Raw genomic sequence first — 281,982 nt, 5'->3', positions numbered from 1 at the left:
AACCCCTCATCCTCAGCCCCAACCCTCATCCCTCTGCACCCTGATCCTCTGCCCCAGCCCTGAATCCCCTGCAGCATGAACCCCTCATCCTCAGCCCCAACCCTCATCCCTCCACACCCTGATCCTCTGCCCCAGCCCTGAGCGCCCCCTCCACAGCATGAACCCCTCATCCTCAGCCCCAACCCTCATTCCTCCACACCCTGATCCTCTGCCCCAACCCTGAACCCCCTGCAGCATGAACCCCTCATCCTCAGCCCCAACCCTCATTCCTCCACACCCTGATCCTCTGCCCCAGCCCTGAACCCCTCTGTGGCATGAACCCCTCATCCTCAGCCCCAGTCCTCATCCCTCCACACCCTAATCCTCTGCCCCAGCCCTGAGCCCCCTATGGAGAATGAACCCCTCATCCTCAGCCCCAACCCTCCTCCCCCGGCACCCTGATCCTCTGCCCCAGCCCTGACCCCCCTGCAGCATGAACCCCTCATCCTCAGCACCAACCCTCATCCCTCCGCACCCTGATCCTCTGCCCCAGCCCTGAGCGCCCCCCCCACAGCATGAACCCCTCATACTCAGCCCCAACCCTCATCCCTCCGCACCCTGATCCTCTGCCCCAGCCCTGAGCGCCCCCCCCACAGCATGAACCCCTCATCCTCAGCCCCAACCCTCATCCCTCCGCACCCTGATCCTCTGCCCCAACCCTGAACCCCCTGCAGCATGAACCCCTCATCCTCAGCCCCAACCCTCATTCCTCCACACCCTGATCCTCTGCCCCAGCCCTGAGCGCCCCCCCCCACAGCATGAACCCCTCATCCTCAGCCCCAACCCTCAGCCCTCCGCACCCTGATCCTCTGCCCCAGCCCTGAACCCCCCTGAAGCATGAACCCCTCATCCTCAGCCCCAACCCTCATCTCTCTGCACCCTGATCCTCTGCCCCAGCCCTGAGCCCCCCCGCAGCATGAACCCCTCATCCTCAGCCTCAACCCTCATCCCTCCGCACCCTGATCCTCTGCTCCAACCCTGAACCCCCTGCAGCATGAACCCCTCATCCTCAGCCCCACAGCCCTCACCCAACAGACCAAACCTCTTCCCTAGCCCTGAGCCCCCCCCATCATGAAACCTTCATCCTCAGCCCCACAACCTTCACCCCTGCACTCCTTCCTATCTCCAAACTCCCTCCTAGAGCATGCAGCCCCTCCCCCTTCCTACATCCCCACCCCCATCCCAGAGCCTGCAGCCAAACTCCGTCCCAAAGCCTGCACCCCTCCCCCCCTCCTGCACACCCACTCCCTGCCCCTGCCCGGAGCCTGCACCCAGCACCCAAACTCCGTCCCAAAGCCTGCACCCCTTACCCCTTCCTACACCCCCACCCCTAGCCCAAAGCCTGCACCCCAATCCCCAACCCAGGGCCTGCACCCCAGACCTCCCCCCCGAAACCCCGCCCAGAGTCTTAGGCAAGTGGGGGTGGAGTTGGGGGGCGGGTTCTGGGCACCACCAAAATTTCTACAAACTTGTCACCCATGGCAGCACCTGGTGTTTGAGGAGAGTGTCCCCTGGTAGGCACAGCTAGGGCTCTCTTCCACTGGGAGCAGGTGGTAGTGCTGCAGCCCAGACACCACTCTAACCCCAAGGCAATAGCAGAGGGAGCTGGCAGGGCACTTGGCCCCCTGTGCAGTGCTGTCGGCTCCTCCCAGCGGCACAGCGGGTTACTGACATTCCCATAGGGCTGTAGCTTTGCAAAGAAATGTCCAAAGGTGTCAGAGCGTCGCCAGGGCTGTAGTTATTGTGGGTTTGTTCCTGGTAGTGCAGGGGGCTCTTTTAACTCCTCCCCCCTTCCTGTTTCCTGTCCTTTCAGACTCCCAACAGCCAGTGCTCCCAGTTCTAATCACAAGCCGCATTTAAACACTACATTCCCTCCTCTCTTAAGAAATTCTCCCAATTAAAATAAACATTGTTGTTCTAACCACAGAAACAAATAGGAAAAAAGACACCATACCGTTGGCAGAAATATTATCACATACAGTCCCCAGCTAAAACCCCTCCAACGCATCATCAGGCATCTACAACCTATCCTGGACAATGATCCCACACTTTCACAGGCCTTGCGTGGCAGGCCAGTCCTCGCCCACAGGCAACCTGCCAACCTGAAACATATTCTCACCAGTAACTGCACACCACACCATAATAACTCTAGCTCAGGAACCAACCCATGCAACAAACCTCGATGCCAACTCTGCCCACATATCTACACCAGCGACACCATCACAGGACCTAACCAGATCAGCCACACCATCACCGGTTCATTCACCTGCACATCCACCAATGTAATATACGCCATCATATGCCAGCAATGCCCCTCTGCTATGTACATCGGCCAAGCTGGACAGTTGCTACGGAAAAGGATAAACGGATACAAATCAGATATTAGGAATGGCAATATACAAAAACCTGTAGGAGAACACTTAGACTCATAGACTCATAGGTCAGAAGGGACCAATCTGATCATCTAGTCTGACCTCCTGCACAAGGCAGGCCACAGAACCCCACCCATCCAATTTTATAACAACCCCTATCCCAGGACCGAGTTATTGAAATCCTCAAAAATGGTTTGAAGACCTCACTTCAACCTTCCTGGCCACACTATAGCAGACCTTAAGGTGGCCATCCTGCGGCAAAAAAACTTCAGGACCAGACTTCAAAGAGAAACTGCTGAGCTTCAGTTCATCTGCAAATTTGACACCATCAGCTCAGGATTAAACAAAGACTGTGAATGGCTTGCCAACTACAAAACCAGTTTCTTCTCCCTTGGTTTTCACACCTCAACTTCTAGAACAGGGCCTCATCCTCCCTGATTGAACTAATCTCATTATCTTTAGCTTACTTGCATATATATACACCTGCCCCTGGAAATTTTCACTACATGCATCTGACGAAGTGGGTATTCACCCACGAAAGCTCATGCTCCAAAACGTCTGTTAGTCTATAAGGTGCCACAGGATTCTTTGCTGCTATTACCCTGAAAACACTGTAGATACTACATAACATAGTCTCTAGTCCAGGCAGGTGGTCATCTGGGTCTGACAGGCCGTCTCTCAAGTCCTGGTTCCAGTGCAGTGTCGTCTTGTGTTGGTTCTACAGTGAAGTCATCCAATGCAGGCTGGGTGTTGGCATAATCTCCTCTTGGTGTACAGGCAGGTGCAAGATAAGAAGCATTCCAGACCTGCCCATCAGAAAGTCGATAGGTGTAAGGTCCCTTCTTCTCTATGATTTTAAGAGGAGCTGTGAATTTATGGTTCCCTTTGCATAAGATTCCAGGTTTTCGTATTCTAACGAAGGAACCACACTCAAACTTTGGTTCCTTAGCACCCTGTCATTTGTCTGTGAAAGCCTTATACAGGCAATTAAACAGTGACAAATTTTTAAAGTGCTTGTACACAAATGCTAGAAGTCTAAATAATAAGATGGGTGAACTAGAGTGTCTTGTGATAAAGGAGGATATTGATATAATAGGCATCACAGAAACCTGGTGGACTGAGGACAATCAATGGGATACTATCATTCTGGGGTACAAAATATATCGGAAGGACAGAACAGGTTGTGCAGGGGGAGGAGTGGCACTATATGTGAAAGAAAATGTGGATTCAAATGAAGTAAAAATCTTAAGCGAATCTACATGTTCCATAGAAGCTCTATGGATAGAAATGTCATGCTCTAATAAGAATATAACATTAGGGATCTATTATCGACCACCTGACCAGGACAGTAATAGTGATGATGAAATGCTGAGGGAAATTAGAGAGGCTATCAAAATTAAGAACTCAATAATAGTGGGGGATTTCAATTATCCCCATATTGACTTGGAACATTTCACTTCAGGACGAAATGCAGAGACAAAATTTCTGGATACTTTAAATAACTGCTTCTTGGAGCAGCTGGTACCGGAACCCACAAGGGGAGAGGCAACTCTAGATTTAGTCCTGACTGGAGAGCAGGAGCTGGTCCAAGAAGTAATAACAGGACCGCTTGGAAAGACCATAATATAATAACATTTAACATCCCTGTGGGGGAAGAACACCTCAACAGCCCAACACGCTGGCATTTAATTGCAAAAGGGGGAACTATACAAAAATGAGGGGTTAGTTAAACAGAAATTAAAAGGTACAGTGACTAAAGTGAAATCCCTGCAAGCTGCATGGGCCCTTTTTAAAGACACCAAAAAAGAGGCCCAACTTCAATGTATACCCCAAATCAAGAAACACAGTAAAAGAACTAAAAAAGTGCCACTGTGGCTTAACAACCATGTAAAAGAAGCAGCAAGAGATAAAAAGACTTCCTTTAAAAAGTGGAAGTCAAATCCTAGTAAGGCAAATAGAAAGGAGCACAAACACTGCCAGCTTAAGTGCAAGAGTGTAATAAGAAAAGCCAAAGAGGAGTTTGAAGAACGGCTAGCCCAAAACTCCAAAGGTAATAACAAAATGTTTTTTAAATACATCAGAAGCAGGAAGCCTGCTAAACAATCAGTGGGGCCCCTCGATGATAGAGATACAAAAAGAGCGCTTAAAGACGATGAAGTCTTTGTGGAGAAACTAAATGAATTCTTTGCTTCAGTCTTCACGGGTGAGGATGCTAGGGAGATTCCCAAACCTGAGCAGGTTTTTGTGGGTGACAAATCTGAGGAACTGTCACAGATTGAAGTGTCACTAGAGGAGGTTTTGGAATTAATTGATAAACTCAACATTAACAAGTCACAGGGACCAGATGGCATTCACCCAAGAGTTCTGAAAGAACTCAAATGTGAAGTTATGGAACTATTAACTAAGGTTTGTAACCTGTCCTTTAAATCGGCTTCGGTACCCAATGACTGGAAGTTAGCTAATGTAACGCCAATATTTAAAAAGGGCTCTAGAGGTGATCCCGGCAATTACAGACCTGTAAGTCTAATGTTGGTACCGGGCAAATTAGTCGAAACAATAGTAAAGAATAAAATTGTCAGACACATAGAAAAACATAAACTGTTGGGCAAAAGTCAACATAGTTTCTCTAAAGGAAAATCGTGTCTTACTAATCTATTAGAGTTCTTTGAAGGAGTCAACAAACACGTGGACAAGGGGGATCCAGTGGACATAGTGTACTTAGATTTCCAGAAAGCCTTTGACAAGGTCCCTAACCAAAGGCTCTTACGTAAATTAAGCTGTCATGGGATAAAAGGGAAGGTCCTTTCATGGATTGAGAACTGGTTAAAAGACAGGGAACAAAGAGTAGGAATTAATGGTAAATTCTCAGAATGGAGAGGGGTAACTAGTGGTGTTCCCCAAGGGTCAGTCCTCGGACCAATCCTATTCAACTTATTCATAAGTGATCTAGAGAAAGGGGTAAGCAGTGAGGTGACAAAGTTTGCAGATGATACTAAACTGCTCAAGATAGTTAAGACCAAAGCAGACTGTGAAGAAATTCAAAAAGATTTCACAAAACTAAGTGATTGGGCAACAAAATGGCAAATGAAATTTAATGTAGATAAATGTAAAGTAATGCACATTGGAAAAAATACCCCCAACTATACATACAATATGATGGGGGCTAATTTAGCTACAACAAATCAGGAAAAAGATCTTGGAGTAATTGTGGATAGTTCTCTGAAGATGTCCACGCAGTGTGCAGAGGCGGTCAAAAAAGCAAACAGGATGTTAGGAATCATTAAAAGGGATAGAGAATAAGATGGGGAATATATTATTGCCCTTATATAAATCAATGGAACACCCATATCTTGACTACTGCGTACAGATGTGGTCGACTCATCTCAAAAAAGATATACTGGCACCAGAGAAGGGCAACTAAAATGATTAGGGGTTTGGAGACGGTCCCATATGAGGAGAGATTAAAGAGGCTAGGCCTCTTCAGCTTGGAAAAGAGGAGACTAAGAGGGGATATGATAGAGGTATATAAAATCATGAGTGATGTGGAGAAAGTAGATAAGGAAAAGTTATTTACTTATTCCCATAATACAAGAACTAGGGATCACCATATGAAATTAATGGGCAGCAGGTTTAAAACAAATAAAAGGTAGTTCTTCTTCACACAGCGCACAGTCAACTTGTGGAACTCCTTACCTGAGGAGATTGTGAAGGTTAGGACTATAACAGTGTTTAAAAGAGAACTGGACAAATTCATGGAGATTAAGTCTATTAATGGCTATTAGCCACGATGGGTAAGGAATGGTGTCCCTAGACTCTGTTTGTCAGAGGGTGGAGCTGGATGGCAGGAGAGAGATCACTTGATCATTACTTGTTAGGTTCACTCCCTCTGGGGAACCTGGCATTGGCCACTGTCGGTAGACAGATACTGGGCTAGATGGACCTTTGGTATGACCCGGTACGGCCGTTCTTATGTTCTTTGCTTGGTTCTGTTCAACTGTTTTTCTCAGATCATCCTTGTTCTGGGCATCAGGTCGTGCCTTTAACAATCCAGCAATCTTCAGTTCACTTCTCGCCCTAATGGCTAGAGGGTTGAAAACATGATCTAAGTTCATCTGTTTCCCATGCAGTAACTCTGTGGGTGATTTTTGCATTGTGGCATGTCATGTAGCCCAGTATGCTTGCAAAAGAGCAGTAGTGAAGGGTATCCACAATTGCCCTTCCAGTTTAGCTGTTTGCAAACTCTCTTTCAAACTTCTGTTAAACCATTCCATTTCCCCTTGGCTTGAGGGTAATATAGGGATGACCTTCTGTGTAAAATGTTCCTCTCTGCTAGAAAAGTTTCAAATGCCAGGGAAGTAAATTGACTACCATTATTGGAAATCAGTTCTTTGGGGTTACCTTCCCTGCTAAAAATTGAAGAGAGGAACTTAATTACTGTAGCAGAAGAAATTTGTGATGTAAACGCTATCTCAGACCATTTACTGAAATAGTCTATTAAAGTGATGGCATAATGACAGTCAATTGGAGCAGTATCAAAGGGTCCTACAATGTCAATTGCCACTTTTTCCCATGCAGATTCAGGAAGAGGAACAGGCTGTAACAGAGGGGTACATATCACTGCTGTCTTATCATGCTTTTGGCAAGTGACACAGGAGTGCTTCAGTTTGAGAGTCCATCCCTGGCCGTAATTTCTGTCGTACAGGCATCACATTATTCCGCATTTTAACTTTATACAGAAACCCATAAGCACAGCCAAGTTTCTCCTCAACCTGGTGTTTGGTCCCAGCTGAAACTGGTGTGTACCGCAAGAGTGCTTTGCTGAGGAAGATCAATTCATCCATTAACTACCCTGAGATTTAAAGCAGCCAATAAATCTTTGCCAAGGATAGGAGTGCCTTTGTGGACAATGTAGAACTCTGCAGTTACACAGCAATCACCAAAAGTAACTATTGCTGTCACGCAGCCATGTACTGGAATAGGGTTTTTCAAATAGTACAGTAACTGACGTTTGGGTTCAGTAAGAGGCATCTCTTTAAAGTAATGCAAATAGATGGAATCAGGTAGCATAGATACTGCTGAGTCAGTGTCCAACATTAACTGAATAGAGTGGGATTTGCCTGAGGGTATGGCGGAAACATTTACAGCGCACTTTATCTGTTCTGGAATAAGTGCAGTAGTGGTTTGATCTACAGTCGGCACAGGAACGTCTGGTATTGTAACTGCGTGCACCTGTTGATTGAGCTGGTTACTGTGACATACTTTAGCAAAATGCCCAATCTTTCTGCAATGATTGCACTGAGCTACTTTTGCTGGACATCCTGTGTAGCTTGCAAGGTGTTGTGGGGATCCACAGAGAAAACATGCTTTTACTGTATTTTGCATTTGCTGATTCAGTGGCTTTTTATTAGTTTTCCTCTTGCAATTGTTTGTCTGCAGCGATAGTGAACTTTTCTGCAAAGGAGTCACAGCCTTGACTAAAGGAACAGGAGCTTGTGGCACCTTAGAGACTAACAAATTTATTTGAACATAAGCTGTCATGGGCTACAGCCCACTTCATCGGATGCATGTAGCGGAAAATCCAGTAGGAAGATGTATATATACACAGAGAACATGAAACAATGGGTGTTACCATACACACTATAAGGAGAGTGATCAGTTAAGGTGAGCTGTTGTCAGCAGGACAGAAAAATAACTGTTTGTAGTGGTAATGAAAATGGCCCATTTCCAGCCTTGACAGTGCTTTTTGCATCTCTGCTCATTATTTTGGCTTCAGCTGTACCTGACTCAATCTGAGTAGCAATGGTTATGGCATTTTCTAGTGTAAGTTGTGGTTCTAGAAGTAAGAGTTCTCTCACACGAAGCATGGTTGTTTTCTCAATGAGCTGGTCTCTAATCATCTCATTAGCCATATTCCCAAAGTCACAAGTTACAATCAGACTCCGCAGGGAAGCAATATACTGCATTATAGTCTCCCCTGGTTTCTGCTCACGCTGGCGAAATCTGTAGCAATTAGCTGCTATGTTCACTTTTGGCACAAAAACGTTCTTTAATGAAGTGAGTGCAGTCTCATATTTATCATCTGCAAGGGGAAAAGTGCAAAATATACGCTGCCTTTCTGCTCCAAGGCAGTGGATTAGCAGAGCACGCTTTCTTACTTCAGAAATCTCTGTAGCACTGATTGCAAGTAGATGAGTCTCAGACATATGGATCCAGACAGTAAAAGCAACTGGAGGCTCACCTGGGCTTTGCCGAAAGGGAGCAGGTGGGTTCAGAGGCAGAAGATCCGTTCTCATCGCCAAAATGTTGTATCAAGCAGGCAAGGTGCTAACAATCTTCAACAGGACTTTAATTTTACAATGGAAACCTCTTTACCAAGCTGCTGCTGCACCCTCTGTAACTCTCACTCTGCCTCCTCAACTCCTTCCCTCTCCCTCCTGTTTCCTGTCCTTTCAGACTCCCAACAGCCAGTGCTCCCAGTTCTAATAACCACAAGCATCATCTAAACACCACAACTTTCCCAGTAGATGAGAGGCCCGAGGCCTGCCCTGACGAGCTGAAGACAGACAGAGAGCTGGACTGTGGGCAGGAGGGAGGAGCAAACCAGTGAAGGGGAGGGAGATGATCGCACTGTCACATTCCAGGGTACAACCCAGACTGGTGAAGGACTGTGTCACCACCTGCCCCGTAACCCTGGGGGCCTCCCAAGGCTTTGCTATTGTAGCTCCCAGCCTGGGCAGCTCTCAGCCAGCCAGTCACACCCTGAGTGTATGTGTGTAGCCACAGCCCTAGGCCAGCAGCTCTGACCCTGCAGTTCCTTGGGAAGCACCAGCCATGCTCTGGCTCCCGCCAGCCTGGGTTATTGCCTACAGGGTGACCCCAGCACACTCCCCATCCCGGCTTTCCCCAAAAACATGTGCTCTTCCCTGGCCAGCCTCTCCTGGCCAGCCCAAATATTAAAGGTCCATTGCCCTGTAAGGGGACAATATGCAGCAGTTTGCTCCTTTGATTGCAGCTTCCAAACAGCTCAGTATAAACCCAACTCTGCATTGGTTCAGATTAAAAAATAAAACCAGTTTCTTAACAGAAGAAGATAATAACAGACTTGAAGTATCTGGTACTAAAGTCAGAAATGGTTACATGGGCAATGAAGAGAAAGTGCTTTCTAGGGGCTAAAACAGGGGTCTCAAACATGAGCCTGAAGTTATTTCCTTCGGCCCGCCATAGGAGCTGACTCTGTGGGTGCTCCAGCCCAAGGAGTGGGTGCTCTGCAGCCACTGGCAGCCAAGCTCCCCTCACTCCCCACCCCACCTCATCCTCCCCCGGCCCCCAGCGCGCTGTGTCCCCGCTCCTCTGCCTACTTCCCAGCACAAAGAGCTGTTTGGCGGCGCTTGGCGCTTTCCAGGAGGAAGGGGAAGGAGCAGGGATGCGAAGTGCTCAGGGGAGGAGGCGGAGACAAGGTGGGGTGGGGACGGGGATTTGGGGAAGGGGTTGAAATAGGTATAGGGAGGGGGTGGAGTTGAGGTGGGGGCTTTGGGGAAGGGATTGGAAAGGGGGCGGGGAAGGGGAAGAGAGGTAAAATATAAATTAATGGATTCTTGCAGCACAGCTACATTTAGAGTTTCTTCAGCAATAATTTAGTGGAGGCCATAAAGAATATAATTTGCACTGATGTCTTTGAGCTACTCATTGGGGGAGGAGATTCTTGGGGCAGCGGTATGAAGGAGGTAAATGGACTCTTTCTGTGAATGATGGTAGTTACTTTAAATCCGTCTGTTCTGTGGAACAGGACAGGAGCTTTCTTCTTTATGTATGGCTCAATTCTTTTCTTCCCCCATGTTAGTGAGTTTCCCTCATTCTGTCTCTTCCCATTCTCCCAGTCACTTTCATTCTGCTTTTTGGTTACTCTTCCAGTTACTTACTTTCAAATCCTGTGGTCTGATTCTAAGGGTCATATCCAGCAAGGCCTCAAGTGAGCGAGAGAGGCAATTTTAGACCTTAGGGCTAAACATGAACACTGCATACAGCTGGGCACATCATCGGCTGGTTTAAATTGTCAGAGTTCAGTGGAAGTCAGTGGAGCTATGGCAATTTACACCAGCTGAGGATCTGCCCCAGCATTTCTATTCTGTGGGGCTATTATAACATATCTAAGGTGTCAGGCCAATGTACTAGTCCTAGTGTGGCCCTCGTAGTGATTTGAGTTTGAGATCCCTGAGCTAAAACTTAACCAGCCAGATGTGGGTCAGGGTAAAGTGGCACAGGTTCCCAGCGACAAGGCTGACTAAATTCTCAGGTCAGGCTCTGCCTCCAAAGTCAAAGGCCTGGTTCCTTTGTCGTCTTAGGTGAGAGAGCGAGCTGGGGTTTCCTATCCCTTTCTTTTATAGTCCGGTGAAGCTCTGAGATGGATTCATCCCCTCAAAGCAAAGTTTACTTCAGCGCTAACGAAGGTGACCTGGAGGCTGCTGGTAAAGGACGCTCCGTGGTCTCTCTTCTCACCTGCAGTTGCTGAAATGCAAATTTGCTTTGTCTTCTGCCATCTCCTCCCCTGCTGCCCCACGGACCCTGCTTACTACGCATATGTAAACGGAAATAAGCCCCCATTTCTCGGTTTCGGCTCCATGTGCCAGGGCAGGGCTGTCTGGGTTCGAACATTACAAAGGGCCGGGGGATTTCACCACTATGGCTAGTGCGGCTGCCCACTTTCTGCCGTGTTAGTACTGACCAGCGAGTTCTTAGTTTCAAATGATGCCTCACAAGGCGTATTTTGTACAAGGATCATTGCAGTAGTGTGTAGGGTGTGAATGTGGGGAGCTCTCGGTAACACGCACACAAACGAGGGGCGTTCCGGCAAAGGCCCCGTGGCCAGGGGTGTGATGCAGTCACCCTGCATATTCTGTAGCATCGAGGGACTTTTGTACCTGGCTCTTGATTGTTGAGTGTTTGGAGCTGGCTGATGGGAAGTGGGGCCTGGCACACACAGTCCGCTGGGCTGCATTGTCGCCGGGTGTGTGACAGGGGCATGTGAGATGGTGGTGCTGCGAGGCACTGAAGTCTCGCAGAGGAGATGTGAGTCTGTCCTATCACAGACAAGGGGCCTGTTCCCAGCTCTGCCACAGACTTCGCCTGAGGCCTTGGGGAAGTCCCTTATCATCACTGCATGTGTTGGGAGCGCACCGGGGGCCTGCTCAGTGACCCAGACAGGCCCTACCCAGAGAGCCGCACGCTGGAGTTCCAATGGAGGAAAGTGTCAAATCAGCTTCAGAGCGGAACGTGCAGGAACCGTGGCTTGTGCCCACCTAGCAAACGCACACCAGTATCTGAAACCTGCAGGCCTAGCGTTCACCGCCACATAGCCAGAGGGGGCCTGTCATAAACAGATGTTTAAGGGTTAATGTCTCTTTTACCTGTAAAGGGTTAAGAAGCTCAGTAAACCTGGCAGACACCTGACCAGAGGACAAATGGGGGGACAAGATACTTTCAAATCTTGGTGGAGGGAAGTCTTTTGTTTGTGCTCTTTGTTTTGGGGGTTGTTCACTCTTGGGACTAAGAGGGACCAGGCATCAATCCAGGCTCTCCAAATCTTTCTGAATTAGTCTCTCATGTTTCAAACTTGTAAGTAACAGCCAAGCAAGGCGTGTTAGTCTTATTTTTGTTTTCTCAACTTGTAAATATTCCTTTTTTGCTGAGAGGATTTTGCCTCTGTTTGCCGTAACTTTGAGCCTAAGGCTAGAGGGGGTTCCTCTGGGCTATATGAATCAGATTACCCTGTAAAGTATTTTCCATCCTGATTTTACAGAGATGATTTTTACTTTTCTTCCTTTAATTAAAAGCTTTCTTTTTAAGAACCTGATTGATTTTTCTTGTTTTAAGAGCCAAAGGGATTGGATCTGGACTCACCAGGGATTGGTGGGGGGGAAAGGAGTGGGGGATGATTAATTTCTCCTTGTTTTATGATCCAAGGGATTTGGATCTGTGTTCACCAGGGAATTGGTGAAGTCCCTCAAGGCAACCCAGGGAGGGAAAAGTTTTGGGGGGACAGAGAATGCTCCAGACACTGGAATTCTGGATGGTGGCAGTGTACCAGATCTAAGCTAGTAATTAAGCTTAGAAAGTGTCCATGCAGGTCCCCACATCTGTACCCTAAAGTTCAGAGTGGGGAAGGAACCTTGACATGGGCACTGAGAGAGGAGTCGTCTGTGTTTTCTAGGGGCTGAGAGCTCTGTTTCCATTGCATGCAGTTGGAGCTGCAGGGCCTCAGCGCCTCTGAGAGTCAGGCCAGATTTATGGAGGAGCCTAACCACAACTCCTGCTCCTCCAGACCTGCCACCTCCTCCCCAGCTCCCTCCCCAGCCCATCTCTGCAACCTGCTCCTAATTCCTCCTCCAGCCCTGCCCCCTCCTCTCCAGCTCCCCCTCCGCCCCCATCTCTGCAACCTGCTCCCTAATTCCTCCTCCAGCCCTGCCCCCTCCTCCCCAGCTCCCTCCCCAGCCCCCATTCCTGCAACCTGCTCCCTAATTCCTCCTCCAGCCCTGCCCCCTCCTCCCCAGCTCCCTCCTCAGCCCCCATCCCTGCAACCTGCTCCCTAAATCCTCCTCCAGCCCTGCCCCCTCCTCTCCAGCTCCCTCCCCAGCCCCCATCCCTGCAACCTGCTCCTAATTCCTCCTCCAGCCCTGCCCCCTCCTCCCCAGCTCCCTCCCCAGCCCCCATTCCTGCAACTTGCTCCCTAATTCCTCCTCCCTCCCGCCCCAATCTCTGCAACCTGCTCCCTAATTCCTCCTCCAGCCCTGCCCCCTCCTTTCCAGCTCCCCCCCGCCCCCATCTCTGCAACCTGCTCCCTAATTCCTCCTCCAGCCCTGCCCCCTCCTCCCCAGCTCCCTCCCCGCCCCCATATCTGCAACCTGCTCCCTAATTCCTCCTCCAGCCCTGCCCCCTCCTCCCCAGCTCCCTCCCCGCCCCCATCTCTGCAACCTGCTCCCTAATTCCTCCTCCAGCCCTGCCCCCTCCTTCCCAGCTCCCTCCCTGCCCCCATCCCTGCAACCTGCTCCCTAATTCCTCCTCCAGCCCTGCCCCCTCCTCTCCAGCTCCCTCCCCGCCCCCATCTCTGCAACCTGCTCCCTAATTCCTCCTCCAGCCCTTCCCCTTCCTCCCCAGCTCCCTCCCCGCCCCCATCTCTGCAACCTGCTCCCTAATTCCTCCTCCAGCCCTGCCCCCTCCTCTCCAGCTCCCTCCCCCCCATCTCTGCAACCTGCTCCCTAATTCCTCCTCCAGCCCTGCCCCCTCCTCTCCAGCTCCCTCCCCAGCCCCCATCCCTGCATCTTGTTCCCTAATTCCTCCTCCAGCCCTGCCCCCTCCTCTCCAGCTCCCTCCCCGCCCCCATCTCTGCAACCTGCTCCCTAATTCCTCCTCCAGCCCTGCCCCCTCCTCTCCAGCTCCCCCCCGCCCCCATCTCTGCAACCTGCTCCCTAATTCCTCCTCCCTCCCGCCCCCATCTCTGCAACCTGCTCCCTAATTCCTCCTCCAGCCCTGCCTCCTCCTCTCCAGCTCCCCCCCTGCCTCCATCTCTGCAACCTGCTCCTAATTCCTCCTCCAGCCCTGCCCCCTCCTCCCCAGCTCCCTCCCCAGCCCCCATCCCTGCAACCTGCTCCCTAATTCCTCCTCCAGCCCTGCCCCCTCCTCCCCAGCTCCTTTCCTGCCCCAGTCTCTGCAACCTGCTCCTAATTCCTCCTCCAGCCCTGCCCCCTCCTCCCCAGCTCCCTCCCCAGCCCCCATCCCTGCAACCTGCTCCCTAATTCCTCCTCCAGCCCTGCCCCCTCCTCCCCAGCTCCCTCCCCGCCCCCATCTCTGCAACCTGCTCCCTAATTCCTCCTCCAGCCCTGCCCCCTCCTCCCCAGCTCCCTCCCCAGCCCCCATCCCTGCAACCTGCTCCCTAATTCCTCCTCCAGCCCTGCCCCCTCCTCTCCAGCTCCCTCCCCACCCCCATCTCTGCAACCTGCTCCTAATTCCTCCTCCAGCCCTGCCCCCTCCTCCCCAGCTCCCTCCCCGCCCCCATCTCTGCAACCTGCTCCCTAATTCCTCCTCCAGCCCTGCCCCCTCCTCCCCAGCTCCCTCCTCAGCCCCCATCCCTGCAACCTGCTCCCTAATTCCTCCTCCAGCCCTGCCCCCTCCTCCCCAGCTCCCTCCCCAGCCCCCATTCCTGCAACCTGCTCCCTAATTCCTCCTCCAGCCCTGCCCCCTCCTCCCCAGCTCCTTTCCTGCCCCAGTCTCTGCAACCTGCTCCCCATCACTGCAGCATTCTCTCCTTTCACTTCCATCAGCCCATCACTACAGGCTCTCTTCCTTTCACCTCAGCATTTGACTAGTGAGTGTATCTGGTCCTGCCCAAAGCACTGATGGGAGAGTTCTCAGAACCTCCATCCACAGGATCAACTAGAAAAAGAACTGGTGAGACTAGCTTGGCTCCACCCACTCCCAGCTCAATGAGGAGCTGACGGTCCCAGGCGATTGTGCCGATCGTCACAGTATGACCCTCCCTTTTGTTTGGAAATTGTTATGTGGCCATTTAATTTGTCCCCATTAGGAGTCAGAGCTAACGTCCCACAGAAATGTTCTCCCTGAGCTGTTTCAGGCTCCCTACAGACTCAGGTAGACACCAGACACCATGACATCGGTTACACTTGGGGTGAATAGTCTGAAGGTTTCTTCACTTCCATAAGTATCAGAGATGTAACTTTTTAATGAAAGCTGAGATTCCAGAGCACATGATAGCATCTCCCGAGGAAACGTACCATCTCATGAAGCAGACCACCCCATCCCTGCCCTGGGGGATGTGTATGTGAGACCCCCATGGCACAAGGGGAAATGGCAGAAGCTCTGTTCTCCCAATCCTCTTGGCCTTGTCAGTCTTCTCCCTCCCACTGCAAGGTTTAGGGGAAGAGGCAGCAGGGTGAGGTCAAGGCCTGCTTCTTCACCTGCCCCCATAGCTCCCCACATACCCTGCACCAGCCCCTTGTGCCCCCACTCCTACCTGCCAGTGCGCAGAGATGCTCTTGGTCCTGCTGCTGCTGCGGCTCTGCCAGGCTGAGCCACTGGGACAGAGCCTAATTTAAACCCATCCCGTCCCCACCCCGGGGATGACACATCAGCCCAGCCCGAGCCCTGCACACAATTCTAAATCCAGATGACCTGACGAGCTGCGCTGCTGGGCTAACGAGTGGGGCTGTGCCAGCAGCCAGTGTGTGCTGGGCTCTTTGCAAAGCAAACAGCCCGATCCGGCTGTGCCCAGGGAGCTCCCAGCTGGTCCGCTGGGAGGGGTCAGGCTATGTGGAGGATTGGGCTGGCAGGATGAGGGTGCTAAGCCCATAAAGGATGGGGGTCAGGTGAGTCCTGTGCAAAGTCTGGCGGCTCTTGGGCTAATGAAGACGTGGGTTCTCCCCCATGGGCAGGGTGGCGGCAGAGAACCGTGAGGGGGTTTCCAGAAACCCCGCAGGAGGGTACTCAATGTCTCTTACCTGGCCGATGCCTGATGTTGCTGTCACTGATGCTGGTGTCCTGCCTGTGGCCCCCTCCCTGGTCCTCTCTCTGACTCTCGTCCTTCCCTCTGGCTCCTGCCTCTCAGTGCAAGCCAGCCTGGGTCTCTGTGAGACCTCACCCACGCCTCCAACCTCACGGCACAAGGCCTCTCCAAGCACTGCCTCCCGTGCCGGATCCCTGCTCTCTGCCCACGCTCCAGTGGCACTGCTCTCACTAAAGTCTGCGCTGGCCTCCTCCCGGCCAGTCTCAGGGCCTTTCCTCCAGCCTCACCCCCCAGGACCGGACATTTCCTTCCCTCGTGTGGGGTGAGCAGCCTCCACCTGACGCTTGTCCCCCCCACGTGTCAGGCACAGCTCAGCCTGGTTCTGGATTTGTGGCTCCCACTTCCCACATGGGATCTGTGCCTGAGGCAGCCGCAGCTGTGCAAATGTCACTGGTGACAGCTCTGCCTGTGTGCTGGTTCTGGGTGGGTAGCTGGAGCCAGCCAGCTTATTGTCTTTGATTGGCCTGTCCCCGTGACTGGTGGGTTGACACTGTAGGTGTTGTTCTCCCGTCTGGCTTGGAGTGGGATGATTCACCCTCCCGCTCAGGAGGCTGGAGGAGTCATTGCGACCAAAGAGGGATGCTGCACAGGAGTGAACTGGGCTTTCATTTAGCTGCTATAGACTCTCAGACTTTAAGGTCAGAAGGGACCATTATGATCATCTAGTCTGACATCCTGCACAATGTAGGCCACAGAATCTCACCCATCCACTTCTATAACAACCCCCTAACCTATGTCTGACCTACTGAAGTCCTCAAATCATGGTTTGAAGACATTAAGGTGCAGAGAATCCTCCAGCAAGTGACCCGTGCCCCACGCTGCAGAGGAAGGCGAAAAACCTCCAGGACCTCTGCCAATCTGGCCTGGAGGACAATTCCTTCCCAACCCGAAATATGGTGATCAGTTAAACCCTGAGCATGTGGGCAAGTCTCACCAGCCAGCACCCAGGAAAGAATTCTCTGTAGTAACTCAGATCCCACCCCATCTAACATCCCATCACAGGCCATTGGGCATATTTACCACTAATAGTCAAAGATCACTTCATTGCCAAAATTAAGCTTTCCTATCATACCATCCCCTCCATAAATTTATCAAGCTTAGTATTGAAACCAGATACGTCTTTTGCCCCCACTACTTCCCTTGGGAGGCTGTTCCAGAACTTCACTCCTCTAATGGTTAAAAACCTTCGTCTAATTTCAAGTCTAAACTTCCTGGTGTCCAGTTTATATCTATTTGTTCTTGTGTCTATATTGGTACTAAGCTTAAATAACTCCTCTCCCTCCCTGATATTTATCCCTCTGATATATTTATAAAGAGCAATCATATCTCCCCTCAGCCTTCTTTTGATTAGGCTAAACAAGCCAAGCTCTTTGAGTCTCCTTTCATAAGACAGGTTTTCCATTCCTCGGATCATCCTAGTAGCCCGTCTCTGTACCTGTTCCAGTTTGAATTCATCCTTCTTAAACATGGGAGACCAGAACTGCACACAGTATTCCAGATGAGGTCTCACCAGTGCCTTGTATAACGGTACTAACACCTCCTCATCTTTGCTGGAAATACCTGGCCTGATGCATCCTAAAACCGCATTAGCTTTTTTCACAGCCATATCACATTAGTGGCTCATAGTCATCCTGTGATCAACCAAAACTCAGAGGTCCTTCTCCTCCTCTGTTACTTTCAACTAATGTATCCCCAACTTATAACTAAAATTCTTGTTATTGATCCCTAAATGTATGACCTTGCACTTTTCACTATTAAATTTCATCCTATTACTATTACTCCAGTTTACAAGGTCATCCAGATCTTCCTGTATGATATCCTGGTCCTTTTCTGTCTTGGCAACCAATCCCAGCTTTGTGTCATCCACAAACTTCATTAGCACATTCCCACTTTTTGTGCCAAGGTCAGTAATAAAAAAATTAAATAAGATTGGTCCCAAAACTGATACCTGAGGAACTCCACTAGTAACCTCCCTCCAGCCTGACAGTTCACCTTTCAGTACAACGTGTTGTAGTCTCCCCTTTAACCAGTTCCTTATCCACCTTTCAATTTTCATACTGATCCCCATCTTTTCCAATTTAATTAATAATTCCCCATGTGGGACCGTATCAAATGCCTTACTGAAATCGAGGTAAATTAGATCCACTGCGTTTCCTTTGTCTAAAAAATCTGTTACTTTCTCAAAGAAGGAGATCAGGTTGATTTGGGATGATCTACCTGTTGTATTTTATCCCAATGACAATTGACCTCAATGTTCTTAACTACTTTCTCCTTCAAAATTTTTTTTCCAAGACCTTGCATACTACAGATGTCAAACTAACAGGCCTATAGTTACTCGGATCACTTATTTTCCCCTTTCTTAAAAATAGGAACTATGTTAGAAATTCTCCAGTCATACAGTACAATGCCTGAGTTTACAGATTCATTAAAAATTCTTGCTAATGGGCTTGCAATTTCATGTGCCAGTTCCTTTAATATTCTTGGATGAAGATGATCTGGGCCCTCCTATTTTGTCCCATTAAGCTGTTCGAGTTTGGCTTCTGCCTCGGATGTGGTAATATCTACCTCCATATCCTCATTCCTATCGGTCATCCTACCATTATCTCTAAGCTCCTCATTAGCCTCATTAAAGACTGACGCAAAATATTTGTTTAGCTATTGGGCCATGCCTAGATTATCCTTAACCTCCATTCCATCCTCAGTATTTAGTGATCCCACTTCTTCTTTCTTTGTTTTCTTCTTATTTATCTGGCTATAGAACCTTTTACTATTGATTTTAATTCCCTTTGCAAGGTCCAACTCTACATGGCTTTTGGCCTTTCTCACTTTATCCCTACATGTTCTGACCTCAATAAGGTAGCTTTCCTTGCTGATAGCTCCCATCTTCCACTCCTTGTTGGCTTTCTGCTTTTTCTTAATCACCTCTCTGAGATGCTTGCTCATCCAGCTTGGTCTACAACTCCTGCCTATGATTTTTTTCCCCTTTCTTGGGATGCAGGCTTCTGATAGTTTCTGCAGCTTTGACTTGAAGTAATTCCAGGCCTCCTCCACCTTTAGATCCCCAAGTTCTTTAGTCCAATCCATTTCCCTAACTAATTTCCTTAATTCTTTAAAGTTAGCCCTTTTGAAGGTGGTCCAACAAAAGCTGTTACCTCCCGCACCTTGTGTCTCCTGATGTTTGTCTTTTCCCAGGTGACTTATAGGACCCACCCTGCAGGAGCTTTTCTAGCAGGTGAACCCTCCACCCTGCGAGGGCAACCGCGTGACCAGATTCCGGCACATGGCAGGCATGTCGTCGGATTGGTTAGCAATTGGGACTGCAGGGCTGGAAGGTCACTGATGTTTCTGGTGCAGAAGGTCACGCTGATGCTTATCACAACGGCCACTCTGGGGCAGACCCATGGTCTAGCCCGGTGTCCTGACAGTCGCCAGCACCAGACGCTCCAAAGGGAATGAACAGAAGAGGGTGATTTCAAGTGATCCATCCCTGAAACTTCTCTTTGCCTGCAGTTTATTTATATTCTGCAATTGATGGGTTGGGGCAGGGGGTTTAATGGCCTCATATGTTGTTCTACTAAGTGCACTTTATTGCAATTTAAGGTTCAGTCCCAGATTCCAACTGAGTCAAAAGCTGTCCGAGGGCCAGACCCTGAGGCCTGGAGACAGAAGCTTCATGCAGGACTTGCTGGGCGAGGTCCTCTGTCTTGTGCCACGTGGGAAGCCAGACTAGTTGGTCGTGATGATCCTGTCTATTACTATGACATTTATTACGCTGCATTCTGATCCCTATGCAGGCCAGGCCTTCGTGGCTCATAGGAACACAGAAAGAGCCAGGCCGGATCAGAGCAGCTCAGCCTCCTCTTTCTGATGCAGTCCAGTGCCAGGTGCTTCAGAACAAGGTGTGAAGAACCCTGCAGTAACAGTGGTGCCATGATCTGTATCCCATGCCCTATTGCTTTTCGTATAGACAGGCTGGCAGCCTAGCGCTGGGAAGCAGGAGGTTGAATATCCCTTCCAAAATCTGGGTCAGCACCGTTTTAATTCATGCTGTGCACAAAGATGTCCAATCCCTTGCTAAAATCTTGGCCTCACTGACTCTGTGTGACAGCGAGTTTCATAGGCCAGTCACGCACTATGTGAAGTAATTCCTGGCATTGGTTTTGAATTTCCCACCTTTAATGTGATAGACTGTGCCTTGTTCTTTTGTTATGAGACAAAGAGAACAGATGTTCTTCAGCCAGACCATTCGTCCTTCTCTAGGCCAGTCATCACTTTGTAGACTTTTATCATGTCTCCTCGTATCGGTCTCTCTCTGTAAGGGAACAATCCCAGGCTTTACAGCCTCTTCAAATGGGAGCTTTTCCAGCAACGGATCTTCCTGGTTGTCCTATGCTGACCCCCTCTAGTTAAGTGATGGCCGTTCTGGGTGACCAGTACTGCCTAGAGTCCTGATGGGGCTGCACCAGGCATTTCACTGTGCTCTGTAGCATCTCTGTCCCATTCCTTACGCCTGCTCACATCTCGTTACCTTTCTGACCCTGGCTGCACATTGAGCCGAGGTCTCCATTCAGCTTCCATAGTGTTGCCCACATCCCTTCTTGAGCTGATGCAGTTAATTGAGAACCTTAAGGGGCTGAAAGAACAGGAGTCCTTGTGGCACCTTTGCGACTAACACATTTATTTTAGCATAAGCTTTCGTGGGCTAGAACCACTTCGTTGGATGCATGTGTGACGAACTGGGAAAGTTCTTAATGTTTTCTCTGAATACTGTGTTGGTGCCTCAGTGTCCCCATGGCAGTTCTTAAGTATCTGGCAGAGCAAAGGGCCAGTGCACCTAAATACCTGACACTCTGTCTCCTAGCAACTGATGGCCTGGGCCCCTCCTCTGCAAAGGTGCCAGCTGAAGGTGTTGGAGACAAAGGGATCAGGTGACCTCCTGGCCCGGGAAAGGGGCTGAGGAGAGAGGAGGGGCTGGGAGGGGTTGTTAGTCTGGAGCTGGCTGGGGTCAAGGGTGGAGGGCAGACCTGGGGGTCTGGCTCACTGCCCCCCAGAATGGACCCAGCCGAGGGGTCCGGTTCGCTGTATCTACAAGCTCTGTTTTAGACCCTGTTCCTGTCATCGAATAAACCTCTGTTTTACTGGCTGGCTGAGTCACGCCTGACTGCAAAGTGGGGGTGCAGGACCCGGTGGCTTCCCCAGGACCCCGCTGGGGTGGACTCGCTGTGGGAAGCACACGGAGGGGCAGAGGATGCTGAATGCTCCAAGGAGAGACCCAGGAGGTGAAGCTGTGTGAGCTTCTTGCCCTGAACAAGTCTGCTCCAAGGGAGAGGAGGCTCCCCAAAGTCCTGCCTGGCTTGGTGGGGAGCAGTTCCAGAGCATTGCCCAGGGACTCCGTGACAGCATGCGGTGGAATTCATGAGTAATTCATCTGTCCCCCACCATGGGCATGACTTTGAATGTATCAGCCCTCTCTGCTCCTGTCTACACCAGGCACAGCTATGTCTCTCTGGTGTGAAAAACCTGAGTTGTAGCTACCAATCTAGCCCCTGGTGTAGACAGAGCTAGATCGACAGAAGAATTCTTGCATCCAGCTGGGGTGGTGGCACATCTGTGCTGAGAGGAGAATTCCTCCATTGGCACAGGCAGTGTCTGCACTGAAGCACTGCAGCGATGCATCTGCATTGACATACCCTAACTTACACAGCTGTGTGCCAGCTGCGGAGTTTTACTAACTCAGTGCACCTCCTGTTCCCAGCTCCTTCATACATCGAGATCTAGGAGGGAATCCTATGGCTCCACTGTTAGCATCTGGCCAGGAGAAAAGTGCCCCATTTATCCCAACTCTGTGTTTTCTGTCTCCTTGCCAGATACTTCGCCTCTCACCCCATGACAACGTAGCTTTTCTAGTAGCCTCTTGTGCAGGACCCTGGCAGAGACCTTTAGAAAGGCTGAATAACATGTATGATTTGCAGTGTTGTTGTAGCGGTGTTGGTGCCAGGATTATAGAACGACAGGGCGGGGGCAGTAATATCTTTTACTGACCCAGCATCTGTTGGTGAGAGACAGGACCTTTCGAGCTACAGAGAGCTCTTCTTCAGGCTGGGGAAGGTACTCGGAGTGTCCCAGCTCAATACACGGTGGAATAGATTGTTTGCATATGTAATTAATATACATTGTAAGAGACAATTGAAGGTGAAGAGTATCAGGTGGTAGCCGTGTTAGTCTGTATCCACAAAAACAACAAGGAGTCCTTGTGGCACCTTAGACACTAACAAATTTATCTGGGCATAAGCTTTCATGGGTAAAAAACCTCACTTCTTCAGACGCATGGAGTGAAAGTTACAGATGCAGGCATTAGATACTGACACAGGAAGAGAAGGGAGTTACCTTACAAGTGGAGAACCAGTGTTTACAAGGCCAATTCGATCAGGATGGATGTGGTCCACTCCCAATAATTGATGAGGAGGTGTCAATTCCAGGAGAGGCAAAGCTGCTTTTGTAATGAGCCAGCCACTCCCACTTCCTATTCAAGCCCAAATTTCAAGCTTTGTGACTTTGTCCTCACCCACAACCATTTCAGATTTGAGGACAACTTATACCTTCAAGTCAGTGGCACTGCAATGGGCACCCGCCTGGCCCCACAGTATGCCAACATTTTTATGGCTGATTTACAACAATGCTTCCTCAGCTCTTGTCCCCTAGCATCCCTCCTCTATTTGCGCTACATTGATGACATCTTCATCATATGGACCCACGGGAAGAAGGCCCTTGAGGAATTCCACCTGGATTTCAACAATTTCCACCACACCATGAACCTCAGGCTGGACCAGTCCTCACAAGAGATCCACTTCCCGGACACTACAGTGCAAATAAGTGATGGCCACATAAACACCACTCTATACCAGAAACCTACTGACCGCTATACTTACTAACACACCTCCAGCTTCCATCCAGGACACATCACACGATCCATTGTTTACAGCCAAGCCCTAAGATACAACCAAATTTGCTCCAATCCCTCAGACAGAGACAAAAACCTACAAGATCTTTATCAAGCATTCTTAAAACTACAGTACCCACCTGGGGAAGTGAGGAAACAGACTGACAGAGTGAAACTGTTACCCAGAGGTCACCTACTACAGGACAGGCCCAACAAGGAAAATAACACCACTGGCCATCACATACAGCCCTCAGCTAAAACCTCTCCAGCGCATTATCAATGATCTACAACCTATCCTGCAAAACAACCCCTCACTCTCACAGACCTTGGGAGACGGGTCAGTCCTCGCTTACAGACAGCCCTCCAACCTGAACCAAATACTCACCAGCAACTGCACACCACACCACAGAACACTAAACCAGGACCCAATCCCTGTAACAAACCCCGTTGCCTACTCTGCCCCCATATCTAGTCTAGCGACACCATCAAAGGACCCAATCACATCAGCCAATCATCAAGGGTTCATTCACCTGCACTTCTATTAATGTGATTTATGCTATCACATGCTAGCAATGCCTCACTGCCATGTACATTGGCCAAACCGGACAGTCCCTATGTAAAAGAATAAATGGACACAAATTGGACACCAGGAATGGTAACACACAAAAGCCAGTAGGTGAACACTTCAATCTCCCTGGACATTCTATAACAGATTAAAAGTAACTATTCTTGAACAAAAAAACTTCAGAAACAGACATCAAAGAGAAACAGCAGAACTAAAATTCATTTGCAAATTAAATACCATTAATTTGGGCTTGAACAGGGACTAGGAGTGGCTGGCTCATTACAAACGCAGCTTTGCCTCTCCTGGAATTGACACCTCCTCACCTATTACTGGGAGTCGACCACATCCACCCAGATCAAATTGGCCCTGTCAACACTGGTTCTCCACTTGTTAGGTAACTCCCTTCTCTTCATGTGTCAGTATATAATGCCTGCATCTGTCATTTTCACTCCATGCATCTGAAGAAGTGGGTTTTTTACCCACGAAAGCTTATGCCCAAATAAATCTGTTCATCTTTAAGGTGCCACCGGACTCCTTGTTGTAACTGAAGGTGAAGTGGCCCATTAACACCCTTGGAGTCAGATGGCAAAAAAGGGGGGTTAATGGGTTAGTGGATTATTGTAATGAGACATTAAGCCAGTGTCTTTATTAAGCCCATGATTTTTGGTGCTTAGCAAAGTCTGAATTTAAGTTCCCTGGCTCGTATTTGGAAGGTGCTCAGGTTCCCTTTGAGGTTAAGGATGGAAAGGTCAGACTGGAGCGATCACTTTGTGAAGTGTGTTCACCCCCCGGTGACAGGGTGTTTTTGTCTTTTATCATTTTTCTGTATAGGTTCATTCAAGAGCATCGTGATTGTCTGGTTTCAATTGCATGGTTGTTGCTGGGGTATTGAGGGCACTGGATGAGGTACACTACATGTGAGAGGTATGTGTAGGATCCATGGATCTTGAAAGCATGTTGCATGTGAAGGGGTTGATCATTAATGATCTGGAGGACAGCGTGGACTGCACTCTCAGCAAGTTTGCAGATGACACTAAACTGGGAGGAGTGGTAGATACGTTGGAGGGTAGGGATAGGACACAGAGGGACCCAGACAAATTAGAGGACTGGGCCAAAAGAAACCTGATGAGGTTCAATCAGGACAAGTGCAGAGTCCTGCACTTATGACGGAAGAATCCCATGCACTGAATGGCTAGGCAGCAGTTCTGCAGAAAAGGACCTAGGGGGTACAGTGGATGAGAAGCTGGATATGAGTCAACAGAATGCCCTTGTTGCCAAGAAGGCTATCGGCATTTTAGGCTGTATAAGTAGGGACGTGATCTTTCCCCTCTATTCGACATTGGTGAGGCCTCATCTGGAGTACTGTGTCCAGTTTTGGGCCCTGCACTACAAGAAGGATGTGGAAAAATTGGAAAGAGTGCAGTGGAGGGCAACAAAAATGATTAGGGGGCTGGAGCACATAATTTATGAGGAGAGGCTGAGGGAACTAGGATTGTTTAGTCTGCAGAAGAGAAGAGTGAGGGGGGATTTGACAGCTGCTTTCAGCTACCCGAAAGGGGGCTCCAAAGAAGATGGATCTAAACTGTTCTCAGTGGTGGCAGATGACAGAACAAGGAGTAATGGTCTCACAAATTGCAGTGGGGGAGGTTTAGGTTGGATATTAGGAAAAACTTTTTCACTAGGAGGGTGGTGAAGCACTGGAATGGGTTCCCTAGGGAGGTGGTGGAATCTCCTTCCTTAGATGTTTTTAAAGTCAGGCTTGACAAAGCCCTGGCTGGGATGATTTAGATGGGAATTGATCCTTCTTTGAGCAGGGGTTTGGACTAGATACCTCCTGAGGTCCCTTCCAACCCTGATATTCTATGATTGTATCAATGGAGATATGTCTGCAGGGTTTTTGCATCTGTTGTTCCTTCAGGATCTGGGGGCACTGAGTTTGTCTGTGGGTCTGTAAGGAGCTTGCTTCTGATGATGAGCTAGATGAGGTTGGGGCATTGTGTGAAGGCCAGAAGAGTGGGTTGGGAAAGATTTCTTTCAGGCTGTGGTCTCCTTCAAGTATGGGTTGCAATTCTTTGATGATTCCCTGTATGGTTCCAGTGTGGGGTGGTGGGTAACTATTGGGGTGTGCGGTCGGAGACTTTTTGTTTGTTTTCTTGTAGATCACATCATGGAGAAGGTCCTTGTTTGGTGAAGGCCGTTTTAAGTGTTTTTAAACAGTATATCCTGGACTTTCTCCTCAGGGCATATTCTGTGGTGTCTGAGAGCCTGGAGGCAGATGACAGACTTTTTTTGGTGTGGTTACTGGATCTGTGCAGGTAAGTGTGGTGTTCCGCAGGTTCTGGTATATGGTTTTGTGTAGAGTTCCACTGTTGTAGCTGATCATGGTGCCAGGGAAGTCGATGCTGGTGTGGGATGGTTCTAGAGAGACTTTGGTGGACGGGTGGTGCTTGCTGAAGTTGTGGTGGAAATCGGTGAGGGAGTTTAGGTCATCTGTCAAGAGAATGAAAATATCATCAATGTTTCATCATTTCTGTGCTGCATTTGTCCAGAAATTCATCTTCTAGGTGGCCTATTAAGAGGCTGGCATATCGGGGAGCCGTCCTAGCATCCAGGGCTGTTCCCGTGGTTTGGGGAAGGTGTTTGTTGAATGTAAAATTGTTATAGGTGAGTTTGGCGACGTGTTTGGAGTGGATACCGAGGTGTTGTCCATTGTCCTGTAGATGTTTCAGGCAGGCAGAAGTGCTGCCATTGTGAGGGATGTGGGTGTAACGGGCGGTGATCCATGGTGGCAAGGCCGGCGTTCCAAGGGAGGTGGATAATGTTGCGGTGTTTGTGGAGGAAGCTGGTTGTGATCTGGAGGAAGCAGCCTTTTGTGGGGTGAGTGGTGTGAGGATGGTTTCCATGCATTCTGATGTTCCTTCAGTAACAATGCCACGGCCAGATATGATGCGTCTGCCTGGGTTCCCTTGTTTGTGTATTTTGGGAAGTGGGTAGAAGTTCCCTGGGGTGGTTTATGGGGGACGAGGTCACAGAGTTTCTCTTGGAGTTCTTTGGGGAAGACTTTGATGATACCCTAAAATTCCTGGGTGAGGTGTGGTGTGGGGGTCTTTATCGTCAGCAGTGTTAGGAAGTTGTCGGTGGGCCTTGCTGACATAGTCATCACAGTTGAGAACAACAAGGGCTGGCTGGATTTCAGGGACTTGACTTTCACCAGCAGAGCTGGTCCAATAGATGATATTACCTTGCCCGTCCTGGCTGAATACAATGATGTCAGCCATACTCTGCTTTAGCCACTGCTGATGCCGTGGGCTCCAGAGGCCCTGTGTGGATGGGGCAGTCAGGCAGATGTGTCTCTGTGACTCCTGATTCATCTGTCTCCTCTGGCAGGAGCTGCAGCAGCTGCGCTAGCCTCCCGCCTTTGGGCATGCTCCCCCAGGGGGCCAGCCATGACCACCGTGGGCCAGGGCCAGGCAGGTGCGTGCAGGACCTTCGGAAGCAGCACCTTCACCTGTCTCGCTGTCCAGCCCCACGACGGGCCCAGGGCTACCGGGACAAGACTCCAGACTCAAGCTTGTGCCTGCCATGACAACATCTGTCCCTCCCTACCAGCTACTCTCCTTGTGAGCTGTTCAGTAGGTCACAAAAGCCCCTCGTCCAAATGCACGTCCCACCCCCTCTGCCTGCCTTCCAGGGCTCTGGGCTCTGCCACCGATAACTGACTGCATCACCACTCTCCACAGGCGGGCTGGCCCTGTAGCAGCACTGGGGCCCAGTGGTACCCTGGGCCAGGCTCAACCCACCTTCCCAGGGGAAGGGGCAAGGCCCGAGGTCAAATGGTAGAAGGCTGTGACTCGGAACCAGACCGGGGGATGTAAAGGGCAGGGCAGAGGAGGGAGCAGAGAGATCTCTCACAGATGGTGGGTAGGACAGGCTGCAGGGAGTCAGTCTGCAGAGAGACTCTCAGGGGGAGGGACAGCTCAGTGGTTTAGTATTAGCCTACTAAACCCAGGATTGTGAGCTCAGCCCTTGAAGGGGCTGTGGCGAAGTGGGAATGTTCTGGCTGTGTTCTGTGAATCCCGCATGGGGAGTATTGACCTGGGAAGGTTGCAGGGGAGTTTTGCTGGGACTGGCTGCAGTGGGGAAGGGAGCATATCTGAGAACCCAGGAGGGGGGTTGGAGGCCAGGTAACACCTCTGCCCAGGACACTGGACAAAGGACATAAAGCCTGGAGGAGGAGCCGGGGGGAGGTTGAATGAGAAGCTGGAGAGAGTTTCAGTTTGAAGCTGGCTGGGAAATGGAGAGGGGCCCCGACGGGGCTTGGGCTTCCCAACAGGCCTATGGACTCCCTGGGGGCCCCAGATGGACCTAACTGGGGGGTCCTGCTGTCTGTACCGACAAGACCTGTCCTGTCATCTAATAAACCTTCTGTGTTACTGGCTGGCTGAGAGTCACGGTGAATCGCAGGAAGTGGGGGTGCAGGGCCTTGTCTCCCTTACGCTCCATGACAGAGGCCATTTAGGGATCTGGGACAAAAATCTATTTGGGGATTGGTTCTGCTTTGAGCAGGGGGTTGGACTAGATGATCTCCTGAGGTCCCTTCCAACCCTGAGATTCTACGATTCTATGAATGCCTCGGGGCGCCATTGGGGTGGGGAGACTTTAACCATCATTCCAGTGGCTACTGGGGCACCTGAAAACTCTTCTTTTAATTATTATTTTTATTTTGAAGATAATAATTTAGCAATTAGCTGGCAGGAGCACTGCATCTAATTCCTCTAGAAAGAAAATTAAATAAATATTAAACCCACTCAGCTCCAATACTAACTTGTTCTGACATCTTCTGTCAAGTCACGTAAGGGATACTGTTTAGGTTTAAAATTTTAATGGATATTCTTACTTTGTTACTAACTCTTGAATACAACAATTAAAACAATTGTAGAAAAATCTTGATTACTTCCCATCACTTTTTTGCACTTCGCCAAGCTTGGAATAGATCATTTAACTTTAGGAAACATTCTACTAGGGCAAGGACCTGTGAGGTTATACTGCACCTGCCTGGGGACTCTAGGGGTGTTACCCCACTACAAATAATACAGCAGAAATTGACTTTAAACACAAGTGAAACTGGCACTTTCAAGTCACTTTCGTAGTATTGACAACCCCAAATGTTCAAAAATGATGAGTCACCAAAAATCATGAGACTTGCTTTAAAATCATGAGATTATTTATTGTGATGGGTTCGGTCACAGAGACCCCCTTGGGACTTTCACCTGATGTGCTGAGAATACCTTTGAGCCCTTTTTCTCTTCCAATTTGGGCCTCCAGAACCCTGCCTTTTTGAGCAGACATGCTAGCCTGCTGCAACACAGACCCAGGTCTGAACCACATGCCAGCTGCAGAGTAAACTGCAAACAGCTCAGAAAGTGCTCCTGTCTTCAGCACCCAGACACTCAGCTCCCAATGGGATCCAAACCCCAAATAAATCCGTTTTCCCCTGTATACAGCTTATACAGGGTAAACTCATAAATTGTCCACCCTCTATAACACTGATAGAGAGATACGCACAACTGTTTGCTCCTCCAGGTATTAATCACTTACTCTGGGTTAGTTAATAAACAAAAGTGATTTTATTAAGTATAAAAAGTAGGATTTAAGTGGTTTCAAGTAATAACAGACAGAACAAAGTAAGTTACCAAACAAAATAAAACAAAACATGCGAGTCTAGTCTAATACATTATGAAACTAAATGCAGGTAAATCTCACCCTCAGAGATGTTCCAATAAGCTTCTTTCACAGACTAAACTCCTTCCTAGTCTGGGCCCATCCTTTCCCCTGGTACAGACCTTGTTAGTTCCAGCAGGCATCTTAGGTGAAAAGCAGGGGATTCCACGTGACTGGGACCATCCAGCTTTGGCACAAAGTGGGAATCTTTTGTTTCTCTCTGGGTTACCACCCCTTCTTTTAAACGGAAAAGCACCAGGTTAAAGATGGATTCCAGTTCAGGTGACATGATCACATTTCCTGTAAGACTTCATTCCTCACTGGCTGGCACAAGTATACAGGAAGTCTTACAAGTAAACAGAGCCATTTATAATCAATTGTCCTGGATAATGGGAGCCATCAAGACTCCAAACCACCATTAATGGCCCACACTTTACATAATTACAATAGGACCTCAGAGTTATATTTCATATTCCTAGTTTCAGATACAAGAATGATGCAGTCATACAATTAGGATGACCACACTCAGTAGATTATAAGCTTTGTAATGATACCTTACAAGAGACCTTTTGCAAAAAGCATATTCCAGTTACATCATATTCACTTATAAACATATTTTTATAAAAATATAGAGTGCAACATCACAATATAAAAATAACAGATTTGGGGTTCTTTTTATTTGCCTTCTGCTTTTTGAGCCTTTCAGGTGCACTGGAGTTCCATTTTGAAGCTTTCTCCACAACCACAAGGGCTAGAAACTGACTTTTTCTTTAAGAACGGAGGCTGAAATCATCACTTGCCTCCAGGAGTTGGGGCTTTAAGCAAAACAATAGTTACCATGAGACTCATGACAAAATCATGAGTTGGCAACACTGCTTTCACTTCTGTTTAAAGGCTAGTTACTTCCCAGAAGGCTCTTAAAGACAACACTACAATAACTGAGTTGCAGTTCTCACAGGAGAATATTTAAAACCAAACACCAAGAAACTTCCACATTTTAAAGCTGAGAAAAAAATTGAGACTTATGAGGTTTATTAGGGTCACTGCAGGCAGGAAAGGAAATAAACAGGCACGGAAGCTCGGGGCAGCCTTTCCTCTTGAAAGAAAGTTGGAGAGTCAAATCTTCTAGCCCTTAATCCAGTAAACTTCCATTGCCATCAGCGCCTCCACTCACAGATATTAACATGTGCTCCATAAATATACACCCCACAGAGGATTCCTGTTTTACAGGCTCATCTAAGGACTTCAAGATCCTTAATTTAATTAGAAGCCCTTTCTTATCTTAATCACTCTGCCTCTATTTGTAAACAAAACACTGACTCCCTGCCCAGGAGCACAAGCTGGGAGCAGGACCTCTCCTCTACAGACCTCACATTCCACTTGGGAGCACACCTCCTGTATGAAACTCCAGGGGGAGAAGGCAGAGTCCTCCCTTCTCCCCCAGAAATGGCGCCCCGGTAATGCCTAGGCAGAGGGCTAGGGGAGCCAGATGCACAGAAAGTCACTAGGTTCCTGCAGTAGACCCCAGGGCAGGGGAGAGGCCCTGGTTAAGGGCCTGGCTACAGTTGATGTGTCCACATTTTAAAAGGCTGTTTGAAAATTGGAGAGGGGCAGAGGAGAGCCACAGAAATGACTGGAGGGCTGGAGAAAATGGCTGACAGTGAGCAGCGTAAGGAGCTCAAGCTGTTAGCTTGTCAGAACGCAGACTGAGGAGAGCCGTCACTGCAGTGTCTAGGTCCCATCCAAGGGAGCACACCCCGCTTACCAAACAGCTCTGTGATCTAGTCAAGCCAAGCAGAACAAGCTCCAGTGGCTGGAAGCTGAAGCCAGACCCATTAAAATCAGAAGTAAATTTCCAGCAGGGAGGGTGATTAACCAGTGGCGCAAATGCCCAAGGTGGGGTGAGGGTGGCGCTGTCTCTGGCTGTTTTCTGCCTGGCTGGAAAACGCTCTGGCCAAGCAGAAGTGACTGGGCTCGGTTCAGTGTCGGGGGTGAGTCTCTGGTGTGTGCCATACAGGAGATCTGACCAGGTGATCTAACAGTCACCTTGGGCCTGTGACACCCTGGTTCACACATGGAAACAGTTGAGCTGTTTTATTCTGGAGGATGAAAGGGGCTGTAGACAAGGGGCTGAAAGCGGCTGTTCCGGGTGTGGGTTTTATACACAGGTTGGTACATTGGCCCACTCACTGTGTGTCCCTGTGGTGACCCACCCACCTCCCCTTTACTTCAGAGTTCGAATAGTTGACTCTGCAGTAGGGAAGGAACTGAGGCGGGATTGCCTGTGCTTGCTGGTTAGCCTGTGGTAGGTGAGGAGCAGCGCATGCGTGGGTGGGACAGTTGGCTACCCAAGTTTCCCAATCAGCAGCGCCGGGCCAGAGACACACCTACAAGGGAGCACCCATAGGGACACACATCTCAAAAAACCATTGTTACTATACAAGGTGAATAACTTCTTCATTTGGCTACACAATATTTTAAGATACCTTTGAGTGTCAAGTGAAGCATTTCTTATGAAGGGGCATCACTCAAATGGAGATACAGCACATGATTTCTGTTGCATAAGAGCTGGCATGGAGAGGTACAATATTGATTTTGGAGCATTAATTTCCCTTGTCTTGCTAAATTAAACATCTGTTTACTTATTGATTTGATTTTTTTAACATGTAAAAGTGGGTATCTTAGACACCCCTGCTGTAAATCAAAAAATAAAGTCGAGGGGTGAGTAGAGAACTTGCACATTTTTGGAATAACAGTTCTTCCCTTTTGTAACAATGCAGTTCCGGCAGGACTCAACTGAGAGAATCAATTCAGGACAAATTGCTCAGAGCAGGTCAGTTACAGCCCCAGGCTGGGGTTTCTCTGCACACCAAGGCAAACCAAACCACCCAGACAAAGAGGACTTCGGTCTCACCCCACTGACTAACCACAAGTCACACAAGCAATTCCCTTAGATACTCCAGTTTCCTAGTATCACTGCCAGTGAAACTTGTTACAGGGATGAATGGTTATGAAAACCAACACCCCAGTAAAGGAAAAAAAGGTTCTCTCATAAAGGACCAAGCCCCAGACCCAGGTCAATATACAAATCAGATCTTACCCACAAATCATGCTGTTGCCAGTCCTTTAGAATCTAAAATCTAAAAGTTTATTCATAAAAGGAAAAAGATATAGCTGAGAGCTAGAATTGGTTTAATGGAATCAATTACATCCAGTAATGGCAAAGTTCTTAGTTCAGGCTTGTAGCAGTGATGGAATAAACTGCAGGTTAAAATCAAGTCTCTGGAACATCCCCCACTGGGATGGGTTAGTCCTTTGTGTAGAGCTTCTGTTTGTAGCCAAGTCCCTCCAGAGGTAGGAAGCAGGATTGAAGACAAGTTGGATATTAGGCATCAGCCCTTTATAGTCTTTTCAAGGTGTAAGAATCTTTGTTCTTACTGTGGAAAATTACAGCAAAATGGAGTCTGGAGTCACATGGGCAAGTCTCTGCATATTTTGCTGAGTTACAAAGTGTATCTGCCTTCTCTGTGCAGTTGGTAGTACATCAGTCTTATAATGTGAAGGTCCTGAGTTCAAGCCTCACAGAAGGCAATGGCTTTTGCTCCCTGCTTCAGATTTTCTAAAGGAAACCAGAGAAAAGAAACTATAGGACAGTGGTTTCTAGACATCCTCCCACCCATCTATCATAACCTTAGTCCCAGATTTGGACCTTAGCGTCCAAAATATGGGGGTTAGCATGAAAACCTCCAAGCTTAGTTACCAGCTTGGACCTGGTACCTGCTGCCACCACCCAAAAAATTAGAGTGTTTTGGGGCACTCTGGTCCCTCTGAAAAACCTTCCCTGGGGACCCCAAGACCCAAATCCCTTGAGTCTCACAACAAAGGGAAATAATCCTTTTTCCCTTCCCCCCTCCAGGTGCTCCTGAAGAGATACACAGACACAAGCTCTGTGAAACTACACAGAGAGACTCCCCCTCTCTGTTTCCAGTCCTGGAAACAAAAAGTACTTTCCTATTCCCCCAGAGGGAATGCAAAATCAGGCTAGCAATCCAACACACAGATCTCCCCTTGATTTCTTCCTCCCACCAATTCCCTGGTGAGTACAGACTCAATTTCCCTGAAGTAAAGAAAAACTCCAACAGGTCTTAAAAGAAAGCTTTATATAAAAAGAAAGAAAAATACATACAAATGAGCTCTCTGTATTAAGATGATACAACACAGGGTCAATTGCTTAAAAGAATATTGAATAAACAGCCTTATTCAAAAAGAATACAAATCAAAGCACTCCAGCACTTATATTCATGCAAATACCAAAGAAAAGAAACCATAGAACTTACTATCTGATCTCTTTGTCCTTACACTTAGGAACAGAAGACTAGAAAGTAGAAACTACTTCTCCAAAGCTCAGAGAAAGCAGGCAAACAGACAAAAGACTCAGACACACAATTCCCTCCACCCAAAGTTGAAAAAATCCGGTTTCCTGATTGGTCCTCTGGTCAGGTGCTTCAGGTGCAAGAGACATTAACCCTTAGCTATCTGTTTATGACACCATCTAACACACAAACCCTCAATGGGTCAGTTGTGTAGCTGATGGTCCTTAATGGGCCATCAAGCAGGCTAGGCAGTGCCAGCACCCACTTGTCTGAGATCTTTCCCAGAAGCACAGCATAAGTTTGAAACACACACAGTACAGAGCCAATACTCATAACTTCAACTACAAAATGATACAGACAGCATAATCATAACCAGCAACCCATAACCTGGTCTTAGACACATTATTTGACCCCCTTTACACAAGATTTGGTGCCACGACAGGACCTTGGTTGCAACCATGTTCTATATGGTCCTGGTTCAAGTCAAGAATGTGACAGGGGTTCAAGAAGCATGTGGACAAGGGGATCCAGTGGATGGAGTGTTCTTAGATTTCCAGAAAGCCTTGACAAGGTCCCTCACCAGAGGCTCTTACACACAGTAAGCTGCCACAGGATAAGAGGGAAGGTTCTCTCATGGACCGGTAACAGGTTAAAAGACAGAAAACAAAGGGTAGGAATAAATGGTCAGTTTTCAGAATGAAGAGAGGTAAATAGTGGTGCCTCTCCAAAGGTCTGTTCTGGGCCCAATCCTATTTAACATATTCATAAATGATCTGGAAAAAATTTGCAGATGATACAAAATTACTAAAGATAGCTAAGTCCCATGCAGACTGTGAAGAGTTACAAAAGGATCTCTCAAAACTGGGTGACTGGGCAACAAAATGGCAGATGAAATTCAATGCTGATAAATGCAAAGTAATGCATATTGGAAAACATAATCCCAACTCTACATATAAAATGATGGGGTCTAAATTAGCTGTTACCACTCAAGAAAGATCTTGGAGTCATTGTGGAGAGTTCTCTGAAAACATCCACTCAATGTGCAGCGGCAGCCAAAAAACTAACAGAATGCTGGGAATAATTAGAAAAGGGATAGATAACGGACAGAAAATATCATGTTGCCTCTATATAAAGCTATGGTATGCCCACATCTTGAATACTGTGTGCAGATGTGGTCGCCCCATCTCAAAAAAGATATACTGGAATTGGAAAAGGTTCCAAAAAGGGCAACAAAAATGATTAGGGGTATGGAAGAGGTTCCATATGAGGAGACATTAATAAGACTGGGACTTTTCACCTTGGAAAAGAGACAACTAAGGGGGATATGATCGAGGGCTATAAAATCATGACTGGTGTAGAGAAAGCGTTGTTTACTCCTTCTCATAACACAAGAACTAGGGGTCACCAAATTAAACTAATAGGCAGCAAGTTTAAAACAAATAAAAGGAAGTATTTCTTTGCACAATCAACCTGTGGAACTCTTTGCCAGAGGATGTTGTGAAGGCCAAGATTGTAACAGGGTTAAAAAAAGAACTAGATAAGTTCATGGCTGATAGGTCCATTAATGTTGAGTAGCCAGGATGAGCAGGAATGGTGATGATTCCCTGTTCTGTTCATTCCCTCTGGAGCACCTGGCATTGGCCACTGTTGGAAGACAGGATACTGGGCTAGATGGACCTTTGATCTCACCCAGTCTGGCCGCTCTTATCTTCTCATGTTCTTATGACGTGATCCCAGGTATCCAGCCCAGTTCTTCTCCTGCAGTTGAGGTCTTGCTGTAGCCCTTGAGGACTTGATTCAGAGTGTGTGCGTGCGTGTGTGCATATGTGTATGTGAAGCACACACACCCCAGACTTAGAGGGGCAGGAGATAGCAGCAGTGCCACCAAGGGAAGGCAGTTTATAATCTGACCAGGGCTCCACAGCAGCTGCTCAGAAGAGGCAATGAATTGCCACATCCTCTGCTAGTCTGGCTCTGCCCCCTCCTGAGCCAGCCCCATCCACTCTGTGGTTTGCACCAGGCAGATCAAGCCACACCCCCGGTTCTTCTGGGGGCTGCTGGTGATTTACAAGGCTCACCTCTCCCCAGGTGAACTCTTGCTGCTCGAAGCCCAGAGGGTGGATTGCACCCAGGGCCGGCTTTAGGGAGTGTGGGGCCTGATTCGACGGGGCCCCAGCAGGGATGACTCACCCGGTGGCGCTCCGGGTCTTCCGTGGCACTGAAGGACCCGCCGCCGAAGACCCGGTAGGGAACCGCCTGGTGAGTACATCCCCCTGCCCCATCCGACCCCCACCCATGTCCTGCACCTGACTACCCCCCTCAGAAACCGCAACCCATCAACCCCCCTACTCCTTGTCCCCTGACCACCCCCTCCTGAGACTTCCCCACCCCCTACTCAACTAGCCCTGCTCCCTGTCCCCTGACTGCCCCGACCCCATCCGCCACCACCCTTACAGACCCCCAGAACTCAGCTGGAGCCGGAGGGAGCCGCTCAGCCGGAGCCAGGCCAGAGCCGCACTGGGCTGTGCCGCGCCTCCCTGGAGCCCTCCTCGCGCACCCCCGCCCCAGCTTATCTGCCGCTGCTTGTTTCCAGGCTTCCCGTGCAAACATCTAATTCGCGGGAAGCAGGGGAGGGGGAGGAGAAGTGGGTGGAGCATTCAGGGGAGGAGGGGGAGGTGAGCTGGGGCAGGGGGACAGCTGCTGGAGCTTGGGAACTGGCTCCAGCTCACCACTGGGTGCGGGGTCCACTTAGGCGCGGGGCCCAATTCAGGGTAATCGGCCTAAAGCTGGCCTTGATTGCACCAGCTTATGCACCGGACCTTTGCACAGATCCAGCAACTGCCATTGCTGTGTTGGTTATTGCAGTGAGCTGGGCTATCTCCAAACATCCACCGCCCTGGTGCATGTCCCCTGGGAAGGGCATGGGGCTCGGCCCAGGTCAGTCTCTGCTGCCATGATTAGATGTGTGGGACTGTTCTCAGCCAGGGGGCACAGCCAGCATCTGCAGCAGCGGCATGTTCTGTACTAGGGCTGCTGTCAGAGCGTGCAGGCCAGGGATCACTAGACAAATTTACTCCCAGGACGAGTGTGGCTCTGTGTCACGGAGATGCTGTGTTCTGCTTGGGGTTTATTTGTCCATGGACTAGGATTTCTCTGTAGCCAGTGTTGGGGACAGGGGGAGTTGTGCTTTGTGTAGTAGGATTGGGCTGCAGACTGAAATGTCCTTCATGAAGGCTGCAACTTGTAATCTATCCTCCATGAACTTATCTAGTTCTTCTCTGAACCCTGTTATAGTCTTGGCCTTCACAACATCCTCTGGCAAAGAGTTCCACAGGTTGACTGTGCATTGTGTGAAGAAATACTCAGTTTTGTTTGCTTTAAACCTGCTGCCTATTCATTTAATTTGGTGACCCCTAATTCTTGTGTTACGAGGCGGAGTAAATAACATTTATAGACTCATAGACTCTAGGACTGGAAGGGACCTCGAGAGGTCATCGAGTCCAGTCCCCTGCCCTCATGGCAGGACCAAATACTGTCTAGACCATCCCTAATAGATATTTATCTAACCTACTCTTAAATATCTCCAGAGATGGAGATTCCACAACTTCCCTAGGCAATCTATTCCAGTGTTTAACTACCCTGACAGTTAGGAACTTTTTCCTAATGTCCAACCTAAATCTCCCTTGCTGCAGTTTAAGCCCATTGCTTCTTGTTCTATCATTGGAGGCTAAGGTGAACAAGTTTTCTCCCTCCTCCTGATGACACCCTTTTAGATACCTGAAAACTGCTATCATGTCCCCTCTCAGTCTTCTCTTTTCCAAACTAAACAAACCCAATTCCTTCAGCCTTCCTTCATAGGTCATGTTCTCAAGACCTTTAATCATTCTTGTTGCTCTTCTCTGGACCCTCTCCAATTTCTCCACATCTTTCTTGAAATGCGGTGCCCAGAACTGGACACAATACTCCAGTTGAGGTCTAACCAGCGCAGAGTAAAGCGCAAGAATGACTTCTCGTGTCTTGTTTACAACACACCTGTTAATGCATCCCAGAATCACGTTTGCTTTTTTTGCAACAGTATCACACTGTTGACTCATATTAAGCTTGTGGTCCACTATGACTCCTAGATCTCTTTCTGCCATACTCCTTCCTAGACAGTCTCTTCCCATTCTGTATGTATGAAACTGATTGTTCCTTCCTAAGTGGAGCACTTTGCATTTGTCTTTATTGAACTTCATCCTGTTTACCTCAGACCATTTCTCCAATTTGTCCAGATCATTTTGAATTTTGACCCTGTCCTCCAAAGCAGTTGCAATCCCTCCCAGTTTGGTATCGTCTGCAAACTTAATAAGCGTACTTTCTATGCCAACATCTAAATCGTTGATGAAGATATTGAACAGAGCCGGTCCCAAAACAGACCCCTGCGGAACCCCACTTGTTATACCTTTCCAGCAGGATTGGGAGGCATTAATAACTACTCTCTGAGTACAGTTATCCAGCCAGTTATGCACCCACCTTATAGTAGCCCCATCTAAATTGTACTTTCCTAGTTTATCTATAAGAATTTCCTTATTTACTTTCTCTACACCAGTCATGATTTTATAGACCTCTATCATATCCCCCCTTAATCGTCTCTTTTCCAAGCTGAAAAGTCCCAGTCTTACTAATCTCTCCTCACATGGCAGCCGTTCCACATCCCTAATCATTTTTGTTGCCCTTTTCTGTACCTTTTCCAATTCCAGTATATCTTTTTTGAGATGAGGCGACCACATCTGCACACGGTATTCAAGTTGTGGTCGTACCATGGATTTATATAGAGACAATATGATCTTTTCTCACTTATTATCTATCCCTTTCTTAATGATTCCCAACATTCTGTTCACTTATTTTGGCTGCTGCTGCACATTGAATGGATGTTTTCAGAGATTTATCCACAATGACTCCAAAATCTTTCTTGAGTGGTAACAGCTAATTCAGACCTCATCATTTTATATATATAGTTGGGATTATGTTTTCCCATGTGCATTACTTTGCATTTATCAACACTGAATTTCATCTGCCATTTTGTTACCAGTTTTGTGAGATCCCTTTGTAGCTCTTTGCAGTCAGCTTTGGACTTAACTATTCTGAGTAATTTTGTATCGTCTGCAAGTTTTGCCACCTCACTGTTTACCCCTTTTCCCAGATCATTTATGAATATGTTGAATAGGACTGGGCCCAGTACAGATCCCTGGGGGACACCACTATTTACCTCGCTCCAGTCTGAAAACTGCTCATTTATTCCTACTCTTTGTTCTCTATCTTTTAACTAGTTACCAATCCATGGAAGCACCTTCTCTCTTACCCCGTGGCAGATTACTATGCTTAAGAGCTTCTGGTGAGGGACCTTGTCAAAGGCTCTTTGGAAATCTAAGTACACTGTATCCACTGGATCCCCCTGTCCACTTGCTTGTTGACTCCCTCCATCACTGAAGCTCAGTGCTTGATGGGGATCTCAGTCTAGAACCACATCCCTGATCAACCTCCGGGTTGTTGTTTGCATTGTTGTAGCCTTATTGGTCCCAGGATATTAGAGAGACCAGGTGGGTGAGGGAATATCATTTATTAGACCCATTTCTGTTGGTGAGAGAGACAAGCTTTCAAGCTACACATAGCTCTTCTCCAGGCCTAGGAAAGGAACCCAGTGTCTCACCAGTAAATTCAAGGGGCGACAGATTGCTTAGCATAAACTGGTAGAGCCTGTGTTAACTACCTATGCTAAACAATACGTCCCCTTGTATTTAGTGCTGATGGCCCTGAAGGAGAACTCTGTGTTGTGTAGCTCAAAAGCTTGAATACTTGTAACTGACCCTGGCTTCTCCAGGGCAGTGGTTGGCACTTGGATGCTGTGCAGACACTGCCCTGTAACATCAACCACAGAGTGACGAGACAGAGTGAAAGACGTGAGCACGTGGCAGTTCTCTGCAGAGGCTTGTTGTATGGGAGCAACTAGTCCAGTGTGTTAGCTGGGCTAGTGCTTTGGCTCTGCTGTGTGGTTGCGGGACTGTGGAGTCCTGTGCTCTGCACTCAGCAGTTCTGGAGGCAAGTTTGCTCTCAGAGGTCACGTTCAAGTAGAGAAAGTTAAAGGGGGTCAAAGCTGAAGGATGCAGGAGGTTTAACATGGCAACGAAAGGTGGATGCAAGGAGGCAGGGGAGTGCTGCGGCTGGTGCCCGGCTGCTCCGGGAGCATGGCTGAGGTGCACTTTACATCTCAATTTGGTGTAGCCAGACCCTGCTTTGTGGGCACATTAATCCAGACCAGGGCCTCTTCACAGTGCTTGGTAAATCTCTAGTGTCAGTTGCTGGCTCCCTTTTGAGGCTTCAGCAAGCAGGACAGGGGAGGCCCTGTTTGCAGCATGTATGCAGTGGGATGGGTGAGTCACGCGGGACGGAGGTGCTGCTGAGAATGCCCCAGGCTGCAGGAGCCTGGAACAACATGAGAGAGAACTGTGCAGAGACTGTGGTTTCTCAAGCTCTCTGTGGCATGGGGCTGTCTTGGGTGTGTCCTTCTTGGGTACCTGAGCTGGGAAACCTCCTTCCCTACAGCTAAGGTGGTGACATACGTCCCTTATCTCTGTGCCTCTCTGGGCGCCTGGTGCAGCTTCATTGCCAGGTGGCAAAGCCCTGCGCATGTCCGCTGATTGTGAAAGCTTTGATAACTATCCGTCTCACTGCAAGGGTGCTGAGAATCCGCCTGTGTGCCAGAGCTGGCAGGAAGCCCCCAAGGCAGACACAAAGCAGGGCTGTGAGGCTGAGGAGAGCAATGGAAAGCCTGCCTGCTGAGCAGAGACTGGGCGAGTGTGGCTTGTGTCATGGACTCACAGGACTCGTGCTCTCTCTCGGCTCTGTATGGTCTCTGGGAGGAACCCCCTTCAGTGCGACAGCCCTGCTCAGGGGTCCACTCTCTCTCAGGGTCAAGCTTCTGCCTCCTGGAACCACATTGCTCTGAGCCGTCGGCCCCCCAGTCTCTGCCGTGGGCCCCTTCGTAGGGGAAAAACTTTGGTGCTTAACATCATAGGTGCGCCATCTTGGAATGCCCAAACAACAACTGGGAATCCATCTTGGCTGCCCTTCTTCCCCCTCCTCAGGTGCAGTTTCCTGCCCTGTCTACCAAAAGGCGGGAACCAAGCAACCATGTGACCTGTGATCTGCCAGTAACCGCAGGGCCTGTCAGGGCCAGCACAGCCGGGGAAGACTCTGCCCTTCGGAGGGGCAGAGTCTGGAGATGCTGCTGCAATCGTTGGAGAGCAGAGCAGACATCTCAGCTCTCTCAGTTGCCGCGGAGGAGTACGCTGAGCACCGCGTGGGGTCGTCTGGCTGCGGGAGGGTGATTCTCACTTGCACGCAGAGTGTCACCAGCTGCCACTCGTTCACTGAGGACAAACACCCCCCACGACGCTGCATGGGGCGCACAAGCAGAGTCAGTGCTGGGGCCGGGCGGGCATCACCCGACCCAGAGGTTCCGCCAGCCCTGTCGGTTCCACCCGCCTGGCTGAGTCCGGTGCTGTCCTGGCGTCACGAGGAGCCTCAGAGCTTCAGACAGAGTCGTGATCCTCCAGCCTCTTACCTGGGCTCGTCCTAGGGGAGGGAGCTTGCCCCCAGTCACACTCAGCACATGGCTGGGCCTTTACTTACCTTATAGCTCCTGTTGTGGGGGGCCGTGCTGTACCTGTGTTCCGTGTCATTTGGGTCACCTCTGGGTCACCTTGTTTAGAACTGTTGATGGTTTAATAAATACCTTGGTTGCTGACACCCACATATCCCAGTTGGTTTACTTGTTTTCTTAGGGGCTGACAGCAAACCCCGATGACAGATGCGGGTAGGAGGATGTTCCTTTACAGTGATTCTCTGTCAGCCTCACTAACCAGTCAACACCCTCAGGGAGTCCATCACTCTAGGTCCCTGGGGCCTCCACCCCCGAAGAGAACAATGCAACCCGATCTCTAGACCGGAGCGACTCTCAGCCTGCATAAAACAGGAGGGTTTATTGAGCATCTGAACCCACCATAGGAGGTTATCAGGACCCTTGGGCCTGGTATCCCTCATCACAGGACATCTCGTTCTCTCCTGCATCCAGGTGGGCTTCAGCTGCTATCTCTCCCCATTCCAACAGCCTCCTCCTTCCAGCCAATCACCCTATATCACCTTCCCCCGAGCTCCTGCTCTGTTCTTTGTCTTCTGTCCCAGGTAAACAGGCTTCTGGGGCTCTCTCTCTTTTGTCCTTTATTCCCCCGCTGGCTGGAACCGGCTGACTTCCAAGCTCGGCTGGGCCTCTCGGTCACCCGTCACTAGGGTCCCCCATCTCCTGGCTGTTGTCTGGGGTCCCAACTGCTAGGCGAGGTCACTGCTGCTCTTCTGCAACAACAAATGCCCTCTCACACCACCTCTTTAAACAAGTAACACCCAGGGAGACTGAATCCCACACTCTCTGCTTGCAAAGCACTGAAAAAACAAGAATCTCCCCCCAACTTAGTCACAGCCTGTTTAGCCTAAACTGCAGGGGCCTGGGGATTGTATTGCTCCTTAAAACTACATTGGGGGCGGGGGTTAACAGCAGGGAGGGGGAGGAGCCACTGAAGTTAAAGGATGAGGCTGGCACAAGAACAAATGGGCCAGGAGCAGGCTGGAAAATAGTATTTCTAACCATTGGAGGAGTGAGGTGCTGGAGCAGCCTCCCCTTCGGAGCCGCAGCAAACAACCCAACTGGCTTCGAACTGGAGCCTGATGAGTTTACAAAGGGGATGATCTGATGGGGCTGCCTGGGATGGCTGAGACTGGCCTCTGCTCCAGGAGGTCCCTGCCAGCTCTACATTCTTCTGACTCAGAAACTGGAAGACCCCCCCATTTATTAATATTTAAAACCTCATCATTTTAAAGCCAATTTAATGAATTTTGGGGCTGGACTCGGGGTCCTTGAATGCTTGGGGCGACACTCAATGCATTTTCATTATGTGGTGTTTAAAAACCTGCTCCCTCCTGGACCTAGATTTGCCAGGGTGCTCAGAGCCAGATGGACAGGTGGATGTTTATGGACAGACATTCAGCACCCCCTTCCCCATGTTGGGATGTGTCTGGTAGGATGTTCAGCAACCCCCTGCCCCCTGCCATTAGGACATGTCTGTAAGCAGAGTCAGGCTGAGCTCTACCCTGACATCTGGTGGTGAATTGTGGTGAGTTTGGAAAAGAACTTCAGGGGCTGATCTTGTTTGCATAGGCACAACCACCCCACCTAGCATGAACCCACAGCAGCCCAAATGGCTGTTGTGGGATCCCCAGTTTCTCTGTTACTGGGGCAGGAAGAATAAAGGGTTGTTACACTGATTATGTGAATCAAGGGCAATGAAACTGTTTTATGACAGAGGGACTTGCCATCAACTAAATAGCACTCGCTAGATAAGGGACATGGGTTCCAAAACCTAGTGAATTGAGAGAGGCAGGTAGGGTGTACACAAACCCAAATGTAGAATTTAAGAGCTAATTTTACTTCCATTAGGAGTCTAGTTACAGGCTGCTGAGCTGACTTGGGCCAATGGCGTACCAGTACTGATGCTCCCCTACTACAAGCTGAAATCACTGAGTGCTCTTGGGGGACCTGAAGCTATGTTGCTGAGCTGCTGGCAGAGTAGAGTAGGTTGTGGGACAGCTGGAGAGGCTCACGGGACAGCTGGAGGAGCAGAGCAGTTTGTGAAATGGCTGGAGCGGCTCACGGGACGGCTGGTGGAGCGGCTGTGAAGTGGAGCAGCTTGTGGTGAAGGCTACAGCACAGTCCCATGGAGAGGCAGGGCGGTTGGCCTTGGACCACGTAAGGTGCCCCTTAACACCACTGCGCCCCCCTCCCCCACCCCTCAGGCTGGGAAGTAAAGCTCTGCAGATAAACTTTTGAACTCTAGGGCTGCACTGACCAGGGACAGAGACTTTTGGGTTGTTGGACTTTTGGGTGGTTTTTGGGTTGCTGGACTCAAGAGACTAATGGTCGTTGGACTTTTAGGACTTTGGGTGATCTTTTGGGTTGCTGGGTGTGAGGGGAAAAGGATAATACTAAGCTTACTTGGGGGTGGGTCTTTTGCTCATGGTTTGTGTTATGAATCCTGTTTGTGGTGTTTTCCCAATGTAATGCTGCATTGTTTCCCTCCTTTATTAAAAGGATTTTGCTACACTCAGACTCCGTGCTTGCGAGAGGTGAAGTATTGCCTCTTAGAGGCGCCCGGGGAGGTGGTATGTAATTGCCCCAGGTCACTGGGTGGGGGCTCGAGCTGGTTTTGCATTGCGTTATTGAAACAGAACCCCTGGATACTGAACCCGGCCCTTGTTGCTGCCAACTCAGATGGGCAGAAGGGTTACATGTCTCTCCAGACGTTCAGCAGCCCCCTGCTGGTCCATGCCTGGCCGGACGCTCGCTGGCCCCCCACCCCCGCTGGGCCATGCCTGGCCGGACGCTCGGCAGCCCCCCACCCCCGCTGGGCCGTGCCTGGCCGGACGCTCGGCAGCCCCCCACCCCCGCTGAGCCGTGCCTGGCCGGACGCTCGGCAGCCCCCCACCCCCGCTGGGCCATGCCTGGCCGGACGCTCGGCAGCCCCCCACCCCCGCTGGGCCGTGCCTGGCCGGACGCTCGGCAGCCCCCCACCCCCGCTGGGCCGTGCCTGGCCGGACGCTCAGCAGCCCCCCACCCCCGCTGGGCCGTGCCTGGCCGGACGCTCAGGAGAGCTCAGTGCTGCATGTGCTGACGTTTTGAGAAGTCGGGTCTCTCGTGCAGCATGGGTTTAACACTGTTAGGCTTTGTCTAGACCTCGCAGCTTTTAGTGACATGGTTGTGCCGCTAAAAGACGCAATGTAGCCCCCATTTGTCGGCAGCAGAACGCTCTTCTGCTGACAAAAAACTTCCACCCCCACAAGCAGTAGCAGCTTTGTCGGCAGGAGCGAGAAAGTGCTATTCACAGCGCTGATGTCGTGTGTGTGTGTGTGTGCGTGTGTGTGTGTGTGTGTGTGTGTGTGTTTAACACCCCTGAACGACAGACGTTTTGCTGCCGAAGTTCCAGTGTAGACAAAGCCTTGGAAAGGGGGGCTGGCATCAGGCAGCTAAAGCTGTTAAAGTCTGTGTGTGTGCACTTGCTGCTTTCCAGTTTCAACCCCACTTAATTAAGTGCAATCACATGCTTTTTTACACCCCCCCAAAAGAAACCCAACCCCCTTTTTCCTCCTCCAGCAGGGTCTAGGGCTCAGTTGAGGGGCTCGGGAGAGGCGTGGGCAGACAGAGAGCAAACTCCTGTCACTCCCTGGCTCCAGGAAAAAGATTTCACAACTCTGAACTCTAAGGGAAACAGAACACCCCACCCTCTGCATGGGATTCCTGAGAACTGGGGCCTGGCTGCCTCTCTCACCTGGGAGGGGAGGGACCCAACCGACTTGTCGCTATTCTGTTCTGCAGGGTCTTCAGCACTCTGCCCAGCAGTAGCAGCTCCATTTCACCCTTTCCATGCTGTTCGGAAAATGCTCTAAATTTGCTTTCCCAGGTTCCCGGCAGAAGAGAATGTTCCTCTTTGCAGCCCCCTAGACCCGAGGCAGCAGCAGCAGCAGTGGCCATGGAGCTGCGCAGACAAAGCCACTAGGTATTGATAAAATAGCCACTGTCTCTCATACAGGTGGGTGGGCTCCCAGCACAGCAGGGCCTGTCCTGACTAGCTACTCACAGGGACTGCAGACTAAGAAATCATAGTAACACCCCCCCCCCCGTCCTTTCTGTGCCCCTGTCATAGACTCATAGACTTTAAGGTCAGAAGGGACCATTATGATCCTCTAGTCTGACCTCCTGCACAATGCAGGCCACACAATCTCACCCACCCACTTCTATAACAAACCCCTAACCTATGTCTGAGTTACTGAAATCCTCAAATTGTAGTTTGAAGACCTCAAGGTGCAGAGAATCCTCCAGCAAGTGACCCGTGACCCATGCTGCAGAGGAAGGCGAAAAACCTCCAAGGCCTTTGCCAATTTGCCCTGGAGGAAAATTCCTTCCCGACCCCAAATATGGTGATCAGCTAAACCCTGAGCATGTGGGCAAGACTCACCAGCCAGCACCCAGGAAAGAATTCTCAGTAGTAACTCAGATCCCATCCCATCACAGACCACTAGGCATACTTACCTGCTGATAATCAAAGATCAATTGCTAAATTAATTGCCAAAATTAGGCTATCCCATCATACCATTCCCTCCATAAACTTATCAAGCTTAGTCTTAAAGCCAGATACGTCTTTTGCCCCCACTGCTCCCCTTGGAAGGCTGTTCCAGAACTTCACTCCTCTAACGGTTAGAAACCTTTGTTTAATTTCAAGTCTAAACTTCCAAGTGTCCAGTTCATATCCATTTGTTCTTGTGTCCACATTGGTACTAAGCTTAAATAATTCCTCTCCCTCCCTGATATTAATCCCTCTGATATATTTATATGTAACCCTTCTGCCCCTCTGAGTTGGCAGCAACAAGGGCCGGGTTCAGTATCCAGGGGTTCCGTTTCAGTAACACAATGCAAAACCGGCTCGAGCCCCCACCCAGTGACCTGGGACACTCACATACCACACCCCCCTGGGCGCCTCTAGGAGGCAATACTTCCCCTCTCGCAAGCACGGAGTCTGAGTGTAGCAAAATCTTTTTAATAAAGGAAGGAATCAATGCGGCATCCCATTGGAGAAACACCATAAACAGGGTTATAACACAAGCCATAAACAAAAACCCACCTCCAAGTATGTTTGGCACTGTCCTTTTTCCCCTTAGGGTTTTAAGTCCAATCACCCCAAAGTCCAACAACCCAAAAGTCTCTGGTCAATGCCACCCCAGAGTTCGACAGTTTATCTGTAGAGGTCCCTCCCCCAGCCTGGGTAGAAAGGGGCACCTTACGTGGTCCGGGGCCAACTGCCCTGCCTCTCCGTGGGTTCTGCTTCTGCCTTCTCCACGAACTGCTCCGCTTTACCAGCCGCTCCACTCTGCTCCTCCAGCCGTCCTCAGAAACTGCTCCGCTCCACCAGCTGCTCTGCTCCATGAGCTGCTCCAGTTCTCCCTGCAAACTGCTCGGCTCCGCTCGCTCTGTGGGCCGCTCCAGCCGTCCCACAGCTACTCAGCTCTGCCAGACGCTCCGCTGCCACCAGCTGTCCCGTGATCCGCTCCAGCCGTCCCCACAACTGCTCCACTCTGCCAGCTGCTCTGTTCCACAGTATAGCTTCAGGCTCCCCCACTAGTTAGCACAGTACTCAGTGCTCTCAGCTCAGTAATTTCAGCTCTCTAGTGATTTCAACTCTTAGTGATCTCAGCTCTTAGTAGGGGAGCCCCAGTGCTAGTGCACCATTAGCCCAAAGTGAGTTCAGCTCAGTAATCTGTATTTAGATTCTTGAGGGAATAAAAAAATCAACTCTGACATTACACAGTGGAGAGAGGAGGGGGTGGAACTGGTGCTTCTGGCTCCACTAGGCGACTGCCCCGCCAGGCACAGATACCTGTCCCCAGCCTCTCTCAAATCACTGGGTTTTGGAACCCATGTCCCTTGTCTAGCAAGTACCACTCAACTGAGGTTGAGTCATATCTGTCACAAAGCAGTCCCACAGCTCGGCAGTCTGGGATAGGGTAGGCGTGCCTATGCAAATACACTCTCTGAAATTCTTTCCACCAGATGTCAGGGTAGAGCTCATCCTGACTCTGCTTACATCCTCCCCCCAGCCGAGAATTTGTCGTCCCGACAAATCACATTCCCTACTATACCAACTCATTGGTCCCCTCCAAAGGGCCTCAGATAACCCACTTTAGCTTCCACAAACCTGTGTGCTAAATGTATAGGCTCCTCACTAATCACCCCAGGTGCATCGTACGTTAACTGTTTCACTGGCTTTATTATCCTGTCTCGCCTATTGAGAATCTCTGTTGCTGTGGTGGGGGGGACATCCTCTTGAGTGACGGATAGGGAGGTTTCCTGTGAGTTCCCCTCGGATACTGGCATAGGCCCCTGCATTTCTAGGTCAAAGGTGCTCAGGTCATCTTCCATCTGTGTGTCACCACTGTCCAAGAACCTGTGTATGTCATCACACGGGGGTTCCACCAGTGGTTCAGGAGTGTCAGGAATGGGCCTAAATACTTCTGCCAAAGGGTTTAGGGCAGAAGGGGAGGTGCTCTCTTTTGATTCAGCTGATTGAGACTGGAATCTTGTCTTCATCCCAGGATACACCCTGGTTGTGTCTTCCTCCTCAGACTCACTGTCAGATGTGCTGAGTAGGGGTAGGTTAGCTGCAGGAGGCCGTCTGTCCACATTGGAAGGTGGCTTTGGTACAGCACCTTCGTTCTGCCCAGTTGCCCTGTTGTGGCCCATCTCATAAGGGCTGCCTACCAATTCTCCCACAGGGAACAAAAGGTTTCTATGCACGGTTTTGGTCTGCCCTGGACCCTCTTCAGGTTTGATCTTGTAGATCGGCAGGTCTCCTAGCTTTTCCATCACTAAGTAAGGTATTGCCTTCCATCTGTCAGCTATCTTGTATTTGCCAGCAATACCCAAATTTCGCAGCAGGACTCTGTCCCCTGGCTGGAGCTCTTGCAGACGCACCCTAGCATCATATCGCTGTTTGTTGCGGTCTGCGTTCTTCCGAGCTGCAGACGTAGCTAAGTGATAAGCATCCCGTAGCTTTTCTCGTAGTCGGGATACATATTGCTGATGGGTTTCATAGCTATCGCCATCCTCTGATACACCAAAGCACAGATCTATGGGTAGTCTTGGTTCTCGCCCAAACATCAAGAGATATGGGGTGACCCCCGTAGCATCGTTCTTTGTGGCGTTGTAGGCGTGCACCAGAAATGCAACATGTTGGCTCCAGGTTGCCTTCTGCTCTGGCCGCAAAGTCCCTAACATATCCAATAGGGTTTGGTTGAACCTCTCTGGCTGAGGGTTACCTTGCGGGTGGTAAGGCGTTGTCCTCGACTTTTTAATACCTGCTATCCTCAGCACCTCCTTCAGAAGGTGACTCTCAAAATCTCATCCCTGATCCGAGTGTATCCGGGCTGGAAATCCATAAACTGAGAAATATTTTTCCCACAGTACTCGAGCGACAGTGGTGGCCCTCTGATCACGTGTGGGATATGCCTGCGCATATCACGTGTAATGGTTGGTCACTACTAGGATGTTCCCAATATTCCTCTTGTCCACTTCTAAAGACAAGAAATCAATGCAGACCAGCTCCAGAGGTTTGTTGCTGGAGATGTTCTTCAGATATGCAGCCCTCGTGGGCAGAGTTTTCCTTTGAACACATCGCGTGCAGTCTCACATTTCCTGCGAACATCTTCAGCCATCCGTGGCCAATAGAATCTACTGCGGATAAGTTCCAGGGTCCTCTCCATCCCTAAATGTCCAAAGTCATCATGCAGGGCCCTCATGGCCAGGGCTCTGTAATCTTTTGGCAGCACTAGTTGATTCCGTTGCTTTTGTAGAGGATCTGTGGTCGTCCGAGGCAGCACTCCCTGAATCAGTTTTAGTTTGGTCCATTCTCTCAATAGTAGTTTGCCCTCTGGGGTAGGTGGGACAACCTCAGCTGGGCCTCGCCCCTCTCTTTTGGCAAGTAGTGTATCACGAATGTCAATATCTTGCAGCTGGGCTTCCTGCCAGGCAGCCGCATTGAGCATGGGCAATGGAGATTGGTCCAAAGCAATATAGTTTACTGAAGCAGAAGGCACGCATTCAGGGGGTAGGCCCAAAGTTTTAACAACACATCCATGAAGGCTCTCATGGGCCTCCGGCTCTCGGCGACTCACACTGCAAATAGCTCTCACTCCATCCGTGGGTATCATAGCAACTTCTGGTGCCTGTGGACGCCTGGACAATACATCTGCATCTACATTGCTTCTCCCTGATCAGTATTGAATGCTAAAGTCATAGCTAGCCAAAGCGGCCACCCATCTTTGCCCTGTAGCATCCAGTTTAGCACTTGTTAACACATAAGGCAGTGGGTTGTTGTCTGTCCACACCTGGAACTGAGCCCCATACAAGTAGTCTCGAAATTTCTCAGTGATGGCCCATTTCAAGGCCAAGAACTCCAGCTTGTGGGTGGGATAGCGGGTTTCACTATCAGACAGTCCTTGGCTGGCAAAGGCTACAGGTTTACGCTTACCTTCCACCTCCTGGTACAGTACAGCCCCCAGACCCTCCAAACTGGCATCAGTATGCAGGATAAATGGCTTGCTTGGGTCAGCAAATACTAGAACTGGGGCATGAGTTAGGCAAGTAATGATTTCTTGAAAAGCCCTTTCACATCTCTCATCCCACCGTGGCCCAAAGGGTTCGAAGGGGCCATAGTGTCTCTGCACAGAAGGCCCTTTATTCTTGGTCTTAGATTTGTCCTTGCTGGACTGATATCCCCTGGTAAGATCATTGAGGGGTTTTACATTTGTAGCATAGTTTTTCACAAATCTGCGGTAATAACCACTAAACCCAAGGAAGGTCTTGAGTTCTCTGTAGTTGCTGGGACGTGGCCACGTAGTGAGTGCTTCTATTTTATCAGGATCAGTACTCACACCCTCTTGGGACACGATGTGCCCCACATACTTCACCGAGGTCCTGCAGAACTGGCATTTGTCAATTGAAAGCTTCAAACCATAATCCTCCAGCTTATCAAGCACTTTAAGAAGTCTTTCTTCATGCTCCTCCAAAGTTCTTCCAAACACAATCAGGTCATCCAAATAAACTAACACTTGCAGTAAATTCATGTCTCCCACAACTTTCTCCATAAGACGTTGAAATGTGGCAGGTGCTCCAGAAATCCCTTGGGGCATGCGATCGAACTGATAAAACCCTAATGGGCAGATGAAGGCTGTCTTCTCCTTATCTTCTTCACCCAGAGGGATCTGGTAGTATCCACTCTGAAGATCCAACACAGAGAACCCCTGGCTTCCCAGCAAACAGTCTAAGGCATCTTGAACTCGAGGCATTGTGTACTGGTCAACCACAGTACGGTGGTTTAGGGTGCGGTAGTCAATACACATCTGGATTTTCCCATTCTTTTTACGGACCACCACAATGGGTGAGGTGTATGAGCTGCGGGATTCTGTAATGATGCCATTTGCAGCCAGCTCTTGAAGATGTTGTTGCACATCTTCCATCTCGGAGAGAGCAAGCCTCCTAGATCTCTCTCTGAAAGGTCGAGAGTCATGTAGTGTGATGTTGTGCTCTACTCCTTTTGCACATCCCACATCCCACTCATGCAATGAGAACACCTTGGATCTTTCACAAAGTTTCCTTCTTAGGCGATCTTTCCACTCCTCGGACAATGGTGAATCTCCAAAGTCAAACTTTGCTGGGTCTATTGTTGGCACTTGAGTCTCACACTGGGGTTTTACAATTGATTCAGGCTCAAAGAGGTCTGCTATCTTTTGTCCTTGCCTCACAACAACATCTCTACTTGTTTCATTAGCAATCAGTATAGTCACCTTTTCCTGGGCTTCAGCAGGTAGGGTTATGACTCCACTGGGGACCAGCACTCCTTCCGGGAGCTCGCCTTCAGCCGGCTGCTCTATCATTGCTAATGCCCCTTTACTGCCTTTCAGCCTGGTACTCATTTATAGACTCATAGACTCATAGACTCTAGGACTGGAAGGGACCTCGAGAGGTCATCGAGTCCAGTCCCCTGCCATCATGGCAGGACCAAATACTGTCTAGACCATCCCTGATAGACATTTATCTAACCTACTCTTAAATATCTCCAGAGATGGAGATTCCACAACTTCCCTAGGCAATCTATTCCAGTGTTTAACTACCCTGACAGTTAGGAACTTTTTCCTAATGTCCAACCTAAATCTCCCTTGCTGCAGTTTAAGCCCATTGCTTCTTGTTCTATCATTGGAGGCTAAGGTGAACAAGTTTTCTCCCTCCTCCTGATGACACCCTTTTAGATACCTGAAAACTGCTATCATGTCCCCTCTCAGTCTTCTCTTTTCCAAACTAAACAAACCCAATTCCTTCAGCCTTCCTTCATAGGTCATGTTCTCAAGACCTTTAATCATTCTTGTTGCTCTTCTCTGGACCCTCTCCAATTTCTCCACATCTTTCTTGAAATGCGGTGCCCACAACTGGACACAATACTCCAGTTGGGGCCTAACCAGCGCAGAGTAAAGCGGAAGAATGACTTCTCGTGTCTTGTTTACAACACACCTGTTAATGCATCCCAGAATCACGTTTGCTTTTTTTGCAACAGTATCACACTGTTGACTCATATTAAGCTTGTGGTCCACTATGACCCCTAGATCTCTTTCTGCCATACTCCTTCCTAGACAGTCTCCTCCCATTCTGTATGTGTGAAACTGATTGTTCCTTCCTAAGTGGAGCACTTTGCATTTATCTTTATTGAACTTCATCCTGTTTACCTCAGACCATTTCTCCAACTTGTCCAGATCATTTTGAATTTTGATCCTGTCCTCCAAAGCAGTTGCAATCCCTCCCAGTTTGGTATCATCTGCAAACTTAATAAGCGTACTTTCTATGCCAACATCTAAATCGTTGATGAAGATATTGAACAGAACCGGTCCCAAAACAGAACCCTGTGGAACCCCACTTGTTATACCTTTCCAGCAGGATTGGGAGCCATTAACAACTACTCTCTGAGTACGGTTATCCAGCCAGTTATGCACCCACCTTATAGTAGCCCCATCTAAATTGTACTTTCCTAGCTTATCTATAAGAATATCATGCGAGACTGTATCAAATGCCTTACTGAAGTCTAGATATATCACATCCACCGCTTCTCCCTTATCCACAAGGCTCGTTATCCTATCAAAGAATGTTATCAGATTAGTTTGACATGATTTGTTCTTTACAAATCCATGCTGGCTATTCCCTATCACCTTACCACCTTCCAAGTGTTTGCAGATGATTTCTTTGATTACCTGCTCCATTATCTTCCCTGGCACAGAAGTTAAACTAACTGGTCTGTAGTTTCCTGGGTTGTTTTTATTTCCCTTTTTATAGATGGGCACTATATTTGCCCCCTTCCAGTCTTCTGGAATCTCCCCCGTCTCCCATGATTTCCCAAAGATAATAGCTAGAGGCTCAGATACCTCTTCTATTAACTCCTTCAGTATTCTAGGATGCATTTCATCAGGCCCTGGTGACTTGCAGGCATCTAACTTTTCTAAGTGATTTTTTACTTGCTCTTTGCTTATTTTCTCTTCTAAATCTACCCTCTTCCCGTAAGCATTCACTATACTAGACATTCCTTCAGACTTCTCAGTGAAGACCGAAACAAAGAAGTCATTAAGCATCTCTGCCATTTCCAAGTCTCCCGTTACTGTTACCCCCTCCTCATTGAGCAGTGGGCCTACCCTGTCCTTAGTCTTCCTCTTGCTTCGAATGTATTGATAAAAAGTCTTCTTGTTTCCCTTTATTCCCATAGCTAGTTTGAGTTCATTTTGTGCCTTTGCTTTTCTAATCTTGCCTCTGCATTCCTGTGTTATTTGCCTATATTCATCCTTTGTGATCTGCCCTAGTTTCCATTTTTTATATGACGCCTTTTTATTTTGTAGGTCACGCAAGATCTCAAGGGTAAGCCAAGGTGGTCTTTTGCCACATTTTCTATCTTTCCTAACCATTGGAATAACTTGCTTTTGGGCCCTTAATAGCGTCCCTTTGAAAAACTGCCAACTTTCCTCAGTTGTTTTTCCCCTCAGTCTTAATTCCCATGGGACCTTGCCTATCAGCTCTCTGAGCTTACCAAAATCCGCCTTCCTGAAATCCATTGTCTCTATTCTGCTGTACTCCCTTCTACCCTTACTTAGAATTGCAAATTCTATGATTTCATGATCACTTTCACCCAAGCTTCCTTCTACTTTCAAATTCTCAACAAGTTCCTCCCTATTTGTTAAAATCAAGTCTAGAACAGCTTCCCCCCTAGTAGCTTTTTCAACTTTCTGAAATAAAAAGTTGTCTGCAATGCAGTCCAGGAACTTATTGGATAGTCTGTGCCCCGCGGTGTTATTGTCCCAACATATATCTGGATAGTTGAAGTCCCCCATCACCACCAAATCTTGGGCTTTGGATGATTTTGTTAGTTGTTTGAAAAAAGCCTCATCCACCTCTTCCGCCTGATTAGGTGGCCTGTAGTAGACTCCCAGCATGACATCACCTGTGTTTTTTACCCCTTTTAGCCTAACCCAGAGACTCTCCACCCTTCCGTCTCCTATGTCCATCTCCACCTCAGTCCAAGTGTGTACATTTTTAATATATAAGGCAACACCTCCTCCCTTTTTCCCCTGTCTATCCTTCCTGAGCAAACTATACCCATCCACACCAACATTCCAGTCGTGTGTATTATCCCACCAAGTTTCAGTAATGCCAATAATGTCATAGTTGTATTTGTTTATTAGCACTTCCAGTTCTTCCTGCTTATTACCCATACTTCTTGCATTTGTATAAAGGCATCTAAGATACTGGTTTGATTTTGCCTCCCAGCTTTGCCCTGACCCTCCTTCCTCTCTGCCATTATAGCCCGTGCTCCCTCCTGCTTCCAACCCATCTCCCAGGTCTTGTTCCCCACTTTCCTGTGGGCTTTGCTCACCTGTCCCCGTCGAACCTAGTTTAAAGCCCTCCTTACCAGGTTAGCCAGTCTGTGCGCGAATAAGGCCTTTCCTCTCTTCGAAAGGTGAACGCCATCTGTTCCATGAGTCCTTCCTCATGACAAGTACTTCTTGCTCCATCCTTGCAGGCACTACTAAGGGGGTTGTACCCATGTACTTCAGTGCCACAATCGGTAGCTCAGATGTCTCCTTTTTAGCGCTCTCAATTTTCCTATAGGCTTCAGCACAAAGCGTATGGATCATCAGGGTACTCAGGTACTGGTTCCCAGCCCGTTGTCTGCAGTAATCCGCGAGCACCCTGAAGAGGCTGGAGTTGGTCCCTATCAGCACAGACACATCAGAGATCCCTTTCGGGTCAGGGCATATTAAGGCAGCGGTGTCTACCTCTTGCTTTACCCCAGCAACCTCCTCTGGGAATTCCAGGTGCACGATGACATACCCTTGATAGGGGTATTCATCCATGCTGAGGCCACACAGACCAATGCCAGTCAGTGGCTGTATGGGCAGGTGCCTAAGCATCTGTTGGTAGAATGACTGAAATATAATAGTCACTTGAGATCCAGTGTCAAGCACAGTTTTACACTCCGCCCCTTCAATCCTCACCATGACCTCTGCTCGAGGCCCTATCAGTCCTGCAGGGATCCCTACTGGATGGTCTCTTCTGGAGGAATCTTCAAATCCTCTAGGCCTAGGTGGTCTCCGTCCCCGGACCTTCTGGCAGCTACTGGATCTCTTCCAACTAATCCTCAGCTTTTCATACACTAAGGAGGGGTTCTCTTCCTTATGGCAGTTAGCAGCACTGTGCCCATCCTGACCACACCGGTAGCAAAAGAATTGTCCTTTCCCCATTCGGCGAGGTGGGACGGTGACTCTAGATACTGACTTCTCTATCGTCACAATCTGAGGCTCCTTATTCCTGGAAATCTTAGCTCGGTCAATGGTGCTTTGCAGCTCAGCTATCCGTTCTGTCAGGACCTGCATTTGTTGGGCAAGTTCCTCTGTGGTGCTCACCATCAGTACACTGGCCATTGGCGGTGGCGTCGTGCTGGCTGGTTGCAATGTTTGGGCTTCCCAACACTCGCTGGCTGCCTGCCTTTCTTCCTCTTCCCTGACCTCCTTTATCAGCTGGGAGTAACTTGGGGGATGTTCCTGCCGTTCTCTTAGTCGGAGATGAAGTAGGATCGGGTTCTGATACTGAGTCCCTCTTACAACTTGAGCCAGTCTGGTCTGATCCATCTGCTCAGCAGTCACTGCTCCTCTCATAACAGCTCTCTGAAGTAGTCTCTCCAGCCTCTGTATATAGGCTGAAATTTTCTCACCCCTTTGCTGTCAGGAATCAGTGAATTTACAATAACTGTCCTCAGGGCCCTCTACGCTCCCAAAGGTATTATCAAGGGCCTCTAGGCAGTCCTTCACACTGACCTCAGGGTCAGTGAGCTTCAGGGTGCGAATTACATCTAATGCTGGGCCACTAAGGCTCTCTATTAGACATCGTTGCTTTTCTACATCGGGTACGGCCCACTCCCGCAGCATTTCAGTAGTATGCTCCGACCAGAGTTCAAACTCCTCTTCCCCATCAAATAACCTTAACTTACGACAAGAGTTCGACGTAGCATAGGCCAACACAATCTTTTCCAATATATGCCCCAGTGCTTTTGCCCAATCATAGGCTGAGTCTGCCACCCCTGAGCTAGAGGCTGCAGGACTGGGGCCCAAAAACCCGACATATTAGCCATTATACAAACAGTAGTTTCCTCAAAATATAAACACAATTATTTCCCAATACAGTAGAACACTCAATAGGTGCTTGCGAGGGGTACTGACCCAGGGATCCCAGACGAGCCCCCAAAAATGTAAACCTTCTGCCCCTCTGAGTTGGCAGCAACAAGGGCCGGGTTCAGTATCCAGGGGTTCCGTTTCAGTAACACAATGCATAACCGGCTCGAGCCTCCACCCAGTGACCTGGGACACTCACATACCACAACCCCTGGGCGCCTCTAGGAGGCAATACTTCCCCTCTCGCAAGCACGGAGTCTGAGTGTAGCAAAATCCTTTTAATAAAGGAAGGAATCAATGCGGCATCCCATTGGAGAAACACCACAAACAGGGTTATAACACAAACCATAAACAAAAACCCACCTCCAAGTATGTTTGGCACTGTCCTTTTTCCCCTTAGGGTTTTAAGTCCAATCACCCCAAAGTCCAACAACCCAAAAGTCTCTGGTCAATGCCACCCCAGAGTTCGACAGTTTATCTGTAGAGGTCCCTCCCCCCAGCCTGGGTAGAAAGGGGCACCTTACGTGGTCCGGGGCCAACTGCCCTGCCTCTCCGTGGGTTCTGCTTCTGCCTTCTCCACGAACTGCTCCGCTTTACCAGCCGCTCCACTCTGCTCCTCCAGCCGTCCTCAGAAACTGCTCCGCTCCACCAGCTGCTCTGCTCCATGAGCTGCTCCAGTTCTCCCTGCAAACTGCTCGGCTCCGCTCGCTCTGTGGGCCGCTCCAGCCGTCCCACAGCTACTCAGCTCTGCCAGACGCTCCGCTGCCACCAGCTGTCCCGTGATCCGCTCCAGCCGTCCCCACAACTGCTCCACTCTGCCAGCTGCTCTGTTCCACAGTATAGCTTCAGGCTCCCCCACTAGTTAGCACAGTACTCAGTGCTCTCAGCTCAGTAATTTCAGCTCTTTAGTGATTTCAACTCTTAGTGATCTCAGCTCTTAGTAGGGGAGCCCCAGTGCTAGTGCACCATTAGCCCAAAGTGAGTTCAGCTCAGTAACCTGTATTTAGATTCTTGAGGGAATAAAAAAATCATCTCTGACATTACACAGTGGAGAGAGGAGGGGGTGGAACTGATGCTTCTGGCTCCACTAGGAGACTGCCCCACCAGGCACAGATACCTGTCCCCAGCCTCTCTCAATTCACTGGGTTTTGGAACCCATGTCCCTTGTCTAGCAAGTACCACTCAACTGAGGTTGAGTCATATCTGTCACAAAGCAGTCCCACAGCTCGGCAGCATGGGATGGGGTAGGCGTGCCTATGCAAATACACTCTCTGAAATTCTTTCCACCAGATGTCAGGGTAGAGCTCATCCTGACTCTGCTTACATATATATTTACTGAAGGGTGAACTGTCAGGCTGGAAGGAGGTTACTAGTGGAGTTCCTCAAGTATCAGTTTTGGGACCAATCTTATTTAACCTTTTTATTACTGACCTTGGCACAAAAAGCGGGAATGTGCTAATAAAGTTTGCGGATGACACAAAGCTGGGAGGTGTTGCTAACACAGAGAAGGACCGGGATATCATACAGGAAGATCTGGATGACCTTGTAAACTAGAGTAATAGTAATAGGATGAAATTTAATAGTGAAAAGTGCAAGGTCATGCACTTAGGGATTAATAATAAGAATTTTAGATATACATTTGGGACACATCAGTTGGAAGCAACAGAGGAGGAGAAGGACCTTGGAGTATTGGTTGATCACAGGATGACTATGAGCCGCCAATGTGATATGGCCGTTAAAAAAGCTAATGCAGTTTTAGGATGCATCAGGCGAGGTATTTCCAGCAAAGATGAGGAGGTGTTAGTACCATTATATAAGGCACTGGTGAGACCTCATCTGGAATACTGTGTGCAGTTCTGGTCTCCCATGTTTAAGAAGGATGAATTCAAACTGGAACGGGTTCAGAGACGGGCTACTAGGATGATCCAAGGAATGGAAAACCTGCCTTATAAAAGGAGACTCAAAGAGCTTGGCTTGTTTAGCCTAGCCAAAAGATGGCTGAGGGGGGATATGCTTGCTCTTTATAAATATATCAGAGGGATTAATATTAGGGAGGGAGAGGAATTATTTAAGCTTAGTACCAATGTAGATACAAGAACAAATGGGTATAAACTGGACACTAGGAAGTTTAGACTTGAAATTAGACGAAGGTTTCTAACCATTAGAGGAGTGAAGTTCTGGAACAGCCTTCCAAGGGGAGTAGTGGGGACAAAAGACATATCTGGCTTTAAGACTAAGCCTTATAAGTTTATGGAAGGGATGGTATGATGGGATAGCTTAATTTTGTCAATTGATCTTTGATTATCAGCAGATAAGTATGCTCAGTGGTCTGTGATGGGATGTTGGATGGGATGGGATCTGAGTTACTGCAGAGAATTCTTTCCTGAGTGCTGGCTGGTGAGTCTTGCCCACATGCTCAGGGTTTAGCTGATCGCCATATTTGGGGTCGAGAAGGAATTTTCCTCTGGGGCAGATTGGCAGAAGCCCTGGAGGTTTTTCGCCTTCCTCTGCAGCGTGGGGTATGGGACACTTGCTGGTGGATTCTCTGCAGCTTGAGGTCTTCAAACCACAATTTGAAGACTTCAATAACTCAGACATAGGTTAGGGGTTTGTTATAGAAGTGGATGGGTAGGGTTCTGTGGTCTGCTTTGTGCAGGAGGTCAGACTAGATGATCATAATGATCCCTTCTGACCCTAAAGTCTATGAGTCAAGAGCAATCATATCGCTCCTCAACCTTCTTTTGGTTAGGCTAAACAAGCCAAGCTCTTTGAGTCTCCTTTCATAAGGCAGGTTTTCCATTCCTTGGATCATCCTAGTAGCCCGTTTCTGAACCTGTTCCAGTTTGAATTCATCCTTCTTAAACATTGGAGACCAGAACTGCACACAGTATTCCAGATGAGGTCTCACCAGTGCCTTGTACAGTGGTACAAACACCTCCTTATCTTTGCTGGAAATACCTAGTCTGATGCATCCTAAAACTGCATTAGCTTTTTTAATGGCCATATCACATTGGCGGCTCATAGTCATCCTGTGATCAACCAAAAAGCCGAGGTCCTTCTCCTCCTCTGTTACTTCCAACTGATGTATCCCCAATTTATACCTAAATTCTTGTTATTAATCCGTAAATGCATGACCTTGCACTTTTCACTATTAAATTTCATCCTATTACTATTACTCCAGTTTACAAGGTCATCCAGATCTTCCTGTATGATATCCCGGTCCTTCTCTGTGTTAGCAATCACTCCCACCAGGCCTGCTTCTCACAGCTAGTTACAGAGTCCAGCTGCCCCTGTCTGAAATTCAGATGCAAATGTGTCCCTGCATTTTCAGGCAGTGGGGCCTGGGCCTCGTGCAGCTAATCGTGGGCAAAAGGCTCATGAGTGACCACGACAAACTCCAGCTCCAAGGGCAATTTCTGCAGCTGAAGAGCTGGCACACACGGCCCACGGGCATGGCGGGCCTTTCTGTCCCAAGGCTCAGACACCAGCTATCAGAGGTAAGAGCACACCTTTCAGGGGAACGATATGCAGATCATCACAGTGGGTATCCAGCATGTGATAACCCCAATCCCCAGCATTCCCTGTGCCAGGCCCCGCCCTGTGCACCAATCCCAGCATTCTCTGTGCCAGGCCATGTCACCACACCGCAATCCCAGCATTCCCTGTGCCAGGCCCTGCCCTGTGCACCAATCCCAGCATTCCCTGCACCATGCCCCGCCCTGTGCACCAAACCCAGCATTCCCTGTGCCGGGCCCCGCCCTGTGCACCAATCCCAGCATTCCCTGTGCCGGGCCATGTCACCAGACCCCAATCCCAGCATTCCCTGTGCCAGACCCCTCCCTGTGCACCAATCTCAGCATTCCTTGCACCAGGCCATGTCACCAGACCCCAATCCCAGCATTCCCTGTGCCAGGCCCCGCCCTGTGCACCAATCCCAGCATTCCTTGCACCAGGCCACATCACCAGACCCCAATCCCAGCATTCCCTGTGCCAGGCCCCGCCCTGTGCACCAATCCCAGCATTCCTTGCACCAGGCCACATCACCACACCCCAATCCCAGCATTCCCTGTGCCAGGCCCTGCCCTGTGCACCAATCCCAGCATTCCTTGCACCAGGCCACATCACCACACCCCAATCCCAGCATTCCCTGTGCCAGTCCCCGCCCTGTGCACCAATCCCAGCATTCCTTGCACCAGGCCACATCACCACACCCCCAATCCCCAGCATTCCCTGTGCCAGGCCCCGCCCTGTGCACCAATCCCAGCATTCTCTGTGTCAGGCCATGTCACCACACCCCAATCCCAGCATTCCCTGTGCCAGGCCCTGCCCTGTGCACCAATCCCAGCATTCCCTGTGCCAGGCCCCGCCCTGTGTAATCCCAGCATTTCCTGCGCCAGGCCCCGCCCTGTGCACCAATCCCAACATTCCCTGCGCCAGGCCCCGCCCTGTGTAATCCCAGCATTTCCTGCGCCAGGCCGCGCCCTGTGCACCAATCCCAGCATTCTCTGTGCCAGGCCATGTCACCACACCCCAATCCCAGCATTCCCTGCACCAGGCCCCGCCCTGTGCACCAATCCCAGCATTCCCTGTGCCGGGCCAGGTCACCGTTGTGACATGTGGCCTATGTAAATGAGATGAGAGATTTGGTAGAAAAGTGGGTGAGGAGCAAAGGCATTACAAGCTTTCAACAAACGTGTGATTTGGTTAGCCAGGAACAGTTCCTGAATATGTGCAGTGACGATGTAAACAGGACTTGGGGGACAAAACGGTGGGTGCAGTGGGTAAATTAGCTGGGCTTGCAGACTCTTTCAAGCAAGCACAACCTGCAATTAAACAGAAACTACTGGCAGAGGGGTACAGGGTTGGGGGAAAGCAGAATCACCATTTTACCCCTGGGAAAAAGGAGGCTGGACATTCACTTCCCCCTTCCCCGTCACTCATCCCAAGTCTCCTGTACAAATTGGAGCCCAAAATGCTGTTGTAAGTCCACTGAGCACCCAAGGAATAAATGTTCTTGGCCGAGTGGAAACAGGCACCAGGCAACACACGAAGCTGCTGTTTCTCAGAGCGCAAGGGTATCCCAGGCTATTGCCTCTTTCCGTGCAGGATTTGTACAGGTTGCTTCTACACAGCCAAGCAGTGAGCATGTGCATGCTGTTAAGCTTAATGGCAAAGTGCTCCAAGGTTTAAGAGACACTGGTGCAGAGGAGAGACCTGATCCAGGAGAAGGCTCTGTTACCAGGAAAAATGGCAGAATTAGAAGTGGTGGGAGGTTACAAAGTCCTTGCACCTTTAGCTAAGGTACACATGGACACTGGTGATCAGCAGGCTGAACTGACTGTTGCAGTGGTGGCACATAATTTTGCACCGTTTCTACTGGGGAATGATTTCTTTAATGTGGCAGAATCTGTCCCAGGGTTTGTTAGCACCAAGAAGGAATCTTGTGCTGAAAGCTCCAGAGGGAGGGTAAAATCACAAGTGCTGCTGGGGAAATAGAAGAGTGTCTTTTTAATTCCTCCGTAGCAGAAGGGATGGTCGGAACTAGTTCTTGTAGCCCCGGGGCTTAAGGCAAGTCCCTACGGGAGGGGCTGGATAAAGCCAGCTCCTGTCCTGTGATCATCTCCCTGGGGGAGGGGGATGTTCCACCTCATAACAGGGAGGTCTTCCCAGCTGCTGACTGCCAGAAAGTTGCAGGCCAGCCAGGGAAAGGTCCTGCCCTGGGGTGCACAGAAACATGTATCCAAGAGATGGAAGTTGGGATCCTGGTGACCGCTGCGGTGGGAACAGACCCCGAGAGCTCTGTAGCTGGGTGCCAGCCCAACCTGAGTTAAAGCAGGGGATTTTGCTGGCCAGTGAAGGATCTGTCATGGCTGGTAGCTGTGAGCCCACAGCTGGATCAGGGTCACCTTCCCTTTTGGAGGACACTGGAGTGTCTACTCCAGAGGGGAGCCCGGAGAGGGAAGTCCAGACGGAAGGGGAGGGGGGACAGAAGAGCCTGCCCACCTTTTGTAGGAAGGCTTTTCCCCAGGAGGTGGGTGAAGGATCTGCATCTGAAATGCCAGGCCCCTCACCTGTGGATCAAGTTTTAAAGAAAGACTGGGGGTCAGATCTCTTGGAAGGGAGAGTCCTCCCAGCTGACCTTTTGGGAACAGAGAATGGGGTGACCGAGGGGACCTTACCAATCCAAAGCACTCTATTAAAAGATGTTGTTCCTGCTACGCTTGTAAGAGATTAAACTTCAAGGCAGGAGGAGAAGGAAAGCTTTGCATTTGGGAAACTTTGCATGTGTTGCAGCAGGCTTGCGTGCCTGGCTCAACAAGGCAGGGTTCTGGAGTCCCAAGCTGGCAGGGAAAATGGGCTCAGAAGTAATTCCTGGACATCAGGTAACGGTCCCAAGGTGGTCTCTGAGACCGAACCCATCACACTGCCTGAGGCTGCTTCCTCCACTTGGCCTGGAACAGAGCTGCCTCCTCATCTTCAACCTTTCCTTAAAACCCTGCTCTCGTTCCTGGCTTGGCCTGGCAGGGCAGAGCTCTTTGGGGTGCACCCAGCAAGAACCAGACAACAAAGGGCAATGGGCATCCCTGGCATGCTCACGCCAGTGGCTGGGCACTCAGAGCTACAGTCTGCAGACAGGCAGGTGCCCAGCAATTCTGGGGGTTGCCCCCACCCCACGCAAGGGGGTGGTGCCCCAAGAGACGCCCCTGGGGGCCCCATGAGAGCCGTTGCCCGGCCAGTGCTGGGGAAGGGGAGGGGTACATGACCCCGCCCCCCACAAGTCTCCCTGGCAATCCTCCCTCAGTCAAGGGGAGGAGAGGAGAGAGCAGTCCCAGCAGCCAGTTAGAAGGCAGGACACAGCAGAAGGTGCTGGGACCATGGGAAAGAGGCTGTGGGCAGCTGTCCCCCTTCCCACCCAGTGCCTGGGGGGCAGGGTTGTAGCCAGCAGCGCAGCATGTCCAGCCCTGCACCAATCCTTCTTCCTTTTGGCTGCACCCGCCCTCCCATCCCAGCTTCTCTTTAACTCCTGCCCCAGGAGGGGGCCGCCCATCCCTCCTGCCCTCGCCCTGCCTGGTCCCTCCCGCTGCTGGCTGCCCGTCTCTCCCACCCCTACCCTGCTGGCACCAGGAGCGGGGGTTGCACATCCCGCCTGCCCCAACCTGTTTGTAACCCCAGCCCATGAGAGGGGATGGCCCATCCCTACCACTCCTGTCTGCTTGTCTCTCCCACCCCAACACACCAACCCACAGGAGGGGATGGCCTGTCCCTACCGCCCTGGCCCACCAGACATGGGCTCTTCCAATGATCCCCACGTAACCAATGTCTCAAAAGGGGTGGAAACCTCATCCTGGGACTTTGAGGGCCCCTGGCCCAGTTAATCCATCTGGCTTATCTCCAGTGGGTGCTGACTTTCCTAATGGTTGTATATAACAGGCCAAACTGGTCTGTTGTTACCTTGGGCAGCTGGGTGCACGGGACCCGGTTCACTAGGGGAGGGCAGAGTTTCGTGCCATACTCCAGAAGCAGAACCTGACCCCTCCAGCACTGTAGCACACCACGCCAGACCTCTTACCCTCCAGCCAGGAGAGAGCAACGCCTGGCACAGCACATTGGTTGTCAGTGGGTTACAGTAGCAGTGTGCAGGCATCGCTCTGTGAGTGCGTCTCGGTTTAACTTTCCCCCATTTTTTCTTTGGAGCCTGGGGAGTGTGTATGAAAACCATCGCCTCCCCTATGACCCACCCCCCGTCCATACTGGCAGATCTGCTGGGCCCATCTGGCCTGAACCCTGACTTGCCTCCCATGTAGATGCAGTGGGACAGTCCAGAGTTGGTCTCCTGCGTGTCTCGACTGCCTCGCAGTTGCTGATGCCTCTTTGAGTCACTCCCCAGGCTCTGCTGCTTGGACATGTTCCTGCCCTGCGGTGTCCCGGTGAGGAGCACGCGCTGCATTAGCCGGTGGCGGCTCGGGCTCGTGGCTCCTCTGTGCAGGCAGTGTCTCCCCTTGTCAAGCCAGGCCCCGCTGTGAGTTAGCACAGCCTCCCCCAGCCAGATGGGGGACCCCCGCTCACTGCTGCTTGCTAGTGAGGTGTGCACAGTGCGCTCTGCCTGTGCAAGGGGAAGCCAGTCTCAAAGTGCAATACATGGGGGTGCTGGGACCCCTCATCCAACTGCCTCCAGCTCCCCGCTCTGCCACAGCCCCCAGGGATGTCCACAATCCCACCCCCAAAGCCTGCCCTGGTGACACATCCCAATGGCCCACAGCAAACCTCCCCCCCTCCGGCCCTTGACACACTCCCCTTCTCACTGCCGTGCAGTCGGCTCCTGCTGGCACGTCCCCTTCTGACCTGAGCCGGGGGACAGATCCGCAGCAGCGTCCACAGGGGGGACTTCACCGCACACATGGCCACTGCTCAGCACAGCCAGCTCTGCCCCATATCCAGCTGCACAGTCTTTGCCCCCTGCGAAGGGACGTCGCCAGCTCCCTGTGGACACCCCACCACATACTCACACCTCTGACCTCACAAGGGGCTGTCAGCTCTGTGGGGCCAGGCCCCTCGGTGTCAGGCTGTGGGGCTGGTGTCTCTGTGGGCTCAGGCACCATGGCTTGGGGTGGGGGGGCGTCAGTCTGGGGGATCAAGCCCGTAGCTTGGGATGGGGGGTTCAGGCTGTGGGGCTATTGGCTTTGTGGGATCATGCCCCATGGCTGGGGGGGGCAGTCTGGGGGATCAGGCCCCATGGCTAGGGGTGGGGGGTTCAGACTGTGGGGTGGGGGCTCTGTAGGATCAGGCCCGTAGCTTGGGATGGGGGTTCATGCTGTGGGGCTGTCGGCTCTGTGGGAATCGGGCCCCATGGCTGGGGGTGGGAGCATCAGGCTGTGGGGTGGGGGCTTTGCGGGTTGATTTTGCTGGAGTTCCCCTAGCTCTCTGCCCTGTGAAAGATCGGTGAAATCGGGAAGTTGGCACCGGACCTAGAGCCCCAGGCCAAGCGGTTTCATGGCATGTTGTGATGGTACCAATTGCTGTGCAGTGCCATGTCCAGCCCTGGCACGCACCCTGGCTGGTGCTCTGGGCACACCATGGTGCGCGGGAGAATTGCACAGGTGTGGCAGTGCCCCAGGAGTCCCAGGGACGGTGCGAGGCCTTGGCACACAGCCTGGTCTATGGGAATAGGACAAAGAGCTGCTCTCCATGGGCTGTGCTTTCGAGGCCCCAGGAGCCAGGTGGGGTGTGCTTCCAGATCACCAGCAAGCCACCCATGTGTCCCCAGCCCGGCCCAGGGGTTTCAGAGAGACAGTGACAATGAACCTGCTCGGCAGGAGCCTGATTCCCATCAGCCCTCTCCCCCGCAGCCCAGGACCTGTCCAGGCGCTTCTGGCCAGGGCACTACGATTCCCAGCAGCCTCCTCCCCAGGGCGCTTTCCATTGCCCTGGTCAGGCAGGAGGAAGGACTTCGAGCCCAGAAGCACCTAGGCCTGTGGGCCACAGCAGCCACACCCTGGCTGGCCAGGAGCTGCAGAGAGGGTCTCCTGGGACGGTGCACAGAGCCATGCCTGGCATGGGTGGGGAGGCCGGCCATTACAGCTGGGGCAGGTCTGCCTGTAGGGCTCCATAATTCAGGTCGGGGGTGGGGGTGCAGTTGGGGGAACTGGTGCGGTACTCGCTGAGACACGAACTGAGCCTGGCCTGGAAACCACCAGCTCCTGCAGGCCTGAATAGACACAGGCCTGGAAAGGGCAGCCCAGACCCTAGACCTGAGAAGCCCTGAGTCTCCGTGGGACCAGCCTCAAACAGCCTCACTACGAACTGTGACTGTCTGTGCTTCTGCAGCCTTTCCCCTGCCTGCCAGCCTAGTACAAACCTTTTCCTCAGCCGTGGCTTTGAGTGGTTATTGGCACCCACCAGGGCTAGGACCTACAAGCCCGAGCTGCTGAAGTGCCTGCGGTGCTGTCTCTGAGTCCGGTTGCACCTGGCATGCTGCTGGCACCTTGGCGTTTGGTGTGCTCCAGCCCTGAGCAGCTGCAATAATTTCACATGTGGGCTCACTCAGGAGGAAAGCCTGGTAACCTCTTGCAGTTTAGGGGTCTCTGCACACAGGCTGTAAGGGTGTCTTCCTTCTGGGTTATCTCCATCCCCAGGGATGGGAGAAGTGCAGAGTTCCCAGCAATCTGGAGGGATGTTTCAAAGCTGTCAGGTTGCACGAGCTCAGGAATTGCGGCTTCCTGCAGATGGCACTGCCCTGCCACAGGCGAGGGCTGCAAAGGCTGGCCGGCCCTAATCCCAGCACAGACAGGTGTGGTTTAGCCTCCTGGGCTCCAGGACCTCCAGGTACCAGTCCTGATTTTTACACTGATGCTATGGGAGAGTCACCTCCGCTCTGTGCCTCGAGTCCTTATCCCTGGGATGGGGATAGGGATGGGGACAGGGAATGACCTGCCTCATGTGGAGGGAGGTAGTTAACCCTTGAAGTGCCTTCCATACTCCTAGTGCTGCACCCTGCTGCTGTCACTGGAACAGGGCAACTCTGGGCCTGTTCCCTGCTCCCCAGATCTCTCTGGGTTCCTCCACAGACAAGGCACAGCATTGGCTTCCGAGGGGCTCAGGGTCTGGAATAGGGAGAGCTGCCTCCCCTTCTGCTAAGATCTCTGCTCTCCCCCTGGCTCTGGGCTTGATCTGGATCTGAGCACTGGAGCTCTGCCCTTTATCCAGAGTCAGCTGTAGAAGTCCTGGGGTTGAATCCATTTTCCATAATACAGCTGCAGAGGCCGCTCTGGATGGGTTAATTAAGACAAAGATCCATTCTACTCTCGTCATCCTCTGCAGGTTTTGAAAGATTCCCTTTATTGAGTCAGGAGAGCTAGTCAGCGCCTGGGCACCCCTGTGACAAACCCCAGTGCAGGAAACATTTCTTCTGGGTGAATGCGGCATGGGCAGCACATGGACCTTGCCCCATGGAGGCCCCAAGCAGGCGTAGAACATTGGCAAAGCAAGCTCAGGAGTTGGAAGGAGCAGAGAAGCTGAGGCTGGGGTCAAGATGTCTGGAAATGCCCTGTCACAGGGGAAAGGCTCCTTTACTTCTGGCTGCTCCACTGAAAAGTGCATGTTGCAAACCCAAGTTTGAATAAACAAACTCTTATAAAAAAATGCCTCGTGATTCCTCAGCTCCTGGCTAGATTCCACAGACCTCAGCTCAAGGGCAGCTGTCAGGCGGGAAGAGGACTTTGAAAACAACATACTACTGTGTTTGTGAGTGAGTCTAGTGCTTGTAACGGGAGGGACACAATATTCTAGCTACAGACTCACATAGGATTGGATTGCTCACGGAGGATTGCACCTGGAGAAACTAAATCTAATCGACTAGACTAGTTCAGGCCAATGCTGTGCACCCCTCTGCCGCTCAACTCTGCCAATGCACCACACTCCCCCAAGTCCCCATGGTCTTCCAGTTCTGGCTTCCACCCAGCTCTGCTGCTACTGCTGAACGCAGATCCACAGTCTCCCCCAGCTACTCCAGTCCAGGGCTAGCCCACCCATGGCTCAGCTCCTACACCTCAACTCTCACCTGCATAAACTTTGGAGTTCCAGTTCTACAACTATCCTGAGCAGAAACTGTAAAGAGAAGACCCAGCCACTTCCTCCCTTACCCTAGCGTACGCTGAGCGCTTTTCCTTCCCACAGCAGTGACAATGCATTGTTTGGTCCAGGAGCATCACAGGGATTGCACGTTATCCTGAGATGCCCTAAAGTTATTCTATACGATTCCCGCATGATCCAGAGCACTGTACAAATCAGGGACCCAATATCCCGGACAACCTGGGAGACAAATAACACGATATTCCACAGCAAGCAGCAAGGGGACAGATCTGGGTAAAACGGGGTGATAATAAAGAGAAGAATCACTAAGACTTTTGCCCTGCAAAGCATACTGGGAACTTCACCACACTATCAGATGGACAGAATTCCAGTGCTCACAGAGAGAGAATGAGAGGAGACAAACGGGTGAAAAGTGCTATTTGCAAAACAAAACGAAACTGGGATCAGAGTGATAAATTGAAATATAATTAGTCCATCGCCACCTTCAGCAAACAGAGCCCTGTACCCGGATCTCGGACACATCTGCTGAGGAGCTGCATGTAGGTGAGGTTCTCGTGTGTGTTGGGGTCGAAGAAGCCCTTGGTGTCGTCGCTGGGGTCAGAGAGGATCCGGTTCATCTCTTCGTCGAAGTAGCCCCGCTTGTAAGCCACCTCCACGGGGAGGCGGTGACTGTGCACGGGGTCGATGATGCCGCCGGTGGCGATCTGGGCCTCCAGCAGGCGGATGCCGTGGTCTTTGACTATCAGGTCTCTCTTCATGGCCTGGAAGAGGGAGATCTTGTTGCCCGTGTAGGGGTCAGTGTATCCGGTCACTGCTCTCTCTGCAGAGAGCAGCTTCTCGTGAATCTCACGGCCCACCAGGCCGGCGGAGACGGCTTCATCGACGGACAGCTTCTCGTTCTTCAGCGGGTCAGTGATAAAGCCGCTGGCAGCCTGCGCCTCCAGCAGCACCAGCGCGGTGCCCGGCCTCAGAATCCCCTTCCCCATGGCCTGGTAGATGCTCATCTTCTCTGTCTTGGACGGGTCCGTCTTGGACGGCACAAGGACTCCGGCGATGCAGCTAGTTCCTTCGAGGTATCTCTTTACGGACTCCATTTCCGTGATCTCCTGCACCGTCTTGGTGCCCTGGGTGAGTTCAGTCAGCGTGTTCTGGTCAATAATGTCAGAGCTGAACAGCTCTGAGGCAGTCACCTGCCTCCTGAGGCCTGAGAACTTCACTTTGCTGCTTCTCTCTTCTGTCTCCTCAGCCATGGTGGTGAGGATTCTGACCAGCTCCTCCAGAGTCACCGTCCCTGCTCGGTACTGCTCCAGGAGCTCCTGCCTTTTCTCTTCCGAGAGGTATTTGGAGAAGAGAAGTTCCCACACGGAGACCTTTCGCCCTTGGAACTCGCCGACCGATACATCGACGGTCGCGAGCCGGAGAGTCTTTTCCGCTTGTTGGTCCTGTGGCGAAGGGGCGCTGGCAGCTCTCCCGGATGGTCTCTCCTCTCGGCAGGAGCCTTCCACGCCTCCGGGCTGTTTGCCGCTCTTTTCCTCTGTCTCGGTGATGATGGTGGTGATGACGGTTATCATTTCTTGAATGCTTAGCGTCCCTGCTTTGTACTTCTTTAGAAGCTCTTGTCTTTTCTCTTCAGGGACGTATTTGGAGAAGAGCAGATCCCACACAGAGACCTTTCGCCCTTCGAACTCGCCCCCCGGGCCGTCGACTGTCGTAGTCTTCAAGGCCTTCTCCCGTTTTTCATCTCTCTGCGCACGGGCAGCCTCGGCGTTCTGTGACGTTGCCCGTTGCGTGCTCGGACTTTTCACGTGCCCGGGCTCTCTGCTGCTCTTTTGCTCGGCCTCGGTGATGAGGGTGGTGATGATGGTTGTCATTTCCTGAATGGTTAGCGTCCCCGCTTTGTACTTCTTCAGAAGCTCCTGCCTTTTTTGGTCAGGGACGTATCTGGAGAAGAGAAGCTCCCACACGGTCACGTTCTGCCCCTGGAAGAGTCCCACGCTGACGGTGGCAGGGGCAGACTGTAAGGAGATTCGTGTTTTTTCATCTAGCTGGAAGAGCACGGAGCCTTTGTGCATCAGCTGAAGCATCAGCAGCCCCGTGTCTGGGTCTGGGACGCATCTGCTGAGGAGCTGCATGTAGGTGAGGTTCTCGTGCGTGTTGGGGTCGAAGAAGCCCTTGGTGTCGTCGCTGGGGTCAGAGAGGATCCGGTTCATCTCTTCGTCGAAGTAGCCCCGCTTGTAAGCCACCTCCACGGGGAGGCGGTGACTGTGCACGGGGTCGATGATGCCGCCGGTGGCGATCTGGGCCTCCAGCAGGCGGATGCCGTGGTCTTTGACTATCAGGTCTCTCTTCATGGCCTGGAAGAGGGAGATCTTGTTGCCCGTGTAGGGGTCAGTGTATCCGGTCACTGCTCTCTCTGCAGAGAGCAGCTTCTCGTGAATCTCACGGCCCACCAGGCCGGCGGAGACGGCTTCATCGACGGACAGCTTCTCGTTCTTCAGCGGGTCAGTGATAAAGCCGCTGGCAGCCTGCGCCTCCAGCAGCACCAGCGCGGTGCCCGGCCTCAGAATCCCCTTCCCCATGGCCTGGTAGATGCTCATCTTCTCTGTCTTGGACGGGTCCGTCTTGGACGGCACAAGGACTCCGGCGATGCAGCTAGTTCCTTCGAGGTATCTCTTTACGGACTCCATTTCCGTGATCTCCTGCACCGTCTTGGTGCCCTGGGTGAGTTCAGTCAGCGTGTTCTGGTCAATAATGTCAGAGCTGAACAGCTCTGAGGCAGTCACCTGCCTCCTGAGGCCTGAGAACTTCACTTTGCTGCTTCTCTCTTCTGTCTCCTCAACCATGGTGGTGAGGATTCTGACCAGCTCCTCCAGAGTCACCGTCCCTGCTCGGTACTGCTCCAGGAGCTCCTGCCTTTTCTCTTCCGAGAGGTATTTGGAGAAGAGAAGTTCCCACACGGAGACCTTTCGCCCTTGGAACTCGCCGACCGATACATCGACGGTCGCTAGCCGGAGAGTCTTTTCCGCTTGTTGGTCCTGTGGCGAAGGGGCGCTGGCAGCTCTCCCGGATGGTCTCTCCTCTCGGCAGGAGCCTTCCACGCCTCCGGGCTGTTTGCCGCTCTTTTCCTCTGTCTCGGTGATGATGGTGGTGATGACGGTTATCATTTCTTGAATGGTTAGCGTCCCTGCTTTGTACTTCTTTAGAAGCTCTTGTCTTTTCTCTTCAGGGACGTATTTGGAGAAGAGCAGATCCCACACAGAGACCTTTCGCCCTTCGAACTCGCCCCCCGGGCCGTCGACTGTCGTAGTCTTCAAGGCCTTCTCCCGTTTTTCATCTCTCTGCGCACGGGCAGCCTCGGCGTTCTGTGACGTTGCCCGTTGCGTGCTCGGACTTTTCACGTGCCCGGGCTCTCTGCTGCTCTTTTGCTCGGCCTCGGTGATGAGGGTGGTGATGATGGTTGTCATTTCCTGAATGGTTAGCGTCCCCGCTTTGTACTTCTTCAGAAGCTCCTGCCTTTTTTGGTCAGGGACGTATCTGGAGAAGAGAAGCTCCCACACGGTCACGTTCTGCCCCTGGAAGAGTCCCACGCTGACGGTGGCAGGGGCAGACTGTAAGGAGATTCGTGTTTTTTCATCTAGCTGGAAGAGCACGGAGCCTTTGTGCATCAGCTGAAGCATCAGCAGCCCCGTGTCTGGGTCTGGGACGCATCTGCTGAGGAGCTGCATGTAGGTGAGGTTCTCGTGCGTGTTGGGGTCGAAGAAGCCCTTGGTGTCGTCGCTGGGGTCAGAGAGGATCCGGTTCATCTCTTCGTCGAAGTAGCCCCGCTTGTAAGCCACCTCCACGGGGAGGCGGTGACTGTGCATGGGGTCGATGATGCCGCCGGTGGCGATCTGGGCCTCCAGCAGGCGGATGCCGTGGTCTTTGACTATCAGGTCTCTCTTCATGGCCTGGAAGAGGGAGATCTTGTTGCCCGTGTAGGGGTCAGTGTATCCGGTCACTGCTCTCTCTGCAGAGAGCAGCTTCTCGTAAATCTCACGGCCCACCAGACCGGCGGAGACGGCTTCATCGACGGACAGCTTCTCGTTCTTCAGCGGGTCAGTGATAAAGCCGCTGGCAGCCTGCGCCTCCAGCAGCACCAGCGCGGTGCCCGGCCTCAGAATCCCCTTCCCCATGGCCTGGTAGATGCTCATCTTCTCTGTCTTGGACGGGTCCGTTTTGGACGGCACAAGGACTCCGGCGATGCAGCTAGTTCCTTCGAGGTATCTCTTTACGGACTCCATTTCCGTGATCTCCTGCACCGTCTTGGTGCCCTGGGTGAGTTCAGTCAGCGTGTTCTGGTCAATAATGTCAGAGCTGAACAGCTCTGAGGCAGTCACCTGCCTCCTGAGGCCTGAGAACTTCACTTTGCTGCTTCTCTCTTCTGTCTCCTCAACCATGGTGGTGAGGATTCTGACCAGCTCCTCCAGAGTCACCGTCCCTGCTCGGTACTGCTCCAGGAGCTCCTGCCTTTTCTCTTCCGAGAGGTATTTGGAGAAGAGAAGTTCCCACACGGAGACCTTTCGCCCTTGGAACTCGCCGACCGATACATCGACGGTCGCGAGCCGGAGAGTCTTTTCCGCTTGTTGGTCCTGTGGCGAACGGGCGCTGGCAGCTCTCCCGGATGGTCTCTCCTCTCGGCAGGAGCCTTCCATGCCTCCGGGCTGTTTGCCGCTCTTTTCCTCTGTCTCGGTGATGATGGTGGTGATGACGGTTATCATTTCTTGAATGGTTAGCGTCCCTGCTTTGTATTTCTTTAGAAGCTCTTGTCTTTTCTCTTCAGGGACGTATTTGGAGAAGAGCAGATCCCACACAGAGACCTTTCGCCCTTCGAACTCGCCCCCCGGGCCGTCGACTGTCGTAGTCTTCAAGGCCTTCTCCCGTTTTTCATCTCTCTGCGCACGGGCAGCCTCGGCGTTCTGTGACGTTGCCCGTTGCGTGCTCGGACTTTTCACGTGCCCGGGCTCTCTGCTGCTCTTTTGCTCGGCCTCGGTGATGAGGGTGGTGATGATGGTTGTCATTTCCTGAATGGTTAGCGTCCCCGCTTTGTACTTCTTCAGAAGCTCCTGCCTTTTTTGGTCAGGGACGTATCTGGAGAAGAGAAGCTCCCACACGGTCACGTTCTGCCCCTGGAAGAGTCCCACGCTGACGGTGGCAGGGGCAGACTGTAAGGAGATTCGTGTTTTTTCATCTAGCTGGAAGAGCACGGAGCCTTTGTGCATCAGCTGAAGCATCAGCAGCCCCGTGTCTGGGTCTGGGACGCATCTGCTGAGGAGCTGCATGTAGGTGAGGTTCTCGTGCGTGTTGGGGTCGAAGAAGCCCTTGGTGTCGTCGCTGGGGTCAGAGAGGATCCGGTTCATCTCTTCGTCGAAGTAGCCCCGCTTGTAAGCCACCTCCACGGGGAGGCGGTGACTGTGCACGGGGTCGATGATGCCGCCGGTGGCGATCTGGGCCTCCAGCAGGCGGATGCCGTGGTCTTTGACTATCAGGTCTCTCTTCATGGCCTGGAAGAGGGAGATCTTGTTGCCCGTGTAGGGGTCAGTGTATCCGGTCACTGCTCTCTCTGCAGAGAGCAGCTTCTCGTGAATCTCACAGCCCACCAGGCCGGCGGAGACGGCTTCATCGACGGACAGCTTCTCGTTCTTCAGCGGGTCAGTGATAAAGCCGCTGGCAGCCTGCGCCTCCAGCAGCACCAGCGCGGTGCCCGGCCTCAGAATCCCCTTCCCCATGGCCTGGTAGATGCTCATCTTCTCTGTCTTGGACGGGTCCGTCTTGGACGGCACAAGGACTCCGGCGATGCAGCTAGTTCCTTCGAGGTATCTCTTTACGGACTCCATTTCCGTGATCTCCTGCACCGTCTTGGTGCCCTGGGTGAGTTCAGTCAGCGTGTTCTGGTCAATAATGTCAGAGCTGAACAGCTCTGAGGCAGTCACCTGCCTCCTGAGGCCTGAGAACTTCACTTTGCTGCTTCTCTCTTCTGTCTCCTCAACCATGGTGGTGAGGATTCTGACCAGCTCCTCCAGAGTCACCGTCCCTGCTCGGTACTGCTCCAGGAGCTCCTGCCTTTTCTCTTCCGAGAGGTATTTGGAGAAGAGAAGTTCCCACACGGAGACCTTTCGCCCTTGGAACTCGCCGACCGATACATCGACGGTCGCGAGCCGGAGAGTCTTTTCCGCTTGTTGGTCCTGTGGCGAACGGGCGCTGGCAGCTCTCCCGGATGGTCTCTCCTCTCGGCAGGAGCCTTCCATGCCTCCGGGCTGTTTGCCGCTCTTTTCCTCTGTCTCGGTGATGATGGTGGTGATGACGGTTATCATTTCTTGAATGGTTAGCGTCCCTGCTTTGTATTTCTTTAGAAGCTCTTGTCTTTTCTCTTCAGGGACGTATTTGGAGAAGAGCAGATCCCACACAGAGACCTTTCGCCCTTCGAACTCGCCCCCCGGGCCGTCGACTGTCGTAGTCTTCAAGGCCTTCTCCCGTTTTTCATCTCTCTGCGCACGGGCAGCCTCGGCGTTCTGTGACGTTGCCCGTTGCGTGCTCGGACTTTTCACGTGCCCGGGCTCTCTGCTGCTCTTTTGCTCGGCCTCGGTGATGAGGGTGGTGATGATGGTTGTCATTTCCTGAATGGTTAGCGTCCCCGCTTTGTACTTCTTCAGAAGCTCCTGCCTTTTTTGGTCAGGGACGTATCTGGAGAAGAGAAGCTCCCACACGGTCACGTTCTGCCCCTGGAAGAGTCCCACGCTGACGGTGGCAGGGGCAGACTGTAAGGAGATTCGTGTTTTTTCATCTAGCTGGAAGAGCACGGAGCCTTTGTGCATCAGCTGAAGCATCAGCAGCCCCGTGTCTGGGTCTGGGACGCATCTGCTGAGGAGCTGCATGTAGGTGAGGTTCTCGTGCGTGTTGGGGTCGAAGAAGCCCTTGGTGTCGTCGCTGGGGTCAGAGAGGATCCGGTTCATCTCTTCGTCGAAGTAGCCCCGCTTGTAAGCCACCTCCACGGGGAGGCGGTGACTGTGCACGGGGTCGATGATGCCGCCGGTGGCGATCTGGGCCTCCAGCAGGCGGATGCCGTGGTCTTTGACTATCAGGTCTCTCTTCATGGCCTGGAAGAGGGAGATCTTGTTGCCCGTGTAGGGGTCAGTGTATCCGGTCACTGCTCTCTCTGCAGAGAGCAGCTTCTCGTGAATCTCACGGCCCACCAGGCCGGCGGAGACGGCTTCATCGACGGACAGCTTCTCGTTCTTCAGCGGGTCAGTGATAAAGCCGCTGGCAGCCTGCGCCTCCAGCAGCACCAGCGCGGTGCCCGGCCTCAGAATCCCCTTCCCCATGGCCTGGTAGATGCTCATCTTCTCTGTCTTGGACGGGTCCGTCTTGGACGGCACAAGGACTCCGGCGATGCAGCTAGTTCCTTCGAGGTATCTCTTTACGGACTCCATTTCCGTGATCTCCTGCACCGTCTTGGTGCCCTGGGTGAGTTCAGTCAGCGTGTTCTGGTCAATAATGTCAGAGCTGAACAGCTCTGAGGCAGTCACCTGCCTCCTGAGGCCTGAGAACTTCACTTTGCTGCTTCTCTCTTCTGTCTCCTCAACCATGGTGGTGAGGATTCTGACCAGCTCCTCCAGAGTCACCGTCCCTGCTCGGTACTGCTCCAGGAGCTCCTGCCTTTTCTCTTCCGAGAGGTATTTGGAGAAGAGAAGTTCCCACACGGAGACCTTTCGCCCTTGGAACTCGCCGACCGATACATCGACGGTCGCGAGCCGGAGAGTCTTTTCCGCTTGTTGGTCCTGTGGCGAAGGGGCGCTGGCAGCTCTCCCGGATGGTCTCTCCTCTCGGCAGGAGCCTTCCACGCCTCCGGGCTGTTTGCCGCTCTTTTCCTCTGTCTCGGTGATGATGGTGGTGATGACGGTTATCATTTCTTGAATGGTTAGCGTCCCTGCTTTGTACTTCTTTAGAAGCTCTTGTCTTTTCTCTTCAGGGACGTATTTGGAGAAGAGCAGATCCCACACAGAGACCTTTCGCCCTTCGAACTCGCCCCCCGGGCCGTCGACTGTCATAGTCTTCAAGGCCTTCTCCCGTTTTTTATCTCTCTGCGCACGGGCAGCCTCGGCGTTCTGTGACGTTGCCCGTTGCGTGCTCGGACTTTTCACGTGCCCGGGCTCTCTGCTGCTCTTTTGCTCGGCCTCGGTGATGAGGGTGGTGATGATGGTTGTCATTTCCTGAATGGTTAGCGTCCCCGCTTTGTACTTCTTCAGAAGCTCCTGCCTTTTTTGGTCAGGGACGTATCTGGAGAAGAGAAGCTCCCACACGGTCACGTTCTGCCCCTGGAAGAGTCCCACGCTGACGGTGGCAGGGGCAGACTGTAAGGAGATTCGTGTTTTTTCATCTAGCTGGAAGAGCACGGAGCCTTTGTGCATGAGCTGAAGCATCAGCAGCCCCGTGTCTGGGTCTGGGACGCATCTGCTGAGGAGCTGCATGTAGGTGAGGTTCTCGTGCGTGTTGGGGTCGAAGAAGACCTTGGTGTCGTCGCTGGGGTCAGAGAGGATCCGGTTCATCTCTTCGTCGAAGTAGCCCCGCTTGTAAGCCACCTCCACGGGGAGGCGGTGACTGTGCACGGGGTCGATGATGCCGCCGGTGGCGATCTGGGCCTCCAGCAGGCGGATGCCGTGGTCTTTGACTATCAGGTCTCTCTTCATGGCCTGGAAGAGGGAGATCTTGTTGCCCGTGTAGGGGTCAGTGTATCCGGTCACTGCTCTCTCTGCAGAGAGCAGCTTCTCGTAAATCTCACGGCCCACCAGGCCGGCGGAGACGGCTTCATCGACGGACAGCTTCTCGTTCTTCAGCGGGTCAGTGATAAAGCCGCTGGCAGCCTGCGCCTCCAGCAGTACCAGCGCGGTGCCCGGCCTCAGAATCCCCTTCCCCATGGCCTGGTAGATGCTCATCTTCTCTGTCTTGGACGGGTCCGTCTTGGACGGCACAAGGACTCCGGCGATGCAGCTAGTTCCTTCGAGGTATCTCTTTACGGACTCCATTTCCGTGATCTCCTGCACCGTCTTGGTGCCCTGGGTGAGTTCAGTCAGCGTGTTCTGGTCAATAATGTCAGAGCTGAACAGCTCTGAGGCAGTCACCTGCCTCCTGAGGCCTGAGAACTTCACTTTGCTGCTTCTCTCTTCTGTCTCCTCAGCCATGGTGGTGAGGATTCTGACCAGCTCCTCCAGAGTCACCGTCCCTGCTCGGTACTGCTCCAGGAGCTCCTGCCTTTTCTCTTCCGAGAGGTATTTGGAGAAGAGAAGTTCCCACACGGAGACCTTTCGTCCTTGGAACTCGCCGACCGATACATCGACGGTCGCGAGCCGGAGAGTCTTTTCCGCTTGTTGGTCCTGTGGCGAAGGGGCGCTGGCAGCTCTCCCGGATGGTCTCTCCTCTCGGCAGGAGCCTTCCACGCCTCCGGGCTGTTTGCCGCTCTTTTCCTCTGTCTCGGTGATGATGGTGGTGATGACGGTTATCATTTCTTGAATGGTTAGCGTCCCTGCTTTGTACTTCTTTAGAAGCTCTTGTCTTTTCTCTTCAGGGACGTATTTGGAGAAGAGCAGATCCCACACAGAGACCTTTCGCCCTTCGAACTCGCCCCCCGGGCCGTCGACTGTCGTAGTCTTCAAGGCCTTCTCCCATTTTTCATCTCTCTGCGCACGGGCAGCCTCGGCGTTCTGTGACGTTGCCCGTTGCGTGCTCGGACTTTTCACGTGCCCGGGCTCTCTGCTGCTCTTTTGCTCGGCCTCGGTGATGAGGGTGGTGATGATGGTTGTCATTTCCTGAATGGTTAGCGTCCCCGCTTTGTACTTCTTCAGAAGCTCCTGCCTTTTTTGGTCAGGGACGTATCTGGAGAAGAGAAGCTCCCACACGGTCACGTTCTGCCCCTGGAAGAGTCCCACGCTGACGGTGGCAGGGGCAGACTGTAAGGAGATTCGTGTTTTTTCATCTAGCTGGAAGAGCACGGAGCCTTTGTGCATCAGCTGAAGCATCAGCAGCCCCGTGTCTGGGTCTGGGACGCATCTGCTGAGGAGCTGCATGTAGGTGAGGTTCTCGTGCGTGTTGGGGTCGAAGAAGCCCTTGGTGTCGTCGCTGGGGTCAGAGAGGATCCGGTTCATCTCTTCGTCGAAGTAGCCCCGCTTGTAAGCCACCTCCACGGGGAGGCGGTGACTGTGCACGGGGTCGATGATGCCGCCGGTGGCGATCTGGGCCTCCAGCAGGCGGATGCCGTGGTCTTTGACTATCAGGTCTCTCTTCATGGCCTGGAAGAGGGAGATCTTGTTGCCCGTGTAGGGGTCAGTGTATCCGGTCACTGCTCTCTCTGCAGAGAGCAGCTTCTCGTGAATCTCACGGCCCACCAGGCCGGCGGAGACGGCTTCATCGACGGACAGCTTCTCGTTCTTCAGCGGGTCAGTGATAAAGCCGCTGGCAGCCTGCGCCTCCAGCAGCACCAGCGCGGTGCCCGGCCTCAGAATCCCCTTCCCCATGGCCTGGTAGATGCTCATCTTCTCTGTCTTGGACGGGTCCGTCTTGGACGGCACAAGGACTCCGGCGATGCAGCTAGTTCCTTCGAGGTATCTCTTTACGGACTCCATTTCCGTGATCTCCTGCACCGTCTTGGTGCCCTGGGTGAGTTCAGTCAGCGTGTTCTGGTCAATAATGTCAGAGCTGAACAGCTCTGAGGCAGTCACCTGCCTCCTGAGGCCTGAGAACTTCACTTTGCTGCTTCTCTCTTCTGTCTCCTCAACCATGGTGGTGAGGATTCTGACCAGCTCCTCCAGAGTCACCGTCCCTGCTCGGTACTGCTCCAGGAGCTCCTGCCTTTTCTCTTCCGAGAGGTATTTGGAGAAGAGAAGTTCCCACACGGAGACCTTTCGCCCTTGGAACTCGCCGACCGATACATCGACGGTCGCGAGCCGGAGAGTCTTTTCCGCTTGTTGGTCCTGTGGCGAAGGGGCGCTGGCAGCTCTCCCGGATGGTCTCTCCTCTCGGCAGGAGCCTTCCACGCCTCCGGGCTGTTTGCCGCTCTTTTCCTCTGTCTCGGTGATGATGGTGGTGATGACGGTTATCATTTCTTGAATGGTTAGCGTCCCTGCTTTGTACTTCTTTAGAAGCTCTTGTCTTTTCTCTTCAGGGACGTATTTGGAGAAGAGCAGATCCCACACAGAGACCTTTCGCCCTTCGAACTCGCCCCCCGGGCCGTCGACTGTCATAGTCTTCAAGGCCTTCTCCCGTTTTTTATCTCTCTGCGCACGGGCAGCCTCGGCGTTCTGTGACGTTGCCCGTTGCGTGCTCGGACTTTTCACGTGCCCGGGCTCTCTGCTGCTCTTTTGCTCGGCCTCGGTGATGAGGGTGGTGATGATGGTTGTCATTTCCTGAATGGTTAGCGTCCCCGCTTTGTACTTCTTCAGAAGCTCCTGCCTTTTTTGGTCAGGGACGTATCTGGAGAAGAGAAGCTCCCACACGGTCACGTTCTGCCCCTGGAAGAGTCCCACGCTGACGGTGGCAGGGGCAGACTGTAAGGAGATTCGTGTTTTTTCATCTAGCTGGAAGAGCACGGAGCCTTTGTGCATGAGCTGAAGCATCAGCAGCCCCGTGTCTGGGTCTGGGACGCATCTGCTGAGGAGCTGCATGTAGGTGAGGTTCTCGTGCGTGTTGGGGTCGAAGAAGACCTTGGTGTCGTCGCTGGGGTCAGAGAGGATCCGGTTCATCTCTTCGTCGAAGTAGCCCCGCTTGTAAGCCACCTCCACGGGGAGGCGGTGACTGTGCACGGGGTCGATGATGCCGCCGGTGGCGATCTGGGCCTCCAGCAGGCGGATGCCGTGGTCTTTGACTATCAGGTCTCTCTTCATGGCCTGGAAGAGGGAGATCTTGTTGCCCGTGTAGGGGTCAGTGTATCCGGTCACTGCTCTCTCTGCAGAGAGCAGCTTCTCGTGAATCTCACAGCCCACCAGGCCGGCGGAGACGGCTTCATCGACGGACAGCTTCTCGTTCTTCAGCGGGTCAGTGATAAAGCCGCTGGCAGCCTGCGCCTCCAGCAGCACCAGCGCGGTGCCCGGCCTCAGAATCCCCTTCCCCATGGCCTGGTAGATGCTCATCTTCTCTGTCTTGGACGGGTCCGTCTTGGACGGCACAAGGACTCCGGCGATGCAGCTAGTTCCTTCGAGGTATCTCTTTACAGAATCCATCTTTGCTATATCTTGTGCAGTCTGTTTTCCTTCCTCTAGCTTCACCATTGTGTCTTTGTTTATTATCTGTGCATTGAATAGTTCTGATGCAGTGATTTGTTGTCTTAATCCGTGGAACCATATATCTTTTCTGCTCTTCTCTTTTTCATATATAATGGTTAAGATTTTATCAGTGATCTTTTGTAGGATAGCTGTGGAGGCTTTTTTGTATTGTTTTACTAATTCGTTCCTTTGTTCCTCACTGATATAGTCAGAGCAGAGGAGTTCCCACAGAGATGGAGCATGTCCTTTGTATTTCCCTACCGGTACTTGAACCATGGTTAATAACATTGTATTTTTTGTTTGCTCATCAATGTAGAAATAGTCTTCCTTCTTTTCTGTTATCTGGAGCAGGCAGAGTCCTGTGTCTGGGTCTTTGCTACATCTCTGCAGGAGCTGGGCATAACTGAGTTTTTCTTGCGTGTTAGGATCCATAAATCTTTTGCTGCCATGTTGTGGATCAGAAAGAAGAAGAAATGTGTCATCGTCCAAATAACCCCGCTTGTAAGCCACCTCCACGGGGAGGCGGTGACTGTGCACGGGGTCGATGATGCCGCCGGTGGCGATCTGGGCCTCCAGCAGGTGGATGCCGTGGTCTTTGACTATCAGGTCTCTCTTCATGGCCTGGAAGAGGGAGATCTTGTTGCCCGTGTAGGGGTCAGTGTATCCGGTCACTGCTCTCTCTGCAGAGAGCAGCTTCTCGTGAATCTCACGGCCCACCAGGCCGGCGGAGACGGCTTCATCGACGGACAGCTTCTCGTTCTTCAGCGGGTCAATGATAAAGCCGCTGGCAGCCTGTGCCTCCAGCAGCACCAGCGCTGATTCTGGTGTTAGGAGACCCCTCTCTAGGGCGTGGTAGATGCTCATCTTCTTTTTCTTGGCTGACAGCAGAACTCCAGCAATGCTGCCAGTTCCTTCCAGATACCTCTTGATAGAGTCCATTTGTGTCAGTTTATGGACTGTGAGAGTTCCTTTCTGCAGATTGTCCAGTGTTGTCTTGTCAATGATCTCAGCGTTGAATAACTCTGACACAGACACATGTCCTCTGAGTCCTTTAACCTTAAGGGCTTGGGTTCTGAGTTCCATTTCCTCAATGATGGTGTTGATAACTGTGATGAGCTGTTCTATTGTCAGGGTTTCACATTTATATTGCTTCACTAGTTCTTTTCTTTTTTGTTCTGAGATGTACTGAGAGCAGAGCAGGTCCCAGAGGGACACAGTTTGGCCTTTGAACTTCCCAACTTGCATTTTAATGGGTTTTGAGCGGAAAAATTGTTTCATTGACTCATCGATATAGAAGTATGTCCCTCCATGCTTTACTATTTGGAGCATGTACAGCCCAGTCTCAGGGTCTTGCACACATCTCTCCAGGAGTTGTATGTAGGTGAGGTTCTCGTGCGTGTTGGGGTCGAAGAAGCCCTTGGTGTCGTCGCTGGGGTCAGAGAGGATCTGGTTCATCTCTTCGTCGAAGTAGCCCCGCTTGTAAGCCACCTCCACAGGGAGGCGGTGACTATGCACGGGGTCGATGATGCCGCCAGTGGCGATTTGGGCCTCCAGCAGGCGGATGCCGTGGCTCTTGAGGATTAGCCCCTGGTTCATGGCTTCGAAGAGGGAGATTTGGCCTTTTGTGCAGGGGTCAGTGTATCCGGTCACTGCTCTCTCTGCTGACAACAGCTTCTCATAGACCTGTTGTCCAATGAGCCCAGCAGCGAGTGCCTCCTCCACTGACAGCCTCTTGTTCTTCACCGGGTCAATAACAAACCCAGTGGCAGCCTGCGCCTCCAGCAACACCAGCGCGGTGCCCGGCCTCAGCATTCCTCTCATCATAGCCTGGTAGATGCTCATCTTCTCATTGGCTGGCTGTACTAGCACTCCAGCTATGAAGTTACCCCCCTCCAGGTATCTCCGGACGGAGTCCATCTCTGTGACTTCTTTGACAGTTTTCTGTCCCTGCTTGAGTTCATCCAGGGTTTTCTTGTCTATCAGCTGAGACTGGAAGAGGTCGCTGGCAGACACCTGCTTCCGCAGGCCCTTGAACGTGAACTTCTTGCCTTGCTTCTCAGTTTCTTCAATGATTGTGGTAACAGTGGTGATGATTTCTTGCAGGGCCACAGCATTCTCCTGTTTGTATAGTTCCACCAGCTCTCTCTGCTTGCAGTCTGTGATGTACTCAGAGTTGAGAAGGTCCCAGACTGAAACTGTCTGCCCTTTGAACCGTCCTACTGCGACACAGACTGTCACAGATTTCAGCACCTCCATGGTTTGTTTGTCCACATAGAATGCTGCAGTTTGAGACAGAGGTAGTAGCCAGAGGCCTGTCCCAGCATCAGGGACACACCTGTCTTTCAGCTGCTGGTAGGTCAAGTTTTCCTTTGTGTTTGGATCAAAGAAGACTTTGGAGTTGGCAGTGGGCTGGGATAGGGCCTGATTCATTTCTTCATCATAAAAGCCATGCATGTAGGCAGCAGGAAGAGGAAGATGATGATGGTGGATGGGATCGATGACCCCTCCTGTAGCCAGTTGGGCCTCTATTAAGCGAACACCATCACTCATGGGAATGAGGCCTTTCCTGATTGCTTGACAGACTGAGATTGAGTTCCCCGTGTATGGGTCTGTGTAACCGGTCACTGCTCTCTCTGCTAGAAGCAGCTTCTCCATGAGTTCCTCACCGACAATGCCTGCTTTGATTGCCTCCTCCACACCAAGTTTCTGGTTTGTTACTGGGTCTATAACAGCTCCTGTAGCTGCTTGAGCCTCTAGCAACAATACCCCTGTCCCTGGCAGGAGGAGATTGTTTTTCATTGCTTGGTAAATGCTCATCCTCTTCTTGGAGGCCTGTATGAAAATCCCAGCAATGCTCCCCGTACCCTGTAAGTATCTCTTCACACTCTCCATCTTGCCTACTTCTCTGGCTGTTCGTGTTCCCTGAGCCAGATCCTCAAACATCTTCTCGGTAATGATGCCAGCATCAAGCAGCCAGACTGCAGGCACACTGCCCCTGAGGCCTTCGAAGGTGATGTGGGTATGGGCTTTCATCTCTATTTCCTCAACAAGCTTCAGGACAAGAGTGACCAGCTGCCAGATAGACACGTCCTCAGACCGGTACTTCTCCACAAAGTCATTTCTCTGCTCCTCAGTGAAGTAGCCAGAGTGGATCAGCTCCCAGAGGGAGACCCCTTTCTCCTTCACCATGGTCTCCTTGAATAGCTGCTGGATCTGCTCATCTGTGCGGACAGGCACCACTGTCTGTGGCAAAGGCAGCAAGTGGAGGCCAGAGTTTTTGTCCTTCTGGCAGCGTGCGATGAGCTGAGCATAGGTCACAGGCTCCTTGGTGTTGGGGACGCAGTAGACCCTGGTATTGTCAGAGGCACTAGAGAGGGTTTTGCTCATGTCCTCATCCAAGAAGCCTCGTTTCTGGGCAAATTCCACAGGGACATAGTGGCCATGGTGGGGGTCAATGATGCCTCCTGTGGCAATTTGGGCTTCCATGAGCTGAATAGCCTGTTTGTCGGTGATGAGGCCCTTCTTCATGGCTTGGAAGAGGGAGATCTTTTCCCCAGTGAAAGGGTCTTTATAGCCCATTACGGCTCCTTCCGCGTGCTGCAGTTTCTCATGGAGTTCTGGCCCGATAACCCCTTCCCTTACAGCTTCATTAACGCACAGCTTCTGGTTGTTCACTGGGTCAATGATGAAACCAGTAGCAGCCTGGGCCTCGAGCAGTGGGAGAGCCACCCCTGGCATCACAATCTTCTGCTTCATGGCTTCATAGATGCTCATTCTCTGGTTTGATGGCTGGAGCACAATCCCCCCGATGCTGCCAGAGCCATAGAGGTATTTACGGACAGAATCCATGCGCAGGACGTCCTCCGGGCTCACGACTCCCTCCAGCACCTTCTCAAACAGGGCCTTGTCTATGATGCCAGTTTCTAGCAGGTGGTAGGCCGTGACACTGCCTCTCATGGCTGGGAATTTGATGGGGGCCCATTTTTTCATCTCTTCCTCCAACATGAGTCTGATCTGCTCCAGAGTGAGCTTCCGCAGCTGGTAGTGATTAAATATCTCCCGCCGCTTTCCCTCACTGAAATACTCAGAGTTCAATAGGTCCCACACAGAGACCCTTTCTCCTCGGAACCTCCCGTACTTCACGAGGAGCCAGGTGCTCCTGAAGGCTTCTTTGGTGGTGTCATCGATGAACTGGCGCTTCTTGCTGTTCAGAGGCAGGAGGCAGAGCCCGGTGGAGGGCTCTGTGATGCACTTCTCCTTCAGCTGCAAGTACGTGAGGTTCTCGTGCGTGTTGGGGTCGAAGAAGCCCTTGGTGTCGTCGCTGGGGTCAGAGAGGATCAGGTTCATCTTCTTGTCGAAGTAGCCCCGCTTGTAAGCCACCTCCACAGGGATTCGGTGGCTGTGAATGGGGTCGATGATGCCGCCGGTGGCGATCTGGGCCTCCAGCAGGCGGATGCCGTGGTCTTTGACTATCAGGTCTCTCTTCATGGCCTGGAAGAGGGAGATCTTGTTGCCAGTGTAGGGGTCTTTGTAGCCAGTGACTGCTTTCTCTGCTGCCAGCAGCTTGTTGTAAATATCTGGGCCGATGATGTTGGCTCGTAGAGCCTCCTCCACAGAATATTTCTTGTTAGCAGCTGGGTCGATGATGAATCCAGTGGCAGCCTGTGCCTCGAGGAGGATGAGGGACGTCCCTGGCATTAGAAGGCCTTTCCTCTTTGCCTGGTAGATGCTGATTTTCTCCTGGGACTCGGGCAACAGCAGCCCACTGATACTGCCTGTCCCTTCCAGGTAATTCCTGACTGTGTCCAGGCCGACAACTTCTCTGGCTGATGTCTCCCCTTGGCTCAGCTTCTCAAACAAATCCCTGTTGATGATTTCAGCACTCAGGAGCTGGCTAGGGGTCACCTTGTGCCTTAGGCCTTCAAAGGTGATATTGGCAGTGGAAGCCATTTGCTGAACAGCAGTGCTGACGGTTTTAGCCAGTTCCTGCATGGAGAGAGTCGCGGTGCGGCACTGCTGGGTAAGTGTGGCCCTTTGCGCACTTGTGAAGTAGTCTGAGAAGAGGAGTTTCCAGAGCGACACCGACTTCCCCTTGAATTTGCCACAGGCCACAGGTACTGTTGTGTTTTCCAAAGCCATTCGGGTCCTGTGGTCAATGAAGGACTGCACACCCCGAGGCCCTTCCCCATCATCTCCGAAGAGTGGCAGCAGGCGGAGACCGGTTTCTGGGTCAGTGACGCACCTCTCCAATAACTCTGCGTACATCAGGGTCTCCTTCGTGTTGGGGTCGAAGAACCCTTTGATGTCATGGGTGGGATGGAAGAGGAGCCGTTTCATGTCTTCATCAAGGTAGCCCCGTTGGCAGGCCATCTCCACTGGGACACGGTGATTGTGGACTGGATCAATGAGGCCACCAGTGGCCAGCTGGGCCTCCAGTAGGTAAGTCCCCTGGTCCCTGGCAACGAGCCCCTTACTCATGGCTTGAAACAGAGAGAGCAGCTCCCCAGTGCAGGGGTCTCGGTACCCAGTGGCGGCTCTCTCAGCGGATGACAGCTTCTCATAGAGCTCCGGCCCAACCACACCAGCCTTGACAGCATCATCAACGGAGAGTCTCTGGGTCTTGGTGGGCTCGGTCAGGCAGGCGGTGGCAGCCTGGGCCTGCAGGAGGGCCAGTGCTGTGCCTGGCATGAGGAGGTGCTCTGTCAGTGCCTGGTACAGACTCTTCCTCTCACCGGTAGGTAGTACAGCAACACCTGCAATGCTTCCTGTGCCCTCCAGGTACTGCTGAACATGGTCCATCTCTGCTACCTCCTGGACGGAGACCTGGCCTTCCTGCAGGGCCCTGAACGTTTCCATGTCGATGATGCTGGAGCTGAGCAGCTCACTGCTGCTTACTCTCCCTCTCAGCCCCGGGAAGGTGATTTTCAGAGGCAAAAGGAGGAGCCCTGTGGTCGGATCGATGATGCACCGTTTCTTAAGCTCCTGATAGGTGACCCTCTCGCTGGTGTTTGGGTCAAGAAACCCTCTGGCAGCAGCAGAGCTGGGGTCAGAGAGGAGCTGGCTCATCTCGTCACCAAAGTGTTCCTGTTCGTAGATAACCTCCATGGGGATGCGGTGGCTGGTGGCTGGATCCACAAGGCCCCCTGTGGCGATCTGGACCTCCAGCAGACGGGCACCCCGCTCCCGTCCGAGCAGCTCTTTTTGGATGGCTTGATAGAGCGAGATCTTCTCATCCGTGTAGGGGTCTGTGAAGCCAGCTGCTGCTCTCTCTGCAGACAGCAGCTTTTCTTTCAGCTCCAGGCCTACCAGCCCGAGTCTCACAGCCTCTGCCACGGAGAGCCGCTTGTTCCCCACTGGGTCAATGAGGAAGCCTGTGGCTGCCTGAGCCTCCAGAAGAGCAAGTGCTGGCTCAGACATCAGGAAGTGCTCTCTGGTGGCATCATAAAAACTCATTGTCTTCTTGGAAGCCTCCACATACACCCCAGCAATGGTCCCAGTCCCTGGCTGGGGCTCTCTGACACTGTGTGGCTCCACATAAGTCTGTCCCTGCTTGCCAGGCTGCATGACCTGATGGAAGTGACTTCCTCCTGGGATGTCTTCTGGGTGAGCTGTGAGGGTGGCATGTCCATTCACTCCCTGCTCGTGCGCCATGCCGGCTGCCCTACTGCGCTCTGCTCTGCTCCGGTGGGGCCTTGCTCACCTCCTGGGGCAGCACCTGCGTCTCTGCGAAGAGAAAAGAGGCTCCATAAGACATGGTACATGAGGACAAGAGAAGCATCTCTGCAGACACAATGCCAGGAACTGGACTAGAGGCAGGGAGCGGAGCCAGTGCAGGCCCCTTGGCTGGGGGCATCCAGGCAACAGTGAGAGTGAGGTGAAAAATGCCAGAGGCAAGACTCCTCCCGTCTCCTCCCGTGGGCTCGATTAGCAGCAGAAGGCCTCTAAACATGGCGGGGCCACCCCTTCCCCCTGAAGCCCTGCCCCTTCCCCTCAAGCCCCGCCCCTTCCCCTGAGGCCACACCCCCTCCCCTGAGGCCCTTCCCTTGTGCCACCCCTTCCCCCTGAGCCCCCACCCTCACATAGCACATGCTGGCCCAGGGCACTGACATGTGCCTGCCGTGCGAGGAACCTGCTGGGAGTGTCCGTGCGACCACAAGGCCATTGTGGAGGCACCCGTTCCCCGCAAGCCCTGCTCCTGTGTAGCCACCAGCATGGCCCAGAGGTGTCAGAGATGAGTGGGAAGGGGCTCACTGACCCCCTTTGCCCTGTACAAGCAGCAGCCTCAGGCTGAGACTCCAACCGTCTCTCCCTGATGGGAGGGTGGGGATGGAGAGTACAGCAGCACCGGGGGAAGCCAGCTGAAAACCCCCTGGAGTGGGGAGTGCTGGAGGCTGCATGATTTGAGGTGGCTGGGGGAGGGTTCTAGGCGAGCGAACGGGCCAGGACGGGTTCCCATGAGTGTGCAGAATCAGGGCAGGGCCGGATGCTGGCGGCTCAGTGACATTCCAGCCTGGGCTGTTGTCACGGAGTGTGGGGAGTCCAGCCCTGCACCCCTCTTCCTGGGACCCACAGTGACTCTGAGCCAGCCAGTAAAACAGAAGGTTTATTGGACAACAGGAACACAGGCTACAGCAGAGCTTGGAGGCACAACCAGGACCCCTCCACCGAGTCCTGCTGGGGGTTCAGGAAGCTTAGTCCCCAGCTTGGGATTCCCTGAATTCCAACCACCCAGCCCCAAACCGAAACTGAACTAACTCCCTCCAGCCGGCCCCTTCCTTTGTCCAGCTTCCTGGGCAAAGGTGCTGACCCTCCTCCCCCTAACCTGGCTCAGGCTGCAGGCTCAGATCCTGTCCCTCACCTAAGGACACCCCCGGCTCTCCCATCCCCCACACAGACAGTCCCTACTCCATCACAGCTGTACCTGCAGGCTCAGGTCGCTGCACTAGGCATTTGCGCTCTCCCCGTTGGCCCTGGGGCAGTGGCTGCCTTGTTTGCAGGAGCCAGTGCCGAGTCTGGGGGATTTGCAGCTGAGCAGCAGCCGGCCCAGGGTTAGTGTGGCGCTGTGTACGGAGCTGAGCTTTGAAAGGGGGCATCCCTGGGAGGCTGGCGTCCTGGCCAGTGTCCTGGGGACAGCGCTGGGGCAGCAGAAGCAGCTTCTCCCAGCAGCAGCCCCTGCTGCCTCTCCTCTGTGCCCAGCAGCACCAGCTCCAGCTGTGCCTCCCGGCAGCTGCTGCTCAGTGGACGAGGGGCAAGCAGCGGGAGCTGGTGCTGCTGGGGGACGGGCAGCCCGCGAGATGGGGGTCCAGTCTGTAAGCTGGGGTTCTGAACGAGCTCTCCTCTGCCATCCAGTGATGACTTGCGGGAGGAAACCTCAGGAACCCCAATATTTGCATGGGTGCCCTACTGTGGTGAGGTGACCAGCAGCCCAAAGTGCCCGGTTTTAGTTTAAGCTTCCCTTTAGCCCAGGAGCAATGCAGTTATTTTCCTGGGTGGCCACTACGGGCAGCAGAACTGCACCGACTGGGCCCCCAAGGCAGGGGCACCCGGGTGAACTGCACGCAGTAAGCGGGAAGTGATGCCAAAGCCGAGGGACAGACAGCGGTTGGGCTGGTTCCTGGCTGGGGCCATGCCCACTGACCAGCACCACCTGAGAATCCTGGGGCTTTCTTGGATGGCCAGAGCTGGACCCACTGCTCAGCTGGCCAAGGCATAGGGCGGAGGGGTGACCCGAGACCTGGGCTGGGGGACAGACAAGGTAGACGAGGCGATGGACAGCCAGCCCATGGCATCGCAGTTAGACGCAGCAGTGACGGCGCAGCAACAGTGCTGTGGGCAGAGCCTGCAGCCACAGTGGAGGCACCACTCAACCACCAGCCCCCTCAGGGGAAAGAGGTGCCCTCCAGGACCGCCCGCCCCCTGGATCCTGGGACTTCAGCCAACCAACGCTGTGTGGCTGCCGCAGTGGGAAAGGGGAGTGGTGTGTTGAAGGGACATTTGGCTGTTGGGCTGTCACCCAGCGGGGTGGGAAACTGAGGCAAAAGACACTGCCTGTGACACCAGGGGGCGGGTGTTTACGGGGTTTCCGGACCCTGGCATTGTTGGTGTTTGCCCAAATGAATGCCAAGTTCCCTCTCCTTTTAGTAACAGTTCCTCTGTTACCCGCAGACCCAGCATTGCCTCTGAGGGATGCACAGGGCTTGGTTGCTAGGTCTCTGGCTCGGGGCTCGAGCCGGTTCTGTTCTGGAATGTTAAGTGGACCCCCAGATATTGAACCCAGCGCACAATACTGCCAACACCACCTGGCAGATGGACTACACATGCGGGCAGAGAAAGGCAGATGCCCTGTGGGGTGGGGGCGGAAGGGGAGGAGGCTCTGAAAGAGCAGGGCAAGGTCAGCGCACACGTTCATGGGGACAGAGTCAGGGCAGCCCCTTGCCAGCCCGGGCAGGGTTTTATCTGGGTATAAGGGGACTGTTGCCCCCTTACTAGCATTCAGTGGGGGTGTTTGGTTGCTAGCTCCCAGCACTAAAAGGGGAGGGATCGATGGCAAATCAGGACCCTGAGACTGACAGTCCCCAGGAACAATGGGGAGAGGCCAATGCTCCAGCTCAGCCTGATTGACAGGATGGGCAGGCTAACAAGGGAGACGGGTGGAGGTCCCATCCTCTGTGTGAGCTGGAATTACCTGGGTCAGACAGGGTGGGGCCGAGCTAAGGAGAGAGCAGGGGCCCAAGCTGAGCTGGGAGCAGAGCCAGGCCAGAGAAACAGGTCAGAGTTGGGAGCAAAGTCACAGAAGCAGCTCAGGGAGAGCAGATCCTGTGCTGGGAACAGAGCTGCAGCCACAGAGCCGGAGACACGACCCAGGGGGAGCAGATCCTGTGCTGGGAGCAGAGCTGCAGCCACAGAGCCGGAGACTCAGCCCAGGGGGAGCAGATCCTGTGCTGGGAGCAGGGCTGGGAGCAGAGCCAGAGAAGCAGCCCAGGGAGCAGGTCAGAGCTGGAAGCAGAGCCAGGGGCAGCCCAGGGAGAGCAGATCCTGTGCTGGGAGCAGAGCTGCAGCCATAGAGCCGCCAGGTGTGGTGAGCAACTGGGGCCAGCCAAGGGGGACCCTGGGCAAAGGGCCCAGTGCAGAAAGACACCCCCAGCCAAGGGTCCTTGCAGGCCAGACTGGGAGGGGGTTCTTAATCTGACGGGGGCTGATGCTGGGAAGAAAGGTCCCACCACCCAAAGCCCTGAGGTGTGTGGCCACCACCATTGCAAGTGTCCAACCTGCAGCGTCCCTGCAGCACAGCCAGGGCCTGAGGAGACCTGGGACCTACGAGGAACGGACTGTGAAGTGCCCTGACGTTCCAGAGTCACTGTTTGTGATGGTCCCTGCCACAGAGCAGGGTGATGTGTTTCATTGAACCTTTCCCATGTTTCTTTATTCCTTTTTAAAGTAATTGTTAATTAAATAAACTGTATTGCATTAAATCGTATGAAATGATCAGTGAGTCAGGGAGGTGCCCCGTGCAGAGATGGTACCCCGGAGTGGGGACACCCTAGCCCCTGTCCTGGGTGACCACAGCAGGGTTGGGGATCGAGCCCCGCAGGAATCCTGGGCCCAGCCTTTTTTGCGGTTACAAGGACTCTGCCAGGCAGGAGAGTGGCAGGGGAGCCCTCGAGCGCATGGAGGCCTCTGGGTGGAGGAAGTGGGAGAGAGGACTCGGATCCTTTCGCTAGCTCACTTCACTGGGGTAGTGCAGGAGCCAGGAAAGTTCCCCACAATAGCAGGATCGTTCCCCCGCTTACATGAGCACTTCCTGGGGTTGGTGTGTCCCAGCTCTCCTTAGAAAGGAGAAAACCTGAAATTCACCCAACTGCAGCCAGGAGTCTCCAGCCGCCCCTGGCCATCCTGCGCCACCTCCAGCCACTTGGCCCGACTCCCAGGCCCCTGCCTCCTTGGGGAATTGTTTCACTCCGGCCCTGACACAGGCCCCCCCCCACACAACCCTGAGAGCTACCCTCCCGGGGGGGGGGACAGGAGCAGGGAGCTGTCTGGGCCCGGTCTCTGGGGGAGCAGTGAGGGCCAAGTGCTGCACTCACAGGTCACGACAGCCCCGGCCCAGAGAGCCGCAGGCTCAGCACAGGCTGAGAGGTGGGTCCAGCTCCCCTCCCCTCTGCTGCTTCCACCCCATTTGTGGGCTGCTGTTTGCCAAACGCTGGCAGGGGTGGGGGGGGTGTGGAATCCCGGTCTCTCCCAGCCCCCCACTGTCTGCGTCACAAGGAGCAAAACTGTGTGCACAGAGGCCTGGAATGAGGAGTGGCGGGGAGAGGCTAAGCCGCCCAGCATGAGGATCCACCCCGCTCCTGGCAGACACGCAGGGAACCCAGCGATTCCCCTCCCCCTATGCAGGGAGTCCGGCAATCCCGCCCCCACCCCCGGCGCAGGGAACCCAGCGATCTCACTCGTGCAAGGAACCCGAAATCTCACCCATGCAGGGAACCTGGTGATCCACCCCCCCACGCAGGGAACCCAATGATCTGCCCCACACAGGGGACCCGGTAACCCACCCTACACAGGGAGCCTGGCAACCCCCCCCACACACATGCAGGGACCCAGCAATTTGCCCCATGCAGGGGACCCGGCAACCCACCCCACACAGGGAGCCTGGCGACCCCCGCCCCGTCCAGGGACCTGGCAATTCCCCCCTCATGCAGGGAATCCAGCGAACCTCCCCACGCAGGGAGATCGGCGATTCGCCCCGTGCAGGCGACCCAGCGATCTCCCCCCACGCAGGGGACCCGGTGATCTGCCCCGCTCAGGCAGTGCCGGTTTTACAATGGCGCCATGGAGCCGGGCCCATGCTCAGAAGGTGCCCCGACCTGCTCCGCTTCCACTGTGCCCCGAGACCCCACAAGCTCTCCCACCCACCCACCCACCCACCACTTGTTGCGCTTAGCCTGCCCGCTGACTGTCCGAGGGCTCCTCTCTGTTCCCGTCCCACCCACTCCCCCCGGCTCCTCTCTGCCTCCTGGCTGAACCCCAATGCACCTCCAGCTCTGGGCAGTCTCTGCTTCCCACCACCTGTGGGTCTCCCTGGAGCTGAGCCGCCTGGGATGGTGCAGAAGCTTGGCCAGTCTCAGGTTTCAGACGGTGAGGGGGGAGGAGGGGGGCCTTGGCTGGGCCTCTCCAGGCAAGTGGGTGCTCAGGGAGCCCTGCTGGGGCAGGCCCTGGCCTGGCTGATCCCACCGCTCCCGAGGGGCTGGAGCGATTCCCCACCCCGGAACCAGCCCTGGTTACGCTGCCGGCTCAGCCCGGCAGACAGTCGCCTCCCAGCTGGGCTGGTGAGTGCGACCGGGAGGCAGGGCTTGGGGGAGTGGGTCTCTGGAGGATCCAGGGGGGTGCTGGGCTGTGAGGGGGCAGGGAAGATCTGTGTGGGGTGCTGGGCAGTTGTGGGGTTGTGGGCAGGGGAGTGCTGGGCAGGAATGGTGTGCAGGGCGCTGTGCACTTCTGTGGAGGGGGCTGGCGGGGCGCTGGGCCTAGGGAGTCAGGGGGTGTTGGGCGGGGGGAGCTGTGTGTTGTGGCATAGACCTGCCCCCGAGGAGAAGGGGCAGGCTGGCAGCATAGGGCCGGGCAGGTCACTATGCGTCTGGCAACTGCCAGTTTGTAACTAGTGCCCTCGCACGGGGTGGGGTGGGGCCGGCCCCACCATGCTCTGCCTCATTGCTTCTGGCTGGCCCCCCTCTCCGGGGACTGACCTCCCGACACCATGCTCCTTTGCACCCATGGGGGCCCACAAATATGTTTGGTGCCAGGCCCAGAAAAGGTTAATCCAGCCCTGCACGAAGGGAACCCAGCGATCCCCCCCAACTCAGAGAGATCGGTGATCTACCCAGCGCAGGGAACCCAGCGATTCCCCCCCCCCAACACAGGGAGATCGGCGATCCCCCTTCCCACTCAGGGAGATCGGTGATATGCCCAGCACAGGGAACCCAGCAACCCCCCCGCGCAGGGAGCCTGGCAATCCCCCTGGCACAGGGGACCTGGCGACCCCACACACATAGGGAGCCCGGCGATCTGCCCCTCGCAGGGAGCCTGGCGATCCCCCTGGCACAGGGGACCTGGCGACCCCACACACATAGGGAGCCCGGCGATCTGCCCCTCGCAGGGAGCCTGGCGATCTGCCCTGGCACAGGGGACCTGGTGACCCCCCCCCCCGCGCAGGGGACCCAGTGACCCCCACCCCCTCCCAGTGCAGGGGACCTGGCGACCCACCCCCACACAGGGAGCCTGGTGACCCCCCCCGCACAGAGAGTGTTGAGGAAGGGGGGAGATGCCCCCAAGCAGTGTCATGTAGCCACCCATGGAACTTGAAAGAGACGCCGGGCACCGCCTTAGGCAGCTGCCGTTAGCCGACCTGCATGTCCCCCGGCAAAGGGACATGGGTCATCACTGTCTGCTGGCTTCCTGCTCTGCAGGGCAGAGCCAGCACAGTTGCCTCACATGCCAACACTCAGGGCTGTCCCCGGCCCCAGGAATTACAGATTCATGTTCGGTAACGACTGTGATTGTGTCGTGGCGCCTGCTGAGAACTGGCACCTCTAGGCCTGCGGGCAGGGCCCAAGCTGGACAAGCTGCAGGGTCTTAGGCGCTACCAGGGCTGGCAACAGGGCACCAGCCAGCTGGGCTCCAGGGCAGGATAGTTCCCGCTGGCCTCTCTGGGGCACCACTGAGTCCCTGCCCCTCCTGCCATGCCCCTTGGGGGGGAGATGTGCCCAGCCGGAGCCATCGCCCTGAAAGCAGCGCATGTTTCTCCAAGCTCATCCCCCCTGCACCAAGCCAAAGGGGTGTTGCTCTCCCGGCTCAGCTCTCGCAGCAGCATGGAGGTCGCTCTGTTCCAAGCCAGTGAGGTTGCACCCAGAGCTGTGCACAGGTCCTCTCCCCCCCTGCATCGAGGCACCCAGAACTGCCGTCACCCCCTCCCAGCTGTGTGCCACCTGCTGGGTCCTGCCTGACCCTAGATCGGGATTCTCTGAGGCGGGGTCTGGCTTTGCTACTTGTCAGAGTTGGGGGGGGGCTGATCTCCCCAGCAGGGACCATACGTTCATCGCAGTAACTGAGCTTAGGATGCCCTGAGTTGTACAGAGAGGCTGGCCCCGCCCTGGTCCAGGTGTAGGGGGCCGGGGGGGGCTCTGTGCGCTGCCTGCAAGCGCTGTCCCTGCAGCTTCCATTGACCCGGCCGTTGACTGTCCGGCTGGCAGTGCCTCTGAGCTGTGCGGCTCCCGGGAAGCAGCTGGCGTATTTCCTCTCCAGCTCCTAGACACAGGGACAGCCAGGGGCCTCTGCATGCTGCCCTGCCCCAAGCACCACCCCCACAGCTCCCATTGGGCAGGAACTGCGGCCAATGGGAGCTGCAGGGGTGGCACCTGCTGATGGGGCAGCGTGCAGAAGCGCCTGGCCATGCCTCCACATAAGAGCCGGAGAAGGGACATGCTGCTGCTTCTGGGAGCTGCTTGACGTAAGTGCCACCCACAGCCTACATCCCTGAGCCCCCCCCCCCCCCGCATCCCAATCCCTTGCCCCAGCCCTGATCCCCCTCTCCCCCTCTGAACCCCTCAATCCCAGCCCAGAGCACTCCCCTGCACCCCAAAACCCTCATCCCCAGCCCCACCCCAGAGTCTGCACCCCCAGCCAGAGCCCTCCTCCGCCCACCCTGCAGCCCAGCCCCCTACACAGCCCAAAGCCCTCTCCTGCACCCTGAACCCCTCATTTCTGGCCCCACCCTGGAACCCTCACCCCCAGCCCAGAGCCTGTACCTCCACCCACACCCCAACCCCCAGCCTCAGCCTGGAGACCCCTCCCATATGCCGAACCCCTAAGCTCCACCCCGCCCCCCAGCCTGGCTCCCCCTCCTGCACCCCTAACCCCTCATCCCTGGCCCTACCCCAGATGCCACACCCGCAGCTGAAGCCCTCACCCCCTCCTGCACCCCAGCCCACTGAGCCAGCCCCCTGAAAATGAGCAAGTGAGTGAGGATGGGGACAGCGAGCAACAGAGGGAGGGGTGGATGGAGTGAGTGGGGGCGGGGGCCTCAGAGGAGGGGCGGGGCAGGGGCGGGGCAAGGGTGTTTAGTTTTGTGCTAGTAGAAAGTTGGCAACCCTCCTCCCGGCCCAGGGGCCCTGTTGTTCTCTCACTCTGACTCTAGCTCCTTTTCCCTGCCCTCCCCGCCAGTAAATGGGGAAGCCCTGGATCTCTCTGGGGAAGCTCCCCGGGGCGGGGGGGGAGCTCTGGCAACCCCCAGCGATATGAGCCCCACAATCCTGTGCATGCCCATTCACGGCAGGAAGTTGCCTGGCCAGAACGTGCTTGGGTTTGCCCTGTGCATATCACAGAGAATATTTACAAGTGTCTCCCTGCATACGCCTGCCCTGGAGACTGCACGAGAGCCTGGCTGACCAGCCTGCAGCCGGCAGGCTCGGTAGGGAGCTGGGAGCCAGGACTCCTGGGTTCTAGCCCGAGCTCTGGGAGGGGAGTGGGGTCTCATAGCTAGAACAGTGGGCAGGGCTGGCCCCAGGCACCAGCAGAGGAAGCACATGCCTGGGGCGGCACATGTTATGGGGTGGCATTCCGGCCATTCTTCGGGCGGCACAGTCCAGGTGGCCTTTTTTGTTTTTTTTTTTGCTTGGGGGGGCTATAATGGTAGAGCCGGCCCTGGCAGCTGGGCACCAGGACTGTTTCCAACTGTGGTGCAGTGTGAGTCCCTGGTCTCTGTGCTGCAGGATCCCCGGGGTGGGAAAGGCCGCTCTTGCACAGGGCTGTGGCCTGGCCCCGTGTCCGATGGGCGGTGCTGTCGGCTGCTGCCAGTCTGATTGAGCCCAGCGTGTGCTGTGTAAACTGCCCTGTGCAGACACGGCTGGCACTGGCACACCCAGCTACATGCACAAGACCATAAGCGAGTCCTGGGAGCACCAGGCCTGGCTGCAGCATTCTGTGTCACCAGCCCAGCGCACCACCATAGTGTGAGTCCGTCTCAGGGAACTCCACTCCCCCCGCCAGCCCGACACCATGCAGGGACGGGACAAACGCTGGGCAGGGAGAGGGCAGACTTGAAATTGGTCAGGGGCCTCCCTCTGTCCCATGGACTGCGGCTTAAAAGATGTGACGCTTCCTCTGCCGGACGCAGGCCAGGCTCAATGCCCAACAGGCCTGCCAGCTTCTGGACTGGGCACGGCCCTGCCTGTGCATGGCGTCCGCCCCAGTTACCAGGGCTGGATGCCACAAGGGCCGTGCTGGGCCAGGGAGGCTTTGCCTGCTGCTGCTCAGGGGGCAGGGCCAGCTATGGGCTCTTCCTGCTGCTGCACTAGGACCGTGGGGACTTCTGTGAGCTAACCCTGCCCCTGTTCCTAGCCACACAGAGAGGTGAGGTCAGGTAGGGGCAATGTGAGACCTCAGAACCCAGCAGGAAGTGCCGTGGGGGTGGGGGCTCCCAGCAGGGGGCGCCATGGGGGGAGGGCAGCAGTTTGGGGGGGGTGGGTTCCAGCAGGGGGCGCCATGGGGGGGCAGGGCAGCAGTATGGGTGGCGGGGGGTCCCAGCAGGGGGCGCTGTGGGGGGCAGGGCAGCAGTATGGGTGGCGGGGGGGTCCCAGCAGGGAGCGCTGTGGGGGGCAGGGCAGCAGTGTGGGGGGGTGGTGGGTTCCAGCAGGGGCGCCATGGGGGGCAGGGCAGCAGTATGGGTGGCGGGGGGTCCCAGAAGGGGGCGCCGTGGGGGGCAGGGCAGCAGTATGGGTGGCGGGGGGTCCCAGAAGGGGGCGCCGTGGGGGGCAGGGCAGCAGTATGGGTGGCGGGGAGTCCCAGCAGGGGGCGCTGTGGGGGGCAGGGCAGCAGTGTGGGGGGTGGGGGGTCCCAGCAGGGGGCGCTGTGGGGGGCAGGGCAGCAGTATGGGTGGCGGGGGTTCCCAGCAGGGGGCGCTGTGGGGGGCAGGGCAGCAGTGTGGGGGGTGGGGGGTCCCAGCAGGGGGCGCTGTGGGGGGCAGGGCAGCAGTATGGGTGGCGGGGGTTCCCAGCAGGGGGCGCTGTGGATAGGAGTGGGGCAGAGGGGCAGCTCCCAGTTACTCCGCCCTGGCCTCTCCCAGCAGAGGGATCTGCCTGCCAGGATTTCCCCCAAGGCCCAGCAGCGAGGGCTGGGGATGGCACATGGGTTCAGGCCTGCTCTCGGTTGCCACACTGCAGAGCAGGCAGCGTGCCAAGTCCCAGGCGATGGGGGTGGGGGCAATAGGGAGGAGCTGGGTGCGGGGCGGATACTTCTCAGCGCTCTCCAAGGGTGTTGGTCCTGTGGAAACTTTTAATAATTGACTTTTCCTAGCAAATGAGGGAATTTCCTGGCTGGGCTTCAAAGGCTGCCAGCACCTGCCACTCCCTCAGGTGCAGGGCTCAGGGCAGACTCACCCCAGCTGCTCCCAGGATGGGGCATGTGGGCCCGGCTTGTTCCCAGGCTCAGGCGAGACAGGCCCATTGGGGGATCTGCTTTGGCAGCCAGCGCAGCACCCACCACAGCCCTGCCCCCGTAACACCTCGTGCACCTGGGGCTTCTGCATGGGCAGCCATAGAGACTCGTGGAACCGTAGGACTGGCAGGGACACGAGGTCTCTAGTCCAGGCCCCTGCACTCAAGGCAGGACTAAGTATTGTCTAGACCAGGGGTCAGCAACCTGCGGCATGTCAGCTGATTTTCAGTGTCATGCTGCCACCAACCACGGTCCCTGCTGCCAGTCCCCCTCAGCCTGTTGCCAGCCAGGATGGACAGAACCCCGGGCAGCAGGCCGAGCGGGGCCGGCAGCTGGGACCCCACCTGGCAGCGGGATGAGTGGCTTAGCCCACTGCCAGTCTGGGGTTCCGTCCGCCGGCCCCTGTAAATGTAAAATGTGTTACTGGCACACGAAACCTTAAATTACAGTAACTAAATGAAGACTCGGCACCGCGCTTCTCAAAGGTTGCCGACCCCGATCTAGCCCATCCCTGACAGGTATTTGTGTAACCTGCTCTTAAGCCTTGGCTACACTGGCACTTTACAGCGCTGCAACTTCCTCGCTCAGGGATGTGAAAAAACCACCCTCGAGAGCTGCAAGATAGAGCGCTGTAAAGCACCAGTGTAAACAGTGCCGCAGCACTGGGAGCTAATCCCCACGGGGAGGTGGAGTACGCGCAGCGCCGGGAGCTAATCCCCGTGGGGAGGTGGAGTACGCGCGGCGCCGGGAGCTAATCCCCACGGGGAGGTGGAGTACGCGCGGCGCCGGGAGCTAATCCCCACGGGGAGGTGGAGTACGCGCGGCGCCGGGAGCTAATCCCCACGGGGAGGTGGAGTACGCGCGGCGCCGGGAGCTAATCCCCGTGGGGAGGTGGAGTACGCGCGTCGCCGGGAGCTAATCCCCGTGGGGAGGTGGAGTACGCGCGGCGCCGGAAGCTAATCCCCACGGGGAGGTGGAGTACGCGCGGCGCCGGGAGCTAATCCCCACGGGGAGGTGGAGTACGCGCAGCGCCGGGAGCTAATCCCCGTGGGGAGGTGGAGTACGCGCGGCGCCGGGAGCTAATCCCCGTGGGGAGGTGGAGTACGCGCAGCGCCGGGAGCTAATCCCCACGGGGAGGTGGAGTACGCGCAGCGCCGGGAGTTATTCCCCACGGGGAGGTGGAGTACGCGCGGCGCCGGGAGCTAATCCCCGTGGGGAGGTGGAGTACGCGCAGCGCTGGGAGCTAATCCCCACGGGGAGGTGGAGTACGCGCGGCGCCGGGAGCTAATCCCCACGGGGAGGTGGAGTACGCGCGGCGCCGGGAGCTAATCCCCACGGGGAGGTGGAGTACGCGCGGCGCCGGGAGCTAATCCCCACGGGGAGGTGGAGTACGCGCGGCGCCGGGAGCTAATCCCCACGGGGAGGTGGAGTACGCGCGGCGCCGGGAGCTAATCCCCACGGGGAGGTGGAGTACGCGCGGCGCCGGGAGCTAATCCCCACGGGGAGGTGGAGTACGCGCGGCGCCGGGAGCTAATCCCCACGGGGAGGTGGAGTACGCGCGGCGCCGGGAGCTAATCCCCACGGGGAGGTGGAGTACGCGCGGCGCTGGGAGCTAATCCCCACGGGGAGGTGGAGTACGCGCGGCGCCGGGAGCTAATCCCCACGGGGAGGTGGAGTACGCGCGGCGCCGGGAGCTAATCCCCACGGGGAGGTGGAGTACGCGCGGCGCTGGGAGCTAATCCCCACGGGGAGGTGGAGTACGCGCGGCGCTGGGAGCTAATCCCCACGGGGAGGTGGAGTACGCGCAGCGCTGGGAGCTAATCTCCGTGGGGAGGTGGAGTACGCGCAGCGCTGGGAGAGCTCTCTCCCAGCCCTGGCGCTGCGAACACACTTTGGAGTTTCGAGTGTAGCCAAGCCCGCAGACATCTCCCGTGATGGAGATTCCACAACCTCCCTGGGCAATTTATTCCAGCGCTTAGCTACCCTGACAGGAAGCTTTTCCTAATGTCCAACCTAACCCGCCCTTGCTGCAATTTAAGCCCATTGATGAGAAAGGGTGGGGGGCAGGGAGCTTAGCAGCAGAGGGCTGATGTTGGATGGGGGAGGGGCAGGGGAGGAGCTGTGATGTGGGGGGAACTCAGAGAAGGGGTGAGGGGCAGAGGAGGGGGGGCTGATGCTGGGTGTGGGAGGGGAGGTGATGCTGTGGGGGGGAGGGGCTGCAGAGGGGGCTGATGATGGATCGAGGAGGGGCAAGGGAGATGGGATATGGGGGTGATGCTGGGTGGAGGAGGGGTGGGGCATGTTTCTAGGGGGCCCTGACCCCCGGCTGGCTGTGCCTATTGATGTGCTAGTCTCAGGCTCATGCACTGACCTGCTGCACCATGGTCTGTGCAGGGGTCACACACGGATGGAGGCGTGGCAGAGTCTGGAGCAGACGGGACACCCCAGTAGGAAACAACAGACTGTACTGGCTACTGTCACATGGGAAAGGGCCCCTCAGCCTGGGATAGCCCCACCTGCCTTTCCTGCCCTGCTGCCTCCCAGCCTCACACTGTCTGTGGAACTGCTGGGGGGTGGGAGCAGCCAGGGCTGGTCACTGCTGGGGGGAAGCTCACAGCCAGGGCTGGTCACTGCTGGCGGGAAGCTCGCAGCCAGGGCTGGACCCTGCCAATGGGGGGAAGCTCGCAGCCAGGGCTGGGCCCTGCTAGGGGGTGGGAGCAGCCAGGGCTGGGCCCTGCTGGGGGGGAAGCTCGCAGCCAGGGCTGGTCACTGCTGGCGGGAAGCTCGCAGCTTGACACATCCACAGAGGTGTAGTAGGGAGAGTGAGCCTGGAGCACTGGGCCTGGTGCAAGGCCTGAGGTTGAACCAGAGGCTGAGAACCAAAGTCAAGCCCTGGATGAAAGCAGATGCTCAGAGGTTCACTTCCCAGGACATGAAGCTGGCCGATATCTAGGCAGCAGATATTTCCATAAAGCTATTCCCGTGAGTACAGTCCCATCCCAGTCTGGTACAAGAGACGACGGTTTAACAGAGGAATGAACAGGGATGCAGAAATTCCCGCGGCTGACTGAGCCACTCCTTGCGACTAAGTGCTGGTGTGTCAGCGTGCCTGTAACCACAGAGACAGGGCGCTGGGACTGCCTAGGGGGCAACAAGCCTGGCTGGGTGCCTTTGTCACTAAACCGTGCCTGGGGTCTGTCTGGCTGCTGAATGAGCCAGCTGCCGTATCCGCTGGTAACAGTGATAACATCAGAGCTCCAAGCCCAGCTCTGGGCAGCCGTTACTCAGATGCCATTCCAGCCTTCAGCACTTAACCAACAGGGTAGTGCTGGCAAGGACTGTGGCACCCGCTACCTGCACAGCGCACCCAGAGAGCCCATGCACACACGCCAGCCAACAGCCAGGGGGCAGCATGCTGACATTCTGTTTGGAGGGGGGGGGAGCGAGCAGCAGGAATACAGGGGGAGCGAGCAGCAAGTGCTTGGGGGGAGCGAGCAGCACGGGCATGGAGCCGGGGGAGTGAGCAGCACGGGGCATGCAACATGGAGGGGGGTGAGCTGCAGGCACATGGGGCATCGGGGAGCAAGCAGCAGGAATACAGGGGGAGCGAGCAGCAAGTGCTTGGGGGGAGTGAGCAGCACGGGGCACAGAGCCGGGGGAGTGAGCAGCATGGGGCAGGAGGAGCGAGCAGCACAGGGCATGCGGCATGGAGGGGAGTGAGCTGCAGGCACACGGGGCATCGGGGAACAAGCAGCAGGGGCACAGGGGGAGTGAGCAGCAGGGGCACACAGGAGTGAGAAGCCGGGACATGCGGCACGGAGGGGAGTGAGCTGCAGGCACACAGGGGTGTGAGCATCAAGGGCACAAGGGAGTGAGCAGCAGGGGCACGGGGCATGGGGCAGTGAGCAGCAGGGGCACAAGGGAGCAAGCCGCAGGGGCACGGGGCATGGGGCAGTGAGCAGCAGGAGCACGGGGCATGGAGCAGCAGGGGCACAAGGGAGCGAGCAGCAGGGGCACGGGGCATGGGGGTGAGCAGCAGGGGCACAGGGGAGCGAGCAGCAGGGGCACGGGGCACAGGGGAGTGAGCAGCAGGGGCACAGGGGAGCAAGCAGCAGGGGCACGGGGCAGTGAGCAGCAGGAGCACGGATCATGGGGGAGTGAGCAGCAGGGGGACAAGGGAGCGAGCAGCAGGGGCACGGGGCACGGGGGTGAGCAGCAGGGGCACAGGGGAGCGAGCAGCAGGGGCACGGGGCACAGGGGAGTGAGCAGCAGGGGCACAGGGGAGCAAGCAGCAGGGGCACGGGGCAGTGAGCAGCAGGAGCACGGATCATGGGGGAGTGAGCAGCAGGGGGACAAGGGAGCGAGCAGCAAGGGCACGGAGCATGGGGCAGTGAGCAGCAGGAGCACGGGGCATGGGGGGGTGAGCAGCAGGGGCACAGGGGAGCGAGCAGCAGGGGCACAAGGGAGCAAGCAGCAGGGGCACAAGGGAGCAAGCAGCAGGGGCACAGGGCAGTGAGCAGCAGGGGCACGGGGCACAAGGGAGCGAGCAGCAGGGGCACAGGGCAGTGAGCAGCAGGGGCACAGGGCACAAGGGAGCGAGCAGCAGGGGCACAAGGGAGCGAGCAGCAGGAGCACGGGGGAGTGAGCAGCAGGATCACAATGGAGCGAGCAGCAGGGGCATGGGGCACGGGGAAGTGAGCAGCAGGGGCACAAGGGAGCGAGCAGCAGGGGCACGGGGCACAGGGGAGTGAGCAGCAGGGGCACAGGGCAGTGAGCAGCAGGGGCACAGGGCACAAGGGAGCGAGCAGCAGGGGCACAAGGGAGCGAGCAGCAGGAGCACGGGGGAGTGAGCAGCAGGGGCACAATGGAGCGAGCAGCAGGGGCACGGGGCATGGGGAAGTGAGCAGCAGGGGCACAAGGGAGCAAGCAGCAGGGGCACGGGGCAGTGAGCAGCAGGAGCACAAGGGAGCGAGCAGCAGGGGCACGGGGCAGTGAGCAGCAGGAGCACGGATCATGGGGGAGTGAGCAGCAGGGGGACAAGGGAGCGAGCAGCAGGAGCACGGGGTACAGGGGAGTGAGCAGCAGGGGCACAAGGGAGCGAGCAGCAGGAGCACGGGGCACAGGGGAGTGAGCAGCAGGGGCACAGGGCAGTGAGCAGCAGGGGCACGGGGCACAAGGGAGCGAGCACCAGGGGCACAGGGCAGTGAGCAGCAGGGGCACAGGGCACAAGGGAGCGAGCAGCAGGGGCACTAGGGAGTGAGCAGCAGGAGCACGGGGGAGTGAGCAGCAGGGTCACAATGGAGCGAGCAGCAGGGGCACGGGGCATGGGGAAGTGAGCAGCAGGGGCACAAGGGAGCGAGCAGCAGGGGCACGGGGCAGTGAGCAGCAGGAGCACAAGGGAGCGAGCAGCAGGGGCACGGATCATGGGGGAGTGAGCAGCAGGGGGACAAGGGAGCGAGCAGCAGGAGCACGGGGTACAGGAGAGTGAGCAGCAGGGGCACAAGGGAGCGAGCAGCAGGAGCACGGGGCACAGGGGAGTGAGCAGCAGGGGCACAGGGCAGTCGGGAGGAGCACTATCTGGCTCCAGGTCTGTTTGGCGGGAGCAGCAGGCAGCAAGGTGCGCTGTAAGGGAACAGCAGCAGGCCTGTGACCCTGCCAGCAGGAGCAGAGCAGCCTGGGCACAGGAGTTGCAGGTTCAGGCAGCCGTGCTAAGCAGATAGGCCTATTCCCTATGGGGCAAGCTCCCAAGGGCATGGGGGAGCCTGGGGCCTCTGCACTGAGCCCTGGAGCTTGACCTCTGGCTCTGAGCCCCGGCTGCCCCAGTCAGACCTGCCTGCGGCTCTGAGCCCCACTCCACAGATGTCCCTTGGTTTACAGGGGTTCGTACAGCCATGGCTAGACCCCCACCCGCCCCAGGCGCGATGCCTCCCCCGGGGTGCGAGGCTGACAAGCCGGTTCGGAGCAGGGTGAAATGACAGGGCTGCCTGCGATAGCAGGGTGGGACGTGCTCACCCACCAGGGCCCTTCCAGACCCATGGCCTAGGAGTCTCCACCTCAGGCCCCTTTGGGGTCAGAGCCCAGCACTGCCCCAGCTGGTTCCTCCCGAACATTTGGCCCTGGCAGGAGCCAGCCTCAGGCACCTGTGAGTCCCCTCCTGCCCCCTACCCAGGTGCAGCTCTGCCAGAGGCAGCAGCAAAGCTCTGATTGCTACACCAACGCCCCAGAGCTACAGCCGCACTGCGAGCGTGGTGCCCTCCTCCCTCGTTCCGCCTGGCTCTGTCCTACCTGCTGGGCTGGGTGAGCTGCTCTCCGGCCTGCCGCTGCACCAGGCTGAGCCCCTGGGCCAGGAGCCTGATTTAAACCCTTCCCTTCCCCGCCCCTCGGGATGACACATCCACCCGGCCCCATTGCTAGCAAGGCACACAGCTTCCCCTGCGCCCCGCCCCCTAGGCTGCCTCAACCAGCCCTACTGCAGCACAGGGGCCTCCTGTGCACCTGGCACACCTGGACTGCTCCTCCTGCCCCAAGCCTTGGCCATTTCCCCATCTCCCTGGGGCCAGATAGGGACACCGGGAGCCTCTCCAGGGCTGGGCTGGGAGCAGGCCTGCTGGGTCTGGCTTAGGGCTGGGGACAGTCCCCAGCTGTGCCCCAGAGGTCTCCAGGGAAGTGTGAGCAGCACCGAGTGATGGGGGCTGCTAGCCCAGCCCAGCCCCGGTCGAGGATAGGAGGGCTGTGCTCAGTGCAGCTTAAACCGCTTCCCTGGTAACACCAGCCAAACCCAATGGCCCCTTTCGCAGCCCAGGGACCAGCAGTAGCTGGCCACCCACTCCCACCCTGGGCTGCACTGAGAGCGCTCTCCTGTCACGTGCAGGCCTCGGGGCCCCGTGCTAACACAGCGAGGGATGCAGCCTCGCTCCGTCAGGTCAGACACCAGCTCTTCCTATGCCTTGGTGCGGTACCCCAGCCAGCCAGCCCCTTGGCTGACCAGCTTCCCAGCGAAGCAGAGCACCAAGGAGGTGTGCAGGGGACATGGGGGTGGGAGGTGTGCAAAGGGTGTGGGGGAAGGAAGTGCTCAGGAGTATGGGGGAGGGAGGAGGGCAGGAGGTGGGGGAGGGAGGAGGGTTGGGGTTGGGGGGAGGGAGATAGGGCAGAGGGTGTGGAGGAGGGACTGTGTAGGGTGCATGGGGGAGGGAGGAGGGCAGAGGATGTGTGGGAGGAAGGTGTGCAGGGGACATGGGGAAGGGAGGTGTGACAAAGTGGGAATGTTCTCAATGTTTTCTCTGAATACTGTGTTGGTGCCTCAGTTTCCCCTATGCAGTTCTTAAGTATCTAGGTGGGGGGATCAGGGTTTTGCTGCAGAGCCCAAGAGGGCCCCTGTGATACTGTCTGCACAGAGAATGGCCGACACTCTGTCTCCTGGCAACTGATGGCCTGGGCCCCTTCTCTGCAAAGGTGCCAGCTGAAGGTGTTGGAGAGCAAAGAGGTCAGGTGCCCTCCTCGCCTGGGAAAGAGACCAAGGTCAGAGGAGGAGGGGCTGGAGAGTTTCAGTTTGGAGCTGGCTGGGGAAAGAGGGAGGCCCAGACCCAGAGTCTGGACTCCCTGCCCCCGAGAATGGACCCAGCCTAGGGGCCCTGTTCTCTGTACCTACAAACTCTGTTTTAGACCATGTTCCTGTCATTGAATAAACCTCTGTTTTACTGGCTGCCTGCGAGTCACGTCTGACTGCGAAGTGGGGGTGCAGGACCCTGTGGCTTCCCCAGGACCCCGCTGGGGCGGGCTCGCTGTGGGAAACGCACGGAGGGGCAGAGGATGCTGAATGCTCCAAGGAGAGACCCAGAAGGTGAAGATGTGTGAGCTTCTTGCCCTGAACAAGTCTGCTCCAAGGGAGAGGAGGCTCCCCAAAGTCCCGCCTGGCTTTGTGGGAAGCAGTTCCAGAGCATCGCCCGGGCATTCTGTGACAGGAGGTGTGTAGGGGACATGGGGAAGGCAGGAGGGCTGGGGTCATGGGGGAGGGAGGAGGAGAGAGGATGTTGGGGAGGGAGGTATGGAGAGGACATGGGGGAGGGAGGGCGTAGGGCGCATGAGGGAGTGACTTGTGCAGGGCACATGGGGGGTGTATGCAGGGGAGGGCTTGGGGATGGTTTCTAGATCTCAGGCCAGTAGGAACCACATCAGTCTGACGCCCTGTGTCACATGGACCAGAGCCCTGCCCCACAGGAACTCCTGGAGCAGAGCATGGAGACTTCTGTAGTCACACGTTGTCAGTGCTGGAGACTCCCCCACCACTCTGGGAATGTTGTTCCACCGGTTCGTTACCTGCTGTTAAAAACCTGCCACCGATTTCCTTCCTGAAATGATCCTGCTCCAACGTCCAGCTGCTGGGTGGTGTCAGCCCTTCCTGTGCCCAGTGGTAAAGCTTGGTTCCCCACACAGGTGCGGATAGCACAGCAGGGTGCGAGTGGGCTCTCTCCTGAGGCCTAGTGACAAGATGCAGGAGGACTTCAGGAGCAGCCGAGTTCACACAGTTACAGTGGCGTAGTCATAACGAGGCTGGTTCTGGTGGGACACAACTGAGAGAATCAATTCAGGACAAATTGCTCAAACAGGGCAGTCACAGCCCCAGGCTGGGGTTTCTCTGCACACCCAGGCAAACCCAACCAGCCAGCCAGAGAGGACTTTGGTCTCACCCCACTGGCTAACCACAAGTCACACAAGCAATTTCCTTAGGCACTCCAGTCTCCTAGTATCACCACCAGTGCCACCCGTCCTGGGGATGAACGGTTATGAAAACCAACACCCCAATAAAAGAAAAAGGTTCTCTCGATCCCAAAGGACCAAGCCCCAGACCCAGGTCAATATACACATCAGATCTTACCCACAAATCATGCTGTTGCCAATCCTTTAGCATCTAAAATCTAAAGGTTTATTCATAAAAGGAAAAAGATACAGATGGGAGCTAGAAGTGGTTGCATGGAATCAGTTGCATCCAGTAATGGCAAAGTTCTTAGTTCAGGCTTGTAGCAGTGATGGAATAAACTGCAGGTTCAAATCAAGTCTCTGGAACATCCCCTGCTGGGATGGGTCATTCAGTCCTTTGTTCAGAGCTTCAGTTTGCAGCAAAGTCCCTCCAGAGGTAAGAAGCAGGATTGAAGAAAAAGATGGAGGAGCTGCAGCAGCCTTTTATAGTCTCTTGTCATGTGGCCTCTCTTCCTTTTCCCCAAAGACAAGCACTCGGACACATGGCAAGAAAAAACCTCAGGCCTGGTCTACACTGGGGGGAATTGATCTCAGATACACAACTTTTGCTATGAGAATAGTATAGCTGAAGTCGACGTATTTTAGATCGAATTACAATTATTTACTTCGCGTCCTCGCGGCGCAGGATCGATGGCCGCGGCTCCCCCATTGACTTTGCTTCAGCCTGTCGCACTGCTGGAGTTCAGCAGTCGACGGCAGAGTGATCAGGGATCGATTTACTGGGTCTACACTGCACGCGATAAATCGATCCTCAATAGGTTGATTGTTACCCGCCGTGTCCATAGGCCTGGCCCTGCCTTGCTGAGTACAAGGCGTATCTGCCTTCTCTCAATGGGTCAGTTGTGTAGCTGATGGTCCTTAATGGCCCATCAAGCAGGCTAGGCAGAGCTGACACCAACTTGTCTGGGGTGTCTCCCAGAAGCACAGCACAAGTGTGAAATACAGACAGGATAGAGCCAATACTCATAACTTCAACCACAAAAATGATACACACATACAGACAGCATAATCATAACCAGCAAAGTATAACCTTTCCATAGACACCTCATTTGACCCCCTTTATACAGGATTTGGTGCCACTACAGGACCTCAGTTCAACCATGTTCTATACGGCTCCCATTCAAGTCAATAACGTCACGGGGGGGCAGGTGTTTCGCCTTTGTGGTGTGGTTGCTGCTCAAAGTGTCGTAGGTGCTCGTCAGTGTTCAATAGCAGAGCTGATGAGACTCGATTAAGAGTCCCTGTGTCCAGCTGGGGTTCCTAGGGCTGTCCTGAGTGGGTCTAGGGGCTAAACCTTAGACATGGTGTGAGTACAGTGACAGACAACACACAAACGGCCTGGCAGTGAGGTTCCCCACTGTCTGCCACACTCACTGAGAGGGGGTTCAGTGACGGAGCCTGAGGAGATGATGTCGCAGTAGAGGCGGCAGAGAGGCACAGGCAGCGGGACAGTGGGTGCAGAAAGTGGTGGCAGAGAAAGCGTGGTGCCCAGTGATGGCAGAGAGCGAGCAGCTGCTGTGAACCAGCTGCAGAGGTGGCCGCAGCAGAGGCATTGATCAGTGCCTTCCCCACCCCAAGGGTGGGAGGTGAACCCCATGAACGTGCTTCTGAACTCTGGGTCTTCTCTGACCAAGGCCAGCTAGCTGTGAATGGGGCGCAGCAGAGGGAGAGGGAAGTGGTGCGTTGAGGGACATTTGCTGGTTGGACTTTCCACTGCAAGGTGGGAAACTGAGGCAATGGACACTGCCCAACAAACTGTGGGGCAGCTTTTCTCAGAGGCGCCAACTGTGTGATTTCTCCATGGGTGCCAGACCCCCATTCCACTCAGACCCTGCCCCCACTCCACCCCTTCCCCGAAACCACCACCCCATTGCTTCCCCACTTCTTCCTGCCCCCACTCCTCCCACTCCACCCCAGTGCCTCTTGAATGCCTCTGAACAGCTGATCGCGGTGGACAGGAGGCACTGGGAGGTAGGGGGGAGTTGATCCGCAGGGCTGCTGCTGGGTGCTAAGCACCCACTATTTTTTTCTGTGGGTGCTCCAGCCCCAGAGCACCCACAGAGTCAGTGCCTATGGGTTTGCTTATAGTTGCATACTACTGAACTGTGGATGTGATATTTTCTCAAATTAGTGTTGGGTCCCTTTGTCCCTTTAATCAAAGTTTTATTTGTTGTACACAGACTCAGTGCTTGTGAGAGGGGAAGTATTGCCTGGTAGAGGTGACCAGCGGTGGTGTTTAGTTTCCCAGATTACTGGGTGGGAATTCAAGTCAGTTCTATTTTATGTTGTTAACAGAAACCCCTAGACATTGAACCTGGCCCTTGTTGCTGCCAACTGCACCTGGCAGAAGGGTTACACAAGTCATCCCTTAACCTTTTCTTTGTTAAGCTACATAGACTGAGCTCCTTGAATCTAACACTGTCAGGCAGGCTTTCTAATCCTGTGATCATTCTTGTGGCTCTTCTCCGAACCGTCTCCAAATTACCAACGTTCATCTCGAGTCGTGGGCACCAAAACTGGACACAGGATTCCAGCAGTGGTCACACCAGTGCCAAATACAGAGGTCAAATAACCTCTCTGCTCCCACTCAGGGATTCCCTGTTAATATATATAAGGACCACATTGGTTCTTTTGGCTGGGAGCTCACATTCAGCTGATTATCCACCATGACCCCGAGTCCTTTTCAGAGTCACCGCGTCCCAAGATAGAGTCCCCTACAACCAATATTCCTTGTTCCAGATGGATATATTTACATTTATCTGTATTAAAACACATCTTGTTTGCTTGCATTCAATTTACCAAGCAATCCAGATCGTCCTGAATCAGTGCTCTGTTCTCTCCATTATTTACCAGTCTCTCAATTTTGCGTAATCTGCAAACTTTATTGGTGATTATTTTATGTTTTCTTCCAGGTCATTTATAAAGATGTTAAATAGCATCAGGCCAAGAAGCAGTCTCAGTGGGACCCTACTGGAACAGACCCTCTCTATGACAATTCCCCATTTACAGTTATATTTTGAGGCCTGTCAGGCAGCCAATTTTTAATCCATTTAATGTGTGCCGTGGTAATTTGATATCATGCTAGATTTTTAATCAAAATGTCATGGGGTACCAAGTCAAACACCTTACAGAAGTCTAAATATATTATATCAACACGATTATCTTTATCAACCAACGTGTAATCGCAACAAAAAAAAGATATTGTTAGTGTGACAGGACCTATTTTCCATAAACCCATGTTGATTTGCTTTCATTATATTACCCATCTTTAGTTCTTTATTACTCAAATGCCCTGTCAGCTGCTCCATTATTTTGCCTATAATTACCCAGGTCATCCTTTTTACCCTTTGTAAATATTGGCCCAATATTCACTTTCTCCCAGTCTTCTGGATGTTCCCTGGTGCTCCAAGACTTACTAAAAATCAACAGTAATCGTCCCACGAGTGCCTCAGCCAGCTCTTTTAAACTCTTGGATGAAACTAATCTGGACCTGCTGATTAAAAAATGTCTAACTTTAGTAGCTTCTCTATAACATCCTCCAGAGATACTAATGGAATAGAAAGAGTGTTATCATCGCTATATGAGGAGACTATATACGCTGTTTTCTCCCATATACAGAACATAAATATTTATTGAACTTCTTTATTTTTGCATTATTATTGATAATTCTACCATTTCCATCTAGTAATGGACCAAAATCATTGTCAGGATTACTCCCTCCAACTGTCCTTAATTTTGCTGGCCACAGACCTCACCTTGTGTCTCTTGGCTTCCCTTATCAATTTTCTACAGTTCCTAATTGATTTATATTCATGATTATCAATTTATATAGTTGTTTTTTTACTGTTGCCTGCCTTTCTAAACTAAATCAGTATTTTAACCAGCACAGCCTTCTTCCTTGATTGTGGGACTGTGCCTTTTTGGGCCTTTAATAATATCATCTTAAATGATTCCCAATTATCATTGACATTTTTCTGATTAAATGCTTCCTCACAGCAGATATGGCTCATAATTATTTTCAGCTTCATGAAACTGGCCTTGTTAAAGCACCAAGTTTCTATATTACTGGTCAGGACTTTGTTCTGCATGCACATTATAAATCTGACTGAGTCATGATCACTTGTACCTAAGATACCATTACTTTTTAATTCTGTGATCAACTCCTCTCTGTCTGTTAGAACAAGGTCTCATACAGGATTCCTCCATGTTGTTTGGGGGGAGGAATAGTTCAGTGTTTTGAGCATTGTCTTGGTAAACCCAGTTGTGAGTTTAATCCTTGAAGGGGCAATTTAAGGCTCTGGGGCAAAAATCTGTCTGGGGATGGGTCCTGCTTTGAGCAGGGAGTTGGACTAGATGATCTCCTGAGTTCCCTTCCAGTCCTGATATTCTATGATTGGCTGCAGCACTTTCCAAGTTAGGAAATTCTCATCTATTATGTGTAGCAATTCCAGGGATGTTTTAGTATGTTTTAGCATGAGCCCTCCAGCATATAGTCAAACTGACATCCCCCATGATCACGCAGCTTTTATTTGTACACATTGTAGTTAGGTGCATAAAGCAGCTCTTCTCCTGTTCCCTAGTGGGGTGTCCTGGAATAAGAGTGTATGACAAAGTGAGGAGTTTTCTTGGGGGTTTTTTGTTATTTTTTTCAATGGTTTGCATGCAGAGGGGGTGGGACTCAGTTTCCCTGGGTGTTAATGTTTAATGGGGTGAGGAGAGAGGGAATTTGTTGGTACAGAGGACCAGCGAGTGAACTTGGGACCCCAGCAATGGACTGGAGAATGGAGACCCCAGTGACTGTTGACCGGGAGGCCCAGCTTGGGAGTCACAGCCGGTTCTGCCCAGTGGGAGGACAATGGGCTGCAGGGAGAGGACCCTGGTGACCTTACCAGCTGGTTCCAGCCAGAGGGGTGCAAAGGACAGGTGAGAGGAGAGGAAGCCCCAGTGACCCTGTTTACCTAGATAGAAGACAAAGGACAGAGGCCGGACTTGGGGCGGGGGATATCAGATGTCCAGCTGGGAAGCAGGGGGGCTCAGGGCTGGAGAGAGGGAGCAGGCAGAGCCCACCTGGATGCAGGAGAGATTTAGATGTACTGTGCTGAGGGATGCCAGGCCTGAGGACTCTGAGAGTTCCTATGCTGTGTCCAGTCTAGAGAACAGGGTTGCATTATTCCCTCTGGGAGTGGAGGCCTCCTGGGGGTCCAGAGTGTGTGGACTCCCTGGGGGAGCCCATGGCAGAGACAGACGTGCTAAGGCTCAGAGAGGTGCGGCTCCAGGAGGTGGAGGGGCCTGACCCTGAGAGAGAGTGGACCTCCGAGAAGGGCTGTCACACTGCAGGGGGTTGCCCCCATGGGGCCAAGGGTGGGTATGACCTGTGAGTCCGTGACAGAAGGATAAGAGGGAAGGTCCTCTCATAGATTGTAACTGGTTAAAACAGAATGAAACAAAGATTAGGAATAAATGGTCAGTTTTCAGAATGGAGAGAGGTCAATAGTGGTGTCCCCCCAGGGTCTGTACTGGGCCCAGTGCTGTTCAACATATTCATAAACGATCTAGAAAAAGGGGTAAACAGAGAGATGGCAAAATTTGCAGATGATACAGAACTACTCAAGATAGTTAAGTCCAAAGCAGACTGTGAAGAGCTACAAAGGGATCTCACAAAACTGGGTGACTGGGCAACAAAATGGCAGATGAAATTCAATGTTGATAAATGCAAAGTAATGAACATTGGAAAACATAATCCCAACTATCCATATAAAATGATGGGGTCTAAATTAGCTCTTACCACTCCAGAAAGGGGGGATATGCTACAGGTCTATAAATCATGACTGGTGTGGAGAAAGTAAATAAGGAAGAGTTATTTACCCCTCATAACACAAGAACTAGGAGTCAACCAATGAAATTAACAGGCAGCAGGTTTAAATCAAACAAAAGGAAGTATTTGACGTAGAGTGCCCCTCCCCGCCCCCTTTTCCCAATCTAATTCTTCCTAAATAGGTTATAATCATTGACTTTAACATTCCAGTTGTGCGACTCAGCCCGCCAGGTTTCAGTAATATGAGCTAGATTGAATTTATGCTCATAAATGAGCAATTCCAGTTCCTCTTGTTTGTTACCCAGGCTCCTAGCACTGGCGTTCAGGCAATTCGAGAATTTCTTCTCTTCATGTTCTTTGGTTTCTGGATTAATTTTGTTCTCAACATCTTGATTTTGTGCTGAGTGCTCAGATCTTCCCTCATTCTGGCCTCCCCTTTCACTATTGCTTTAGTCGTCTGGTCTGACCTCCATATCACACAGGCCAGAGAACTTCCCCCAGATCATTCTAGGAACATGGAGTTGGGAGGACCCAGGGCGAAGCCAGCGGCTGGGAACCAGAGGAGCTCTTGCATCAAGCACAGGCTGCAGGAAAGCAGGACGGGGCCCAGGCAAGCAGCAGTGCATCTGAAGGACCAGATGTAGCTGCTGAAGAGGGGGCCCTGAGCTGCAACCCAGAGCAGAGGGGGCTGAGGTCTGCCCCTCCGCCCCCCGCTGCCCTCAAGAAGTTGCTCCAACACAAGGACCGGTGCAACAGTGAAAGACTCAACAGAAAAAGTGAAGAACTCTCTCACCACAGTCAAAAAATTTGCATACATGGCTGATGAATGCACCTATGCAAATAGGCATCAAGTATTAAGTCATTGTGTACGTTATCTTGATGTCAGGGGTAGGCCAGCAGGTGCTTTTCTAGATGTTCACGTTATAGAAGACACATCGGCTGCATCTGTGACAACCTACATCTTAGAAGAGTTAAATGCTTGTCAATTGGATCCCAAACAGATGGCTGCTTATGCATTTGATGGAGCTGAAAACTTCTCTGGAAGACATGGTGGAATACAAGCTTTGCTCAGAGAAAAGTGTAACCCTAATCTCTCCTATACACACTGCAGAGGCCATCTACTCCAACTAGTGCTAGCACGAGCTGCAGACTCTTCAAAAGACATTTAAAAGGCTATACATTTAATGTCTTCATTATATTCTTTTTTCAGCAAGTGTCCAAAAAGACTGAATATCTTGGAAAATATAGAAGATTCACTGGGACTGAAGTTCAGATTAGTCCAACCTGGCAAAACCTGCTGGCTTTCTCATGAGTGACCTTTGGCTGTTGTCTTAAAATTACTCCAGCCATTATTAGTGGCTTTGGAAAGTATCTACCAAGATGGGATGGATCTAAGTAGTGAGGCTGGTGGATGACTTTTGCTACTATGTGCAGAGAAGACTATTGCCATTCTCTCTCTTGTAAGTCTATTGTTGAAACCACTTGAGTCATTAAACGATGCCATCCAGGCATCTGCTACAACTGTAGTAGATCTTTGTCCAGCAATAGAAGCTACATTTGGATCAATCAGAGAGCTATCCATTGAAAACATACTAGAAGAAGCAAAGACTTCAGTCCAGAAGTTGACTAATGAAGGCATTTATACTGATTCCTTACGTGAAGAGGACAAGAAGTGTTTGTTAAGACAACTGAACAAGTACACAGACTTGATTCTTAAAATTCTACAACAGCGACTTCTAGATTCTACTCAACCTCGACGTAGCTTTTACAGATGCCTGTCCTATAAAACACTGACAGTTGAGTGGAGTGGGGCACTGCCAGCAATGGGGCTGCCATCTGATCAAGACAGAATAGAGCAGGGGTCGGCAACCTTTCAGAAGTGCTGTGCTGAGTCTTCATTTATTCACTCTAATTTAAGGTTTCACATGTCAGTAATACATTTTAATGTTTTTAGAAGGTCTCTTTCTAAAAGTCTATAATATATAACTAAACTGTTGTTGTATGTCAAGTAAATAAGGTTTTAAAAATGTTTAAGAAGCTTCATTTAAAATTAGATTAAAATGCAGAGCCCCCCAGACTGGTGGCCAGGACCTGGGCAGTGTGAGTGCCACTGAAAATCAGCTCACGTGCCGCCTTCGGCACCCGTGCCATAGGCTGCCTACCCCTGAAGTAGAGAATTTGAACACAGAGTGGAATATCATACGATGAATGAATGAAGATTGGACTTCAACTTCTTTTTTATCATCACTGGTGGCTCGACCCGATCTTTGTGTTCTGTTTCCTGGGCTGAAAGAAGTAGGAATTCATCTCTTGCTACTCCCAGTCACAACAGCTACAGCTGAGCGTTCTTTTTCATCATTGAAGAGTTTTGTGTTCTGAAAGAAGTCCCCTTCTGCCTGATCATGTGACTGAACTAATGAGCATATCAACTGAAGGAAGGGAAGTACTGGACACACAAGAAGCCACCAAAGTTGAACACATTGTATTCAAGAACTTCATTAACAGAGCTGTGCAAAATTATAACGAGAACCCAAGAAGGATGTAGATGTCGTGCTTCACAGAAGGCTTGAGTAGCCAACTTTAATTTGACTGATGCTTTCAAAACATGAGTTAAATCTAATAAAATGGTCATGAAACATTTTTCAGCTTTTACTATGGTGCCATACAGCCCACCTTCTCCCTCACAGTCTCACCCCTCATCAGCCCTGACACACACACACCTGTAAATTCGAACACCTCCCTAATTTCAATTCCTGGGGAAAACACTGCTGGAGGGGGCACGGAAAATGGAACCAGCTCCTCTGGGTGCAGCACCCTGGCATGGGCACCTGGGTGTCCCAGCAGCCCCTCTGCAGGACTCTGATCCTGGCATCCAGGGAGCCATCCCTAAGGGGCAGGTGCCCTGAATTTTGGGGGGGGCGTGTCCCACCCTTGTGCTTGGGGGCTGGTGTGTAGCTTCACTTGGGCAGGTTGCGGTCTCTGGACTTTGCAGGCCCCCTGCCAGCGCTGCTATCTCTACCCTCAGCCCCACATGCAGGGAGAATAGCTGGGAGCTCACCCCCTGCAGCGGTGCAGCTGGAATACAGAGCACGTGAGCCATGCTGCGAGTTGCAAGCGATGCTCGGGGAGAGGCGCAGATGGACGGTCACTGACAGACAGGGGAACAAATTCACCATTACCCCCTGGCTCCAAGAGACGATTCCAGAGCCACTCTGCTGCCCGCCCCCTGCCCTGGATTCCCTGGCCAGCTAGCTGATGGTCCAGGCTGCACCAGTCTGAGCACAACACCCCCAAGGTGGGGCTTCCCTCCCTTCAGAGGCTCTCTGGGGCAGCTGGGGACTGAGCTAGGGCTGTGAGTTCTTCGGGTCACTCTGGAGAGGCACATGGTGCCTCCCAGTGAGCAGTGCCCTGCCAGGCACCCAAGCTGAGCACACCGCTGGGACGTGAATAGTCAGGTGGTGGAAAATGTGTCAGGTGGGAGGTGCCCCATGCCCGCCCTCCCAGCAGACACTGCCGTGTTCATGCCATGCTCCCCAGCCAAGGAGCTGCCCAGCCAGCTTGGCCCGGTGAGAGGGGTGCTGCAGGGAAAAGACAGAAAGACTCAAACCTGGGTCACTGGGCTGGGCAGTGACTTGGGCATGGGGGTGTTACTCAGGGGAGGGGAGCTATGGTGTGACAGGCTCAGTAGGGAGAACAAGGTGTGACCAGCAAGACAATGGCTCTGGCTGGGGGATCATCCCTGGGGGAAGGCGTGGGAGCGGCATTGCTGAGGATGTTCAGCGCCAGCCTGTCAGCGCCCTGGAAAAGTGTCTGTAGGGAAGGATCCGGCCCAGGCCTGGGGGGTGGGTGCAGTGTAGGTTCTCTGATGACTCTTGACACCCTGCCCTGCCCTGGGGGCACAGTGGTTGCTCCACTTCACCCTTTCCAGGGCACTTTGGAAAATTCTGTGAACTTGCTCCCGTCAGCAGAGATTCCCTGGCAGCTCCTGTCTTTTCACCAAGGACACAAAGCTGCCTCCCTGGGGAAAAACCGCTCAGTACCAGTGTTTAACCAGGATAAATGGGACGAAACGGACAAGTACAGGCCAGTGAGCTGGGCATGGATCCCGGACACTGTGAGGCTGAGACGAGTGGAATCAGGGTATATCATTGAAGTAGGTTCTAGATTCCAGAGCCAGAACTGACTTTGGGATCATCTGCTCTGACCTCCCCATGGCACAGGCTGATCACCCTAGAGCAGACCCTGGGGAAAACCAGCCCGTCTAAATTTGACAAGCAAGGATTTACTCTCACTGTTCAAAATTCACGCCTTATTTCCAGTCTGAACTTGTCTAGCTTGTATTTTAAAGAAGTCTTATTGAGGGCACAAGAATAAACCATCCCGATGTGCAGAAAGAATAGCAAATATGCCAGGTGACAAGCCTGGCTTAAGAGCTTAAACAAACACAAAAAGGAAGCTTACAAGAAGTGGAAACTTGGACAGATGACTAGAGAAGAGTGTAAAAATATTGCTCAAGCATGCAGGGGTGTAATCAGGAAGGCGAAAGCACACTTGGAGTTGCAGCTAGGAAAGGATCTGAAGGGTAACAAGAAGGGTTTCTTCATGTATGTTGGCAACAAGAAATAGGTCAGGGAAAGTGTGGACCCCTTACTGAATGAGGGAGGCAACTTAGTGACAGAGGATGTGGGAAAAGCTAATGTACTCAATGATTTTTTTATCAGAGGGGTAGCCGTGTTAGTCTGGATCTGTAAAAGTAGCAAAGAATCCTGTGGCACCTTATAGACTAACAGACATTTTGGAGCATGAGCTTTCGTGGGTGAATACATGCATCCGACAAAGGAGGTATTCACCCACGAAAGCTCATGCTCCAAAACGTCTGTTAGTCTATAAGGCGCCACAGGATTCTTTGCTGCTTTTAATGATTTTTTTGCCTCGGTCTTCACGAACAAGGTCAGCTCCCAGACTGCTACACTGGGCAGCACAGTACGGGGAGAAGGTGACTAGCCCTCTGTGGAGAAAGAAGTGATTCAGGACTATTTAGAAAAGCTGGACGAGCACAAGTCCATGGGGCCAGATCTGCTGCATCCGAGGGTGCTAAAGGAGTTGGCGAATGTGATGGCAGAACCATTGGCCATTATCTTTGAAAACTCATGGCAATCGAGGGAGGTCCTGGATGACTGGAAAAAGGCTACTGTAGTGCCCATCTTTAAAAAAGGGAAGAAGCAGGATACAGGGAACTACAGACCGGTCAGCTTCACCTCAGTCCCTGGCAAAATCACGGAGCAGGTCCTCAAGGAATCCATTTTGAAGCACTTGGAGGAGAGGAAGGTGATCAGGAACAATCAGCATGGCAACAAACAACAAGGGCAAGTCATGCCTGATTAACCTGATTGCCTTCTATGATGAGATAACTGGCTCTGTGGATATGGGAAAGCAGTGGATGTGATATATCTTGACTTTAGCAAAGCTTTTGATATGGTCTCCCACAGTATTCTTGCCAGCAAGTTAAAAAAATATGAACTGGATGAATGGACTATAAGGTGGATAGAAAGATGGCTAGATGGTTGGGCTCAACGGGTAGTGATCAACAGCTCAATGTCTAGTTGACATCTGGTATCAAGCGGAGTGCCCCAAGGGTCGGTCCTGGGGTCGGTTTTGTTCAACATCTTCATTAATGATCTGGATGATGGGATGGACTGCTCCCTCAGCAAGTTCGCAGCTGACACTAAGCTGGGGGAAGAGCTGGATATGCTGGAGGGTCAGGATAGGGTCCAGAGTGACCTAGACAAATTGGAGGATTGGGCCAAAAGAAATCTGATGAGGTTCAACAAGGATAAGTGCAAGTCCTGCACTTAGGACAGAAGAATCCCATGCACTGCTACAGGCTGGGGGCCGACTAGCTAAGCATCAGTTCTGCAGGAAAGGACCTGGGGATTCCAGTGGACGAGAAGCTGTATATGAGTCGACAGTGTGCCCTTGTTGCCAAAAAGACTAACGGCATATTGGGCTATATTAGTAGGAGCATTGCCAGCAGACTGAGGGAAGTGATTATTCCCCTCCATTCGGCACTGGTGAGCCCACATCTGGAATACTGCGTCCAGTTTTGGGCCCCCCACTACGGAAGGGATGTGGACAGATTGGAGAAAGTCCAGCGGAGATCAACAAAAATGATTAGGGGCTGGGACACATGACTTATGAGGAGAGGCTGAGGGAACTGGATTGTTTAGTCTGCAGAAGAGAAGAATGAGGGGGGATTTGATAGCTGCTTTCAACTACCTGAAGGGAGGGTTCCAAAGATGATGGAGCTCGGCTGTTCTCAGTGGTAACAGATGACAGAACAAGGAGTAATGGTTTCAAATTGCTGTGGGGAAGGTTTAGGTTGGATATTAGGAAAAACTTTTTCACTAGGAGGGTGGTGAAGCACTGGAATGGGTTATCTAGGGAGGTGGTGAATTCTCCATCCTTAGAGGTTTTTAGGCCCGGCTTGACAAAGCCCTGGCTGGGATGATTTAGTTGGGGATTGGTCCTGCTTTGAGCAGGGGATTGGACTAGATGACCTTCTGAGGTCCCTTCCAACCCTGATATTCTATGATTCTATGATTCAACTTCCAAGCCATTGGATCTTGTTAGACCTTCCTCTGCTAGACTGAACGGCCCAATATCAAATGTCGTCAAATGTCACTGGTGTGGTGCTCTGCTCTGTTCAATGTTGATAATAGTTGGTTGGTTGTGTTCCCTCTGTGTGCTGCCCCGGCTCTGCAGATCTTGAGCAAACCGTCCAATGACCATAGACTCCGATAAGGTACAAAGGCACTCGGACAGGTTTATTGCCAAACGAAACACAGTCTCCAGTTCCCCAGATCAGATGTCTACAGTTCTGCTAGTACATATGTGCTCCCTGACAATGGACCAGCTCAGTCAGTGGTGGGATTCTCCACTGCCCCCTAGGCTGGACCAAGACAACTCCCCAGAGATGCATTCTTATACACAGGTATAAACAAGTTACACATCACTCCTGACATACTGAGGTGCAATCCCTCTACGTAGCAAGGTGCTGCCTCTCACCTTGTACATGCTGGTTTGAACAAAACAACTCTATCCATCATATTACCCTCCTGCCCTCATCTTTATGATGGGTCCGCCTGTTCCTTGTTATCTATGTGGAATGTGCAAGTATCTGAGTGTTCTTGATATCATCCTGGCACATATTTATATAACTGGTGTCCTGTATATTTTTGGTATGTGTATTTTTGCAACATCAGCCTTTTCCTTGCCAGCTTCTGTGAGCAGGGTCTGCCTCTGACTCACAGCTTAACTTTGCTTTATGTTAGCAAAGTCTTGCCCATTACTTTAGCTCAGGCCTCAGGCCTCACACCGGGCCTCTGATACACCCAGATAAACCCTAACCCTGAAACACGCCTGTTGGATGACGATTCCCCTGTACAGTTACAGTTTGAGACCTGTCAGTTAGCCAGTCCTTAATCCATTTAATGTGGGCCATGGCCATTTGATATCGTGCTAGTTTTTTAATCAAAGTGTCATGTGTTACCAAGTTAAATGTGTACAGAAATTTGTGATGTCAATACTATTATCTGTATCAGCCACACTTGTAATATCATCAAAAAAAGACACCGTTAGTGTGACAGGATCTATTTTCCATAAACCCTTTGCCACGGAGTCACAGATGTGATGGAGTGGGAACATGTTTAATGTTTTCTCTGACTAATGTGTGTGCGTGCCTCAGTTTCCCATATGTAAAAGCAGCAAAGAATCCTGTGGCACCTTATAGACTAACAGACGTTTTGGAGCATGAGCTTTCGTGGGTGAATACCCACTTCCTCAGATGCATGTAAAGTGGAAGTGGGTATTCACCCACGAAAGCTCATGCTCCAAAACGTCTGTTAGTCTATAAGGTGCCACAGGATTCTTTGCTGCTTTTACAGATCCAGACTAACACGGCTACCCCTCTGATACTTTCCATATGTGTTACTCAAGTATCTAGGTGATGGGATAAGGGTGTGTGATCATGGCAGAGACTCCTGGAGGGCAGGTATGACTGCTGCCTGGCTGCCTGTGTACAGAATGGCTGATACTTGGTATCCTGGCAACTGATGGCCAGAGGCTGTCCTCTACAAGAAGCCAGCCAGAGGTGTTGGAGAACAAACAGAGAGGTGCAGACCAGGTGACCTGTTTGCCCAGGAGAGAGTCAAAGCATGGAGAAGAGGCAGCTGGGAATGACGGAGACTGGGTGGCCTCTGGAAGGGGTTAGTCTCCTGGTTTAGGACTCAGGGAGAAAGCCCAGGCCACTGGGAAACATTCATTGACAGAGGACTGCTCTCTCAGGATGGACTTCACCTGAGTAAGGAGGGAAATAGACTTCTAGGATGGAGGCTGGCACAACTGATTAAGAGAGCTTTAAACTAGGAATTTGGGGGAGATGGTTGGGAGATGTCCAGGTAATCTCCACGCCGGAATTTAACATTGAGAGGGGAAGAAAACAAAGTAAGAGGGGATACAGCCGTGGGCAGAAGAATGGACATACGGAGGAAGGGTTGTGTAGATACCAGTCTAATAGGTGATACTGGTGGTAGAATGTCTGTGCCTAACTGGGTAAAGAATGTCAGTGAAGCCAAACGGCAAAAATTAAGATGTCTGTACACTAATGCGAGGAGCCTAGGGAACAAAATGGAGGAACTAGAGCTACTGGTGCAGGAAGTGAAACCAGATATTATAAGGATCACAGAAACATGGTGGAATAGTAGTCATGACTGGAGTATAGGTATTGAAGGCTATGTGCTGTTTAGGAAAGACAGAAATAAAGGCAAAGATGGTGGAGTAGCATCGTATATCAAGGATGAGGCAGACTGTAAAGAAATAAGAAGTGATGGAATGGATAAAACAGAGTCTGTCTGGGCAAAAATCACATTGGGAAAGAAAGCTACTAGAGCCTCCCCTGAGATAGTGCGTGGGGTGTGCTACAGACCACCGGGATCTGATTTGGATATGGATAGAGACCTCTTTAATGTTTTTAATGAAGTAAACACTAATGGGAATTGTGTGATCATGGGAGACTTTAACTTCCCAGATATAGGCTGGAGGACAAGTGCTAGTAACAATAATAGGGCTCAGATTTTCCTGGATGTGATAATGTTGTCCCACAAACTTACACAGGATCGTTTTAGGGGTCAAGACAAAGATGCCACATTTATTATTAATCCGTAACTATTAGCAAATACCTTAATGCTTATACACATACACTCACACACACACACACACACCAAAATGTTCTGCAGCTGCTGGATAGTTACCAGTCCTGATTGCAGTTTGAGTTTGCAGCTTGGGATCGGAGCTCGTGGCAGCTAACTGGCCAGGAAAGCTGAGCACGAGGAGGAGCCGGGTCTCTGTCGGGCGTGCACCGATGCTCCTTGATGTTGATAGCAGAACGTTACCCAAAGTCTCTCATCTCACCCTTTCCTTTTTATAGGAGTTTAGTTTGGATTCAAAGTTCCTAGGTCTTGCTGTGTCACGCCGCCTCTGGGTTTGCTTGATCACCCGTCAATTGCAGGAGTGACTGTCAGCCTGGGACCTGGCTTTGATCTTCCCTCTGTTGTTCTGTTGTCCTTTTCTTTTTAGGGTGGATGCTTCTTACTTTGTTTAGGGCTGTTGTCTAGGTCTTCAGCCGTTGGTATTTGAACTTTATCTCATCAGGACAGGCTGGGGCTGGAGGTTGATTCTATCACCCATGCATACCTCATTCACACATGTAAACTAAACTAATAAGATTACAGCAGGGTTTGCAGAAATGAAGGTTGGAGGAAGCTTTTACAAAATGGAGTGAGTGTTTTAAAATGGAGTTTGAATTACAATATGGAACAGAAGTTACAGTGTAGGCAAGTATAGTGAATAGTGAACAGAAGTTACATTAATAAAGTGAACAATTAAAAACAGTTTCATTTATCAGTTCTACAATAGCTGATGGATTTCTTCACCAAGTAGTTGAAGAACCAACAAGAGAGGATGCCATTTTAGATTTGGTTTTGGTGAGTAGTGAGGACCTCACAGAAGAAATGGTTGTAGGGGACAACCTTGGTTCGAGTGATCATGAGCTAATTCAGTTCAAACTAAATGGAAGGATAAACAAAAATAGATCTGGGACTAGGGTTTTTGATTTCAAAAGGGCTAACCTTAAAGAATTAAGAAAATTAGTTAGGGAAGTGGATTGGACTGAAGAACTTGTGGATCTAAATGCGGAGGAGGCCTGAAGTTACTTAAAGTCAAAGCTGCAGAAACTATCAGAATCCTGCATCCCAAGAAAGGGGGAAAAAATCATAGGCAGGAGTTGTAGACCAAGATGGATGAGCAAGCATCTCAGATAGGTGATTAAGAAAAAGCAGAAAGCCTACAAGGAGTGGAAGATGGGAGGGATTAGCAAGGAAAGCTACCTTATTGAGGTCAGAACATGTAGGGATGAAGTGAGCAAGGCCAAAAGCCATGTAGAGTTGGACCTTGCAAAGGGAATTAAAACCAATAGTAAAAGATTCCTAAATACTTTGCCTCAGTCTTTAATAAGGCTAATGAGGCTTAAGGATAATGGGAGGATGACATATGGGAATGAGGAAATGGAGGTAGATATTATCACATCCGAGGTAGAAGCCAAACTCGAACAACTTAATGGAACAAAATCAGAGGGCCCAGATAATCTTCATCCAAGAATATTACAGGAACTGGCACATGAAATTGCAAGCCCATTAGCAAGAATTTTTCATGAACCAGTAAACTCAGGTTGTACCGTATGACTGGAGAATTGCTAACATAGTTCCTATTATTAAGAGAGGGGAAAAAAGTGATCCGAGTAACTATAGGCCTGTTAGTTTGACATCTGTAGTATGTAAGGTCTTGGAAAAAATTTTGAAGGAGAAAGTAGTTAAGGACATTGAGGTCAATGGTAATTGGGACAAAATACAACATGGTTTTACTAAGGGTAGATCATGCCAAACCAACCTGATCTCCTTCTTTGAGAAGGTAAGAGATTTTTTAGACAAAGGAAACGCAGTGGATGTAATTTACCTCGATTTCAGTAAGGCATTTGACACGGTTCCACATGGGGAATTATTAGTTAAATTGGAAAAGATGGGGATCAATATGAAAATTGAAAGGTGGATAAGGAACTGGTTAAAGGGGAGACTACAACGGGTCATACTGAAAGGTGAACTGTCAGGCTGGAAGGAGGTTACTAGTGGAGTTCCTCAGGGATCAGTTTTGGGACCAATCTTATTTAGTCTTTTTATTACTGACCTTGGCACAAAAAGTGGGAGTGTTAAATGACTGCTTCATGGAGCAGCTGGTACAGGAACCCACAAGGGGAGAGGCAACTCTAGATTTAATCCTGAGTGGAGCGCAGGAACTGGTCCAAGAGGTAACTATAGCAGGACTGCTTGGAAATAGTGACCATAATACAATAGCATTCAACATCCCTGTGGGGGGAAGAACACCTCAACAGCCCAACACTGTGGCATTTAATTTCAAAAGAGGGAACTATACAAGAATGAGGGGGTTAGTTAAACAAAAGTTAAAAGGTACAGTGACTAAAGTGAAATCCCTGCAAGTTGCATGGGCCCTTTTTAAAGACACCATACTAGAGGCCCAACTTCAATGTATATCCCAAATTAAGAAACATAGTAAAAGAACTAAAAAAGAGCCACCATGGCTTAACAACCATGTAAAAGAAGCAGTGAGAGATAAAAAGACTTCCTTTAAAAAGTGGAAGTCAAATCCTAGTGAGGCAAATAGAAAGGAGCACAAACACTGCCAGCTTAAGTGCAAGAGTGTAATAAGGAAAGCCAAAGAGGAGTTTGAAGAAAGGCTAGCCAAAAACTCCAAAGGTAATAACAAAATGTTTTTTAAGTACATCAGAAGCAGAAGCCTGCTAAACAACCGGCGGGGCCCCTTGACGATCAAAATACAAAAGGAGCACTTAGATAAAGTCATTGCGGAGAAACTAAATGGATTCTTTGCTTCAGTCTTCACAGCTGAGGATGTTAGGGAGATTCCCAAACCTGAACTGGCTTTTGTAGGTGACAAATCTGAGGAACTGTCACAGATTGAAGTGTCACTAGAGGAGGTTTTGGAATTAATTGATAAACTCAACAGTAACAAGTCACCGGGACCAGATGGCATTCACCCAAGAGTTCTGAAAGAACTCAAATATGAAGTTGTGGAACTATTAACTAAGGTTTCTAACCTGTCCTTTAAATCAGCTTCGGTACCCAGTGACTGGAAGTTAGCTAACGTAACGCCAATATTTAAAAAGGGCTCTAGACGTGATCCCAGCAATTACGAACCTGTAAGTCTAACGTCTGTACCAGGCAAATTAGTCGAAACAATAGTTAAGAATAAAATTGTCAGACACATAGAAAAACAAACTGTTCAGCAATAGTCAACATAGTTTCTGTAAAGGGAAATCGTGTCTTACTAATCTATAAGAGTTCTTTGAAGGGGTCAACAAACATGTGGACAAGGGGGATCCAGTGGACATAGTGTACTTAGATTTCCAGAAAGCCTTTGACAAGGTCCCTCGCCAAAGGCTCTTACGTAAATTAAGCTGTCATGGGATAAAAGGGAAGGTCCTTTCATGGACTGAGAACTGGTTAAAAGACAGTGAACAAAGGGTAGGAATAAATGGTAAATTCTCAGAATGGAGAGGGCTAACTAGTGGTGTTCCCCAAGGGTCAGTCCTAGGACCAATCCTATTCAATTTATTCATAAATGATCTGGAGAAAGGGGTAAACAGTGAGGTGGCAAAGTTTGCAGATGATACTAAACTACTCAAGATAGTTAAGACCAAAGCAGATTGTGAAGAACTTCAAAAAGATCTCACAAAACTAAGTAATTGGGCAACAAAATGGCAAATGAAATTTAATGTGGATAAATGTAAAGTAATGCACATTAGAAAAAATAACCCCAACTATACATACAATATGATGGGGGCTAATTTAGCTACAACGAATCAGGAAAAGGATCTTGGCATCATCGTGGATAGTTCTCTGAAGATGTCCACGCAGTGCGCAGAGGCAGTCAAAAAAGCAAACAGGATGTTAGGAATCATTAAAAAGGGGATAGAGAATAAGACTGAGAATATATTATTGCCCTTATATAAATCCATGGTACGCCCACATCTCGAATACTGTGTTCAGATGTGGTCTCCTCACCTCAAAAAAGATATTCTAGCACTAGAAAAGGTTCAGAAAAGCAACTAAAATGAGGGTCCCATAAGAGGAAAGATTAAAGAGGCTAGGCCTCTTCAGCTTGGAAAAGAGGAGACTAAGGGGGGATATGATAGAGGTATATAAAATCATGAGTGATGTGGAGAAAGTGGATAAAGAAAAGTTATTTCCTTATTCCTATAATACAAGAACTAGGGGTCACCAAATGAAATTAATAGGTAGCAGGTTAAAAACAAATAAAAGGAAGTTCTTCTTCACACAGTACACAGTCAACTTGTGGAACTCCTTACCAGAGGAGGTTGTGAAGGCTGGGACTATAACAATGTTTAAAAGGGAACTGGATAAATTCATGGTGGTGAAGTCCATAAATGGCTATTAGCCAGGATGGGTAAGGAATGGTGTCTCTAGCCTCTGTTCATCAGAGGATGGAGATGGATGGCAGGAGAGAGATCACTTGATCATTGTCTGTTAGCTTCACTCCCTCTGGGGTACCTGGCATTGGCCATTGTGGGTAGACAGATACTGGGCTAGACGGACCTTTGGTTTGACCCGGTACAGCCATTCTTATGTTCTTATGTGCTGATAAAGTTTGCGGATGACACAAAGCTGGGAGGTATTGCTAACACAGAGAATGACCAGGATATCATACAGAATGATCTGGATGACCATGTAAACTGGAGTAATAATAATAGGATGAAATTTAATAGTGAAAAGTGCAAAGTCATGCGTTTAGGGATTAATAACAAGAATTTTAGTTATAAATTGGGAACACATCAGTTGGAAATAACAGAGGAGGAGAAGGACCTCGGAGTATTGGTTGATCACAGGATGATTATGAGCCGCCAATGTGATATGGCCGTTAAAAAAGCTAACGCAGTTTTAGGATGCATCATGCGAGGTTTTTCCAGCAAAGATGAGGAGGTGTTAGTACTGTTATACAAGGCACTGGTGAGACCTCATCTGGAATACTGTGTGCAGTTCTGGTCACCCATGTTTAAGAAGGATGAATTTGATTATCAGCAGGTAAGTATGCCCAGTGGTCGGTGATGGGATGTTAGATGGGGTGAGATCTGAGTTACTACAGAGAATTCTTTCCTGGGTGCTGGCTGGTGAGTCTTGCCCACATGCTCAGGGTTTAACTGATCACCATATTTGGGGTTGAGAAGGAATTTTCCTCCAGGGCAGATTGGCAGAGGCCCTGGAGGTTTTTCACCTTCCTCTGCAGCATGGGGCACAGGTCACTTGCTGGAGGATTCTCTGCAGCTTGAGGTCTTCAAACCACAATTGGAGGACTTCAATAACTCAGACATAGATTAGAGGTTTGTTAAAGGAGTGGATGAGTGAGATTCTGTGGGCTGCATTGTGCAGGAGGTCAGACTAGATGATCATAATGGTCCCTTCTGACCTTTCAGTCTATGAGTCTATGGATCCTCCCTCCCCCTCAAAGATGAACTTTGCTGATTGGTCCTGATTTCTGCGCTAACAAGCTCTGTCCTACCCTGTATTCCTGTCGACTAATAACCCTTCTGTGTTACACGGGGGCTGAGAGTCACTGCTGCCTGTGGTGTGGGGGGCAGGGCCCTTTGGGGGTGTTTGAGGCTTCTCCAGGTGTCCCACTGAGGGGGACTTGCTGCAGGGAGCTCATGGGGTGAACAGGGGGCTGAACGCTCCAAGGTCAGACCCACAAAGTGCTGAAGCTGAGGAAGATTCTTGCCCTGGTGAGTGCGCCCTGAGGGGAGACGCTGCACCAGACTTCTGCCTGACTCTTTTAGCAGTTCCAGAGCACCCAGCCTGGGAATCCGTGACATGTATTCTGATTGATATTAATTATATTCCCTCCTTTAGTTCTTTATTAATCAAGTCCCATGTCAGATGCTTCATTATCTAGCCTGGGAATCGATGTCAGACTGACAGGCCTATACTTACCCAGGTCATCCCATTTACCCTTTGTCAATATTGGCCCAACATTCACTTTGTCCCAGCCTTCTGGATGTTCCCTGGTGCTCCAACAGGAGCGGTCCCACAAGTGCCTCAGCCAGCTCTTTTAAACTCTTGGATGAAAGTTATTTGGACCTGCTGATTTAAAGATGTCCAACTTTAGTAGCTTGTGCACAACACCCTCCAGGGCTCCGAGGAGAATGGAAGGCGTGTTACCCCCAGCACTCGTCTGGCAGGAGCCAAGGCTGGTCTGGGAGGCAGGCGCCCCACATACTGTAGACCCTGCCACATACAAACTCCGGCAGGCTGCAGTGACTCATGGGAAACATCTTACACACTGTAACAAAGGCCCCTCTGAATTTGCTTTTCCATACACTGGATAGATGAGCTCTTTGAGCCTCTCCCTTTCAGGCCTTTTCCCAGCCCTTGCTCTTCTCTGCACCCTCTCCAGGTTTTCAATTTCCTTTCCAGAATTGGACACAGGGTTCCAGTGCCAGGCTCCCCAGTGCTGTATACAGGGGTGGCTGCTTCTGCTCACTGACCCGTTTATACATCCCACAGCAAGGCAGGGGAGCTCAAGCAGTCGCTGCTGTCCAGGAGAGCGTCCCCCCGGCTGTTGGTCTGGCCTGCGTGCTGGGTCCTAGAGGTATGAACTTGCATTTGGCTGTCTTAACCACCCCCACACCTCTTTTCTTCATGGGCCCATCTTACCCAGCAATCCAGCCTGCTCTGTCCTCATTCACCGCTCCGCCAAACCTTCTGTCAGCTGCAGGTTTGATCTTTACTGATGTCATTATTGAAGTGCTGCGTGTGCCTAGAACAATCCCCGCGGAACCCCGTTCCGCCACGCATCTCCATCGAGGGCCATTTCAGAGCTGTTACTCAGCCAGGCCTCGGTCCATTTCACTCGCTCCTCACAGCTATTCATGGGGCTGGTGTTTTAACGAGTGCCTGTGTAACACCGACAGACCCCGGTCGTTGGTGGGCAGGATCGAACCTGGGACCTTTGGAGCTAAATGCATGAGCCTCTACCACACGAGCTAAAACCACAGGGCCCTTAGCTGCAGCTGAGGCAGACTCGCTGATCTCTAAGTGGTCTCGGTGCCACTAGATGAGACACCACCACCCAGGAGGTGTGTGGGTTACACCTGCATTTCGTTGGCGGCTGCTTCGTGCTGCCCTTCACAACAGGTCGGGAGCCTCATGGCAGGTGACTTTTGGCCCATTCTAGCATGTCCTGTCTGGGCCCCTCACGCTGCCAGAGCCGCATCCCACTTCTCTGTCTCTGCGGCAGCACTACAGAGTCATAGAATCACAGAACCGGGGGCTTAAAGGGAGTGCAGGGGCCATCCAGTGCCCTGGAACCTTCCCAAAAGTGGGGGGATGGGGCTCCGCCCCCTCAGGCCCCGCCCCTGTCCCCTCTCCCCCTATAGGCCCCACCCCTGGCCAAGCTGGAAGCCAGGGTGGGGCTGGGGAGCCCCCTGCCCATGTCCCCACCCCCCGGGACCCCTCACCCAGGGCAGGTGGAGGAACCCAGGCTCCCCCAAGCTGCCCACATGGCTCTTACCCTGACCCAGCTCCGGCTGGTGAGAGGGGGACTCAGAGCCGCAGCCCGGCCATGATAAGAGCTGTGTGGGCAGCTCTGGGGACCCATGGACAGGAGGGGGCAGGGAGGCGCCGAGAGCAGCCCCCTGCCCATGTCCCCACCCCTGTGCCCGCAGAGCAGCTCTTACCATGGCTGGACCACTGCTTCGAGGCCCCTCACCCCCAGCCAGAGCTGGGTTGGGGGGGGCCACACGGCAGCTGTGGTGAGATGGGGAAGGGGGCAGGGTCTGCCCCAGCAAAAAAACGGACGGGCCAGGTCCCCTGGGTTCCCACTGCCCCCCGCCACGATGCAGGATTGGTTGTGTCTAAACCATCCCAGACAGACGGCTCCAGCCTCCTTCAGAAACCTCCAGTGAAGGAGCTGCCACAACCTCCCCAGGCCCCTGCTCTGTCCCATTGTCCGACTGTTCTTACAGGTAGGAAGTTTTCCTGAGATTTAATCTAAATCTGCTCTGCTGGAGTTTGACCCCATCGCCTCTTGTCCTGCTGTACTGGAGTGCGCGGGGGCTTGACCCTTTGGGGCGGTGGGGAGCCACACTGGCTCCCTGCACCCCTCGGCTCCGGGGAATTAGTCCGGCCAGGGGGTCTCCCCTCGGTAGCCCTTGCTGTAGCCGGCCGAAATGCGGTTAGCCCGGCCCTGGCTCAGGGCGGGGCAGCAAACGCTGAGTCAGGGGCTCAGGCCCTCAGGCAGGGCTGAGCAATAGCGATAAGCTCCAGCCTCCTCAGGCCGGGGCGAGGGGGAGTCCGTCACCCAAGAGTTGGGTGGCAGGGGGGACGCAGGCCCTCCCACTCCGCTGCATCCCAGCCCAGGGCCCTAGGAGTGGCTGAGGATCCGCTGCTCAGTCAGTGGGGATCCCGGCCACAACACACTGACATGGGCTGTGGCAATGCTGCAGCCAGATGGGGGTCAGCTGCCCCCGGGCTCCTTCCACACTCCCCCTCGGGCCCTACCTCGGTCCTGCGGTTGGCCTCTGGGGGATCCAAGACCACAGGTTCGTCAGGGCAGGGTGCAATCGGCAGGTCCGGCAGCTCCTCCGGGGAGCGGGGGTGGGGCAGGTCCGGCAGCTCCTCCGGGGAGTGGGGGGCGGGGCAGCCCGGCAGCTCCTCTGGGGAGCGGGGGCGGGGCAGGTCCGGCAGCTCCTCCGGGGAGCAGGGGTGGGGCAGGTCCGGCAGCTCCTCCGGGATCGGGTACGGGGCAGGTCCGGCAGCTCCTCCGGGGAGCGGGGATGGGGCAGGTCTGGCAGCTCCTCCGGGGAGCAGGGGTGGGGCAGGTCCGGCAGCTCCTCCGGGATCGGGTACGGGGCAGGTCCGGCAGCTCCTCCGGGATCGGGTACGGGGCAGTTCCGGCAGCTCCTCCGGATAGCAGGGGCGGGGCAGGTCCGGCAGCTCCTCCAGGGAGCGGGGGCGGGGCAGGCCCAGCAACTCCTCCGGGGAGCGGGGGAGGGGCAGGTCCGGCAGCTCCTCCGGATAGTGGGGGCGGGGCAGGCCCGGCAGTTCCTCCGGGGAGCGGGGGTGGGGCAGGTCCGGCAGCTCCTCCGGGGAGCGGGGGCGGGGCAGGTCCGGCAGCTCCTCCGGGATCAGGTGCAGGGCAGGTCCGGCAGCTCCTCCGGGGAGCGGGGGCGGGGCAGGTCCGGCAGCTCCTCCAGATAGCAGGGGCGGGGCAGGTCCGGCAGCTCCTCCGGGGAGCGGGGGTGGGGCAGGTCCGGCAGCTCCTCCGGGGAGCAGGGGTGGGGCAGGTCCGGCAGCTCCTCCGGGGAGCGGGGGCGGGGCAGGTCCGGCAGCTCCTCCGGATAGCGGGAGTGGGGCAGGCCCGGCAGCTCCTCCGGGGAGCGGGGGCGGGGCAGGTCCGGCAGCTCCTCCGGGATCAGGTACGGGGCAGGTCCGGCAGCTCCTCCGGGGAGCGGGGGTGGGGCAGGTCTGGCAGCTCCTCCGGGGAGCAGGGGTGGGGCAGGTCCGGCAGCTCCTCCGGGATCGGGTACGGGGCAGGTCCGGCAGCTCCTCCGGGGAGCGGGGGTGGGGCAGGTCTGGCAGCTCCTCCGGGGAGCAGGGGTGGGGCAGGTCCGGCAGCTCCTCCGGGATCGGGTACGGGGCAGGTCCGGCAGCTCCTCCGGGGAGCGGGGGTGGGGCAGGTCTGGCAGCTCCTCCGAGGAGCGGGGACGGGGCGACCCGGACAGTCTAGGCGACCGCCCTGGGCCACAGGCGTTTCCCAGTCGCAGGCTCTGCTAGGGACGTCCACGCTCTCTGGCGACTGGGCTTCTACTGAGCTCTGAGGGTCGCTGCCTGACCCTCTGTGGGGTGGGCTCAGAGCTCCCTAGCTCCACCCACTCCGGCCTCTGGATGGGCTCTTCCCCCTCCGGGGCGGCGGGGAGCCATACCGCCTCACTACACCTGCCCTCTAGGGCCAGAGACAACAACTTTTCTCCATTTTGATGGCAGCCTTTCAAGTATCTGAAGACCCCGATCATGCCCCCCAATCTCCTCTTTTCCAAACTAGACATACCCAGGTCCTTCATCCTTTGCTCGTATGGCTGCATTCCAGCCCTCTGATCATCTTTGTCACTCGCCTCTGGATCCTTTCACTTTCTGTATCATTTCTATACCTTTTTGACCAAAACTGGACACTGTTCTCTAGCTGAGGCCTAACCAGCGCCGAGTAGAGCGGCACTATCACCTCCTGGGACTTGCATGCTGTGACTCTGTTAATGCAACCTGAAATAGCATCTGCTTTTTTTGTAACAGCCTCACATTGCTGACTCATGTTGAGATTGTGATCCACCACAACTCCCAGATCCTCCTCAGCAGTGTCTGTTGAATTTCATTTTGTTGTCTAGTCCAGTTCTCCAATTTATCAAGATCTCTCTGAATTTTAGGTCTATCCTCCAAAGTGTTGTCAGCCCCCCTAGCTTTGTGTCATCTGTAAACTTGATCAGGATGTTCTCTAGTCCTACATCCAAGTCATTAATACAGATGTTAAATAACACCGGACCCAGAACAGATCCCTGTGGAACCCCACTTGAGACCTCCCTCCAATCTGACATCATTCCATTAACAGCCCTCTTTCTTTGCAGTTGTTTAATCAATTATGTATCCACTTTATGGTAGTTCTGCCAAGCCACATTTCTCCAGCTGACTTATCAGAATATCACGTGGGACTGTGTCAAGAGCCTGGCTGAAGTCCAGGTTTATGATGTCCCCTGTGTTCCCCCATCCACCAAAGCAGTTACCCTGCCAACGCAGGAAATCAAGCTGGTTTGGCATGATTTTTTCCTGGTCAATCCATGCTGGCTGCTAGCGATTTACCCCTCCATCCTCCAGGTATTCGCAAAGGGAATGTTTTATCCACTGCTCTAGCAGCTCCCAGGTATCGAGGTCAGGCTGACTGGTCTATAGTTCCCCGGCTCCTCCTCCCCGCCCCTTTTAAAGATGGGCACCACATTAGTCCTTGTCCAGTCTTGCAGGACCTCTCCTGTCACCTATGAGTTTGGAAATATTATTTGCATTGAGCTCCTGGGCTGGGAACTGCTCTGTTTGCCAGTGGAGACAGTTGCTACAGAACTGATACATTGTAACAAAACAGTAATTAACAAGCTTCCAGCCCTACCCAGCCTTGAGCTCACACCCACAGCCCATCTCCAGTACTTTCCATCCAGGGTGTGCCCCATGCTCCACCCATCGATGCGTTCACCCTCCTGCCCCCACTCTTGGGCGTGTGCTTTGGCCCCATTTTACAGAGGCGATGCTGAGGCATTGAGGGGAAGTAATTTATCCAAAGTCTCATAGTGGGTTAGTGGTAGAACCCAGGAGTCCTAGTGCCTCCCCTGTCCCCGCCCCTTGCTCTCACTTGAGGCTCCATTTCTCCCTAAAGATGCTCTGCTCTTCGTAACCCCCAGCCCGAGCACTCCCGGACTGCCTGGGATCTTCTCCCCAGTGCGTGCCCCAGCCAACGCCTCCCAGCCCCGGAGCTGGGCTCGGCAGGGACCAGCGTCCTTGGACTGTGTCACCACTTGCCGCTGCTGTACCCTGCCCCCAATCCCAGCTTCAGCGCAGGGCCAAGAGCTGCCGCTCAGCACCCAGCTCCCTGCTGAGCCCATAGCCCCACTGACCCTCCAGCTCCAAGCCAGAGAGCTGCAGCCTCCTAGCCCCAGGCTTCCCCAGAATTAGCTCCTGTGCCCAGCGCTTCCCATGTGTCGAGAGGAGGGTCCCAGCCGTGGCTGGGTTGTGTGTCCTGCTCTGGAAGCACCGAATTAGCGTCTTTTAGCTGCCACGCCCCTGCATGTGCCTGCTCCCCCTTGCAGCGCCCGTATGCTGCCTTGTTGCAGGGGCACGACCAGGATGCGTGGCAGGACAGTGGGCAGCGTAATGCCAGACCCTCTGCCCCCCAGGGACGTGTGCCAAGCCTGACTTCACTCAGGGCGGTTCCCGCACACCCAGCCTGCGACTCTGTGACAGCCCTGAGCCCCTGAGAGCCCCTCAGGTCCTCCCCCAGATACCCCCAGGCCCTCAGCCCCTTCCCCAGCTCCTGAGAGCCCCTCAGCTCCTCTCCAAGATACCCCCAGGTTCTCCCCCAGCTCTGAGAGCCCCTCAGCCCCTCACCCCGATACAACCCAGGCCCTCAGCTCCTCCCCCAGCTCCGAGAGCCCCTCAGCTCCTCTCCAAGACACCCCCAGGCCCTCCCCCAGCTCCATAGCCCCTCTCCCAGATACCTCCCAGCCCCTCACCCCCTCCCCCAGCCCTGAGAGACCCTCAGCTCCTCTCCAAGATACCCCCAGGCCCTCCCCCAGCTCCATAGCCCCTCTCCCAGATACCTCCCAGCCCCTCACCCCCTCCCCCAGCCCTGAGAGACCCTCAGCTCCTCTCCAAGATACCCCCAGGCCCTCCCCCAGCCCCATAGCCCCTCTCCCAGATACCTCCCAGCCCCTCACCCCCTCCCCCAGCCCTGAGAGACCCTCAGCTCCTCTCCAAGATACCCCCAGGCCCTCCCCCAGCCCCATAGCCCCTCTCCCAGATACCTCCCAGCCCCTCACCCCCTCCCCCAGCTCTGAGAGCCCCTCAGCCCCTCCCCCAGATACAACCCAGGCCCTCAGCTCCTCCCCCAGCCCCAAGAGCCCCTCAGCTCCTCTCTCAGATACTCCTGTCTCTCCCCCAGCCCCAAGAGCCCCTCAACCCTTCATCAGATACCCCAAAGCCCCTCAGCCCCTCCCCCAGCCCTGAGAGCCCCTCAGCTCCTCCCCCAAATATCCCTCAGCCCCTGCCCCAGTCCCAAGAGCCCCTCAGGTCCTCCCCCAGATACCTCCCCTCAGCCCCTTCCCCAGCCCCTGAGATCCCCTCAGCTCCTCTCCAAGATACCCCCAGGCTCTCCCCCAGCTCCGAGAGCCCCTCAGCCCCTCCCCCAGATACAACCCAGGCCCTCAGCTCCTCCCCCCAGATACCCCCAGGCCCTCCCCCAGCCCCATAGCCCCTCTCCCAGATACCTCCCAGCCCCTCACCCCCTCCCCCAGCCCTGAGAGACCCTCAGCTCCTCTCCAAGATACCCCCAGGCCCTCCCTCAGCCCCATAGCCCCTCTCCCAGATACCTCCCAGCCCCTCACCCCCTCCCCCAGCCCTGAGACACCCTCAGCTCCTCTCTCAGATACCCCCAGGCTCTCCTCCAGCCCCAAGAGCCCCTCAGCCCCTTCATCAGATACCCCAAAGCCCTCACCCCATCCCCCAGCCCTGAGAGCCCCTCAGCCCCTCTCCCAGATACCTCCCAGCCCCTCACCCCCTCCTCCAGCCCTGAGAGCCCCTCAGCTCCTCTCCCAGATACCCCCAAGCCCTCCCCCAGCCCCATAGCCCCTCTTCCAGATACCTCCCAGCCCCTCAGCCCTTTCCCCAGCTCCTGAGAACCCCTCAGCTCCTCTCCAAGATACCCCTAGGCTCTCCCCCAGCTCCAAGAGCCCCTCAGCCCCTCCCCCAGATACAACCCAGGCCCTCAGCTCCTCCCCCAGCCCTGAGAGACCCTCAGCTCCTCTCTCAGATACCCCCAGGCTCTCCTCCAGCCCCAAGAGCCCCTCAACCCTTCATCAGATACCCCAAAGCCCCTCAGCCCCTCCCCCAGCCCTGAGAACCCCTCAGCTCCTCCCCTAAATATCCCTCAGCCCCTCCCCCAGCCCCAAGAGGCCCTCAGGTCCTCCCCCAGATACCCAGGCCCTCAGCCCCTCCCCCAGGCCCGAGAGCCCCTCAGCCCCTCCCCCAAATACTCCCCAGCCCCTCAGTCCCTCCCCTAGCCCTGAGAGCCCCTCAGCCCCTCCGCTAGATATGCCCCAGCCCAGCCCCTCAGCTCCTCCCCCAGGCCCCCCACCTTGTCCTGCACCAGCCCCTGAGTCTGTGCAGCCAATACACTGCTTGGGGGGCTGGTGGCTCCTGTCCATTGCACCCAGAGCCGGACAGACTCCAGCTTCTCTGGGACTTGGTCTCCAGTGAGTGCCCTGGGGACAGAGGGCAGCCAGCTGGGCTGCACCAAGGCCAGATGCAGGCAGCTCCCAGAGGAGGCCATTAGCAGCTCTGATGCTGGCCCAGCCCCTAGCACAGAGGGCAGCTGGCAGGGCCTGGTGGGGCTCCCACTGGGGCGAGGCATCTGCCAGGGATCCGGGGCCTGGTGCCCCCCACCCTGCCCCAGTGCTGGGGCCTGGCACAGGCTTGTGGAGGGGCAATGCACGGGGATGTGATTGGAGCCCTGGTGAGATAGCTGCATGGGCAGGAGGGGCTGGGCCAGCAAGGCCAGGCCTGGCCTGGGGAGAAGGGCAGGCGGGGGCTGGGCCATTTGCACATGAACACGCAGTTCAGCGGCTGTACAGAACCGCCCGACGCTCACCTGCCCACACACTCAGCCCAAGCAAGTCCAAGGCTCTGGCTTTGTGTGCCCAGCTCTGGCCACTGCCCCGGCTAATCCTGCGGGGCCTGGTGGTTAGTGGGAGGACAGGCGAAGTGCCTTGAAGCTGGGTGTTCCTCAGCTGCTGTGTCATTATTAACATAAACTGTGATCGTATAGGTCATTGTTGCAACCACTGTGGAGGTGTCTATGGAAAGGTTATGATGTGCTGGTTATGATTATGCTGCCTGTATGTGGGAATCATTTTTGTAGTTGATGTTATGCATATTGGCTCTGTACTTGTATCTCAATGTGTTCTGAGTCTAAGCAGCCTCAGTGAAGCATTTGGTTGGCTTGAGAAGGGATTATTCTCAGTAAGCGCCCAACCAAGAAACACTTAACTGACAATGAACTTTGGGAGACTCCAATCCACATCTGAGCTTTCCTGGGAACATTCAAACTAACATGTAAACAATGGGCCTGCAAACTGAGTCATGCATGGACATGTGACTTGCCTATGTGACTCCAGACTCCATCTTGCTGCTGTGATTTTCCACAGTAAGAACGAAGGGTCCTTCCACAGGCAGAGAATATAAAAGACCCTGGGAACCTCTTCATCTTGTCCTCAATCCTGCTTCTTACCTCTGGAGGAACCTTGCTACAAACTGAGGCTCTGAACAAAGGATTGAATGACCCATCCCAGCTGGAGATGTTCCAGAGACTTGATTTGAGCCTGCAGTTTATGCCATCACTGCTACAAGTGTGAACCAAGAACTTTGCCATTACTGTATGTAATTGATTTCATTTAACCAATTTTAGTTCTCATTTATATTTTTTTTTATGAATAAACCTTTAGATTTTAAATTCTAAAGGATTGGCAACAGCATGATTTATGGGTAAGATCTGACTTGTATATTGACCTGGGTCTGGGGCTTGGTCCTTTGGGATCAGGAGAACCTTTTTCTTTTACTGTGGTGTTGGTTTTCACAGCCATTAGTCCCCATAACGAGTGGCACTGGTGGTGTTATTGGGAAACTGGAGTATCTAAGGGAATTGGCTAGGCAGCAGTTCTGCAGAAAAGGACCTAGGGGTTACTGTGGGTGAGAAGCTGGATATGAGTCAACAGTGTGCCCTTGTTGCCAAGAAGGCTAATAGCATTTTGGGCTGTAGAAGTAGAGGCATTGCCAGCAGATTGAGGGACATGATCATTTCCCTCTATTTGACATTGGTGAGGCCTCATCTGGAGTAGTGTGTCCAGTTTTGGGCCCCGCACCACAAGAAGGATGTGGAAAAATTGGAAAGAGTCCAGCGGAGGGAAACAAAAATCATTAGGGAGCTGGAGCACATGACTTATAAGGAGAGGCTGAGGGAACTGGGATTGTTTAGTCTGCAGAAGAGAAGAATGAGGGGGGATTTGATAGCTGCTTTCAACTACCTGAAAGGAGGTTCTAAAGAGGATGCATCTAGACTGTTCTCAGTGGTGGCAGATGACAGAACAAGAAGCCATGGTCTCAAGTTGCAGTGGGGAAGGTTTAGGTTGGGTATTAGGGTGAAAGTCACTGGTAGCCCCCCCCCTTAACAGCTTACAAGCAGCCAGTAGGGAGAAGCAGAAACCTCATGGACACAGTACCCTGAACGTTTGAACTGTCTCCCCTTGTCAGTTTTGAGGTAGTTGAAGCTGGTTCTTAGCTGGTTTTTGCTGAGCAGATTGCAGAAGTGCAGGGTTTGTTAACCACCAATCAATTGCTAGCACGACCGAAGCCTGTGTGTGAGTGTGTATAAAAGATTCTTGATTTTTGTATTGAGTGGAGTTTTTTGTACCAAGGTATAAGGCTCTCCTTTTTTCTGCAGAATAAAGCATTTTTCCTTATTCCTATCAGGCTCTCAGCTAGGCAGACCCGATATTTCAGTAACAGTTTCTGGCGACTCCAGACGGGACTCTCCTAGCTCGGACATCGGACTCTGGACGGCTGCGGCGAACTAGGAGCGGCACCACTGGGGTGTTTAGTCCCCCTTCCTCACTTCACCGCAGCCCCTGGGGTTCGTGCTCCGATAAGGTGAGCCCTAATAGGATAAGGAAACACTGTCTGGCTCTGGCTTGCTATGTGGTTCTGTTCTGTTTAACCAGTTACTGTTGTTTTTCTGCTCTGTTCATTTGGGCGTTAGGTGTGTGGGCGGAACTGAACCTCTCGTTCGTAATTCCTCAAGGTGGAAGCCATTGCGTGTGATGAATCTCTGAGGTAGAATTGAGATCCTTCTGTCCCCTCTCCTGTAGCGGTCAGTGTATAGAAATAGAAAAACCTGGATTAGACCGTAATTCCCTCTGCTCTCTGTGTAATTCTCTTTTTGAGTGTCAGAAGACAGATGGGTGGGTTTCTGGATAAATCCTCTAAGAATAGTCCTTTGGATTATATATTAAGTAAATGGCCTTTACTCGGTGTTCAGAAAGGAATGTCAAGAGGAAATTGAATAGTTAAACGCCAGTGGGCCATGTGTTTTTGTCCAGGTGGCAAGCCTCACAAGGCAGGACTCAGGTAGTCTTGTGAGTAGGAATGTTTAAGGAAAGAGACCAGGAAGGGTGGGGGCTAGTTGAGAAGCCCACCCTCCTAGCTAAACTGGTAGTGGATCAAGTTGTCTAGGAAGGAGTATGGCAGAAAGAGATCTAGGGGTCATAGTGGACCACAAGCTTAATATGAGTCAACAGTGTGATACTGTTGCAAAAAAAGCAAACGTGATTCTGGGATGCATTAACAGGTGTGTTGTAAACAAGACACGAGAAGTCATTCTTCCGCTTTACTCTGCGCTGGTCAGGCCTCAGCTGGAGTATTGTGTCCAGTTCTGGGCACCGTATTTCAAGAAAGATGTGGAAAAATTGGAGAGGGTCCAGAGAAGAGCAACAAGAATGATTAAAGGTCTTGAGAACATGACCTATGAAGGAAGGCTGAAGGAATTGGGTTTGTTTAGTTTGGAAAAGAGAAGACTGAGAGGGGACATGATAGCAGTTTTCAGGTATCTAAAAGGGTGTCATCAGGAGGAGGGAAAAAACTTGTTCACCTTAGCCTCCAATGATAGAACAAGAAGCAATGGGCTTAAACTGCAGCAAGGGAGATTTAGGTTGGACATTAGGAAAAAGTTCCTAACTGTCAGGGTAGTTAAACACTGGAATAGATTGCCTAGGGAAGTTGTGGAATCTCCATCTGTCATAAACAGATAGCTAAGAGTTAATGTCTCTTTCACCTGAAGCACCTGACCAGAGAACCAATCAGGAAACCGGATTTTTTCAACTTTGGGTGGAGGGAATTTTGTGTCTGAGGTCTTTGTTTTCTGTCTGCCTGCTGTCTCTGAGCTTTGGAGAAGTAGTTTTACTTTCTAATCTTCTGTTTCTAAGTGTAAGGACAAAGAGATCAGATAGTAAGTTATATGGTTTCTTTTCTTTGGTATTTGCATGAATATAAGTGCTGGAGTGCTTTGATTTGTATTGAGTTTGTGGCTTGCATGTTAAGCAAGAAGCCATTACCAGACTGTTAAGGGTCTTTTGTCATGCAATAGCTCTCCCATTGAGAGTCATTACCAGCACTATATCCATGCAAATAAAGTGGTTTTTCAGGTTTACTTAACATTGAAGATTAGCTAAAGGCACTGTTGCTAGGCAGACTCCAGGAGGCAACAGAGCCTGCAGTTCAGAATATAAACACCGGAGGGCACCCCAACACAAGAAAACAGGAACCATGTCTACCAAGACAAAAATGGAGGCCGAAAAACAAATCAAAGAAGCTGAACACAGGCGACAACTGGAAAAAAGACAAAAAGAGGTGGAGCTGAAAGAAAAGGAAGAAAGCATCAAACTGGCAGCCTACCAAAGAGAACAGGCAGCCAAAGAGGCAGCACACAAAAGAAAACTAGAAGAAGAAGAGGTGGCCCACCGAAGGAAACAAGCAGAAGACGAGGTGGCCCACAGAAGGAAACAAGAAGAAGAAGAGGCAGCCCACAGAAGACAGATAGAACTCCAGAGGGAAGCCCACCAACAGGCCATGGAATTAGAAAAGGCTAAGCAACAGACTCCAGCCAATCCTAACAACCCATTGCCAATTATTGCTCCACAGCACAGGAAATTTCCCACCTACAAGGCAGGTGATGACACCGAGGCCTTCTTGGAAAATTTTGAAAGAGCCTGTCTTGGGTACAGCATCCCCGAAGACCAGTACATGGTAGAATTAAGGTCACAGCTCAGTGGACCTTTAGCAGAGGTGGCAGCTGAAATGCCTAAGCAGCAAATGAATGACTATAAACTTTTTCAAACCAAGGCCAGATACAGAATGGGGATAACCCCAGATCATGCCCGTCGGCGCTTCAGAACCCAAAAGTGGAAACCAGATGTGTCATTTCCCAAACACGCCTACTACGTTGCAAAAAACTATGAGGCCTAGATAACAGGACACAACGTTCAAACCTTGGAAGAACTGCACCTCCTCATACAAATGGAGCAGTTCTTGGGTGGTGTTCCTGAAGACATCACACGGTACATACAAGATGGAAAACCCAAAGATCTCGCTGAGGCGGGGGAGATTGGAGCCAAATGGATGGAAGTGGCAGAAAGCAAGAAAGCTACTGTCAAGGGGAACGAATACCCCAGGGGGCACACCGACCATAAACCGAGGACAGCCAAAGACCCCACATACAACCCAAGTAAAGCCACAGACGCCCTACTCTTCCACCTCACCAGTCTCCAGTAACTCACCTCGGCCCAGTGACCCATCAGATGGAAGATGCTTTAAGTGTAATGAACTGGGACATATCAAGGCCAACTGTCCAAAGAACACCATGCGAGTGCAATTCATTACATCACCATCACACAAAAGATCCCCAGGCCCGGATGCCTCTCAAATACCCTTGGAGCGAAAGGAAAATTTGAGAGTGGGCGGAAAGAAGGTTACTGCGTGGAGAGACACGGGGGCACAAGTGTCAGCTATCCACCAATCCTTCGTTGACCCCAAATTCATCAACCCAAAGGCCAAAGTTACAATTTACCCCTTCATGTCACAAGCTGTAGACTTGCCTACAGCTGAACTGCCTGTCCAGTACAAAGGCTGGTCAGGAATGTGGACTTTTGCAGTCTATGACAATTATCCTATCCCCATGCTACTGGGGGAAGACTTGGCCAACCAGGTGAAGCGGGCCAAGAGAGTGGGAATGGTTACACGTAGCCAAACCAGGCAAGCTTCCAAACCCATTCCTGTTCCTGAACCGTCCACAGACGCCCCGTCTGGGTTACCAGAGACCCAGACAGAGGTAGTGGACCCGGATTCCATGCCAACCACTGAAACAGCCACAACACCTCCAGTCCCCGGCCCGGAACTGGAACAGCAACCAGCACCAGCAAGTGCAACCACATCTTCAAACTCAAAGCCAGAGGGCGCCAGCGAGCCAAAACTGGCAGAAGCAACAGACAGCCATACCCAAAAGGCTCAGCCAGAGCCTGAAATAACCTCAGGTGCACCAGCGGAGAGCGGTTCACCAGCACCGGAAACAACCCCATCACCTACATTGCTTCCAGAGGGACCAAGCCCAAGTCCACAGTCTGAGGAAGAACTGGTGACACCCAGCCTCAAGGGAACAGTTCCAGACTGAGCAGGAAGCAGATGACAGCCTTCAGAAAGCTTGGGCGGCGGCACGGAGCACCCCACCGCCTCTCAGCTCTTCTAATCGATCCCGGTTTGTTATAGACCAAGGACTTTTATACAAGGAAATTCTTTCTGGTGGACACCGGGAAGAATGGCAGCCGCAAAAACAGTTGGTGGTTCCAACTAAGTACCGGGGGAAGCTCTTAAGCTTAGCCCATGATCATCCCAGTGGCCATGCTGGGGTGAACAGAACCAAAGACAGGTTGGGGAAGTCCTTCCACTGGGAGGGGATGGGCAAGGACGTTGCCAAGTATGTCCGGTCTTGTGAGGTGTGCCAAAGAGTGGGAAAGCCTCAAGACCAGGTCAAGGCCCCTCTCCAGCCACTCCTCATAATTGAGGTCCCATTTCAGCGAGTAGCTGTGGATATTCTGGGTCCTTTCCCAAAAAGACACCCAGAGGAAAGCAGTACGTACTGACTTTAGTGGACTTTGCTACCCGATGGCCGGAAGCAGTAGCTCTAGGCAACACCAGGGCTAACACTGTGTGCCTGGCCCTAACAGACATCTTTGCCAGGGTAGGTTGGCCCTCCGACATCCTTACAGATTCAGGGTCTAATTTCCTGGCAGGGACCATGGAAAAACTGTGGGAAACTCATGGGGTGAATCACTTGGTTGCCACCCCGTACCACCATCAAACCAATGGCCTGGTGGAAAGGTTCAATGGAACTTTGGGGGCCATGATACGAAAATTCATCAAAGAATTCTCCAATAATTGGGACCTAGTGTTGCAGCAGTTGCTGTTTGCCTACAAGGCTGTACCACATCCCAGTTTAGGGTTTTCACCGTTTGAACTTGTGTATGGTCACGAGATTAAGGGGCCATTACAGTTGGTGAAGCAGCAATGGGAGGGGTTTATGCCTTCTCCAGGAACTAACATTCTGGACTTTGTAAGCAACCTACAAAGCACCCTCCGACACTCTTTAGCCCTTGCTAGAGAGAACCTAAAGGATGCTCAAGAAGAGCAAAAGGCCTGGTATGACAGACATGCCAGAGAACGTTCCTTCAAGGTAGGAGACCAGGTTATGGTCTTGAAGGCGCAACAGGCCCATAAGATGGAAGCATCATGGGAAGGGCCATTCACGGTCCAAGAGCGCCTGGGAACTGTAAACTACCTCATAGCATTTCCCAATTCCTCACTAAAGCCTGAAGTGTACCATGTTAATTCTCTCAAGCCTTTCTATTCCAGAGATTTATACAGGTTTGTCAGTTTACAGTCCAGGGAGATGATGCTGAGTGGCCTGACGGTGTCTACTACGACGGGAAAAAAGATGGTGGCGTGGAAGAGGTGAACCTCTCAACCACCCTGGAACGTCTGCAGCGGCGACAAATCAAGGAGCTGTGCACTAGCTTCGCCCCATTGTTCTCAGCCACCCCAGGACGGACTGAACGGGCATACCACTCCATGGATACAGGTAATGCTCACCCAATCAGAACCCCACCCTACCGGGTGTCTCCTCATGCCCAAGCTGCTATAGAACGGGAGATCCAGAACATGCTACAGATGGGTATAATCCACTCATCTACCGGTGCATGGGCATCTCCAGTGGTTCTGGTACCCAAACCAGATGGGGAAATACGCTTTTGCGTGGACTACCGTAAGCTAAATGCTGTAACTCGTCCGGACAACTATCCAATGCCACGCACCGATGAGCTATTGGAGAAGTTGAGACGTGCCCAGTTCATCTCTACAATAGACTTAACCAAGGGGTACTGGCAAGTACCGCTAGATGAACCTGCCAAGGAGAGACTCATAGACTCATAGACTCTAGGACTGGAAGGGACCTCGAGAGGTCATCGAGTCCAGTCCCCTGCCATCATGGCAGGACCAAATACTGTCTAGACCATCCCTGATAGACATTTATCTAACCTACTCTTAAATATCTCCAGAGATGGAGATTCCACAACTTCCCTAGGCAATCTATTCCAGTGTTTAACTACCCTGACAGTTAGGAACTTTTTCCTAATGTCCAACCTAAATCTCCCTTGCTGCAGTTTAAGCCCATTGCTTCTTGTTCTATCATTGGAGGCTAAAGTGAACAAGTTTTCTCCCTCCTCCTGATGACACGCTTTTAGATACCTGAAAACTGCTATCATGTCCCCTCTCAGTCTTCTCTTTTCCAAACTAAACAAACCCAATTCCTTCAGCATTCCTTCATAGGTCATGTTCTCAAGACCTTTAATCATTCTTGTTGCTCTTCTCTGGACCCTCTCCAATTTCTCCACATCTTTCTTGAAATGCGGTGCCCAGAACTGGACACAATACTCCAGTTGAGGCCTAACCAGCGCAGAGTAAAGCGGAAGAATGACTTCTCGTGTCTTGTTTACAACACACCTGTTAATGCATCCCAGAATCACGTTTGCTTTTTTTGCAACAGTATCACACTGTTGACTCATATTAAGCTTGTGGTCTGCTATGACCCCTAGATCTCTTTCTGCCATACTCCTTCCTAGACAGTCTCTTCCCATTCTGTATGTGTGAAACTGATTGTTCCTTCCTAAGTGGAGCACTTTGCATTTATCTTTATTGAACTTCATCCTGTTTACCTCAGACCATTTCTCCAATTTGTCCAGATCATTTTGAATTTTGACCCTGTCCTCCAAAGCAGTTGCAATCCCTCCCAGTTTGGCATCGTCCGCAAACTTAATAAGCGTACTTTCTATGCCAACATCTAAATCGTTGATGAAGATATTGAACAGAACCGGTCCCAAAACAAACCCCTGCGGAACCCCACTTGTTATACCTTTCCAGCAGGATTGGGAGCCATTAACAACTACTCTCTGAGTACGGTTATCCAGCCAGTTATGCACCCACCTTATAGTAGCCCCATCTAAATTGTACTTTCCTAGTTTATCTATAAGAATATCATGCGAGACTGTATCAAATGCCTTACTAAAGTCTAGGTATATCACATCCACCGCTTCTCCCTTATCCACAAGGCTCGTTATCCTTCAAAGAACGCTATCAGATTAGTTTGACACGATTTGTTCTTTACAAATCCATGCTGGCTATTCCCTATCACCTTACCACCTTCCAAGTGTTTGCAGATGATTTCTTTGATTACCTGCTCCATTATCTTCCCTGGCACAGAAGTTAAACTAACTGGTCTGTAGTTTCCTGGGTTGTTTTTATTTCCCTTTTTATAGATGGGCACTATATTTGCCCCCTTCCAGTCTTCTGGAATCTCCCCCGTCTCCCATGATTTCCCAAAGATAATAGCTAGAGGCTCAGATACCTCTTCTATTAACTCCTTGAGTATTCTAGGATGCATTTCATCAGGCCCTGGTGACTTGCAGGCATCTAACTTTTCTAAGTGATTTTTTACTTGCTCTTTTTTTATTTTCTCTTCTAAACCTACCCTCTTCCCATAAGCATTCACTATGTTAGACATTCCTTCAGACTTCTCAGTGAAGACTGAAACAAAGAAGTCATTAAGCATCTCTGCCATTTCCAAGTCTCCCGTTACTGTTTCCCCCTCCTCATTGAGCAATGGGCCTACCCTGTCCTTGGTCTTCCTCTTGCTTCTAATGTATTGATAAAAAGTCTTCTTGTTTCCCTTTATTCCCATAGCTAGTTTGAGCTCATTTTGTGCCTTTGCTTTTCTAATCTTGCCTCTGCATTCCTGTGTTATTTGCCTATATTCATCCTTTGTAATCTGACCTAGTTTCCATTTTTTATATGACGCCTTTTTATTTTGTAGGTCATGCAAGATCTCGTGGTTAAGCCAAGGTGGTCTTTTGCCACATTTTCTATCTTTCCTACCCAGCGAAATAGCTTGCTTTTGGGCCCTTAATAGTGTCCCTTTGAAAAACTGCCAACTCTCCTCAGTTGCTTTTCCCTTTAGTCTTGATTCCCATGGGACCTTACCTATCAGCTCTCTGAGCTTACCAAAATCCACCTTCCTGAAATCCATTGTCTCTATTTTGCTGTACTCCCTTCTACCCTTCCTTAGAATTGCAAATTCTATGATTTCATGATCACTTTCACCCAAGCTTCCTTCTACTTTCAAATTCTCAACAAGTTCCTCCCTCAAACCTCCCTCAAACCACAATTTGAGGACTTCAGTAGCTCAGACATAGGTTAGGGGTTTGTTAAAAAAGCGAGTGGGTGAGATTCTGTGGGCTGCATTGCGCAGGTCAGATTAGATGATCATAATGGTCCCTTCTGACCTTAAAGTCTATGAGTCTATAAAAATAACAAGGGCAAAACAAATGGATGGTGTAAATTCTGCAGGGCTCCCCCCTTCTCAATTGCTCACCAAGCTATAACAAATTTTTGTTACCAATCTATCCCTCGTGTCAGGTGATCAGGCTGACACTGCAGGATCACTGTGGGAAGATAAAGAAAACACACCATATGACTGAAAACAACAACAGAGAGTGTTGGAAACACTCCCACATCACTCAGGAAAAAAACATTAATGCCCCAAGCCCTAAGCCACTTTCAGACTCACACACGTACGTCCAGACTGACCAGATCTGTGTATAACGTTCAGAGAAGGGGGAGAGGTGGACGGGAGATTATCCTGTATACAGCTTGTCCAGAATTTCCAACATGCTTTCGCTCTTGGGAGGGCTGTTCTTTTACACCCTGGAATCTCCTGTGGCCTCTCTTTCAGAGATTCCAGTCCAGGTCAGCTGCCTGTGGCTTCTTCAGTGTCACCAAGCCACACCGGCTCCAGGGTCTGTCATGGTATAATTTCCCAATCTGAACCTTAGAGTCCAAAAGATGGGGTACCAGCATGAATTCCTCTAAGCTTAAATACCAGCTTAGATCTGATAGGCTGCCACCACCCAAAAATATAGCATTTTGGGGCACTCTGGTCCCCCCAAAAACCTTCCCTGGGAACCCCAAGACCCAAATTCCTTGAGTCTCACAACAAAGGGGAATAAACCATTTCCCCTCCCCCTCCTTTCTTCCTCCCAGATCTTTCCCGCCCTGGGTACACTAGGAGATCATCGTGATTCAAACTCCTTGAATCACAACACAGAGAAATCAGGGTTTTTCTCCCCCTTCTAGGCTTTCCCTCCCTGGACTATCCTGGAGAGAGAGACAGGTTCAAGCTCCGTGAATCTAAAACACAGAGGAAATTCACCTTTCCTCCCCCACTCCTCCTTCCCTTCTCCCACCAATTCCCTGGTGAGTACAGACTCAGTTCCTTTGAGCCTTAACAAGGGAAAAAATTAATCTGGTCTTTTAAAAAGAAAAGCTTTTAATAAAAGAAAGAAAAAAGTAAGAAATCTCTGTAAAATCAAGATGGAATATTACAGGGTCTTTCAGCTTACAAACACTAGAAAGAAGTCTCCCCCAGCACAAATACCAATCAAAAGCCGTCCATCAGAATACACATTTGCAAATACAGAAAACAATCAAAAGACTATAACCGCCTTTTCTACTTAATACTCACTATTCGGAATATTTAAGAGACTGTAGCAGGGAGATTGACAAGAAACCTGGTTGCACATCTGGTCCCTTTCAGGACCCAGAGAGAACAAAGCAAAACCCAAAAAACACAAACAAAGGCTTCCCTCCACCGAGATTTGAAAGTATCTTGTTTCCTGATTGGTCCCCTGGTCAAGTGTTTCAGGTTCACTGTTTGTTAACCCTTTACAGGTAAAAGAGACATTAACCCTTAACTATCTGTTTAAGACAGGGTCGCAACGGCACACTGTTGGATTTCACTGGACAGTTAAGCTTTGCAAATGTAATCTCAGTCCTGTAACTTGTATTGCCTTTGGTTTGCTTCTGTCTATATTTTTCTACAGCCAGCTGGGGCCAAAAGCAGTTTTTCTTTGTACTTAGCATGGTCTGCATTGATTCTTGACCTTAAATGCAGAGCAACTTTCTCTTTATATCTGGGCCAAGCTGAATTTCAAATTAACCCTTTCCTTTCCTCAATAGACAAATTGCTCACACTGTGTCAGAGGCTTTTTTGGTGATTAAAAGCTCCTCTGAGATGTATGATCTTATCTAGACTGAAGGTATCTTCTAGTGGGCATTGTTTAGATGGATTTTCATGCGTGTAAAGATTCCAGTTGTCTAAATACCTGCAGGTTTTAGGACCATAATATACATACATGTAATATGCTGGGGTATCCTTAGGGGGTGAGGTGGAATGCTTAGACTGTCCCCCACCCATTTTCCAATCACACACACACAGGGGGGATGCCCGGTCTGCGCTAGCGGCACATAAACTAAGGGTCTCTCCCTACAGGGCACTCACACAGGAGAGGCTAACGAGGATGGCCATGACCCTCCTACACCTCCCTTCAGCAAAGAGCGTCAGCTAGTCTCTGGGAGACGGCGTCGCTCACTCTCATTGCGTCCACTGAGATGATCAGACTGTCAGCGGCTCACACAGAAAGGAAGGAGGGGAAGATGGGTTCACACACTCCTAGACCCAGGTAGCTTCCTTGCCGGACAATCCCAGGCCGAGTCTGCCACCGTGGGTCGGATCTTCTACAGATCCTCTAGTTACTGGGCTTGTGTTAGAGTAGTTCTGGTCACGAGCCAAACGACTTCGCAGAATACTCTGGGCGTCTTCCGATAACTTTCATTCATATTAGTGTACACACACACACACCCCGCAAGGCCTCTCTTTCTAAATACCACGGTGCATCTATACCTTACGTCCAGACTCAATACACATGAGGTGGTAAGAACCCCTCTTGAGGCGGTAAAATCCCCTCAGCACTGGTGCACTTAATGCATTTCCCTTATGCATTAACCTTATTGGGGGGTGGCCAAACTAACAGTTCCCCAGCACCGCTCTGCATCTGATCTTGCTGCACAGTCAATAAGTTCCGATGGTGTGAGCCCAACAGGGACAGACGGCCCATGGACAGTCCTCCTCCGATACCCCAAAAGAGATTTCAAAAGGTCTCATACCTCTCTTGTGGCGCCATGGGGTTCGAAGGGGAACGATCCATAGAAGCTGTCTGTGTCTCAGTAGGCGTTGCCATCCCAGACGAGCCCCCAAATTGTCGGAGAAAAACTCAGTTCTCATTTTTTGGTTGGGTGCAGCAAAGTCAGATACTTTATTTTCTCTTTACAGTTGTATAGAGGGAGGGAGTGTCCTAGGATACAGAGTTGCCCCAGTCCCAGGCAGATCTCTCTCCAGGTAAACAATTCCAGCAGCATTTATACCGTTTGTTACAGACAATAATGAGCAACAGCTGCATTTTGTTTATACAGAGGCCATCTTGGTATCTTATTTTTCTCACTTCTATTTAGACGCCAGTCCACGTTCCTCATTATTGACACAAGGTCTCAACAACTTCTCCCACAGTTCTTTCCCACTCGCCTCACAATCCTCGTGTCTACAAATCTCACGTTAGCCTGACTCTTGCTAACAGAGACTGTCATGCATTAAAAACCCCTCCAAATCCCTGAGTTTTTGCTCTACTTCCACAGTCTGTATCTGCAGACAGAACAGGAGTCCTTGTGGCACCTTAGAGACTAACCCATTTATTTCAGCATGAGCTTTGGGCTGTAGCCCATGAAGACTTATGCTCAAATAAATGGGTTAGTCGCTAAGGTGCCACAAGGACTCCTGCTCTTTTTGCTGATAGCTGTTAGGACAGAGGGCCCACCTTGTCAGCCAGTGAACTCTGTTAAGCAAGAGAAATCAGGGGTTGATCCTACAGGACAAGGAGAAAAAAGAGAACTGAATTTTGCAAAGGGAAGCCGCACATTAACCCTAAAAGGCCCAAACCCCAATGGAATTGAGCCATGATTGTAGATGGACACTTGCAATGGATTTGTTGTTGTTGCTGTTGGTGATTTCTGTAACTAATGTGTTGCTGTAAGAATGTACAATGTGGGGGGGGGGGGGCGCTCTGTGCCGTGGGAGCTGGGGGGGCGGTGCTCTGTGCAGTGGGGGCTGGGGGGGCGGTGCTCTGTGCGGTGGGAGCTGGGGGGGCGGCGCTCTGTGCAGTGGGAGCTGGGGGGGAAGTGCTCTGTGCGGTGGGAGCTGGGGGGGCAGTGCTCTGTGCGGTGGGAGCTGGGGGGCTGTGCTCTGTACGGTGTTGGGAGTTTGTGGGGGGCGGTGCTTTGGGCGGTGGGAGCTGGGGGGGCAGTGCTCTGTGCGGTGGGAGCTGGGGGGCGGAGCTCTCTGCGGTGTTGGGAGCTGGGGGTGCAGTGCTCTGTGCGGTGGGAGCTGGGGGAGCGGTGCTGTGGGCGGTGGGAGCTGCGGGGGCGGTGCTCTGTATGGCGGTGGGAGCTGGGGGGGCAGTGCTCTGTATGGCGGTGGGAGCTGGGGGGGCAGTGCTCTGTGCGGTGGGAGCTGGGGGGGCAGTGCTCTGTATGCCGGTGGGAGCTGGGGGCGCAGTGCTCTGTATGGCGGTGGGAGCTGGGGGGGCAGTGCTCTGTATGGCGGTGGGAGCTGGGGGGGCTATGCTCTGTATGGCGGTGGGAGCTGGGGGGGGGTGGAGCTCTGTGCGGTGGGAGCTGGAGGGGCGGCGCTCTGTGCGGTGGGAGCTGGGGCAGCGGTGCTGTGGGCGGTGGGAGCTGGGGGGGTGGAGCTCTGTGCGGTGGGAGCTGGGGGGGGCGGCGCTCTGTGCGGTGGGAGCTGGGGCAGCGGTGCTGTGGGCGGTGGGAGCTGGGGGGGGCGGTGCTCTGTGCGGTGGGAGCTGGGGGGGCGGAGCTCTGTGTGGTGGGAGCTGGGGGGGGCGGCGCTCTGTGCGGTGGAAGCTGGGGCGGCGGTGCTGTGGGCAGTGGGAGCTGGGGGGGCGGTGCTCTGTGCGGTGGGGGCTGGGGGGCCAGTGCTCTGTGCGGTGTTGGGAGCTGGGGGGGCAGAGCTCTGTGCGGTGGGCGCTGGGGGGGCGGTGCTCTGTGTGGTGGGAGCTGGGGGGGCGGTGCTCTGTGCGATGGGAGCTGGGGGGCGGAGCTCTGGGCGGTGGGGGCTGGGGGGCGGTGCTCTGTGCGGTGGGGGCTGGGGGGGGCGGTGCTCTGGGCGGTGGGAGCTGGGGGGGTGGTGCTCTGTGCGGTGGGGGCTGGGGGGGGCGGTGCTCTGTGCGATGGGAGCTGGGGGGGCGGAGCTCTGGGCGGTGGGAGCTGGGGGGGGCGGTGCTCTGTGCGGTGGGGGCTGGGGGGGCGGTGCTCTGTGCGGTGGGAGCTGGGGGGGCTGTACTCTGTGCGGTGTTGGGAGCAGGGGGGGCGGTGCTCTGTGCGGTGTTGGGAGCTGGGGGGGCGGTGCTCTGTGCGGTGGGAGCTGGGGGGGCGGTGCTCTGTGCGGTGTTGGGAGCTGGGGGGGGCGGTGCTCTGTGCGGTGGGAGCTGGGGGGGCTGTGCTCTGTGCGGTGCTGGGAGCAGGGGGGGCGGCGCTCTGTGCGGTGGGAGCTGGGGGGCACTGCTCTGTGTGATGGGAGCTGCGGGGGGCGGTGCTCTGTACGGTGGGAGCTCGGGGGGCGGTGCTCTGTGCGGTGGGAGCTTGGGGGGCAGCGCTCTGTGCAGTGGGAGCTGGGGGGGCAGGGAGCTGGGGGGGCGGAGCTCTGTGCGGTGGGAGCTGGGGGAGCAGTGCTCTGTGTGGTGGGAGCTGGGGGGGCAGTGCTCTGTGCGGTGGGAACTGGGGGGGCGGTGCTCTGTGCGGTGGGAGCTGGGGGGGTGCTCTGTACGGTGGGAGCTGGGGGGGCGGAGCTCTGTGCGGTGGGAGCTGGGGGAGCGGTGCTCTGTATGGCGGTGGGAGCTGGGGGGGCGGCGCTCTGTGCAGTGGGAGCTGGGGGGGTGCTCTGTACGGTGGGAGCTGGGGGGGCTGTGCTCTGTGCGGTGGGAGCTGGGGAGGTAGTGCTCTGTGCGGTGTTGGGACCTGGGGGGAGCGGTGCTGTGTGCGTTAGGAGCTGGGGGGGTGGGGCTGTATGCAGCATGAGCGTGGGGGGGGCGGCGCTGTGTGTGGCAGTGGGAGCTGGGGGGGCGCTGCTCTGGAGGGCGGCGGGAGCTGCGGGGCAGTGCTCTGGGGAGCATGGGGAGCTGTGGGGCGGTGATCTGTGTGGTGGGAGCTGGCGGGGTGCTCTGGGGGGCGGCGGGAGCTGGGGGGCGGTGATCTGTGTGGTGGGAGCTGGCGGGGTGCTCTGGGGGGCGGCGGGAGCTGTGGGGCGGTGATCTGTGTGGTGGGAGCTGGCGGGGTGCTCTGGGGGGCGGCGGGAGCTGTGGGGCGGTGATCTGTGTGGTGGGAGCTGGCGGGGGCTCTGGGAGGCGACAGGAGCTGTGGGGCGGTGATCTGTGTGGTGTGAGCTGGCGGGGTGCTCTGGGGGGCGGCGGGAGCTGTCGGGCGGTGATCTGTGTGGTGTGAGCTGGCGGGGTGCTCTGGGGGGGCGGCGGGAGCTGTGGGGTGGTGATCACTTTTGTGGGAGCTGGCGGGGTGCTCTGGGGGGCGGCGGGAGCTGTGGGGCGGTGATCTGTGTGGTGGGAGCTGGTGGGGTGCTCTGGGGGGGCAGCGGGAGCTGTGGGGCGGTGATCTGTGTGGTGGGAGCTGGCGGGGGCTGTGGGGGGCGACAGGAGCTGTGGGGCGGTGATCTGTGTTGTGGGAGCTGGCGGGGTGCTCTGGGGGGCGGCGGGAGCTGTGGGACGGTGATCTGTGTGGTGGGAGCTGGCGGGGTGCTCTGAGGGGCGGCGGGAGCTGTGGGGCGGTGATCTGTGTGGTGGGAGCTGGCGGGGTGCTCTGGGGGGCGGCGGGAGCTGTGGGACGGTGATCTGTGTGGTGTGAGCTGGCGGGGGCTCTGGGGGGCGGCGGGAGCTGTGGGGCGGTGATCTGTGTGGTGTGAGCTGGCGGGGTGCTCTGGGGGGCGGCGGGAGCTGTGGGGCAGTGATCTGTGTGGTGGGAGCTGGCGGGGTGCTCTGGGGGGCGGTGGGAGCTGTGGGTGGTGCTCTGTGTGGTGGGAGCTGGCGGGGTGCTCTGGGGGGCGGCGGGAGCTGTGGGGCGGTGATCTGTGTGGTGGGAGCTGGCGGGGTGCTCTGGGGGGCGGCGGGAGCTGTGGGGCGGTGATCTGTGTGGTGGGAGCTGGCGGGGTGCTCTGGGGGGCGGCGGGAGCTGTGGGGCGGTGATCTGTGTGGTGGGAGCTGGCGGGGTGCCCTGGGGGCGGCAGGAGCTGTGGGGCGGTGATCTGTGTGGTGGGAGCTGGCGGGGTTCTCCGGGGGGTGGCGGGAGCTGTGGGGCGGTGATCTGTGTGGTGGGAGCTGGCGGGGGCTCTGGGGGGCGACAGGAGCTGTGGGGCGGTGATCTGTGTTGTGGGAGCTGGCGGGGTGCTCTGGGGGGCGGCGGGAGGTGTGGGGCAGTGATCTGTGTGGTGGGAGCTGGCGGGGTGCTCTGGGGGGCGGCGGGAGCTGTGGGGTGGTGATCTGTGTGGTGGGAGCTGGCGGGGTGCTCTGGGGGGCGGCGGGAGCTGTGGGGTGGTGATCTGTGTGGTGTGAGCTGGCGGGGGCTCTGGGGGCGGCGGGAGCTGTGGGGCGGTGATCTGTGTGGTGGGAGCTGGCGGGGGCTCTGGGGGGCGACAGGAGCTGTGGGGCGGTGATCTGTGTTGTGGGAGCTGGCGGGGTGCTCTGGGGGGCGGCGGGAGCTGTGGGGCGTTGATCTGTGTGGTGGGAGCTGGCGGGGTGCCCTGGGGGCGGCAGGAGCTGTGGGGCGGTGATCTGTGTGGTGGGAGCTGGCGGGGTTCTCCGGGGGGTGGCGGGAGCTGTGGGGCGGTGATCTGTGTGGTGGGAGCTGGCGGGGTGCTCTGGGGGGCGGCGGGAGCTGTGGGGCGGTGATCTGTGTGGTGGGAGCTGGCGGGGGCTCTGGCGGGCGACAGGAGCTGTGGGGCGGTGATCTGTTTTGTGGGAGCTGGCGGGGTGCTCTGGGGGGCGGCGGGAGGTGTGGGGCAGTGATCTGTGTGGTGGGAGCTGGCGGGGTGCTCTGGGGGGCGGCGGGAGCTGTGGGGTGGTGATCTGTGTGGTGGGAGCTGGCGGGGGCTCTGGGGGGCGGCGGGAGCTGTGGGGTGGTGATCTGTGTGGTGTGAGCTGGCGGGGGCTCTGGGGGCGGCGGGAGCTGTGGGGCGGTGATCTGTGTGGTGGGAGCTGGTGGGGTGCTGTGGGGGCGGCGGAGCTGGGGGGGCAGCGCTGTGTGCGGCACTAGCCTGTGGGGTGCTGGCTCTTGCTCCCCTGCTCCGGGGCTGAGGCTCCCCCTCTCTGGGATAGGGACAGAACCTCCCTGTCCCCCCGGCCCCCCTCGTACTGCAGTGACCTGCCTTGGGCCCAGGGGGGTTTCAGTGGCTGCTGGAGCCCGGGGTGTGGGTCCAGCTCAGTAACTGCCCCCCGCAGTCCCGCTGCCGCAGCCGCCCTCGGGCGGGGTCTGTACGTGCCAGCATTGGCCCAGGGGCCGTCTCCGGAGCCCGTCAAGCTGGCCAGGCTGCGGCACGTTCTCACTCGCACTCCACCCTGCGCAGGGGCCGGTGCCAGGCCCTGGGCGGCAGATGACACAGGGGAACTGCACTGCCGGCTTTGCCAGGCGCAGTGAGCTGCGCCCGGGCTTCCCAGCAGCAGGGCGGGGTGCGCTCGCTGGCAATGCCCCCCGAGCTGCCGCAGCCTGTCCTGCCCAGCTCTGCCAAGCCCTAAGCCTCTGTGCAAACATTCCCAGCTCTCCTGAGCAGCGGCTTAGTGGGGCTCACAGCGAAGCCAGGTGAGGAACATCCTTTGCTGTGAAGCCGTCCCTGTGGGCATTGCATGGCCGGCCAGCATGAGGCTGCATCACCGCTGGCATGGGGGGGGGTCAGGGGCTGGCACTGGGAAGGGGCCAGGGGCTGGCACAGGGCAGGGGTTGGCAAAGGAAGGATGCACAGAGGGCAGGGAGGAGATTAACAGCAGGTGCTACAGTCTGGGCCTGGCCCTGGGGTGATCAGGGAGCAGCAGCATTCACAGCTGGCACTGCAGGATTCAGGTCAGTGGCGAGGGCGGCTCTCCGGGGGACCTGACCAAGCTGGGTGAGCGGGCGGCTCCATGCCAGCTGGCACAGGGGTGGCACGGCAAAGCCCTGCCCATTGCAGGATGCCCTGACAGCCCACCCCACACTGGGCCTGGGGAGGAGAGCGGCCAGCCCCCGGTCAGTGTGCAGCCGGGTGGGGCGTCCTGGTGCTGTTCTGTACATGGGTGGGATGCTGAGCCCGTGGGGGGCACCACGGCTCAGAGGGGCACAGAACTGGGCAACAGGATGGTTCGGGGCTGACGAGGCCCCGACTGGGCGAGCCAGCACCTGGGGCTGTGGTGGAGAGACACACAATAGTGACTGGGCCGGGGGCAGGGGTGCACCCCGAGGGTTCGCCCGTCTCATGCCCGGGCCCCTGCCGGAGGCTGGGCTGGATTCACTCGTCACTGCGCAGCAGGGAGAGGTGCAAGGCAGGCTGAGGTCTGGGCTCTGTGCGGCTGCTGTGTCCCCTGGGCAATGAAACGTGTAAGCACCTGTCTGCGACTGTGATGATCCCAAAGCACCGTCTGCATGGGTGGGATGTTCCTCCTCGGGCACCGCCCGCGTGGCTGGCTCCTGCTCGCTCCTCGCTGCCTGAGGGGGCAATGGGGCCGTGCCCTAGAGAACAGGCCGGGGCGTGGCTGTGGACAGAGGGCTGGGCTCTGGGGCTCTCAGGGCCCTGCTGCTGCAGTGGCTGGTCAGTCTGGCGGCAGGGATGGCCGTGCACCCGCATGAGTGGCAGGCCCAGCCGCTGGCTCCATCCCTGCCTGAGCCCCTGGGGGAAAGGCAGGTGCAGAGCCCAGGGGGAAGCTGGGGCCCTGGCCGAGAGCCGGGCTGTGTGGGACCCCTGGCCCCGGTGAGCGGAGCTGTGGGAAGGCAGCCGCCGTTGGCTTGCAGTCCCAGCTCCTGGGCACTGAGCAGGCAGCCTGGCACCTATCCAGCACAACCGAGGGGCCTGATCCTGCCCCCTTCCTCCCTGCCGCACCCAGCTCCACCAGACCCACAGAAGCCCCAGCATCAAGCTGCTCTCCTAGCATCCCCCTGCTCCCAGGAGCCCCATCCCCAGGCACCCCCCAGGCCCATCTGCCCCACTGCAGCTGGGCGCAGGGCATGCTGCCCATCGGGTGAAGTTAGTGGCTACATGCAGATTGGGTAATTAAATCAGCTGCATGAGGTTCACCGGGAGCAGACCTGATGACCCCTGAAGGCTCTTTGGAGCCCTGGTGCTGGGGTGGGTGTGGCTGCAGGCCTCCAGGGCCGGGCTGCCCACAGACCCATCGAGTCCTGGGCCCCTTGTCACTGCTCTGTGCTGCCATGCGGGCAGGAGGCACAGCGGGCTGGTGCACAGCCCAGGACGCCGGGGTTCCAGGCCGTGCCGGTGGGGGCCTAGCTCAGGTTCCTGTCCTGGGCGGGAAGCTGTCGGCTCTGGTGCGAGAGCCGCGCAGCCACAGGGCCTGGGGTGCAGGTTCCGGCTGGGCTGAGAAGCAGCACCACCTCTTTCGCAGGAATCGCAGCGGTGTTTGCCTTGGCAACAGGATGAATAAGAGCCGCCGAGCACGTCTGCACCAGCCATCCGCCCGCGGCTGGGTAGTCCCTGCCCGGAGGGCAGGAGCATGTGTGGGCATGGCACGCTGGCCAGCCACAGGCACTGCTGCTCCTGCAGCTCTCGCCAAGCCCAGCTGCAGGGCCCAGCGCAGCCCCAGGGCTCCGGGGAGTGCGGGGCCATCTCCGAGGGCTTCCTCCCGCCGTCATGCCCTGCTGGCTGGGGACCAGCACCAAGTGCAGGCTGGTTGTGCTTGGAGCCCTGGGCTAAGCGTAGCCTCTGCCCCCCCCCCCCGCTTCCCCACAGGGGCCCGTCCAGGGCAGAGCTGGCCTGACCCCTGAGGCCCCTAACGGCCCCCGTGACCCGGCCTCTGCAGCAGGCCTGGCTCTCACGTCTTGGCGGGCCCCAGGCGGAGCACGAGCAGTTGGACAGAGAAACGCGCCGGGCGGTGCCGATAGAAATACCTGCTTTATTGTCCCTGGCTGGGCGCGGTGACATTCAGCGCTAGTGCTGGCAGGTCAGCGGGCAACGGAGCACAGGCTCGAGGCAATGGGGGGGGCCCTGCTGCCAGGGGTCAGTGCTGCAGGCAGGGGCGGGATCAGGGGCTCCGGGCAGGACCCGCTGTGCGTGCAGCAGGGGGATTGGAAGGTGGCTGGTCGCCCTAGCTCAGTGGGGGGGGGGGGCCTGCCACTCACACCCAAGGGGGCCAGAGAGGGGTTAGCACCAGATATGGGCCCCACAGCTGGGCCGGGACTCCAGCTCTGCCTGCAGTGGGCTCGAGGTTAGCGTCTGACCAGAGTGCTCTGATGCCCCCCGCCCCCGGGACCTATTACTGGCTACCCCACACCGGGTGGGGAGGGGGTCAGACAGCAGCTTCAGTGACAGCGGGAACGCAGAGCCCAGCCTCCCAGCAGGGGACCAGGGCAGGGTGCTGGCTGGGGGGGGGGGGGGGCTCACAGCAGGGAGTGGGGTGGGGGGGGCAGAGCAGGGCACTGGCTGGGGGGATTCCCAGCAGGGGGCACTGTGGGGGGGGCAGGAATGCTGGCTGGGGGTGCAAGGCAGGAGCATGGTCTAGGGGGCTCCCAGCAGGGGGTGCTGGGGGGAGCAGGGCAGGAGTGTGGGCTGGGGGTAGCTCCCAGCAGGGGGCGCTGGGAGGGGCAGGGTGCTGGCTGGGGATGCAGGGCAGGAGCACGGTCTGGGGGGCTCCCAGCAGGGGGTGCTGGGGGGAGCAGGGCAGGAATGTGGGCTGGGGGGAGATCCCAGCAGGGGGCACTGTGGGGAGGGCAGGAGGTGGCTGGGGGGGCTGGCTGGGGGATTCCCAGCAGCGGGTGCTGTGGGGGTGGGGCAGGGCGCTGGCTATGGGGGGCAGGGCAGGGCAGGGCAGGGCTCTGGCTGGGGGGCTCCCAGCAGGGCGGTGGCTGGGGGTAGCTCCCAGCAGGGGGTGCTGGGGGGGGCAGGGCAGGAGTGTGGGCTGGGGGTAGCTCCCAGCAGGGGGTGCTGGGGGGGCAGGGTGCTGGCTGGGGGTGCAGGGCAGGAGCACGGTCTGGGGGGCTCCCAGCAGGGGCTGCTGGGGGGAGCAGGGCTGGAGTGTGGGCTGGGGGGAGATCCCAGCAGGGGGCACCTTGGGAGGGCAGGAGGTGGCTGGGGGGGGCTGGCTGGGGGATTCCCAGCAGCGGGTGCTGTGGGGGTGGGGCAGAGCACTGGCTGTGGAGGGGCAGGGCGGGGCAGGGCAGGGCTCTGGCTGGGGTGCTCCCAGCAGGGGGCGCTGGGGGGCAGGGTGCTGGCTGGGGTGGGCAGGGCAGAGCAGGGCAGGGTGCTGGCTTGGGGGGGGACACTGCCAGGTTTAACGGTGCAGATGACGCCCATGGTGACAGGGCTGGTCCTTGCCCCTGCTGTTGCAGCCCCAGGGCAGCTGAGGGCAGAGTCTTCGGGGCCGGGTGGGATCCCAGGGTCTGTCTCCAGGTGCAGGGAGCTGGGGGTGCCTGTTGTCACCCTGAGCCGTCTCCCCGCTGCGCCGGGAGGGTTAGCGAGAGCTCAGAGGGGGTGCAGTCTGGTGTGTTTCAGGCGGGGTTTGCATATGTCCTGGGCCAGACCCAGTGGCATGACAGATGGACACAGCAGAGCCCTGCCCGCGGGTCCCTCTGGCTTCCTGCCCTGCGAGCCGGGACGGCCAGAGCCCTCAGCAGAGCACACACACACCTCGAGCTACACACACACAGACACACCCATGAGGTACACATGCATGTACACACACACACATACACCTCACACACACTCTGAGGTACACCCCCCAAGGTGCACACCCACACACCCCTCCCCCCCGAGGTACACACACGGGTACACCCCGTCCCCCATGAATTACACACACACACACACACACACACACACACACACCCCTCTCTCTGCTGAAGGGTCAGGCCAGGATTCTCCAGTCTTGGAGCCACATCCCCGGCGTGGAAGCTGGCGCAGCCATTGGGAGGGGCAGAAAATCCTGCTTGGGGCTCGGGCTGTGTCAGGGAAGGCGTCTGCTGTCCCTGGTGCAGGGGGGGGCCGCTCCGGCGGGTGCTCTCGGGCTGCACTCTCAGGTGGAGGGGCCTTCGGAGGGCTCTGGAAGCAAAGCAGAGAGAGGGGCTGGTCCAAGAGGAGCTTTGGCAGCGGGGCAGGCCCAAGGGGCGGGGGTGGGAGGCCTCCCGGTGCCCCCGCCCATGTTGCTGGAGTCTGCTTGTGGGCTCTCACCTGGGGGCGCAGGCTCTGTGCTGGCCTGGGGGGCGGAGAAGCTCAGCTCAGCCCTGTCAGCCAGGAGGGAGCTGCGGGAGCGGGGGCACCGGTCTCCGGAGCGCGTCCGGCGCAGGACAGCCTGGGGCAGAGGAGAGGTGGTTACTCGAGGACACGGTTGGGAAAGGAGCTGACAGCAGGGCTGTGGCCAGACAGGGCCAGGGAATCCAGGCCAGGTGTGATCCCGGGCTCTAGGGCCCCTGCCCTCCCGCCTGGGGAGGGAGTCCCTGTGGGGCCCTGCCCTGCCCTGCCTTGCTGCAGGCTCACACTGCCATGGGTCCCCCTCCCGTCGCTCCCCAGGCCCAGTGGGTCTTACCTTCCTGGCCAGGGGGCTGCTGGGGGCTGAGGCGCTGCTGTAGAGGCTGAGGCTGGAGTTGGAGCGGCTGGGGGACAGCACTTTGGAGGGGGGGGCTGACTGGCTGCCGGCACGGGAGGTCACGGCCCCTAAGGCGTCTGGGGACAGGTATTTCTCATTGATCTTCACGTTGGTCCGTCCCTTCACTGCTCAGGGGAGACAGATCCGGTGAGCGAGAGGCTGCGGGCGCAGACAGTGGCTGCCTGCCGGCAGGGCCATGCTGGGGACCAGGCATGGGCTGCGGGGGGCATGGCCAGGCTGCGGCGTGCCAGGGAGGGAGTCACCAGGGCTAACAGCTGGCACTGGCACAGCTGGCACTGAGTTTGCCAGTGGGCCAGACACAGCCTGGATGAACTGCTGCTGCCCAGCGGATTATTCCCAGGGGACCAGCTGGGTTAGGTCTGGGCTGCAGATTCTATGAGACGTGAATTTTAGCAAGGTCCAGTGGGTAGAGCGGGCCGGGGGGGCGGACTTCTGTCCCCAGCTCTGGGAAGTGAGTGGGTTAGAGCGAGGGCTGGGGGCTAGGACTCCTGGGTTCTCTCCCCAGCTCTGGGAGGTGTGGGGGTTACAGCTGGGGGCTAGGACTCCTGGGTTCTCTCCCCGGCTCTGGGAGGTGTGGGGGTTGCAGCTGGGGGCTAGGATTCCTGGGTTCTCTCCCCGGCTCTGCGAGGTGTGGGGGTTGCAGCTGGGGGCTAGGATTCCTGGGTTCTCTCCCCAGCTCTGGGAGGTGTGGGGGTTGCAGCTGGGGGCTAGGACTCCTGGGTTCTCGCCCCAGCTCTGCGAGGTGTGGGGGTTGCAGCTGGGGGCTAGGACTCCTGGGTTCTCTCCCCAACTCTGGGAGGAGTGGGGGTTGCAGCTCGGGGCTAGGACTCCTGGGTTCTCTCCCCAACTCTGGGAGGTTTGTTGGTTACAGCTGGAGGCTAGGACTCCTGGGTTCTCTCCCCAGCTCTGGGAGGTATGGGGGTTGCAGCTGGGGGCTAGGACTCCTGGGTTCTCTCCCCAACTCTGGGAGGTGTGGGGGTTGCAGCTGGGGGCTAGGATTCCTGGGTTCTCTCCCCAGCTCTGGGAGGTGTGGGGGTTGCAGCTGGGGGCTAGGATTCCTGGGTTCTCTCCCCAGCTCTGGGAGGTGTGGGGGTTGCAGCTGGGAGCTAGGACTCCTGGGTTCTCTCCCCAGCTCTGCGAGGTGTGGGGGTTGCAGCTGGGGGCTAGGATTCCTGGGTTCTCTCCCCAGCTCTGCGAGGTGTGGGGGTTGCAGCTGGGGGCTAGGATTCCTGGGTTCTCTCCCCAGCTCTGCGAGGTGTGGGGGTTGCAGCTGGGGGCTAGGACTCCTGGGTTCTCTCCCCAGCTCTGGGAGGTGTGGGGGTTGCAGCTGGGGGCTAGGACTCCTGGGTTCTCTCCCCAACTCTGGGAGGTTTGTTGGTTACAGCTGGGGGCTAGGACTCCTGGGTTCTCTCCCCAGCTCTGGGAGGTGTGGGGGTTGCAGCTGGGGGCTAGGACTCCTGGGTTCTCTCTCCAACTCTGGGAGGTGTGGGGGTTGCAGCTGGGGGCTAGGACTCCTGGGTTCTCTCCCCAGCTCTGCGAGGTGTGGAGGTTGCAGCTGGGGGCTAGGACTCCTGGGTTCTCTCCCCAGCTCTGGGAGGTGTGGGGGTTACAGCTGGGGGCTAGGATTCCTGGGTTCTCTCCCCAGCTCTGGGAGGTGTGGGGGTTACAGCTGGGGGCTAGGATTCCTGGGTTCTCTCCCCAGCTCTGCGAGGTGTGGGGGTTGCAGCTGGGGGCTAGGACTCCTGGGTTCTCTCCCCAGCTCTGGGAGGTGTGGGGGTTGCAGGTGGGGGCTAGGATTCCTGGGTTCTCTCCCCAGCTCTGGGAGGTGTGGGGGTTGCAGCTGGGGGCTAGGACTCCTGGGTTCTCTCCCCAGCTCTGCGAGGTGTGGGGGTTGCAGCTGGGGGCTAGGACTCCTGGGTTCTCTCCCCAGCTCTGGGAGGTGTGGGGGTTGCAGATGGGGGCTAGGATTCCTGGGTTCTCTCCCCAGCTCTGGGAGGTGTGGGGATTGCAGCTGGGGGCTAGGATTCCTGGGTTCTCTCCCCAGCTCTGGGAGGTGTGGGAGTTGCAGCTGGGAGCTAGGACTCCTGGGTTCTCTCCCCAGCTCTGGGAGGTGTGGGGGTTGCAGCTGGGGGCTAGGATTCCTGGGTTCTCTCCCCAGCTCTGCGAGGTGTGGGGGTTGCAGCTGGGGGCTAGGACTCCTGGGTTCTCTCCTCAGCTCTGCGAGGTGTGGGGGTTGCAGCTGGGGGCTAACTCCTGGGTTTGGTTCATAGTTTGGCCACAGACGTGCCAAGCAGTCGGCTCTTGTTCTGAGGCTCTGAGCACAAAACGAACCTGCTCCAAGCCCGGCATTTCTTGCCGCCGGTGGGAGGGAATATTTGTCTGCCCATAGGGCAGGGCCGCCCAGAGGATTCCGGGGGCCTGGGGCCATCGGCGGCAGGCGGCTCCGGTGGACCTCCCACAGGCGTGTCTGCAGAGGGTCCGCTGGTCCAACGGCTCTGGTGGAGCATCTGCAGGCATGCCTGAGGGAGGTCCACCGGAGCCATGGGACCGGCAAGCGGCAGGGGGCCCCCCGCGCGGCAAAATGTCTAGAGCTGGCCCTGTTTGGCGGCGGGGGGCCCTTCCGATCTGGGACTCGCCGCTGAAGTGCCCCGAAGACCCAGGGCCCCCCGCCGGTGAATTACCTCTGAAGCGGGACCCGCCGCTGAAGTGCAGCCTGCTCCCACTGCGGGTCTTCGGGGCACTTCAGTGGCGGGTCCCTGAAGGAAGGGCCCCCCTGCCGCTGAATTACTGCCGAAGACCGGGTTGCACTTCGGCGGTAATTCGATGGCGGGGGAATGGAAGGAGTGGAAGGACCCCCCCGCCAGCGAAGACCAGGAGCGGAGGAAGCTCCGGAGACTGGCCCCGCAAGAGTTTTCTGGGGCCCCCGAGCGAGTGAAGGACCCCGCTCCAGGGGCCCCGAAAAACTCCCGTGGGGGCCCCTGCGGAGCCCGGGGCAAATTGCCCCTCTTGTCCCCCCCCCGGGCCGCCCTGCCAGCGTCACTGGGACGCTCTCAGCTTTGGGACACTCGACTACCAAGGCCGCAGCCTTCCCATCCCTCGGCCTGCGGCACCCCCTGCTGGCTGGCACAGGCACAGCACAGACACTGAGCCCCCACTCGCCCCAGCTCCATGCTACCCCGCTCAGGCCATTCTGGGGGCAGGTCGGGCCCCGCTACCCCCTGCCCTGCCCAGCCAGTCAGTGAAGCCCCCACCCAGGAGCCCAACAGGGTAAGGGGTGAAACCCTCCTGGTCTCAGCCAGTTCCCCCCACCCTGCTGCTTCCTGGGGGCTCCAGCCCAGCCACATCCTGGGGCACCTGAGAGCAGTGCTGGCTGGGCCGGGCCAGGGCTCCCCAGAGGGCACAGGGCAGGCGGAGGGCCCTGCCCCCCTTGCCTGGGTCCCCTCCTCTCACTACAGGGCAGGGTGACCTCTGGGTTAGGAGTGGGGCTGCGGACTAAAGCGTTAAGGGCCTGCGTAAGGGAGCCAGGGGACTGGCGAGGGGCCCTGGGAGGCAATGACAGCTGAGCAAGCCAGGCTGTGCAGGGCCCCTCCCATGCACTGCTGTGAGTGAGATGCGGGGGGCCCACGGCAGGGGGTCCCCCATCATGCACCAAGCCCTGTGCACAGGCGCTGAGTGGAGTGAGAAATGCAGGCACTAGGCTGCAGGACTCCAGCGAGGAGCAGCCCCCCTGCTCCCTGACCCGGCCCTAGACCCACAGGAAAACCTAGCCCCTGGGGAGAGGACAGCCTGAGCCGTTTCCAGGTTGCCAGCTGGCCAGCGACCTCACCCCCAGGCACAGGGTGAAGGAGTAATTCCCCTAGCTGAGCCCCCGGCCCCCCCAAGATCTCTGGCTCTGCCCCATGTGCTGCAGGGAGCCCAGGCCCGGCCCGCTCCGCCTACCTCTGCAGGGGTCGTTCTTCACCAGGAACTCGTCGAGTGCGATCCAGCCTCCCCCCACTCTCACCATCAAGGTGCTACGCAGGATCCGCACCATGCGCAGCTGCTGCGACTCCCCGAACTGCAGGCAAAGCACGGACAGCGTGAGGCTCCGGGGCTCTGCAGCGAGGACGCAGCCTGAGACAGGGCTTGTGAGCCCCTTCCCAGCCTGCAGCCAGGGCCTGCCCGAGGGGAGCAGTGGGGTGACCACACAGCAGGGTGACAAGTCGGGTCGGGGCTGGGGTAATAGGCACCGATAGGAGACAACGCCCCGATTAGTAGCAGGACCTACAGCGCCTTGTGCTCCAGCGAGAGCCAGCCAGGCACGATGTGGGGCCGCAGCCGGGGCAGGTGGCTGCAGGGGCTGTGTTGGGCACGTCTAGAGTGAGCCAGCACCTACACGGGTCGGGATGCCTGTGAGGAGCCAAATTATCATGGTCCCTCTCCAAGGCCCAGCCCCAGGCTCCCGGCTCTCCTAGCCACGGCTCCCACCAGCCCCCAAACGTCCCGTCGCCGCTTCCAACCCCCCCAGCCCCGGGCTCCCGGCTCTCCTAGCCATGGCTCCCGCCAGCCCCCAACTGTCCCATCGCCACCTCCAAACCCCCAGCCCCGGGCTCCTGGCTCTCCTAGCCACGGAACCCCCCCCACCCCAATCGTCCCATCGCCACCTCCAACCCCCCAGCCACGGGCTCCCGGCTCTCCTAGCCACGGCTCCCCCCTACCCCTAATCGTCCCATCGCCACCTCCAACCCCCAGCCCCGGGCTCCCGGCTCTCCTAGCCACGGCTCAGGCCAGCCCTCAACTGTCCCGTCGCCGCCTCCAACCCCCCAGCCCCGGCTCCCGGCTCTCCTAGCCACGGCTCCCGCCAGCCCTCAACTGTCCCATCGCCGCCTCCAACCCCCCAGTCCCGGGCTCCCGGCTCTCCTAGCCACGGCTCCCCCCCGCCCCCAATTGTCCCATCGCTGCCTCCAAACCCCCAGCCCCAGGCTCCCGGCTCTCCTAGCCACGGCTCCCGCCAGCCCCCAACTGTCCCATCGCTGCCTCCAACCCCCCCAGCCCCGGGCTCCCGGCTCTCCTAGCCACGGCTCCCGCCAGCCCCCAACTGTCCCATCGCCGCCTCCAACCCCCCAGCCCCGGGCTCCCGGCTCTCCTAGGTACGGCTCCTGCCAGCCCCCAACTGTCCCATCGCCGCCTCCAACCCCCCAGCCCCGGGCTCCCGGCTCTCCTAGCCACGGCTCCCGCCAGCCCCCAACTGTCCCATCGCCGCCTCCAACCCCCCAGCCCCGGGCTCCCGGCTCTCCTAGCCACGGCTCCCCCCCAACCCCTAATCGTCCCTTCGCCGCCTCCAACCCCCAGACCCAGGCTCCCGGCTCTCCTAGCCATGGCTCCCGCCAGCCCCCAATCGTCCCATCACCGCCTCCAACCCCCCAGCCCCAGGCTCCCGGCTCTCCTAGCCACGGCTCCCCCCCACCCCTAATCGTCCTTTCGCCGCCTCCAACCCCCAGCCCCAGGCTCCCGGCTCTCCTAGCCACGGCTCCCGCCAGCCCCCAACCGTCCCGTCGCCGCCTCCAACCCCCCCAGCCCCGGGCTCCCGGCTCTCCTAGCCACGGCTCCCGCCAGCCCCCAATCATCCCGTTGCCGCCTCTGACCCCCCAGCCCTGCGCTCCCGGCTTTCCTAGCCATGGCTCCCGCCAGCCCCTAATTGTCCCGCCGCCGCCTCCGACCCCCTCAGCCCGAGGCTCGCGGCTCTCCTAGCCACGGCTCCCACCAGCCCTCAATCGGCCTGTTGCCTGCCTCCATCCCTGCTCGAGTCCTCTCCATACTGACCAGGGTAGGGGAGCCGTGGCACCTCCGTACTGACCTGGGGGAGCTGCAGCCTCTCCGTACTGACTGGGCACCTCACCAGGCGGCTGTCGGGGGCCTAAAGGGCAGCGAGGACTCAGCCCCAAGCCTGAGCTCTGGCCAAGCGAGCTGAACATCTCCTGGCTCCCCAGCAGAGAGGGGTCAGGGCTGAGGGAGACTCAGGATAAGTGCAGTGTCTGCGCTTGTGGACCCAGGTGGCCAAGCGGGCAGGGACATGCCAGGGTCTGGCATTTCCAGCTCACCGAGGGCAGGCGGGAGGCAGCACAGGCCCGGGGTTGGCACTTACCCGGTACCGATTGGCACTGATCTGCTCCACCTGGAAGCGCTTGGCGCAGTTGCACTGGGCCACCTGCCGGTTTACCTGGAACACAGCACAAGGTCCTGGGCAGCGTGAGGCCTGTGACCACCCGGCATGGCCTCCAGAGACGGGGACTCCATGCACTGGCTGACAGCCTGGCGAGACCCCCCTTCCTCCCACCATCATCTTCCCCACCTGCTGTGAGCCCTGGGCCCTGCAAGCTGCATAGCCCTGGTGTGAAGGGGCAGAAACAGCTCCAGCGTCACTGGTAGGCAGGGCATGACTTCAGAGCTCCGATTCAACTCATCAGCCACATGGAGCAGGATGACCGTGTGACGAAGTGGGACTGTTCTCAATGTTTCCTCTGAATACTGTGTGGGTGCCTCAGTTTCCCCTATGCATTTCTTAAGTCTCCAGTGTGCATAAATTGCCAACCCTCTGTCTCCTAGCAACAAATGGCCGGGCCCTTCCCTTCTGCAAGGAGATAGCTAAAGATGTGGGAGAACAGAGAGATCAGGGACCTCCTGACTCAAGAAAGGAACAAAGCCCAGAGAGGAGGGGCTGGAGGGGGCTGTTAGTCTGGAGCTGGCTGGGGACGAGGAGTGAGGGCAGACGTGGGGGTCTGGCTCACTGCCCCCCAGAATGGACCCGGCCGAGGGGTCCGGTTCGCTGTACCTACAGGCTCTGTTTTAGACCCTGTTCCTGTCATCGAATAAACCTCTGTTTTACTGGCTGGCTGAGAGTCACGTCTGACTGCAAAGTGGGGGTGCAGGACCCTGTGGTTTCCCCAGGACCCCGCTGGGGCAGGCTCACTGTGGGAAGCGCACGGAGGGGCAGAGGATGCTGAATGCTCCAAGGAGAGACCCAGGAGGCGAAGCTGTGTGAGCTTCTTGCCCTGAACAAGTCTGCTCCGAGGGAGAGGAGGCTCCCCAAAGTCCTGCCTGGCTTTGTGGGGAGCAGTTCCAGAGCAGCGCCCAGGGACTCCGTGACAAGCTGTGGCTGGCACCCTCCTCCCCATGTAGCCTGTGTCAGGGCAGGCTGGGATGGTGATATCACAGGGGGTGAAGGGAATCTGCAGCCCCCCTGACATCTCTGACTGTTTCTTCCCCCGGGCTCTGAGGGCGGCACAATTCATAGATCCCGGCAAGGGAGGCCGTTTGAGTATCTCGTCTGAGCTCCTACGTAGCGCAGCCCAGCGACCCCTGTGCTGAGCCCCGCAGCTTGTGCTTGGCTAAAGCATTTTCCAGCCAGGCTGGACCCCAGAGTGGGAGAGCCCACCCCGACCCTTGGCAAATTGTTCCATGGCTACCCACCCCCCGTTAAAATCCTGCCCCTCATGGCCAGGCTGAATTGGTCCAGCTTCAGCTTCCAGCTGGTGCCTCTTTCTCGGGCCGGCTGCTGTCAGCATTCTCCCCATCGGTCTTTGCAGGCTGCGAGCATAGCACCTCTCTGCCGCTCTTGAAACTCAGCACAGCGGGCGCTTGGAGGCTCTCGCTGGCAGCCCCGGAATTCTGTCTGTGGCTTTCCAGCATCACAGCCTCCTGTTTCGAATGTGGAGCCCAGGACAGAACGCAGAATCCCAGTAAGGGCTCGGCAGTGCTGCATGCAGGTCAAATCACCTCCCTGCTCCCCCTCTCTACTCCCCCGTGCAAATCCTGGGATCCTATCACCTGGCTGGGCCCCAAGACTGCACTAGGAGCTCTGCCACAAGCTCTCAGTCCTTTTGTGACGAAGTGGGGCAGTTCTTAATGTTTCTTCTGAATACTGGGTGGGTGCCTCAGTTTCCCCAATGCATTTCTTAAGTCTCTAGGGGGTGAGATTGTTGCAGAGCAAAGGGCCAGTGCACATAAATGGCCGACACTCTGTCTCCTGGCAACTAACGACCGGGGCCCTTCCCCCCTGCAAGGAGATAGCTAAAGATGTGGGAGAACAGAGAGATCAGGTGACCTCCTGGCTCGAGAAAGGAACAAAGCCCAGAGAGGAGGGGCTGGAGGGGGTGCAGGACCCTGTGACTTCCCCAGGACCCCACTGGGACGGGCTCGCTGTGGGAAGCGCACGGAGGGGCAGAGGATGCTGAATGCTCCAAGGAGAGACCCAGGAGGTGAAGCCGTGTGAGCTTCTTGCCCTGCAGACAGTCTGCTCCAAGGGAGAGGAGGCTCCCCAAAGTCCTGCCTGGCTTTGTGGGGGCAGTTCCAGAGCATCACCCGGGGACTCTGTGACACCCCCTTATAGTCCATTAATCTAGCCCATATTCCTTTAACCTGCTGGCAATACTGTGGGAGACCATGTCAAAAGCTTTGCTAAAGTCAAGGAATAACATGTCCCTTGCTTTCCCCTCAGCCACTTCCTTATTTGCTTTCTCCATCCCAGTGATGATTTTATAGACCTCAGTCATACCCCCTTAATGGCCACGGCGGGTCTGATGCAGTCTGGCAATTCTGACATTATCAAACGACGAGCTCCGGTGAGACAAGGAACATGCGGGAATCCCCCAGAACCAACAGCCCTTTGCTTTCTTTGTCCCCAACTCCGTGTGGCTCCAAACCTGGGCGCCTTTCTCAGGGTCAGCAGCAACTGAAGCTAATGGGGGCTCAGGCTAAAGAGTGCACAGAGCTGCCAGTGCGTGGCCGTGTCAGGGTCTCCCTCCCTCTCGCCATCGTTCTACGTCCTTCTCCCAAGGCCCTGTGAGAGGCCGGGCGTAAACCCTGCTAATCGCTGGCAGTGTAGTGGGGAAAACCCGCCTGGTGACCATGCCTGGCCTGCAGACACCAGCACTGCAGCCCCGTCCCATCCCCACGGCTGGGCTCTCACTGGAGAGAAGCAGAGGCCTTAGGAACTATATGGAAAACCAAACGTTTCCAGTAGGGTTTGCCCAGCACACAGACGGCCTGTCTGCTGGCTCACAGCAAGCAGGCCGACGCGAGTGGAGCACCGTCTGCAAGCACAGACACAAGGAACGAAGACTTGATAATGGGCCCTTCGGTGTAGCAGAGGAAGGGCCACCAGGATCGCAGGGCTGGAAGCTGAAGCCAGACTAATGCAGGCAGGAGATGCTGATACGTTTCTCACAGGGAGGGCAATGAGGTGCTAGGACAATGTACCAGGGCAGTGGTGGAGTGTTTAAATCCGGGTTGGGTGTTTGTCTGCAAGCTCTGCCTTCATGACACAGGAGGCCAGCCCAGACGATGCCAGTGGTCCCCTCGGCTCCCACTCGCTGCCCATTACCCCCTGCACTAGCTGCGAACGCTCCTCTCCTCCAGCTCCTCGTGCCTTCCCAGTGCCTGAGCTGCCTGTCACGGAGTTACCGGGCGATGCTCTGGAACTGCTCCCCACAAAGCCAGGCAGGACTTTGGGGAGCCTCCTCTCCCTCGGAGCAGACTTGTTCAGGGCAAGAAGCTCACACGGCTTCACCTCCTGGGTCTCTCCTTGGAGCATTCAGCATCCTCTGCCCCTCCGTGCGTTTCCCACAGCGAGTCCGCCCCAGCGGGGTCCTGAGGAAGCCACAGGGTCCTGCCCCCCCACTTCGCAGTCAGACCTGACTCTCAGCCAGCCAGTAACACAGAGGTTTATTCGATGACAGGAACACGGTCTAAGACAGAGCTTGTAGGTACAGCGAACCGGACCCCTCAGCCAGGTCCATTCTGAGGGTCAGTGAGCCAGATCCCACGTCTGCTCTCCACTCCTCGACCCCAGCCAGCCCCAAACTGAACCCCCCTCCAGCCCCTCCTCTCTGCTCAGCCCCTTTCCCGGGCCAGGAGGTCACCTGATCTCTTTGTCTCCAACACCTTCAGCTGGCACCTTGGCAGGGGAGGGGCCCAGGCCAGCAGTTGCTAGGAGACAGAGTGCCAGGCATTTAGGGGCACTGGCCCTTTGCTCTGCAGCAATCACACACCCTTATCCCATCACCTAGATATTAAGAACTGCCTAGGGGACACTGAGGCACCAACATAGTATTCAGAGAAAACATTAAGAACATTCCCAGTTCGTCACATCTCTCCCCCCTTCGAGACCGAACTGAGCGAGGTCACTTCAGCCAGTGACCTGGGGAAGTTCGAACCCACCAACGTTCCCATGGATGCCCCAGCATCTCTCCCATTCCTTGGTGTGAGTTACACCAGGACAGTCCAGTCTCACGCCCTCCCTTAGGTCGGGTGTGCTCGATGGCACTCGCAGGCCATATGTGAGAAGGTTTATGTGGCTTGAACCCTTTTGCTATCCCCAATACCCCTGGGGTTCAAACTGGGACAGGGTCTTCTCCCAGCACTCTGGGCTGCAATTCGGGCTCTCTTGGTTAAGAGCCCCCACCTTGGCCTTGGCCAGCTCTGGGCTTGGGCAGCCGCTTCCCACCTTGTGGCCCAAACACAACGCCTCTGCCGTCCCCCCTTACACTTTCCAGCTTTTAACATCAGTCCCACCTCCTTGAGGCAGCCCAGCCCCCTCTTCACCTGGGACACCTGTTCCTCCCAGGTCTGGCTAAAGATGTGCATGTTATCAGTGTCTGCCAGGGCCAAGTTCTCCATCCCCCTCTGTTTGTCTAGAGTCTCCCCAGGCCTAGGCATGGGGTTGGCATCAGACACTGTGATGGCTTTAAGCTTCTGATAGCCCCCACAAAACCAGATCATCCTGTCTCCCTTGGGGATCAGCCCCACGGGTGAGGCCCATGGGCTGTAAAACGGCTGGATCCCATCTAAAGCCAGCAGGTCCTTGACCTCTCTCTCCAGGTTCTGGGCTGCTTTCCCAGTGACTCTGAACGGGGAACATTTGATGGGGAGATTGGCTCCCAGCTCAGGGAAGAGATCCCCCAGGGGGTCTTCCCCCTTCTCCTCCCAATCCTCCCCTTCCAGGTCCAGGGGTCCCCTTACTTTCCTCCCATGCAGCAGCTCGAAAGGGAAGAACCCTGTGGATTTCTGGGGCACCACCAGCTGCCTCCTGATTCCCCCCAGTTCTACTTCCCCTTGGGGAGCCCATTCCTGGTACAGGAATCCCTTCTCCTGTAGGACTCTGTCCCTGCAGCCTTCCCCAAGGGGGTCTGCAGCACTGTGGCCAGCAAGTTCCCTCAGCTTCTCCAAGGAGGGATCCCTCTGCAGCTCGGTCTGGGATTCAGCTGCTGGGGCAGGGAGTGGGACCTGCTCCCTCTCGCTGGCTGGGCCTGGGGTCACAGCCCCCCTGAGCCCTGTCCCTGGTATCTTCCTCCCTGCTGTGTAATGAATTCCCAGCAGCACGTCTGGACCAGGCAAACCTGGTTGGCAGCTGACCTGCCCTGCCTGGGTGTCCCCCCACTCAGCTGAGGTCTCAGCTCCCCCCGTGCTCAGCGCTGCCCTTGCTGTCCCAGTGGGGGCAGGCAGCGAGCTCTCTGCTCTGGTCACAGCATCAGAGCCAGCGTGAGCCCCCTCTCTGGTGTGCAGGGGGGCGGGGAGCATCTCTCCCTCCCACTCAGCCCCAGGGGGCTGGTTACAGGTAGGCAGGTGTCCTGAGCCCAGCAACCCCTCCCCCCTGCCAGCCAGGTCATTTGCATTTTCACTGACCATTTCCATCCTAGCCAATTGGTTCCCTGGATTTGAATTCAAACCCTCGGCCGTTACAGGAGCAGGGCCTGGATCCTGTCCCAAGGGGTGACAGTCACCACCCAAAGGGCCTCCCAGCCGATATCCTGGAGAACCCCAACCACCAGCCAGCCCGACCCCTCCTGCGTCTGCACAGGGATCTGGGCCATAGGCAGGGCGAGGGGCTTCACCCCAGGGAACTTCACCCAGGTCCCACAGCCCCTCAGCAACTGCGGCTGCACCACCACAGTTCTCTCTGTCCCAGGGCCTCGCCAGCCCAGGCGTGTTTCCCCACTGACCCCTGGGCAGCCCCCTATGTCTCTCCGCTCCACCATCGCCAGTCCATGCTACAGCTTTTCCTCGGGCTCTTGCCCTTTCATGGTCCTCTCGCTCTCTCGGGCTCTGCTCCAATCCCATCCATCTCCGATCCCCTGATGGGGAACCCGATCGTGAAGACTCTCCTCTCGTTGGGGACCAGACTCTCGGAGATGCCTGGCTGATGCTCCAGCTGCTCTCAGATCCTCTCGTAGCCCCATCTGGGTCAGGAATCTGCTCCTCAGAGCGGTCCTCCTCCTCCAACTGCACGATTAACTGTGCCTTGGTGAACGTCCCCATGCGTAACCCTCTCTTTGTGCACAGGATCACAATGTCCTTCTTAAGGAGATGGTGATAGGCCATCACTTCACCGTTCTCAAGTGGCTCTGGACTCACAGGCCTGTGTGCTCTTGGCTCCCCCATGGTTTCCAGGAAGAACCCCTGGTGTGCCAGCCCTTCCCGTGGTCACCACCTCTTTGCCAGGGTCGAGCTGCAGACTCCTCCGCCCCTGAGACTGCTCGCTGCAGTCCTCAGGGGGACCCTGTTACTCCAACAGTTCTTCTCGCTGGTCACACACTCCCAGAGGTTAACTGCCCCCTGAAACCGTCCCTCTCTGAGCCTTCAGCACGCCTGGTCCTCATTATCCCTCCTTTGTTTTACTGCTCCCCAGTCACTTACTGCAAGCAGCGCCATTCATGGGGTGCAGTACGTCCCACCGCTGCCACCAGTTGTCACGGAGTCCCCGGGCGATGCTGTGGAACTGCTCCCCACAAAGCCAGGCAGGACTTTGGGGAGCCTCCTCTCCCTCGGAGCAGACTGTCTGCAGGGCAAGAAGCTCACACGTCTTCACCTCCTAGGTCTCTCCTTGGCGCATTCAGCATCCTCTGCCCCTCCGTGCACTTCCCACAGCGAGTCCGCCCAGGCGGGGTCCTGGGGAAGCCACAGGGTCTTGCACCCCCACTTTGCAGTCAGACATGACTCTCAGCCAGCCAGTAAAACAGAGGTTTATTCGATGACAGGAACAGGGTCTAAAACAGAGTTTGTAGGTACTGCGAGCCGAACCCCTCGGCCGGGTCCATTCTGGGGGGCAGTGAGCCAGACCCCCACCACTGCTCTTCACTCCTCGTCCCGAGCCAGCCCCAGACTAATAACCCCTCCAACCCCTCCTCTCTCCTCAGCTCCTTTCCCAGGCCAGGAAGTCACCTGATCTCTTTGTCTCCAACACCTTCAGCTGGCACCTTTGCAGAGGAGGGGCCCAGGCCATCAGTTGCTAGGAGACAGAGTGTCAGGCATTTAGGGGCACTGGCCCCTTCCTCTGCAGCAATCACACACCCTTATCCCACCACCTAGATATTAAGAACTGCATAGGGGACACTGAGGCACCAACACAGTATTCAGAGAAAACGTTAAGAACACTCCCCGTTTGTCACACTGCCCAGGTCCGCGCTCTGCCATACCTCGTCCTGGATCTGGTCAGCATCAGCGACCCTCCGCAGCGGGTCCCGGCTGGGCTGCAGAGCACTGACGAACTCGTAGTAATCAATGAAGCCATCACTGTTCACATCAAAGATACTGGCCACGGCGCTCATCTCCAGGACATTAGTGGGGAATTCTGGGAAGGGCGGAGCGCACTGTCAGAAAACCTTTCAGTGCCCCTGCAGCGGTTCCCCTGCGAACTGGGCAGCTCCCAGGCTCTGGTCTGGGTCTCCCTGGCCCCAGTCCTTCCCGGAGGAAGAAACTCCCCAGAGTCAGGGCCCTGCCCCTCCCTCACCGACCGCTGCCAGTATCTGCCTGTGACGAAGTCGGGGGTTTTCTTGGGGTTTTCCGTGTTTTCCAGGGGGCTGCATGCACAGGGGGTGGGACTCAGTGTCCCTGGGTGTTATTGGTTTAACGAGGTGAGGGGAGCGGGAGTTTGTTGGTACACAGGACCGGAGGGGGACTTGGGACCCCAGCTGATGGCCTGGAGGATGGAGACCCCAGCGACTCGTGACCTGGGGACCCGGAGACCCAGCTCAGGAGACACAGCTGGTTCTGGCCAGTGGGGGGACAATGGGCTGCAGGGAGAGGACCCTGGTGACCTGCCCAGCCGGTTCCAGCCAGAGGAGGGCTGAGAGGAGAGGAGACCCAGGCCTTCCTGGTCACGACCCTGTTTACCTGGAGAGAAGACAATGGACAGAGGGGGCTTGGGGCCGGGGATATCTGAGGCCCAGCTGGGAAGCAGAGGGGCTCGGGGCTGGAGAGGGGGAGCAGGCAGAGCCCACCTGGATGCGCTGGGTTGAGGGAGCGAGGCTTGAGGCCCTGAGAGTTTCCTGTGCTGGGTTCAACTCTCAATAAACGCTCCTGTTTTGCGCTGGCTGAGAGTCGCTCCGGGCTAGAGAACAGGGTTTCATCAACCCCTTCAAGGGTGAGGAGGCCCAGGAGGTCCAGAGAGTGTGGACTCCCTGAGGGGGCCCACGGCAGAGACAGATGTGCTAAGGCTCAGAGAGGTGCGGCCCCGAGAGAGAGTGGACCCCTGAGAAGGGCTGTCGCACTGGAAGGGGCACCCCCCACGGGGCCACGAGTGGGCACAATCTGTGAGTTCATGACTCTGCCCTTACAACTCTACCAAAGCATCACTCCCCAATGATGCCTTCTAGTCACTATGGAAACCAGGTGATGCGGGGAGGTGCAGCTTGTATCAACCAGGTCAACTGGACCCGGGCTTCCCAGATCCCCTGGAGGGACTCCCCCCCAACTCCGGGGCCCGGACCCCTGCTCACTGGAGGAGAGAACGCTCTGGATGAACTCCCGCTGGCTGATCCGCCCATCCTGGTCCCGGTCGATGCCTCGGAAAACATCCAGAATGCGGGATTTTCTGTGGCTGATCCACTGCATGTACCGCTTCCTCCAGATGCCAAAGTCAAAGTGCGCAAACTCCTCCACCTCAGAGACAGGGACGCCAGGAATGAACATGTGGGCAGCTCGGCTGGGCATGGGCCAGGAGACGGGGACCAAGTATGTGTGTCCTGCCCCTCAGGGCACCTCAGCCATGGGGGTGGGGTGGGGAACAGAGCGTCTGTGCCCTGCCTCCCCAGGGTGGCTCGGCCGAGCACGGGCCATGAGGGGGGAACGGAGCGTCTGTGCCCTGCCCCCCCAGGGTGGCTCGGCCGAGCACGGGCCATGGGGGGGGAACGGAGTGTCTGTGCCCTGCCCCCCCAGGGTGGCTCGGCCGGGCAGGGACCATGGGGGGGGGGGAAACGGAGCATCCATGCCCTGCCCCCCCAGGGTGGCTCAGCCGAGCACGGGCCATGGGGGGGGAACGGAGTGTCTGTGTCCTGCCCCCCCAGGGTGGCTCGGCCGGGCAAGGGCCACGGAGGAAACGGAGCGTCCATGCCCTGCCCCCACAGGGTGGCTCGGCCGGGCAGGGGCCATGGGAGGGGGAACAGAGCGTCCGTGCCCTGCGCCCCCCAGGGTGGCTCGGCTGGACAGGGGCAATGGGGGGGGAACGGAGCGTCCATGCCCTGCCCCCACAGGGTGGCTCGGCCGGGCAGGGGCCATGGGGGTGGAACGGAGCACCCATGCCCTGGCCCCCCCAGGGTGGCTCGGCTGGGCAGGGGCCATGGGGGGGGAACGGAGCGCCCATGCCCTGCCCCCACAGGGTGGCTCAGCCGAGCATGGGCCATGGCTGCGGTTCTGTTGCCCGAAGCAGAGTGTGTGCTGTGGTTCACACTGCAGCCAGGCCCGGCTTCCATCCCGTCAGCCAGCCTGCACCTACCCCAGCCTGCCGCTCCCACAGACCCTACCTGCCACCTCTGCCAGGGAGAAGGGCCCAGCGAGCGCACAGGGGCCTGGGCGACACTGCCATATCAGACACACCCAGCGGGTGCCCCAAGGACCATGCCAGCCAGTGGTGCTGGGCTGCCCTGTCCCTGCTCTGCCAGGGGTGTCTGACCTGTGCCGAGTTACCAGGTCTGAGGGGCAACCCTCGCTGGCCAGCAGGCTGGGTCCGGGCACACTCTGGTCACCAGCATGCCCTGCTCTGACCTAGGCCCGTGCCTGTGACCTGCCTCACAGACCCTGCTGCAGGGCCCCTAGGCTGCACCACAACTCATGAGACAAGGGCAGGAGCCCAACTCCCCTACCTCGCGCAGCCGCTGCAGGGCGCTCTGCAGCCGGTACTGCCGGTCCAAGGCCAGGAGCCAAAGCTGCTGCCAGCGGTGCAGGAGCTGCACCATGGGTGGGCTCTGGGGCTCCAGGTCGATGAGTGGCACCTGGGGAGTGGTGCGAGGGGGTTTCACAGTGCTGCGTCGCCCTGCAACCAACCAAGAGACAGGTCTCAGTGCCCATGGGAAGGGGGGGATTGAGGGACAGTGAGGGGGGCTCCAGGGGGAAGTGGGAAGAGGCAGATTGAGGGGGGCGGTGAGGGGGGCATCCAGGGGGCAGTGAGGGTGAGGTCCAGCAGGTGGATCAAGAGGGAGGGGTGTGACGTTGCGCTCCATATGTTTCAAGGAAATATGCTAATGAGTGGGAATATAATGTAACTGGAACACGCTTCATGCAAAAGGTCTCTTGTAAGGTATCATTACAAAGCTTATAATCTACTGAGATTGTTCATCCTATTTGTATAAATGTATCAATCTCGTATCTGAAACTAGACATATGAACTATAACTCTGAGGTCCTATTGTCGTTATGCAAAGTGTAGGCCATTAATGGTGGCTTAGAATCTTGATGGCTCCCATTGACTAGGACAATTGGTTGAGAATGGGTTTATTTACCTGCAAGCCTTCCTGGGTACCTGACTTGGGTAATGAAGAATGAGGTCTTACTGTGACATGTGACCATGTCACCTGATACTGGAATCCATCTTAAACCTGGTACCTTTCCATTTAGAAGGAGGGGTGGGGACTTTAGAAGGAGAGGAGGCTACTGTAGTGCCCATCTTTAAAAAAGGGAAGAAGAAGGATCCGGGGAACTACAGGTCAGTCAGCCTCACCTCAGTCCCTGGAAAAATCATGGAGCAGGTCCTCAAGGAATCAGTTCTGAAGCACTTAGAGGAGAGGAAAGTGATCAGGAACAGTCAGCATGGATTCACCAAGGGCAATTCATGCCTGACTAACCTAAATTGCCTTCTATGAGGCGATAACTGGGTCTATGGATGAGGGGAAAGCAGTGGACGTGTTATTCCTTGACTTTAGCAAAGCTTTTGATACGGTCTCCCACAGTATTTTTGCCAGCAAGTTAAAGAAGTCTGGGCTGATGATTGGACTATAAGGTGGATAGAAAGCTGGCTAGGTCGTCGGGCTCAACGGGTAGTGATCAACGGCTCCATGTCTAGTTGGCAGCCGGTTTCAAGTGGAGTGCCCCAAGGGTCGGTCCTGGGGCTGGTTTTGTTCAATATCTTCATTAATGATCTGGAGGATGGCATGGACTGCACTCTCAGCAAGTTTGCAGATGACACTAAACTGGGAGGAGTGGTAGATACGCTGGAGGGTAGGGATAGGATACAGAGGGACCTAGACAAATTAGAGGATTGGGCCAAAAGAAACCTGATGAGGTTCAACAAGGACAAGTGCAGAGTCCTGCACTTAGGATGGCAGAATCCCATTCACTGCTACAGACTAGGGACCGAATGTAAGTAGGAAGCAGTTCTGCAGAAAAGGACCCAGGGGTTACAGTGGAGAAGCTGGATATGAGTTAACAGTGTGCTCTTGTTGCCAAGAAGGCTAACAGCATTTTGGGCTGTATAAGTAGGGGCATTGCCAGCAGATCGAGGGACATGATCATTCCCCTCCATTCAGCACTGGTGAGGCCTCATCTGGAGTACTGCGTCCAGTTTTGGGCCCCCCACTACAAGAAGGATGTGGAAAAATTGGAAAAAGTCCAGCAGAGGGCAACAAAAATGATTAGGGGGCTGGAGCACATGACTTATGAGGAGAGGCTGAGGGAACTGGGATTGTTTAGTCTGCAGAAGAGAAGAGTGAGGGGGGATTTGATAGCTGCTTTCAGCTACCTGAAAGGGGGCTCCAAAGAGGATGGATCTAGACTGTTCTCAGTGGTGGCAGATGACAGAACAAAGAGTAATAGTCTCAAGTTCCAGTAGAGGTGGTTTAGGTTGGATATTAGGAAAAACTTTTTCACTGAGAGTGGTGAAGCACTGGAATGGGTTCCCTAGGGAGGTGGCGGAATCTCCTTTCTTAGAGGTTTTTAAGACCAGGCTTGACAAAGCCCTGGCTGGGATGATTTAGCTGGTGTTGGCCCTGCTTTCAACAGGGGTTTGGACTAGGTGACCTCCTGAGGTCCCTTCCAACCCTGATATTCTATGATTCTATGACCCAGAGACAAAAGATTCCCACCTTGTGCCAAAGCTATAGAAGGGGGTGGAACAGAACAAAGGGGGCTGCCAGTCATGAGAACACCTCGGCTTTCCACCTAAGGTGCCTGTTGGAACTAACAAGGTCTGTACCGGGGAAAGGATGGGCCCAGACTAGGAACCAGTCTAGTCTGTGAAAGAAGCTTATTGGAACATCTCTGAGGGTGAGATTTACCTGTAAACAGTTTCGTAAATGTATTCGGCTTAGACTTGTGTGTTTTGCTTTATTTTGCTTGGTAACTTACTTTGTTCTGTCTGTTATTACTTAAAACCATTTAAATCCTACTTTTTATACTTAATAAAATCCCTTTTGTATAATAATTAACCCAGAGTAAGTGATCAATACCTGGGGGAGCAAACAGCTGTGCATCTCTCTCTGTCAGTGTTATAGAGGGTGGACAATTTATGAGTTTACCCTGTATAAGCTGTATACAGAGTAAAATGGATTTATTTGGGGTTTGGATCCCATTGGGAGCTGGGTGTCTGGGTGCTGGAGATAGGTGACCTGCTCAGCAGTTTTCGGTTAAAGTCTGCAGCTTTGGAGGTGTGGTTCAGACCTGGGTCTGTGTTTCAGCAGGCTGGTGTGGCTGGCTCAACCAGGCAGGGTTCTGGAGTCCCAAGCTGGCAGGGAAAACGGGCTCAGAGGTAATTACAGTACACCAGGTGACGGTCCCAAGGGGGTCTGTGTGACCGAACCCATCACAAGGGGGCAGTGATGGGGGCTCCAGGGGGAAGTGGGAGGTGGCAGATTGTGGGGGGCAGTGAGAGGGGATCCAGGGGGCAGTGAGGGGGGATCCATGGGGAAGTGGGAGGTGGCAGATTGTGGGGGTGTGATGAACTAGGAATGTTCTTAATGTTTTCTCTGAATACTGTGTTGGTGCCTCAGTGTCCCCTCTGCAGTTCTTAAGTATCTGGCAGAGCAAAGGGCCAGTGCCCCTAAATGCCTGGCACTGTCTCCTAGCAACTGATGGCTGGGCCCCCCCTCTGCAAAGGTGCCAGCTGAAGGTGTTGGAGACAAAGGGATCAGGTGACCTCCTGGCCCGGGAAAGGAGCTGAGCAGAGAGGAGGGGCTCGGGGGGGTTGTGAGTCTGGAGCTGGCTGGGGACGAGGAGTGAAGTGCAGACCTGGGGGTCTGGCTTACTGCCCCCCAGAATGGACCCGGCCGAGGGGTCCGGTTCGCTGTACCTACAAGCTCTGTGTTAGACCCTCTTCCTGTCATCGAATAAACCTCTGTTTTACTGGCTGGCTGAGAGTCACGTCTGACTGCAAAGTGGGGGTGCAGGACCCTGTGGCTTCCCCAGGACCCCGCTGGGGCGGGCTCGCTATGGGAAGAGCACGGAGGGGCAGAGGATGCTGAATGCTCCAAGGAGAGACCCAGGAGGTGAAGCTGTGTGAGCTTCTTGCCCTGAACAAGTCTGCTCCAAGGGAGAGGAGGCTCCCCGAAGTCCTGACTGGCTTGGAGGGGAGCAGTTCCAGAGCAGCGCCCGGGGACTCCGTGACAGGGGGGCAGTGAGGGAGGCTCCAGGGGGCAGAGAGGGGGGCTCCAGGGGGAAGTGGAAGGTGGCAGATTGTGGGGGGTAGCGAGGGGGCTCCAGGGGGCAGCGAGGAGGGCTCGAGGGGGTAGCGAGGGGGGATCCAGAGGGAAGTGGGAGGTGGCAGATTGTGGGGGGCAGTGAGGGGGGCTCCAAGGGGAAGTGGGAGGTGGCAGATTGTGAGGGGGGCTCCACGGGGGCAGCGAGGGGGGTTCCAGGGGGCAGCGAGGGAGATCCAGGAGCAGGAGTGGGAGCCAGTGGGGGCAGTGAGGGGGGCTCCAGGGGGCACTGAGAGGGGCTCAAGGGGGCAGTGAGGGGGGCAGATTGGGGGGGCAGTGAGGGGGGCTCCAGGGGGCAGTGAGGGGAGCTCCAGGGGGTAGCAAGGGGGGCTCCAGGGGCAAGTGGGAGGGGTTCAAGGGGGCAGTGAGGGGGACTCCAGGGGGCAGCGAGGGGGATCCAGGAACAGGCGTGGGAGTCAGTGAGGGGGGCTCCAGGGGGTAGCGAGGGGGGCTCCAGGAAGAAGTGGGAGATGGCAGATTGTGGGGGGCAGTGAGGGGGACTCCAGGGGGCAGCGAGGGGGATCCAGGAACAGGCGTGGGAGCCAGTGAGGGGGGCTCCAGGGGGAAGTGGGAGGTGGCAGATTGTGGGGGGCAGCGAGGGGAGCTCCAGGGGGCAGCGAGGGGGGCTCCAGGGGGCAGCGAGGGGGCTCCAGGAGCAGGCATGGCAGCCAGTGGGGGCAGTGAGGGGGGCTCCAGGGGGTAGTGAGGGGGGCTCCAGGGGGCAGCCAGTGGGGGCAGTGAGGGGGGCTCCAGGAGCAGGCGTGGGAGCCAGTGGGGGCAGTGAGGGGAGCTCCAGGGGGCAGTGAGGGGGGCTCCAGGGGGTAGCGAAGGGGGCTCCAGGGGGAAGTGGGAGATGGCAGATTGTGGGGGGCAGCGAGGGGAGCTCCAGGGGGTAGTGAGGGGGGCTCCAGGGGGCAGCGAGGGGGCTCCAGGAGCAGGCATGGCAGCCAGTGGGGGCAGTGAGGGGGGCTCCAGGGGGTAGTGAGGGGGGCTCCAGGGGGCAGCCAGTGGGGGCAGTGAGGGGGGCTCCAGGGGCTAGTGAGGGGGGCTCCAGGAGCAGGCGTGGGAGCCAGTGGGGGCAATGAGGGGAGCTCCAGGGGGCAGTGAGGGGGGCTCCAGGGGGAAGTGGGAGATGGCAGATTGTGGGGGGCAGCGAGGGGAGCTCCAGGGGGCAGCGAGGGGGGCTCCAGGGGGCAGCGAGGGGGCTCCAGGAGCAGGCATGGCAGCCAGTGGGGGCAGTGAGGGGGGCTCCAGGGGGTAGTGAGGGGGGCTCCAGGGGGCAGCCAGTGGGGGCAGTGAGGGGGGCTCCAGGAGCAGGCATGGGAGCCAGTGGGGGCAGTGAGGGGAGCTCCAGGGGGCAGTGAGGGGGGCTCCAGGGGGTAGCGAAGGGGGCTCCAGGGGGAAGTGGGAGATGGCAGATTGTGGGGGGCAGCGAGGGGAGCTCCAGGGGGTAGTGAGGGGGGCTCCAGGGGGCAGCGAGGGGGCTCCAGGAGCAGGCATGGCAGCCAGTGGGGGCAGTGAGGGGGGCTCCAGGGGGTAGTGAGGGGGGCTCCAGGGGGCAGCCAGTGGGGGCAGTGAGGGGGGCTCCAGGGGCTAGTGAGGGGGGCTCCAGGAGCAGGCGTGGGAGCCAGTGGGGGCAGTGAGGGGAGCTCCAGGGGGCAGTGAGGGGGGCTCCAGGGGGCAGTGAGGGGGGCTCCAGGGGGAAGTGGGAGATGGCAGATTGTGGGGGGCAGCGAGGGGAGCTCCAGGGGGTAGTGAGGGGGGCTCCAGGGGGCAGCGAGGGGGCTCCAGGAGCAGGCGTGGCAGCCAGTGGGGGCACCCTTACCTGCAGCCAGCCTGCGGGTGGCCGGTGGCCCCAGCTCCGGGGCCAGCTTGTGCTTGCAGCTCTTCGTGACCTTCTCCACATCCGGCTGTTTGCGGTTGAGCTCCTCCATGAACTCCTGGGCAGGAGAGTCGGGGTGAGGGGGAGCAGAGCCCGGGCTCCTCCCAGCGGGGCCCCACCACTGGGGGCTGGCGGGCAGGGCCCCAGTACAAGCCAGGGCAGATCTCATGGGCCAGCTGGGCGGTTCTACCTGGGGCCAGGCTGGTCACTGGGGCAGAGCCCTCTCACTCCCCAGCTCCAGGACACTCTGGGTGGGCCACAGAACGACCAGGCCCAACCCCAAAGAGCTTCTAGGCTGAGATGACACGGGGCAGTGTGGCAATGGGGGCGAGGGACATCACTGCCCCATGGGGGTTGGGGGGAGGGTCAGAGCCCCATGGGGCCAGGGCAGTGCGGCGATGGGGGCGAGGGACATCACTGCCCCATGCGGGTTGGGGGGAGGGTCAGAGCCCCATGGGGCCAGGGCAGTGCGGCGATGGGAGCGAGGGACATCACTGCCCCATGCGGGTTGGGGGGAGGGTCAGAGCCCCATGGGGCCAGGGCAGTGCGGCGATGGGGGCGAGGGACATCACTGCCCCATGGGGGTTGGGGGGAGGGTCAGAGCCCCATGGGGCCAGGGCAGTGCGGCGATGGGGGCGAGGGACATCACTGCCCCATGGGGGTTGGGGGGAGGGTCAGAGCCCCATGGGGCCAGGGCAGTGTGGTGATGGGAGCGAGGGACATCACTGCCCCATGGGGGTTGGGGGGAGGGTCAGAGCCCCATGAGGCCAGGGAAGTGTGACGATGGGGGCGAGGACATCACTGCCTCATGGGGGTGGGGCAGGGGGTTCAGGCCTTGGGCCAGTAGGGGCAAGAAGCAGTGATGTGCTGAGCTGGGCAGTGGATGGCAGAGGAGGGGATGGTAGGGGATGACAGGGGGCGGGGGCAGGGGAGGTGTTGGAGGGGACAGAGGGGGCAGCAGAGGGGAATGGCAGGGGGGCGGCAGGGGCAGAGGGGGAAATGGCAGCAGACGGGGTGGCAGAGGGGGCAGCAGAGGGGAATGGCAGGGGGCGGTGGGAGCAGAGGGGGGAGTGGCAGTGGAAGGGCTGGCAGTGGGGTAGCAGAGGGGAATGGCAGGGGTGTGGCGGGGGCAGAGGGGGAATGGCAGGGGGCAGCGGGGGCAGGAGAGGGGAATGGCAGGGGTGTGGCGGGGCAGAGGGGGAATGGCAGGGGGCAGCGGGGGCAGGAGAGGGGAATGGCAGGGGTGTCGCAGGGGCAGAGGGGGAATGGCAAGGGGCAGCGGGGGCAGGAGAGGGGAATGGCAGGGGTGTGGCAGGGGCAGAGGGGGAATGGCAGGGGGCAGCGGGGGCAGGAGAGGGGAATGGCAGGGGTGTGGCGGGGGCAGAGGGGGAATGGCAGGGGGCAGTGGAGGAGAATGGCAGGGGTGTGGCAGGGGCAGAGGGGGAATGGCAGGGGGCAGCGGGGGCAGGAGAGGGGAATGGCAGGGGTGTGGCGGGGGCAGAGGGAGAATGGCAGGGGGTAGGGGGGCAGGAGAGGGGAATGGCAGGGGTGTGGCAGGGGTAGAGGGGGAATGGCAGGGGGCAGCGGGGGCAGGAGAGGGGAATGGCAGGGGTGTGGCGGGGGCAGAGGGGGAATGGCAGGGGGTGGGGGGGCAGGAGAGGGGAATGGCAGGGGTGTGGCAGGGGCAGAGGGGGAATGGCAGGGGGCAGCGGGGGCAGGAGAGGGGAATGGCAGGGGTGTGGCGGGGGGAGAGGGGGAATGGCAGGGGGTAGGGGGGGCAGGAGAGGGGAATGGCAGGGGTGTGGCGGGGGCAGAGGGGGAATGGCAGGGGGCTGCGGGGGCAGGAGAGGGGAATGGCAGGGGTGTGGCGGGGGCAGAGGGGGAATGGCAGCAGAGGGGGTAGGTACCGGCCCAGCCCCATTACCACGTGCTGGGAGCTGAGCTCCTCCAGCTGCTGGGCGTCGTCGGGCAGCGTCTCCTGGTCCCTCAGGCTCAGCGACTCCTCAGCCGCTGCAATCCAGTCGACGAGCCGGCCCATCTCCTCCCGCTCCACAGCCAGCCTGGCCGTCTGGGCCTGGAGCCGCTCGCCCTGCTGCTGCGCCCAGCTCAGCACCTGCACACACGGGCAGTGACCGGGGGCAGCTTGGAGCAGAGACTGGGGGGAGGCACCCCCTGGCCACAGACCAGGGGGAGCAATGAGGGCACAAGCAGGCCTGTGGGCACAGGGCATCAAGGGTACGAATTGGGGGCCCATGGGCCCAGGGCACTGAGGACACTGACCGTGGGCCCCATGGGAAAAGGGAACGGAGGACATGGACTGAGGGGCAGCAGGGACACAGCCGGGGAGCCAGCGGGCACCGAGGAGATGGCGTGGAGCCCCGTGGGCACAGGGTGCTGCAGACAGAGACCAGGGCCCCGTGGACACAGGGTGCCGCAGACAGAGACCAGGGCCCCGTGGGCACAGGGTGCCGCAGACAGAGACCAGGGCCCCGTGGGCACAGGGTGCCGCAGACAGAGACCAGGGCCCCGTGGACACAGGGTGCCGCAGACAGAGACCAGGGCCCCGTGGGCACAGGGTGCCGCAGACAGAGACCAGGGCCCCGTGGGCACAGGGTGCCGCAGACAGAGACCAGGGCCCCGTGGGCACAGGGTGCTGCAGACAGAGACCAGGGCCCCGTGGGCACAGGGTGCTGCAGACAGAGACCAGGGCCCCGTGGACACAGGGTGCTGCAGACAGAGACCAGGGCCCCGTGGGCACAGGGTGTCGCAGACAGAGACCAGGGCCCCGTGGGCACAGGGTGCCGCAGACAGAGACCAGGGCCCCGTGGGCACAGGGTGCCGCAGACAGAGACCAGGGCCCCGTGGGCACAGGGTGCCGCAGACAGAGACCAGGGCCCCGTGGGCACAGGGTGCCGCAGACAGAGACCAGGGCCCCGTGGGCACAGGGTGCCGCAGACAGAGACCAGGGCCCCGTGGACACAGGGTGCCGCAGACAGAGACCAGGGCCCCGTGGGCACAGGGTGCCGCAGACAGAGACCAGGGCCCCGTGGGCACAGGGTGCTGCAGACAGAGACCAGGGCCCCGTGGGCACAGGGTGCAAGCTATAGCACTGTGTCTCCAGAAGGGCGTCTGTCGCTTGTCCATGTTGCGCTGTGTCCAGGGGTGATTTGGCCGCTTCATGTCCAGTGTTGTGACAGGCTTAGGTAGGGAGGCCTGGCAGGCTCCCGGGGCTTGGGGGGGGGTCACCACTCACACAGGTTCCACACTCTCCCCCCAAGGGAGACGCAGCAGGAAGCCAGTGACTGTCACCTGTCAGCTCCTCTGCTGGGGCAGCCCGTGGGTGTTCTCCCGGACCAGCTGGGTGCCCTGGCCAGCCAGATGCCCCTCCAGGCCAGAACTCACGGAAGGGTGAGGGGAGCGGGGCCACGCAGGGCCTGTCCTACTGCAGAGCGGGCTGGGACCATAGGGCTGAGCCGAAGGGCCTGTGCGCTGCTGAGGAAGCAGGTGGGGTCTGGCCTGATGTGTCTGGCGCTGGACAGCGGGAGGAGGGCAGCCCGACCACCTGTGGCTGGAGCCCGTCCCACTGGTACAGACTGCATGCCGGGCATGTGGGAATCCCCTCAGCTCCCAAGCCCTGCCCCAGGGCCCACCACAACGCAGGGCAGGCACTGAAGAAGTCCCACTGTCTGGGTCAGGAAGAGCCTGGGCGGGGGGCCGAGGTCAAGGGGAAAGGGGCGATGCAGGTGGCCAGCCCAGGCCCAGTGTGGGCTGTGTGTTGGGCCGCGGGAGCCCATGGACCCCAGCTCATCCCCTGGGATGCTGGTGGGTGCCCTGAGGCTCTGCCTGCCCCGGCCCGGCGGGCTCTGCTCACACTCACCTCCTGGAAGCGGCTTTTGGCCACGGTGATCCAGGACTTGATGGTGACGATGGAGTCGGGGTGGCAGGCAGACAGGATCTCCTCTCCCAGGGACGTGATGCACTCCAGCTCGAGCTGCTGGCACTGCAGAGTCTTCATCAGCTCCTGCTCCGGATGCAAGGACAGCTCGGCTCCGCAGCGTGCCCGAGAGCTGCTGAGCCGGGCTGGGGGGGCCACCGATCGGGGCAAGGGGGGCTTCTGAGCCGGGCTGAGGGGGCTGCTGGGATGGGCTGAGGGGGGTTCCAGAGTAGGCTGAGGGGGGCTGCCGGGATGGGCTGAGGGGGGTTCCAGGCTGAGGGGCTGCCAGACCAGGCTGAGGGGGCTGCCGGGACGGGCTCAGGGGGCTCCATTGGGATTGAGAAGCAGTGCCAGCGTGGTGGCTGCAGAGACCCGGTCCTGAGGCCTGGGGGTGCAGAGGCTGCCTGGCAAGACAAGGGGTCAAAGCCCCCTCACTTTGGCCGGCAGGACGGGGCCAGGGCTGGGCCAAGGGAGAGCTCCTGCCTTGCCCTGCCCTGCCCGGGGCGTGGCCAGGACCAGACTTGGGGCATGGCAGGGGGCAGGAGCTGACACTGGGTGGTGGGGGCCAGAGGCCAAGTGCCCGACTCCAGGCCAGAGTGCGAGGCAGCGGAGCTGGCACCCCGGGCCCTGCTCCAGGCCTTGCTGCACCCAGCCAGGAGGAGAGGGGGCAGGAGCTGGGGTGGGGGGCACTCACTTGCAGCTGGCTCTGGCACTCGCACATGGCCGCCTCCTCCTCTGGGAAGACACCATGCCGGAGGGTTTTCTCCGACTCAGCCAGGTGGGCCAGGAACGAGCGCACCAGGGTGTGGAACTCCTCCGCCTGCACAGGACAGGAAGGGTTGGACTTGGCAGGGACCAGGTCAGCCAACCTGCCCAGGAGCCGGTGCCCCCTCTTGCCCGGCTCGACACCCCCGCGTGGCCAGGTGGCCTGCTGGCCCTGTCCCGGCTGAGGGGGCTGGGGGGTTAGCTCAGCCTGACACTCTCCACAGACGTGCCAAAGCGCCGTTGAGTCCCCAACAGCATCGCGCAGACTGGCCTGGTCTCCCTGGCAAGCTGCTTGGCAGTGACCCAGGCAGCCCGGGAAGCTGACCCAGTGAGACCGGCGCCATCCCTGCGTGGACCCTGCAATTTCGGGCTAAGATCAGCTCCTGGGGGTTCAGCTCAAACCAACTGGGCACAGGACTGAGCTAACCCGCAATGGCGTCTCCTGGACTGAAATCGGCACATCCACACTAGTGCCCAGGCTGCAACGCTCCTAATCGGAGGGTGGTGCTGTTTCCCTGCCTGAAGAGGGCCTGCAATAGTTCCCTCCGCCTGCCCTAAACAAACCTTCACATGCCTGCCTAGCCTGGGCCCCTGGCCACGGCTCCCTACCCTTCTGGCCTAGTCTGGGGTCCCAGCCCCACAGCCATGGCCCCCTGCCCTCCCTGCTAGTCTGGGCCCCCGGCCACAGCCCCCTGCCCTGCTTGCCTAGTCTGGGATCCCGGCCATGGGCCCCCGCTCTGCCTCCTAATCTGGGCCCCTGGCCCTCCCTGCTAGTCTGGACCCCCTGTCACAGCCCCCTGCCCTCCCTGCTAGTCTGGACCCCCTGCCATGGCCCCCTGCCCTGCCTGCTAGTCTGGGCCATCGGCCCCCTGCACTCCCTGCCTAGTCTGGGACCCTGGCCACGGCCCCTTGCCCTCCCCAGCTAGTCTGGACCCCCTGCCACGGCCCCCTGCCCTGCCTGCTAGTCTGGGCCATCGGCCCCCTGCCCTCCCTGCCTAGTCTGGGACCCTGGCCACGGCCCCTTGCCCTCCCCAGCTAGTCTGGACCCCCTGCCACGGCCCCCTGCCCTGCCTGCCTAGTCTGGGACCCAGGCCATGGCCACGGTCCCCTGCCCTCCCTGCCTAGTCTGGGGCCCACAGCCACGGCCCCCTGCCCTCCGTCTCTCCCTCCTCTCACCTGCTGTAACGAAGCCTCCAGCCGGCCCTGCTTGGAGATGGACAGTTTGCAGATCAGGTCCCAGCGGCCGCTCAGCTCCTCCATTTGCTTCTGCAGCCACTGGGAGTCGACGCTGCTGCTGCCCCGAGTCAGGTCCCTCACCGAGCGCTTCAGCATCTTAATGCAGCTGGCTCGCTTGCCCAGCTCCTTCTGGAAAGCCTGCAGGGCAGAGCAGGTGTGGGCGGGGGTCCAGCTGGGGTGGGACCATGCAAGGTCCGTGTCAGAGCAGCTGCAGGGAGCCCTTGGCCCACAGCTCTGCTTGTCCGCGGGGCCCCAGGTGTGGAACTGAGTGTGACTCTCGCTGGGCACTCTCTTTGCCTGAGCGGCCGTGCCCAGCTGGGAGCCCAGGCTGCCAGGCGAGAGAGACGCCTGCTGGGGACTGTTGCAGCTGGAAGGTGCCAGGGAAACAGAGCGTCGGCATTTCTGGAAGAGCTTCCGCCCCAGCATGCATCAGTCTCGCATCCTGGGTGGGGATTGTGCATCCTGGAGAGTGTGGACAGAGGCAGGCAGAATCGGGGGACACGGCTGTGACAGTGCCCCCCATAAGGCTTTATGGAAATGTACTTATGAATATAAATATGACATAGCTGGATTGTTTTACGCTACATATGCTGTGTAACAGATCTCTGTAAAGGTCATGAGCTACTGAATCTAGTCATCCTATTTGTATCTATGGGTCATTGTTGTACTCAAAGTTATGGTTTTAAGTAGCCTCAGTAAAGCATTTGGGCAGCTTCTTTAGAAAGGAATTCGCAAGTTAAGTGCCAAATCAAGAAACACTTAACGGACAATGGATCTTGGAAGGCTCCAATCCACATAAGGAGCCTACCCGAGGACGTTCAAGGTAGCATGCAAACGGTGGCTGCTACCTGTAAGTTCTGAGTCATGCGTGGACATGTGACTTGCCCATGTGACTCCAAAACTCCATCTTGGAGCTGGGATTCTACACAGGGGGCAGGAGGGGACCCCTGAGAGACCCCTCCATTTTGTCTTCAGCTGGCATAAGAGATAGTCTCTCCACCTCCAAGAGATGCCTGAAAGAAACTGGAACAAAGGACACTAACCACAGGGGTGGGAGTGATTGCTGGACCCAGCCTAGGAGGCTAGTCTGTAAAAGAGGCTTATTGGAACATCTCTGAGGGCGAGATTTACCTGTATTCAGCTTCTTACTGAATTAGGCGTAGACTTGCGGGTTTTGTTTTATTTTGCTTGGTAATTCACTTTGTTCTGCCTGTTACTACTTGGAACCACTTAAACCACTTTGTATTTAATAAAATCACTTTTTACTTATTAGCCCAGAGTCTGTATTAATACCCGGGAAGGGGGGCAAACAGCTGTGCGTCTCTATCAGTGTTACAGGGGACGAACAACTTCTGAGTTTACCCTGCATAAGCTTTATCCAGGGCAAAACAGATTTATTTGGGGTTTGGACCCCACTAGGAGCTGGGCAGCTGAGCGTTAGAGGCAGGAACACTTCTGTTAGCTGCTTTCAGTTAAGCCTGCAGTTTTTGGGACATGGTTCAGACCTGGGTCTGTGTTTGTGGCTGGCAAGCGTGTTTGGCCCAAGCAGGCAGGGATCTGGAGTCCCAGGCTGGCAGGGAGAGCAGGGGCAGAAGCAGTCTTGGCACATGAGTTGGCAGCCCCAAGGGGGTCTCTGTGATCTAACCTGTCACAGCGGCACCAGAGGAATACAGACCTTGTGCTTGTCCATGAGGTCGCTGACCAGGTCGCGATCCCCCGCAACCGGCACCTCCTCACACAGTTGCGGCTCGGCCCGGTACAGCCAGTCCAGCAGGGCTTGCAGGGCGTCCGTGAACTTGCCCGAGAATAGCAGGCTCTCCTCCAGCTTGTGCTGCCTGAAAGGGAACAGGCGATGGGCAGCGACCACGCCATGCGCAGGCCTGGGGCAGGGAGATGGTCACGCTGCCCTGCGAAGGTTCATCCCCCAGCCAGGAGAGTGTGTGCAGAGTGGGGGCCATGCCCCTGCAGAGTGTGTGTGTGTGTGTGTGTATGTGTGTGAGATGTGGGCCCCACCTCTGCTGTGTGTGTGTGTCATGTGGGCCCCGTCCCTGCAGCGTGTGCGTGTGTGTGTAAAATGCGGGCCCTGCCCCCTCAGTATGTGTGTGTGTGTAACATGGGCCTTCTCCTGCAGTGTGTGTGTGTGTGTGTGTGTGTGTGTATTGGGGGCCCTGCCCCGGCAGTATGTGTGTGTGTGTAATGTGGACCCTGCCCCTGCAGTGTGTGTGTGTGTGTCATGTGGGCCCCGCCCCTGCAGTGTGTGTTGTTGTGTGTCATGTGGGCCTCGCCCTGCAATGTGTGTGTGTGTGTAATGTGGGCCCCGCCCCTGGAGTATGTGTTTGTGTGTGTGTGTATTGAGGTCCTTGCCCCAGCAATGTGTGTGTGTGTTTCAAGTAGGGGCCCTGCCTCCGCAGTGTGTGTGTGGATTGAGGGCCCTGCCCCAGTAGCGAGTGTGTGTGTGTAATAGCCCCGCCCCTGCAGCGTGTGTGTGTAATGTGGGCCCTGCTCCCGCAGTGTGTGTGTGTGCAGTGGTGTCCCTGCCCCCGCAGTGTGTGTGTGGAGTAGGGTCCCTGCCCCCGCAGTGTGTGTGTGGAGTGGAAGCCCAGCCCCTGCAGCGTGTGTGTGTGTGTGTGTGTGTGTGTGTGTGTGTGTAATGTGGGCCCAGCCCCTGACGCATGTGTGTATAATGTGGGCCCCACCCCTGCAGCGTGTGTGTGTGTGGAGTGGGGTCCCTGCCCCGGCAGTGTGTGTATGTGGAGTCAGGGCCCAGCCCCTGCAGTGTGTGCATGACCCAGGGAGGGGAGAAGGTAAGAGTCAAAGGGGGGCATTTGTATGAATTTGCCAAGGTGCCAGTTAGATGTGAAAGCAGAAATCTACCTAACGAGCTGTGCCAAAGCGCTGAGTGTCACAGCCACTCCTGAGCTGGCCCCACAGGCAAACCTCGTTTCCCTGAGCCCAGGCAACGCTACCTAAGTTAACACTAGGTTCATGGAAACATAGACCCACAGGGTCAGAAGGGCCCACAAGGCTCGTCTAGTCTAACGCCCGCCACGATGCAGGATTGGTTGTGTCTAAACCATCCCAGACAGACGGCTCCAGCCTCCTTCAGAAACCTCCAGTGAAGGAGCTGCCACAACCTCCCCAGGCCCCTGCTCTGTCCCATTGTCCGACTGTTCTTACAGGTAGGAAGTTTTCCTGAGATTTAATCTAAATCTGCTCTGCTGGAGTTTGACCCCATCGCCTCTTGTCCTGCCCTCTAGGGCCAGAGACAACTTTTCTCCATTTTGATGGCAGCCTTTCAAGTATCTGAAGACCCCGATCATGCCCCCCAATCTCCTCTTTTCCAAACTAGACATACCCAGGTCCTTCAGCCTTTGCTTCTATGGCTTGTGTTCCACCCCTTTGATCATCTTTGTCACTCGCCTCTGGATCCTTTCCAATTTCTATATCATCTCTATACACTGATGACCAAAACTGGACACTGTTCTCCAGCTGAGGCCTAACCAGCGCCAAGTAGAGTGGCACTATCACTTCCTGGGACTTAAGTATCAGAGGGGTAGCTGTGTTAGTCTGGATCTGTAAAAGCAGCAAAGAATCCTGTGGCACCTTATAGACTAACAGACGTTTTGGAGCATGAGCTTTCGTGGGTGAATACCCACTTCTTCAGATGCATGTGGTGGAAATTTCCAGGGGCAGGTATATATATGCTAGCAAGCAAGCTAGAGATAACGAGGTCAGTTCAATCAGGGAGGATGAGGCCCTGTTCTAGCAGTTGAGGTGTGAAAACCAAGAGAGGAGAAACTGGTTCTGTAGTTGGCAAGCCATTCACAGTCTTTGTTTAATCCTGAGCTGATGGTGTCAAATTTGCAGATGAACTGAAGCTCGGCAGTTTGTCTTTGAAGTCTGGTCCTGAAGTTTTTTTGCTGCAGGATGGCCACATTAAGGTCTGCAATAGTGTGGCCAGGGAGGTTGAAGTGCTCTCCTACAGGTTTTTGTATATTGCCATTCCTAATGTCTGATTTGTGTCCATTTATCCTTTTCCGTAGAGACTGTCCAGTTTGGCCGATGTACATAGCAGAGGGGCATTGCTGGCATATGATGGCGTATATTACATTGGTGGATGTGCAGGTGAATGAACCGGTGATGGTGTGGCTGATCTGGTTAGGTCCTGTGATGGTGTCGCTGATGTAGATATGTGGGCAGAGTTGGCATCGAGGTTTGTTGCATGGATTGGTTCCTGAGCTAGAGTTATTATGGTGCGGTGTGCAGTTACTGGTGAGAATATGTTTCCGGTTGGCAGGTTGTCTGTGGGCAAGGACTGGCCTGCCACCCAAGGCCTGTGAAAGTGTGGGATCATTGTCGAGGATGGGTTGTAGATCCTTGATGATGCGTTGGAGGGGTTTTAGCTGGGGGCTGTATGTGATGGCCAGTGGAGTCCTGTTGGTTTCTTTCTTGGGTTTGTCTTGCAGTAGGAGGCTTCTGGGTACACGTCTGGCTCTGTTGATCTGTTTCCTTATTTCCTCGTGCGGGTATTGTAGTTTTGAGAATGCTTGGTGGAGATTTTGTAGGTGTTGGTCTCTGTCTGAGGGGTTAGAGCAGATGCGGTTGTACCTCAGTGCTTGGCTGTAGACAATGGATCGTGTGATGTGTCCGGGATGGAAGCTGGAGGCATGAAGGTAGGCATAGCGGTCGGTAGGTTTTCGATATAGGGTGGTGTTAATGTGACCATCACTTATTTGCACCGTGGTGTCAAGAAAGTGGACCTCCCGTGTAGATTGGTCCAGGCTGAGGTTGATGGTGGGGTGGAAGCTGTTGAAATCGTGGTGGAATTTTTCCAGAGTCTCCTTCCCATGGGTCCAGATGATGAAGATGTCATCAATGTAGCGTAGGTAGAGAAGGGGCGTGAGTGGACGAGAGCTGAGGAAGCGTTGTTCCAGGTCGGCCATAAAGATATTGGCATATTGTGGGGCCATGCGGGTGCCCATAGCAGTGCCCCTGATCTGGAGATATATATTGTCATCAAATTTGAAATAGTTGTGTGTAAGTATAAAGGCACAGAGCTCAGCAGCCAGTTGTGCTGTGGCATCGTCAGGGATAGTGTTCCTGACAGCTTGTATTCCATCTGTGTGTGGGATGTTTGTGTAGAGAGCCTCTACATCCATGGTGGCTAGGATGGTGTTTTCTGGGAGGTCACCAATGCATTGTAGTTTCCTCAGGAAATCAGTGGTGTCACGGAGATAGCTGGGAGTGCTGGTGGCATAGGGTCTGAGTAGAGAGTCCATATATCCAGACAGTCCTTCAGTGAGAGTGCCAATGCCCGAGATGATGGGGCGTCCAGGATTTCCGGGTTTGTGGATCTTGGGTAGTAGATAGAATAACCCTGGTCGGAGCTCTAAGGGTATGTTGATTTCTTCTGGTGATAGTGTTGGGAGTGTCCTGAGTAGATGCTGTAGTTTCTTAGTGTATTCCTCAGTGGGATCTGAGGGAAGTGGCCTGTAGAATTTGGCATTGGAGCGTTGTCTGGCGGCCTCCTTTTGGTAGTCAGACCTGTTCATGATGACAACGGCACCTCCTTTATCAGCCTCTTTGATGATAATGTCAGGGTGGTTTCTGAGGCTGTGGATGGCATTGAGTTCTGCACGACTTAGGTTGTGAGGCAAGCGATGTTGTTGTTCCACGATTTCTGCCTGTGCACGCCAGCGGAAGCATTCAATGTATAGGTCCAGACTGTCATTTCGACCCTCAGGAGGAGTCCATGTGGAGTTCTTCTTCTTGTGCTGTTGGTGGGAGGGCACCTGTGTATCAGTGCACTGTTCAGTGTTGTCCTGGAAGTATTCTTTGAGTCGGAGACGGCGAAAGTAGGCTTCCAGATCGCCACAGAACTATATCATGTTGGTGGGGGTTCCTGGGACTTGCATGCTGCGACTCTGTTAATGCAACCTGAAATAGCATCTGCTTTTTTTGTTACAGTCTCACATTGCTGACTCATGTTGAGGTTGTGATCCACCACAACTCCCAGATCCTCCTCAGTTGTGCTGCTGCCAAGCCAGTTCTCCCCCCCTGTGATGCTGCACTCCATATGCTTTATGGAAATATGCTTGGAGTGTGATCTAATGTAACTGGAATATGCGTAAGGTCTCTTGTAAGGTATCATTACAGAGCTTATTATCTACATAAGAACGGCCATACTGGGTCAGACCAAAGGTCCATCCAGCCCAGTATCCTGTCTGCCAACAGTGGCCAATGCCAGCCTCCCAGAGGGAGTGAACTTAGCAGGCAATGATCAAGTGATTTCTCTCCTGCCATCCATCTCCATCCTCTGATGAACAGAGGCTAGGGACACCATTCTCTCCCCTTCCTGGCTAATAGCCATTAATGGACTTAACCTCCATGAATTTATCCAGTTCTCTTTTAAATGCTGTTATAGTCCCAGCCTTCACAACCTCCTCAGGCAAGGAGTTCCACAAGTTGACTATGTGCTGTGTGAAGAAGAACTTCCTTTTATTTGTTTTAAACCTGCTGCCCAATAATTTCATTTGGTGACCCCTAGTTCTTGTATTATGGGAATAAGTAAATAACTTTTCCTTATCCACTTTCTCCGCATCACTCATGATTTTATATACCTCTATCATATCCCCCCTTAGTCTCCTCTTTTCCAAGCTGAAGAGGCCTAGCCTCTTTAATCTTTCCTCATATGGGACCCTCTCCAAACCCCTAATCATTTTAGTTGCCCTTTTCTGAACCTTTTCTAGTGCCAGTATATCTTTTTTGAGGTGAGGAGACCACATCTGTACACAGTATTCGAGATGTGGGCGTACCATGGATTTATATAAGGGCAATAATATATTCTCTGTCTTATACTCTATCCCCTTTTTAAAGATTCCTAACATCTGTTAGTGTCACAGACCTAGGCAGCTTTTGCCCTGGCCTCCATGTTCAGGAAACGAGCATGCACGTACTCTCAAGCGAGAAGCATTACCCGAAAGTTACCGTTGGGGCTAGGCAAATTTTGTGGTCAGCCATTTCCAGGAACACCCCCCCCCCCGAGGGTGGTAACGAGGCACCTGTAAATCTCCTAATTAGGAGAAACCTGGCCAAAAAACTGAACACGTCATTACTCTTATAAATTGCCCACCGTGCAAGCAGTGGGCAGGGAGAAAACGCAGAAACCTGTATCCGTAACCGAGCCTGATTAACTCGAGGTCTCCCTCGGCTCCGTGTTCTCAGAAGCCTACCCGTCTGCCGGTGGTAATGAAACGTTTTTGGTTTGTGTGTGTAAGTATGCCTAGCTGCTAATTCTGCTAACTAACTGAGCCTGTAATCGTGTTGTAAGCCGGAGACGAAAGCCGATTCCAGCTGCCCCAAGGCTCCTGCTAGGGGAAACCCGCTAACCAGGAAACCTTGAACGCAAGGGGGATTGGCCGGAGTCTCACGGCAATCTTTAACTGTCTTAATGCATTTTTTTCTTACTTAGACAAGTAACTGCATTTATGCTTAATAATAGCACCAATAGCACCTTTACTAACCCTTGGAAGGACCTGAATAACTACTGGGACTTAGAGCGGTACCAGGGTCAGCTTCTGTTTGTAATTGCAGTATTTTTATTATTTGTTCTAGATTTATATTGTAGGCCCAAGTTGTAACTAGTATTAAGTTGTTCCTCATCCTCACTTGTGACCCATTCAATAAACCCTCAATTTTAACCCCACGACTCATTGTTGCGTTATCCCCATTGCTACCTTCAGGGCACTTGTCACTCCTCCCGAGGACATCCAGTGATCGAGCTTCCGCCCTATCCCAACGCTCATTACCCGGTAGATAACGGGCACCTTGTGACCATATCGGTGGAGCGAGGGGCGAGAGTAATCAGTGATCAACAACATCCTGTTTGCTTTTTTGACAGCCTCTGCACACTGAGTGGACATCTTCAGAGAAGTATCCACGATGACTCCAAGATCTCTTTCCTGACTCGTCGTAGCTAAATTAGCCCCCATCATATTGTATGTATAGTGGGGATTATTTTTTCCAATGTGCATTACTTTACATTTATCCACATTAAATTTCATTTGCCATTTTGTTGCCCAATCACTTAGTTTTGTGAGATCTTTTTGAAGTTCTTCACAGTCTGCTTTGATCTTAACTATCTTGAGCAGTTTAGTATCATCTGCAAACTTTGTCACCTCACTGCTTATCCTTTCCAGATCATTTACGAATAAATTGAATAGGATTGGTCCTAGGACTGACCCTTGGGGAACACCACTAGTTACCCCTCTCCATTCTGAGAATTTACCATTTATTCCTACCCTTTGTTCACTGTCTTTTAACCAGTTCTTAGTCCATGAAAGGACCGTGCCTTTTATCCCATGACAACTTCATTTACATAAGAGCCTTTGGTGAGGGACCTTGTCAAAGGCTTTCTGGAAATCTAAGTACACTGGAAATCTACTGACTGTGTTCATCCTATTTGTATGTATGTATCATCCTTGTATCTAAAACTAGAAATATGAAGTTAACTCTGAGGTCCTATTGTAATTATGCAAAGTGTGGGCCATTAATGGTGGTTTAGAATCTTGATGGCTCTCATTGACTAGGACAATTAGTTGTAAATGGCTCTGTTTACTTGCAAACCTTCCTGTGTTCCCTGTGAGTCAGGCTGGAAAGAATGGAGGCTTTTGGGGGGGGGGGGTCTCACAGGACATGTGACCATGTCACCTGGTACTGGAATCCATCTTAAACCTGGTGCCTTTCCATTTAGAAGGAGGGGTGGGGACCCAGAGAGACAAAAGATTCCCGCCTTGTGCCAAAGCCATAAAAGAGGGTGGAACAGAACAAAGGGGGCTGCAGTCATGAGAAATCCCCTAGTTACCACCTAAACTGGAACAAGGGCTGTTCAGGGGAAAGGATGGGCCCAGACTAGGAACCAGTCTAGTCTGTGAAAGAAGCTTATTGGAACATCTCTGAGGGTGAGATTTACCTGTAAACAGTTTCTTAATGTATTCGGCTTAGACTTGCCTGTTTTGTTTTATTTTGCTTGGTAACTTACTTTGTTCTGTCTGTTATTACTTAAAACCACGTAAATTCTACTTTTTATACTTAATAAAATTACTTTTGTTTATTAACTAACCCAGAGTAAGTGATTAATACCTGGGGAAGCAAACAGCTGTGCATCTCTCTCTATCACTGTTATAGGGGGCGAACAATTTATGAGTTTACCCTGTATAAGATGTATACAGAGTAAAACAGATTTATTTGGGGTTTGGATCCCATTGGGAGCTGTCTGTCTGGGTGCTGGAGAGAGGTGATCTGCTGAGCAGTTTTCGGTTAAAGTCTGCAGCTTTGGAGGCGTGGTTCAGACCTGGGTCTGTGTTGCAGCAGGCTAGCGTGTCTGGCTCAACCAGGCAGGGTTCTGGAGTCCCAAGCTGGCAGGGAAAATGGGCTCAGGGGTCATTCCAGCACGTCAGGTGACAGTCTCAAGGGGGTCTCCATGACCGAACCTGTCACACACACCTCAGTCCGTATTTGTGAATTTGGTTTTTCTTCCCTAAGTGGAGCACTTTCCATTTCTCTTTGCTGAATTTTATTTTGTTGTCTATAACCCCATTCTCAAATTTATCTAGATCCATCTGAGATTCAGCTCTATCTGCCAAAGGCTTGGCAACCCGTCTCCCCTCACTCCCCAGCAATTTGTCATCTTTAAGCTAGATCAGTATGCTCTCTATTCCTACATCCAGGTCATTAATAAAGATGCTTAACACCGGACCCAGAACAGATCCCTGTGGAACCCCACCTGAGACCTCCGTCCAATCTGACATCATTCCATTAATAGCTCCTCTTTCTTTGCGGTTCTGTATCCACTTAATGGTAGTTCTGCCAAGCCACATTTCTCCAGCTGACTTATCAGAATGTCACGTGGGACTGTGTCAAGAGCCTGGCTGAAGTCCAGATATATTACATCCACCGCATGCCCCCTATCCACCAAACCAGTTACCCTGTCAAAGAAGGAAATCAAGGTGGTTTGTTCTTGGTAAATCCAAGCTGGCTGCTAGTGATCACCCCTTCACCCTCCAGGTACTTGCAATTTTTCAGGTCACCTTTTCACTTGAACAGCATTTCTCAGCTCAGCACACTTGGCTATTCTGAACCACTCGGCAATGTATCAATTTACACAGAACCACGTCCGTGTGCCATCAACAGTCAGAACCCAGGGGCTGCCCAACCCTGTGGACAGCCTCTCCTCTTGTCCAGGCTCACAGGACAAAGAAGAGTCAATGGAACCAAAGAAACTGCAGCATCTCCAGTGCAACCAATGCTCAGACAAGTCAAGTGGAAAGGTCTCCACCTCATCGCAGGGGTAAGGGAAGAAGTGGTTAGTTTCGTTCCCAAGACGGTATTCCTCTCTCTGGCCTTTAACAAGAATCAGGGCAGGTTACCCTGCTGAGCACACATTCTTCAGCGGGAGCACACGGCTCCAGAGTTCAGGTTCTAACGTATGCAGTACCAGTGGTTCTCAACCAGGGCTCTGGGGCCCCTTGGGGGGCCATGAGCCAATTTCAGGGGCCCAGCCAAAATAAACCAAAGAGCAGGGCAGATGTTAGACTCACTGGGGCCCAGGGCAGAAAGCTGGAGCCTGAGCCCTGAGGCCCTCTGTGGTGTGGGGCCCTGGGCAATGGTCCTGCTTGATACCCCCTAACACCGGCCCTGGCTTTTAATCTACTGAAAAACAGTTGTTGTGGCACAGATGGGCCACAGACATCTTAGAGCACATTGGTGGGGCCAGGGCAGGCTTTAGGAAGTGTGAGGCCCGATTCAAATACCCGGCGGCGGTCCAGGTCTTTGGCGGCACTGAAGGACCCGCCACCAAAGTGCAGCCGAAGACCCGGAGCAGGTGAAGGACCTGCCGCTGAAGTGCCACCAAAGACCCAGAGCGAGTGAAGGACCTGCCACCTAAGTGCAGCCGAAGACCCGGAGCAGGTGAAGGACCTGCCACCGAAGTGCCACCAAAGACCCAGAGCGAGTGAAGGACCCGCCACCTAAGTGCAGCCGAAGACCCGGAGCAGGTGAAGGACCTGCCGCTGAAGTGCCACCAAAGAGCCAGAGCGAGTGAAGGACCCGCCACCTAAGTGCAGCCGAAGACCCGGAGCAGGTGAAGGACCTGCCGCTGAAGTGCCACCGAAGACCCGGACCGCCGCTGGGTGAGTAAAAATTAAAAAGTCAGGGGCTCTTCTTTAGGGTGCGGGGCCCTCTTAGGTGTGGGGCCCGATTTGGGGGAATCAGCCTAAAGCCGGCCCTGGGCGAGGCCTCCTAAAGAAGAAGTTTGAGAACCCCTGTGCTGTAAGCAGGCCCTACTCCCTCCTTCATTCCTCCAAGCCAACCAGGCTGAGATGTGAGCTCCGGCTTCTGACGTCATCTGTTCCAATGCCAGGGCCCACACTCTTAAACGGGCCGTAAAGACCAGGGTGCGTCACTCCTGGAGACGCACTGGAAGGGGATGGTAAATACTGCACCTGAGCTTGGAGATTTGCACGGCTCCTGGGTGGCATAGCGGAGACTCAGACCCTGCTTCATTTGTAAGGAGAGAGGAGCCAGGGCTCTGAACGGCCAGGCCCGGAGGCGCCGGAGCTGTGAACAGCCAGGCCCTGAGGTGCCAGGGCTCTGAACAGCCAGGCCCTGAGGTGACAGGGCTCTGAACTGCCGGGCCCGGAGGCGCCGGAGCTGTGAACAGCCAGGCCCGGAGGTGCCAGGGCTCTGAACTGCGAAGCCCAGAGGTGCCAGGGCTCTGAACTGCAAAGCCCAGAGGTGCCAGGCTCTGAACCGCAAAGCCCAGAGGTGCCAGGCTCTGAACCGTCAGGCCTGGAGGCACCGGGGCTCTGAACGGCCAGTTGTGAAAAGACCCCACCAAATGACCTTTCTGACTGGAGGGGGAAACAGGGTCCAAACACCAGGCTCTGTGCTCCACCCACGGCTGACCAGCCGGCCCGTGTTCCACAGACATCAACAAAAGCCGGATCCCCCCTTTTCTAGTCTCCCTCGCCTGCAGCTTGTGCCAGTCTGGCTGGAAATGGGCGCACCAGGACAGCGTGAATTACCCTCCCCTGGGCAGCACAGTAAGGTTATTCTGGGAATAAATGGCTCTGCTAGTTCGAGGGTGACTTGCAGGGTTTGAGTCCGTTTGTTCTGCACGAACGTAAAGGCTAGTTTTCAGTTCCTGTGCTCGATGAACTTCCCCTCTGGGGTGTCTGCCAAGGAGCCGAGAGCCCCCGGTCACTGCAGAGCAGAGCCCTAAACCTGCATCACTGGCCTCATGCTGCACACAGGAAGATTTACAACTTTAACTCTTTTGACCCTTGACATCCATCCAACATATCCCAAGGGCGGAGGAGGGAAGGGAAGATGGGGGCACAAGCACCAGCGGGGGGGTTGGCAGGATCTCAGGCTCTGCACAGGGACCCAGCACCCCTGGGTCCTGGCCCAGCAGAGACCAGTGCCAGCAGGACTAGGGCAGAACACCAGCCTCACCTCTCCACAGCCCGGCCACCCACGTCGTCCCAGCGCTCCTTTAGCTCCCCCAGCAGCTCCTCCAGCAGCTGCACGTCCTCGGTCAGCTGGGCCCTCTCCCGCAACAAGCGCCCGCTGCGCAGCGTGGCCTCATACACGGGACGCTTGGAGCGCAGCAGCTTCTGGAACTCCTGCAGCACCGGAGAGGGCGGGTTAGTCCAGGAGAAATGGGCAGGGGCTGGAGACTAGGACTGGTGGGTCAGCCCAGGGGAGATGGGCAGGGGCTGCGTGGATGGAGCTGGGGAGCCCAGGGGAGTCTCCTGCACCCCAGGAGTCCTTGCCAAGGTGGGAAGTCCCCGGTGGGGAGAGGGCTCCTGGAGAAATGCCCCAGTTCTGCCTGGGCTGGGCCCGACTGGGCCGAGCCAGCCTTGAAAGCCGGAGCCCCGGGGGAAGCCCCCTCAGCCCCTTTGTGGAGGAGGGGGCTACGCGACTCCATTCTCAGCGTGGAGCAGCTTCCCCGGGGCAACTCCTCCCTAGATTCTGTCCCCTACCTGCCACCCCTCGCCAGCTCCAGCAAGCACCCCCCAGCATGCCCAGCCCCTCACCCCAAGCCTCCTTGGGCTGTGTCATAAACAGATGGTTAAGGGTTAATGTCTCTTTTACCTGTAAAGGGTTAAGAAGCTCAGTGAACCTGGCTGACACCTGACCAGAGGACCAATTGGGGGACAAGGTACTTTCAAATCTCAGTGGAGGGAAGTCTTTGTTTGTGCTGTTTGTTTTGTGGGTTGTTCGCTCTTGGGGCTAAGAGGGACCAGACATGCAACCAGGTCTTTCTCCAATCTTTCTGAAACAGTCTCTCATGTTCAAAATAGTAAGTACTAGCTAGAAAAGGCGGATTAGTCTTATGTTTGTTTTCTTAACTTGCAAATGTGTATTTTGCAGGAAGAATTTTTACCTCTGTTTGCTGTAACTTGTATCTTAGGCTAAGGGGGAGGGAGTCCCTCTAGTCTATATAAGCTGAAGACCCTGTAAACATTTTCCATCCTGGTTTTACAGAGATAATTTTTACTTTTTCTTTCTTTAATTAAAAGCTTTCTTTTTTAAGAACCTGATTGATTTTTTTCCTTGTTTAAGACCCAAGGGGATTGGGTCTAAACTCACCAGGGGATTGGTGGGGGGAAAGGAGGTGGGGGGAAGGTTAATTCCTCTCTGTTTTAAGATCCAAGGAGTTTGGACCAGTGTAGCCTCTCAGGGTAACCCAGGGAGGGGAAAGTCTAGGAGGGGGAATGGTTTATTTCTCCTTGTTTTAAGACCCAAGGGGTTTGGGTCCTGGGTCCCCTAGGGAAGGTTTTGAGGGGACAGGGAGTATACCAGACACTGGAATTTCTGGTTGGTGGCAGCGCTATCAGATCTAAGCTAGGAATTAAGCTTAGAAGGGTACATGCAGGTCCCCACTTTTTGGACACTAAAGTTCAAAGTGGGAAAAATACCTTGACGTGGTGTACAGCGGTTGGATTTCTAGGACCAAAAGCCAACGAGTTTTTTTTTCTCCCATGGCTGGCTGCTTGAAAGCAGGCTGAGAGGAGTAGGATTTAAAAGTCAAAGCCAGTGGGGTTTTTTTTCTCTCCTTTCTGGCTGTTCGGAAGGCAGCCTGAGGGCAGAGGTGTTAAGTTTTTAACAAGGGTCTTTGTTAAAAAGGAGGCTCAAGCTGTGAGCCAGCAGACACCAGCAAAAGGCATTTACAAGTGAATTGGTTTTTTTCTTTCTAACTCTCCGGCACAGCTAGTTAAGCAAGCAGCCCTGAGGGAGCAGCCTGAGCTGCAGCATTCCAGGCAGTACGCTGCAGAGGGGGCAGCCAGCTCAAGAAAGCAGGAACAACGAGTTCCAAGGAAGCCATTAAACAGGAACGGGCAAGGCTAGAAGCCATAGAGAAAGACAACGAACATAGGAGACGGATGGAACTAATTAATGCAGAAATAGCCAAGGAAGAGGCGGCCCACAAAAGAGAAGAAGAAGCCAAAGAGGCAGCCCATAGGAGCGAGAGATGAAACAAAAACAGCTGGAGCTCCAAAGGGAGGCCCACCAGCAGGCCATGGAATTAGCAAAGGCTAAGCAGAATGACACAGCCACCCCTAACAACCCTTCTCCAGGTACTGTTCCCATCCCAGAAAATTCCCCACCTACAAAGCAGGTGATGACACTGAGGCCTTCTTAGAAAATTTTGAAAGGGCCTGTCTTGGGTACAGCATCCCTACAGACCAGTACATGATAGAGCTGAGGCCATAGCTCAGTGGACCCTTAGCAGAGGTGGCGGCTGAAATGACTAAGGAACACATGAACGATTATGTTCTTTTTCAAACCAAGGCCAGAATCAGAATGGGGCTAACACCTGAGCATGCCCGTCAGCGGTTCAGAGCCCTAAGGTGGAAACCAGATGTGTCATTTACCCGATACGCCTACCAGATTGGAAAGAATTGGGATGCCTGGATATCAGGAGCAAATGTTAAATCTCTGGACGAGCTGTCCCTCCTGATGCAAATGGAGCAGTTCTTAGAGGGTGTTCCTGAGGAAATAGAAAGGTACATCCTAGATAGGAAACCCAAAACTGTAACCGAGGCAGGGGAGATTGGAGCCAGATGGGTGGAAGTGGCAGAAAAGAAAAAAGCTACTAGAAAGGGGAGCAAATATCACCGGGGGCAAACAGACAATAAACCCTATCACCGAGGGCAACCCAAGACCCCACCTACAACCCAAGGAAAGCCCCAGACTCCCTATTGTCCCACCTCACCAGTCTCCAGCAACCCGCCTTGGCCCAGCGACCAGTCATCTGGGCGATGTTTTAAATGTAATCAACTGGGACATATAAAGGCTAACTGCCCCAAGAACCCCAACCAAGTGCAGTTCATTACACCACCATCACACCAAAGATCCGCAGGGCCAGATGCCTCTCAAATGCCCTCAGAGCGAAGGGAAACTTTGAGAGTGGGCGGAAAGAAGGTTATCGCATGGAGAGACATGGGGGCACAAGTGTCAGCTATCCACCAATCCTTAGTGGACCTCAAATTCATCAACCCAGAGGCCCAAGTGACAATTTACCCATTTATGTCCAAATCTGTAGACCTGCCTACAGCTGAACTGCCTGTCCAGTACAAGGGCTGGTCAGGAATGTGGACTTTTGCAGTCTGTGACAATTATCCCATCCCCATGCTACTGGGGGAAGACTTGGCCAACCAGATAAAGCGGGCCAAGAGGGTGAATGGTTACACGCAGCCAAGCCAGGCAAGCTTCCAGACCCACCCCTGTTCCTGAGCCATCCACAAGGGCCCCGTCTGTGTTACCAGAGACCCAGAGAGAGGTGGTGGACCCGGATCCCCTGCCAATGACGGCAACAGCCATAGTGCATCCAGTCCCAGAACCGGAACTGGAAAAGCAACCAGCACCAGAACCACTGCCAGCACTGACGCCAGTGCTTGCAAACCCATCTACAACTCCAACGATAGAGGGCAACAGCGGGCCTGAACTGGCAGAAGCAGCAGACAACCCTACCCAAGAGGCTCAGCCAGAGCCTGAAATATCACATAGTGCACCAGCGGAGAGTGGTTCACCATCAACGAAAACAACCCCATCACCTACATCGCTTCCAGAGGGACCAAGCCCAAGTCCACAGTCTAAGGAGGAACTGGTGTCTCCAGCCTCAAGGGAACAGTTCCAGACTGAGCAGGAAGCAGATGACAGCCTTCAGAAAGCTTGGGCGGCAGCACGGAGCACCCCACCGCCTCTCAGCTCCCCTAACCGATCCCCGTTTGTTGTAGAACAAGGACTTTTATACAAGGAGACTCTTCTGGTGGACACCAGGAAGACTGGCATCCTCAAAGACAGTTGGTAGTTCCAACTAAGTACCAGGGAAAGCTCTTAAGCTTATCCCATGATCATCCCAGTGGCCATGCTGGGGTGAACAGAACCAAAGACAGGTTGGGGAAGTCCTTCCACTGGGAGGGGATGGGCAAGGACGTTGCCAAGTATGTCCGGTCTTGTGAGGTATGCCAAAGGGTGGGAAAGCCCCAAGACCAGGTCAAAGCCCCTCTCCAGCCACGCCCCATAATTGAGGTCCCATTTCAGCGAGTAGCTGTGGATATTCTGGGTCCTTTCCCAAAAAAGACACCCAGAGGAAAGCAGTACGTACTGACTTTAGTGGACTTTGCTACCCGATGGCCGGAAGCAGTAGCTCTAGGCAACACCAGGGCTAACACTGTGTGCCTGGCCCTAACAGACATCTTTGCCAGAGTAGGTTGGCCCTCCGACATCCTTACAGATTCAGGAATTAATTTCCTGGCAGGGACCATGAAAGATCTGTGGAAAGCTCATGGGGTGAATCACTTGGTTGCCACCCCTTACTACCATCAAACCAATGGCCTGGTGGAAAGGTTTAATGGAACTTTGGGGGCCATGATACGTAAATTCATAAATGAACACTCCAATGATTGGGACCTAGTGTTGCAGCAGTTGCTTTTTGCCTACAGGGCTGTACCACATCCCAGTTTAGGGTTTTCACCGTTTGAACTTGTGTATGGCCACAAGGTTAAGGGGCCATTACAGTGGTGAAGCAGCAATGGGAGGGGTTTACGCCTTCTCCAGGAACTAATATTCCAGACTTTGTAAGCAACCTACAAAGCATCCTCCAACACTCTTTAGCCCTTGCTAAAGAAAACCTAAAGGATGCTCAGAAAGAGCAAAAGGCCTGGTATGATAAACATACCAGAGAGCGTTCCTTCAAGGTAGGAGACCAGGTTATGGTCTTGAAGGCGCAACAGGCCCATAAGATGGAAGTGTCATGGGAAGGGCCATTCACGGTCCAAGAGCACCTGGGAGCTGTTAACTATCTCATAGCATTTCCCACCTCCACCCTAAAGCCTAAAGTGTACCATGTTAATTCTCTCAAGCCCTTTTATTCCAGAGACTTCAAGGTTTGTCACTTTAAAGCCCAGGGAGAAGATGACGCTGAGTGGCCTGAAGGTGTCTACTACGAAGGAAAGCGTGACGGTGGCGTGGAAGAGGTGACCCTCTCTACAACCTTGAAACGTCTGCAGCGGCAACAGATCAAGAAGCTGTGCACTAGCTTTGCCCCATTGTTCTCAGCTACCCTAGGACGGACTGAACGGGCATACCACTCCATTGACACAGTTAATGCTCACCCAATTAGAACCCCACCCTACCGGGTGTCTCCTCAAGCCCAAGCTGCTATAGAATGGGAGATCCAAAACATGCTACAGATGGGTATAATCCGCTCATCTACCAGTGCATGGGCATCTCCAGTGGTTCTGGTACCCAAACCAGATGGGGAAATACGCTTTTGCGTGGACTACCGTAAGCTAAATGCTGTAACTCGTCCCAACAACTATCCAATGCCACGCACCGATGAGCTATTGGAGAAATGGGGACGTGCCCAGTTCTCTACAATAGACTTAACCAAGGGGTACTGGCAAGTACCGCTCGATGAACCCGCCAAAGGTCAGCCTTCATCATCTATGCAGGGGTGTATGAATTTAATGTGCTTCCTTTCGGGCTGCGAAATGCACTCGCCACCTTCCAAAGACTGGTGGATGGTCTCCTAGCAGGATTGGGAGAATCTGCAGTTGCCTACCTCGATGATGTGGCCATTTTTTCTGATTCATGGGCTGAACACCTAGAACACCTGGAAAAGGTCTTTGAGCGCATCAGGCAGGCAGGACTAACTGTTAAGGCTAAAAAGTGTCAAACAGGCCAAAACAGAGTGACTTACCTGGGACACCAGGTGCGTCAAGAAACAATAAACCCCCTACAGGCCAAGGTGGATGCTATCCAAAAGTGACCTGTCCCAAAGTCAAAGAAACAGGTCCAATCCTTCTTAGGCTTGGCCGTGTATTACAGGCGATTTGTGTCACACTACAGCCAAATTGCTGCCCCACTGACCGACCTGACCAAAAAGACCCAGTCGAATGCAGTTAAGTGGACTGATGAGTGTCAGAAGGCCTTTACCCAGCTTAAGGCTACACTCATGTCTGACTCTGTGCTAAAGGCCCCAGACTTTGATAAACCATTCCTAGTAACCACAGATGCATCTGAGTGTGGTGTGGGAGCAGATTTAATACAGGAAGGACCGGATCAAAACTTCCATCCTGTCGTGTTTCTCAGAAAGAAACAGTCTGAGAGGGAAAGTCACTGGTCAGTCAGTGAAAAAGAATGCTACGCCATTGTGTACGCCCTGGAAAAGCTACACCCATACGTTTGGGGACGGCGCTTCCAGCTACAAACCGACCATGCCGTGCTAAAGTGGCTTCATACTGCCAAGGGAAACAACAAAAAACTTCTTCGATGGAGTTTAGCTCTCCAAGATTTTGATTTTGAAATTCAGCACATTTCAGGAGCTTCTAACAAAGTAGCTGATGCACTCTCTCGTGAAAGTTTCCCAGAATCAACTGGTTAAAAATTGTCCTTGAAATGTGGAAAATCTTGTAGTTTTACATAATTAGTAGTATATGTAAAGGTGCATGTGTTTTATTAATCTATTTATTCAAAAGTTCTAGGAAAAAATCACCGCCAGTGGGTTCCACACTATCTGAGATTTGGGGGGCGTGTCATAAACAGATAGTTAAGGGTTAATGTCTCTTTTACCTGTAAAGGGTTAAGAAGCTCAGTGAACCTGGCTGACACCTGACCAGAGGACCAATTGGGGGACAAGGTACTTTCAAATCTCAGTGGAGGGAAGTCTTTGTTTGTGCTGTTTGTTTTGTGGGTTGTTCGCTCTTGGGGCTAAGAGGGACCAGACATGCAACCAGGTCTTTCTCCAATCTTTCTGAAACAGTCTCTCATGTTCAAAATAGTAAGTACTAGCTAGAAAAGGCAGATTAGTCTCATGTTTGTTTTCTTAACTTGCAAATGTGTATTTTGCAGGAAGAATTTTTACCTCTGTTTGCTGTAACTTGTATCTTAGGCTAAGGGGGAGGGAGTCCCTCTAGTCTATATAAGCTGAAGACCCTGTAAACATTTCCATTCTGGTTTTACAGAGATAATTTTTACTTTTTCTTTCTTTAATTAAAAGCTTTCTTTTTTAAGAACCTGATTGATTTTTTTCCTTGTTTAAGACCCAAGGGGATTGGGTCTAAACTCACCAGGGGATTGGTGGGGGGAAAGGAGGTGGGGGGAAGGTTAATTCCTCTCTGTTTTAAGATCCAAGGAGTTCGGATCAGTGTAGCCTCTCAGGGTAACCCAGGGAGGGGAAAGTCTGGGAGGGGGAAGGAGGGGGAATGGTTTATTTCTCCTTGTTTTAAGACCCAAGGGGTTTGGGTCCTGGGTCCCCCAGGGAAGGTTTTGAGGGGACAGGGAGTGTACCAGACACTGGAATTTCTCGTTGGTGGCAGCGCTATCAGATCTAAGCTAGGAATTAAGCTTAGAAGGGTACATGCAGGGCCCCACTTTTTGGATGCTAAAGTTCAAAGTGGGAAAAATACCTTGACAGGCTGAATGGGGCCTGGGAGACAGGGGCAGCTCTAGACATTTTGCCGCCCCAAGCACGGAGGGGCCGCTGAAGCCGCGGGACCAGCAGGCCCTCCGCATGCACGCCTGCAAGAGGTCCACCAAAGCCATGGGACCAGTGGACCTTCCACAGGCAAGTCACAGAAGGCACCCTGCCTGCCGCCCTATTGGCGACTGGCAAAGCGCCCCGCGACTTGCTGCCCCAGGCATGTGCTTGGAGTGCTGGTGCCTGGAGCCACCCCTGCTGGGAGTGCAGCTGGCCAAAGCAAGCAGTACCAGCATGTCACACAGAGACGGGAACCTGCTGGCCAGTGCAGATCTGGGCACTCCCTCCCCCAGGCAGTCCCTGACCTCGCACACAGGGGCCCCAGTGTGATGAAGCGGGAATGCTCTTAATGTTTCCTCTGAATACTGTGTGGGTGCCTCAGTTTCCCCTATGCATTTCTTAAGTCTCCAACGTGTATAAATGGCCACCACTCTGTATCCTGGTAACAAATGGTTGGGGCCCTTCCCCCAGGCAAGGGAATAGCTAAAGGTGAACAAAGAGATCAGGTGACCTCCTGGCCCGGGAAAAAGACAAAGGCCAGAAAGGAGGGGCTGGAGGGGGGTTCAGTTTGAGGCTGACTGGGGACGGGAAGTGAGGGCAGACGTGGGGTCTGGCTCGCTGTCCCCCAGAATGGACCCGGCCGAGGGGTCCCGTTCTCTGTACCTACAAGCTCTGTGTTAGACCCTGTTCCTGTCATCGAATAAACCTCTGTGTTACTGGCTGGCTGAGAGTCACGTCTGACTGCGAAGTGGGGGTGCAGGACCCTTTGGCTTCCCGAGGACCTCGCTGGGGTGGGCTCACTGTGGGAAGCGCACAGAGGGGCAGAGGATGCTGAATGCTCCAAGGAGAGACCCAGCAGGTGAAGACGTGTGAGCTTCTTGCCCTGAAAAAGTCTGCTCCACGGGAGAGGAGGCTCCCCAAAGTCCTGACTGGCTTGGTGGGGAGGAGTTCCAGAGCATCGCCTGGGGACTCCGTGACAACTGGTGGCAGCGGTGGGATGCACTGCACCTCGTGAATGGCACTGCTTGCAGTGACTGGGGAGCAGTAAAACAAAGGAGGGATAATGAGGACCAGGCGTGCTGAAGGCTCAGAGAGGGACGGTTTCAGGGGGCAGTTAACCTCTGGTAGTGTGTGACCAGCGAGAAGGACTGTTGGAGTAACGGGGTCCCCCTGAGGACTGCAGCAAGCAGTCTCAGGGGCGGAGGAGCTTGCCGCTTGACCCTGGGAGAGAGAAGGACGTTTGCAGTAGCTGGGTTCCCCTGGGGCAGTAGTTCCCAAGGCGTTGCCCGCAGGCACCATGGCGCCCGCTAGAGCATTTATGTGTGCTCGCCTAGTGCCCAGCAGGGGAGAGAAGCTGCGGCCCCACACCTGCTGGCGACCGAGAACTCCGTGGCTGCAGGCGCTGGTGTTCTCGGTCCCTGACAGGTACGGGGCTGCAGCTACTCCAGGACTGCAGGCGCCGGTGTTCTCGGTCCCCGGCAGGCGTGGGGCCATGGCTTAAGCCGGAGAGAAGCTGCAGCCCCACCCCTGCCGGGGACAGAGAACTCTGGGGCTGCAGGCTGCGGGCACCAGTGTTCTCTGTCCTCCCGGCTTCTCTCCGCACTGCCCAGAACTGGCGCAAAAAAAACAACACTCCGACTCTGCAGAATGGCCGGAATGCCGCTCCGTAGCATGTGCTGCCCCAGGCACGTGCTTGCTACACTCGTGCCTGGAGCCGGCTCTGTATGTGAGTAATTGTTGGCACCTGCCACACTCTTCTGAAAACATGAATGTGCTGCTGGCCACAAAAAGGTTGGGGACCACTGCCCTGGGGATTGCAGTGAGCGGTCCCAGAGGAGGAGGGGTCTGCAGCTCGACCCTGAGAGAAAGAAGGATTTTTGCAGTAGCAGGGTTCCCCGGGGGATTGCAGGAGCAGTCCCAGGGGCGGAGGAGTCTGCAGCTCGACCCTGGCAAAGAGGTGGTGACCACGAGAAGGGCTGGCACACCAGGGGTTCTTCCTGGAAACCATGGGGGAGCCATGAGCACACAGGCCTGTGAGTCCAGAGCCACTTGAGAACGGTGAAGTGATGGCCTATCACCATCTCCTTAAGAAGGACATTGTGATCCTGTGCACAAAGAGAGGGTTATGCATGGGGATGTTCACCAAAGCCCAGTTAATTGTGCAGCTGGAGGAGGAGGACCGCTCTGAGGAGCAGATTCCTGGCCCAGATGGGGCTACAAGAGGATCTGGGAGCAGCTGGAGCAATAACCAGGCATCCCCGAGAGTCTAGTCCCCAACCAGACAAGAGTCTTCATGATCGGGTTCCCCATCAGGAGATTGGAGACGGATGGGACTGGAGCAGAGCCCGAGAGAGCGAGAGGACTGTGAGAGAGAGCAAGAGCCCGAGGAAAAGCTGCAGGAGAAGCAGCCAGCAGCATGGACTGGCGATGGTGGAGTGGAGAGGTATAGGGAGCTGCCCAGAGGTGAGTGGAGATAGAGCCCGGGCTGCCAGTTCTGCAGGGAACCAGAACACTAAATTGCTGCCCCTGGTTATGGAGGGGGGGGATGTGGATGCCCACCATACTGCCTTCAAGCAGGCAGGTGATTTGAACCAGGGGGACCCTGCGGAAAAGCCCCGGTGTCTAGCTCCCTTGCTGGGTCCCAAAGCCATAGACACTGTCAGCCAGATGGGTGGAGTGCTGGACTGCGTGGAGTCTCCTGGGCTCAGGCCTCTCGGATCCCCAGTGGGAGCAGAAGCTGGTGGTCAATGGGGAGACCTGCCTGGGGTGGCGAGACCCTGGGACAGAGAGAACTGTTAGGCCCCAGGTGGTGCAGCTGCAGATGATAAGGGGCTGTGGGACCTGGGTGAAGGTCCCCGGGGTGAAGCCCCTCGCCCTGCCTATGGCCTGGATCCCTGTGCAGACCCAGGAGGGGTCGGGCTGCCTGGTCGTTGGGGTTCTCCAGGATGCCGGCTGGGAGGCCCTGTTGGGAAATGATTGTGTCTCTTTTGGGACAGGATCCAGACCCTGCTGCTGTATCGGCCGAGGGTTTGAATTCAAATCCAGGGAACCAACTCGCTAGGATGGAAATGGTCAGTGAAAATGCAAATGACCTGGCTGGCAGGGAGGAGGGGTTGCTGGGCTCAGGGTACCTGCCTACCTGTAACCAGCCCCCTGAGGCTGAGTGGGAGGGAGAGATGCTCCCCGCGCCCCTGCACACCGGAGAGGGGACTCACGCTGGCTCTGATGCTGTGACCAAAGCAAGGCGCTCGCTGTCTGTCCCCACTGGGACAGCAAGGGCAGCGCTGAGCACGGGGGAGCTGAGACCCCAGCTGAGTGGGGGGACACCCAGGCAGGGCAGGTCGGCTGCCAAACAGGTTTGCCTGGTCCAGACGTGCTGCTGGGAAGTGATTACACAGCAGGGAGTGAGATACCAGGGACAGGGCTCGGGGGCTGTGACCCCAGACCCAGCCAGCGAGAGGGAGCAGGTCCCACTTCCTGCCCCAGCAGCTGAATCTCAGACCGAGCTGCAGAGGGATCCCTCCTTGGAAAAGCTGAGGAAACTTGCTGGCCACAGCACTGCAAACCCCCTTGGGGAAGGCTGCAGGGACAGAGTCCTGCCGGAGAAGGGATTCCTGTACCGGGAATGGGCTCCCCAAGGGGAAGTAGAACTGGGGGGAATCAGGAGGCAGCTGGTGGTGCCCCAGGAATCCATAGGGTTCTTCCCATTTGAGCTGCTGGATGGGAGGAAAGAGAGGGGACCCCTGGACCTGGAAGGGGAGGATTGGCAGGAGAAGGGGGAAGACCCCCTGGGGGATCTCTTCCCTGAGCTAGGAGCCAATCTCCCCATCAAGTGTTCCCTGTTCAGAGTCACTGGGAAAGCAGCCCAGAACCTGGAGAGAGAGGTCAGGAACATGCTGGCTTTAGAGGGGATCCAGCCATTCAACAGCCCATGGGCCTCACCCATGGGGCTGATCCCCAAGGAAGACGGGATGATCTGGCTTTGTAGGGACCATCGGAAACTTAACACCGTCACGGTGTCTGAGGCCTACCCCATGCCTAGGCCTAGGGAGATTCTAGACAAGTTGAGGGGGATGGAGAACGTGGCCCTGGAGTACGTGACATGTGTGTCTTTAGCCAGACCTGGGAGGAACAGGTGTCCCAGTTGAAGGGGGTGCTGGGCTGCCTCAAGGGGGCAGGACTGATGGTAAAAGCCGAGAAGTGCAAGGTGGAGATGATCAGAGATTGGCCCATTCTCCAGACCAAGAAACAAGCCCAGGCCTTTATCAGGATGGCGGGGTGCTACTGGAGGTTTGTACCCTACGTTAGCCCCCTAGCTTCTCCATCCCTGAGCTATGTGAGAGGGGGCCAGAGGGCTCTCTGTATACCGAAGGAGGCTCTAATCCAGGGCCCGGTAAATCTGGTAAACCCAGACTTTGCCAAGTCCTTTGCAGTGTTCACCGACGGCTCAGACGCAGGGCTGGGCACAGTGCTGATGCAAGCTGATGTGGGTGGGGGGAGACACTCCATCGGGTACCTGAGCAAGAAACTGCTGCCCTGGGAGCAGAACTATGCAGCCTCAGAGAAAAAAAAAAGACCCAATCCCAGTTTAAACCCCAGGGGTATTAGGGTGGCAAAAGGGTACGGGCCACATAAACCTTCCCACATGCAGCCTGCGGGTGCCATCAAGCACACCCGACCTAAGGGAGGGCGTGAGACTGGACTGTCCTGGTGCAACTCACACCAAGGAATGGGAGAGATGCTGGGGCATCCATGGGAACGTTGGTGGGTTCGAACTTCCCCAGGTCACTGGCTAAAGTGACCTCGTTCAGTTTGGTCTCGAAGGGAGGAGAGATGTGACGAACTGGGAATGTTCTTAATGTTTTCTCTGAATACTGTGTGGGTGCCTTAGTGTCCCCTATGCAGTTCTTAAGTCTCTAGGTCAGGGGTCGGCAATCTTTCAGAAGTGCTGTGCCGAGTCTCCATTTATTCACTCTAATTTAAGGTTCCGCGTGCCAGTAACACATTTTAACATTTTTAGAAGGTCTCTTTCTATAAGTCTATAATATATAACTAAACTGTTGTTGTATGTCAAGTAAATAAGGTTTTTAAAATGTTTAAGAAGCTTCATTTAAAATTAGATTAAAATGCAGAGCCCCCCAGACTGGTGGCCAGGACCTGGGCAGTGTGAGTGCCACTGAAAATCAGCTCACGTGCCGCCTTTGGCACCTGTGCCATAGGATGCCTACCCCTGCTCTAGGCGGTGGGATAAAGGCCAGTGTGCATAAATGGCCGACACTCTGTATCCTGGCAACAAATGACCGGGGCTCTTCCTCCGTGCAAGGGAATAGCTAAAGGTAAACAAAGAGGTCAGGTGACCTCCTGGCCCGGGAAGGAGACAAAGGCCAGAAAGGAGGGGCTGGAGGGAGTTTCAGTTTGGGGCTGACTGGGGACGGGAAGTGAGGGCAGACGTGGGGTCTGGCTCACTGGGCCCCAGAATGGACCCGGCCGAGGGGTCCGGTTCGCTGCATCTACAAGCTCTGTTTTAGACCCTGTTCCTGTCATTGAATAAACCTCTGTGTTACTGGCTGGCTGAGAGTCACGTCTGACTGCAAAGTGGGAGTGCAGGACCCTGTGGTTTCCCCAGGACCTCGCTGGGGCGGGCTCACTGTGGGAAGTACACAGAGGGGCAGAGGATGCTGAATGCTCCAAGGAGAGACCCAGGAGGTGAAGCCGTGTGAGCTTCTTGCCCTGCAGACAGTCTGCTCCGAGGGAGAGGAGGCTCCCCAAAGTCCTGTCTGGCTTTGTGGGGAGCAGTTCCAGAGCATCGCCCGGGGACTCAGTGACACTGAGCGAGGGCTGGCCCAGGCCCTGTCCCAGCTGACTAGTAAACCCTGTGTGGTTTGGAACCACGGCTGACCACGTGTCACTGCAAACGCTGGCAGGGGCACCCGTCCCTGCACGTGTCTCCCAGGGTCTGGCTAAGGGCAAAGCTCTCAGCATGACGCAGGAGCGCTGGGGCCTAGTGGCTTAGGAGGGAGCTGATGAGACCTGGAGGCCTGCCCTCGAGGAAGAGTGGGCCCCCTTGGGGGGCTGGCTCCATGAAGGGGTGTTGCTCAGAGCCCATGGGGACACACCACATTCTTCGGAGTTTGGCAGCAGAGGGCAAAGGCTGCAGGCTCCTGAGCAGGCACTCGATCCCCCCATTCGACCCCCCCCCAACTACTCCCCTAGGCCTAGCACCTCCCAGCCGGGAGGCAGGGGTCACCTCTGCTGTCTCCCAGTTCCGCCCAGCCCTGGGGACACAGCAGCCCTGGCCCTGCTGAGAGAAGAGAGATGGGCATACGGACCTCGTGCTCGGCACAGGGCAAGCCCGGGGCACCCCAGGAGAGCCTTAGGGAGCACTGCCCTTGGCGACATCTCAGAGTCTGGGGAATCTGGAAGCCGCCGTGCACTGGCGTGACAGCCCGGGGCAGAGCACATGGCCCAGGGGGCTGCAGGAGGGGAGTCATGACGCCGCACCTTGTGCTCAGCCAGCTGGCACTTGATCTCCTCCTGGCTCATGGCGGCATTGCCGGGGATCTCCAGAGTCTGCTCCACCTCATCCATCCAGTCCAGGAGCAGCTGCCGGGACTCACTGAACTGAAAGCGAGCGAGAGGGCGCGTCAGCAGGAGCCACCGGGAACGCCGGAGACCAGCCCGCCTGGTGACAGGGCCCGCTCCCCGCCACACCGCACAGTACCTGCTTGGCACGCTTGCGAGCGTCCTCCAGCGCGGCGCCCCGCTCACCGGTACATCGGAGCACCTTGGCCACCCGCTCCTTGGCTGTCAGCACCAGGCTCTGGATCACAGCACAGTCCTGCTTCCTGCTCATGTCCTTCAGGCGAGCGGCCACCGCCTCCAGGCTGGATAGCTGCTCCCCGTGGGCGGTCACCTCCTTCAGCAGTGCCTGCCAAGCAAGCCAGAGCTAGCCGGGGCCCGGGGCAGGCCGCGGCCAAAGAGCAGCAGCCCAGCTCGGCAGGGGCCTTCTCCAAGCAGGCTCCAGGCACCAAAAGAGCCGTGCTGCTGGGAGCAATGGGATCCCCTCACCGCTGCAGGGAGGGAGGCATCCCTAGTGAGGATGTGGTGACAAAAGGGTTAAAGCGACCAATTCACCTCGTAGGGGTAGGGGTTAGGCCGAAGCTGGGAGCAGGGTCTCCAAGGGTTGCTCCAAGAGGGGTCAGTACGGAGCTCCAGGTGAAAGGGAGCTGGGAGCCTGCCTGGAGCCTGGCTGATCAGGGCCCCTGCCAGCCTGAGCCCAAGGTCAAGGGGGCTGGGACAGGTCCCAGGACCTGGGGACCGGCTGGGACTGCCTGAAGTAGGGGTGAGCTGGCAAAGAAGGCAGCTCCCGGGGAGCTGAAGGATCGGTTGTGCTGCGTTCTGTGGCTTTGGAGGCCCTGTGAAGGGCTGGGCTGTTACCCAGCTTGGCTGCAGGGCCAGATAGCTGTTGCAATGCTACATATAGACACTGAGGATGTGGTATTGCAGCAACTTTGCCACGCACTCACCCCTGTACTGCCAGCATCTCCCCAGGGAGTCCCCTGCCCACCCCAGTGCCCCCAGAGCTGGCATGGGCACAGTGCCCGGTGGGACCCCTCAGACCAGACCCTGTTCCTGGTTGGCCCTGGCTGCAGGCCCTGGGGGCTCAAACTGGGCACCGCCGGGCGAGACTAGGTCCCTGCAGCCACGCACCAGACCGACCAGGCTGCTCCAGGGAGCCCCCGTGCCCCAGGCTGGGCCCTGTGACCCCTGGGTCAGAGCGGAGGCAGGGCCCGGTGCCAGCCCCGCAGGCTGAGCTGCAATGGAGGGTCTTTAGGGCGCCCTTGGTGGGGAGTCCATGGCGGCAAGGCCTGCCGGGACTCTGAGCAGAGGCAGGTGGGTTCTGTCTGGGGTCACGGGTCCCAGCCCTGCCAGCACGGCCCCCAGGCCAGCCGCTGGGCCAGCCACACTCACCTTGTGCTCCTGGATCTGCCGGAGGACCGTGTCCAGCAGGAAACTGGGCGGCTCTGGGGCACTCAGGCTCTCCTCTGTCTGCCCCAGCCACTGCAGCAGCTCCTGCGCTGTGCTGTGGAACTCGGTGCTGAGAGTCAGCCCCTCCACCAGCCGCTCCTGGGGGAGAGGAACCCGGATCGGAGACACGCCAGGGCAGAGGGAGAGCCGGCAACCACCTGCGGGGCTGTGCCTGCTGCAGTCTAACCCTCTCCCCTCCATCCCCCCGTTCCCCGTTCCAGCCAGGGAACTGACCGGCTGTGTCTGATACAGCCTAAACCCTCTCCCCTCCACCCCCCGTTCCCCGTTCCAGCCAGGGAACTGACCGGTTGTGTCTGCTACAGCCTAAACCCTCTCCCCTCCACCCCCCCGTTCCCCGTTCCAGCCAGGGAACTGACCGGCTGTGTCTGCTACAGCCTAAACCCTCTCCCCTCCACCCCCCGGTTCCCCGTTCCAGCCAGGGAACTGACCGGCTGTGTCTGCTACAGCCTAAACCCTCTCCCCTCCACCCCCCCGTTCCCCGTTCCAGCCAGAGAACTGACCGGCTGTGTCTGCTACAGCCTAAACCCTCTCCCCTCCACCCCCCCACCCCCCCAGTTCCAGCCAGGGAACTGACCGGCTGTGTCTGCTACAGCCTAAACCCTCTCCCCTGCACGCCCCCGTCCCCCGTTCCAGCCAGGGAACTGACCGGCTGTGTCTGCTACAGCCTAAACCCTCTCCCCTCCACCCTCCTGACCCCCGTTCCAGCCAGGGAACTGACCGGCTGTGCCTGCTACAGCCTAAACCCGTGCCCCTATTCCAGCCAGGAGGGACAGAGAGACACACAATCCCAGCCACTGGAGACACACATGCATGCAAAAGTGTACACCCCCTCCCCAAGCCCAGCCATCAGGGACACACACACATACCCCCCTGCGAAGGCACAGACATGCACACGTGTACAGGGGCGGCTCTAGGCACCAGCAAAGCAAGAACCTGCTTGGGGCAGCCCATTTGCAGGGGCGGCAGGGATCCAGCCTGGGAGCTGAGAACCAATAGGGGGCCCTGGGAGCTGTAGTTCCTTGGTTAGCTCCCTGCCTATAGAGCCAGCTCTGGAGCAGGGAAAGAACTACATTTCCCGGCATTCTCTTGGCCACTACCAACTGGAAAGGAAGGAGGGGGACCTCATGTGGCAGTGCTGTGAGTCGAGAGTGGTAGGGACCATACTGTAACATTCAAAAAACAGGACACTCCAGGGGGAGGGAAGCCCCCCCGCCCCCATCCACTCCCTCCGACTGCCCCCCACAGAAACCCCAACCCATCCAACCCCCCCTGCTCCCTGTCCCCGGATCACCCCCTCCTGGGACCCCACCCCCTATCTAAGCCTCCCTTCTCCTTGTCCCCAACTGCCCCCTCCTGAGACCCCCCCCAACTTCTCCCCCAGGACCCCACCCCCTACCTGTCCCCTGACAAACCCCTGGGACTCCCATGCCTATCCAACCGCTGCCTGTCCCCTGACTGCCCCCCTGAACCCCTGACCCCTCTAACCCCCCCTGCTCCCTGTCCCCTGACTGCCCCCCTGAACCCCTGACCCCTCTAACCCTCCCTGCTCCCTGTCCCCTGACTGCCCCCCTGAACCCCTGACCCCTCTAACCCCCCCTGCTCCCTGTCCCCTCACTGCCCCCCTGAACCCCTGACCCCTCTAACCCCCCCTGCTCCCTGTCCTCTGACTGCCACCCTGAACCCCTAACCCCTCTAACCCTCCCTGCTCCCTGTCCCCTCACTGCCCCCCTGAACCCCTGACCCCTCTAACCCCCCCTGCTCCCTGTCCCCTCACTGCCCCCCTGAACCCCTGACCCCTCTAACCCCCCCTGCTCCCTGTCCTCTGACTGCCACCCTGAACCCCTAACCCCTCTAACCCTCCCTGCTCCCTGTCCCCTCACTGCCCCCCTGAACCCCTGACCCCTCTAACCCCCCCTGCTCCCTGTCCCCTGACTGCCCCCCTGAACCCCTGACCCATCTAATCCCCCCTGCTCCCTGTCCCCTGACTGCCCCCCTGAACCCCTGACCCATCTAACCCCCCCTGCTCCCTGTCCCCTGACTGCCCCCCTGAACCCCTGACCCCTCTAACCCCCCCGCTCCCTGTCCCGACTGCCCCCCTGAACCCCTGACCCCTCTAACCCCCCTCTGCTCCCTGTCCCGACTGCTCCCCTGAACCCCTGACCCCCCCTGCTCCCTGTCCCCTGACTGCCCCCCTGAACCCCTGACCCCTCTAACCCCCCTGCTCCCTGTCCCCTGACTGCCCCCCTGAATCCCTGACCCCTCTAACCCCCCCTGCTCCCTGTCCCCTGACTGCCCCCCTGAACCCCTGACCCCTCTAACCCCCCCTGCTCCCTGTCCCCTGACTGCCCCCCTGAACCCCTGACCCCTCTAACCCCCCCTGCTCCCTGTCCCCTGACTGCCCCCCTGAACCCCTGACCCCTCTAACCCCCCCTGCTCCCTGTCCCCTGACTGCCCCCCTGAACCCCTGACCCCTCTAACCCCCCCTGCTCCCTGTCCCCTGACTGCCCCCCTGAACCCCTGACCCCTCTAACCCCCCCTGCTCCCTGTCCCGACTGCCCCCCTGAACCATCTAACCCCCCCTGCTCCCTGTCCCCTGACTGCCCCCCTGAACCATCTATCCCCCCCTGCTCCCTGTCCCCTGACTGCCCCCCTGAACCCCTGACCCATCTAACCCCCCCTGCTCCCTGTCCCGACTGCTCCCCTGAACCCCTGACCCATCTAACCCTCCCAGCTCCCTGTCCCCTGACTGCCCCCCTGAACCCCTGACCCATCTAACCCCCCTGCTCCCTGTCCCCTGACTGCCCCCCTGAACCCGTGACCCATCTAACCCCCCCTGCTCCCTGTCCCGACTGCCCCCCTGAAACCCTGACCCATCTAACCCTCCCTGCTCCCTGTCCAGACTGCCCCCCTGAACCCCTGACCCATCTAACCCCCCTGCTCCCTGTCCCCTGACTGCCCCCCTGAACCCCTGACCCATCTAACCCCCCCTGCTCCCAGTCCCCTGACTGCCCCCCTGAACCCCTGACCCATCTAACCCCTGCTCCCTGTCCCCTGACTGCCCCCCTGAACCCCTGACCCATCTAACCCCCCCTGCTCCCTGTCCCCTGACTGCCCCCCTGAACCTCTGACCCATCTAACCCCCCCTGCTCCCTGTCCCCTGACTGCCCCCTGAACCCCTGACCCCTCTAACCCCCCCTGCTCCCTGTCCCCTGACTGCCCCCCTGAACCCCTGACCCCTCTAACCCCCCCTGCTCCCTGTCCCCTGACTGCCCCCCTGAACCCCTGACCCATCTAACCCCCCCTGCTCCCTGTCCCCTGACTGCCCCCCTGAACCCCTGACCCATCTAACCCCCCCTGCTCCCTGTCCCCTGACTGCCCCCCTGACCCATCTAACCCCCCTGCTCCCTGTCCCCTGACTGCCCCCCTGACCCATCTAACCCTCCCTGCTCCCTGTCCCCTGACTGCCCCCCTGAACCCCTGACCCATCTAACCCCCCCTGCTCCCTGTCCCCTGACTGCCCCCCTGAACCCCTGACCCATCTAACCCCCCCTGCTCCCTGTCTCCGGATCACCCCCTCCTGGGACCCCACCCCCTATCTAAGCCTCCCTTCTCCTTGTCCCCAACTGCCCCCTCCTGAGACCCCCCCAACTTCTCCCCCAGGACCCCACCCCCTACCTGTCCCCTGACAAACCCCTGGGACTCCCTGACCCCCTGGGACCCCCTGCTCCCTGTCCCCTGACTGCCCCCCTGACCCATATAATCCCCCCTGCTCCCTGTCCCCTGACTGCTCCCCTGAACCATCTAACCCCCCCTGCTCCCTGTCCCTTGACTGCCCCCCTGAAACCACCTGCCCCTTCTCCAACCCCCTAGCCCCCTTACCGTGCCACTCAGACCAGTGTGTCTGGCTCCGCACAGAGCCAGACATGCTGCTGCATATACACTGCCATGCTCCCCCGCAGAGCCCACAGCCCCCTGCCCCCCACCACACCCAGCACCTGCCTGCCAGATCTGAACACCTCACAATTCAGGAGTGCTCAGGCTTAGTGTGGGCAGCTCTTACTTCATTTCTCCCAGATCAAATACACTGATCCACTGTAACTTGCTGTAGAAAAAGTAGATAAAATTGAGCAAGAAATGCTTCCCCGTGGTTTTTAGGACTGGAATTGCTATTTCCCACAGCCATTGCCTTTTCTGAGTTTTATTTGTTGAAAAGGAAGACAGTGATATTGCATTGGCAAATTCCCCCCAGAAACAAAGAGTGGAACAAAGGAATAATAAAGGCACCTCAACTTTTCCTCATTTATGGAGGACAGTCTTATAATCTGCATCCAGAGATCCTCCAATCACACAAGCTGAAAACTGTTCCACTTTACTGCAGCTCTGTAACCATGTGGGACCCAATCCTGTCTGTGTTCTGTGCACATCCAAAATTCCTGCTGAATGACCCACCCTGGGAGCAAGTTACCAGTCACCCAGGGCTGGGGCGGAAGGAGGTGGGAGGGGTGACACTGGTAGGGGGAAAGGGAGAAGCCCAGTGCTGGGGCGGCAGGCAGGTGGGGGGGAAAGGGAGAAGCCCAGCGCTGGGGCAGCAGGGGTGTGTGGGGGGGAGTCCAGGGCTGGGACAGCTGGAGGTGTGGGGGTGACACTGGTAGGGGGGAAGGGAGAAGCCCAGCACTGGGGCAGCAGGGAGGTGGAGGGGAAAGGGAGAAGCCCAGCGCTGGGGCGGCAGGGGTGTCGGGGAGGGGGGAGTCCAGGGCCGGGGAAGCAGGGAGGTGGGGGGGGAAGGGAGAAGCCCAGTGCTGGGGCGGCAGGAGTGTGGGGGGGGGGGAGTCCAGGGCTGGGGCAGCAGGGAGGTGGGGGGGTGACACTGGTAGTGGGGAAAAGGGGGAGCCCAGGGCTGGGGCAGCAGGGAGGTGGGGGGAGGAGCCCAGGACTGGGACAGCTGGAGGTGGGGGGGGTGACACTGGTAGGGGGAAAGGGAGAAGCCCAGCGCTGGGGCGGCAGGGGTGTGGGGAGGGGAGTCCAGGGCTGGGGCAGCAGGGAGGTGGGGGGGGAGGGAGAAGCCCAGCGCTGGGGCGGCAGGGGTGTGGGGAGGGGAGTCCAGGGCTGGGGTGGCAGGGAGGTGGGGGGGAGGGAGAAGCCCAGCGCTGGGGCGGCAGGGGTGTGGGGGGGGAGTCCAGGGCTGGGGCAGCAGGGAGGTGGGGGGAGGAGCCCAGGACTGGGACAGCTGGAGGTGGGGGGGTGACACTGGTAGGGGGAAAGGGAGAAGCCCAGCGCTGGGGCGGCAGGGAGGTGGGGGGGGAGGGAGAAGCCCAGCACTGGGGCGGCAGGGGGTGTGGGGGGGGGAAGTCCAGGGCTGGGACGGGGAGCAGCCAAACTTTTTTTTTGCTTGGGGCAGCAAAAAACATAGAGCCGGCCCTGCATGTATACATGCACAGCATGACAGCCAGTGGGACCACACACATGCCTGTCTGCACCCCGTGGGACACGCACACACACATTCCCAGCCTGTGTGACACACAGATACATTCGCGGCCCATGGGACACACACACACACTCCCAGCCCATGGGACACACACACACACACACACTCCCAGCCTGTGTGACACACACATACTCCCAGCCCGTGGGACACGTGCACACACACACACACTCCCAGCCTGTGGGACACACACACACACACTCCCAGCCCGTGGGACACACACACACACACACACACACACACACACCTTCCTCTCCTGGACCTGGCTGTGGACGCTCTCCCATTTCTGCTGCAGGACGCGCAGGCTGTGCTCGGTGCTGCAGACCCGGGGCAGGCTGCAGGAGGCCAGCAGGCGCTGCAGCCGGTCCCTCACGCTGTTATACGCCTGCTGCTTGGACTCCAGCTCTTTGGCCAGCTCCTGCGGAGACATGGCAGCAGGGCAGTGCCGGCCCCGGCTCTCCGGCAGCACGGTGCAGCCAGGGGCTCGGAGCTGGGCCGGGGACGCCGCTCGCGCCGCGCGGATGCACGGGACCCTTCTCCTCTCGGCAGGGAGCGAAGGACCCAGGGAAACGCCCCGGGACCGCACGCTGGCGGCTTGGCAAGGAAAGGCGCAGGCATGTGGGATCAGCCCCAGGGCCACTGCTCTGGCATGGCGCGGGGCGGGGTGGCAGGGGCAGACGTGGCCCGGGGGGAGGGTTGCCAACTTTCTACTGGCACAAACCAAACACCCTTACCCCACCCCTCCTCCGAGGCCCCGCCCCCACTCACTCCACCCCACCCCCCCATCACTCACTCTCCCCACCCTCACTCACTCATTTTCTCCGGGCTGGGACTGAGGGGACCGGAGCATGGGAGGGGGATTAGGGCTGGGGCAGGTCAGCAGACAGTCAATGGTGGTGCTGACCGGAGTTGCCAGGATCCCTTTTCAACTGGGTGTTCTGGTCGAAAACTGGACATCTGGTCATCCTACGCGCGGGAGCTGGGGCAGATGTGGCAAAGGGGGGAGCTGGGGCAGATGTGGCTCGGGCGGGGGCTGGGGCAGATGTGGCTTGGGGGGAGCTGGGGTAGACGTGGCAAAGGGGGGAGCTGGGGCAGATGCGGCAAAGGGGGGAGCTGAGGCAGATGTGGCTTGGGGTGGGCTGGGGCAGACGCAGCCCGGGGGGAGGTGGGGCAGACGTGGCAAAGGGGGGAGCTGGGGCAGACGCGGCCCAGGGGGAGCTGGGGCAGACGTAGCAAAGGGGGGAGCGGGGGCAGACGTGGCAGAGGGGTGGGCTGGGGCAGACGTGGCCCAGGGGGAGCGGGGACAGATGTGGCAAAGGGGTGGGCTGGGACAGACGTGGCCCGGTAGGAGCTGGGGAGACGTGGCAAAGGGGTGGGCTGGGGCAGACGAGGCAAAGGAGGGAGGTGGGGAGACGTGGCAAAGGGGTGGGCTGGGGCAGACGAGGCAAAGGAGGGAGCTGGGCAGACGTGGCCTGGGGGAGCTGGGACAGACGTGCTCCGGGGGCTGCTCAGGAGCTGGCAGGAAGTGCTCACCAGGTGCGCTGCCAGCTTCTCCTTGGTGGTTTCAGGGTGGTCCCAGACAGGCTTGGAGAAGAAGAGCCGCAGCTCCACGTGCTCCAGCCACTGCAGCAGGTCCATGATCTCTAGCGTGACGTCCTGCACCTGTGGGCAGCCTGGGCACTGAGTGAGCGCGTGCCCCCCCGCCGAGCCGGGCCTTGGACGCCAACAGGGCACGGAACTGCATGGAACCCAGACCCGCAGCCACCAGCAGAGCACGGGCCAGCCAGCTCCCCCTCCACCCCGAGCGCCAGTGTGCTGCAGGGTCCTGGCACAGTCCGTCCCCCCACCCCCAAGCCCCAGTGTGCCGCGGGGTCCTGGCACAAGCCGGCTCCCCCGCCCGAGCCCCAGTGTGCTGCAGGGGCCTAGCACAGCTCTATGGCTGGTGAGCCTGGAAACATTCTGTGGCTTCCCAGTGACATGAATACACAGTGTGTGGGGCCTGGCCCTGGGAGCTGCCCAGGGCCCGGGGAGGAGGTAGAGAATCATGGAATAGCGGGGTTGGAAGGGACCTCAGGAGGTCATCTAGTCCCACCCCCTGCTCAAAGCAAGGCCAAGCCCAATGAAATCATCCCAGCCAGGGCTTTGTCAAGCCTGACCTTAAAAACCTCTAAGGAAGGAGATTCCGCTACCTCCCTAGGGAACCCATTCCAGTGCTTCACCACCCTCCTAGTGAAAGTTTTTCCTAATATCCAACCTGAACCTCCCTCACTGCAATTTGAGACCATTGCTCCTTGTTCTGTCATCTGCCACCACTGAGAACAGTCTAGATCCACCCTCTTTAGAACCCCCTTTCAGGTAGTTGAAAGCAGCTGTCAAATCCCCCCTCGCTCTTCTCTTCTGCAGATTAAACAAGCCAGTTCCCTCAGCCTCTCCTCATAAGTCATGTGCTCCAGCCCCCTAATCATTTTTGTTGCCCTCCACTGGACTCTTTCCAATTTTTCCACATCCTTCTTGTAGTGTGGGGCCCAAAACTGGACACACTACTCCAGGTGAGGCCTCACCAATGCCGAAAAGAGGGGAATGATCATGTCCCTCGATCTGCTGGCAATGCCCCTACTTATACAGCCCAAAATGCTGTTAGCCTTCTTGGCAACAAGGGCACACTGCTGACTCATATCCAGGTTCTCGTCCACTGTAACCCCTAGGTCCTTTTCTACAGAACTGCTGCCCAGCCACTCGGTCCCTAGTCTGTAACTGTTGGCAGGACACGTGGGCACGGCCGCGTGGAGATCCCCCGGCATGTCTTGTCTGTGGCTGAGCCATGGGTCTGGTGAGTACCCCGTGTCCAGGCAGTGTCGTTTCAGGGGGCGGGGGCTCCACGTACCTGGCTGAGGTTGTTCTCCAGCTCCAGCTGGCGGCTCTCGGTCTCACTCCGCACAAAGTCCCAGCGCTGGTTGAGCTGCTGGAGGCTGCACTGCAGCGAGTCCGTGCTGTCCCCAAGGCTGGAGAGCAGCAGACCCTGGCCGACCTCGTTCACAGACTGGACAGTCCGGGCGTGGGACATGACATCGTTTCTCAGCACCTGCAGGGAGGCGCAGCCTGGGCGTGGGCCATCCCCCTCGCTCCAGCTGTGCCTCTGCCTAGAGGAGGGGCAGCCAGGCACCTTCTCTGCCTCTAACCTGCCCCCCAAGTCCATACTAGCACTGCCGCTGAAACCCACCCCCTGAGCAGCTACCAACATCTGCCCCGCTGCAATGGGCCCCAGCCCTGTCTCTGGGCCTGTCAATGCTGATCAGCAGGGCCCTACCGAATTCACGGCCATGAGAAACGTGTCATGGACCCTGAAATCTGCTTCCCCTGTGAAATCTGGTGTTGTGTGGCTTTTACCCTGTACAATACAGACTTCACGGAGGAGACCAGCATTTCTCAAATGGAGGGTCCTGACCCTTAAGGGAGCTGCGAGGGGGGGTGTCACAAGGTTATTTCAGGGGGGTTGCGGTATTGCCACCTTTACTGCTGCACTGCCTTTGGAGCTGGGCTCCCAGCCAGCAGCTGCCGCTCTCCGGCTCCCAGCTCTGAAGGCAGCGCCCCGCCAGCAGCAGCCCAGAAGTAAGGGTGTCAGCACCGTACCATGCCACTCTTACCCTGCGCCGCTGCTGGTGGCGGCTCTGCCTTTGGAGCTGGGCTCCCGGCCAGCAGCTGCCGCTCTCCGGCTCCCAGCTCTGAAGGCAGCACCCCGCCAGCAGCAGCCCAGAAGTAAGGGGAGCAGCACTGAAACCCCCTCCCCCCATAATAACTCAGAACCCAGAGCAATTAGCTGTGAACTCACGAAGCCTGAGCCGTTCTCTGCTGCTCCTTACCTTGTGCTTGGCCAGCTCGATCTCACAGCTCTGCAGATCCAAGCTCAGCGGGGTCTGGCCCTGCAGCTGCTCTGCCGTGTGGGAAATCCACTGCAGCAGCTCCTCCAGCTGGTTCTGGAACTGCCCCAAGGCCAGGAGCGCCGCTTCCAGCTGGTGCTGGGAAAACCAATGGACCCATCAAACGCAGCCTCCCTGGAGCCATGGCCCCCTGCCCCACAGACCCCTGCAGTCAGCTAGGCCAGCTCCACCACTGAACAAGTAGAGCCTGTTTGTGCCAGGCACAGCAGGAGCCTCAAAGGAGAGAAATCACATGACCAGCACCCACAGATCCCAGCTCCCTGGGCCTAGCAGCTGGGTGACCACCACCCACGGACCTCGGCCCCCACCTCCCTGGGCCTGGCAGCTGGGTGACCAGCACCTACGGACCCCAGCTCCCACCTCCCTGGGCCTGGCAGCTGGGTGACCAGCACCTACGGACCCCAGCTCCCACCTCCCTGGGCCTGGCAGCTGGGTGACCAGCACCTACGGACCCCAGCTCCCACCTCCCTGGGCCTGGCAGCTGGGTAACCAGCACCTACAGACCCCGGCTCCCACCTCCCTGGGCCTGGCAGCTAGGTGACCAGCACCTACGGACCCCAGCTCCCACCTCCCTGGGCCTGGCAGCTGGGTGACCAGCACCTACGGACCCCAGCTCCCACCTCCCTGGGCCTGGCAGCTGGGTGACCAGCACCTACGGACCCCAGCTCCCACCTCCCTGGGCCTGGCAGCTGGGTAACCAGCACCTACAGACCCCGGCTCCCACCTCCGTGGGCCTGGCAGCTGGGTGACCAGCACCTACAGACCCCGGCCTGGCAGCTGGGTGACCAGCACCTACGGACCTCAGCTCCCTGGGCCTAGCAGCTGGGTGACCACCACCCATGGACCTCAGCCCCCACCTCCCTGGGCCTGGCAGCTGGGTGACCAGCACCCACAGACCCCGGCCCCCCCTCCCTGGGCCTGGCAGCTGGGTGACCAGCACCTACGGACCCCAGCTCCCACCTCCCTGGGCCTAGCAGCTGGGTGACCACCACCCATGGACCTCAGCCCCCACCTCCCTGGGCCTGGCAGCTGGGTGACCAGCACCCACAGACCCCGGCCCCCACCTCCCTGGGCCTGGCAGCTGGGTGACCAGCACCTACGGACCCCAGCTCCCACCTCCCTGGGCCTGGCAGCTGGGTGACCACCACCCACGGACCTCGGCCCCCACCTCCCTGGGCCTGGCAGCTGGGTGACCAGCACCTACGGACCCCAGCTCCCACCTCCCTGGGCCTGGCAGCTGGGTGACCAGCACCCACAGACCCCGGCCCCCACCTCCCTGGGCCTGGCAGCTGGGTGACCAGCACCCACAGACCTCGGCCTCCACCTCCCTGGGCCTGGCAGCTGGGTGACCAGCACCTACGGACCCCAGCTCCCACCTCCCTGGGCCTGGCAGCTGGGTAACCAGCACCTACAGACCCCGGCTCCCACCTCCCTGGGCCTGGCAGCTGGGTGACCAGCACCTACAGACCCCGGCTCCCACCTCCCTGGGCCTGCAGCTGGGTGACCAGCACCTACGGACCCCGGCCTGGCAGCTGGGTGACCAGCATCCACAGACCCCGGCCTGGCAGCTGGGTGACCGGCACCTACAGACCCCAGCTCCCACCTCCCTGGGCCTGGCAGCTGGGTGACCAGCACCCACAGACCCCGGCCTGGCAGCTGGGTGACCAGCATCCACAGACCCCGGCCTGGCAGCTGGGTGACCGGCACCTACGGACCCCAGCTCCCACCTCCCTGGGCCTGGCAGCTGGGTGACCAGCACCCACAGACCCCGGCCCCCACCTCCCTGGGCCTGGCAGCTGGGTAACCAGCACCTACAGACCCCAGCTCCCACCTCCCTGGGCCTGGCAGCTGGGTGACCAGCAGCTACGGACCCCAGCTCCCACCTCCCTGGGCCTGGCAGCTGGGTAACCAGCACCTACGGACCCCAGCTCCCACCTCCCTGGGCCTGGCAGCTGGGTAACCAGCACCTACGGACCCCAGCTCCCACCTCCCTGGGCCTGGCAGCTGGGTAACCAGCACCTACAGGCCCCAGACTCCCCATCACCATGGGCCCAGCAGCTGGCGAGTGACCCTCGTGACTCGGGGAGGCTGAAGACCCTACCTGTCGGCTGACAATCTCCTCCTCCAGGCAATCCCAGCGCTCCCGGAAGTCACTCAACAAAGCTGGGGGGCCTCTGTCCTCAGCCCCCGCATGGTGCCGCAGGCTCTCCACATCCACCTTGCACTGGTACAGCTCCCTCTTGAACTCCTGGTGGGACGGGACCACAAGCATGGGGCTTGAGGGCACCTCCAGGCACCTCCCAGTACAGCAGCCCCATGGCGCTCTGGCTTGGCACCCACCCAGCACTCTTATCGGGGATTCTGCTCTGGTCAGGCGTTCCCCCTCCCCATCTTCTCGAGGATGCGTGGGTCTGGCCAGGCCCAGGCGGCTGCCCCACCAGAGGGGCAGGGGTACCAGCCCTGCACCAACCTGGTACCAACCTCCCCAGGCCTACATGGGACCCAGGGCCTACATTTCCATCTGTCCAGGGCACCAGGTGCAGCCTGAATCCTGGGCCCCTCCCTGTGGGGAAAGCAATCCCACTGTACAGCACCCGGCGCAGCTCCCCACATCCTGCCCCACGTGGCTGAGCCGCCACCCCCCCACTGCCAGTGTCTACGGTGCCAGGGAGAAGGAGTGCCTCACAGGGCACGGGCTCTGCCCCAGCCAGGTGCACCGTGCTGGGTCTCCTGTGACAGGTGAGGGGCAGTGCAGATGGGTGCCAGCCATGCCAGCAGATCCAGTGCCACCCCAGCAGTGTTTGCGAAGGGCAAAGACCCAGAGCATTTCCCACCTTCAGCTCCGCCAGCTGCTGCCTCACCAGCTCCAGGTCCCCCCCAATCAGGAACTCCTCCGCCATGCGCAGCTCGGCCATGGCCAGCCAGTCACAGAGCCCCTGGGGAGGAAGGCAGGGAAAGGGGGTTAGGGAGGGGAACCCCCCGTCATGGGGGCACGGCCATGCACACACTCGCTGGTCCCTAGGCTGCCCGAGCACGTGAACAGTGCCAGCTGCAATTCCTCCAGCAGGAACATGGGCACGGAGCAGGGACTGACAGCACTGCATGGCCAAGAGGGCAGCTCCGGAGACAGCAGGGCCTGCTCGCTCCAGAAGCTCCAGGGAGGGTGAGCCTGTAGAGCTGTCCAGGTGGGGTGATAAGCTGGCCCCAGCCAGCCAGACCCCAGCTCTCCCCAGCTCTCCTGCCAGCCAGACCCCGGCCTTGCCAGCTCTCCCCAGCTCTATCGCAGGGCAGACCCCGGCCCCACCAGCCCCTTCCGCCTGCCCATCCAGCCAGGCTCCTGTCTCCCTGGGGGGCAGCCCTCAGCCCAGCCACCCCCTCCTGCCGGCCCATCCAGCTCCACTCCTGTCTCCTGGGGGGCAGCCCCCAGCTCAACCAGCCTCTCCCTGCAGCCCATCCAGCCAGGCTCCTGTCCCCCGGGGGGGCAGCCCCCGGCCCGTCCAGGCAGGCTCTTGTCTTGACAGTGGGGGGCAGCCCCCAGCCCAGCCAGCCAGGCTCCTCTCTCGACAGTGGGGGGCAGCCCCCAGCCCATCCAGCCAGGCTCCTGTCCCCCGGGGGGGCAGCCCCCAGCCCATCCAGCCAGGCTCCTGTCTCTCGGGGGGGCACAACTTGGTCAGAGGAAGGGCGAGGCCCAGCAGAAGCAGCCAGGGAGACTCGGCCTCAGGGACGTCCCTCCCAAGGGGGGCTGGTGCCCAAGGGGTCTCTCCCGCATTCTCAGTCGCAATCGCCCTAGTCCTGCTACTGGCACCAGCCCATGAGCCGCCAGCTCCGCAGGCCAGGACCCCGGTTGCAGCCCCAGCGGCTGCAGGGACCCTTCCCCTCTGGGCTGGAGGCTGGTGCCTGCAGACCCCGTGGGCTGTCCCTTCCCCTCCCTGCCACAGGTCCGACCTGTCCCCTGCTGGCACCCCATGGCGGCAGGTTGGGGCTGAGGCTGTGCGCGTCGGGGGGCAGGCGGCGCACGTGGGGGGTCCCGAGGGCAAGGTCTGTCCACGCACCTGCATGGCCTTCTGGTAGCGTAGCGAGGCCTGGAGCTGCTCTTGCAGGCGGCCCTGCCGCTCCGTCCACACCTTGCTCAGGCTGTGCCAGGACGAGTAGAGCTACACAGGAGGGAGCGGCACCGACATCAGCCTAGCAGTGCCCCACGGAGCCCCCCGAAGTCCCACTGACCACCCCACGGAGTGCCCCGACTGCCCCTCAGGAACCCCAGCCCCAGGGACCTGCCAAGTGCTCCACAGAGCCCCCCGACTGCCCCACGGGGCCCCCCAGAGCGCCCCATGGGGTCCCCCTGACTACCTCATGGGAACCCCAGCCCCAGGGACCTGCCGACTGCCCCACGGCACCCCCGACCTACCCCATGGAGCCCCCCGAAACCCCCCCAACTACCCCACGGAGCCCCCCGACTGCCTCACGGAGCCCCCTGAGTGCCCCATGGGACCTCTCTGACTACCTCATGGGTACCTCAGCCCCAGGGACCTGCCGACTGCCCCGTGGTGCCCCCGACTACGCCACAGGGCTCCTCTGACCGCCCCACGGAGCCCCCCGAAGCTCCCCCAACTGCCCCATGGAGCCCCAGACACCTGACAACTGCCCCACGGAGCCCCCCCATCTGCCCCACAGGAACCCCATCCCCAGGGACCTGCCAACTGTCCCACGGGGCCACCCTGACTGCCCCATGGAGCCCCCCAACTGCTCCACGGAGCCCCCCAACTTCCCCACGGGGCCCCCCAACTGCCCCACGGGGCCCCAGCCCCAGGGACCTGTGAACTGACCCATGGAGCCCCCCGACTGCCCCATGGGAACCCCAACCCCAGGGAACTGCCGACTGTCCCATGGGGCCCTCCCAACTGCCCCACGGAGCCCCGCGACTGACCCACAGAGCCCACCCATCTGCCCCACAGGAACTCCATCCCCAGGGACCTGCCAACTGTCCCACCGGGCCACCTCGACTGCCCCATAGAGCCCCCCGACTGCCCCACGGGAACCCCAGCCCCAGGGACCTGCCAACTGCCCCATGGAGCCCTCTAAATGCCCCATGGAGCCCCTCCATCTGCCCCACAGGAACCCCATCCCCAGGGACCTGCCAACTGTCCCACTGGGCCACCCCGACTGCCCCATGGGAACCCCAGCCCCAGGGACCTGCCAACTGCCCCATGGAGCCCCCCGACTGCCCCACAGAGCTCCCCAACTGCTCCACGGAGCCCCCCGACTGCCCCACGGGAACCCCATCCCCAGGGACCTGCCAACTGTCCCATGGGGGCCTCCCGACTGCTCCACGGAGCCCCCTGACTGCCCAACAGGAACCCAGCCCCAGGGACCTGCCAACTGCCCCACAGCACCCCTGACTACCCCACGGAGCCCCCTGACTGCCCCACAGGAACCCCAGCCCCAGGAACCTACTGAGTGTCCCACGGATCCCCCCCGACTGCACCACAGAGACCCCCAACCGCCCCATGGGAACCCCAGCCACAGAGACCTGCCGATTGCCCCACAGAACCCCACCCACTCTGCCCACAGAGCCCCATCTGGCCCCTGGGAGCCCCACCCATTTGACCCCACAATGGCCTGACACACATGCTCCAAGGGGCCCTCTTAGGGGACAGGTTGTGCGCCCCACTTCCCACCCTTCGAGGGCCGGGGCCCTGTCACACCCCCTCACATCGTCCAGGCTCTTGGTAACGTCTGGTTTGTCCGGGTCGCCGCAGGACGACATCAGCTCCACGCCCAGGATGCCCAGTGTGTCCAGGTCGTTCTGCAGCACGTCGATCTCCTCTCGCAGTGCCTGCGGGGCAGGGACAGGGGCTGGGTGCCTGGCCTCAGGCACATGGACAGGGGTCCACAGCGGGGCCCTGCCCCACGGACTGAGCCTGGCGCTCTCAGCCCGTCTGCTGTCCCCGGGGTGCTGTGAGAGCGTTGCCAACCACGGGGGCCATGGCCGGCCAGGCACTGCACCCCCTGGCCCCCTGCCCTCCTCCCTCATCACAGCCCCTGTCTGCTGTCCCCGGGGTGCTGTGAGAGCGCTGCCAACCACGGGGGCCACAGCTGGCCAGGCACTGCACCCCCTGGCCCCCTGCCCTCCTCCCCCATCGCAGCCCCTGTCTGCTGTCCCCGGGGTGCTGAGAGAGCGCTGCCAACCACGAGGCCACGGCCGGCCAGGCACTGCACCCCCTGGCCCCCTGCCCTCCTCCCCCATCGCAGCCCCTGTCCGCTGCCCCCAGGGAGCTGAGAGAGCGCTGCCAACCACGGGGCCATGGCCGGCCAGGCACTGCACCCCCTGGCCCCCTGCCCTCCTCCCCCATCGCAGTCCCTGTCTGCTGTCCCCGGGGTGCTGAGAGAGTGCTGCCAACCACGGGGCCATGGCCGGCCAGGCACTGCACCCCCTGGCCCCCTGCCCTCCTCCCCCATCACAGCCCCTGTCCGCTGCCCCCAGGGAGCTGAGAGAGCGCTGCCAACCACGGGGCCACGGCCGGCCAGGCACTGCACCCCCTGGCCCCCTGCCCTCCTCCCTCATCACAGCCCCTGTCCGCTGCCCCCAGGGAGCTGAGAGAGCGCTGCCAACCACGGGGCCACGGCCAGCCAGGCACTGCACCCCCTGGCCCCCTGCCCTCCTCCCCCATCACAGCCCCTGTCCGCTGCCCCCAGGGAGCTGAGAGAGTGCTGCCAACCACGGGGGCCACGGCCGGCCTGGCCCCCTGCACTCCTCCCCCATCACATCCCCCGTCTGCTGTCCCCGGGGTGCTGTGAGAGCGCTGCCAACCACGGGGGCCACGGCCGGCCAGGCACTGCACCACCCAGCCCCCTGCCCTCCTCCCCCATCACAGCCCCTGGGCCCTCGCCAGTACCTGCATGGTGCAGAGCCGCGCCCGGACGGCTTCAGGGTCAGAGCCGGCTTCCTCCAAGTCCAGCACCATCTGCTGGGTGTCTGTGAGGCTGACGGCCAGCTCAGCGAGCCCCTGCCAGAACCGCTCGGCCAGAGCCAACAGGCCCCTTAGCCACCGCTCCCGCTCCTCGGCCTGCCCGCAAAGGCAGCGCCACTGGCTGCACAGCTGCTCCGTGCGCTCCTGGATCACTGCGAGACAGGAGACAGGCATGAGGGGCTGGAGAGAGGCAGGGTCCCGGAGCAATGCCACCCTCTGTGCCACACCCCATCCCCAGGGGCACCCTCAACAATTCTGACCTCCCCAGGGTCCAACAGTGCAACTCCCCAACCTCAGGGGCACTGACGTCCCATCCCCAGGGACCCTGCAGCACTGCCACCCCCCAGCCCCAGGGGCATCCCCAACAATTCCCCCATCCCCAGGATCCCGCAGCAATGCTGCCCCCCGGTGCCACAGCCCAGCCCCAGGGGCTGTGACGAAGTGAGACTGTTCTTAATGCTTTCTCTGAATACTGTGTGGGTGCCTCAGTTTCCCCTATGCAGTTCTTAAGCATCTAGGTGGGGGGATGTGACGAACTGGGAATGTTCTTGTTTTCTCTGAATACTGTGTTGGTGCCTCAGTGTCCCCTAGGCAGTTCTTAAGTATCTAGGTGGTAGAATAAGGGTGTGTGATTGCTGCAAAGCCAAGGGCCAGTGTACATAAATGCCTGAAAAAAGAACAAGAGGACTTGTGGCACCTTAGAGACTAACACATTTATTTCAGCATGAGCTTTCGGGAGCTACAGCCCACTTCTTCAGATGCACAGAATGGAACACACAGACAGGAGATATTTATACATACAGAGAACATGAAAAGGTGGAAGTACCCATACCAACAGGAAGAGTCTAATCAACTGAGAAGAGCTATCGCCATCAGGGGGAAAAAACTTTTGAAGTGATAATTAAGATGACCCATAGAAGGTGTGAGGAGAACTTAACATAGGGAAATAGATTCAATTAGTGTAATGACCCAGCCATTCCCAGTGTCTGTTAAGGCCTGAGTTAATTGTGTCTAATTTGCATATTAATTCGAGTTCAGCAGTCTCTCTTTGGAGTCTGTTTTTGAAGTTTTTTTGTTGCAAAACTGCCACCTTCAAGTCTGTCACTGAGTGGTTAGAGAGGTTGAACTGTTCTCCCACTGGTTTTTGAATGTTATGATTCCTGATGTCAGATTTGTGTCCATTTATTCTTTTGTCCTTCCAGACGCACGAACATGATACAGTTCTGCGGTGACCCAGAATCCTACTTTCGCCGTCTCCAACTCAAAGAATACTTCCAACACACCTCTGAACAACATACTAACCCACAGAATCCTTCCTACCAACGCTATAATAAAAAGGATTCTGCATGGACTCCTCCTAAGGGTTGAAACAACAGACTGGACTTCTACATAGATTGCTTCTGTCAATGTGCACGGGCTGAAATTGTGGAAAAGCAGCATCACTTGTCCCATAACCTAAGCCGTGCTGAACACAATGCCATCAACAGCCTCAGGAACAACTCTGACATTGTAATCAAACAGGCTGACAAAGGAGGTGCTGTCGTCATCATGAGTAGGTCAGAATACGTACAAGAGGCTGCTAGGCAGCTCTCTAACTCCACATTCTACAGGCCATTACCCTCTGATCCCACTGAGAGTTACCAAAAGAAACTACACCATCTGCTCAGAAAACTCCCTGAGAAAGCACAGGAACACATCTGTGCAGACACATGCCTAGAACCCTGACCAGGTGTATTCTATTTGCTACCTAAGATCCATAAACCTGGAAATCCTGGACGCCCCATCATCTCAAGCATCAGCACCTTAACAGCAGGATTGTCTGGCTATGTGGACTCTCTCCTCAGGCCCTATGCTACCAGCACTCCCAGCTATCTTCGAGACACCACTGACTTCCTGAGGAAACTACAATCCATCGGTGATCTTCCAGAAAACACCATCCTGGCCACTATGGATGTGGAAGCCCTCTACACCAATATTCCACACAAAGATGGATTACAAGCCATCAAGAATAGTATCCTCGATAACATCACAGCCAACCTAGTGGCTGAACTTTGTGACTTTGTCCTCACCCACAACTATTTCACATTTGGGGACAATATATACCTTCAAGTCAGTGGCACTGCTATGGGCACCCGCATGGCCCCATAGTATGCCAACATCTTTATGGCTGACTTAGAACAACGCTTTCTTAGCTCTCGTTACCTAACGCCCCTACTCTACTTGCACTACATCGATGACATCTTCATCATCTGGACTCATGGAAAAGAAGCCCTTGAGGAATTCCACCGTGATTTTAACAATTTCCATCCCACCATCAACCTCAGCGTAGATCAATCCACACAAGCGATCCATTTCCTAGACACTATGGTACTAATAAGCGATGGTCACATAAACACCACCCTATACTGGAAACCCACTGACCGCTATACTTACCTACATGCCTCCAGCTTCCATCCAGGACACACCACACGATCCATCCAGCCAAGCTCTAAGATACAACCGTATTTGCTCCAATCCCTCAGACAGAGATAAACACCTACAAGATCTCTATCAAGCATTCTTAAAGCTACAATACCCACCTGCTGAAGTCAAAAAACAGATTGACAGAGCCAGAAGAGTACCCAGAAGCCACCTACTACAGGACAGGCCCAACAAAGAATATAACAGAACACCACTAGCCGTCACCTACAGCCCCCAACTAAAACCTCTCCAGCGCATCATCAAAGATCTACAACCTATCCTTAAAGATGATCCCCCACACTCTCACAGATCCTGGGAGACAGGCCAGTCCTCGCTTATAGACAGCCTCCCAACCTGAAACAAATAGTCACCAGCGGCCGCACACCATACAACATAAACACTAACCCAGGAACCTATCCTTGCAACAAAGCCCGATGCCAGCTCTGTCCACATATCGATTCAAGTGACACCATCATAGGACCTAATCACATCAGCCATGCCATCAGGGGTTTGTTCACCTGCACATCTACCAATGTGATATATGCCATCATGTGCCAGCAATGCCCCTCTGCCATGTACATTGGCCAAACCGGGCAGTCTCTTCGCAAAAGAATAAATGGACACAAATCTGACATCAGGAATCATAACATTCAAAAACCAGTGGGAGAACACTTCAACCTCTCTAACCACTCAGTGACAGACTTGAAGGTGGCAGTTTTGCAACAAAAAAACTTCAAAAACAGACTCCAAAGAGAGACTGCTGAACTCGAATTAATATGCAAATTAGACACAATTAACTCAAGCCTTAACAGAGACCGGGAATGGCTGGGTCATTACACTAATTGAATCTATTTCCCTGTGTTAAGTATCCTCACACCTTCTATCCTCCCTGATTGAACTGACCTCGTTATCTCTAGCTTGCTTGCTAGCATATATATACCTGCCCCTGGAAATTTCCACTACATGCATCTGAGGAAGTGGGTATTCACCCACGAAAGCTCATGCTCCAAAACGTCTGTTAGTCTATAAGGTGCCACAGGATTCTTTGCTGCTTTTACACCTTCTATGAGTCATCTCGATTATCACTTCAAAGGTTTTTTTTCTCCTGCTGATGAAAGCTCATCTCAGTTGATTAGCCTCTTACAGTTGGTATGGGTACTTCCACCTTTTCACGTTCTCTGTATGTATAAATATCTCCTGTCTGTGTGTTCCATTCTGTGCATCTGAAGAAGTGGGCTGTAGCTCCCGAAAGCTCATGCTGAAATAAATGTGTTAGTCTCTAAGGTGCCACAAGTCCTCTTGTTCTTTTTGTGGATACAGACTAACACGGCTGCTACTCTGAAACCTGTCATAAATGCCTGCCACTCTGTCTCCTGGCAACTGCTGGCCTGGGCCCTTCCTCTTAGGTGCCAGCTGAAGGTGTTGGAGACAAAGGGATCAGGTGACCTCCTGGGGGGGGAAGGGACACAGCCCAGGGAGAAGGGGCTGGGGGGGTTCAGTTTGGAGCTGACTGGAAATGGAGGGGCCCCGACAGCGCTTGGGCTTCCCAAAGGGGCTGTGGCCTCCCTGGGGGTCCTGTTGTCTGTACCTACAAGCCTTGCTTTGGACTCTGTTCCTGTCATCCAGATAAACCTTCCGCTTTACTGCCTGGCTGAGAGTCACGGTGAATCGCAGGGAGCCGGGGGTGCAGGGCCTTGTCTCCCCCAAACTCCGTGACAGGGGCACCCTCTACAATTCCCCCCTCCCCAGGGTCCAACAGTGCCACCTGCAATCTCCCAACCTCAGGGGCACTGACCTCCCGTCCCCAGGGTCCCGTAGCACCACTGACCCCCATCCCAGGGGTGCCCCCCAGTAATTCCTACATCCCCAGGGCCCAGTAGTATCACCTGCCCCCCCCTCAGCCCCAGCCCCCGCCCCCAGCAATCTCCCCACCCCGGGGCCCTGCAGTGCCACGCTCTCTCCCCAGTTCCGGGCTCACGCAGCTTTCACTGTGCAAAGGGGCTGGTATGTGGGGTGGGAGCAGCCTGGCCCCCGTCTGTCTCCCCCACACAGGCAGCAGGCTCAGCCCCTGGGGGTGTCTCGGGGTCGGGAGCTGCTGGTGCTGAGTACCTGTGCCATGGGACGACCCCAGGCAGAGCCTCACGGGCTGCAGACACCGGTACCTTTCGCTGCAGCATCGGCGTGAGCCATCTGCTTGCTGGCCAGTAGCTCGGCCCCCTGGCTGCGCACGGTCTCCAGTCCCACCCCCAGCTTCTCCAGCTCCCCCAGCGCCAGGCTGTTCTCACAGATCTGCTCCCGGAGGTGGGCTGCATCGCCCCGGACCACGGGGGGGTTCTGCACACGGCCCTGGAGCCGCTCCAGGCTCTCCAGCAGAAAGTCCATGCGCTCCATGAGCTGTGGGAGAGAACATGGGGCCGACCAGGGGTTTCTTGGGGGCCCAGCTGCCGGGTGGGGATGGGGATGGGGCAGGCTGAGAGCTGGGGTGCGGTTCCCTCGAGCAGGGTCCCACCCGGCCTGGGCAGCACCCAAGGACCCATCGGTCCTTCAGGCACTCTTAGGGCCAGCTCCCCGGCCCCTGGCCCTTCCTGGGCATCGAGCCATGGCTCCGGCCAGCCCATCACTCGCTACCCAGAGCATGTGGGGTGGGGACATCGGGCTGGCTGCGCCACTGGAGACACTGGCTGAGGTGCCCACTGGCCAGGCCAGTGCACATGGGGGCCACATGCTGGGCTCACCGGGCCCATGGGCCTGGTCTGGGGAGGGGAGTCCGGGGTGTGATGGGCCGGGGGCTCTGTCACAGAGCTGCCCTGTGTACCTGGCTGTAGCGCGGGATGGCATCTTCCAGCACCATGGCTGCCTGGCACACGTGCTCCCGGATGCTGCTGTACTGCTCCTCTGCCGCCTGGCATTGCTGCTGGAACGGGGTCCCCTGCTCCGGGCTCAGCTCCGCCAGCTGGGCGGAGACGCGCTGCAGCTTCCCCATCAGGGGCCGGTGCTCAGCAAGGGCCTCCCGCAGACACTGCGGGGAGAGGGGTAAGCACCCGGTGCGCGGGCACACCCAGCATGAGGGTGGCAGGGAAACCCAGAGCACACATGGGAGCGAGGGGAGCTCTGCTTTCTCCAGCTGCCCCCCGACATGATTAGCTTGGCTTCCCCCGCCCCCAGGGCCCTCTGCCCACCCCACTCCCCCATGTCCCGGAGATGCTCCTGTCCCTCAGTGCCCGGACATGTGGCAGCCCTGCCCCCTTCTCTGCCCATTGCCTCCCCTGGCCCTAGACTGGCCTGATTCCCCGGTGGGCTGCCAAGCTCCTGGGTCCATGCCTGGGCCCGCAGTGCAGGGCAGTGCGCCGTGGAGGGGGCCCGTGGGGAGAGGTGAACGAGGCTGCTCCTTAGCTCTCAGGTGACAGACCCTGCACGCTGCTGGAGACACTGGGTGCTTGGCCCCTGGCAGGATAAGGGCCATGCCCCGCAGCCACTTAGGGTTGCCAACTTTCTGATCACACAAAACCAAACTCCCTTGCCCCACCCCCTTCCCTGAGGCTCCGCCCCCTGCCCACTCCCTTTGTCACTCACTTTCCCTCACTCACTTGCTCATTTTCACCTGGCTGGCTCAGGGGGCTGGGGTGTGGGATGGGGTGAGGGCTCCGGCTGGGGATGCGGGCTCCGGGTAGGCCCAGAAATGAGGAGTTCGGGGACTCTGGGTGGGGCAGGGAGTTGGGGTGCGGGAGGAGGTGAGGGGTGCAGGTTCTGGGAGGGAGTTGGGTGCGGGAAGGGACTCAGGACGGGGCAGGGGATTGGGGTGTGAGAGGGGGTGAGGGGTGCAGGCTCTGGGAGGGAGTTGGGTGCGGGAAGGGACTCAGGACGGGGCAGGGGATTGGGGTGTGAGAGGGGGTGAGGGGTGCAGGCTCTGGGAGGGAGTTGGGTGCGGGAGGGGACTCAGGACGGGGCAGCGGATTGGGGTGTGAGAGGGGGTGAGGGGTGCAGGCTCTGGGACGGAGTTGGGTGCGGGAGGGGACTCAGGACGGGGCAGGGGATTGGGGTGTGAGAGGGGGTGAGGGGTGCAGGCTCTGGAAGGGAGTTGGGTGCAGGAGGGGACTCAGGACGGGGCAGGGGGTTGGGGTGCAGGAGGGGATTCGTGGTGCAAGCTCCAGGAATGAGTTGGGGTGTGAGAGGGGGTGAGGGGTGCAGGCTCTGGGAGGGAGTTGGGTGCGGGGTGCAGGCTCTGGGAGGGAGTTGGGTGCGGGAGGGGACTCAGGACGGGGCAGGGGGTTGGGGTGCAGGAGGGGATTCGTGGTGCAAGCTCCAGGAATGAGTTGGGTGCGGGAGGGGACTCTGGCTGTGACATGGGGTTGGGGTGCGGTGGGGGTGAGGGGTGCAGGCTCTGGGAGGGAGTTGGGTGCGGGAGGGGACTCAGGACGGGGCAGGGGATTAGGGTGTGAGAGGAGGTGAGGGGTGCAGGCTCTGGGACGGGGTTGGGTGCGGGAGGGGACTCTGGCTGTGACATGGGGTTGGGGTGCGGGAGGGGGGTGAGGGGTGCAGGCTCTGGGAGAGAGTTGGGTGCGGAAGGGGACTCAGGACGGGGCAGGGGATTGGAGTGTGAGAGGGAGTGAGGGGTGCAAGCTCTGGGAGTGAGTTGGGTGCGGGAGGGGACTCAGGACGAGGCGGGGGATTGGGGTGTGAGAGGGGGTGAGGGGTGCAGGCTCTGGGAGGGAGTTGGGTGCGGGAGGGGACTCAGGACGGGGCAGGGGATTGGAGTGTGAGAGGGGGTGAGGGGTGCAGGTTCTGGGAGGGAGTTGGGTGCGGGAGGGGACTCAGGACAGGGCAGGGGATTGGGGTGTGAGAGGGGGTGAGGGGTGCAGGCTCTGGGAGGGAGTTGGGTGCGGGAGGGGACTCAGGATGGGGCAGGGGATTGGGGTGTGAGGGGGGTGAGGGGTGCAGGCTCTGGGAGGGAGTTGGGTGCGGGAGGGGACTCAGGATGGGGCAGGGGATTGGGGTGTGAGGGGGGTGAGGGGTGCAGGCTCTGGGAGGGAGTTGGGTGCGGGAGGGGACTCAGGACGGGGCAGGGGATTGGAGTGTGAGAGGGAGTGAGGGGTGCAGGCTCTGGGAGTGAGTTGGGTGCGGGAGGGGACTCAGGACGGGGCAGGGGATTGGAGTGTGAGAGGGGGTGAGGGGTGCAGGCTCCGGGAGGGAGTTGGGTGCGGGAAGGGACTCAGAACGGGGCAGGGGATTGGGGTGTGAGAGGGGGTGAGGGGTGCAGGCTCTGGGACGGAGTTGGGTGCGGGAGGGGACTCAGAACGGGGCAGGGGATTGGGGTGTGACAGGGCGTGAGGGGTGCAGGCTCCGGGAGGGAGTTGGGGCACAGGAGAGGACTCTGGGCAGGGCAGAGGGTTGGGATGCGGGAGGAGATGAGGGGTGCAAGCTCTGGGACGGAGTTGAGTGCAGAAGGGGACTCTGGGTGGGGCAGGGGATTGGGGTGTGGGAGGGGGTAAGGGGTGCAGGATCTGGGCGGCGCTTACTTCGGGCAGCTCCCCGGAAGCGGCAATGTGTTGCTCTGAAGCAGAGATGTGGCCAGAAAGCTCTGCGCGGTGCTGGCGGCCTCTGCCCACAGGCACCGCCCCTGCAGCTCCCATTTGCTGTGGTTTCTGGCCAAAGGAAGCTGTGGAGCTGGCGCTTGGGGTGGGGGCAGTGTGTGGAGTCCCCCTGGCCTTGCCTCGGAGCTGAGGGAGATGTCACTGCTCCTGGGGAGCCGCACAGAGCCGGGCAGGGAGCCTTCCTTAGCCCTGCTGTGCTGCTGACTGAACTGTTAACAGCCCGGTCAGCAGTGCTGACTGGAGCCACCAGGGTCCCTTTCTGCCTGGGCGTTCTGGTCCAAAATCGGACGCCTGGCCCCCCTACTCCCATTCCACAGGGCACCTCCTGGTACTTGGGCTCTGTCCCCACCTCTTTGCTCACCCTCCAGCCCTGCTCACCTGCAGCAGGTCCTGTTGCTCCTTGAAGGCTTCCCAGCTGATGGCGTCCGGGGAGAGCCGCGCGGCCACCAGCTGCGTCTCCTCCAGCCAGGGCGTGAGCTCGTCATGGGCCTCAGTGAACTGGGCTAGCAGGGCCTGGGCCCGCTCCAGCTGCACTGCGCAGGCTGCGCTCTCCAGGAAGAGCCGCTCAGCTTGCTCCTGGAGGGACTGCGCTGATGGCTGGGGCAGAGAAACAGCTCACAGGGGGCGCGCACAGGGCCGGGCAGAGCATGGGACATGGGCCTTCTCCCTGAGCACACTAGCTCTGCCCAGCCCAGGGCACAGGAGGTGGGGCTTTTCCCCATGTCACCCGGTGGCTGGCTGGGGAATGCAGCGGGACAGGTACCCAAGGGGACACCCTTTGCTGCCCATCACCCACGGGCCCCTGGCCAGAGGCTGTGCCGGGTCTCACCTGCGGGTGCTGGTGTGAGGGCAGGGGCCAGGTGCGGAGCAGTGGGTCGGAGATCCCCAGCAGGCGCTCCACCAGGCCCCGGTGGTGCAGAATCTCGGCGGAGAGGAGCTAAGAGGGAGAGAGGTGTTAGCACAAACCCTGCTGCTGCGCACCCCTGTGGGGAACACAGGCAGGCGAGGGTCCAGCAGCCTCTGCTCTGCTGTCAGTAGCCCCGCTATACACCTGCCACCTCAGCCACTAGGCCCACGCTCACTTCCCCACCCTCCAGGCCCCAGGGAGTCCCCTTGGCAGACAGGCAGGCCAAAGCCCAGCTCTGTGGCCGCCACTCACTGCCCGGCGCTGGGCACGGTGCCTTTGCCATGAGCGGCCTTTTCTCCACAGCCCCAGCAGCCCCAGAGCCAGAGAAGCTGGACCCCAGCTCCAGGGAGCTCTGCATGAAGGGGACCCGAGCTCAGGCTCTACCCCCTCCGACAGGGCACTGCGGGCTCTGCTCTGCCACACACGGGCAGTGGCCAGGGAGCTCATCGGGATGAGCACCTCGCTGACCTGAACGTACTGAACTGCTTGTGAGAGACACCTGCACTCAGTCGATGTGTGTGTGTGTGCGCGCATAGGCTATGCGAATCGGTGGGTGCTTTGTATGTCTCAGTCGGCGTTTCTGAGTGTGTGTGTGCACAGAGAATCTCTTATTGCCCTTATAAATCCATGGTACACCCTGTGACGTTATTGATATAAACTGGGACCATACAGAACATGGGTTGCAACCAAGGTCCTGTAGTGGCACCAAATCTTATGTAAAGGCGGTCATATAAGGTGTCTAAGACCAAGTTATGAGTTACTGGTTATGAATATGCTGTCTGTATGTCTGTATCATTTTGGTAGTTGAAGTTATGAATATTGGCTGAATGCTGTCTGTATTTCAAACTTGTGTTGTGTTACTGGGAAAGATCCCAGACAAGTTGGTGTCAGCTCTGTTTAGCCTGCTTGATGGCCCATTAAGGACCATCACCTACACAACTGTCCCATCGAGAGAAGGCAGTTACGCCCTGTGACTCAGCAGGGTGTGCAGAAACGCCCATGTGACTGCAAACTCCATTTTGCTGTAACTTTCCACAGCAGGAACAAAGGAGTGTTCTTACACCTGGAAAAGCCTATATAAGGCAGAGGCCTCATCTCCATTTTGTCTTCAATCCTGCTTCTTACCTCTGGAGGGATTTTGCTACAAGCTGAAGCTCTACACAAGGGACTGAGGACCCATCCCAGCGGGGGATGTTCTCCAGAGACTTGATTTGCACCTGCAGTTTACTCCATCACTGCTACAAGCCTAAACTAAGAACTTTGCCATTACTGTATGTAATTGATTCCATTTAACCAATTTTAGCTCTCATCTCTATCTTTTTCCCTTTATGAATAAACCTTTAGATTTTAGATTCTAAAGGATTGGCAACAGCGTGATTTGTGGGTAAGATCTGATGTATATATTGACCTGGGTCTGGGGCTTGGTCCTTTGGGATCGAGAGAACCTTTTTCTTTTACTGGGGTGTTGGTTTTCATAACCATTCGTCCCAGGACGGGTGGCACTGGTGGTGATACTGGGAGACTGGTGTGTCTAAGGAAATTGCTTGTGTGACTTGTGGTTAGCCAGTGGGGTAAAGCCGAAGTCCTTTTTGTCTGGCTGGTTTGGTTTGCCTTAGAGGTGGAAAACCCCAGCCTTGGGCTGTGACTGCCCTGTTTGAGCAATTGGTCCTGAATTGGCACTCTCAGTTGGGTCCCGCCAGAACCGCAACATCACACACCCACATCTCGAATACTGCGTACAGATGTGGACGCCTCATCTCAAAAAAGATATTCTAGCACTAGAAAAGGTTCAGAGAAGGGCAACTAAAATGATTAGGGGTTTGGAGAGGGTCCCATATGAGAAAAGACTAAAGAGGCCAGGCCTCTTCAGCTTGGAAAAGAGGAGACTAAGGGGGGATATGATAGAAGTATATAAAATCATGAGTGATGTGGAGAAAGTGAATAAGGAAAAGTTATTTACTTGTTCCCATAATACAAGAACTAGGGGTCACCAAATGAAATTAATGGGCAGCAGGTTTAAAACAAATAAAAGGAAGTTCTTCTTCACACACTGCACAGTCAACCTGTGGAACTCCTTACCTGAGGAGATTGTGAAGGCTGGGACTTTAATAGCGTTTAAAAGAGAACTGGATAAATTCATGGTGGCTAAGTCCATTAATGGCTATTGGCCAGGATGGGTAAGGAATGGTGTCCCTAGCCTCTGTTTGTCAGAGGATGGAGATGGATGGCAGGAGAGAGATCACTTGATCATTGTCTGTTAGCTTCACTCCCTCTGGGGCACCTGGCATTGGCCACTGTCGGTAGACAGATACTGGGCTGGATGGACCTTTGGTCTGACCCGGTACAGCCGTTCTTATGTTCTTATGTTCTTATGTTATGTTCACAGGCTACTGTGACTCAATCTGTGCAAATCGGTGTGTGCTGCATGTTGCAGTTGGTGTGTGTATGTGACTCAGTCCGTGCGAATCGGTGCATGCTGCGCCTTGCAGTCAGCGTGTGTATGTGACTCGGTCCGTGCGAATCGGTGCGTGCTGCATGTTGCAGTTGGTGTGTGTATGTGGCTCAGTCCGTGCATGTACATGTGGCCATGTGCCTGGCTCAGTGCATGTGTCCAGGGGAATCCAGAGGGGAGAGTGTGAGGCAGTGGGAATGTTCTGGCTGTGTCTGTGAATGCTGAGTGGGGAGTATTGACCTGGGAAGGTTGCAGGGGAGTTGTGCTGGGACGGCCTGCACTGGGGAAGGGAGCATAAGTGAGCATGTAACCTGAGAACCCAGGAGTGGGGTTGGAGGCCCAGGGCTGCCCAGAGGGGGGGGGCGCAAGTGGGGCAATCTGCCCCAGGCCCGGGGCCCCGCAGGGGCCACCACGAGAGTTTTTCGGGGCCCCTGGAGCAGGGTCCTTCACTCGCTCTGGGCGCCTCAGAAAACTCTCATGGGGCCCAGGACCCCGGAGATTCTTCTGCTCCCAGTCTTTGCCAGCAGGGAGTCCTTCGCCGCCAAAGACCCGGCTGAACTTCAGTGGCGGGTCCCGCTTCAGCGGTATTTCAGCAGCAGGGGGCCCCCACTGCAGGTCTTCGGGGCACTTCGGCGGCAGGTCCCGGAGCAGAAGGACCCCCCGCCTCCGAATTACCGCCGAAGCGGAGGCCCTCTGCCGCTGAAGACCCCAGGCCCCCGGAATCCGCTGGGCAGCCCTGTGGAGGCCAGGTAACACCTCTGCTGGGGACACTGGACAAAGGACACAAAGGCTGGGGAGGAGCCGGGGGGAGGCTGGGGAGAGTTTCAGTTTGAAGCTGGCTGGGAAATGGAGAGGGGCCCCGACGGGGCTTGGGCTTCCCAACGGGGCTGTGGCCTCCCTGGGGCCCCCAGATGGACCTAACTGGGGGGTCCTGCTGTTTGTACCTACAAGCCCTGCTAGGGACTGTGCTCCTGTCATCTAATAAACCTTCTGTGTTACTAGCTGGCTGAGAGTCCCGGTGAATGGCAGGAAGTGGGGGTGCAGGGCCCTGACTCCCCCACACTCTGTGACACAGAGGAAATGCCAGGGCCACCCACAGGATTCAGGGGAGCTGCGGTGCTTGTACTCATCGGGCGGCGGACTGGGTCTTCAGCAGCATTTTGGTGGTGGGGGGCCCTTCAGTCGCTCTGCGTCTTCAGCAGCACTGAAGGGCCCTCCGCTGCCGAAAACCCGGACCGACGCCGGGTCAGGGCTCACGGGGCCCCTGTGGGGCCCAGGGCCTGGGGCAAATTGCCCTTTGCCCCTCCCCAGGCAGCCTTGGGAAACGCAGCCTGAATTCCCGGCGCTGGCTGGGGCAGGGGGAACGCCGGGTGCCTTTGGCTGCTGCCCTGGGGCGTGCTGCCTCCCTTGGAGTGATTAGCATCTGTGTAAATGGCAGCAGGGGGCTGGGCGCTGGGCTGGCGTCCCTACCTGCTGAGTGGAGAGCTGCGAGCAGATGGCCTGGGCGTCCAGCTGGACCTGCCTGAGCTCCTCCAGGTGCTGGCCGAGCCTGGCCAGGTGGGCATGTTCGGCCCCCAGGACCTGCTCAAACTGAGACAGAGATGCCCCCCAGGTCAGATGCCGGGTGTGTTGGGGGGGGGGAAATCGAGCATGCACGAAGTGCCGTGGGCGGGGGGTGGAGTGTGCACGAGGTGCTGTAGGGGAAGGAATGGGGTGTGTGTGTGGTGCTCTGCGGGAGGGAGTGGAGCCTGCACGAGGTGCTGCGGGGGTGGGAATCGAGTGTGCACGAGGTGCTGCGGGGGTGGAAATCGAGTGTGCATGAGGTGCTGCAAGGGGGGGAGAATGGGGCTTTCACGAGTGCTGTGAGTGGAAAGGGAATGGGCGTGCATAAGGTACTGTGGGGGAGGGAATGGGGTGCTCTGTGGGGGGGAGTGGAGCCTGCACTAGGTGCTGCGGAGGGGAATCGAGTTTGCATGAGCTGCTGCGGGGGTGGGAATGGGGCGTGCACGAGGTACTGCGGGGGTGGGAATGAGGCGTGCATGAGGTGGTGTGGGGAGAATGGGGCGTGCACAAGGTGCTGCACGGGGGGGAGTGGAGCCTGCTCGAGGTGCTGTGGGGGGAATCGAGTGTGCATGAGGTGCTGCGGGGGTGGGAATGAGGCGTGCATGAGGTGCTGGAGGGGAGTGGAGCCTGCACGAGGTGCTGTGGGGGGAATCGAGTGTGCACGAGGTGCTGCGGGGGGGGGGGGAAATGGGGCATGCACGAAGTGCTGAGGACGGGGAATGGAGCCTGCACGAGGTGCTGCGAGGGGGGGAGAATGGGGTATGCACGAGGTGCTGTAGGTGGGGGGGGAATGGGGCATGCATGAGGTGCTGTGGGGGGAATTCAGTGTGCATGAGGTGCTGTGGGGGTGGGAATGAGGCGTGCACGAGGTGCTGCGGGGGGGAATAGGGTGTGCACGAGGTGCTGCGGGGGGGAATGGGGCTTGCACGAGGTGCTTCAGAGGGGGATGGGTTGTGCACGAGGTGCTGCGAGTGGGGAATGAGGTGTGCACAAGGTGCTGAGCGGGGGAATGGGGCGTGCACGAGGTGCTGCGGGGGGGAATGGGGCGTGCACGAGGTGCTGCAGAGGGGGGATGGGGTGTGCACGAGGTGCTGAGCGGGGGAATGAGGCGTGCACGAGGTGCTGCGGGGGGAATGGGGCATGCACGAGGTGCTGAGCGGGGGAATGAGGCGTGCACGAGGTGTTGCGGGGGGAATGGGGCGTGCATGAGGTGCTGCGGGGGGGAATGGGGCGTGCACCAGGTGCTGCAGAGGGGGAATGGGGCGTGCACGAGGTGCTGCGGGGCGAATGGGCATGCACGAGGTGCTGAGCGGGGGAATGAGGCGTGCACGAGGTGCTGCGGGGGGAATGGGGCGTGCACGAGGTGCTGAGCGGGGGAATGAGGCGTGCACGAGGTGCTGCGGGGGGGAATGGGGGCGTGCACGAGGTGCTGAGCGGGGGAATGAGGCGTGCACGAGGTGCTGAGCGGGGGAATGGGGCGTGCATGAGGTGCTGCGGAGGGAATGGGGCGTGCACGAGGCGCTGAGCGGGGGAATGAGGCGTGCACGAGGCGCTGAGCGGGGGAATGAGGCGTGCACGAGGCGCTGAGCGGGGGAATGAGGCGTGCACGAGGTGCTGAGTGGGGGATGGGGCGTGCACGAGATGCTGAGCGGGGGAATGAGGCATGCACGAGGTGCTGCAGGGCGAATGGGCGTGCACGAGGTGCTGAGCGGGGGAATGAGGCGTGCACGAGGTGCTGCGGGGGGAATGGGGCGTGCACGAGGTGCTGAGCGGGGGAATGAGGCATGCACGAGGTGCTGCGGGGGGAATGGGGTGTGCATGAGGTGCTGTGGGGGCAGTGTAACCATTGGGTAGCTCAGCTGGTGAACCCCTGCTTACCAGGACCCGGAGTATTTCACCCCCTTCCCCTGTGCTCAGCCCAATCACCTGCGCTTGGCTAAAGCAACACTCCCAGTGCAGTGTCAAGCTGAGAGCTGGAGACACCAAGAGATGGAGAATCCCCCTCCCACTCTGTCCCTCGGAGGTCATTTCCCTCCCTGCTAAACACTGTCTGCTCCAGCTTCCAGCCATCGGTCCCTGTTCTGCCTTGCTCAGTCCCAGAGCCCTGCGCCCCTGCTGTGTGCTCCCCGCCACGGTGCCCCGACATGGCGCCCGAGCCACCTCTCAGTCTGCGTTCACACAAGCTAACAGCCTGTGCGCCCTGCGGCTCCCGCTGCCAGGCATTTTCTCCAGCCTCCGGTCAGTTCCGTGGCTAGTCTGCACCTCTCCAGTTTTCCAACAGCCTTTGAAATGAGGCCCCAGGACTGGCTCGGTATTCCTCCACTGGTCTCAAATCACCTTCCTTCTGCTCGCTTCCCTGCCCATGCAGCCACAGGTCTCACTAACCTTTCCTGCCCCAGCACCGCGCTGAGCAACCATGAGCTCCTTGGCCACTCTGACCCTTAACAGCCCCATCTCTAGGGAGGCCGGCGCTCCTGGGCCCCGGACCGACGGCCTTGAGTATCGCTGCTGCCCAGGGCACAGCCCCGTCTCCAGGGACACCGGCGCTCCTGGGCCCCAGACCGACGGCCTTGAGTATCGCTGCTGCCCAGGGCACAGCCCCATCTCTAGGGAGGCCGGCGCTCCTGGGCCCCGGACCGACGGCCTTGAGTATCGCTGCTGCCCAGGGCACAGCCCCATCTCTAGGGAGGCCGGCGCTCCTGGGCCCCGGACCGACGGCCTTGAGTATCGCTGCTGCCCAGGGCACAGCCCCGTCTCCAGGGACACCGGCGCTCCTGGGCCCCAGACCGACGGCCTTGAGTATCGCTGCTGCCCAGGGCACAGCCCCATCTCTAGGGAGGCCGGCGCTCCTGGGCCCCGGACCCATGGCCTTGAGTATCGCTGCTGCCCAGGGCACAGCCCCGTCTCTAGGGACGCCGACGCTCCTGGGCCCCGGACCTACGGTCTTGAGTATCGCTGCTGCCCAGGGCACAGCCCCGTCTCCAGGGACGCCGGCGCTCCTGGGCCCCGGACCCATGGCCTTGAGTATCGCTGCTGCCCAGGGCACAGCCCCGTCTCTAGGGACGCCGACGCTCCTGGGCCCCGGACCTACGGCCTTGAGTATCGCTGCTGCCCAGGGCACAGCCCCGTCTCCAGGGACGCCGGCGCTCCTGGGCCCCGGACCCATGGCCTTGAGTATCGCTGCTGCCCAGGGCACAGCCCCGTCTCTAGGGACGATGGCGATCCTGGGCCCCGGACCTACGGCCTTGAGTATCGCTGCTGCCCAGGGCACAGCCCCGTCTCTAGGGACGCCGGCGCTCCTGGGCCCCGCACACATGGCCTTGCATGTGGCTGTGTTCAAATGCATTTTTTAAACCCGGGGCCAGTGCACCAAGCAATGCCGATCACTCTGGGGGTGCGTCTGCACTGCAGCTGGGCGTGTGCTTCCCAGCATACGTCGACAGACACACGCTAGCTCTGCTCAAGCGAGGGTGTGGCTGTGGTGGCGCGAGCTGCGGCTCACATTAGCACCTGAGTCCAAACCCCCCCCCCCCGTGCCCACTCAGGAGCTTGCCAGCACTGCGACGGCCCCCTGCTATACGCTGGGAACACGCTCCCGTTGCAGCAGTGCCACACCCGTATGACGCGCTGTCCCCGCTTCTCACCGCTCTGCCAACGTCTGTCTCCTCTGGTGGACGTGGGGAGTAGCGCTGGGCCCAGAACAGGCCCTGGGGAACCCCACTAGGGGCACCCTGAGTCTCTGAGGATTCCTCGCTGACAGCTGGTTACCTGGTTCCTAACCCATTTCACCTGTGCTTCTACAGTGCTACTTGTAGGGAGCCTGGCGGGCTGTACCGCCAAAGACCTCCCGAAATCTATTACATTTGTGCAGCTGCTTTTATCAACCAAACTGTAACCTCATCACAAACAAGTCCAGGTTTGTTTGACAAGACCCACGTCCCATAACGCTGCAGTGACTGGCAGTAATTCAATTCCCCCCCGTAGCAACGGTTCATCATTTAGCCTGGGAAGAAGCCACAGATTGAAAGAGTTCAAGGCCAGAAGGGATGCCTGTAATCATCTCGTCTGACCACCTGTGTGACATGGGCCAGAGGCCTGCCCCACAGCAATTCCCCTTTGAACTAGAGCAGAGCCTTTAGGAACATCCCAGTCAATCTGGATTTTAAAACTGCCAGTGCTGAGGAACACTTTGGGAAGTTGTTCCAATGGTTAATTATCTTGATGTCTTCTGGAATGTCTCTGGTATTCCAAGATTTTTTAAAAATCAGTGGGCCAGAGATCTCCGCCAGCTCTTTTAGGATTCTGCGCTGGGAATTACCTGGGACTGCTGATTTAAAAATGTTTCTCTCTAGTAGATGCTGTTAACATGCTTCTTAGTGATTTTGTCGCCCTGGTGTGCTGAACGCGCACGGAAGGGGACGCTTATCCCCTTACTAGCATTCAGTGGGGTGTTTGGTTGCTAGCTCCCAGCACTAAAAGGGGAGGGATCGATGGCAAATCAGGACCCTGAGACGGACAGTTCCCAGGAACAATGGCGAGAGGCCAATGCTCCAAGTCAGCCTGATTGACAGGGCAGGCAGGCTAATCAAGGAGACAGAAGGCCAGGGTGGGTCCCGTCCTCCCTGTGATCTGGAATTGCCTGGGTCAGATGGAGTGGGGCCGAGCTAAGGAGAGAGCAGGGGCCCGAGCTAAGCTGCTGGGAGCAGAGCTGCAGCCCCAAAGCCAGAGCACAGCCCAGAGAGAGAGACCTGCCCTGGGAGCAGAGCTGTAGCAACTGGAGCCAGAGGGGCCAGAGAAGCAGCCCAGGGACTAGAGGCAGAGCAGCAGCAGCAGCCGTGCTGAGGCAGTGTGGAGCTGGGGCTCGAACAGTCTGGAGCTGGGTGCAGCAGCTGGGGAGAGCGAGGGGGACCCTGGGCAGTGGGCCCAGCACAGGGAGACGCCTCAGCCAAGAGGCTCTGCAGGCCAGACTTGGAGGGGGATCGTAACCCTGACAGAGCGGGGGTGACACTGGGGAGAAGGGTCCTGTCACCCAGAGCCTGAGAGTGTGTGGCCACCGCCAGAGCAAGTGCCCAACCCGCAGCGTCCCTGCAGCACAGCCAGCGCCTGAGAAGGAGGCCAGGGACCTACAAAGAACAGACTGTGAACTGCCCTGATGTCCAGAGACACTGTTTGTGATGGTCCCTGCCACAGAGCGGGGTGATGTGTTTTCCTTTAACCTCTTCCATTTTTCCTTATTCTTTTTTAAAAATTAAGTGTTAATTAAATAACTTGTATTTGCTTTAAATTGTATGATGTGATCAGTGGGTCAGGGAGGTGCCCCATGCAGAGATGGTACCCCGGAGTGGGGACATCCTAGCTCCTGCCCTGGGTGACCACAGCAGGGTTGGGGGTAGAGCCCCCTGGGAATCCTGGGCCCAGCCTTGTTGGGGTTCTGAGGACTCTGCCAGACAGGAGAGTGGAAGGGGAGCCCTCAAGGGCAGGGAGACCTCTGGATAAAGGAAGTGGGAGCGAGGATTCAGATCCTTTCGCCAGCCCACTTCGCCAGGGTAGTGCAGTGTGATGGAGTAGGGACAGTCTGTGTGAGGGATGGGAGAGCCAGGGAGGACTTTAGGTGAGGGACAGGTGCTCAGCCTGTTACCTGAGCCAGGGAGCAGGGAGGTGTGTCAGCACCTTTGCCCCAGGGAAGCTGGACAAAGGAAGGGGCCGGCTGGAGGGAGTTGAGTTCAGTTTCGGTTTTGGGCTGGGTGGCTGGAATTCAGGGGACTAAGCTTCCTGAACCCCAGCAGGACTTGACTGGGGGGTCCTGGCTGTGCCTGCGATCTCTGCTGTAACCTGCATTCCTGTTGTCCAATAAACCTTCTGTTTTACTGGCTGGCTCAGAGTCACTGTGAGTCCCAGGAAGAGGGGTGCAGGGCTGGACTCCCCCACGCTCCATGACATGCAGAAGCCAGGAAAGTTCCCCACAATAGCAGGACCATTCCCCCGCTTACACACATCATCCCGCAGCTTTCCGAAGTCAGAGCAGCACTATTTACCGAACACTTCAGCCTTTTCACCGTCTCCACCTAGTAATGGCCACAGGGCCCCTCGGGGTCAGGCCGAGGCACAGGGGTTCCCTTGCCCAGCTGCTGCCTGGGTTGTACCCACCCTGGGGAGACAGACGATTCGGTACAATTGGGAACCTGGCAGGACGATTGCACGACTGGAATGTTATGACACTGGGCTGTGTGTGCCGACCAGTGGGGAGGAGGCGAGATCGAGGATGGGGGTTGAGTCTCAGCCCCGGGACTGATCCTGGGCCCTTCCTCTCGCCCTTGCCCTCAGTACCTTTTCTCTGTCGCTGGCACTGACGGGGTGTGGCCCATCAGCTGGCTGGCTGTCCCCAGGGGCTAGCTCCTTCTCCATTCGACCCAGCCAGAGAGCCAGGTCCTCCTGGGCAGAGTCCACATGGGATGAGGCCTCCAGTGTCTGTGCCAGCCGGCGCTGGATGTCGCCGCTGCTCTGCCCCATGATCAGATACCTCATCCTCAGGGACTCCATCTTCTCCTGGGCCAGCTGGGCTTCCTCGCCTGCAGAGGGGTCGGACGTCAGCAGGGAGCACAACACTATCAGGTCTGACCTCCTCCGTTGCACAGGAGAGACTCATCATCCCTGCCCTGAGCCTGGCTGAGCTAGAGCAGAGCTTTTAGAAGGTCCAGGCTGGGTTCACAGATGCCAGGTGATGGAAAAGCCACCATGGCTCTGGGTGGGCTCTTCCAATGGTTAATTCACATCACCACTAACCACTGCCCCTTAGTTCTAGTCTGCATTTCTCTCCCGTCTGCTTGCAGCCCTCAGATCTTTGTCTGCTGCACCAAAGAGCTGTCTGCTCCCAGGGTGTGACTGTGATCTGCATCCCAGGCACAGCCCCCAATCTGAGCTACAGTCTAGCTTCTCTTGTCAGTTCTCTGCCTTTCTCACTGCTGATTTGTCCTCGCGGCTGTCAGCTTCCCACATTGTCCTTGCCTTTGATATTAAAGCACCTAAATGAATCCGTAAATAATTGTTACTGCTTCTTTAAATACTTCCTGACAGTCAGTTTTGCTCAGAGTTGTTTTACACTTTGGATACTTGTCCGTTTCCAAGTGCCCACTCTGTGTATTACTGGCCCGGGCCATGCTGAACGTAGACCATGATCCCCAGCACCTAGACAAGCCTCAGGTTTTCCTGTGATCAGTTCATCTTTGTCACAGTGAGGCTGCCTGTGTGTGTCTACACACAAATCCCCGAGTGGCTGTCAGATCTCGAGCCTACAAAGTTAGCACCTAGAGTTGTTAGATAGTGAAGTGAGCCCATAAGGGGCTGATTGGAGCAAACACTCCGGGAGGAACAGGCTGAGAACAGCCCGTGGGGAGGAGAGGTTCAGGGTGAGCACTGGGACAGGAATGGGGCAAGGGGAGCACCAGAGGATGAGTCAATCCAGACGGGACTGTGCCGCACATAGGGAAGGAAGGGATCAGGGTGGCCTGTGCTGGACGGGTGAGCTGGGGCGAGCAGTTTAGGAAAAGCAAATTTCAGCAAACTCCCAAGCAGGAGTGGATTATAGAGAGCGCCCGGTGAGAGGGTAAGCGGCCGGGCAGGAGCCCCCAGCAGTTTGGCCGGAGGATCCAAGCGTGTCCCGCTGGGGAATGGGGGATGGTAGGATTCGAGCGCCCCCTGGTGGGGAATGGGGGGCAATGGGATCCAAGCGCCCACTGGTGGGGAATGGGGGGCAGTAGGATCCAAGCGCCCCCTGTTGGCGAATGGGGGGCAGTGGGATCCAAGTGCCTCCAGGTGGGGAATGTGGGAAGGGGGGATCATGTGCCCCCTGGTGGGAAATGGGGGGCAATGGCATCCAAGCACCCCCTGGTGGGGATTGTGGGAAGGGGGGATTCGCACACCCCCTGGTGGGGAATGTGCAAAGGGGGGATTTGTGCGCTCCCTGGTGAGGAATGGGGGGCAATGAGATCCACGCACCCCCTGGTGGGGAATGTGGGAAGGGGGGATTCACGTGCCCCCTTGTGGGGAATGTGAGAAGGGAGGATCCATGCGCCCCCTGGTGGGGAATGTGGGAAGGGGGGATTCATGCGCCCCCTGGTGGAGAATGTGGGAAGGGGGGATTCACGTGCCCCCTAGTGGGGAATGGGGGGTGGTAGGATACGAGCGTCCCCTGGTGGGGAATGGGGGACAGTAGGATCCGCGCACCCCCTGGTGGGGAATGTGGGAAGGGGGGATTCGCGTGCCCCCTGGTGGGGAATGTGGGAAGGGGGGATTCATGTGCCCCCTAGTGGGGAAGGGGGGGGAGGTAGGATACGAGCGCCCCCTGGTGGGGAATAGAGGGCAGTAGGATCCATGCGCCCCCTGGTGGGGAATGTGGGAAGGGGGGATCATGTGCCCCCTAGTGGGGAATGGGGGGGGTGGTAGGATACGAGCGCCCCCTGGTGGGGAATAGAGGGCAGTAGGATCCATGCGCCCCCTGGTGGGGAATGTGGGAAGGGGGGATTCATGTGCCCCCTAGTGGGGAATGAGGGGGTGGTAGGATATGAGCGCCCCCTGGTGGGGAATGGGGGGCAGTAGGATCCATGCGCCCCCTGGTGGGAAATGTGGGAAGGGGGGATCATGTGCCCCCTAGTGGGGAATGGGGGGGGTGGTAGGATATGAGCGCCCCCTGGTGGGGAATGGGGGGCAGTAGGATCCATGCGCCCCCTGGTGGGAAATGTGGGAAGGGGGGATCATGTGCCCCCTAGTGGGGAATGGGGGGGGGTGGTAGGATATGAGCGCCCCCTGGTGGGGAATGGGGGGCAGTAGGATCCATGCGCCCCCTGGTGGGGAATGTGGGAAGGGGGGATCCACGCACCCCGTAGTGGGGAATGTGGGGCAGGGATTCACTGCTGGGCAGCCTGGGCCTGGGGGCTGCAGTTCCCAATTTGCAGCAACCAGCAGCTCTGCCACTTGCCTATCACCAGCTCCAGCACCTGCTGGCCCCGCTCCAGGGCTTGCTCCAGGTCGCCCATCCTGGAACGAATCTCCTCACAGAGACCCTGCAGGAAAAGGACAGGTGAGACTCACCAGGCCTGCTCAGCCCAGCCCCACAGCCTGGCCCCTGCACCGCCCCCCCGTGCCTCCCCCCCTGCGCAGGGACGGCTGGGGGGTTCTGCAGCTGGGGACTGCTCCATGCTCTAGGGGCCCTGCCCCTGTACCCATCCCTCCCCTTGGCCATGCTGCAGGGCCAGCTGTGGGTCCCAGCCAGGCCATTCTGGCGCAGTCACCCTCCTGCCCTCACCTGGCTTTGCTGGTGGGCAGCCTGCAGCTGGGTCATGCAGCCGTTGGCGTGCCAGAGCTGGGCCAGGCGCCTCTCTGTGGCGCTCAGCCACTCCTGGAAGGAATCCACAGACTCCTGGAAGCACTGAGCAGCTGGCAGGATCCGCTCCAAGCAGCTGTGTCTGTGAGGAAAGGAGGCTGAGGAGAGCCAGGCAGCGGCCGTGCCACGTGTCCCCCAGCAATGGGGGAAGGGCTGAAGGTCCCCAGGATCCCCAAAGGGCAAGTACCCAACTGGCATTTCGTCCAGGGGAGCCCCTGGTGCCAGGAGGCTCCAAATTAGAGCATCTCCCCTTTGCTCAATGGCTCCTTGCCCCCATTTCCCCAGTGACCCCTCTCCTCAAGCACCCCCTGTTTCCCATACCCCCTCTCCTCCTCCAGCCTCCAGGGCTCACCTGCCCCTTCCATGCTGCACCCCACCCACCCTATGCTGCCTGGCCCCCCGAGCTCCCCAGGGCCTGTGCCCCTGCCCCACAGAGAGGCGGGAGCAGTGCTCCTCTGGTTCCCAGGCATACCCTGGCCCAGGCACCGCAGCCCCAAAGGGTGACATCCCTGCAGCAGACCAGGTGGAGGGCCCAGCCTGGCTCAGAGCTCTCCCCCAGGCAGCCCTGACTTGGTAGACCCAGGACCCAGGAGGTGCCTGGCAGAGCAGCCCAGGGGCTAGCCAGGCCAGGCTCTGAAAGAGCAGACCCTCATTGGGATGGTCCCTCCTAGCCGGACAGCAAGGGGCTGGCACCTGTCGAGGGAAGGCAGGACTAGTGCCACTGTTACAGCCGCTGGGGGCTCTTCCCCCAGGTAAGCACCTGGTCCTCTGCTAAATCCTGCTGCGCTCCCGGCCTCATTGCTTCCTAATGGCAGGGAGTTCCCCAGGAGACTCCAAGGGAGGAGACATGAGCAGCTCCATAAACAAAGTGCCCAGGCTCCGTGCTCTGGTGAGGCCTGGGGCAGTGAGTAATGGCCAGCACCTACCCATCTGCCCCATGGGGGCTGAGGCAGGCAAGGGACAGAAAGCTCCTCTGATTGGTCCCTTCATCCTACAGCACGGGAGCTCGAGCCACAGCAGGGGCCCTGGCACCAAGCCCCCCACCCCCCAGTTCCAGTTCCAGCCCTGCCCCTGCACACTCATGGGCAACTCACGTCCTCACTCCGTGCCTCGGTTTCCCTCTGTACCATGGCCAGCAGGCGTTAGGGGGACCTTGGGGAGAGTGTGCAGGGTGGGCTGGGATCCACCTCCCCTAGCAGGACCCCCTGCTGCAGCAGCTCTGGTCTGTCTAGGACGGCCTAAGCCTCGCCCAGGGGCACTTTGTGTCCTGATGCAAATTGCAGCACAGTCAATAGCACCCACCATCACCAGATAAAGATGGTTAAGGAAAACTTTGTTTGAGGGCATTCTGCTGGCAAGGACTCACGGCTCGGCAGTTGTGGGTGTGAAATCCCTACTTGGTTAGTGTTTTGCCTTTATGGTCCCCACTTCGCCAGTGTTTGTCTGTCTGGTTTCTGTCGGGTCGTTGAGTGTTTCTGTCTCTTGCATAATTAATTTTACAAGATTTAAATCAACTAAGGTGTGGGGTATGACTGGGTAAAGAATGATGTCACAATACGTTAGGATTGGTCAAAGACTTATTTTGGAATATCTCAGTAAAATCATTGGCTAAGGCACAGCTAAGCGGGACTCAAGATTCTATATAAACTGAGGCCCAAGAAGGAGACTAGCTGGGAAGGAAAGAGAAAGGAAAACGGAAAGTGTCATAACTATAAAAGGAAGGGAACAGCCCTCCTGTGTACAATACTATAAAATCCCTCATGGCCAGAGGCACCAAAATCCTTTTACTTTTAAGAAGCTCAGGAAACCTGGCTGACACCTGACCCAAAGGACCAATAAGGGGACAAGATACTTTCAAATCTTGGTGGGGGTAAGGCTTTTGTTTGCGCTCTTTGTTTTGGGGGTTGTTCACTCTTGGGACTAAGAGGGACCAGACATCAATCCAGGCTCTCCAAATCTTTCTGAACCAGTCTCTCATGTTTCAAACTTGTAAGTAACAGCCAGGCAAGGCGTGTTAGTCTTATTTTTGTTTTCTCAACTTGTAAATGTTCCTTTTTGCTGAGAGGATTTTACCTCTGTTTGCTGTAACTTTGAACCTAAGGCTAGAGGGGTTCCTCTGGGCTATATGAATCTGATTACCCTGTAAAGTATTTTCCATCCTGATTTTACAGAGATGATTTTTACCTTTCTTTCTTTAATTAAAAGCTTTCTTTTTAAGAACCTGATTGATTTTTCCTTGTTTTAAGATCCAAGGGGATTGGATCTGGACTCACCAGGAATTGGTGGGGGAAAGGGGGGGGATAGTTAAATTTTCCTTGTGTTAAGATCCAAGGGGTTGGATTGGTGTTCACCAGGAACTTGGTGAAAAAACCTCTCAAGGCTACCCAGGGAGGGGAAGGTTTTGGGTTGAAAGAGGTGTTCCAGACACAGATCTGGATGGTGGCAGCAAACCCAGATCTAAGCTGGTAGTTAAGCTTAGAAGTGTTTATGCAGGTCCCCACATCTGTACCCTAAAGTTCAGAGTGGGGGAGGAATCTTGATATGGTGGCAGAGCGGTGGGATCATTTTAAACCAAAAGCCAATAGGATTTTTTTCCTCCTTTCTAGCTGCTTAGAAAGCAGCCTGAAGACAGAGGTGTTAAGTTTTTTTAACAAGGGTCCTTGTTAAGAGAAGGCTTCAAGCTGTGAGCAAGCAGCCAGCAAAAGGAATTTACAAGCTGAATTGTTTTTCTTTCTTTCTACCTCTTGGGTATAGCTAGTTAGAAAGTCTCTGTTAACCAAGCAGCCTTGAGCTGAGTGCATCCCAGTTTCAGTGAACTGCAGAGGGGTCGAGTATCAGACAGGTAGCCATATTAGTCTGGATCTGTAAAAGCAGCAAAGAATCCTGTGGCACCTTATAGACTAACAGACGTTTTGGAAGCTCATGCTCCAAAACGTCTGTTAGTCTACAAGGTGCCACAGGATTCTTTGCTGCTTCTGCAGAGGGGTGTGGCCAAGCACAAGAAAGCAGGAAAATGAGTACCAGTGACGCCGCTAATAAACTAGAGCTGGCCAGACTGGAAGCAACAGAGAAAGAAAATGAACATAAGAGACGGATGGAACTAAAACAATTAGAAATTAGTATTTTGGAGGCAGAAAATGCAAGGGAAGAAACTGCCCACAAGAGAGCTATGGAGGCGAAACAAAAAGAGATGGAGGAGAGGGAAAGAGAGAGAAAACATGAACTGGAATTAGCAAGGGCTAAGCAGGAGTTACCAGCCAACCCTAACAACCCTTCTCCAGGTACCGCTTCCCATCCCAGAAAATTCCCCACCTACAAGGCAGGTGATGATACTGAGGCCTTCTTAGAAAATTTCAAAAGGGCCTGCCTTGGGTACAGCATCCCTACAGACCAGTACATGATAGAGCTGAGGCCATAGGTCAGTGGACCCTTAGCAGAGGTGGCAGCTGAAATGCCTAAGGAACACAGGAATGATTATAAACTTTTTCAAACCAAGGCCAGAATCAGAATCGGGCTAACACCTGAGCATGCCCGTCGGCGGTTCAGAGCCCTAAGGTGGAAACCAGATGTGTCATTTACCCGACAGGCTTACCACATTGGAAAGAATTGGGATGCCTGGATTGATGTCTGGTCCCTCTTAGTCCCAAGAGCGAACAACCCCCAAAACAAAGAGCACAAACAAAAGCCTTCCTCCCACCAAGATTTGAAAGTATCTTGTCCCCTTATTGGTCCTTTGGGTCAGGTGTCAGCCAGGTTTCCTGAGCTTCTTAACCCTTTACAGGTAAAAGGATTTGGTGTCTCTGGCCAGGAGGGATTTTACAGTATTGTACACAGGAGGACTGTTCCCTTCCCTGTATAGTTATGACAGGAAGGAAAGACCTGAAAAGAAAAACTCCCCCACCCCCTGCCCCAAGAGCACCTAAAATCCGAGCTGCTAAGAATCCTCTGCATGACCGTGAGGTGCAGCAGCCAGAATCCAGACAAGACCAACCTTGCCTGCTGTGGCGTTAGGAGTGTGATATAACATCTCATTGAAAAGTGACAGGGCTAGAAAGAGTTAATTACCTCCCAGACTGACCTGACCCAGGCCGAGCTTTAGAGACTGGTTAGGAAGATCTGTAAATGAATAGAGCTTGGAAATGCAGCCGGCATTGTTAGAGATCTCAAGGGTAGATGTTTGCTCAGAGCTTGTGATATAAGCAAACAAGTCTTGTCTATCGCTAGAGCTTTGATTCAAAGATCAAAAAAGGAATATTATCATTTAGGAAGACACTGGAGTGAAATAGTATTATTGTCTATGTGTCTCTTTGAAGGTTGTGGTCACCTGTATCTGAACTGTTTGATGGATAAATTACCCTGTGCTAATTGCCAGGATGTTTGAGAGAAGGAGAGTTGAATTGATGAGAGAAGATTTTCAGGGATCATCATCATATCTGACAGGTGTGTCTGGACGGAGGCCTGAGGCTGGGCATTCTAAGGGAACTGCATTATCTGGACTTCTGAGGTACTATAGAAGCTGTTTTGGTAAATCCAAGTATTGGAATATCCACCAGTGTTTGGGGTTTGTCTGCCCCATTCTGTTTGCAGTTCACCCTGGTTGAGTGGCCTCAGCTGGCTCCCACGGACAGCATCCTCACACCTGGCCAACAGGGAAAGTTTGCCTGCCTGATCAGGACAGGTGAGCAGAGCATTGTGTGCTTAGCATGTGTGTTCTGCTTGGTGATTGTTAATAACTAGAAGATCAGGATAGTGCTGTGTGAGGTTCTTTCACTGGTAAAAAGATCTTACAAACCTGCAGAGAAGTAGCCCTGAGCCCTAGGAACTGGGTGTGACGAAGTGGGGGGTTTTCTTGGTGTTTTCTGTGATTTCCAGTGGGTTGCATGCACAGGGGGTGGGACTCAGTGTCCCTGGGTGTTACTGGTTTAATGAGGTGAGGGGAGAGGGAGTTTGTTGCTACAGAGGACCAGAGAGGGACTCGGGACCCCGACTGATGGCCTGGAGGATGGAGACCCCAGCAACTGATGACCTGGAGACCCAGCTCAGGAGTCGCAGCCGTTTCTGGCCGGGGGGGGACAATGGGCTGCAGAGTGAGGACCCCGGTGACCTGACCAGCTGCTTCCAGCCAGAGGAGGGCTGAGAGGAGAGGAGACCCAGACCTTCCTGTTTACCTGGAGAGAAGACAATGGACAGAGGGGGCTTGGGGCCGGGGATATCAGAGGCCTAGCTGGGAAGCAGGGGGGCTCTGGGCTGGAGAGGGGGAGCAGGCAGAGCCCCCTTGGATGCAGGGGGACCGGGATGTGCTGGGCTGAGGGAGGCCAGGCCTGAGGCCCAGAGAGTTTCCTGTGCTGGGTTCAACTCTCAATAAACCCTCCTGTTTTACGCTTGCTGAGAGTCGCTCCGGGCTAGAGAACAGGGCTGCATCAACCCCTTTGGGAGTGGAGGCCCGGAGGTTCCAGAGCGCGTGGACTCCCTGAGGGGGCCCACGGCAGAGACAGACATGCTGAGGCTCGGAGAGGTGCGGCTCCAGGAGGTGGAGGGGCCTGACCCCGAGAGAGAGAGAGTGGACCCTCGAGAAGGGCTGTCGCACTGAAAGGGGCACCCCCCACGGACCGCATGGGGCCAAGAGTGGGCACGATCTGTGAGTCCATGACACTGGGTAAAGGTGGGTGCCCTGGAGTGTGCGGGTACCACCACCCGCCCTCAACTCCCAGGTCCAGGTGGTGACAGGAATCCACGCGGCAGCACTGGGCAGGGGATTGGCATGTCTGGGGCCACTGCCTAGCTGTACCCTCTGCAAGTGCTTTGGGGCAGCCTGTAGGGACAGGGACCAAAACTCCCAGCACGGGCAGCACTGTGCAGCGGGCCCCGAGTCTGCAGCTCCCAGCAGGGGCAGCGCCATGCACCGGGCCCCGAGTCTGCAGCTCCCGGCACGGGCAGCGCCGCGCAGCAGGCCCCGAGTCTGCAGCTCCCGGCACGGGCAGTGCCTCGCACCGGGCCCCCGAGTCTGCAGCTCCCGGCACGGGCAGTGCCTCGCACCGGGCCCCCGAGTCTGCAGCTCCCGGCACGGGCAGTGCCTCGCACCGGGCCCCCGAGTCTGCAGCTCCCGGCACGGGCAGTGCCTCGCACCGGGCCCCCGAGTCTGCAGCTCCCGGCACGGGCAGTGCCTCGCACCGGGCCCCCGAGTCTGCAGCTCCCGGCACGGGCAGTGCCTCGCACCGGGCCCCCGAGTCTGCAGCTCCCGGCACGGGCAGTGCCTCGCACCGGGCCCCCGAGTCTGCAGCTCCCGGCACGGGCAGTGCCTCGCACCGGGCCCCCGAGTCTGCAGCTCCCGGCACGGGCAGTGCCTCGCACCGGGCCCCCGAGTCTGCAGCTCCCGGCACGGGCAGTGCCTCGCACCGGGCCCCCGAGTCTGCAGCTCCCGGCACGGGCAGTGCCGGGCAGCAGGCCCCGAGTCTGCAGCTCCCGGCACGGGCAGTGCCGGGCAGCAGGCCCCGAGTCTGCAGCTCCCGGCACGGGCAGTGCCGGGCAGCAGGCCCCGAGTCTGCAGCTCCCAGCACGGGCAGTGCCGCGCACCGGGCCCTGAGTCTGATCAATCACTGTCCCAGCACAAACAGCGACTGACTGACCCAAACGGAACTTCTGTAGGTCCAGAACCTGCACCCCAAACGCAGCACCAGGAGGGGGCACTTAAGGGCAGGAAAGTGGTTAGTGTGGGAGGTCAGAGCCTAGAGAACCCCCTGGGCCCAGCGTGCCCACCTCACCCACGCTGGCAGCGGCACTGGCCTCCACAGAGCCTTGCCACACAGATCGCAGCCCTGCTAACTCACCTGGTGTTCGCCTTCTGGATCAGTTTTCCCCACTTCTCCTGCAGGCCTGAGAGGCCCCCGCTCGCCCACTGTCCGTTTGTCCTGGCAGCATGCTCACGGGGCAGCCATCTGTCCTGCAGGACACACTCCACTCGGGATCTCCGCTCCTCCAGAAGCCGTTTCAGGAGCTGTTTTGGAATCAGGGCATGGGGTGATGGTCGTGCTGTCCTCATGGCGAACCCAAGGGAATCTCCTCCACAGCCTAGGCGCGTCCTGGCCCTCAGCCTGCACTCTGCACAGCACCATGCACGCAGAGGACCAACCCACTACACCCCCCAGCAGGGCCAGCTGCAAGCAGCAGTCAGTTATCCCCAGCCCCGGGGGGGGAGGGGGAGCAGACAGACTGCAGGCAAGGCAGGAGCAGTGAGAGGAGGGCCATGGCAAGCGCTGCAGCATGGTCGGGGGGGCAGTGCCTGCCCCAGCCCCCAGGGCACAGAGGCTGTTCAGCATCCATCAGGAGCAGCTGCCGAGGCTAGAAGGGCTCACTCCTGATGCGCTGCCCAGCACTGGGCCGTGGGCTGTACACGGTGCCTCCTTTTCATGCCCCGCCTAGCGAGAGGAGCAGGCAGCATCCATCCTGCAGGCGAGCCGTGCTCAGCCACACACAGCTGGGATGCCATGTCCTGGCAGCTGCCCCAGGACCCAGCAGGCACTGCCCACCTCTCCCCAGAAACCCCTGGGAGGGACCCCAGGGGCTCGCTCACCTTCTGCTCCTGCAGCTGGGCTTTCAGCACCTTCACTTCAGATGAAGGGGGCTTCTGGTTGGCAACCAGGTCCTCCATGTCAGCCACCCAGGTCAGCAGCGTCTCCAAAGTGTCCTGGGCCTGCTCCACACTCAGCGAGCCCTCTGGGAGCGTGATGGCCTGCAGAGCACCCTGGGGAGGAGAGGTGAGAACCTGGGGGCTGCTGGCTGGTTATCATGGGCAGGATGCAGCCCAGTGCTACGTTAGCCCCATGGCATCAACGGTCCCGGTGAACAGCAGTCCCAGCCCTGGGCACCCCGTCACTTTCAGCAGCATCCTACCCCCTGCCCCATGGTAACTGCAGTGCCAGGCACATGTGGGGCCAGCCCTCCCCTCACCCCACTTATCGAGGTCATTGCTCACCCTCGGGGCAGCTGGTACCTTTCTGCTGAGCACGGCCCACTGCTCCCGCGAGCTGCCCAGTCGGCAGGCAGGGACCCATTGCCCTGGAGCTGGTGAAGAGTCAGTCACAGAACAGCTGCTTTACATCCCCTGGACCAGGCCCCAGGGACTCCGACCCTCTGCTTCCAGCCTTGCACAGCAGCTGGGAGAGCAAGGCAGAGACCTCACGCACCACGACTACTGCCTCTGCTGAGAGCCAGCGGCTTCCTGGGCAAAGCCGGGGCGCAAGGCGATCCCCCCTCCAGCTTGTTGCTGGGAAGCAGCAGCCACGGCCCAGCCCCGTCTGGGCACAGGGATGAACTGAGCTCCCTGGGTGCTCAGAGGAGGGTCGGGTGTGTGGGGCAGTGGGAATGTTCAAGCTGTGTCTGTGAATGCTGAGTGGGGAGTATTGACTGGGGAAGGTTGCATGGGAATTGGGCTGGGACAGCCTTGGGGAAGGGAGGACACCTGAGCGTGTAACCTGAGAACCCAGGAGGGGGGTTGGAGGCCAGGTAACACCTCTGCCCGAGACACTGGGCAAAAGACACAAAGGCAGGAGGAGGAGGCGGGGGGCGGGGAGGGGAGGAGGCTGAGTGAGAGGCTGGGGAGAGTTTCAGTTTGAAGCTGGCTGGGAAATGGAGAGGGGCCCCGACGGGGCTTGGGCTTCCCAACGGGGCTGTGGCCTTCCTGAGGGCCCCGGATGGACCTAACTAAAGGGGGTCTTGCTGTCTGTGCCTGCAAGACCTGTCTTGGACTGTGTTCCTGTCGTCCAAATAAACCTGCTTTACCGGCTGGCTGAGAGTCCCGGTGAATCGCAGGGCCCTGACTCCCCCACACTCCGTGACCAGGTGCCACGTCCCTGGGAGCTCTCCCTACAGGTTGCATCCGGAGAGGCTCTCACACCATTTGGCCAGGGGCCACTGCATGGCCTGGGCATGAGGTAGGAGGGATTTGCTGGCCCGCTCAGGTGAAATGCAGGAGCAAGAAGCCAGAGAGACACAGACAGAAACCAGGTTCCACAACCCAACTCTGAGCTCCAGTGCAGGGGGCTCGGGCTGTGCCTGAGACGGGCTGGAGCCAGGACAGCCCTGGGTGACAATGTCTCCTGTGAAAGGAGCACTACTGTTCACTGTATCAGGGGAGCCCTGTTAGTCTGGATCTGTGAAAGCAGCAGAGAGTCCTGTGGCACCTTACAGACTAGCAGACCTATTGGAGCATGAACTTTCGTGGGTGAATACCCATTTCGTTGGTTCACTGCGAACATGGTCCCTGCTCAGCACCCAAACCACAGCACGAGCCACAAGAAACAGCCCGCCCAGCCCAGCCCAGCCCAGCCCCCGTAAGGCACCCACTCAGCCCGACCAGCCTGGCCCCCCCAAACACCTGTCCGGCCTGGCCGGGCCCAGCCCCCATAATGCGCTCACCTGGCATTGGAACCCACCCACCCAATGCACCTGCCTGGCCCAGCCCCCCAAAGCACTGACCTGGTCCAGCCCAGCCCTCCTCCACCCCCCCAAGCACCCACCTGGCCCGGCCCAGCTCCCCCAAAGCACCCACCTGGCCCAGCCCAGCCCCCCCAAAGCACCTGCCCAGCCCCCCTAATTCAACCTGCCCAGCACCAGAGCCTGCCTGGCCTGGCCCCCCCAAAGTACCTGCCCAGCCTGGCCTGGCCCATTCCCCATAATGTGCCCACCTGGCACTGGAACCCACCCACCTGGCCCCCCCAATGCACCCACCTGGCCCAGCCCCCCCAAAGCACCTGCCCAGCCCCCCTAATTCAACCTGCCCAGCATGAGAGCCTGCCTGGCCGGCTCCCACAAAGCACTGGCCTGGCACCAGAGCAGGCCCGGCATGGTCCCGTAATGCACCCTCCCAGTACCACAGCCTGGCCCTCCTCACACACCTGCCCAGCACGGGGGCCCAGCCTGGCCTGGTGCCCCTGAGTCACACCTGCCTGGCACCACAGCCCAGCCATGAGAGCAGAACCTGCCCGGAGCCAGCCACGCCAGGCTGTCAGGGACGCTCTGAAATGGTCCAGCAGCTGGAGATCACTGGGACACCCTCCCCCCACCCCCAAAGACTCGGGCCCTGTGCAGGCAGTGGGGCCATGGGGTGTTACTTGAGCCTGAAGCACCCCCCCCCGCACCGCTGGTGGGCTCCCCACCCCACCGGATAAAGGCCAGGACTCCGGGCCTGCTGGGGGGAACCCCACAAACAAACAGCTCCTGGGCAGCGAGCCCCCTGCAGAGCCCTGCAGCCACACCAGCCCCGGTCTGGGGGGATCCAAGAGGCTGGCACCCGTTATTAACCTCCGTCCGCTCCCCGGCACACTCCGTCAGCACCTTCACCATCCTGGTGACAACGGGCTCCCCGCCCGGGTACTCGGTCACCTCCACGATCTCCGTCACGATGGTCTCCGTCACCTCGGTCACCTCGGTCACCTCCCTGGTGCTGACGGGCTTCCAGGCCCAGCTGCTGCCCGAGTCCCTGTGGGGGGCTCCTCTCGGGGGGGTCCAGGTGGCCTCAGCTGCCTCCAGCTGGGCTTTGAGGGAGTTGCAGCCCCTGCTCCCGTTCTGTACCTTGACCTCCATGTTGTTCTGCTTGGGCAGGGGGCTGCTCAGCTGGCTCTTAGCCGAGCCTAGGCTCAGGTTCCAGCCGTTCTCGATCACCGGGTTCAGGGGTGACTTGTCGGGGGCCCCGGCTCTGGCGTCACAGTTGTTCCTCCCCACCGGGTGCTCAGGGCCAAGCCCCACGTCCTTCAGGAAATCCTCAGGCTTCTGGCTCTTGTCTCCCAGGCAGCTGGGCCTGCCCAGCACGTTCCCCATGGCCAAAGGGTAGCACAGAGCAGGCCGGCCAGGGGCCAAAAGCTCAGCCCTGCTGCTCAGAGTCAGCCTAAAACAAACGAGGGGCAGCCACGTTACTGGCCACTCGAGACACGTCAGCAGGCACCTGGGGACCTGTGTCCCGCCTGCATCTCACCTGCGGGCCCAGGTGCCCCCTGGGAGTGTGGGCCGTTCCCACCCCCCGGGAACCCACCTCAGGAGCCGCCTGCTGCTGTGGCGCTGAGGCTGCCTGGCATGAGAGGGGCCCAGACTGAGGCCCATCCTGCCACCCCGGGCACCAGCCCCCAACATGGGGGTTTCAGCCCTTCCAGCAGGTCCCTTTGTTTCCTGCCCAAGTTCCTGCCATGGGAGCAGTTCAGCTCCCAGAGCCCGGGCAAGCATCTGAGCCGGCACCGGGCTGCGAAGGGCTGACCTCCCGGTGAGGGGCCAGGGGCAGAGCAGGGCGAGGAAACAGGGTTAGGGAGAGGGGACAACAGGGCGCAGAGGGATTTCCAGGGCTGCCAACTCCAGGCTTTGCCCCAGGCCACCTCTGGGCTGACAGAGCATTCCCGGGACCTGTGTGGCGGACGATGCCAGTGCTTAGGGGGCTTGTCTCGCTAACGGGAATGTAAATGAAAGGGAATGAGGGAGGCAGCACAGGGCACCGGGCAGATGGGCAGCTGCTTCCAACTGGCATCGCTTAGTACCATTGGATTAACTCCTGGGCAAGCTGGAGCCAGGAGAAAAGAGCCATCTGTCTGCAGCGCCCTGACAAAGGCAGCACCGGGGGGTCTGAAAGGGGCAAGCTGCTACAGACAGTGGGGCTGGCGAACCATCCGTCACTGAAACACCCACACTCCAGACAGGAGTCAGACAGCCGTCCCCATTCTGCGTTCAGCCAGCCACAGCCCATAAATCCCAGCATCACCCAGACATGGCCCCTCCATCCCTGCGCAACCCCCCAGCCTCACCATCTGCACCGCGCATCCGTCACTCAGACACCAGGACTCAACATGTCCCCCAGACATGGAACGCCTGCCACCCCCCACCACGGAGCACCTGCCACCAGACACCAACCTGCTGCTGAAACACCCCCACCTTCCCCAGCAGTCACCCATGGGCGGCGTCCTGCACCACACACATACCCGCAGGCAGAGTCCCTACACACACACACACACACACGAGTCCCTACACCCTGCAACACACTACCCTGTGAGTTGGAGCCCATATATCCTGCTCGCCCACACACACATGGGAACCCCCACACTCTGCAACCAATAACCCGCCTAGAGTAAATCAGCAACTGCACGAGACCCCTACCCATGGAACGCAAAGTCTTCCCCCAGGGGAGTCATACAGGAGCCACCGGCACCCTGCGACTGACACGCACACACACACACACACACACACACACACACACACACACACACACACCCCGACATGCACACACCCCAATACACACACACACAGAGATACATGCACACACACACACCAACACACACCAACGCACACGCACATACTGACACACACACCCTGACACACACACACATCGATGCACACACACACACACACACTGACATCCACCCACCCACCCTGATGCACACACACACCGACGCACGCGCACACTGACATATGTGCACACACCCTGACACACACACACACACCAAGATGTACACACACCAAGGCATGCACACACTGACACACACACACTGATGCACACACACACAGACGCACTGACACACACACACACAGATGCACTGACACACACACACGACACACACACACTGACACACACACACACACACTGACACGCATGCACACACCAAGATGCACACACACCAACGCATGCACACATTGACACACACACACACTGATGCACACACACAGACGCACTGACACACACATACACTGACATGCACACACACACACACACACACACACACACACACACACACACACACACACACACACTGACGCACACACAGGAACTACCTACCCAGCTCTAGTCATCTCTGAAAGGAGCCGCTCACCCACCCAGCTCCTCTCCCTGCACCCACCATGCCCTGGCGCTCAGCCAGCCACACCCTGCCGCCCTGGCAGGAGCCTCCAGGCACTGAGCTGTGTCCGGGGGCAGAGGAGGGAGGTTAGAGCAGGTGGCTTGGGGCCCAGGACGCCTGGGTTCTGTCTCGCCAGCATGGGTCAGTCATTCCCTGTGCTGGGCACAGGTTCTCCAGCTGGTGGGAGGAGAATGAGACTTACCCCTCGGTAAGGTGCCCTGAGCGCCGCGGGCCAAAGACTGGTACAGGGAGAAAGTCAAACGGCTCATTCCAGCGTGTGACAGACCCATGGGCAGCCTGTGGCCTGGGACAGGCCCGAAGCAAGGAATAAGCGGGCGAGTCAGTCGCTGCTCTCTCTGTAGCGTCCGGCCAGCCGTGGGCATGCCGTGGGCTCCTGCGGCCTGGCCTCGGGGCTGCCGCGCGAGGCTGGCAGGGCCGGGCCCGCCGCACGGGGCGGAAGTGTGAGCACCGACTCCAGCAGAGACTTTGGCTGAAGTTACAGAGGCAGTGACATTGCCTGGGCTGCCTGAACTGGCCTCATGCAAACCTGGTGGTGCCGGGGGGCCTTTTGTGCCACTTCAAAGGCACTTGGCTGGCGTCTGCGTCCCGCGCTGGCCAAGTTCCTCCAGTGGGGTCTTCTCAGCCTGGCTCGGCGCAGGCTGCTGGGAAGGGCCCAGCGAGCCCCTGAGGACAGCCCGGCCCCGCTCTTCTCTTCACACGCTTGCTGGTGGCTTGGAGCTGTCACTCTGCGTTGCAGATACCAAGCTGGAGCTTGCCATGGGGACAGGGCGGAGAGGGGCTGCTGCCAAACCAACTTTCCCGAGCCTCCACCCTCGCGCTGCCCAGGGCCGGGCCTGCAGGAATCCTGGTGCCAGGCCCCGATGCCCGCCCTGCTGCCCGGGGCAGGTAGCAAAGTGCTGGCCGGGCCGGAGGAGAGGGTGGCCTCACTCTGCAAGCATGGAAGACCCTCCCTCGCCACCTCCCCTCCCCCTCTGACCCCTCTGCACACTCGCACTAATACAATAAGCCTGTCCCGTTAACTCTTTGCTCACTAATTCACAACTGGCCCTGTTACCGGGGAAACCCTCTGGGGACTCTCAGCCATCCTGGGAGGGGAAGGGGGCCAGGGTTTCCCACTAATAGCCCATGGTGGAGTAGCAGCTTTCCCATAGGATTGCGGCAGGGTTCCCCCCGGGGCCAGGGCCGACCAGCCGCAGTGCAGCCTGTGCCAGCGCCCCAGCCCTAGGCCAGATGCATGAGGGGACGATTTGGTGGCACTTGGGGTGGGGCTGAGGCGTGGCTGGGATCCAGCTCACACCGACGGGGCACACAGTGGCACAGAGCCTGGAGGGGGCTGCCCGTGCTAATGGAACAGATCCGGGGTCTCTCTCACACGGCAGAGAGGCAGGCTGGGCACAGGATCCGTCCGGCTTCCTTCTGCTCCACTTGGGGAGTCCTGTCCAGCAGCTCCAGTGACATGCACCACGGCCCCCGGCTGGGCACCCTTGGCCTGCTCAGCACCATGGGATGGGAGCCCCCACATTGCCGGGGCTGGGGCTCACCCCCTGCCTGCTCCTGGCTCCCTGCAGAGGGAATGTCCAAGCTGCAGGCCTGGCTGGCTAACAGGATTACAGGGGAGCCGTCGGACCCTGCCCCCGTCCCTGGCTTCCCCCAGTCCCCTTCACTCCCCCTGGGCTCTGGCGGTCTGCCAGTCAGAGATGGGCACAGCGCCCTCCCCCAGGGCTGTCACGCCAAGCACTTTCCAGTGTGGCCCGGCTCTGTGCTGGGCCGGGTGCTGCTCCTCCAGCTGCAGAGATGGGGCCCTGGCCTGAAGGCAGCTCCTGGAAAGCTCAGACCTTTCATCCAGGAGCCACTGCCCTCTCAGTGCCAGGACCAGTGCCCTGAGTGGGGCAGTACCAGGAACAGGATCCTCTGCCCCTCCCTGGGATGGGAGCCCCACAACCTCACTGGCTTTTGCACTGCGCACACCACACCCCACTGCAAACCCCACTCTGATTTGCTGCCCCCTCCCTGTTCCCCCCTCTGACACAGCCCTCTTTGGGGGGGAGCGGCTAGTGCATTGGGCCTCGCTGCGTGGAAGGCGAGCGTGGGGTGCAGAGGGGCCGCCGAAGGGGGAGCCCCCAAAGCAAACTCTGCCAGTATGACCAGGGAGTGAGGGGCTGTGAGTGCCTAGCTGCCCTTCGGACAGGCGGTTCCCAGGGAGCCCAGAGCTGATGGATGGGACTCGTTCAATTGCTCCCCCGCCCAGCGAGGGCTGTGCAGCAGAGGGGGATGGTGGGGTGGGGGCAGCAAGTCAGAGTGGGATTTGCAGTGGGGGTATTAGAATATTGTGGGGCACTCCTTGCGGCGGGGGGGTGCCTGAGCTCTCGCTGACCAGCTCTGTCCCATCCCGCGGCTCTGCAACCTGCCTACTGCCCTGCTCCGAGCGCCCACCCAGGGGCTTGGAGCCGAGTGCCAGACAGAGCCAGTGGGCAGGACCCATCTGTGCCTGGCCCCCACTTCCCAGACTCTGTAGCTGCTCCTCCTCCAGCCCCGGGTTCATCCACCCAACGCCCCTGCCCCCGCCAACCGCCCTGCCCCCCACCCCCTCACCCTGCCAGCCCCCACTCAAACCCTTTGCTCTGTCCCCGTGGCCCACAGGAGCTCAGGCTGAATGCCTCGAGCCCCATGTGCCGGGGGCTCACCTGCCTGCTAAGGAGGGGCAGGCCTGTGCTCTCCTTCCCCAGGGCAGGGCAGGGCAGGGCACACTCCCCCCCCGCCCCGGGCAGGGGGCTCCGTCCCCCCCCCACTCCCCGGAGGCCAGAGGGGAGCCGAGCTGAGCGCAGGCGGCTGGGATCTGCGGCCTCGGATCTGGGCGTTGGGTGGGGTTTGCGGCTGGCTTTGTCTGTGCGGGGGCTGGAATGAATGGCCCTTTCAGTTTGTGCTGTCATGGATGCCGAGGGAGCCGTGTGAGGCCAGGCCGGAACAAAGGGCGGCGGGGAAGGATCCCATTCACCCCGCTGCCTGGCGGGGAGGGGCCGGCCAGGGCCGTGCTGGGCAGCTGGGCTCTCCGGCAGCCTGGCCAGAGGAGGGGGGCACGTTAACTCCCTGCACACCACACAGGGGCTGTGAGCACATGGGGGCACAGGCTGAGCAGGGACCCGCGGGCATGGGGGGAAGTGGAGCGGAGGCTGGACAAGGACACTTGAGTCTAGGGGGTGGGGAGCTGGGCAGGGTCACCTGGGGGTACGGGCTGGGCAGGAACATACTGGTCCAGGGGGGCAGCTGGGCAGGGACACACAGGTCCAGGTGTGGGGGGAGCTTGGCACGGTCACATGGGTCTGGGGCGGGGGGAGGTGACCAGGGTCACATGGGTCCAGGAGGGCAGCCCAGTAGGGACACATGGGTCTGGGGGCAGGGGAAGGTTGTGCAGGGACACATGGGTCGGGGGGGAGGGCTAGGCAGGGACACATGGATGGGGGGCTGGGCAGGACACATGGGTGTGGGGAGGAGGGCTGGGCAGGGACGCATGGGTCTGAGGGGGAGGGCTAGGCAGGGACACATGGATGGGGGGCTGGGCAGGGACACATGGGTCTGGGGGGAAGGGCTAGGCAGGGACACATGGATGCGGGGTCTGGGCAGGGACACATGGGTCTTGGGGGCCTGGGCAGGACACATGGGTTTGGCGGGGAGGACTAGACAGGGACACATGGGTCTGGGGGGGAGGGCTAGGCAGGGACAAATGGATGGGGGGCTGGGCAGGACATATGGGTCTGGGGAGGAGGGCTGGGCAGGGACACATGGGTCTAGGGGCGAGGGCCAGGCAGGGACACATGGATGGGGGGCCTGGGCAGGAAACATGGGTTTGAGGGGGAGGGCTGGGCAGGGACCATGGGTTGAGGGGGAGGGCTGGGCAGTGACACATGGAAGGGGGGGCTGGGCAGGGACCATGGGTTGGGGGGGAGGGCTAGGCAGGGACAGATGGATGGGGGCTGGGCAGGACACATGGGTTGGGGGGAGGACTAGGCAGGGACAGATGGATGGGGGGCTGGGCAGGGACCAGGGGTTGGGGGGGAGGGCTAGGCAGGGACAGATGGATGGGGGCTGGGCAGGACACATGGGTCTGGGGGGGAGGGCTAGGCAGGGACAGATGGATGGGGGGCTGGGCAGGACACATGGGTCTGGGGGGGAGGGCTAGGCAGGGACAGATGGATGGGGGCTGGTCAGGGTGACATGGGTCTGGGGGCTGGGCAGGACACATGGGTTGGGGGAGAGGGCTAGGCAGGGACAGATGGATGGGGGCTGGTCAGGTTGACATGGGTCTGGGGGCTGGGCAGGACACATGGGTTGGGGGGGAGGGCTAGGCAGGGACAGATGGATGGGGGGCTGGGCAGGAACTAGGGGTTGGGGGGAAGGCTAGACAGGGACACATGGATGTGGGGCTGGGAGGGACCAGGGGTCTGGGGGGAGGGCTAGACAGGGACACATGGATGGGGGCTGGTCAGGGTGACATGGGTCTGGGGGCTGGGCAGGACACATGGGTTGGGGGGGAGGGCTAGGCAGGGACACATGGATGGGGGCTGGTCAGGGTGACATGGGTCTGGGGGCTGGGCAGGACAAATGGGTTGGGGGGAGGGCTAGGCAGGGACACATGGATGGGGGGCTGGGCAGAGACCAGGGGTCGGGGGGGAGAGCTAGGCAGGGACAGATGGATGGGTGGGCAGGACACATGGGTTGGGGGGGAGGGCTAGGCAGGGACAGATGGATGGGGGGCTGGGCAGGACATATGGGTCTGGGGAGGAGGGCTGGGCAGGGACACATGGAAGGGGGGGCTGGGCAGGGACCAGGGGTCGGGGGGGAGGGCTAGACAGGGACACATGGATGGGGGCTGGTCAGGGTGACATGGGTCTGGGGGCTGGGCAGGACACATGGGTTGGGGGGGAGGGCTAGGCAGGGACACATGGATGAGGGGTCTGGGCAGAGACCATGGGTCTGAGGGGGGAGGGCCCCCTGCCAGCGCTGCCTAGGGCGGGTAGCGAAGGGCCCAGGATGGGGCTGTGCCCGTCACCCCCCATGCAGCCCAAGCCCAGCATGTGACGGCAGGTGGGGCTGGGCCGTGGGGCTGGGCTGGGGACAGGGCTGGGCAGGCTGAGCCCCCTCGGGCAGGGAGGTCCAGGCTCCGGCTGGATGCTGGGCAGCCCCGGGGAGCCCGGCAGGTGGAGATCCGGTGGCAGCCCTGTGGCCAGCTGGGCTCCCAGCGCGCTGCCAGGGGCTCCGGGCAGGGGGCTACAGCTCCCGGCCCCCAGCTCGCCCCGGCTCTCACCTCTGGGCTGGGCTCTCCGTGGGGCAGGGCCGGGAGCCTCTCCTCCATGGCGTCCAGCCAGCGGCGCAGGGCGAGCAGCTGCTCCCGCACTTCCAGCCTCCAAGCCTGCCGCTCGCTCCTCTTCCAGTCCCTGGGCGCAAGGACAGGGCACGGGGAGCGCTATGGGGGCAGCGCCAAGGGTGCCCTGCCTCGAGCAATCTGGGCCCCTCCCCACCCCTAACCCGCAGGGCTGCCTGGGGCCGGCCTCTCCCCACCTCCAGGGCCCCCACCCCCATCCCCCGGGGCTCCCACGGGACTGGCACCACCACACCCCCCAGGATCCCCACCCCCACCCCCCAGGGTTTCCTGGGGCTGGCCCCTCCCTACCCCCCAGGATCCCCACCCCCATCCCCCAATGCTGCCTGGGGCCAGCCTCTCCCCGCCCCCCAGGGTCCTCACTCCCATCCCCCTGGGGCTCCCTAGGGACTGGCCCCACCCCAGCCCCCCAGGATGCCCACCCCCATCCCCCAGGGCTGCCTGGGGCCAGCCCCTCCCCAACTCCAGGCTCCCACCTCCATCCTCCAGGGCTCCCTAGGGACCGGCCCCTCCCCTGGGGGTACCTAGGAAGTGGCTCCCCCCCCAAGGATCCCCACCCCCATCCCCCAGGGGCTCCCTAGGGACTGGTCCCACCTGGGTTTTTGCAGCATAGCTGCACCTTAGATCGGGGGTCTCACATGCCTTCTTGATTAGCCCCCCCCAGATGCTATAAAAAACGCCAGGGCCCAGCAAGGTAGGGGGGACCCTTGGGCATAGTCATAGTTTTACTTCTATTGAGGGGGGCAAGGGCTGGCAGGGCTCGAGCCAGGTCCACACAGCGGGGTCCAGGGAGGCAGCGTCACCTCCACCCCCGACTCTCTCACAGGTCACCCAGCCTGTCCAGGCTCTCGGGGGACGCAACCAAAACATAGAACTCAAAGTGGGGACTCAGTGCAAACAGTCTGACATCCGCTCAGGGTGCAGGGAGGGTGCAGCGAAGGGTTGTGTGCGGGTGGGGGGCAGCTCAGGGTGCAGGGAGGGGCTGTGTGTGGGTGTGGGGGCAGCTCAGGGTGCAGAGAGGGGGCAGCGAGGGGCTCTGTGGGGGCAGGGGGCAGCGAGGGGGCAGTGGGCGGGGGTAGCTAGGAGCTGTGTGTGGATGCGGGGGCAGTTCAGGGTGCAGGGAGGGGCTGTGTGTGTGTGTGGGGCTGCTCAGGGTGCAGAGAGGGGGCAGCGGGGGGCTCTGTGGGGGCAGGGGGCAGCGAGGGGGCAGTGGGCAGGGGTAGCTAGAAGCTGTGTGTGGATAGGGGGGCAGTTCGGGGTGCAGGAAGGGGCTAGCTAGGGGCTGTGTGGGGGCAGGGGGAAGCTCAGGGGGTAGGGAGGGGCAGCAAGGGGCTGTGTGCGGGTGGGGGGCAGCTCAAGGGGTAGGGAGGGGCTGTGTGCGGGTGAGGGGGCAGCTCAGGGTGCAGGGAGGGGGCAGCAAGAGGCTATGTGCGGGTGGGGGGGCAGCTCACGGTGCAGGGAGGGGGTGTCTAGGAGATGTGGGTGGGTGCGGGGGCAGTTCAGGGTGCAGGGAGGGGCTAGCTGAGGCTGTGTGGGGGCAGGGGGCAGCTCAGGGTGCAGGGAGGGGGCAGCAAGGGGCTGTTTGCAGGTGGGGGGGCAGCTCAGGGGGAAGTTCAGGGTGCAGGGAGGGGCAGCAAGGGGCTGTGTGCGGGTGGGGGGGAACTCAGGGTGCAGGGAGGGAGTAATTAGGGGCTGTGTGAGGGCAGGGGCCAGCTCGGGGCAGGGAGGGGGCTGTGTGCAGGTGGGGGGGGCAGCTCAGGGTGCAGGGGGGCAGCTCAGGGTGCAGGGAGGGAGTAATTAGGGGCTGTGTGAGGGCAGGGGGAAGGGAGGGGGCAGCGAGGGGCTGTGTGGGGGCAGGGGACAGCTCAGGGGTCAGCGAGGGGCTGTGTGCGGGTGGGGGGGCAGCTCAGGGTGCAGGGAGGGAGTAATTAGGGGCTGTGTGAGGGCAGGGGGCAGGGAGGGGGCAGCGAGGGGCTGTGTGCGGGTGGGGGGCAGCCCAGGGGGCAGGGACGGGGTGGCTGGGGCTGTGTGGGGGCAGGGGGTAGTTCAGGTAGCGGGTTGCTAGGGGTTGTGTGCAGGTGGAGGGCAGCTCAGGGTGCAAGGAGGGGCAGCGAGGGACTGTGTGGGGGCAGGGGGGCAGCTCAGGGGGCAGGGAGGGGGCTGTGCGGGTGGGGGGCAGCTCAGGGAGAAGATAATTGGGGGCTGCAAGGGGATGCTATTGGAAGCTTAAAGCCATCACAGTGTCCGATGCCGACCCCATGCCTAGGCCTGGGGAGATTCTAGACAAGCAGAGGGGGATGGAGAACTTGGCCCTGGCAGACACTGATAACATGTGCATCTTTAGCCAGACCTGGGAGGAACAGGTGTCCCAGGTGAAGAGGGGGCTGGGCTGCCTCAAGGAGGTGGGACTGACGGTAAAAGCTGGGAAGTGTAAGGGGGGACGGCAGAGGTGTTGTGTCTGGGCCACAAAGTGGGAAGCGGCTGCCCAAGCCCAGAGCTGGCCAAGGCCAAGATGGGGGCTCTTAACCAAGGGAGCCCAAATTGCAGACCAGGGTGCTGGGAGAAGACCCCATCCCAGTTTGAACCCCAGGGGTATTGGAGTGGCAAAAGGGTTCGGGCCACATAAACCTTCCCACATACGGCCTGCAAGTGCCATCGAGCACACCCGACCTAAGGGAGGGCGTGAGACTGGACTGTCCTGGTGTAACTCACACCGAGGAATGGGAGAGATGCTGGGGCATCCATGGGAACATTGGTGGGTTCGAACTTCCTCAGGTCACTGGCTGAAGTGACCTCGCTCAGTTCAGTCTCGAAGGGGGGAAAGGCTGTGACGAAGTGGGGCTGTTCTTAATGTTTTCTCTGAATACTGTGTTGGTGCCTCAGCTCTGGCCGACCCTCTGTCACCTGGCACCTAATGGCCAGGCCCTTCCCCCCGCAAGGGGATGCTAAAGGTGGGAGAGAACAAAGAGATCAGGTGACCTCCTGGCCCGGGAAAGGGGCTGAGCAGAGAGGAGGGGCTGGAGGGGATTTGGGAGTCTGGAGCCGGCTGGGGTCGAGGAGTGAAGTGCAGATGTGGGGATCTGGCTCACTGCCCCCCAGAATGGACCCAGCCGAGGGGTTCGGCTCGCAGTACCTACAAACTCTGTTTTAGACCCTGTTCCTGTCATCGAATAAACCTCTGTTTTACTGGCTGGCTGAGAGCCAGGTCTGACTGCAAAGTGGGGGTGCAGGGCCCTGTGGCTTCCCCAGGACCCTGCTGGGACAGGCTCACTGTGGGAATCGCTCAAAGGGGCAGAGGATGCTGAATGCACCAAGGAGAGACCCAGGAGGTGAAGCCGTGTGAGCTTCTTGCCCTGAACAAGTCTGCTCCAAGGGAGAGGAGGCTCCCCAAAGTCCTGCCTGGCTTTGTGAGGAGCAGTTCCAGAGCATCGCCTGGGGACTCCATGACATAGGCCAATGCTCAAACCACTGAGCAATCTCTCCCCCCTTTGATTGATTGATTATTGATACAGAACATGGTTGCAACCAAAGTCCTGTAGTGGCACCAAATCTTGTATAAAGGGGGTCAAATAAGGTGTCTAAGACCAGGTTATGGGTTACTGGTTATAATTATGCTGTCTGTATGTCTGTATCATTTTGTAGTTGAAGTTATGAATATTGGCTCTACACTGTCTGTATTTCAGACTTGTGCTATGCTTCTGGGAGACATCTCAGACAAGTTGGTGTTAGCTCTGCCTAGCCTGGCCATTAAGGACCATCAGCTACACAATTGACCCACTGAGGGAAGGCAGATACGCCTTGTAACTCAGCAAAGTGCAAGGACTTGCCAATGTGACTCCAGACTCCATTTTGCTGTAATTTTCCACAGTAAGAACAAAGAAGTGTTCTTACACCTGGAAAAGACTATAAAAAGCTGATGCCTCATCTCCATCTTGTCTTCAATCCTGCTTCCTACCTCTGGAGGGACTTTGCTACAAACTGAGGCTCTACACAAGGGACTGATGACCCATCCCAGCGGGGGATGTTCCAGAGACTTGATTTGAACCTGCAGTTTACTCCATCACTGCTACAAGCCTGAACTAAGAACTTTGCCATTACTGGATGTAATTGATTCCATTTAACCAATTCTAGCTCCCATCTGTATCTTTTCCCTTTTATGAATCAACCTTTAGGTTTTAGATGCTAAAGGATTGGCAACAGTGTGATTTGTGGGTAAGATCTGATGCGTATATTGACCTGGGTCTGGGCCTTGGTCCTTTGGGATCGAGAGAACCCTTTTTCTTTTACTGGGGTGTTGGTTTTCATAACCATTCGTCCCCATAACAAGTGGGACTGGTGGTGATACTGGGAGACTGGAGTGTCTAAGGGAATTGCTTGTGTGACTTGTGGTTAGCCAGTGGGGTGAGACTTAAGTCCTCTCTGTCTGGCTGGTTTGGTTTGCCTTGGTGTGCAAAGGAACCCCAGTCTTGGGCTGCGACTACCCTGTTTTAAGCAATTTGTCCTAAACTGGCACACTCAGCTGGGTCCTGCCAGAACCAGCATAGTTACAGGGGCTGTATGTGGGCAGGGGAGCAGCTCAGGGTGCAGAGAGGAGGCAGCTCAGGGTGCAGGGAGGGGGTAGCGAGGGGCTGGGTGCGGGTGGGGGGCAGCTCAGGGTGCAGGGAGGGGATAATTAGGGGCTGTGTGCACGTTCGGGGCAGCTCAGGGTGCAGGGAGGGGGTGGCTAGGATCTCTGTGGGGGCAGAGGGCAGCTCAGGGTGCAGGGAGGGGTGGCTAGGGGCTGTGTGGGGGCAGGGGGTAGCTCAGGGTGTAGGGAGGGGGTGGCTAGGGGCTGTGTAGGGAGCAGGGGGTAGCTCAGGGTGCAGGGAGGGGGTGGCTAGAGGGTGTAGGCAGGGGGCTCCTGGCTTCAGTGCTGGGGCTGGGGGGAACCAGGTTTCAGCCGTGGGACTCCATAGCCCCCTGAAAGGGCTCCCTGACCCCTAGTGAGCTGCGGACCCCCGGTGAGGTGGCCATTTAACCCCTTCCATAGCCAGAAGGGGTCACTTCCAAAGGCAACTGCAGGAGCCTCATTCCTGACTCCCGGGGCCTCCACTCTTGTGTTGACCTGGAAAGTGAACCAGGGTGCAGTTTCCAGGGCTCTGGCCCCCCCGTCGCTCTCCTCCCCGCCTGCGCCTCGTGTCACCAGGTCCACCTGTGCAACGGGCGTGGGACGTGCTCCCATGGCAGATCCCCTTCGCCGGCGCCCAGGGCAGGAGTGGCCCTTTGGCCCAGGTATGAGTGACTCTGGGAGCGCTGGGCAGGGCAGAACCCCCCCCCCCCCCCCCCCGGAAATCAGTCTTTCCTAAAGCAGCCTGGCAGAGAGACCAGTGCAAGCAGGAAGGGAACCCAGCCCTCTGCTGTGCCAACTCATGGACCTAGACAGGGCTTGCAACTGCCATCTGGCAGGGTCAGGAGCCCGTGTTTGCTGCTCTCCAGTCTGCCCACCCGGGATCCATACCTCTCCAGCCCCTCGGGGCCTGGCGTGGGGATCTCCGGGCTCGTTCCAGAGAGACCAGCATCATCCACAGCAAAAAGCTTCTGCAAAGATACCGCAGGGAAAGGAACACAGTTACAGCTCTTCTCCAGCCGCTCTACACCACAGCACCCAGGGCTTCGAGCGGGTGACAGCCCAGAGGCCAGCATGCCACTGCAGACTGGGCAGCGCCCACTCGGTAGGGAGCAGGGAGCAGGCCAGGGACAGGCACAGACTGGGCTGACGCTGCAAAGCTCAGTGAGGACAGAGAATGCCCTTATCATAACTTTAGTCCCAGATTTGGACCTTAGCGTCCAAAATATGGGGGTTAGCATGAAAGCCTCCAAGCTTAGTTACCAGCTTGGACCTGGTACTTGCTGCCACCACCCAAAAAATTAGAGTGTTTTGGGGCACTCTGGTCCCCCTGAAAAACCTTCCCTGGGGACCCCAAGACCCAAATCCCTTGAGTCTCACAACAAAGGGAAATAATCCTTTTTCCCTTCCCCCCTCCAGGGGCTCCTGGAGAGATACACAGACACAAGCTCTGTGAATCCAAACAGAGTGACTCCCCCTCTCCGTTCCCAGTCCTGGAAACAAAAGCACTTTCCTCTTCACCCAGAGGGAATGCAAAATCAGGCTAGCAAATCCAACACACACAGATCTCCCCCTGATTTCTTCCTCCCACCAATTCCCTGGTGAGTACAGACTCAATTTCCCTGAAATTTCCCAGTAAAGAAAACTTTAACAGGTTTTAAAAAGAAAGCTTTATATAAAAAAGAAAGAAAAATACATACAAATGGTCTCTCTGTATTAAGGTGACAAAATACAGGGTTGATTGCTTAAAAGAAATATGAATAAACAGCCTTATTCAAAAAGAATACAAATCAAAGCACTCCAGCACTTATATTCATGCAAATACCAAAGAAAAGAAACCATATAACTTACTATCTGATCTCTTTGTCCTTACACTTAGAAACAGAAGATTAGAAAGCAGAAACTACTTCTCCAAAGCTCAGAGAAAGCAGGCAGACAGACAAAGACCTCAGACACAAAATTCCCTCCACCCAAAGTTGAAAAAATCCGGTTTCCTGATTAGTCCTCTGGTCAGGTGCCAGGGAGCAGGCCAGGGACAGGCACAGACTGGGCTGACGCTGCAAAGCTCAGTGAGGACAGAGAATGCCCTAAGAGGGGATCGCCCTAGAGCTGGGGCACGATCGCGCGTCCATCCCTCTCATTCCTGCAACTACAATGTCCCCCAGCAGGGCTGCAGGCCAGGATCAATGATCCCCCTCTCCTCCTCCCACCTACTCCAGGCCGTGCAGTGCCACTGCTCTTCCCCCGGCTCTCTGTGGGTTCTCACTCAATCCACTCCTGCCCACGGCTCACCCGACAACCTCCGTCCCGCCCAACCGTCCCCCCAATCCGCTCCTCCCCGCTCCTCCCCGTCGCTCGCCCAACCCACGTCCCGCCCAACCATCTGTCTGACCCGCTCCTGCCTGCCGCACGCACGACCCATGTCCCGCCCAGCCGTCTGTCTGATCCACTCCTCCCTGCCACTTGCCCGTCCCCCATCCCGCCCAGCCTTCCCCCCAATCGCTCCTCCCTGCTGCTCGCCCGTCCCCCGTCCCGCCCAGCCGTCCCCCTGATCCATTCCTCCCTGCCGCTCGCCCGACACCTGTCCCACCCAGCCGTCTGTCCGATCCACTCCTCCCTGCCACTCGCCCGACATCCGTGCCACCCAGCCGTCCCCCCGATCCGCTCCTCCCCGCCACTCACTCGACTCCTGTGCCGCCCAGCCGTCTGTCCGATCTGCTCCTCCCCGCTGCTCGCCCAACCCCCGTGTGATGATGCGGTTCTGGCAGGATCCAACTGAGAGTGCCAATTCAGGACCAATTGCTTAAACAGGGCAGTTACAGCCCTAGGCTGGGGTTTTTCCACCTCTAAGGCAAACCAAACCAGCCAGACAAAAATGACTTTGGTTTCAACCCACTGGCTAACCACAAGTCACACAAACAATTTCCTTAGACACTCCAGTCTCCCAGTGTCACCACCAGTGCCACACTTGTCCTGGGGATGAATGGTTATGAAAACCAACACCCCAATAAAAGAAAACGGTTCTCTCGATCCCAAACGACCAAGACCCAGACCCAGGTCAATAGACACATCAGTTCTTACCCACAAATCACGCTGTTGCCAATACTCTAGAATCTAAAACTTAAAGGTTTATTCACAAAGGGAAAAAGATAGAGCTGAGAGCTAGAATTGGTTAAATGGAATCAATTACATCCAGTAATGGCAAAGTTCTTAGTTTAGGCTTGTAGCAGTGATGGAGTAAACTGCAGGTTCAAATCAAGTCTCTGGAGAACATCCCCCGCTGGGATGGGTCCTCAGTCCCTTGTGTAGAGCTTCAGCTTGTAGCAAAGTCCCTCCAGAGGTAGGAAGCAGGATTGAAGACAAGATGGAGATGAGGCATCAGCCTTATATAGGCTCTTCCAGGTGTAAGAACACTTCTTTGTTCTTACTGTGGAAAATTACAGCAAAATGGAGTCTGGAGTCACGTGGGCCAGTCCCTGCACACCCTGCTGAGTTACAAGGCGTATCTGCCTCCTCTCAATGGGTCAATTGTGTAGCTGATGGTCCTTAATGGGCCATCAAGCAGGCTAAGCAGAGCTAACACCAACTTGTCTGGGGTGTCACCCAGAACTACAGCACCAATTTGAAATACAGACAGTATAGAGCCAATATTTATAACTTCAACTACAAAATGATACAGACATACAGACAGTATAATCATAACCAGCAACCCATAACCTGGTCTTAGACACCTTATATGACCCCCTTTACATAAGATTTGGTGCCACTACAGGACCTTGGTTGCAAACCATGTTTTATATGGTCCCAGTTTATATCAATAACGTCACACCACGTGCCGCCCGGCTGTCTGCCCGATCCGCTCCTCCCCGCCGCTCGCCCGACCCCCGTCCCACCCAGTCGTGTCTCCAATCCGCTCCTCCTCGCTCCTCCCCATCACTCGCCCGTCCCCCATCCTGCCCAGCCATGTCTCCGATCCGCTTCTCCCCGCTGCTCGCCTGACCCGCATCCTGCCCAGTAGTCTGTCCGATCCACTGTTCCCCGCTTCTCCCCAACTCTCGCCCGACCCTCGTCCCGCCCAGCCGTCTGTCTGATCCGCTACTTCCCACCGCTTTCCCGTCCCCCGTCCTGCCCAGCCGTGTCTCCGATCCCCTCTTCCCCTCCGCTAGCCCGTCCCGCTCCATCCTGCCCAGCCGTCTGTCCTATCCGCTCCTCCCCGCCGCTCGCCCGACCCTCGTCCTGCCCAGCCGTGTCTCCCATCCACTCTTCCCCGCCTCTCCCCCGATCCCCGTCCTGCCCAGCCGTGTCTCCAATCCGCTCCTCCCAGCCTCTCGCCTGACCCGCGTCCTGCCCAGTCGTCTGTCCGATTCACTGTTCCCCGCTCCTCCCCGTGGCTCGCCCGACCCCCGTCCCTCCCAGCCGTCTGTCTGATCCGCTACTTCCCACCGCTTTCCCGGCCCCCGGCCCTCCCAGCCGTCTGTCCGATCCGCTCCTCCCTGCCACTCGCCCGACCCCCGTCCTGCCCAGCCGTGTCTCCGATCCGCTGCTCCCCGCCGCTCACCCGACCCCCGTCCCACCCAGCCGTCTGCCTGATCCGCTCCTCCCTGCCGCTTGCCCAACCCCCATCCCGCCCAGCCATCTCTCTGATCTGCTCCTCCCCATTGCTCGTCCATCCCGTCCTGCCCAGCCGTGTCTCCGATTCGCTCTTCCCCACCTCTCCCCCGTCCCGCCCAGTTGTCTGTCCGATCCGCTCCTCCCCGTCTCTCACCCAACCCCTGTCCCACCCAGCCGCCCCCCCGATCCGCTCCTCCCTGCCGCTTACCTGATCCCCGCCCCGCCCTGTCGTCTGTCCGATCCACTGTTCCCCGCTCCTCCCCGTGGCTCTCCCGACCCGCGTCCTGCCCAGCCGTCTGTCTGATCCGCTACTTCCCGCCTCTTGCCTGACCCCCATCCTGCCCAGCTGCGTCTCCGATCCCCTCTTCCCCGCCGCTAGCCCAACTCGATCCATCCTGCCCAGCCGTCTGTCCGATCCGCTCCTCCCCGCCGCTCGCCCGACCCCCGTCCCGCCCAGTTGTCTGTCCGATCCACTGTTCCCCGCTCCTCCCCATCGCTCGCCCAACCCGCGTCCCGCCCAGCCGTCTCTCCGATCCGCTACTTCCTGCCTCTTGCCCGTCCCCCGTCCTGCCCAGCCGTGTCTCCGATCCCCTCTTCCCTGCCGATAGCCCATCCCGATCCATCCTGCCCAGCCGTCTGTCCGATCCGCTCCTCCCCACCGCTCACCCGACCCCCGTCCCACCCAGCCGTCTGTCCGATCCGCTCCTCCCTGCCGCTCGCCTGATCCCCGTCCCACCCAGCCGTCTGTCCGATCCGCTCCTCCCCGCCGCTCGCCTGATCCCCGTCCCGCCCAGTCGTCTGTCTGATCCACTGTTCCCCGCTCCTCCCCGTCGCTCGCCCAACTCGAGTCCCGCCCAGCCGTCTCTCCGATCCGCTACTTCCCGCCTCTTGCCCGTCCCCCGTCCTGCCCAGCCGTGTCTCCGATCCCCTCTTCCCTGCCGCTAGCCCATCCCGATCCATCCTGCCCAGCCGTCTGTCCGATCCGTTCCTCCCCGCCGCTCACCCAACCTCCGTCCCACCCAGTTGTCTGTCCAATCCACTCTTCCCTGTCCCTCGC

The 281,982-nt window shown here is 56.5% G+C and overlaps 2 protein-coding genes and 1 long non-coding RNA gene across 5 annotated transcripts; 1 reads left to right on the top strand and 2 right to left on the bottom strand.

The window, feature by feature from the left end:
- Positions 1 to 68,034: 68,034 nt before the first annotated feature.
- EPPK1 (epiplakin 1) lies at positions 68,035 to 86,505 on the bottom strand. The gene is made up of 5 exons (XM_050939806.1): positions 80,189 to 86,505; positions 77,348 to 79,945; positions 72,563 to 76,999; positions 70,976 to 72,211; positions 68,035 to 70,627 (listed from the first exon to the last, which is right to left on the bottom strand). The coding sequence occupies exons 1-5, from the start codon at positions 86,503 to 86,505 to the stop codon at positions 68,035 to 68,037; spliced, it is 17,181 nt and encodes a 5,726-aa protein (XP_050795763.1).
- A 71,535-nt stretch (positions 86,506 to 158,040) lies between these two features.
- On the bottom strand, positions 158,041 to 277,282 carry LOC127044436 (microtubule-actin cross-linking factor 1, isoforms 6/7-like). Of its 3 annotated transcripts, XM_050939287.1 has the most exons (40): positions 277,206 to 277,282; positions 271,634 to 271,763; positions 263,741 to 264,323; positions 261,012 to 261,182; positions 260,269 to 260,435; positions 253,364 to 253,523; positions 253,037 to 253,121; positions 250,390 to 250,631; positions 243,970 to 244,089; positions 239,970 to 240,077; positions 239,519 to 239,737; positions 236,365 to 236,568; positions 235,712 to 235,943; positions 231,015 to 231,241; positions 229,832 to 229,954; positions 228,171 to 228,272; positions 226,953 to 227,054; positions 226,220 to 226,366; positions 224,041 to 224,196; positions 223,065 to 223,262; positions 221,714 to 221,842; positions 220,428 to 220,598; positions 214,621 to 214,776; positions 213,371 to 213,577; positions 213,151 to 213,270; positions 199,113 to 199,282; positions 188,275 to 188,434; positions 186,540 to 186,737; positions 185,293 to 185,418; positions 184,542 to 184,685; positions 182,589 to 182,777; positions 180,608 to 180,722; positions 174,962 to 175,131; positions 173,600 to 173,762; positions 172,298 to 172,452; positions 164,971 to 165,045; positions 162,786 to 162,903; positions 158,766 to 158,950; positions 158,411 to 158,531; positions 158,041 to 158,281 (listed from the first exon to the last, which is right to left on the bottom strand). In XM_050939287.1, exons 1-40 carry the CDS (start codon positions 277,267 to 277,269, stop codon positions 158,256 to 158,258), a joined length of 6,438 nt encoding a protein of 2,145 aa, XP_050795244.1. In that variant the 5' UTR covers positions 277,270 to 277,282; the 3' UTR covers positions 158,041 to 158,255. The 3 variants fall into 3 exon arrangements, with proteins under 3 accessions (XP_050795244.1, XP_050795246.1, XP_050795245.1); XM_050939289.1 differs by lacking the exon at positions 239,519 to 239,737; XM_050939288.1 differs by lacking the exon at positions 243,970 to 244,089.
- LOC127044517 (uncharacterized) lies at positions 197,849 to 199,078 on the top strand. The gene is made up of 3 exons (XR_007772521.1): positions 197,849 to 198,268; positions 198,300 to 198,392; positions 198,423 to 199,078. It is a non-coding gene; the product is annotated as an uncharacterized LOC127044517 (long non-coding RNA).
- Positions 277,283 to 281,982: the final 4,700 nt, after the last annotated feature.

Source organism: Gopherus flavomarginatus, chromosome 2 (assembly GCF_025201925.1).
Source record: "Gopherus flavomarginatus isolate rGopFla2 chromosome 2, rGopFla2.mat.asm, whole genome shotgun sequence".
In the NCBI taxonomy this organism is placed as follows: Eukaryota; Metazoa; Chordata; order Testudines; family Testudinidae; genus Gopherus; species Gopherus flavomarginatus.
Note: the sequence above shows the minus strand (reverse complement) of the source record. Positions and strands in the feature narration are given on the sequence as shown.

Bases quoted from the DNA above. Each gene is read 5' to 3' on its own strand.
- EPPK1 (XM_050939806.1), bottom strand. From the start codon at position 86,505: ATGGCGCACGAGCAGGGAGTGAATGGACATGCCACCCTCACAGCTCAC. The intron at 79,946-80,188 runs AAAGAAGGAAGA...AAAAGAGAAGAG, and splicing joins TGCCTGCTCCAGATAACAGA to CAGAAAAGATATATGGTTCC. The intron at 77,000-77,347 runs GCCCGGGCACGT...ACCATCCGGGAG, and splicing joins GAGCAAAAGAGCAGCAGAGA to AGCTGCCAGCGCCCCTTCGC.
- LOC127044436 (XM_050939287.1), bottom strand. From the start codon at position 277,269: ATGATGCTGGTCTCTCTGGAACGAGCCCGGAGATCCCCACGCCAGGCC. The intron at 227,055-228,170 runs GTGCGTGGACAG...CTTCCTCCCCAG, and splicing joins GCTACCAGAAGGCCATGCAG to GGGCTCTGTGACTGGCTGGC. The intron at 226,367-226,952 runs GTGGGAAATGCT...CCGTCCCACCAG, and splicing joins AGCAGCTGGCGGAGCTGAAG to GAGTTCAAGAGGGAGCTGTA.